The 288,358-nt window shown below is 39.8% G+C and overlaps 4 protein-coding genes and 1 non-coding gene across 11 annotated transcripts; 1 reads left to right on the top strand and 4 right to left on the bottom strand.

The window, feature by feature from the left end:
• Nucleotides 1-12,381: 12,381 nt before the first annotated feature.
• On the bottom strand, nucleotides 12,382-13,895 carry LOC131253020 (uncharacterized). The gene is made up of 3 exons (XM_058253848.1): nucleotides 13,730-13,895; nucleotides 13,274-13,379; nucleotides 12,382-13,169 (listed from the first exon to the last, which is right to left on the bottom strand). Exons 1-3 carry the CDS (start codon nucleotides 13,760-13,762, stop codon nucleotides 13,030-13,032), a joined length of 279 nt encoding a protein of 92 aa, XP_058109831.1. The 5' UTR covers nucleotides 13,763-13,895; the 3' UTR covers nucleotides 12,382-13,029.
• An 87,428-nt stretch (nucleotides 13,896-101,323) lies between these two features.
• LOC131253019 (DNA repair protein RAD51 homolog 4) lies at nucleotides 101,324-165,194 on the bottom strand. Of its 3 annotated transcripts, XM_058253844.1 has the most exons (10): nucleotides 165,043-165,193; nucleotides 162,711-162,790; nucleotides 162,249-162,364; nucleotides 162,065-162,146; nucleotides 161,427-161,561; nucleotides 148,919-149,032; nucleotides 145,701-145,791; nucleotides 142,333-142,403; nucleotides 121,004-121,153; nucleotides 101,324-101,737 (listed from the first exon to the last, which is right to left on the bottom strand). In XM_058253844.1, exons 1-10 carry the CDS (start codon nucleotides 165,128-165,130, stop codon nucleotides 101,699-101,701), a joined length of 966 nt encoding a protein of 321 aa, XP_058109827.1. In that variant the 5' UTR covers nucleotides 165,131-165,193; the 3' UTR covers nucleotides 101,324-101,698. The 3 variants fall into 3 exon arrangements, with proteins under 3 accessions (XP_058109827.1, XP_058109830.1, XP_058109829.1); XM_058253847.1 differs by lacking the exon at nucleotides 121,004-121,153 and having other exon boundaries at nucleotides 165,043-165,194; XM_058253846.1 differs by lacking the exon at nucleotides 161,427-161,561.
• A 27,611-nt stretch (nucleotides 165,195-192,805) lies between these two features.
• LOC131254443 (U12 minor spliceosomal RNA) lies at nucleotides 192,806-192,959 on the bottom strand. Its single transcript, XR_009175556.1, has one exon. It is a non-coding gene; the product is annotated as a U12 minor spliceosomal RNA (small nuclear RNA).
• A 2,346-nt stretch (nucleotides 192,960-195,305) lies between these two features.
• On the bottom strand, nucleotides 195,306-259,125 carry LOC131253015 (probable sulfate transporter 4.2). 5 transcript variants are annotated; one of them, XR_009174789.1, is made up of 18 exons: nucleotides 258,783-259,125; nucleotides 255,925-255,973; nucleotides 255,623-255,824; nucleotides 254,433-254,601; nucleotides 245,840-245,905; nucleotides 245,609-245,716; nucleotides 238,079-238,186; nucleotides 237,927-237,992; nucleotides 236,398-236,458; nucleotides 236,097-236,224; nucleotides 234,013-234,054; nucleotides 204,950-205,129; nucleotides 202,554-202,605; nucleotides 201,808-201,946; nucleotides 201,566-201,654; nucleotides 196,382-196,458; nucleotides 195,905-196,270; nucleotides 195,306-195,786 (listed from the first exon to the last, which is right to left on the bottom strand). XR_009174789.1 is itself a non-coding variant. In XM_058253835.1 (17 exons), exons 1-17 carry the CDS (start codon nucleotides 259,080-259,082, stop codon nucleotides 196,001-196,003), a joined length of 2,106 nt encoding a protein of 701 aa, XP_058109818.1. In that variant the 5' UTR covers nucleotides 259,083-259,125; the 3' UTR covers nucleotides 195,819-196,000. The 5 variants fall into 5 exon arrangements, 3 of the variants coding, with proteins under 3 accessions (XP_058109818.1, XP_058109819.1, XP_058109821.1); XR_009174790.1 differs by having other exon boundaries at nucleotides 195,306-195,783; XM_058253835.1 differs by lacking the exon at nucleotides 195,306-195,786 and having other exon boundaries at nucleotides 195,819-196,270.
• Nucleotides 259,126-269,645: 10,520 nt separating this feature from the next.
• LOC131254145 (uncharacterized) lies at nucleotides 269,646-270,840 on the top strand. The gene is made up of 3 exons (XM_058255150.1): nucleotides 269,646-270,101; nucleotides 270,206-270,670; nucleotides 270,781-270,840. The coding sequence occupies exons 1-3, from the start codon at nucleotides 269,646-269,648 to the stop codon at nucleotides 270,838-270,840; spliced, it is 981 nt and encodes a 326-aa protein (XP_058111133.1).
• The last annotated feature ends 17,518 nt before the right edge of the window (nucleotides 270,841-288,358 follow it).

The following is a 288,358-nucleotide window of genomic DNA, read 5'->3' as shown; positions in this document are numbered from 1 at the left end:
AAAATTAAATTGTTGCATTCATTACCTTACTATGCTTAGGCCAACGGCTAGACCGAGGCTATTAACAGGGTCATCCAGAATATTTTACAGAAAATGATTGATGAGAATCCCAAACAATGACATAATAAATTGTTAAACGCTATTTGGGCTTATCGCAACTTGTTTCGAACAAGCATATGGTTATGTCCATTCAAACTTACATATGGACGTGATGTTGTATGACCTTTGAAGGTGACTGTATCATCATTACAGATAGCCTATCAGACTAACTTAACCCCGACTGAGTTCACATAGGCTATGTTGGTTGAACTCGAGGACTTAGACAAAATATGGCTAAAGGCGTTAAATTTCATTATGTCAAACAAGGTCAGAGTTGCTCGAATATACAATAAGAAGGTGAAAAAGAAGCTTTCAAAGAATGCAATATAGTTTGGAAGTGATAGTCTTTCGGAACTAAGGATGCTGAGTTTTATAAATGGTCACCTACATAGGATGAACCATTTACAGTGATAAATGTTCTCCATGGAGGAGATTATATCCTTTGTGATATTGATGAAAAGATAGCAAAAATTTTGATAAATGGTCAAGTTTTAAAATTATATCATCTTAATCTGTGGAAAATATGAAAAGATTGGGCCAAACGATAGTTAGAATAGTCACAAATAATGCACAAAGATTGAAATTCTTCAAAAGATAGAAGTAAGCAAAAATGTATATTTTATTATAAGGTCAAGAATAATAACAAAGATGTCGTTGGGACTGATTATATATATATATATATATATATATATATATATATATGGAAAAGGTTTTATGCGTCGAGCTCATGGGAACTTCCCATAAGGTCGAGTTGTGTGGGCCCACCATGATATGTGTTGAACATCTACCCCATCAGTTAGATGCACCATTCCATGGTGGGCCTAGGGCTTAAAAATCAAGTCAATCCGTGACTTGTGTGGGCCACACCACATACAAAAGTTGAGAGGGCTTACCCTCCACTAAAACATTCATAATCATTTGTTGGGCCCACCGAGATGTGGTTTATAAATCCAGCCCATCCATTATGTGTGTCCCACTTGGATGCAGGGTTAGACCAAGTTTCAGAGCATCCAAATTTCAAGTGGGCCCCACCAAGTGCTTTTATATGTTTTAGGCATATCTTCACATGATTTTAGATGGTATGGCCCACCTGAGTTCCATATATGGCTAATTTTTGGGATATCCCATAATTTAAAGGGGACCCATCAAATGCATGGTATTCATGTTCACCATACATCATGGTGGGCCCACATAGCTTAACCTCATGGGAAAATTCTCATGAGCTCGACTGCATAAAACCTCCCCCCCCCCCCCACACACACATATATATATATATATATATATGAAACAAAGAGAAAAACAAGGGCTCGACTGAAATGTAATTCGAGCCTATTGTTAAGGAATTCAAGCTCTTCTTTAATAGCATAATTCTTGATGGGATAACATCCATTGTAGCAAACATAAGAGGTATAAAAGTAAAAAAACATGAAAATTGGTTGCGTAAGGGAAGAAGGACCAAGAATCTCTTCATATAGGGCCTCAAAGTAGCACCAATTGCACTTGGAACCAAAGAGACGTATCAGCTGAAGCACCTATTCATGAAAGGTCATGTTTCTGAGACAAAGAAAATGAACAACCTCTTTGGCAGTTATTGCCCAAGGGAATAATAAATATAGCGTTTCATTTTCGTTGGCATGTTAACAATCTTTCACATTCCACATGGAAGAAAAGAAAAGTGAAAATTTGTTTAAGTATCAAGAGCGGTTGAATACAGGAGAAGAGTAAAAAGAAAAAGAGGCACTGTGGCCGATTTCATCAAATTTGAAGTACAAGTACAAAATGGGAATGAAAAAGAAGAGAAATTGGCTTATGACTCCACAATTGGCTTATGACTCCATAATTTAAAGGGGACCCATCAAATGCACGGTATTCATGTTCAACATACATCATGGTGGGGCCCACATAGCTTAACCTCATGGAAAATTCTCATGAGCTCAACTGCATAAAACCTTCCCCCACACACACACACACACACATATATGAAATAAAGAGAAAAAGAAGGGCTCGATTGAAATGTAATTCAAGCCTATTGTTAAGGAATTCGAGCTCTTCTTTAATAGCATAATTCTTGACGGGACAACATCCATTGTAGCACACATAAGAGGTATGAAAGTAAAAAAACATGAAAATTGGTTGCGTAAGGGAAGAAGGACAAAGAATCTCTTTATATAAAGCCTCAAAGTAGCACCAATTGCCCTTGGAGCCAAAATGACGTATCAGCTGAAGCACCTATTCATAAAAGGTCATGTTTCTGAGACAAAGAAAATGAACAACCTCTTTGGCAGTTATTGCCTAAGGGAATAATAAATATAGCGTTTCATTTTTGTTGGCATGTTAACAATCATTCACATTCCACATGGAAGAAAAGAAAAGTGAAAATTTGTTTACGTATCTTGAACGGTCGAATACAGGAGAGGAGTAAAAAGAAAAAGAGGCACTGTGGCCGATTTCATCAAATTTGAAGTACAAGTACAAAATGGGAATGAAAAGGAAGAGAAATTGGCTTATGACTCCACAATCTTAGTAGGCTTCTCCAATTTTTTTCATAAGATGTGCTTATGTCTCTGCAGCCATTTTCATTACTTGGCCGATAGAGGAAGTCTTATAATTAACAAAGTCGGCCAATAAGTTCACTTCTCCTTTGCCAAGCACATCTCTTCCATCTCTTCACGGTATTTCTTCATAATCCGCAACTGTTCCATTAATGTCGCTTCTTAATCACGGATCAGCCTGCTTTCCTTCATATTCTTTTAATTTGTTGAAAGCATTTGAAAGTTTCTTTGCGGAAGCACTTACCTCTTTGATCTCAAGAGTTGCAGTCTCATTCTCACTCTGAAGCTTCTCGACCGAGAAAGTAAGTCTTTAGTAATCTTGTGTAAGAACCAAAAACTATCGAAGTGTTGAAATCTTGGTCAAAATGGCTTTGACTGAATTTATGAACTCTTGAAGGCGATGGATTAAAGAAACAAATTGCTCGACTATACCGAAAGATACAAGGTTAACAACTCCAGTTCGAACGAGTGTCTGAACCTCATCTTGTATTTTCTGTAATTTCAGTAAAAGAAGAGGCCAATCAGCCATAAAATACTCACTGTTTAGAACTTCAATAGATTTTTTCAGTAGAAAAGGAGCTATATATGGTTGTTAAAGATGACATCTCTGATGGTTCAGAAGATGCATATACTCGATGAATTATGAAAGTAGTTAAATCATATAATGGAGCCTCATTAGTTGGGGAAGGAGCAAAAGACAAGACAGAGTCACTTGCCTTTCTTCTTTTACGGCCAATGTATCAGGAGATGATGCTTCAACTATAGTGGTTAACTGTAAAGCATGATCGACCGAAGGAGTAGTGGGAGCTGCGCTAGGCTAAGAAGCTTTCACTAGCATAAAAGGCTCATCATTCTCTTCAGGAATAGCCAGCGAAGTTTCAAATGGAACTAAAGAAATCATAGGCCCTGTTGATTCTTGAGCTTGAGTGATCGACGGAACTAGAGAATGAACGAAGAGATTAAAAGACTCCTTAGGCTCATAAGTCACTATTACCTCTTGTGATTGAGCTTCCAGCTGAGGAGCTTCACTCATGGTTTCTTCAGAATCAGACCCATCAATTATTAAGGTTGGATTTGTCGAATCAACAGTAATTGCAGAAGGAGCAGTTGAGACTTCAGCCAATTCAATTGACGGAGCTAAAGAAATGACTTTTTTTTAAAAAAAATGGACGAAAGCTCTCTCGTCACTGCATAAAGAAAAAATGAAAAGAAATGAGTAAAATGACAAGACATAAAAGTAATTAAGAGAAATAATGGAAGCGGTCTTAACCTAAATCGGACCGAACAACAATGGTTGTCAATTTATCATTCGAAGATGAAATTTTAGCAAGATCGACGACCAAAGCTAAAACCCGATTAGATTAAGAGAAAAGAGGAGGCTTGGGCCGATAAGGCTAGAGGAATCGGTCGAATGGAAGATCAAGATTATTCAACATTTCTTTTTGCCTCTGCCATTTAATGAAGGATCTATTACAATGTGCATTTTCGTGTTTCTTAAAAGCCTCATCCATTTCCCAAGAATATTGTGAAGGGGAAAACCCTAGCTTGAATTTGGTATTAAAATACTTCTCAAAGGCAAGGCAACGTGGGGGGAAATATTATGCCCACCGATTAAAGTAGAGCCAATAAGAAAATGACATGTGACATTACACCTGTAATAGGAGGTATCTAAATAGATTTTCTGAGGGATTTAGTACAGAATCATAACTAGCACTAAGTTGGCACTACATGTCATCAGAGGAGGACGCGTGACAAGCAAGATACTATGTTCGAGAGAAATAGAAGTTTGGAGTGCGGTCGAGAGACAAAATATAGCCAGGAAGAATGAATTTTGACCGATGGAAACAGAGTGCGGTCAATAGAAGACAAATAGTCACAAAAGGAAAACATAATAGAAAGAAAAATCTAGAGATATTTTTTTTTAAAACTACCGTAACTGCTGTAGTAATAATAGAAATATCTAAAAGAATAAGTTGTATAAAAGAAATCTATAAATGGGAGACGAAATTACAAGCAAGCATTGAACACAATCTAATCTAATGCCTTTTTTAAAAAATCAATTTACTTTATCTCAGTTATCCTATGAGTAGTGATAATCCAGTAGTGATAATTCTTAATCGTAGTTCTTATTTGTAATCCAAATCTACGCTTATAAGCTGGAATTTTCTTTTATCCAATATCACATATTTCTTTCAGGAGACACATTCTTGCAATTGCTCCTAGCGACCGATTGTGAGGTTTTCCTTTTGTTTGATTGCACTAGTATTTTAAAAAGTCCTTTCTTAGGAAAGGCAAAGCGTAACCCATCTTCGAAGGAAGAACCCCATCCTTTGACAATCGCTTGATCATTACAAAATTCTATGAGTGGTTGAGTAAGTGACTAATCTTCTTAGAATCTAGTCATATATGTTCATGTTGGATGTATCTACTTATTTCGGCACTTGGGGTTGAAAGTTGTTCGGTTTGGATCGAGCCGCTATATCGATTTTGGCATGCCCACACATTCACACATGTGATAGAAAACAAAACGAATAAAGAGTGCCAAAGACCGTTAATTTGAATGCCACAAGCGTATCTCCTACAGGGCTGCCGGTCTAATGTTAGTTTTTGCTACGATGGGTCCCACCATATGGTCAGGTATAAAATCACTAACCTCCCCTGGGAGCCCGCCTCATGATTGTGGTAAAAAATAATGAAGCCATGTTAAAGAGTGTCAACATGCATGTTGATATGGCACACATGTAAGATATCTACGCCATTCACGCGGCTTCGGTGGATTTAAGGCTGTTAATGGGCCAGGCCAGGGGTAGGTCTCCACCTACATTTTGAACCATTTCGAGCGGGCTATCGGGTTGGCACTATCCAAAATTCTAAATTTTTTGGCTCGAGCCTACCCATTGACACCGTGGGACCCTTGATTGTGGGGCCTACATTGATCTATGTGACTACATTGACATTGTCCATCTGTGTTAACAACTCATTTTAGGGCACGATCTAAAAAAATGGAGCAGATCCAAATCTCAGATGGGCCATGGTTGTAATAACCCTGATTTTTAAGACCCATATGAGAACTAGACTAATCAAAATAATAAATTGATTCCGTGGTCATTAATAAAATGAAGCACTTAGCCTAGTTGGTAGGAGCACTTATAGTGGAAGAATATTTAGAGTATCAATTTGTAACAATGCGGGATTTTATTTTATTTGTTAAATTCCACAAAACCCTGGTGGGATCTTCTATATCCAGGGCTTTTTCTCTATATAAAGGGGGAAACCATAGGAAATTCTGCAGAAAATCCCAAAGCCTATCAATTGCCAAACGCAAGAGAGAGAGAGAGAGAGAGAGAGAGAGAGAGAGAGAGACTTCCACTGATAAGAATTTCATTCATTCCCTTTTTATTTTTTATTTTTCCTAACCTAGAAACCCTAGATCTAACCAATGTGCGTGGAGGATTTCTCCTACTTCCATCGCTTGGATCTATGATGAGGTTTTTGAAGAAAGAAAATGGCTATTGCATTAAATTCTGCGTTATGGGAGATCGGATTCGGGGAAATCCAACCGAATTAGTTTAGGAAGATTCAAATCAAAGATCTTAAAGCCGAATCATGTTAAGACCTTGAATTCTAAAGTGATTTGACTAGGGAATTTTCCACAGCGATCTGCGAATTGTATAGATGATGATATCTTTTGTCGAAAAACAATTTTCAACTAACAATTTTAGATTTCAGATGTTTTAGATCCAAGTGATCCTTTGCTTATTCTGAATTTGACAATGAGAGAAACCATTGGATGGGTTAGACCCAATCTCGGGATCAATGGAATTCACCTAAGATAAGGAAGAAGAGAAGAAGACATAGAATTTTCAGAAAATTGAATAGTGTAACAAAACCTAGCTGACTTTGGTTGATCAATCGAAGTCAGTGATTGATCAATTGAACATGTCAAATTTTATTCAGTGGGCAAGTTGTAAATTTTGTTGAATTTTGATTGATCGAAGTCCAGAATCGATCGATTGAGGGTCTCCTTGAGTGATCTCGATCGACCAAAACTATCTAACAACTAAATTGAATTAAATATGATTTGTTCCAATCGATCGATGGACATGTTTGATCAATAAAAAATGACCATTTTGTCCAGAGACTTGAGAAGCTAAAGCTTGAATTTTTTCGATCTATAATTGATCGATCGAAGGCCATCGAGTTGCCTCGATCGATCGATTGCATTGATCGACCGACCTTATTGATTTCTAAATTGAATTTAAAGGAATAATATTTAGTCATATTGACTTGACCAAAGGTGGACCCTACTTATTGGAATAGTTTAATTGAATTTTAATATATTAAACTATCTTAATAGGGATTCGAAGTTTAGATTCCAAAGCGTTCGATTATTTGAAGGATTCGATTATACCAAGAACATGTGAGTGGATTCCAACATGTCTCATACCTATACGGTTAAAATAGATGATGTGATTGTTATAATTGATATGGTTGCCATGTTATTATTCTTGTGCTAGTATGATTCTTGTTTGTGATACATGTCCCGAAAGATTTCTGATGTATATTGAATAAGTAAATATGTTAAACATTGATATCATGAAGTTCTCTAAGATAGAGATGTGTCTATTAACTATGCATTTTGATGCATAAACATTGAGCATAAACTACATGCATCCATTGTGAATGCATGCAAACTTGTGATTGGGTTCCTGGGGGATCTCCCTGGATGGTTATACCTGGTAGATTCTTTAGCAAATGCCCACGTTAGTGGAAGCCAACTCACATAGTAGATGTGTGATTGCCCATGCTTACTTGCGGTGGATGTTTGAAGGGTAAATATTCAGGTTGATGGATATCCAACCCAAGCAAGTGGACGATTATTCCACTTGACAGGCATTGCATGACATCTCTGCATTCATACTCATGTTGCATACATACTATTTCATTTTGTTTGTACTATCTTATATTGTGCTATGTATGAACCATGATGGGTTCATTCACTAGCCTGACCAGTTAACGTTATGGATTTAGCAACCATACAGATATGAACGATGTAGGACAATCAACTCAGGTATTAAAGGGTGAGGCTGTATTAGTGGATGAGATTCAGGAACAATGACCGTATTTGACAAAAGATGAACTTATCGATTTAGATGGATGAATTATTTATATGGCCAATTGATATGAGATTTAGTTTCTATTTATTATAGTTAGTGGTGTTTAGACTAAATTTGAAATTGTTTATAGCCATGTTTTTGTTAAAAATTGTTAATATTTTAGTTGAATAAAGTTCCAAATAGGTAGATGTGGATTAGTTTTGGAAATATATATTGTGTGGATGTGTATATGGTGGAATTAGTTGTAGAATGATTATGTAATTGTGTAGATGAATGAACTTTTATGTGCAGGAAAACTAGAATGTATTAAATAATGCCTCCTATTAACTATTTGATGAAAGTATTATGTGCACTACGTGCACAAGTCATGAACCATAACTCGGGTTGAGGCTGCACACTTTGTATCCGATGTACAAAGCATGAAAATGGTATAGGAAACAATATTAATGACAATTAAAGACTTATTGGGGGCCACGAAAGCTTTGGATTAAGATGATATTTATGTGGTCTCTTCATGTAGGTCTTCATGACCTTATCAACAAGTTGGATGGCAAATAAACATTCCAATGGACTCCATAAAGTTTTTAATGGTGGGGATTCAATTACAATTGTTTCTATGGCGTGGTCCACCTAAGATTTGGAAATGCTTCATTCTTTGGATCAAGCCATAAATTGAGCTTTTTTGAAAATGGTTGGACAGTGTGAATTTAAGGCACACACATCAATGTGAGCCCCACAATCAGGGTCCCATCCACCTGGGTGGATCCAAGATCTCGCGTAATCTACCAGGTGGCGCTTTTCGTTAGCATGCGATGTTCCAGAATCCAGCTTGGCTACTCATCTCGGAAATCGGTGTGTACTAAGGGACACAGATTGCGTCCTACTCCCGCCCGGACTGTAATCTGTCCGGGCAGGGCTATATGGGGCTCACCATGATGTAAGTGTTTTATCCATGCTGTTAATCGCTTTTATCAGATCATTTTAAGATATGATACTAAAAATGAAGTAGGTACATAGCTCCAGTGGACCACACCAAAGGAAGTTACAGTGATAATGACACCCACTGTTAAAACCTTTCTAAGTGCCACCCTGATTTTTTTTACCATCCAATCTATTCATAAGGTCATGTAGACGTGGATGAAGTGAGAAAAAAAATCAGCTTGATCTGAAACTTCTCCAGATCCCAAGAAGTTTTTAATGGTGGAAGTTCAATCCCCGCTTTGTAGTTGACTTAAGCCTTGTACTTGCCTCATTTTTTGTATCATACCTTAAAATGTTTCAATAAAAACTATGAATGGAGTGGATAAAACACTAAAATCACAGTGGACCCCACAGAGCGGGTAAGACGCAATCCGCGTCCATGTACTAAGTTACTCAGTATGTTCTACTGATTTACTTAGTATGCTCTTATCGCACTAAGTAAAGTTTGTTGGCCCACTGTGAATGCATGTGATTTATCCATGCTGTCCATTCATTTTTTCAGATCATTTTATGGGCTGATCGCAAAATAGAAGCATATCCAAAGCTCAAGTGGACCATATCTCAGAAACGGTGAAAATAATGATTTTCACCGTTGAAACCTCCTCAAGGCCCATATGACGTTTATTTGTCATCTAACCTGTTCATAAGATCACACAGACATGGATGAAGGGAAAACCTAAACATTATGAGGCTCCAAGAAATTTTTACATAGTTTCCTATGGTATGGTTTTCTTGAGCTTTGGATATGTTTCATTTTTTGGGCTCAAGCTTCAAGTTATCTGCTAAAATAGATGGATGGAGTGGATAAATACGTGAAGCACATTGGGCACCACAAAGTTCACTCAGTATGTTAAGTACACAATTCGCTACCACCACGAAAATTGGATTGCAGTAGGCTCTTATCGTACCAAGTAAACTCTATTAAACCCACCGTGAATGCATGTGATTTATCCACACTGTCCATCCATTTTTCCGGCTCATTTTATGGGTTGGATCCAAAAGCTAAGCACATTCAAAGTTAAGTGGACCATATCAAAGGAAACAGTGGAAATAATGATTTCCATCGTTGAAACCTTCTTAACGCCCACACACATGTTCATAAGATCACACATACAAGACATGGATGAAGGGAAAACTCAAATATCAATTTGATTTAAAACTTCTAAGCCCCAAGAAATTTTCAACCGTAGAAGTTTAATTCACACTATTTCCTGTGGTGTAGTCCACCTGAGGTTCAAATATGTTTCATTTTTTGGCTCAAACCTTTAAAATTATCTGACTAAAATGAAGGGAGGGAGTTGATAAAATACATGAATCACCTTGTGCACCACAGAGTTTAATAGTATGCTTAGGGCCTGTTTGGATTGATGTATAAGGGTGTATTGTATTGTATCCAAATACTATTCATGTATATGTTTGATCAATTTAAGAATACATCCACATCAACATGCCATAAATCAATGTTTGGATAGGAGGAATTGTTTGGACAAGTATACAAATTCTTCATCTAATCAATGTTTGGATACGGCGTATTAGGGTTGTGTATTGTATATACATATAATATTGAGGATACTTGTATGACGATGGCTATTTTCAACAGCTGCTGGAGTAGAGTTGATTATGAGGGGCTATGTGGGTCCCTCAATGACATCCGTGAGCCATCCACGCCATCCATCTATTTTAGTTGTCAAATTTTGTTTCGATTAGGGCCAAATAGCCAATCGATGCTGTCCGATGATAGAATTTTGGGACACATAGTATCCAACATCAGAAACCTTTTCATTTTTGTGAGGTGATCCAATTCCAACGGTGCATCTATTAGTTGTGGGACCCACCATGACCTGGCCAACTATTTTTATCTGTACAATCTCTAGGAAAAAAAAGATGTAGAATATAGGGGGATAAATAAAGAAAAAATGTTAAAAAAATATGGAAAAAATAACTTGTTAAAGCCAAAACATGTGACCGGACGGTCGATCCAATCTGAAAGTCACTCGAATACTCCGTTCAAAGGTATGTTCCAAAAATAAAACATTGTTCACTCCGATCCTATTAAATCTATTTTCAAATAGACTTTTACATCTTCAAAAGAGAATGACTCAAATAGGAATCATTATAAAAGTCGGACTTTGCTTCTATTTGGCTGATGATTTTTCGATTTGCCCCGATCCAACGTGGTAAGAAGTGTATTTTCCGACTATATTATGAAAGTTAGACCTTCAGATGCGAATCTTCTTAGCTGAATGACCACATGTAGAAGGTAAGAGATGATCTAAGGCGATGCTGGAGTATGAATTTTTGGTCATCCTCGGATAGAAAACCCCCTAGACGTAGCCTCTATCGCACGCGAATACAGTATCTTGAATAGGCTATACTGCAAGAAGCAGAGCCGTCTAACAATACACTACCATAATTTGAATTTATTGATGAAATGATGTATTTGTGCATGATACTTCAAAGATCTCTACTCCAAATCAAACATTGTATAACGTATTTTAACATATTTAATGCAATACAATTCAATCAGGGCCGTCAATCCAAAAGGCCCTTAGAACTCACCCTTAGAACTCAGTACGCAATCCGCTTCCATCGTCACGTGAGCCACAAGCATACTTGAGAGTTCCTTTTTACTCATTGGACGACTTAGCTCATGGGGCCAACGAGCATACATCATCAAATGATTGTAACCGTCCATGTTCTAGATTTATGGTCAAATAATCGTACGTTCAGGGGTGACCCTGACCGTTTGATTTGTGGAGTTCAATCTTGAAAATTTTCCAGGTAAGTTTCTAGCTATAGAAAATAAAAACGTACGGTTCCGATCATTGGACCACCCGAGCACGTGGGCCCAATAGAGACTACGCATGCAGGACATATGCTAAACTAAAACCCTCGAAACCAGTCACCCAATGATCTTTTAATCATTTGATGAGTGGAGATGGGCTCCCAGGTGCCACGATCCACGCCGTCCATCCATTTTCGGTTCTTATTTTAGATAAGGAGTTCAAAAATGAGGCAGACCCAGTGGACCACACGACATGAAAACACTGGTGATTGAACGGTCGCCATTGAAAACTTCTTATGGCCCACTGTATTATTTATTTGCCGACCAACCTGTTGATCACGGCACAAAGACTGGACGAAGGAAAAAAACAAATATCATCCTCCTCCAAAACTTTTATAACCCATAGGAAAATTTTAACGGTGGTCATTCAATCACCATTGTTTCTTGTAGTGTGGTCCACCTGAGATTTTAATCTGCCTCATTTGTTGTGTCATGACTCAAAATGATCTGAAAAAAATGGATACATGGCGTGGATAAAACAGATACACCATGGTAGGGCCCACAGAGCAAACCGCGTCTAGTGGTCGGTACTCACTTATACCGACCGGCCCAGATCCCGCGCACGTGCGCCACGTGCATCTGTTCAACCACACCTCGGCCGTAGCATCATACGACCAACGGATGTGCGACTCGTCAGACGGAGCGGCATTCAGGGCCCTGCTCTCCGCTAAACTGCGCCGTTGGCGTCGCTATCCATCGAATATGGAAAAAAGCGAGGGATCGTGACCGCGTCAAAGCCTCCTCCTCTCTCCAATCAGAAAATTCCAAAAATAAAAACAAAATAAAATAAATAAATAAGAGAGAATCTTATAATTTCCACGTCAGAACAGAGATCCCTGTACTGCCACGCACATTAAACGTGTCGTGGGACGGCACGCTTTTCCACTGTTTGATACCGACTGTGGACAATATCTTATAAATTACAATCGACGCCACTTGTCCTTTCCTTTGGCCATTACCCGTATGTCGCGATTCTTAAATTCAGTACGTCTCTCTCCCTCTGGGGTCCACATGAGATCAAAGAAAACGATCGGTCATGTTCATCTTTGGCTTCTACTCTAAATAACATCTAGCCTACTAATCACAATTGATGCACGACTACTAAAAACTTATTTTATGAGATAAACGTGAGCCATTGAAAATTCCTATTCACCTTGAGCACGTACAGGAAGTCAAGATGAAGAGTAGAAACCAGATAATGGACGGTTCCGATCTTGGTAGAATATAATCATTTGGGTCCAAATTGGGAGACGCATACTGGTAAGTCCGACTCGCGACATGACAGAAACGACCTCGTGATCTATGACTACTAGAGAGAGTCTACAACCTTCCTTTCTCCACCTCTTACAACTCATATACCGTAAAAGCTTATTATTATTGCCCTTGCTTCCGTTTGATATTACAGATGTTGCCATCGGATCGTTGCTTTCTCATGCTAGCCGTTGGATTCCCTTGAAGAATCAGCTAGCATCTTGAGGACCCTTTCTCTTGTTTCCATCTCACCCACACTCTCTCCTCTTCTACGCGAGTATTCTTCAAAGAAAGTTTTGTTCGCCTTCTCTAACTCCTTCCATACTATTACAAAAAAAATAAAAAAAAATAGAATCGAAGGGTTAGAAAGGTTTAAATCTATATGGTGTTTTAGATCATAGAGAGAGAATGAGGATGATGGTATGTACCTGTGGAAGTAATAACAGGTTTGATATTTGCATGCTTAGAAAGGGCTTCCATGCACTCTTCTCGTGTCATGTTGAAGACAAGACACTTCTCAATCAAGTGTTGCACCTAAAACCCAGTTCAAGAAATGAAGTAATACACATGAAGATGATCAAAACAACCATAGAGCAAGAGATGCACATGAACAAGCAATAGAAATAAACCCACATGAAGAAGATCAACAAAAAGAAAACCATAAAAAAGAAAAAAAGATGAAGGGTCTTAAAACAAGCACAGAGACAAACCCAATTCAAGAAATGAAGTGATTCACATGAAGAAGGTCCAAAACTAAGGAAAGAAAGCAAACCCACCTCATGGGGTGAGATTATTCATATGAACAAGGAAAACGAAAGAGAAAAAGGAAAAAAGAAAAGAATAAGAAGGGAATATAAAAGAAAAAAGAGAAGGGTGTTTGATACCGTGTGGATGTATGAAGCTGATGAGTCACCCATGAGAGAGAAAGAGGCGATGGGGTGTTAAGGAGGAGGGAATGAAGGACTATAAGAAAAGAGAAGGAATAAAACACAAAAGAGTGGAGGGCGTGTGGGGCCAGGTGTCCCACGTGGGAGAAGGAAGATAATTGGTGGAGAGGGGATGAGGAAGATTTATCAATCGCGACCTTCTGTCTCAAAGTCCCGGAAGCAGACTGCGTGATGTGCCGCACACCATCGACCTGCGTAGTGTGTTGCCGTCACCAAGTTTTGTGGGACCAACCATCATGTATACGAGATCATTATAGGGCATGAAACCAAAAATAAGGGAGATCCAAAGTTTAAGTGGACCACACCGTAGAAAGCAGTGGAGACAATGACTCCCCACTGTTGAAACCTTTCTAGGGCCCACCGTGACGTTTATTTTCCATCCAACCTGTTCATAAGGTCAGATACACATGGATGAAGGGAAAACACAAAATGATCCGGCAGAATGGATGGACGGTGTGGATAATACATACATACATCATGGTGGTACTTACAGACCTTGGTGAGGTTAGCCCGCCACACAGGTCGGTAGTGTGCGGCACACCACGCAATCCGCTTCTCGCCCTCTCTAGCACAACCTTCACGTGAAGTGTGGGCCCTTGCTTGCATAGAAACGGACGCGCGGCATTGCATGGGCCCCACTCCTTGGCACCTGTGCGCTCCGTTGGGCAGCGTACCTTCTTAAGCCGGGTGCGGTTTAGGTGGATCCCCGTATCCACCGAAGTTGGTGGATCTCTAATAGTGAGGCCTACTGTAATCTATGTTTCTTACATCCACACCGTCCATCCATTTTGATATCTCATTTTAAAGTATGATCTGAAAAATGAAGCAGATCCAAATCTTAAGTGAACCATATCACACGAAACAGTTATAATTGAATCTACACCATTAAAAACTTACTGGGGCTACCGGAATATTTATTTTTCCTTGATAAGATCGCAAGAACTTGAATAAAGAGACCACATAAATATCATATCAGCTTGGTCCAAAAATTATGTAGCCACCAGAAGTTTTTAAATACAGATTTGAATCTACTTTGTTTTTGGGATCATGCCGTAAGATGAGTTTTCAAACGGATGGACGGCGTGGATATAAAGCACATAGATCGAGGTGGCCACAGTCAGGGATCCTGCCCACCCCCGATCCACCGAATCCGCGCCATCGTAAGCCAACGACCTGCCGAGCTACCGTACACTCCTTTGCACAATCGGACGTGCCATCGTAAGCTAACGGCCAACCGAGCTGCCGTACACGCGATTGCACAGTCGGACGTTTCAGACCTCTCTCTTCCCTCGGTACGAGCGACCTTCCCGAGATTCCTTCGGGAAATGCGACGGAGGGTACACTTTATGAGCATGACTGGGGGAGACGGATTTCCAGCAAAAGGCTTTCGCATGAAGCCTAGGTGGAGCCCACCGTGATGTTTGTGAGAAATCCACACCGTCCATCCGTTTTGTGAGCTTATTTCAATAATTGAATATAAAAGTAAGAAGGATTGATGACTCAAGTGGGCCGTATTAAAAGAAAATGTGAGTAAGGAAATTCCTATCGTTCAAGCCTCCTTACTAAAAGAAAATGTAAGTAGAGAAATTCCTATCGTTGAAACCTCCCTGGGATCGAGTGATGTTTGCATGCCATCTATATCGTTCATAACTTCGTTCCAATGGGGATGAACTGTAAAACAAATATTATCCTGATGGGAAACTCTGTGGTCCCATGAATATTTTAACGGTGTACGTTCAATCCTCACGTTTTTAGCTCACTTGAGTATTGGATCTGAATCATTTTTGGCAATAACTCTTAAACTGAGCTCACAAAACGTATGGACGGAGTGGATGTCTCGTAAACATCATGGTGGCCCCACCAGGTTCTCAGTGCAAGAACTTCCTGGGAAAGCATTTAGCTCCTGGACTGCGATCCGGGAACCAGCGACGTGGGTAGAACCTGACGTTGACATTGACCCGAAGCCCACCTAGATGAATTCATTGTATATCTACGCCGGTCATCTGTTTTTCAATCATATTTTAAGAGACAAATTTCACGTGTAACACCCCACGTGAAACGGTAGTCTTTGAAGGCCCACCATTAAAAACTTTATAACGCCTTTTGATAAGGTTACAAGGAAAAAATAAATTTCATCTTTATCCAAAACTTTTGTAGCCCACAAAGTTTTTAATGGCCATTAATAACCACTGTTTCGTTTAGTGTGGTCCACCTGAATTTTGCATCTGCTTCAGTTTCAGGACAATGGCGTGAAATTATAAGCTGCGAAGACAGATGAACTGGGTAGATATATAATGCCTATATCAAAGTAGGGCCCTATGATCAGGGTCTCACCCACATTCCTGGTTTCCATGGATGGGGCCCACTTGGATATCGCCAATGTCCAAGGATTGATCATTGAACCTATGACATTCAGATAAACAGTGGAGATAAAAGTAGATAGAAATTCACATTCAACTGAAAAGTATATGACGGGCATTTGGCTCATGGTGTTATATAAGATTAGGTGAGATGGAATTGCATTTGGTACTGTACAAATTTTATCCTGCATTTGGAGAGTGTGAAATGCTGAAATTAGGTTAGATGAATTTTCATTTGATCCAATTGGATTAGGATGACCTGCCTAAAATTTTGAAAATTTTTGTAGATGTGAGCAAGTTCTGTTGGTCGCACTATGATGTATGGACTGTATCCACACCGTTAGCCTATTTTTCGAGATCATTTAAGGGCATTGGCCCAAAAATCAAGTTTATCCAAAGCTCAAGCGGACCTCACCATGGAAAGCAGTGGGGATTGAATGCCTACCATTGAAAACTTCTTAGGGGCTGTAGAAGTTTTAGTTCAAGATGATCGATATTTGTATTTTCCCTTCATCCAGGTCTGTTTGATTTTATGAACAAGTTGGATGGCAAATAAACATCACGGTGGACCCTAGGAAGATTTCAATAGTGAGCGTCATTATCCCATTGTTTTCTCTATTGCAGTCCACTTAAGCTTTGGATTCGCCTCATTTTTGAGCCCATGCCATAAAATGAAGTTGCAAAATGAATGGATGGTATGGATATAACATATATATATATATATATATGTTATGCTCAATAATTCCAAATGATAGTTGATATATCTATTCTATGGGAAACAAACTAACACAAATAGGGCATGGAGTTGTGTTTGTGTTATGGTATGGTAATAGGGGACAATCCCTGTCACATGTAATAATTATGCCTTTTTAATCCCATACCACTTAATTCCATCTAATACCGTGTGCCAAACACCCCCTAAGTGTGATGGATCGAATAGTACAGATTGACCAGTAACTAGAGCTGGGCATCGGTCTGGATCGGATTGGATTAGGTCTAACTCGATCCGATCCGAAATTCCAATGGTTAGACCCGAACTCGATCCGATCCGAGACCGGATTCGGGTCACTTGATTCGGACCGATCCGATGCCTGGTTAACCTTACTCGAACCGAGTCCGACTCGGTCAGGAAAACCGAGCTAAATTGGATTGGGTACGATTCGAATAGTATGAATTTAATCAAATTGTTTCATATATGATGTGGTCTAAGTTAAGCTTTAATATACCTCCTTTTTGTGCTCAATGCCTAAAATAATATTTTAAAATGGATAAACGACTTAGATGAAATATATACATCAAGGTGGGCCCCAAATATCTCTGAAAGAACTTTCAGTCTACCATGTACATGCTTTTATTTAACTTTTAAAGTTACTTGCTCTTCATGAAACTGTGGTTACTTGCTTTTCACGCAAGCACGGCCTGTGTAGAGTGAATTCGAATTGTTTATCCACGTTAGCAAGTTCTGTGAGTCTGATCATGGGGTAGGTGTTATATCCAAATCATTTATCTATTTGGCAAGCTCGTCTTAAGGCTTGAGATGAAAAATTAGACAGATCTAACTATCAAGTGGGCCACACGAATGGTTTAACAGTGAAAATCATTCTTTGCTGCTATTTGTGGTGTGGTCCAGATGATCTTTGGATATTATTCAATTTTTGAATAATGCTCTATAATGATCTATAAAAATAATATGAACGGTGTAGATATAATAAATACATCACTGTGGAGCCTATATAACTTTGATCTCCTTTGAATTGTTTGTATAACTCGGAGCTCGAGGAGCGCCCGGAGCACGAGGATGCCAGATGTGCCAGTACAGCTGTAGTGCTGTACTGGAAACGGACTGACTACTCCCTTGCCACTAGTCGTCGGTGTTTTGTGGACCCCACCATGATGTATGTGTTTCATCCATGCCCTCCATCTATTTTTATAGATCATTTTATGTTATAAGAAAAAAAAGAGGTATATCGAAATCTCAAGTGGACCACATTATAGGAAACAGTGTTGAATGAATGTTGACCATTAAAAACGTTTTGGAGGCTATAAAAGTTTTTGATGAAGCTGATATTTATTATTTCCCTTCATCTAGGTCCTTATGACCTAATCAACAGATTAGATGTCAAATAAACAGTACAGTGGGCCTTAGGAGGATTATAATGGTGGATATTCGATCATTATTGTTTTCCTGTGGTGTGGTCCACCTGAGATTTATATCCCTATCACTTTTTTATATAAAGCTCTAAAATTATCTATAAAATGGATGAACGGAATGGATGAAACACATACATCATGGTGGGGTCCACAAAGCACCGACCATCAGCCACGGGCTGGTGTCAGGGGGAGTAGCCAATCCTTTTGCCGGTACCCTATTCGCACACGACACGTACCTACAACAGCTATATAATTGGTGTGTGGTACACTAGCTAAGTATTGAGTAAACTTTGTGGGGGCCACCGTGATAATGTATGTGGTTCATCCGCTCCGGATCGGGTCGAATCGGATCCAATCGGATTGGATTACGGGTCGGATTGGTCCGGGTAGGTATGAATCCGAACTCAACCTGAAACACTTTCGGATCTAGACTACCTTACCTGAACAGCACCGATCCAGGTCGTCGGATCGGATCAAATCGGGTCGGATCCAACGGATCGGGTCAGGTTTGCCCAACTCTACTGGTAACCCCTACACCAGCCAGGTACCGGGAGGAAAAGCTCTTTGGCCCCACCATGGTGTATGTGTCTTATCTATCATCCGTTTTGCTATCTCATTATAGAACATGAACCCAAAAATGAGGCACATCAAAACCTCAAATGGACCACATCATAGGAAATAGTGGGGATTGCATGCTGACTACTGAAAACTTCTTGGGGCTCACCGCTATTTGCATCCACCAGTTCATAAAGTCATGTAACCTTGGATATATAAAGGGAAAACACTAGTACCAAACTTGATCTCCATTTTTTGGCTCATGGCCTAAAATTTGGTTGGCAAAATGAATGAATTGAGTAAATAAAATGTATACATTATAAAGGGGCCATACAGCATTTTCCACAAGCTACCTTACTATTGTAGGAGTCATCAGCCATCAGTGTCTGATGGATCTAGCGCCTATACATAAGGTGTACATCACGCATGGGAAGCTAGGTGGGTGGGATGTGGATTGCCGGGTGACCTAATCACTACGGAATCACTGTTGTTGATCAGACGTGGCGTATTTGAATTGGGCATTTTCCATTGACTCAACAACTTTCATATAGGCTTTGTATAACATATCTCTGACAGTAGCACGTGGCCCAATTAAATTCCACAATAAAAAATCGGTTTGGTGGAACTTTGAAGAGATCCATCTCATCAATCTGGCATGCTGGCTTATATCCACTTCCCTAGCCAAAGACTGATGATTATCTACCCAAGGGGTAATGTTCCTAATTAATGGTGTTAATTTCATGAACTTTAATTTTACTGCCCAAGAAGGTGACCTGAGAAGTTACCGACTTGAAGTATGAGATTTTTACTTCAAAGGAGTGGGACCCAACTTGTCGTAGAGGAAGTTAAGGTAGGCCTAAGCTATCTAAGGCTCTCCAAGGTGCTTGTTGATGCTGATTGCATTCCTAGATGATGCTCTATGGGTCCCATCACAATGTATGTATTTTATCCACGCTGCCCATCTATTTTTCTAATTTATTTTTAAGCATGAGTCAAAAAATGAAGAAGATCTAAATCTTAAGTGGACCACATGATAAGAAAACAATGGTGATTGAATTCCCACCATTAAAAACTTATTGGAGGCCACAAAAGTTTTTCGATTGGTTGAATGGCAAATAAAAGTGACAATAGGCCTGAGAAGTTTTTAATAGTAGGCATTCAATTACCATTATTTTCCAGCATGGTTCATATGAGATTTGGATCTACCTCATTTTTAAGCTTATGCTCTGAAATAATGATCCAAAATGGACGAACTGTATAGATGAAACACATACATTATGGTGGGGCCAAAGACCACTACTATTCACTAGCAACGTGGCTACTAAGTATTATAATGACAGTGGACCCCAAAAACGTTTCATTGATGGGCAACCACATGGATAAAACACGTGCATCATGATCCATGGAGTAGCAATGTTAATACTAGAAGTATTAAAATCCTTTTTTCATGTCTAAGAGACATCTAGACAATCCATAGCAATGTTAATACTAGAAGTATTAAAATCCTTTTTTCATGTCTAAGAGACATCTAGACAATCCATCAATCCCATCAGCTCGAACTCAAAAATAGGCCGAACAAATACTCAAGTGGAGCAGGCGACAGGCAGTAGTGGAGGTTTAGCACCAACCATTAAAACTACTGCAGAAAGGTTGGAGGCGGATTGGCTGGAACACAAAACACCAGCGGTGTGGCTGTGTTTTGACATCACCAAGTTACATGGTCCCATCACGAGGTATGAGTTATATCCAAATCTTCGTTCACTTGATGAGCTCGTCATTAGGCTTGAGCCCAAAAATAAGAGAGATCCAAAAATCAAGTGGACCACACTGTAAAATGCAATGGAGGATTGAAAGCTCGCCATTAAAACCCTTCAGGAGGTCACAAAAATTTTGGATTAATTTGATATTTGTTTTTTATCTTCATCCACGTCTGTGCCACATTATTAACATATTGGATGGAATAAATGTTACAGTGGGCCCTGCAGATGTTTTAACGGTGAAAATCATTGTCCCCACTGCTATTTGTGGTGTGGTTCACTTGAGCCTTATAAATTACTCATTTTTGGGGTCAAGAACTAAAAGAATATCATCGCCAAATGAATTAACAGTATAGATATGGTAAATATATCATTGTAGGGCCATGTAACTTTGATCTCCTTTGAATCATTCGCTGCAACTCGGAACTGGAAGATCTAGAGAGGTTTCAACCGAGTGTATTTTCAACCCTGTTTCTTATCATGTGCTGGATTTTATACCTACCTCATTTTTATACTATATACCAACGTATGGTATATTTCTCATTGGCGCCATGTTTAGCCCAACATACCCTGCCCTTGCTTGGCTCATGGTAGACCGGTCACAGAAAGTCACGTCCCATCAAGACAGGAGTGCGGATCGTCCCTGTCCTGATGAATCCACAGCGAATTCCATGCCGCCTCCTCTTATTGGGTCCATGTCACTGCTCATGACTTCCGGTGATGTCATCTGAAAAATAAATAAATAAAGCATATATGTACATTGCCACAATGGTTGCCTTTTTCAGGACCTAGATTGGGCACTGCCAGCTCGGGACAGGCACGGCCTCCGAGGGCTGCTATGATACATTCATCTTTTCATATCATTTAAAGGTATGAAATAAAAGATGAGCGGATTAGACGCTACGCTCGACCAGACGACACAGTAAGGATTAAATTTGTATTGTTGAAAACTCTCAGAGGACACAAATTTTAAATCAAGATGATATTTGTATTTTCCCTTCATCTCGGTCTATGTAATGTTTTGAACAAATGTTTATTGTTGAAAGCTTCTTACAGGCTAAGGGAGTTTTGGATGAAGATGATATTGTGTTTTCCCTTTGTTCATGTTTATGTACTCTTATGAACAGGTTATATGTATATCATTTTTCGAATTATATCCTAAAATGATATGGAAAACGGATAGATGGTGTGAATAAAACCATGCGTCAAGGTGACAGCTTAGAACCCATTACTTCATTTACATGTTCAGCGCGGCACAGGCGGAGGTAGTTCGGAATCCACCTTCTCTCTGGTTTCAGATTGTGTATTATAGAATATAGTGACGGACAGGTTGATGTGGCAATCGTCTATGGTCCTACGATAATGTATTTGTTATATTCACGCAGTTTATTCATTTTGCAATATCATTTTAGGACAAGAGCTCAAAAATAAACCGATCTAAAAATCAAGTGAACCATACTAGAGAAAAGAGCAGGACACTGAAGCTCACCATTGAAACCTTCCTAGGATTAACCATGATGTTTATTTTCCATCTAATCTGTTTATAAGGTCATATGGACATGGATGAAAGAAAAACAAAAATATCAGCTTGATCCAATAATTTCGTGGCCCACAAAATGTTTTAATAGGAGAATCAATCCAGTGATCTCAAAGCAACTGACTGTTGTGCTCCTAGTTGCATTTGAGCCTTGGACAGTCTAATCATTGATAAGAACCGCCGGATTGGATAATTCGATTTATAGGTAGGAGTAGTCCTTGATTTTTATAACCATCCATCTTTCAATCCATGGATTGGATGGTTGGAATTGCTTTATAGATAACCGGTCCACAAAGGCTGCCACAAATAGACGGCTCGAATTATTGATTGGCCTATTTTCATATAATGATCCTAGCCATCCTTAGACAATAAGGCTGGTGTGAGTTTTTTAGCATGAAGTGTGTGGTGGATCTATTTTCACGATTGAAGCTTTCTTCAGTATGGTTTGGATGGAAGCGGATTGCAGGTGAACCCAACACCACATGACTACATGGTGTAAGTAGGGGGACACGAAGCGAGCTAGCTCGGTTAGCACGCTCCACTCGACTTGAAAAAGCTCGATTCAACTCGGTTCGAAGCTGAGTTCAAGCTGAGTTGAGCTGATTTTTTTAGCTCGAAAATGAGTTCGAGCTGACCCCAGCTCAACTCGAATTGGATCAAACCTAGCTCGAATCAAACTCGGATCGAATTGGTTCGTTGACTTAGTTACTTTGATATTGATGTTGCTCACCAAGTGTTTGATGAAATGACTCAAAGAAGTGTGGTTGGTCGGTATGTATATGAAACCAACACCCCCCTTTTTTTTTCTTGATTTTTATGTTGCTTAGAAGGTGCTTAGAAGGTGTTTGATAAAATACCTATAAAACTATTGTTGCTATCTCAAATACAGTGAGATTTTGAAGGTGCAATCCAGGGGTTTGTGAAAATGCTGCAATGGAGAACTCGGCTCGAGCTTGGCTCAAACTTGGCTCGAATTGGCCTGAGCCGTTGACCAAACTGAGCCGAGCTGGCCAGTCAGGCTCGAGGACCGAGCCAAGCCGAGTTTGAGCTGAGGTCAGCTAGTGGTCGAGCTGAGTCGAGCTAAGGCCAGTTCGACTCGGTTCGACTCAATGTACACCCCTAGGTGTAAGGACTCTGTGAGGCCCACTGTGGTGTGTGTTTTATCCACGCCACCAATCCATTTTGCTAATTCATTTATGGGGCATGGGACTAAAATCGAAGGATATCCAAAGTCAAGTGGAATACACCATACAAAGCAGTGGGGATTGAACGCCTACCATTATAACTTTTCTGCTACCACATAAGCTATGGATTAAGTTGATATTTTTGTTTTCCCTTCATCCAGGTTTACATGACCTCATGAATAAGTTGGATGGCAAATAAACATCATGGTGGGTCATTGTCCTCGCTGCTTTATGTGGTGGTCCAATTGAACTTTGGATCTACCTCATATTTTTTGCTCATGCCCTAAAATGATCTTACAAAATGAATGGGTAGTGTGGATATATGATTAATCCAAAAGGATGATAACTTCAAGTGAAGGGCTACGGTGTAGTTTTAACTCGGTGAGACCGAGATCTAATCCTCAGGGACTTATATTTGTACATTCTCAAAGCACTTTAAAACTATAAATAAAACTATGAAATCTGAATTAGACATAACAATAATGAAAATCTAAATAATGTAGATAGAAAATCAATAAAATAAGACACTAGAGCGCCAATGATCCACTTATAACTATTCTCAATGCTTAATTCAATTGATTCAATTATACAACACAATTGGAATCGAAGTCCTATCCTATCCAGCCGAATAATACAACAGTTAATTCAAAATTTGTAACCCAATATAGATTTGAACTTTAATTGATTCAGTTATTACATGAAGCACCAAGTTATTTATTGTAGGAAATTCAAAGTATTTATCGTGTCCGTAGTCTATGATAAATTTATGAGTTTTATAAATCAATCCCTTACAAAATAGATAAACCAACAATCTTAGATTTCCTAAGCATTCAAAGTGCTCGGAGTCAACATTGGATCAAAGTAAACTAAAACCAAAGTTTTATTCAAACTAAAATTATTGAATTATTCAACATTCAAACCATCAAAATTGAGTCAAAGTAAACTAGGACATTAAAAATAACTACACGCTTAGCCCAAACTAAGAGATTTAGCCAACCATTATCATAGTTGAACTAAACTCTAACGAAAATATAAAGAAATAACTTAGAATCGAAAGATTGAAGAAGAATAATGGGTCCGTAGAAGCTCTGCAACCTCTTATTGTCTCTCCTAAATCCTTATTCGTGTTTAGAATAGCTTAAATCACCCATTTAAATAGGAAAATTCTGCACCGACTTTTATTTTTTGCACTTTTGTTACCTTTGGTCGCATCAATGATGCCCTTCAGTCGCATTGAAATCGAGCCAAATTAATTTTCGGCTGCAGTCGAATTTCTTCAAATCGTGTCTAAACTCTTTATCTCCTTTTAGTCGCACTTAACCTACCTTCGGTGGCACCAAACATCACTTTGGTCACACCTAATAGTTGAGCTGAATTTCACTATTTATTGCTGAATTATTTTTGGCACTTTCGGTCAAACCGAACATACCTTCAATGGGACCAAATAGTCTATTAATTCTATTATTTAACTGTGTGCTTTTCAGCCTTCTCTCTATCTTTAGCATTAGTTTTCTCAGATCTTTGGCACTTGATTTTTCAATATTATCCTCTAAATATTTAATCTTTCACTTGATTATTCTTTAAGCTTTAAATTACAACTTTAATCATCCTTTCATCTTAGCTCTATAGGTCACCTTGCATAACAAAACATACAAAATTAGATTAACTTAGCACATCTATGCGTATAAAACAAATGCACAATTGAGGATAAATATGCAATATTTCACACTCAACACACCCCTCCAACTAGCATTTTTCTAGTCTCGAGCAAAACACATGAACGCTAAATCCATATCCTAAACTTCGAATGTCTTTAAGAAGAACCACATTTTGTGTAATCCAAGGATTATGTATGACAGAATTCAGAGATACAAGGATAAGATGTTATTAGTCTAAAATCTAATATGACTAGTAAACAATTAAACCAAGTTCTCATTTATTAATCAACTAATAGAATGCATTCAAACATCAAGCTACTAGTGTGCTCAATGAATTGTAACTCATCTTCACTAAAAGTCAGCCTTCCCACTATAAGTTTAACTATGATGATTACCCAGAAGTGATCAGATTAATACAAGTCACTGATTTAGAACTCAACTCCATTTTCACTTATTTTTTAGCTTTTGATTTTTTATCGACGACTTTCACATTAAAGGAAATTGTTCAAAAATCTACCAATCAATTATACTCTAAGCTTTTAAAATTTACACTTATCTCATCATCATATACCTAAACACACCCGGGTATACAAAAAATAGTCTTTAAAAAGAGTTTTAAAATCTAAGAATTTTTTTTTTTTAAAAGTTGCTTAAAAACCAAAAAAAAATTAATAATTCCACCGAATCTCACACCCAATCAAAAATCTACATTGTCCTTAATGTAACATATATACAATGCATCATACTTAAGGCAAAAAAATAAAATAAAAGAGGAGTTAGTAAGAGAGAGTACCTAAGAAGGATCGAAGTAATTGCATGAATTCTCCATAAATTAAGAGGGATTTTAAAGTTGTTAAACAAACAAAAAAAAACTAACAAAAGAAAACCTAAACTACTCTAACCTAACCTAGGAAAGTAGTAAACGAGAAGAGGAGCTTCCATCAGACTAGAAGGTCAGTCCTAGTAGACAGGATATTTCAAGGAATGGACATGTCCACTGAATCAAAGTTCTCGAAAAATGTCTTAAGGCGTTGACCGTTCACTTTAAAAATGTTGCCATTTGCTGGATTCTCTATCTCAACAGCCCCATAGGGATAAACCATTTTGACTACAAAGGGGTCGGTCAAATGGGATCTGAATTAAAAAAAAAAAAACAGATGAAGTTTTGAATTATATAGAAGAACTTTATGATGCGATTTAAAATTTTACCGAAGGATGTTCTTGTCATAGAACACCTTCATTCTGTCCTTGTATATCTGAGAGTTCTTGTAAGCCTCGTTCTGAACTACTTCAAGTTCACTTAATTAGAATTTATGCAGCGAGCCAGATTTACAAAAATTGAAATTGAAAGTCTTTATAGCCCAATACGCCAGTGATAAGCCTTCCCATAGACATCTCTATAGGGAGACATACTAATAGGGATTTTATAGGTTGTATGGTAAACCCACAACATGTTATTTAGTCGTAGTGACCAATCCTTGCGATCTAGGTTCGTTATTTTCTCCATATTTGTTTAATCTCCTTATGTAATATTTCAACTTGACTACTCATCTGCAGGTGATAGGGGGTGCTTACTTTATGCGTAATACCATATTTCTTTAGTAATTTTTCAAATGACCTATTGCAAAAGTGAGATCCTCCATCACTAATGATGGCTCGAGGCATTCTGAACCTAGATAAAATATTTTCTTTCAAAAACTTAATGACCGTTTGATAATCATTATTTTGACATAGAATTGCCTCAACTCATTTGCCAACATAATCAATGGCGATGAGGATATAGATGGGGGAAATGGTCCTATGAAATCATTGCCCCAACAATCAAATACCTCTATGATTAAAATGGGATTTTGTAACATCATATTTCAATGGAATATTTCTCTCAATTTCTGACATCACTTACATGCTTTACAAAATTCATTGGTATCCTTGAACGTGGTGGAATAATAAAAGTCGTACTGTAGAATTTTCATGATGGCCTTTTAAGCTAAAAACTAGCTATCACATGCATATGAGTGACAGAAGGAGATGACACTGTGTTGCTCATGATCGGAAACACATATCCTTGTAACTGATATGGGCAATATTTAGAAAGATAAGGATCATTCTAAAAGAACTTGCGTATCTTGGTGAAAACTTTCTTTTTATCTTGTGCAATCTAATGAGTAGGAATAATACATGTAGTAAGATAATTAGCAATATCAGCATACCAAGGTAATTAGGAAACTTTAAAGAGTTATTTATCAGGGAACATGTCATTAATGGGTGTCGTCTTCGTGGAATCATATAGAACAAGCTCTTAGAGATGGTCAGCTACTACTTTTTCTACTCCTTTCTTGTTTCGGATTCCCAAATCATGCTCTTAGAGTAGAAGGATCCATCTCAATAAATGGGCTTAACATCCTTCTTAGAAAGAAGATACTTAGGTGTCGTATGGTCAGTGAAGATTATTATCTTGGACTCGATTAAGTATGTAACGTCCCAGATTTTTACCAACTTGGAGTTAGACGTCCTTGGGCAATGGGTCTATCATAACACTTTATCGACTTAGGAGAGAACGATCGAACTTAGCGACGTTAAAGGACTCTAGGATCAAGCCATCCGACTAATCTAAATACTGAAGTCTTAGCCTAAGGTTTATCTATAGAAGCGACCCCTCTTTGCTTATGAATCACATAGAAGCCCCAGGGGCTTTACCTAGGGCCATTTTTACTTCACTTGTACCCTATTTCTACTACATTATACCCTTTTCACTCTCAAGTCATCACTCCATTCTCTTCCCAAGCTCTCAAAACTCAATCCCAAAGTCTCGAATCCCCCTTTCAACCCATTTCCTTCAAAAATCTTACCTTTCACCACCTTATTCTTCAAATTATTCTACGCACTTTCATATTAGATATAAATCCTAAAGCTCAAATGATGAAGAACTACAATTAAACTAAACTTTACTATAAATAGTAAATATATAAATAAAATAAGTTTTTGACTATTAACCTTTTGAAATCTCATAAAATAACCAAGTTATTTGGATATCTTAGCTTCTCCTACCCCAAAATCATATATTGCACATCGAATAACTCATTTCGGTTCTCAAGATACACTCATTTCAAAAATTGAGTAGCAGAACCACCACCAGGAACACTAGAAGGCCGCGGCGGCACCGTCCGGTCGGCGGCGCACTGCCAGTGCACCGAATTTCAGTGGACCCTCGCTGAAATTTTCTGCATTTATCTCCCTCAATATAACTCTTATTTAGGTGATTTAAAAGCCAGATTGAAGATTGATAAGTTTGGTTTTATATAAAAATAAGTAAAAAATAAAATAAAATTTTAAATATAGTTAAATCTAGGATGATGTGACAACTATTCAAAAATTATTAGTTCAGACAGCTGCTACTTTCAAAATTTTTAGAATTTTTCTAGAATATGAAATTTAATAAAATTTGGTGGATATAAAGTAGACTTGATGATGAATTACTAAAAAAAATAATTAAAATAATATACTAACTATAAGTGCCAAAAAAATATAAAACTACCCGAGGACCGCATCTTGTAGTATAATATAGGCGAAATTTAGTTAAGTACTAAATCGGTGGATTTAGCTTAGACCACTATCTTCACAAATGAGAAGGCTTAAAACCATTAATACCATTAACTCAACACGATATAAAGACCTAGGAAAAATTTCAAGAGTTTGTCGCTCTCGGGAGTACATTGAAACTCTGTATCGGACTTAAACCGCACATCGAGAATCCGATGACAGCGAAACTATAGGGTTCTACCCGTCCTACTGGGCTTGACAACTGTCACAGGAATCGAACTCAGATAGTATCCAAAAATGCACAACTTGAGCCCTGAGTGAAGTGTGTAAGAAACGCGAATATCTTTAAAAAATGTATTGAAACTTAAGTGAATTGGGCCGTTTACTCACACGCGAAATTGGAGATTTTGGACCATCAATTTCTAACCACACTTCACCCATGGGAAAAGAAAATTTCCCTGCTCATATCCGTATACTGGTGGCCCTGATCGAGTAAGAACGACCGTTGATCTGACACAGGTCCTCCACGGTCGACTTGCTTATCCGATCACACCAAAATCGATCATATCCTGACATAGATCTATTATCAAGGAACTTATACTATGACGTATGTGAGTAGTAGGCCTTCATATGAGCCCTATTTGTCAAAAACAGTCGCCCTTGGCATATAAATTAAGTATACCATGGCCCTAGGGCCATTTGCATCACGTTTGGGCCTATATATAGCCCTTAAACCACCCCATATCTCTCCCTTACGAATTTGTCTAAACCCTAGGAGAGAGAAGAGAGAAAAGAAGGGAAAAAAGGAACGAGAAAAGAGAAATCTTTGGAGATTGCTGCAGTGGTTCTCTCCCACTACCCTACGTACTGATTCACCTCCCCACTTTGCTACACAATCATTTTCGATTACAATTTGGGTAAGAAAACCTAACCCTAGTATCATTGTAAAGATCCAGATTGAGTAATCAATAAACTAGCTAACCTATTTCATGATTTAGCTACCCATCATTCCGTTTTCGGGAACGTAGAATTCGAACCAAGTCCGAAACGAGAATTTTGACAAAAGGTGATGACTATAAATGTTTAGATTATGGTTTTCAATGCTTTCAATGCCAGCTCATGATTTATGTCTGACTTAATTGCTATTATATCGTCTTAGATACGCCGATTTCGATATATTTTACACGTATGAACTATGTTGAACAAAATACGCATCCTATGTGTTTATTGAAATGTTTGAATGAACATGTAAACGTGATTTGTGCTTGCCATGACTACTAATCTAAGATTCATGTTTGTCATATGCATGATGACCTCTTTGTATAAGGAATTGCCATAATATATGTCGTAAGTAATCTAGTATATGTATTTTTGGTGAAGTGTAACTTACGTGTTTGATAAATTATCTGAATGAGAAATTGTTGATGATTTGTATTCATTAAGGGTATTGAGATAGGATTCTCAATTACTTTATTCATACGCATAGTTTCCTTAATGTAATCTTATTTGTCTCTACGCGAATTATGGATAAAATGCAAGTGTTAGGTAATATGATCAATGTGGTTGATGAAATGCTCAAATGAGGAATTTATTTTGAATTGCTCGTTAAATGCTGAAGTGATTATCACATGTGTTTACTACTGCATCTGAGTTAAATTGGGACTACAACGTAGTCCAGGCAATTGGTAACAGTCCATGTATAGGTGACCAAATTAGTCTCGCCACATTGGGTAATTCGACGAATCCGGGTCGTAACGACTGTCAACAGTGGTTAGGCCATGAGGGGTGCTTATGCGCTCCATGTCGATTAAGTCAGTGTGTACTCGTACCAATCGAATTTGCCTAATAAACCGATTGGCCTATTGTGTGTTTACCATGTATGGACACTACTGCTTGAATCTAAGGTACCTCTTCCAATGTGAAAGCCCACTTTAACTATGGTTTCACGATCCGCTAAACTTATGAGCCAGGCATGGTGGTATAGGATACCATGGTCGATTTGTTGGCCTATGTTGGGGTGACGAGACTCCCCGTAGTGACCAGTGAGTAACCCAGACTCGTGAGCCGGACATGGTGGTATGGGACACTGTGTTCGAGCTGTCGGCCTATGCCAAGGTGATTAGCCACCTTATAGTGACCGCGAGTATAAACTCTTGAATTTGCCTATCGACTGCTTTCCATTAGGGGTGATGCCCTACAACTTGCCTATCGTATATGGTTAACTAGGATTGACGATCCTAGATGGATCCTTCGTTTGGGTCAATGATATAAAGGGAGGTACCTTAGCTTCCCAAATATGCTGTATGAATGAGCCTAATTAAGTACTTGGCTAACACAACCATGCACCGCATTGCATGTGCTTTGGCGAGGAAGGTGCACTTTAGGGAGGTTATCATGCACGAACTTGGTTGTCGGAGTCTCTTATGAGGGAGCTTTGTATGAGGGCATATATCATTCCTGTATACTATCCTTACATTAACAAGAATAGATAGGAAATGATTGTTGTATTGCTCTATCATTACTGCTTGATTGACTTGATAACATGTTAACCTTTACTTTATAGTACCACTAAGTTGATCACTCACTCCCACCCTGGGACGGTGTTTTAAAACACCAACCAGACTCTGGTTTAGATGCAGGTATTGATGATGTCTATGCAGCGGAGTTGGACTTCATAGATGAGGAGGAAGAATTCTCCTACGTTCAGCTCTCAGGCGGGTCTATGTAGACCTCGTGCTGATTCGATGAGATTATAGGGACATATAGATTAGTTGGACACTTTACATTTTGATATTTTATCTATTTCGAAATAATACATGTATATATTTAGCCTAGTTACATAATCATAATCTGGGGGTTGTAAAACACTTACCGGTTCAAATATATATGTTTCAGTCTTCCGCTTGCTTAATTAAATTATATCTGGAATATGATATACTATTTTGGTATAATCCCACTCATGTTTAACTCATTAATATGGACAAAATCTGAACATCATTATCTATGTTGTATAAGTGATGTGCTGGATCTCGGGAGTAGAGCTTTGCTCGACCCTCGTAATCCAAGGCGTTACAAGTTGGTATCAGAGCATGATTTGGATTAAACTGGACCTGGGTTATAGGTAACACGACACATTTTGATGCACTTTGACTTAGGAATATGACGATTAAATTTAGAAACCATCGTAGGATCCCAAAGTTTCGCGGATGGGCGAGGTTGATTACTATAGTGTAGCCCATACGCGTCTTTGATCAAGTGAATTGATCTCAGTCACTTTTAGGCCATCAATCAACGGGTTAGAACTATAAGTCAATAAATTTAAAACTTGAAATAGACAAAAAGGCACAAATACGTGCTTGTCGAACCGAGAAAGTGAAGGCTACGGGCCTAAGGACTCAAACCACAAATTTCGGTAGGGCCCAGGGGGTCCCATGTATACATACAGCACCCCGGGAGGGGTGGCCACTGCCTGATAGGCGCGGCAGCACCGCCCGCTTCCATAGTGGGGTGCGGCTACACGGCGTGGGCAGCGGCGTACCGCTGACCGGCCGCCCATGTGGGGCCCTCTCACGTGTGGGACCACCCACTTAACCCTTCTCCTTGCCCCTTTACTCATTTCACCCTATTTCCTACCCCCAAACCCACCAACAACTCCCTCTCTCTCTCTCTCTCAAATCCTCTTCCCTATACATTCACATCTCCCCTTTCCTCCATATCCTACACTCATTCACCACCATTTCTCCAAAATTATCCCTTACAACTCTCCATCTTCATTATTTCACTCATTTGAGCACAAAACCCATCTTTTTGTGTCTCATAACTTCCATATCCTCAAATCCACTTCATTCTCAAGCTTTTCCACGTCAATGGCTCTCTTTGAGCTTGTCACTGCCCTTTTCTCCATCTCAACACTCCTTTTTCGAGCGGCCCCAGATGAGGCCGGGCCTAGCCATCCAAGCTACTCTAGGAAGAAGACGGATGCCGAGATAAGTGCAAGCGTCGAGTGAAGGTCGAAACAGGATCTTGATCCTTGAATCCCACCATAAAGGTCTCTACCGGCGGGCGCCGAACTTGGTAAGTTCCGTGATCGCAAAGTTATATTTGAAGCTCATGTTGACGAGAAGTTATTTGGATTATATCCAATAATTGATCTTCTCTTGGAGAATGGGTGGGGTCCCATATTCGAAGGGAAGGCTCATGCAAGTGAAGGCACCGTACGAGCCTTCTATGCTCACATACGGAACCCAACTCTAGAGCCCCTCCAGTTTACTATTCCGTTGGGGAGGCATGAAGCCAGAGTCGACATGGATGTTATGGCCCGTATCATGGGAATAGAGCGTGGTGTGGTACATGCTAGTGAAACTTATCTCGCTAGTGGACGAGAAAGAGATCACTGCACATGTTTCCTTTACGGCTGAATGGTTCATTAGAGGCTAGGAAATAGCCTCGCATCGACACGTATGACGACAGACTTCCACCTGCTCCACCACATATGCATGTATAATGTGTATCCTAGGTGGAGTAACCGCACAGAATGCACAGATTTATGGTGGACTTCCTGTACCAGGTTGGACAGGGAAAAAAACATGCCTGCCTACTCTCGCCTTGACTCAGATAATCAATATTGCATGATCTGCTTGGGGAGACGCCCCACTCCCTTTCGGCTGACTCATTTGCAAGATCGCCCGTAATTTCGGATTTAGACTCCATATGGATAACCTTGCCCCAATCCATTTCATCAATGAAACTACACTCAACAATATGGGAATAGGCCGCAGGCAATGCCAAGCCAGGATTGATGAGTATGGGGATGAGATAGAAGAAGGAAATGAAGAGAAGGAAGGCGGTGAAGAAGAGGAAGGTAGTGAAGAAGAGGTGAACAACAAAGAAGAGAGACAGGAAGAAGAAGAGGAAGGTAGGAAATAGCCTCGCATCGACATGTATATGACAGACTTCAGCCTGCTTCACCACATATGCACGTATAATGTGTATCCTAGGTAGAGTAACCGCACAAAATGCACTAGATTTATGGTGGACTTCCTGTACTGGGTTGGACAAGGAAAAAAAATGCCTGCCTACTCTCGCCTTGACTCAGATAATCAATACTGCACGATCTGCTCGGGGAGACGCCTCACTCCCTTTTGGCCGACTCATTTGCAAGATCGCCTGCAATTTCGGATTCAGACTCCATATGGATAACCTCGCCCCAATCCATTTCATCAATGAAACTACACTTAACAATATGAGAATAGGCCCCAGGCAATGCCAAGCCAGGATTGATGAGTATGGGGATGAGATAGAAGAAGGAAATGAAGAGGAGGAAGGCAGTGAAGAAGAGGAAGGTAGTGAAGAAGAGGTGGATAGCAAAGAAGAGACAGACAGGAAGAAGAAGAGGAGGCCCAAGACTCAAATGGGGGACCTCTTGCTGCTCGTGAGGACCGCCATGATCGGGCCGCCCGAAAAGCCCGCATGGCTAAGATTGAAAAAAACTAGGACCTTGGAAATGAGGATTATACAAACCACAATGACCATCAAATGTTGGGACATTTAGAGTTTTGGACCTAAAGTTGGTACTCCTAGATTTCAAAAAATCTGACAGTATAGGAAATCCAATAAATTAATAACATGAACCCTAGGACCTCCTTAGCTGGTATAGTCATGTGTGAAGTGCTCGAGCGCAGTTAAATTCAAGTTCGGACAACTCAATTTCATTCAGATAACTTTTGACCCTAATCGATAAAACAATTTCTTGTATTAGAAATGGTATGAAATCATCTAGCGTATGAGCATAGACTTTAGATTACAACTATTGGATTACTGCTACTCCTAAATTAAGACTAGGCTACTGGTCATACTAAGGAATGTAAAAGAATGATTATGCTAAGATAATTGAAAGATAGACTTAGTTAGTTGGCTTGAATAGGTTGGAGTGAGACCCCATTCCTTCATTGAATTCTCTCGATACTTATAGACTTCTTTAATAACTCTTAGTAAGGTTGTTTTGACTTAGAAACTATTCACGCTCAGAGAAAACTTATATATCTCTCGGATTAAACGTTAGGTTAAATTAACACACTCCCTAGAATTGCCTTCCTAAGGACTTATTACAATCGGGAACACGGAGTAGAGAAACTATATATAAGCGAAGTATTTACGGTTTGAATAGAATTCTCAATCCTGATAGTTACCAATGAACTCAATGCTCTGATCAAGCAGAAGATCGGGATTAACTAGGATTAAGAACTGATACGACAAATTTTTTGTCATAGTTAGGCAGAAGGTCTATGTATCCGGCTCAGACCCACTACACAACCTTTCTTCCGTGTTGACCCGACCACTTACAACTAAAAGTTTATTACTTTACCTTTAACAAGTATTAAAAACATATAGCCAATAGGGATTTTTTTTAGGCTCAAAAAATTTCTCAAATGGCCAATGGACAGTTAGGAATTAGGTCCCGAATCACAGACCATTCTGTCATACATATTGTGCATATGAACTTAGAAAGATAATCTTCTCGTTAACCTGTTTTGTCCAAATTTCTTATGTACTAATAATGTATAGATTATCTCACAGTATTAAACTAGACATGATTAAAGAAAGTAAGTCATGATCGTGACAAAAGTCCTTTAGTAGAATTATGCATCTTGCCACAAACTCATACCCGTTCCTAAAATCAACACAACACCCATCATTTTTTTAGCTCCTTTTTATAACCATAGGTACCAATGCCATAATACACATCATCGATGAAAAGAAGACCAATGTATTGAGAGATTGCTTCCCATTTCATATCAACGATAGGTTTCAAATTTCAACTCGTTCTGACATACAGATCGATACACAAATTCTTGAACCCTGAGAGTAGAAACAATTTTAAGGGGGGTAGAAAAGTTATGAACTCAGTCGGGTTAAGTAGGTATACACGTCTACCCACTCATTGGCTCAACGGAAGCTTGGTAGGCTAATAGCCCACTGGCCCAGGATCGAAGGAAATTGATCCAGGTTATATATAAGGTTAGGTCACTAAATAGGATCTAAATCTTCTTTAAAATATCAATAATGAAGTCATTGAAGGAAAACAATTAGGGTTCAAGCATTAAACCAATTCATATTTTAAAAAAATCGTATCACTAAAGAATAGGCCTAACAATGGATACGATCTGAATTACAATAACCGAGGTCAGTGTATCTAAAAATATGCTCATTGAATACGAACCCAATAGAAGCCTTAGCCAATTTCGGGGATGAAATTATTTTTAAGGGGGGTAGATTGTAACGTACCGAATTTTTACCAACTTGAAGTTAGACGTCTTTGGGCAATGGGTCTATCATAATACCTTATTGACTTAAGAGGGAGCGATCGAACTTAGCGACGTTAAAGGACCCTAGGATCAAGCCATCTAGCTAATCTAAACACTGAAGTCTTAGCCTAGAGTTTAGCTATAGAAGTGACCCTTCTTTGCTCTCATGAATCACATAAAAGCCCTGGGGCCTTCACCTAGGGCCATTTCTACTTCACTTATATCCCATTTCTAGTCTGTTATACCCTTTTTACTTTTAAGTCATCACCCCATTCTCTTCCCAAGCTCTCAAAACTCAATCCCAAAGTCTCAAATCCCCCTTTCAACCCATCTCCTTCAAAAATCTCACCTTTCACCACCTTATTCTTCAAAATTTTCTAAGTACTTTCATATTAGACACATACTAAAGCTCAAATGATAAAGAACTATAATTAAACTAAAATTTACTATAAATAGTAAATATATAAATAAAATGGGTTTTGGACCATTAACCTTTTGGAATTTCACAAAATAACTAGGTTATTAGGATATCTTAGCTTCTCCTACCCCAAAATCATATATTATATATCAAATAACTCATTTTGGTTTGCAAGATACACTCCTTTCAAGAACCAAGTGACAGAACCACCACCAGGACCACCAGATGGCCGCGGCGACATCGCCGGTGCCCCAAATTTCGGTGGACCCTCGCTGAAATTTTTTATGTTTTCAAGTTAACTTCAAAAAGTCATATCTCCCTCAATATAACTCCGCTTTAGGTGATTCAAAAGCCAGATTGAAGCTTGATAAGTCTAGTTTCATATAAAAATAAGTAAAAAATAAAATAAAAATTTTAATATAGTTAAAACTAGGATGATGTGACAACTGTCCAAAAATTATTAGTTCGGACAGGTGCTACTTTCAGAATTTTTAGAATTTTTCTAGAATACGAAATTTAATGAAATTTGGTAAAAATAAAGTAGACTTGATAATGAACTAATAAAAAAATAATTAAAATAATACACTAACCAAAAGTGCTAAAAAAATATAGAACTACCCGAGGACCGCATCCTATAGTATAATATAGGCAAAATTTAGTTAAGTACTAAACTAAATAATCGGTGGATTTAGCTTGGACCATAATCTTCACAAATGAAAAGACCTAAAACCATTAATACCACTAACTCAACATGATATAAAGACCTAGGAAAAATCCCAAGAGCCTGTCGCTCTTAGGAGTACATTGAAACTCCGTATCGGACTTATACCGCACGTCGAGAATCCAATGACTGTAAAACTATAGGGTTATGTCCATTCTACTGGGTTAACAACCATCATGGGAATTGAGCCCAGATAGTGTCCAGAAATGTACAACTTGAGCCCTGAGTGAAGTGTGTGAGAAACGCGAATATCTTTAGAAAATGTATTGAAACTTAAGTGAATTGGGCCGTTCGCTCACACGCAAAATTGAGAATTTCAGATAGTTAGTTTCTGACCAAACTTCACCCATTGGAAAAAAAAATTTCCTGCTCATATCCGTATACTGGTGGCCCCAATCGAGTAAGAACGACCGTTGATCTGACACAGGTTGTCCATGGTTGACCTGCTTATCCGATCACACCGAATAACATCCTGGCATAGATCCATTGTTAGGAAACTTACACTATGATGTATGTGAGTAGTGGGCCTTCCTGTAAGCCCTGTTTGTCAAAAACAGTCACCCTTTGGATATAAATTAAGTATACCATGGCCCTAGGGCCATTTGCATCACTTCTGGGCCTATATATAACCCTTAAACCACCTCATATCTCTCTCATACGAATTTATCCAAACCCTAGAAGAGAGAAGAGAGAAAAGAAGGGAAAAGAAGAAGAAGAGAAAAGAAATCTTTAGAGATTACTGCAGTGGTTCTCTCCCACTATCCCACGTACTGATTCACCTCCCCACTTTTCTATACAATCATTTTTTACTACGATTTGGGTAAGAAAACCTAACGCTAATATCATTGTAAAGATCCAGATTGACTAATTGACAAACTAGTTAACATATTGCATGATTTAGGTACCCGTCATTCCGTTTTTGGGAACGTAGAATTCGAACCAAGTCTGAATCGAGAATTCCGACAAAAGGTGCTGACTATAAACATTTAGGTTATGGTTTTCAATGCTTTCAATGTCAGCTAATGATTTATGTCTGACTTGATTGATACCATATCGTCTAATACACGCCGATTTCGATATATTTTACATTTATGAACTATGTTGAACAAAATACGCATCCTATGTGTTTGTTGAAATGTTTGAATGAACATGTAAATGTGATTTGTTCTTGCCATGACTAATAATCTAGGATTCATGTTTGTCATATGCATAATGACCTCTTTATGCAAGGAATTGCCATAATATATGTTGTAACTAATCTAGTCTATGTATTTTTGGCGAAGTGTAACTTACGTGTTTGATAAATTGTCTGAATGAGAAATTGTTGATGATTTGTATTTATTAAGGGTATTAAGATAGGATTCTCAATTACTTTATTCATACGTATAGTTTCCTTCATGTAATCTTATTTGTCTCTACGTGATTTATGGATAAAATGCAAGTGTTAGGTAATATGATCAATGTGGTTGATGAAATGCTCAAATGAGGAATTTATTTTGAATTGCTCGTTGAATGCTGAAGTGATTATCACATGTGTTTACTACTGCATCTGAGTTAGATTGGGACTACAACGTAGTCCAGGCAATCGGTAACAGTCCATGTACAGGTGACCAAATTAGTCTCGCCACATTGGGTAATTCGACGAATCCGGGTCGCGACGACTGTCAACAGTGGTTAGGCCATGAGGGGTGCTTATGCGCTCCATGTTGATTAAGTTAGTGTGTACTTGTACCAATCGAATCTACCTAATAAATCGATTGGCCTATTGTTTATTTACCATGTATGAACACTACTGCTTGAATCTAAGGTACCCCTTCCAATGTGAAAGCCCACTAAGCTGTCAGCCTATGTTGAGGTGATTAGCTACCTCATAGTGACTGCGAGTATAAACTCTTGAATTTGCCTATCGACTGCTTTCCATTAGGGGTAATGCCCTACAACTTGCCTATCGTATGTAGTTAACTAGGATTGACGACCCTAGATGGATCCTTCGTTTGGGTCAATGATATAAAGGGAGGTACCTTAGCTTCTTAAATATGCTGTATGAATGAGCCTAATTAAGTACTTGGCTAACACGACCATGCACTGCATTGCATGTGCTTTGGTGAGGAAGGTGCACTTTAGGGAGGTTGTCATGCGTGAACTTGGTTGTCGGAATTGCTTGTGAGGGAGCTTTGTGCGAGGGCATACATCATTACTGCATACCATCCCTGCATTAACAAGAGTAGATATGAAATGATTGTTATATTGCTTTATCATTACTGCTTGATTTACTTGATAACATGCTAACCTTTGCCTTATAGTACCCCTGAGTTAATTACTCACTCCTACCCTGGGACGGTATTTTAAAACACCAACCAGACTCTGGTTTAGATGAAGGTTTTGATGATGTCTATGCAACAGAGTTGGACTTCATAGACAAGGAGGGAGAATTCTCCTACGTTCATCTCTCAGGTGGGTCTATGTGACCTCGTGCTGATTCGACGGGATCACAGGAACATATGGATTTGTTGGACACTTTACATTTTGATATTTTGTCTATTTCGAAACAATACATGTATATATTCAGCCCGGTTACATAATCATATTCTGGAAGTTGTGAAACACTTACCTGTTCAAATATATATGTTTCAATCTTTCGCTTGCTTAATTAAATTATATCTGGAGTATGATATGTTATTTTGGTATAATCCCACTCTGTTTAACTCATTAATATGGATGAAATCTGAACATCATTATCCATGTTGCATAAGTGATGTGTTGGATCTCGAGAGTAGAGCTTTGCTCGACCCTCAAAATTCGGGGTGTTACAAAGTAGGATCTAAATTTGTCCAAAGCGAACACTATGACTAAGAGTTAATTTTCCTTAGTAAAGTAGTTCACCTGGGCTGGGTTTAGAGTTCTACTTGTATAGTATTATGAAAACCCCAAGTGCAGGGCTGCGATGTAGTAATAATTCGATGAGACCGATGTCATACCCACATGAACTTGCTATTGTACGATTTCTAGAATACATTAGAATTAGAACTAAAATCTAAATTAACTACTAAAATATGGTTTAAAAAATAATTGCGGAAGAAACTATTAGATATAAAACACTAGAGTGCTAAGGATCCATTTATAGCTTCCTTAATGTTAATTTACTTGATTTAATCGAATCACACAATTAGAATCGAAGTCCTATCATATCCAGCCGGATAAAAGAGCAGTTAAATCACCATTCATATACTTGAAAATAGATTTGAACTTTCATTAAATTGGTTCCCTCATAAATCATCAATGAATTGATTATAGTATATTCAAAGCATCTATTATACCTGGAGTCAACAATAGATCAATGGAATCCACAGATGAATCCTTTATAAAACATGTAAGAAAATATTCAGTCTTTCTAAGCATCCAATGTGCTCGGAGTCGATATCGAATCAAAATAAACTAGAAATACTTCTTCATTCAAACTAAATATCTATGAATTGTTCAACATGAAACCCAAATAACCTGAATCAAAGTAAAATAAATATTAAGAATAACTACAAGCTTCACCTCTTAGCTCTATCTAAGAGATTAGCCAATCATAGACATGATTGAACTAAAACTCAAATAGAAAAATATAAAAACTAACTAGAACCGAAGGATTGAAGAAGAGGGAGGACTCCTTGAAGCTCCACAACTCCTTACTCTACTCCTACCCTAATTCGTGTTTAGCATATCCTAAAATATCCCTTTATATAGCATTGATTCGTACAAACTTCAGAACTGACTTAATTTTACACAGCTATCACAACTTCAATGGCATTGAGCTCCCATTGAAAAGTTCGGGTGAAATCAGAAAACTATTTAGCAACGAACTTTCCATTGTGCAGATTTTCTCAATGTCATCGAACCTCCTTTAATGACATCGAACATGCCTTCAATATCATCGATAAGTGCACAAATATGTCCAACAACAAAATTGAATTTTCATGATTTTTGCAATGTGATTTAAGGTGGCTTCGATGGCATTGAAGGTGTCATCGAAGTGTCAATTTCTGCACTTCCGATTTTCTGCACTTTGAATCCTCAGTTTTCTTCCTTCATTGCTTGGTTTCCTTGGACTCTTGAATTCTTCAATCTTGACATCCAATGATCCTATTCTTCACTTGATAATTCTTTGATCATTAAATTCATGCTTTATGCATTCTTTTCTCCTTAGCTCTCAAAATTACCTCGTAAAACAAAACATTTATAATTAGATCAATTAAGCACATCCATGTTTGTAAAACCAATGCATAACAAGGGGGAAATATATAATATTTCATTCTTTACACATAGTAAATAACGTAGGGCTTCTTCTCTTTCCTATAGCCTAGCATTGCCCTAATCATATAATTGCCTACATCGCATATGATTTCAAAAGAGATGCTCCAATCAGGTGGTTGCATGATGGGGATGCTTATCAACATGCCTTTGATCTTCGTGAAAGCTTTTCGACATTTTTTGCTCCACTCGAAAGAGATTTCTATCACGCCCCAAACCCAAAAACCGGGCTCACAAAATTCTCGATCGCCGATAGCCTCCGTAGTACCCCATTCTCGGCTTCCAACGCGTATACGCCAGATTCTGACCTGGGATCCTGCAATGAGGATTTTCTACATTTATCTTGTAAGAAGCATAACCACAAGTTTACCCAAATCGCAAAGGCCACATCATCATCACATATCCACTAATATAAATATTTGAGTACAGTGCTGAAAATGAAATGCATATATCAAAAATTAAGCTCTAGAAGTCCGCTGCATGCTCCACGCTCAATACTGCTGCAACCTAACATCACCTGCACGCATTTATCATGCATAAGCTTATAGAAAGCTTAAAGGGTGGTGTACGTGTGTGCACAAGGTAAGTGTCAAGTATTCAATACAGTGTCATAATTATACAATATCAGAAATACTGGTAAGATCATGAATCATACAATATCAGAATAAGCGAAAATACTGACAAATCCATAAGTCATACAATTTCAGATTACGTAATACAGATTAGCTATATAAACGAAGAGCCATATTAGATGTCGAGGATGCAAGGTAATATATCATGATGAGTTCACGAATACCGTCATCCGTATTTAGACCATATAAATGAAGAAACACAGTAACCCAAAATACCATATGTTACGGATGTAATGCAATATGCGGTGCGAATGAGATGACCATGCTGGACTGTGAAGTCGGGATGATAGTACGTAGTATCACAGGCTACGGGATTCACCACAAGGGACTTCTATCCAAACTAGTCCCATACCTAATTTGGATGGTCAGACTCAATGTGGTAAACTCCTGATCTCAAGTTAGTCACGCACCCCAACTGAAATCCTGGCCATTGTGAAGGCACACGTAACAAAAAATTGCACACCACCAGCCTGAGTGGATAGTGAATGAATGAATGAATGAATGAGTATGCAATGCCTGCTCTACAAATCCGTACTGTACATCTCTGAGATCATCACCGGGGTCTAGTACACTCTACATGCAAATCGCTGCCCACTGACCTACGACCATGCAAGTGGAAGAGACCTCACTATCTTCCTGACCAGTAGTCAGCCAATATCTACCCTGCACATCGATAGCGGACCCATTCACGAGCTGGTCAAACTCAGCCTAGTTATGCCCCCTACTCTCGGACGGGTAAGGCCACACCCCCTCCCAACCGACCACGACACAGTGGGAGATGCGACCTCCTGGTGTTCGGCACTCGGGCGCCCATATATCCACTTAGTCTCGACGTTGGGGCATCTCTTGGCCACGGAAGTATAGAGACTTTCACCACGGACATCCAAAGTACCCATATGCTCGAACCAAACATTTTCGGTGTCCCACCTAGCTATCTACGACACGCATGTGGAGGCTACGGCTCTGATGTTGCTAGGGCGTACAGTAATTACAATCATACAATACAAGATGTATGAGTCATGTAGTCCAATCATGCATCAATCGTATGGATACCATGCGTTCATATGGGATAACTCCACCTATCAAGGAGTCCCATAGACCATCTGTACTATGACATATGTAATGGCCAATCACATCTCATAATAAACATGCAGATGATGCATATGGGCGTGTATCATGATGTTATGCTATCACATACTCATAATCGATATCAATAACCGGCATCAACAATAGGCCTCGACAACGTGGACATTTAACCAACATTGCCCCCAAGGAATGGCCCACATAGAGCCTAACATATGGTGGACCCACGACCTCACACAAGGGCCTAATATACAACACTATGAGCCTCACTCAAGAGCTTAATACACATCACGATGGGTTTCTTACATGGGCCTAATATATGTCACAATGGGCTCCATCGCCTGACCCTCAAATGCACCACAATGGACCACGTCATACGAGTCGAAAATACATTACGATGATCCTCAACACATGGCTCGGAAGTATATTACAATGGGCCGCTCATACGGGCCTAATGCACATCATAATGGGCCTCATTAGGTGGGCTACAAAATATCACAATGGCCAACCATATGGGCCGGGAATACATCTCAATGGGCCACGACCCATAGGCCTCAGTACATCATAATGAGCCGCAACCCATGGGCCTCAAATACAACAAGTGGGCTCCATCAATGGGTCGTACTAATGGGCCTCATATTCGGAATAGGTGGGCCTGCACCTTCGAAATGGGCCCACCAAATGATCGGCATGGATGCACAACACATATAACAGTGGGCCACACGCCTAGCAGACTGGACGACGCAGTTATAACACATACATCAAGATGGGCCCGCCCCCAAAATAGATGAATGGCGTAGATCAAAATATACATCATGGTGGTCCGCAGCACTATCTCATGGTGTCCAACACCACCTAAACTGTCCAACACCGTCCCACACATCTAGATGGTGTGGATGAAACAAATACATCATGGTGGGATCCACACGTGTGGCCCACCAGTCCAGCGAATGAATAGATGGTGTGAACACAACACATCGTCAAGGTAGGACCCATCATAACGTTTATTTTCCATCTAATCTGTCCATACCGTCACAAGGACCTAGATAAAAAACAATTATTATTATTATATTGATCCAGAGCTTTTATGCTCCCAAAAGGAATTCAATGGTGGATGTTCAATCCCTTACTGGTTGCAGTGCGGTCCACCTGATAGACAGTGTGGATATAGAATAAATACATCAGGGGTGGGTCCCACCGTCTAACCATCTGGATGGTGTGGATAAGACCCATACATCATAGTGGAGTCCACCTGATAGACAGTGTGGAATACAATACATACATCAGTGGATCCCACAGAGCTTCTGACGTGCAGGGCATGGGACCCTGCAAATGAACGGCTAGATATACACATGCCTCGTGAATGATCTCAAAACTTCCCTGACCCAAAAAGGATTTCAATGGTGGTCGTTCAATCTCCATTGTTTACTGTAGTGTGGTCCACCTGATAGATCTGTCTCATTTTTGTCTCAAGCCTTAAGGCAAGCTCGCCAACTGGATGGATGGTTTAGATGCAACACATACAACAGCGGGCCCCACAGGACTGTTGACGTCATGGGGCCCACTGATGGACGACATGGATAAAGCACATACATAGTGGTGGGGTCCACACATGTGGCTGTCCACCAATGAATGAACGGTTGGATGGAAAACATCCATCATGTGAGGCCGTACCTGGTACCGTCTAAATGGATGGTGCAAACGAAACACTTAGATCAAAGTGGGTCCACGAGCGTGGCCCAACACGTAAAATGGATGGACGGCTCTGATTAAATGCAGCAAGGTGGGCTTCCACACGGAAGTGGCCCCACCACAAAATACAGATATACATCTGGTGGGTCCCACGTGGGGCCCACCATAATATATTATATTTTATAATGTAATATAATATATTATGTACTTAAATATGATATAATATTTTATATATATACATATATGAGAGGGAGTGGCTGCCCAGATCCACCGTTCAGATCCATCTGGACAGTGCTGATTCGCATGGGTCCCACATGGGAGCGGCCCAGCCAACATAAATTTTCAATATAATATAATATATTGTATAATATTATATATTATGTAAAAAATACATTACACCACCGTCCAGACCCATCTGGACGGTGCAGTTCACATGGGTAAAAGGTGGGTCCCAGATGAACGGCTGATATATTAAGGTGGAGTCCCACTCGTCATTGGAGGTGGACGGCCAGGATAAAGCACATACGTCATGATGTGGTGCTACATGGGTGGCCCACCAGCGTCCAACCCACGTTCAGCAGGTCTGGACGGTCTGGCCAAAACGCATCCAGCATGGTGGGCCACGCAGATGGACAGGATGGATACAATGCATAAATCATGAGGGCTCCACATGATCTGGACGGTCCAGATGGATGCTCATCTAGGTGGCCCTACGATCATCAAAATGATTGGATGGTTTAGATATACCTTGCATACATCAGAGGTGGGGGCCACAGAACTTGCTGACGTCAATCAGCGGCTGTGGCTGCTCGTTCAATCAGATGGACGGAGAGGATTTAAAATAAATACTTCAAGGTGGGTCCCACCCCACACGTGTCACATGTGTGGAATGGGCCCACGCGTCCAGCCATGGGCGGAAGGAGTGAATATATAACACGTCCATCGTGCTGGCCCCAGAGCACCGTCCCAATCCATGGACGGTGCAGATAAAAAATAATCATCAAGGTGGTTTCCACCGTCCAGATCACTGGACGGTGTTGAAAAGAAACACATACATCATGTGTGGGCCCCACGTCCACGTGTGGACGGGGGTGGCTGAAGCACGCACATCATCATGTGGGGCTCCACAGGTGTGCATCCAGCACACATCACGGTAGGTACCCACCGTCCAGCAGCTGCTGGATGGCTGGGATATAAATTACATTTAGGTGGGGTCCACACCCCACGTCCAGGGACTGGACATCCTGGATTGCTGATCAGGTGGGCTACATCAATACCATCCATAAGGGAGAGAGAGAGAGAGAGAGAGAGAGAGAGAGACTGGGTGAAGGAACGTGAGTAGCGGAGGGACCCTGCCACTATGGGTCCCTCTTTGAACAATACATACATCAAGATGGGTCCCACCATATGTGGGCCCTCAAATCACAAAAATTAATTCATAAAACACCCACCTTCAAAACTACTCCTCCTTTTGCACTAGGGTGATCTAGCTCTAAGGAGAAGGAATCAATGGTTGAGATTGGAGTTTAGAGGTTGGATGATGGGGTATGAAGCTTCATGGTGGGTTGAAAAATGGAGGAAAAACTTGGATGTTGGGAGTTCTTGGGATTGCTTGGAGAATGAGAGAGAGATGAGAGAGAGAGTGATGTAAGAGAAGTGATAGGAGAGAGGGATGGTGAGGTGATAAAAAAGTTGACTTTTTTTTGGGTTACTTTTGTACTTGGGAATGGGAAGAGTAATGGGTTGAATGATGGTTGTACTTTTGACAAGTGCGGTGATTGAGATTCTCTTGGGTTTTGCAGCGCGTGGCGTTTTTCTCGAATTGAACGTAGGCCCACATCTCCTGGCCTGTGTATCGCCTTAACGCGCGAGACACGATATCAGATCCGCGAAAACGGCGCGGTCGCAGGGATACAAGTCTCGGGTCGAGCCGACTCTGATATAAGGGACACGACTTAGGATTGCACGCAAACGCCGATAATAGATCATGAGTCGCTGAAATTCAACTTGGAGGACCGCGGAAACATACGAAACGGTAGGGGCTAGGATACAGGTCTCACAATTTTCATTTAAAAAATGTTACATAAAGGACGAGAGATGATGTTAGAGTCCTTTATGAATCTTCGGTAAAATCTAACGTACCCTAGAAGGATCGCACGTTGTGCATGCTCTTGAGTGGTGGTAGGTTAGAGATTAAGTCAATTTTTTTTGCTTTATCCACCTCAATTCCATTGGAGAATATGATTGTCTAAGGATTATTCCCTTTTGAACCAAGGTTCTTTTCTTCACATCTTTTCAATACCAACTATAAGTGCTCAGGGCACTCATTAAAAGAACAACCAAAGACGGAGAAGTCATCCATGAAGACCTCTAAAAATTGCTTCATCATGTCAGAAAAAAATACTCAACATACATTGATAAAATGTGGCATGATCATTACATAATCCGAATGGCATCCTTTAATAAATGAAAGTGCCAAAGGGACATGTAAATGTAGTCTTTTCTTAATCCTTAAAGGTTATCTCTATCTGCTTGTAAACTAAGTACCTATTTAGGAAGCAATAGTAGGAGTGACCCGCTAACTTTTCTAAAATTTAGTCAATAAAGGCCAAATGAAATTGGTCCTTCCTCATGATGGTATTCAGTTTCTGGTAGTCAATTCTTATTCTCCAACCAGTGGTAACTCTAGTTAGCACGAGTTCATTATTCATATTGGCTACTATGGTAATTTTGGACTTCTTGGACACCACCTGAGTTAGAATCACCCATTGGCTATTAGATATAGGGTAGATAATACCCACATCCAAAAGATTTAACATCTTAGCCTTAACCACGTATTTCATGTTTGGATTTACAGGTGTTGTGGTTATCTAAATGTTTTCGTATTATGTTCGAGGTGGATGCAGTGAGTACAAATTAAGGGGTTTATTCCTTTGAGATCCGCAATAATCCATATCTAAGAGCTCTCTTATGCTCTTTGAGTGTAGAAATCAACTTACTCTCTTGCCCCTTATCCAAGTGAGAAGAAATCACCACTAGATTTGTCTGATCTTGACCCAAATATGCCTATTTCAGTTAAATAGGCAAGGGTTTTAGGTTAAGCTTCGGTGCCTTGACATAAGATAGTAGAGTCTTTAAATTAGTTAAGGGTAACAATTCAAATTGAGGCCTCCATCAATTAGTTTCAAGTATTGGCATCGCATCAAACAAGGCATCCATCTTCTGAATCATATCATCATCAAGATCGGTTAGGTGGGCCAAACACGCTCCTAAAGTGTTAGAGTACAAAGTCAGAAGAGACTTGTCATCCACACATGAATCAATCAAATTAATTTCATGGACCTCATAACCATCCTCTTATTGCTTGCACATATTAAACACATTCAACACAAGTGTCATATTCACGAAGGACAACTTCATGATCATGTTCCTACAATTGATTATGACATTTGATGCGGCTTGGAATGGGTGGCCAAGGATGACAGGAATTTAAGTGCTAACATTAATAATTGATTGCGCATTAATAACTGATTGCATGTCCAAAATAATAATTTCCACTGGCGAGTAGAATTTACCGACTTGGACAAGCATGTCCTCTATCATCCCTCTCGGTATATGAATTGAACAATCAACTAATTGAAGTGTGATGTTGTTGGATTTTAATTCACCTGGACCTAGATGTTCATAGACCGAATAGGGAATTGGATTTACACTTGCCCCCAAACCAAATTAGGCATGCTCAATCCGGTGATTCCCAATCACACATGAGATGGTTAGGTTACAGGGATCTTTATATTTTTTGGGCACATCTTGTTTGATGATGGCACTCACTTTCTCCGTAAAAATATCTTTTATTGAACATTGTGTTGTTTTTTGACCATACAAAGGTCCTTAAGAAATTTGTCATATGATGGAATTTGTTTTATGGCGTCCAATAACGGAATTTATCTTTTGACCATACGGACTTATATTCTTGTTCCAATTCCTTCTCATGGGGCGTGTTGCTAGGCTCATCATCACCCTTAGATTCTTCTGAGTTCTTAAACTTATCAACCCTCATCGAGATGCTCTTGTCAATTATTTTTTCACTTATAGGAGTAGTGATAGACATTGCTTGCTCCACTTATTGAGTAAAAGAGCTAGGGTCATTTATCTCACATTGAGGTTTTGGGTTAAGTAGGGGTTGGGCTAGAAGGGTCCCCTTCTTCCTAACAGTTAATTGTGACTCTAATTTTTGAATGGATGATGTAAACATCCCTAATGATGTTTTGATATCTTAGAATGTTTGCATGGCATTTTGATTGAATTGCTCTTGATCATTCATGAACCTTTGAACTGGATCCTCTTGGGTCTTCTTCGATGTTAATAATTGGATAAGGATTGAAGGAAGAGGCTATTGAGGATTCTTATCAGTGTTAGTTATTAGTCCATTCTTCCAACTGAAATTTGGATGGTTTCACCAACTGGAATTGTATGTGTTTGAAATTAGATAATTAAAAGGCCATTGCTAATTGTTCATGGCATTGGATTATTCTTGTAACAGTTCTTGGAACATAGAAATTATGAGACACTCCAGCATTAAGTGCATGTTACTTGCACAAATACTGTAAAAAGTTTTAATGGTCTCATTAAGTTTGACCAATTCTACTTTCATCAATTCCTTGGCCTCAACTTTTCTTGTGAGGCTGGCTACCTTAGCATTAACATTGTCTTCTTCCCTTAAAATGTAAATTTCTCATTTTTCCTTGGGCTGAGTCAACTTGGGATTGTCAACTTACTCGATGTATCCCAAGATTACACATTTTCAGATAACATATCAAAGTAGTTACACGGGTTATCGAGATCCTTATTCATAAACTCCCCACTGTACATCATCTCTACGAATTAGCGCGTAGGTGCAGTCAATCCATCGTAGAAAAAGTTTATTACCCACCAAATTTCAAAGCCATAATGTGGACAAGTATTTAGAAGTTCCTTAAACCTCTCCCAACATTGGAAGAGGTTTCTTCCTCTTTTGGTGAAAAAATCATTATGGCTCTTCTAAGGGGGTTAGTCTTATGATCCGGGAAGAACTTTTAAAGGAACTCGTGGGTATCTCATCTCATGTCCCTATTGATCTCAGCCTTAAGGAGTGGAGCCATGACTTGGCCTTCTCCTTCAAAGAAAAAGGAAATAATTTCAGTATCAGGTATCATTAGACATTTAAATGTAGGGTGTCTACAATCTCATCAAACTCTTTAAGATGTAGAAATGGACTTTCAAATTCTAGTCCATGGAATCTTGAAAGTAGTTGGATTACTCCCAGTTTAAAATTTACATTCCTGCATTATGTGGAAAAATCATGTAGGAAAGGGTACTCGTCCTAGCTGGTTGTAAATAGTCACATAAAGTTCTAGCTGGTAGACCATTGAGCACATCATTCTCATCTTATTGTGTTTGTTCTTCATCTCATTGATTGGGTTGGTTCTTAGCCATGTTCTTGACCAATTCAAATGATATCAGGTGTTTTCTAACATAGTGATGGATACACAATCCTTCAATTAATCCTTCCTCTCTTAGAAGACAAATAGTGTGATCATGGACCCACTTGGGCATGAATTACTCAAACCTAATTCTAAACCTACTAATTCTAGAAAAATCAAACCTTCTACATTGAAAAAATTCAGAAACAATTTAAAGCAAGAGGGTTGGAAGGATAGTACCCGATTGACTATTCTAGGTTAGATTATGCAAAATAGAAAAATAATGTTAGTATTTGAATTTGTTATAAAACCATAGCCTAAAAATGTAGAGAAAACTACTCCCTATCATAAACAAACTCTAAACCTAAAGTATTTTAGAAAACGCAATCGAAATTCCTAGCAATAACGCCAAAAACTAGATCGATCCAAAAGGATGACAAACCCCAAGTATAGGACTGCAATGTAGTTTTAAATCGGTGAGACCGAGATCTAATCCTTACGCACTTATATTGGTACGTTCTCAAAACACTTTAGAATTATAACTAAAACTATAAAATATGAATTAGACAAAGCAATAATGAAAATCTATTTAGAAATCAAATCAATGAAATAAAACACTAGATCATCAAGGATCCACTTTTAGCTATTTTCAATGCCTAATTCACTTGATTCAATCAAATAACATAACTAGAATTGAAGTCTTATCCTATTTAGCTAGATAATAGAGTGTCTAATTCAAAATTCACAACCTAATACAGATTTGAGCTTCAATTGATTCAGTTTCCACATAAAGCACCATGTTATTGATCACAGGGAATTCAAAGTATCTATCGTGCTTGTAGTGTATGATAAATCCATGAATTTTACAGATCAATCCCTTGCAAAATAGATAAGTCGACAATTTTAGCCTTCTTAAGCATCCAAAGTACTTAGAGTTTACAATAAATTAAAGTAAACTAGTAAATTAAAACTAAAGCTTTATTCAAACTAAAATTACTAAAATTTTGAACGTTCAAACTATCGAACTTGAATCAAGGTAAAATAAAATATTAAAAATAACTACAAGCTTCACCTCTTAGCCTCATCTAAGACATTTAACTAACCATTGTCATAGTTGAACTAAACTAAAAATATATATATATAAAAAAAATAACTTAAAACCGAAAGATTGAAGAAGAAAAACAACTCCGTAGAAGCTTTACAACCTCTTGCTCTCTCTCACAAATCCTAAGTGTTTAGAACAACCTAAATCACCCCTTCGAATTGGAAATTTTCGTTCTAAATCTGTACCAACTTCGATTTTCTAAACTTTTGTTATGCTTTGGTTGCACCAATGATGGCCTTTGGTCACACTGAAGTCGAGCCAAATTAACTTTTGTATGTTGCCGAATTTCTTCAAATTGTGTCTGAACTCTTTGTCTCCTTTCGGTCGCACCGAACTTACCTTCTATGGCACCAAATATCACTTTGTTCGCACTTAACAGTCGAGCTGAATTTACTCTAAAAATCATTGTTTGTTACTGGATTATTTTTGGCACTTTCGGTTAGACTGAACATACCTTCGGTGAGACCGAATAATTTGTAACATTCCGAAATTTCACGGCCAGAGTTTGTACTCATGCCCGAGAAAACTAGGTGTTAATGATGTATAAATTGGATGCTTTTGAAAATCGCACCCTATTTTTTTTGATTTGGATCACATCCAGATATATTCATGAAGGTACTCATTCACGAGAATAAAATCAACTGTATTGATTATTTTATTAGAGTAAAGAAATTCAATAAATAATCAAATGTTTTCTCAATGGAAGCTTATTACATTAATCGAATTCACAGCGGAAGTATAAAATTATATAATAAAACAATCCTCGTATTCTTTCAATATGTTCTTTTATAGGGAGATGGTCCTCTAGATCTTCAAGTTGCACATCACCTGCATCATCTGTACGGTTGGGAGAGGGTCAATGTCCTACTTATAGTGATCCTTTAAGATTAACAGTAATTCAAGAGATTCATATAAGTATGTAAGGGTTCTGATATGTCCCATAGTCCACTAATACGAGGATACCAGAATGCGCAAACAACCTACATGAGATGCATACCTAGCAAAGTATGTGGGGCTCATCATACGTAGTGATCATCACAATGTGGAATACAATTTATAGAAAATCCGGCTCAACCCGCATTCTATAAGTACGGATATTCCCCGGCATGACCGACACTACTGTGGATTTAAGTGAACTCTTCAAGGCACACAACACATGAGCTAGGTGAATTACGTGACACGATTTAATCATGGAGCTACTATTTGTGACATCCAATCCCTGAAGTGATGTAACACTACATTTACGAATTACACACGTCGATTTGTGCACCACTACCTAAAGACCCATGGAATTACGTAATGACCAAGAGGGTCTCTACCCAGAGTACATTATGTCCATGATAGAATATTTGAATCACCAGTTGTGATACATCTTATACATCACTTGCACTTATAGAGAGATAAATTGAATTATGAGAGTTCTGAAATATCAAGACTCATGCCCACGCCTTAAAGATAAATAGACAAGGTCAATATAATAAAGAGAAGAGTGACAATGGTCACCTCAATAAAAGAAGAGTAGTAATGGCTAACTCAATAGATAGACGAGTGGCAATGGCCACCTCAATAATAAGGAGAGTGGTAATGACCAACTCAATAAAGAGGAGGGTGGGAAGGGCCAACTTAATAAATTGATAAAAGCAAGGGCAATACTTGTATCCATCACCTCACATAAATTCATAAAAATCACTTGTAAACAACATTATACTATAATATCAAAGGGTAAATAATTGATGGTAAAACATATAATTGCAAGAAGAATTCAAAGTAACTCGAAGGCATGTTAAAGACACGATGGAAATAACATGAAGGCATGTAAAGGGAAGGTAAATATAATAAATTAAATTAATGTAAGCCCAAAGGATAAAACCCTTACCTTTGAAGTCGGATCGCCCTCAAGTGTTATTATAGCTCTATGTATATGTCATATGATTGAATTTTAGCATTATTTTAAACAATTCATGGGATTAGATCGCCATATTAATGACTCTATTAGTTAAGATCATGGCTAAGATTTTGCCTAGGATCTATGTTTAGGCTCAAGAGTGGTGATGCTTTTAGACATGAACCTAGTATAGGGTTGTTAATAGACGAGTAATTTACCCTAACTTTAGCCAGTAAAACTCGAAGCAAAATTCACCTGTTGAGTCGACCCCAGTCGGCCAGTTGACACACTGAGTCACCTCGAATCACCTTGGTTCAACTCTCAGTCTTTCCTTTCTTCTTCTTTCTTCCTTTCTTTCTTTCTTTCTTTTCTTTCTCTTTTCTTTCTTCTTTCTTTATTTCTTTCTTTCTCTGTTCTTTATTTCTCTCAGCAACGTCCAGCTGATGGACTCTGGAGTCAGCAGTCAGCAACTCAGATCGATTCAGATAGTCGAACCCGTTTCTCTTTCTGTCCTTCAAAATCCTCTCTTGATTTCTCCTCTCCCTCTGGCTTTCGTTTTTCTTTACGGACGGTAGTGTCCCTTTTTATAGGTTGTATGGACTTAGGTCCCTCGGCGTAATTCAGTTTACGCAGTAAGGAAGAATCGGGAGTTTTCTTACGCAAATTTAACTGCGTATGTGGTGTGCGTGAACAGTCACGCAACTCCTTCGGTTCTTTACTGACAGATCTGGAGCGTCCCTTGGATGGGGTCCATAGTTGTGGCTGTGGCCACGTTCTTGGTTGTAAGAACGCTCAATCGGATGATCAATCGGTGGCCCTGCAGCAAGGTTTGATCGGGTGGGATTTCTTAGTTGCGGTAGCCTTGTCTGGAAAACAGGGAATGCCAAACCCACCGAACTCCTCCCTTTCCATATTGTCGACGTGGATGCGGTCGAAGGTCCTTCCTCTCTGTTATGGACGGTCTAGATCAGCATCCGGTATCATTCTCCGCATTTCCTACGCAGCAGAGTCCGGGTCGTGTTGGGTTTCTTGTTGGCGCCGTTCACGGAAGGAAAAGGAGGAGGAACGGACAGATCTTGGCGTGATCATCTCTGCGCCTGATCTCCATCTATTGTAGATCAGATGTTTGGGATGAATTCCATCCTGGGATTGATATCGGTCATCAGCGAGGCGACGAAAATAGCTTTCCGTTTCTGGGTTTTTCTCCAGCGTTTTTGGTCCGGTTGTGGATGGATCTGTGCCTTCGTGTGATCTCGTTTCCAAAAGAAAACTAGAGTTCGTTCGGTTCTGACCCATATTACAAGTGGACAGGTTGGATCATCCAGGTATGCCTTTGATGGTGGGTCCAATCACGTCCAGATGGATGTCGTGCGTTTAAAACGCCCGAAGGCGGGAAGCAGGAAGGAGTGACTCCTTCTTGGAGCATTATCAGGTCAAACACGTTTGACCGTCCTTTTGCTTTCGGTGCACGGCGGGAGTGCGTGCACTGTGTACGCACATGTCTTAAGGTGGGGTCCAAAGTGACATTTCTCTGAGAAATCTACACCGTCCATTCATTTTTTTCATCTAACTTAAGGGTTTGAGTCTAAAATTGAAGCATATCCAAAGATCAGGTGGGCCCCAAAATCAATGGTTAATGGTTGATCTATCCATGTTGTTATTTCTACAATGATCTAAGAGCCAAAATTTTACGTGTACGGTTAATTTGGGATTCATAGGCATGGTATAAATTTTCATGTTAATCGGATAGTGGGAACTACTTGATCTAGAATTTAGGGGTCTAGGTTAACGGCATTACTGTAATTATTTCTAATCTAAGAGTTCTGTGAAATCTAATGGTTCTATAACCATTTCTAATCTAAGAGTTCTATGAAATCTAATAGTTCTACATGGTTGTAGGCACATTTCTAAGTAATTCTTATGAAAAAACTTATATCTATATCATCATGGATGAATGGTTATTTGTAAATTCATTTAAGAGATGGTTTCTGTGTCAAATCACCTAATGGATGATCTTGTCCTAAAATCGACTGTCCGATTGTTGGATTTATGCATGGAGATCATTCACAATGATTAGGTTCATGTCAGGGAATAGATGTAAGGTTTGGATAGTTGGATTGGTATTGTACACACGTATATATTATGTTGAATCTTATGGTAACGCTCAAGAACTTTCGATGCTTGAGTATCGAAAAGTTCGGGGCATTACATAATCTATTAATTTTATTATTTAACTGTGTGATTTTTCAAACTTTTCTCTATCTTTAACACTTGGTGTTCTTGGCTCTTTGGCACTTGAATTCCTCAATATTATCCTCTAAACATTCAAAACTCCACTTGATCATTCTTTGAGCTTTAAATCACTACTTTAATAATTTTTTTCATCTTTGCTCTTTAGATCACTTCGCATTGCAAAACACACATAATTAGATCAACTTAGAACATCTATACAAACAAAACCAATGCATAATTGATGGCAAATATGTAATGTTTCACACTCAACAATATAATACATGCATCATGGTAGGGCATATAGAAGTTTGCCACGTTATCACATCCGTTGCTATATCTGTGGAGACATCTACTACTAGGAAATAGTGTCATAGCCTAAACTCGAAAATCGGGCTCACAAAATTTTCAATTGCCAAATTCGACGCCGACAGCCTCCGTAGAACCTCATTCTCGACTCCCGTCACCCATTTACCAGGTTCCAATCCTGGGATCCTACAAGGAGGATTTCAAACATGATTTGATTTGTAATGAGCATAACCATAAGCATAACCTACGAACAATAACCACAAGAATACCATCACAAAATCCACCGATCATCAGAGACCACCTGGTTTATTGCAACCATTGAGCACCCCGATGTGGAAGTGGGAGCACGTGTCGATAGATTTTATCATGGGTTTGCCGAGGACTCAACATGGTCATGATGCCATCTGGGTCGTCATTGATCATCTGACGAAGTCAGCACATTTTCTTGCGATTCGTGCGACTTGGCCTTTAGACCGGCTTGCGAGATTATTCATCAAGGAGATTGTGAGGTTGCACGGTGTTCCAGTCTCGATCGTTTCTGACTGGGACCCAAGGTTCACGTCTTAGTTTTGGGGAAACTTTTAGAGAGCGATGGGTACTAATTTGCAGCTCAGCACCGTGTATCACCCACAGACCGATAGCCAGACCAAGAGGGTCAACCAGGTCCTTGAGGATATGCTTTGGGCCTGCCCGATTAATTTCGAGAGTAGCAGGGATGAGCATCTGCGATTGACTGAGTTCGCATACAACAACAGCTATCAGGCGACCATTAACATAACTCCTTTTGAGGCATTATATGGCAGACCATGCAAATCTCCGAGTTGTTGGACCGAGGTCAGAGAGCGGCGTCTCCTAGGTCCTGAGCTTATGCAGCAGACGTCAGAGGCTATCGATATCATCAGGCAGAGGATGCGCATAGCTCAAAGCCGGCAGAAGAGTTTTGCTGATCGCCGGTGTCGCCCCTTAGAGTTCGCTGTTGGGGACAGAGTGTATCTTAAGGTCTCGCCCATGAAGGGCGTAGTTCGATTTGGAGCGAAGGGCAAGCTTGCCCCAAGATTCATAGGACCTTTTGAGATCACTGGGCACGTTGGTACCGTGGCCTATCGACTTGCCTTGTCATCTCAGTTGTCTGGCATCCATAATGTTTTTCATGTCTCTATATTGAGGAAGTGTGGGTCAGACGTAGTTCCTGTTATTGATTGGCAGTCGTTGGAGGTTTGCGAGGACGCTTCTTACATTGAGCAGCTAATCCGCATCCTTGTTCGAAAGGAGCAGGTCCTCCGGACCAAGGTCATTCCCATGGTAAAGGTCATTGGAGTCACCATTCTGTCGATGAGGCGTCTTGAGATCATGAGGACGAGATTCGAGACGCTATCCTCATCTCCTTAAGATTGATTGTATGTTGTATCCAGTATGTTTTCTCCAATTTTATATAACGATGCATTGTTTCCTCTTCTATTATGGTTATGTTCACTTGCAATGATGATGTAAATTTTAAGGATGAAATTTTTATTTGGAGGGGAGAGTTGTAAGACCCGTATCCTAGTCCATACCGTTTAATAGGCTTTCACGGTCCTCCTGGTCGAATTTCGACAATCCTTGACTCATATTTAACATTTACGCTGATCCTAAGCCGGGTCTTGCATACCAAAGTCGGCTTGACCCGAAACTTATACCCTAGCGACCGCGCCGTCGCCGGGATTCCAATGCCGCGACTCGCGCACTGATCCAATACCCAGGTCAGAAAATGTGGGCCAAGTACAAGAGAATCTGTACAACCTATCCCATCAATCAATCAATCAATCAATATCAAGTACATGTCAAGTACACTCCATACCCCAAGTACAATAACCCATCCCTTCTCATTCCCAAAGTCAACTCTCTCTCTCTTCACCTATCCCTTTCTTACAACCCCATCACTCCACCCATCACCCATCACACATCACACCCATCCCATATCATCCCATCACTTCTCTCTCTCCCTCATTTCTCAAAAAAATCTCCTAAGCAAGAAATTCCATACTTCCAAGCCTCCCCAAACTCTCCCAAAATAACAAGTGTGGTCCACCCTCTCATCTCTCATCTCCACCACCAAAACTCCATCAACCACTATCAAAAGTGAAGGCAAGGAGGATAGGAGTCCAAGGGATCAAGGAGAAGGCCAATAGGTGGGTGATCCACCATTAAATTTCAATTTTTAAGGTCCACTTATTGTGGGACCCACTTGATGTATGTGTTGGAATGATGAGGGGCCCATAGTGGCGTGGTCCCTCCATCACCGTCTCTCTCTCTCTTTCTCTCTCTCTCTCTCTTCCTCTCCATCTCTCTTGTATGGATGATAGTGTGGTTGTGTGTGACCCACCATGAAGTGTATATTTCATCCATGCCATTCACCTTCGTGGGACCCACCTGACGGATGCGTTGGGTCTACACTGTCCAGTCCGTTAGTGGGCTTGGATGGAAGGAAAAACACAAATATCATGTTAATCTAAACAGGTGGGCCACGTCCATGTGGAACCCACCATGATGCTTGTGTGGTTTCCATACCGTCCAGCGTCCAGGGATGCTGGACATGGCGTTACAGTGAAGTGTGAACTAAACAGTGTGGTGTCTGACGGTAAAGCAAAAATATTAGCTTTGCTTCAAGCTTTTGGGTGGACCACTCATGTAGGCCCCACCATGATGTACAAATCAAATCCACGCCGTCCATCCATTACTCAGCCCATTTTAGGCATTGAGCCGAAAAACGAAGTTAATTCGATTTTTATGGTGGGCCATAGCATAGAAACAGGGATTTCTACCGTTCAAATCACCTTGATGTTTCTACCTGCCAAAATATACTGCATATTGGGATCGTTTGGTCCGTCATGAGCCATGGAACCCAACCAGTGGGTTAGATCCTCCTGATGTGGACCCCACCTGGGCAGAACCATAAAAAAATCAGTTTTAAAAAAAAAAACAAAACATGCAGCAGTGCCTGCTGCTGCTTGCTGCACCGTGGACGGAAGAGGCAGGGACCCTGGGTCCCAGCCATGGGTCCCACCGTGCTGTGTGTAAACATCAACACCGTGCATTTGTAGGCCCTCTTTGGGCAGTGGGCCACCCCAAAAATTAGCCGTAGGTGGAGCTCAGATGGCCCACATTATAGGAAACAGTAGGGATTGGACGTCTGCCATTGAAACCCTTTTTGGGTTTTTCATAGAAGTTTTGGTTCATTATGAAATTTGTTTTTCCTCTGCATCCAGGTCTACGTGACCTTATTAACAGATTGGAGAGAAGATAAACATTATGGTGGGCCCCACGTGGGACCCACTGATGTATGTATTTTAATCCACACCTTCCATCAGTGTGTTCCCCACCATGAGATATGTGCTTTATCTATGCTGTCCATCCCTATCGGACCCAACATGATGCACATGTTGCATCCAAGCTGTCCAACCATTTTGAAAGCTCATTTTAAGGCTTGAAACTAAAAATAAGACAGATCTAGGATCAGGCGGGCCACATTTTAGGAAACAGTGGGTTTGAACGTCCACCATTAAAAACCTTGGACTACGGGGTTTGGACCAATTTGATATTTGTTTTTCCCTCTTAATCCAGGTCTTTAAGACCTTATGATTAGATTGGGTGGAAAATAAACCTTATGGTGGGCCCCTGTGAATTGTTTAAATAGTGAAAATTATCTCCACTGTTACTTAGGGTATGGTCCAAATGATCCTTTAATATGACTCTTTTTTAGTATGTGATAAGGCCCATCTTGGTGCATTTATGGCTTGTTATTGAGGCCCACCTTGATGTGTATGAGGTATGTTGTTGAGGCCCACTTTGATATATATGAGGCCCACGTGATGCGGCCCATTTGATGTATTTAACTCGACCCATTCAACTTGACCCATTCGACTTGGTCCAGTTGATTCGGCCCATTTGATTAGGCCCGATGTTAAGGCCCACCTGGATATATATAAGGCCCATGTGATGAGGCTCATGTGATGTATTTGAAGCCCTTGGGTCGAGGCCTAAAGGGATGTACATAAGGCCCATTACAATGTGTGATTCCACCATGGTTTATGTAATGATGTTCATGGCAGGCCGTGCCTTGGGAGCAATGATGGTTTGATGCCCACATTATAAGGATGATGTTGGTTAAATGTCCGCATTGTCACTCTCCCTAGGGCCCATTGATAGGCCCATATTTGTAGTGTGTAGGCCGTCTAGGCCCATCTTCGTTATGAACAGAGTCCATCACCATATAACATGTTTAGTATAGATCCATGATTCATGCTCATACGCATCATATGTATGCTTGATATGAGGAGTGACTGATCATAGCATATGCCTTCAGGAAGATTGTTTATGGGCTCCCTGATAAGCGGAGTTGCTGATGTTTTATTTAAACCAATCTGATTTAAATAATTTTAAACTCGCAAGTATAAGAATCAGATGTAGATACGGCACCTATTACGAGATCGTTCCTACGAGGACTAGTTATCACAATTCGAAATTTACGACTCTTCTTAACTAATCCAACAAATGGTTTAGTAAACTATTAAGTAAACTATCACAAATCTATGAAAAATAACCGAGAGCAATAAGGAAAATTCAATCAAAGAGAAGACTAAGACTTTTGAATCCACTCATAATTATCCTAACCCTTGTTTTACCTGTTGATTCACCCTAATTCAGATTGATGTAAATAAATAAAGCACACTCTATATCCTTGGTCAGGCACACAAAATGTATAATCCCTTAAAGCATAAGGATCACATCCTTCCATCCATGGTCAGGCATGAAGAGATGTAGATTACTATTTCTTTCTCTATAGAAAACCTGTTCATGGTCAGACACAAGCACCTAGAATAAGATTCCAAACAACATCCACATCTAAACTTTAGTTAAGCTCATAGAATGGAGAAGCACGGAGTTTTCAGTTAAGCACACTAAAGAAAGAAACAAATTAATCAAATCAGATGAAATCAACACATAACAAGAGTTATTCAAATTAGGGGCTTCATCTCAGCCCTAGCTAAAGGATTAGCAATTTATGAATTCAAATAAAAAGAAAGAAAAATAAAATTGATAAAAGGAGAACATCCTTCTCTCTCTTCTTTCTTCCTCTCTCTCTCTCTCTTTCTCTTCTCTTCTCTTTCTTCTCTCTAAACCGAGCTCTCCCTGGATCTCCGCTCCCCCTGCTGCTCTCCAAAAATTCCTTTTATAGTTGTCAGGGGTGGTGGAGAGGCTGTCGCAGCAGCTTCGTATGCGCAGCGAAAGCCTTTTTGCAGTAAACTTCTGTACCTTCAAACTCCCCCAAAAATTTACATGTTATACGTAAAATCAACGTCTCCTGGGACGTTTTTGGCTGCTCTACATGATGTACGGATCAGATCTTCCATCTGATCAAAGATGGTGGGCCACAACTGCCTGGAAATCCACTTTCCGCGGATGTGCATAAGCCTTCGCACGTCCAGCGCTGCGATGCTCTGTGGGCCCCACATAAGTGTTTTCGGAGAAATCCACCCCGTCCATTTGATTCATGACGAAATTTCAGTTAGATATAGATGGTTTTGAACGTCCATTGACACGGCCTAGAGAAGCAATCACGCTGAGATCTTGTTGAACGTCGTAGGGTAGTCCGCTTGTGACCTCTGTAGTGCACATGTGTGCTTGCTTTGTTAACAACTATCAGCTTAGGTTTGATTCTTTCGAGCCCCTCTACATGATGGATGGATCGGATTGTCCCCTTGAGCTACGATGGTGGCCCACCAGCGTCCACAAAATTTGATTCCGGACGTCGGTTACACAGCAGGAAATGGAAACATCCATTTTAGGAAGGAAGTCGGGTCAGCGCCTGCTAACCGACTTGGTCCATTCGGTGCACGGATAGTGCACATGTGCACTATGCACATGTCATACAAGGTGGGGTCCATTACAATATTTTTGCAAAATCTAATCCGACCATCTGTTTTGTCTCCTCATATAATGGGTTGAGACCAAATTTGAGGCATATCCAGAGACCAGGTGGGCCCCACTTAAAGAATTAAGGGGCTGATCTGTCCGTTGGGCTGCTTTCAGAGGTATAAAATGGCTAGAATTCTATGTGTATGGCTAATTTATGGCTCTCAGGCCACGTATGAAGTTTTAAGCCGAATGGATGGTTGGAACCATGTGATCTTGAATCTTGGACAATTTTTGGGCCTCTTTAATGTGAACGGCTTGATTTTCTTAGATCTCTATCATGTAGATCCATCAATCTTGGTCCTCTGGAGTCTGTCCCTTCCTTTGGTGACTTCGGAGCATTAATTCCATGCTTGTAGTATCCTTTTTCAGTTCAAGCTCCTGATTACACCCTACATCACAAACACGATTAAAATATGATGTTAAGTATTATCATGTACGCAAAAGCTTGTGATAATTGGGGTCTAATATGCAATATTCGACCCTCATCAGTTGCCCTACATGAGAGCATGGATGCGCAGGACTGCTGCATGACTGGCAGTGTGATTCATACACTTCATATTTATATGACATGATTATTACATGCCCTAACGACATCAGGGTTGTGGCCTCCACAGGCACATCATGGATGGTAGGATCGGATACTAGAAATATTGTTTCTAACATGGGGCGTCATAGATGTCCCTGGGTGAAAATTCCTAAACCCGATGGTACCAGAGGATGACTCCAACGTCGAGACCGAGTGTATACATGAGTGCACGAAGGCCGAATACCAGGAGGCCATGTCTCCCACTATTTCGTGGTCGGTTGGAAAGGGGTGTGGCCTTACTCGCCTGAGGGTAGGGGGCATTACTAGGCTGAGTTTGATCAGCTCGTGAATGGGTCTGCTATCGACGTACCGGATAGATATTGGCGGACTATTGGCCAGGCGGATAGTGAGGTTTTTTACGCTCACTTGGATTGGCGCCTGGGAAAGGGCCAGTGCCATTTGGAGGGTAGTAAACCCCAATGATTATCTAGAATGAGAACTGTACTGATATTTGATGAGTTGTATGAGGATTTGGATGAGGATTGACATGCTTGAGTTGCATCTCACATCACATGGTCTTGATATGGCCGATAACATTCATATCTTGCACTGTATAGCCTTAGTACAGCTGATTGCATTCATGTACCAATCAGCATGATTCCACATTACTCTGACATTGTATTCTGAGCACGTACACATTACGACACACTTACACCACCCTCTAAGCTTTCTATAAGCTTATGCATGATTGATGCGTGCAGGTGACGCCAGGACGCAGCCATAGTCTTGTAGTAGTTGGAGTGTGCAGTCGAGCTTCTAGAGTTTTTGTTACTTTCATTATATTGTATTTCCCTTTCATACGCATTGTACTCAAAGTTTTTGATCATAGTGGATTTTATGATGGTGTTCTTGTAGTTATTGTTCATGGGTTATGCTTATGGTTATGCTCCTTGTAAGATCCCAGGATCGGAACCTGGTAAATGGGTGTCAGGAGTGGAGAATGGGGTTCTATAAAGGTTGTCGGCGCTGGATTCGGCAATCAGAAATTTTGTGAGCCCAGTTTCCAAGTTTGGGGCGTAACAAATAGTCTCCATATGTTATCTTATATTTTGTGTTGGTGAGTCCTAGTTCCTCTAGAATTTTGCCACCTGCTCTCTCTCTCTCTCTCTCTCTCTCTCTCTCTATCTCCTCTTATGTTTTTTAAAGAAAAGAAACATGTGTAGAGAGTAGTATGTCATTTTATTCCATTAATTCATCTTCTGGGGTATTCCTTAGTATGGGATTCCTTATACGGGAGGGAGAAAGCTAAGCCTTATATTTCTGTTTTTCTTGTTTTTAGTGAAGAAGAAAGCTTTGTATTGTTGCCTTGTGGAGTAGGCATATTACCGAATTACATAAATCCAATTGTACCTTTTGTATGCTGTTTTGGTTTTGCCCTTTTCTTTTACGTTTTAGCCTCACTAACATTGATCATGTGTAGACATTTTTTTCATAATAATTGGTATCAAAGCCAAAGGTTGATAAACCTTTGGCACAAGATTGGTGTTGTCATTTGTTTTGCAATTGCGTTTTAGATGGTTGGATCAAGGTCTGCCAAATTCAAGGTGTTGTAGTTTGACGGATCTAATTACACATTATGAAAACTTAAGATGAAGGCGGTGTTAGTAAAGGAAGGATGTGTAATTGCGATTCAAGGAAAAGAAAAGAAGCTTGTGGAGATGAAAGACGAAGTATTTGATGAGAAAATCCAATTAGTCATAACGGACCTTCTTCTTGCACTGGATTATTCAGTTTTGTTCAATGTGTCCGATCAAACCACTGCAAATGGTTTGTGGGAAAAAATTGTGACACATAAATGAAGGAAAATCAATATCAAATAAGATATTTCTTTGAGGGAAACTATACAACTTGAAGATGAAGGAAGGATCCTCTTTGTAAGAATATTTTAATGAGTTTAAGACCCTAATTACCAAATTGGCGGCGGTCGATGTGAAAATTGACGATAAAGAAAAGGTCGCACTCCTCTACTTTTCAATTCAGATTCATCAGATGGTTTGATTATGAATCTCAGTAATAATCCAGATCTCACATAATTGCACAGAATAGAGAGTTGTTGAACTTTTATCGATTTGAACGACACTCCAGTCATGCGATTTTCGTCAAGGTTTCTCCTTTGTATTTTAAGAATATATATACCACTTCATGATCTTAGGTTAGGACTTGTTTAAACCTATATGGATAGGACCATGACAAATCCTTTATTTTGACAAGATTATGGCTTTAAGATCGCGTCGCTTGAAACCACATCTTATTTGTTAGTTTCGCCAACAAATGAGGTTGTTAGAGAGGGAAGTCTCAAGCACACTCCTTTATCTCCAGTCAGACCAAGTAACACCATCAAGAATTATCCCATCTCAATCACCTACAGGTTTTGTTGGCACACCTCCATCAAATGTGTAACATGAAGCTCCACCTTACGATGTTATTAGTCAGATGACTACCATTATACAACAACAACAGGCTTCGATTGTGGCACTGTTAGAGGCTCTTTAACACAATGTTCATGCACCAGCCCCAAAGTCTAAGGAGATCAGCAGAGCAGATATATTTGAAAGATTTCAGAGATTAAGGCCACAACCTTATCAGGAGTGCCAGATCCAGTTTTGGCAAAACATTGGTTGAATTGAATGGTCAAGGTGATGAGACCATTAGGTTGTCCGGATGCCTAGAAGGTTACTCTCGCTACTTATGCCTTGGAGGGTGAGGCAAACATCTAGTGGGAGAGCATGTTAAAAAGAGTCCAACTAATTATAAATGGACTTAGGCTGAGTTTCAAGGAAATTTTAATGAAAAATACTTTTCCTAATGTTACCATAATGAGAAAGTAGCTCGGTTCCTCAAGTTGGAGTAGGAAAATATGTCAGTGTCTCAATATGAAGCGCGCATTGACGAGTTGTCATGATATGCACCAAGGGTTGTTGAGGATGAGACATATAAAATGCAAAAGTATAAGGAAGGTCTTCGACCTGAAATTCAATCGAGATTGTGCACCTTGTATTTTGTTGACTTTGCAGAGGTTATAGACAAAGCCATGCGAATAGAAAAAGATTTCGAGCGTATGGGTAGAACACGTATTCCTGTTTGAGGTTCCGCAAGTAAAGCTAGGTCTGCATCGCATGTGACTGAGAAGAGGGTGAAATTCATATCTTACCCAACTCATTCTTTAGATCAAGTTAAGCTTTGCAACTATTGTGGAAAATCGGGTCATATCTTAAAACAGTGTTTTAAAAAACTATGAGATGAGAGAATCTTTCCTCCAGTACGGCAAGAAGACCATCGTCCATCATTTCAGTTTTCTTAAAATCCTACTCAAGCCTTGCGACCTTAAGTACAAGAACAGGGAACCCATCACATGTATGCCTTGGACACACTCAACCTTGAGAGAGCCCATCAAGGTGTAATCTTTACAATTTTTTCTTAGTAATTATAAAGTAATTCATAATGATTACAGTCTTTGAGAGTATGTAGTAGTGTCACTATAGCAATTAGAAGTAATTAAAATACAGATTTTGGGATGGTACACCAAATAATCGAAGTGCACTATGAAGGCGTAACGAGCCATTTAGGCTTATTATTTATGGAAATGAAAAATTAAATAACATATCTCCAAGTGATTAGAATGATTAGGACCTTAAATCGACGAAGCCACGTTAAAGGGAAGTATACACGATTTGATGAAAAAAATTAAATCTTGCCAATTACAATGATCTCAATGCCCTGATCAAGTAGAAAATCGATACATTCAGGATTGGGAAAGGATACCGATGAACTCATTGCCCTGGCCAGGTAGAAGTTTGGCATATCGGGCTCAAACCTACAACAACCACCCTTCTATGTTTGCCTAAACAATGAAAATAGAAATATTCTTTTACTTTAGATAGTAGGGAGCTATCCTCGATTCCATTCATGATAGAAGTTTTGAATTTTGAGATGAAATTCTGTTTAAGAGTAGTAGATTGTAACACCCCGTACTTTTCAGTACTCGGGTGTTACCATGGAGACCTAACCGAGCATAAAAACAAATCAAATTAATATGAACATTCACACATTGTAGTCTAAATCTGGCTGTTATGAGTGATCTGTAACTATAAATCAAAACATGCATCCATCAGTTCTGAAGGTAGACCTTCATATCATTTAAGAAACCTATTTTTAGGAGCTCATTCTCCTTAATAGATGGGATCCAACGCTCAACCTTAGATTAGAAGCTGGGATCATGGGATACACCGCTCCTTAAAACCACAACTGAAATTTGAGCGATCCATCACTAAAACACTATAATCTGAACCATCAAAATACCAAATGTATCATTATTGATCCACTATAAGAGGCTTGAAGCCATAAATGTGCTCTTGATCATGGAGGGTTTGACCCATCTTTCATCTAGCGTCATGATGAAACCCAACAAAGAGAGTGAATAGAGTGAATTTCATAGAACCTCATGGTGGACTCCACTTAAGTATGTGCATGTGCACAGACTGGTGCACGCCCGTAGAACATCGAACTGCGAAACCCAGTTGACTCGAGCCCTTTAGAAAAAGAGAAATTTTCTCTCTTCTTTTGGTTTCCGTCAGAACAACATTTAAACGAACAGCAGCCTATTGTTGGTCGATTGTGGCCCACCGTTGATGTCCATGTGGATGATCTAAACCGTCCATCGTGCTCCATAAGGGATTTCGACCAAACCTTAAGCAATTCCACATGATTTTGCACACGCATGAGCGCTTGATCCTTGGCGTAATAGATGTGTGCATGCAGCCTTCTCTGGAAATGGAAATCATTTGTGCTGCCAAGATGGCAATCTGTGTAGCAACCTCTCCTGAAATCTCAACCCTCCGCTGAGAAGTTCCTAGCCCTCCATTTGAATCTTGCGAATTAGGGCTTCCTTCATACTAAAGAACAAACAATGGTTGGTTTTGTTTTACTAGTCGTATTTGTAGTTGATTAAGAGACAAAGCATCTAGGCCATTATCTTTCATCCAACGACTTTGAATGGATAAGGGCTTGGTATAAAGGAGAGAGAAAGGAAACCAGGTTGGGGCTCCATTCCTTGCAGCTACTCAAAAAACTAGATGCTTCTTTCAAAGCTCGAACTCACCGATCAAACGGCATCCGCACTTCGTTCTTTCCACTCCTTAAGCTTCACATGATGAATCCACACAGTCCAATGCTTCGGAATGAAGAAGGAGCCATCAGATCCAAGTGTGCCATTGAAGTTGCCAGTCATCTTCTTTGATTACCTAGTGAACGTCGAGTCATTGTAGCGAGTGCATCCAAGTTTTGGGGTCGAGTCTGGGTGAGTCCAGACTTTGTGAATTTCCACAGAGAGAGAGAATAGAAGCAGGAAGAAAAGACGAAGAGGAAGAAGATAAAGAAGAGAGAGAAAAGAAGAGGAAGGGAAAACAACTTCTAAAAGTCTGTATATCTGTCTCCGTCTCCATTGTTATGAAATGAAAAGAAGAGAAGAACACCTCAAGCTACCTCGACTCATTGTTGAGTCAGGCGAGTTTAGAACTCTTGCTAGACCTACCTGAGAGACGAAGAAGAAAGGAAGGGAAAAGAAGAGGAGAAAGAGGAAGGAGAGAGTGAAGAGAGCAGGAAAAGAGAGAGGGAGTGAGTCGACTTGTTGTCGTGTCAGGGTGATTCAGACGGTTGAGTCCAGTTCACATTCGAGACAATTCAGCTGCGTTGAGTTCTGGACAAAACTAAATCAAGTTCGGGTTGAGTTAGTTCAGGTCAGGACGAGCAACCAAGTCAAGATCAGGTCGATCCAATTGGGTAAGTTTAACACAGTAATTTAAATTAGAAATTATTATCAAATAGATTGGCTAGCAGCTGAAGCGAAAGTTCACATGTTGATTTTCTTTTCATCTTGCAAAGTTTACTTGTATTGTGATTTCCGGGTGAAGCTGAAGTTCATTTATTGATTTTTTAGACATCTTATGGAGTTCATGTACAATGTGATTTTTGCATGAAGCAGCAGTTTGAATGTTGATTTTCACTTCATCTTGCGGAGTTCACTTGTATCGTGATTTCTGGGTGAAGCCGAATTTCACATGTTGATTTTCTAGTCACCTTGCAAAGTTCATATAATTTCCGGGTGAAGTGGAAGTTCATTTATTAATTTTTCTAGTCACCTTGTGGAGCTTTATATGATTTTTGGGTAAAGTGAAAGTTCACTTGTTGATTTTCTAATCTTCTTACAGAGTTCACATATAATGAGAATTCTGGGTGCAATAAAAGGTCGTATGTTGATTATCTGACTATTTGGATATATTCACTCATATTGCGGTTGCTACTACATTTTTCCTAATGATAAAATTATGTTGGTTGGCTATATTTCTGAGTATATGATTATGACTTTGAATTTGAATTTTATTGTTTAATATATCTTTTTCTATGTCTTGCAAACTATACTAGATTATGAATGATGAGTGTATAATCTTAGAGGGTATTCCTCACTACGATAGCCATTGACGCTATTAAAACATATCGGTTGATGCAATTATAGAGTGAGCCGATGTTTTGCACTTGGTTGCTATAACGAATTGGGCAGTTGAGGAGCCAGACGAGGTCCTAGTGGCCCATATCGGGCTTCTTTATTAGTCGATAAATTTTCATTTCAAATTGGTGTGCTTTTGGTATTTGAGTTGTATGAGTCCTGTGTGGGCACTATATTTGAATTTTGTAATGAATGGAAAACTTTTACTCACCGCATAGTTTACTGCACTAATATTTATTGCTAACTTTGATTGACGACAAGATTGTTTAAATTTAAACTTGAATTTTAATGATTAACGCTCGGGTTTTTGGGAAACGAGTAGTATATTCGGGTTTCGAGAACTGGGGTGTTACATTACGATTTACACAAAAAGGATTCAAGTTCAAGACTATGGTGTCACTTGATTCTTGTAAAACTGTCTTGCTTATTCTAATGTCGGTATAAGTCTATGGTGACACCGGCACCATTGCACAACTATTATGGGTTAAATTGAAAGTTTTTTTTTTATTTTATTTTGAAACATGTGGGGGAATGTTGTATTTTTTTCAAATTTTATAAAAATAAAGAAATAAATATTTTGGTTTCCTTCCAAATTTAAAAATTCTTTTGCTTTTGAGTTGTAGGTTTAGTCCCACATCGGATTTCCCTAATAAATTTTTCTTGTATATAAATTAAACTTTTTACCTTGGGACTTGAGCCCCATTCGGAGGTCATGTATATTTGGTCCTGTAGGGGCTATGTTCATAGCTCTAATCTATACCATTGACCACCCGCGCGTGCTGAGCCAAGCTGAGTTCATGTGCGTGTGGGCATGCGCGTGCACAACGGGTCAGGCCATGGGTGCAGGTGTGGGTGTGGGTGTACTCGTGAGGGTGTATGTATGGGTACTTGTGGGACTTTATTTTGTGTAAGAGTGTACTTGCACTTGTGCCTTTTCATTTTAAAACAGGGAGATGTGCCTGGTCAGTTGGTCACACATATTGGGTTTAAACCCGACAGATCAAGCCCTTTCAAAATGGTGTTTAATGCACCACTCTAGAGTTTATATAAGGACTTTCATTCTATTTTTAAAAAAATCTAAAAAATTTTCTACTCTCCTGTGAGAAACTCTCTCCGTTCCTCTTCTATTTTACAAGTTTTGGTTGTTGAGTTCGTTGCTGAGTTAACTCCGCACTTTTGGGTTAAACTGTAAATGGTTCAAGCCCGCGTATAGTGAGTGCATCGTTGGGATCGGGTCATAATCATTGTATCCTGGATGTCGATTGCTCTGGAAACCTATTGTACTTGGGACGTTATACAATGAGTAAATTCGATTTAAATTCGAGTGACTTAGGCCTTTCCTTAACTCTATAAGTCTTCTATCTCATTTCTTTTATTTTATTTGTAGTTTTTTTAAATTTTTAATAGTCTATTTAATTCAACCAAATATATTCCAACACCACTTGGGTGAAAAAATTCCAAAGAATGCTATAACCATTCTAAAGGTGACTGCAAGCGCAGTACAAGACCAAATGTGATACTTAGGCGTGAAGGATCACAGAAGCAATCTGCTGAAAAAAGACAAAAATACCTTTATATCTTTGTCTGAAAAAAGTCCATGTATATGCAGACATATTATAAAAAATTTAAACGTATGGCACGTGCTTTCATGTGGAGAGTGAGGAAGAGAGAAGAAAGAGAGTGAAAGACACGAGGCAAGGGATCCGAGGGAAGAATGTTAATTAACAACCTACACATTTGCACGTTTTTAGTTTTCTAGCTCATTTTTAATCTGTCTAATTTTTTAATAATATTTTAACATAAGCCAATGCAACAAATATACAAAATTGAAATCACATATACTACATAGTGTTTATTGTAAAGACAAACTACATGCTAAACCTTGGACACTTTGCCAAATAGAAAGTGTTTGAGCTACAAAAAATCCAGACCCTAAAAGGCATTCTGCTAGCTGATAAATACGAACCATCTAGTAAACAGAGGAATGGTCAACTGCGCACCAGTTCTCACTAAGACTCGTGATAACTTTTTCACAACTCATCACACGTGAAAATTTGAACAGCCAATGTGATGCAGCACTCCATAAAACTACTGGGGGCTGACTTTTACCTTATCCAAAACTTTGGTGGGCCATGATAAGAGAGAGAGAGAGAGAGAGAGAGAGAGAGAAATCAAGGGAGGAAACAATATTCTTTTCCATGGCCCACCAAAGTTTTAAATCAGAGTGAAAGTCGGGCCCCGAGGTTTCGTAGGGTGCTGCATCACATGGATGGTTCAAATTTTGGGCCCACATCAGTGTGATGAGTTATGAAAAAGTTCTCATGAGTCCGGGTGAGAACTGGTGCACAGGTGAGCATTCCTCTTAATAAACATTCATGTTTTTAAGTTTCCAAAATAACCGTCACTTTATCTATGTCAGTCCATTTTTTAGAAATATTCAGTGGAGGTTACCATCCAAAAAGTAACAACGTGGGTAAAATTTTGGCCTCTACTTGTGTTATATATAGATAAAGGTTATAGGTAAAAAATAAAAATAAATAAAAGAAGAAGGAGAAGAAGATTTTTATAAATAGTGCATGCAAGAACCAATGTCCCAGGACTTGGGTTGTACATTTTTACTAGAGAATTTACATTATTGGCCATTTTATGCTTATTCTTTACAATAAAGTACCTAATCCAAAGTTGGGGGGTCATGTGGTATGTGTCTATATCCAACCTGTCATTATTATTAGACAAACCAATAATATGAAGGATCCAAACATAAAGTGAACTAATCCCTATAAGATAATGTATACTATTATGGGAAAATCTGGAGCATGTCCTGTCTAGGAGAAACCTCCAAGTAGCGAGACCTGGCGGGATTATACTCAGCTCGACCTCATTCTGTCCACTTGAAGTCTGCTCGGACTCAGTTCCGAGGCATGGCGTCAGTGTCGTCCGTCGAGTTTAACGAAAAGAGTATGGGCACGAGAATCGCTAAGTCAGTCTGAATGGAGACATGACTAGCGTAACATCCCGGTAACACACGATTTGGGAATAACTGCACAACCACCTATATATGCACGTTCGTCAGTCATGGCTAGTGGCTAAGATTGTGTCACGAAATATGGGCACGTCCACTTCGGTTGTAAGGTATAAATAGTCATCAAATGCACAGGAACAGGTACGCAAGATCTCACACCCTACACCCAGCTACACTACTTAGACCCAAATTCCTAGCCTGACTTTGCCATTGAAGGGTCCCCTGCTCTACCCAGGGTCTCCTTTGTCCTTCTCTTGTGCAGGCTAACAGAGCTCGGAGCAAGTGTTCGGAGCTCGGTATGGGTGAACCAGATTTTTGCATCAACATTCTGGCCCCGTCTGTGGGAAACGAGACAAAAAAGTCTTTGTAGCTTTGTTAGAAACGGCTAAGGGAAAACGGAGAGCACTTCCAGCACCAGCAGCAGAGCTCAAGCCCGCTGGGCAATGGCATTCGTCCTCATACTCCACACTGAATCGGCCCCAACGGGACCATCTCAACGGACTTAGAGCTGCGGAGGCGAGTATTGAGCACTACAAAATTAATCAAGTGCAGGCGTTGGTCGATGAGATCAATCAGATGAAGCAGCAACAAGCGGCGAGTCAATATCTGCCCCCCGACCAAGGAAAGGCCACTCCGGCTATAGTATAGCGACTCGTCCCCGTAGGTTCGCAAGCAGGAGTATCTCAGAGCATGTCGGATCGAGCTCTGACTCACGTACGAGATGCGGTTGCTCGGGTTCTGACTTATATGTTTGAGACCTCAGCCTTAGCCCTGACTGACCTATGCCATGAATTAGAAAGGAGAAGAAGGGACAGGACGCCTAAGGTCAATGCTCCTCACGAAATAGTTGCTGAGAATTGGAATTCGTGGGAAGCTCAGCTTGATGAGCTCCGAAACCATATCAGGAGCATGCAACGAGATCAACAGGCACAAGCTCCAACTGTGGTAGAAGCGATGATGGAGGAGACTGAGCCTCCATTTACTAGTGAAATTATGGGCACAACAATGCCTCTAAGGTTCAGGATGCCCCCTGTCATCCAATATTTAGGTTTTAGGGACCTAACGGAACACGTGGAGTCTTATTGCTCCTGGATGCAGATCCAGTTAGCATCAGAAGTAATGATGTGCAAAGCGTTCTCCATAACCCTCACGGGGGCTGCGAAGAACTGGTACCGACAGCTCAAACCAAAGTCGAATAGTATATTCGTCGAACTCAGCAGAGCCTTCTTGACGTAGTTCATTGTCGGGAAGAAGAGTTGGAAGTCATCGACTCACCTGCTCACCCTCAAGCAGAAAAGCGGAGAACCACTAAAGGATTACATTTCTCGATTTAATGAGGAGGCTTTGCAAGTGGATGATTACTCTGATAAGATGTCTCTGACTAGAATGATCAGCAGGCTCAGAAACGAGAGATTCCTCTTCTCAATAGGGAAGAATCCCCCAACCACCTTGAGCGAGCTCATAAGTCGAGCTCAGAAATATATCAATGCCGAAGAATTCTTCAGCTCGTGGAAAAATGCCCAAAGCTCGAAGCATTCGTCCAAGGACAAGAAGTATAAGGATGTCCCACCTCAACCTAGTACGAGTAGGAAGAGAGCAGATGAGGATTCGTCTCATAACTAAAGGCCAGGGAGAAAGCCCGAATGTCGATTCAGCTCATATTCCCCTCTCAACACATCTCCAGAGTAGATCATGTTGGAGATCTGGGACAGAAGGCCGTTACACTAGCCTAGTTACATGAAGACGGAAGCAGGTCAGCGAGATAAGCACAAATATTGTCGCTTTCATCACAACCATGGGCATAATACCAGCGACTACGTCAACCTGAAGGAAGAAATCGAGACTCTCATACGCAAGGGTCACCTATGTCAGTACATAAAGGAAGAGAAGCGGGTTCGGAAGGATAAACAATCAAGCAAGGCTACGGATGACGGTACCGAAATCCAGACAATATACGGTGGTCCGTCTGGAGGCAGCGACTCGAACCAGGCTCGCAAAGCCCATGCTCGGAGTACTGATCACGAACACCCATTCACTTGGTTGACAGGTAGAGAAAGGACCTCCGGGTAAGCCCATGCAATCTTACGTTTACAGAGGATGACACGTGTGGAATTCAACATGCTCACGATGATGCTTTGATAGTCGCAATGACGATAGCCAATCATAAAGTATACCACATCTTGGTCGATACTGGGAGCTCAGCCGACATCCTATACTATGAGGCATTCGATAAGATAGATATTGACAGGTCACGCCTTCGACCTATAAAAACCCTGCTGCATGGCTTCGCAGGTGACAAAGTTATCTCAGAAGGAGCGATTTCTCTCCCGATCACTGCAGGAGAAGGCTAGAACCAATTTACTCTGCTGGTAGACTTCTTGCTTATAAATGCATCGTCGACTCATAACGTTATCATTGGGCAACCATCTCTTAACGCCACGAGGGCGATAGTGTCCACGTATCACCTGATGATGAAGTTCCCTGCTATCGGAGGAGTCGGCTATGTCAGAGGTAATCAGCGAGAGGCTTGGCGATGCTATTCTATAATGGTTAGAAAGGGCTCAGCAAAGCAAGCCTTCACAGTCGATATGCTCGACCCTAGAGAGAACATCACAGCGGAGAGTTCTCCCATGGAGGACCTCTTAACCATCCCGATCGATGGTGCCAATCTGACCAGAACAATCCAGCTCGGATCATCATTGAGTGCCGAGCAGCAGGACTAGATGGTGAATTTTTTGCGACAACATAAAGATGTCTTCGCATGGTCCCACCAGGACATGTCAGGCATCTCCTCAGAAGTCATGGTCCATAAGCTGAATTAGATCCAGCACATAAGCCATTCAAGAAAAAGAGGAGGGCTTTTGAGCCCAAGAGGTACGTGGCGATCGCTGAGGAAGTTGTCAAACTCCTCGACGTCAGCTTCATAGAAGAGGTCCACTACCCCGACTGGATAGCCAACGTTGTGCTCGTCAAAAAAGCCAAAGGAAAATGGTAGGTCTGCGTAGATTATTCTGACCTCAACAAGGCTTGCCCTAATCATAGTTTCCCCCTCCTTAGGATCGACCAACTGGTTGATAGCACAGCCGGGCACGAGCTCCTAATGTTCATGGATACATATTCTTACTACAATCAGATAGCTATGCACTACTCAGATAGACAGATAACAGCTTTCATCACGGACAAGAGACTTTACTGCTATCGGGTTATGCCGTTCTGGTTGAAGAATGCAGGGGCTACTTATCAACGACTGGTGAACATGATGTTTGCTGAGCAAATCAGCAAGACTATGGAGGATTACGTCAATGACATATTGATGACAAGTGTCAGGTCAACTGACCATATCTCGGATATGGCCGAGGCCTTCTCCATACTTCGAAAGTATCGGCTGAGGCTAAACCCGGCAAAATGCACGTTCGGTGTAGCTTCGGGTAAGTTCCTCGGTTTCCAAGTCAGTCAGAGGGGAATCGAGGCTAATTCGAAAAAGATAAGGGCTCTCTTAGGTATGAACTCGCCCTAAAATTTGAAGTAAATCCAATGCCTTACAGGAAAGGTAGCCGCACTTAATTGCTTCATCTCTAGAGCCACAAATAAGTGCCTCCCTTTTTTTCAGCAATTGAAGGGTAGTAAGAAGGTAAAGTGGACTCCCGAGTGCGAGCAAGCGTTTTAACAACTAAAGAAGTATTTGGGATCGCCCCCTGTTGTTGTCTAAGCTAGAGAAAGGGGAACCGTTGTTCCTTTATTTAGCCATGTCCTCCACGGCCGTCAATTTAGCTCTCGTCAGAGAGTCCAGGAAAAAACAATACCCAATCTACTACGTCAGCAAGGCATTGATCCCAACAGAAATAATATATCCAGATATGTAAAAACTTACCTTAGCCCTAATCATTTTGGCTCGGCGGCTACATCCATACTTCCAAGCAAACCCCATAATTATCCTTACAAATCAACCCCTCCGGAAAGTGTTGCAGAAGCTCAAAGTGTTCGGACGATTGACCAAGTGGGTAGTTGAGCTCAGCAAGTTCGATATCGAATATCGGCTAAGAACAGCCATCAAAGGTCAAGCAGTGGTCGACTTTATAGCGGAATTCACCGCTCAGAATAATGAGGCAGAGGCATCTAGTTCAGACACACCCATAAGCTTGGCAGGGAACCTTGCGGTCACTCCTGTCCCTCAGTGCACCAAGGAGACTGAGGCAAAAAATAAGTGGGCGTTGTTTATGGATGGTTCATCAAACTCAAAGTGAGGGGGGATCGTTCTAGTCACTCCCAATGCAACGAAGGTTTAATATGCGATAAGGCTCAGATTCCGAGCCTCCAACAATGAAGCAGAATATGAAGCCTTACTGGCCGAACTCAGATTGACAGCCACCCTAGGAATCTGAGTTCTAAACGTCAAGTCTAACTCACAGCTTGCTGTAAATCAGGTATCATCGGAGTTTGAGGCAAAAGAAGCTAGAATGGTAGCCTACCTGAATGAGGCTCGAAGGCTATTGGGGAAATTCCAGGAGTGTTGCATCAGCCAAATACCGAGAGTTGAGAATTCTTGGGAAGATGCACTTGCCAAACTCGCTTTGGCAACTGAGGGGAGAATTTCAAGGTTCGTCTCGGTGGAGTTCTTGAGTAGGCCAAGCATCGACAGTCACGAAGTCATCCAACCTGTGCAGGTAATTTCGAGTTGGATGGACCCGATAGTTGAGTTCCTCAAGAACAGGAAGGTTCCTGAGGACAAGTTAGAGGCCCAACACCTGAGGGTTAGATCGGCACGATACATTATCATCAGTGATATCTTATACAAGAAGGGATTTTCCCAACAATATCTGAGGTGCCTACAACCGGACGAGACCGAGTATATAATCAGAGAGATTCACGAAAGAATACGCGAAAACCATACTGGTGTCAGAGCTTTAGGACAGAAGTTCATTCGTCAAGGATACTTTTGGCCGACGATTCCGGCTGACTCCAGAGATTTTACCCGGAAGTGTGACAAGTGCCAAAGATTCACGGCCGTCCCTAAGCAGCTGGCGGAAGACTTGACCCCCTTAAGTGGACCCTGGCCCTTTGCTCAGTGGGGAATCGATATCATCGGCCCCCTACCCCAGGGCAAGGGTCAGACCTAATATGCGATCATGGCAGTAGATTATTTTACCAAGTGGGCTGAAGCTAAGCCTATTGCCAAGATCACCGAGCAGAAAGTAACTGATTTCGTTTGGAAGAATATTATATGCCAATTTGGTATCCGCATACCATTGTTTCAGACAACAGGAAACAGTTCGACAACGATAAGTTCAAAATCATGTGCCAAGGGCTCGACATCAAGAACGCCTACTCCTCACCTTGGCATCCCCAATCAAATGGCCAGGTTGAAGCGGTGAATAAAAGGTCATCTTAAAATGAAGTTGGAAAAGGCGAAAGGTGCGTGGGCCGATGAGCTCCCACTCGTGTTATGGGCATACAGGACCACAGCTCGGACAGCGATAAGGGAAACACTGTTCTCTCTTTCCTATGGTGCTGAAGCAATCATTCCAGTTAAGATTGGACTCCCTACTGCCCGAGTACAGTCATATCGCTGTAAGGAGAATGTCGACCAAATGGCAATAAGCCTTGACCTAGTCGAAGAATTGAGGGATACCACCAGAATATGGATAGCAGCTCGGCATTAGCAGGTCACCCGTTTTTACAACTCCAAGACCAAAACAAGGCATTTTCGACTAAGTGACTTAGTCTTACGTCACGTGTTCCAAAACACATCAGAACCCAGGGTAGGGTCTTTGGGACCTAATTAGGAAGGCCCCTACCGAGTTGTCAATTCGGCTAAACCTGGTTCTTACTAACTTGAGAGCTTGGAAGGGCGTCCCTGCCACACCCATGGAATGCTAAGCACTTAAAAGTCTACTACTCCTAAAGGGAACAATGTAAGGGTTAACTCACCTTATCATAAGTTTACTTTTTCAATAAAAGTCATGTCTTTTAACAAAAAACTGTCTAGTTCTACGCAATCTACAGGGGACCCCATGAGGAATAAAGTCCTAGAGAAGGGTCGGCTGTCTGACCGAACTAGTCGACTCATTTTCCGAATACGCTACGAGGGACCGTCTCTCATGTGCAGAGATGGAATCCTTCGACGTGTAGACTCTTATAGAAGACGTCGGCTCGTCATTCGATAAATTAATATTCGATAGATCAACAATCATCAATCACCATTCAACCACCAACATTTAAAAAAGGAAAAAAAAAAAACATCATCATCCAAATATCATCATCTAAAAGTATCCAAAATGACGCCAAGGCATCATAATATCCCTTGAAATCGACCATAAAAAAGAGGGTTAAGAGCTACTTAGCGAGAGGAAGGTTAATACCAAGGGGCTGGGAGGCAGGAGGAACCTCGGAGTCAAGAACCCGACTGGAAGGACCGCATTTGCCTGGTTTCTCCCCGACGTCATCAACGGCGAGGGGTCGCGGCCAAGGTCCGAATACAGCTCCCGGACGTCATCTATACAAGTGTTATAGCCGCAGTAGTATAACTTGTTGGCCTCAGCGGTTCTTTCCGCTGAAGACTTGTACTCTTCAACGGCAACGGTGATCATTGAGGTAACCGAGGCCTCAAACTTAGTGCGTTGGGCCGCCTTAACTATCCCGACCTCAAGCTCTAACTTTGCAATAACATTAATTTTGGCTTACTTTAACTCGGCCACCAGCCGAGCATTATCCTCCTCTACCGAGCCAAGATGAGCCTTGATCTTCACGAGCTCAGACTTGGCAGCATCGCAACAGTCTTGGAGCTCATTAATGTCCCCTTGGTATAGCAGCTCCTCACCTTCTCTTGGGCCAGTAAGCCATGAAGCTCCTCCCACTCTTCTCGAAGCGCTCCAACCTCACCTCGGAGAGTCTTTGTCTCCATGTCTTTCCTAGTCACTTCCCTCAGTCTCTCCTGAATCGACAGGAACGTGGGCAGTGACTGAATCGAGAGCATAAGTTAGGGACAATTCAAAATCAAATAAGAGGAAAATCTCATATAAGAGTTACCTTGTAGCAGACAGAGGCGATGTCATTGATGAAAGACTCGTGTTAGTGGGTGAGGAGCTCAGCGATCTCCTCTTCAGGGGCATGCTTTACCACCCAATTGACTAAGTTAGACATGTGATAGCCCGGAGGAAGTCTTCCAGCCTCAGGGAGAGGAACAGACCCTGCCACCTCTCCAATGCCATTGATGGCCGAGACCTGAGCCTCGACCATCGCAGCACCTTCGTCCTCGAGGGGGACAGCATCCCTCCAATAGCTCGGCCGACCCCCTCGTGCTCGGAAGAAGAAGGAATCACAATAGGAGGATGTTTGGAAGTTGTTGGGCATGCCTCGGGGGCTTGAGGGGAGGCAGCATCGGGTCGGATGGCTGGGGCAAGGGTGACTTCAGCCCCATATGTAGCTATAGTTTCGACCTCGATGACGGCATAGGGAACTGCAGCAACAGAAACCTCAGCTTGAGGAGTCTCCTTCCTCTTCCAAACAGTGATTTTCACTCGGGGTTCAGTAAGAAGCATCTCCTTAAGGAGTGAGGGCTTCCTCTTTCTGAATCCGGAAGCTTCGGCCATACCTATGCAGGCAGTAGAAGATAAGGAAACCTCTGAGTCTATAAAACTTCAATATGATGAAGTGATACTGACTTAGAGCAGAAGGGAAGGGCTTGATTTTGCAGAGCCTGAACTGGTGAAGATTATATTGGGTGATTATGTAGTGCCAGACACGCTGCTCTTCTGTGAGTAGCCTTGCTCTGACAACCTGAGCTTTGAGAAGAGAGGAGAGCTGGGGGGGCTCCCTTTGGGTATTCTGCAAAAAGAATAAAGATCTGTCAGAATGGTTCAGGTCAAAAATCATGGAGGAAACAAGCATCTCTTGAGATATGACCTAGGGTGGAGAATCTGGTGGGCACTCGAACCCGCAGATTTCTGAGCTCAACCGCGGGCGCTTCCCATTCACTCGAAGCCCAGAATCACTTGTTCTTCCAATCTTTGTTAGAAGAAGGAAGTCTGAGAACAAGGCCTGAACCCTAATGGGCCCGGGTAGCAAAGTAATACAAGTACGGCTCGATACAGTCATGTTTGGCCTAGTAACGCAACACGAACTCGTTGGGCATGAGCTCCTAGTTCTTGGCTTGGTGTCATATCATGTACGACGTCATCAATATTCTTCAGGTGTTGGGGACGAGTTGGACCGAGGCTAACTTTAGGCATGCTGTCAAGGTGCACAAGAAGGGGTGCAACGGAAGCTGAGGCCCACATTGCAGAGCCCAGATGAAGAGGGCGACGTCACCCTCAGCTAGGTCCCTAGGGGCATCGTGGGGGGCAGGGGCTCGTATGTGGACAGAGTTGGGGATCTGGAATTCCTCCCGAACCCAAGCCATTTGGGACTTGACGAGCACTGAGCCCCCAAGGACAAGTTCCACAGCTCGGCCACCTGAAGGCTCGGTGATAGCCCTCCCCATTGAGTCTCGGGGTATTGTTTTTATGCCCTTGGGACGAGCACTGGCGTTGAGGCCTTTACCCTTTTTGGGCTGGGTATGGAGAGGTATCGCTTCCAAGAGACCCTCCGAGGCCTCGAGCCTGGAGTCCAAGCTCTCTTGCCCGGAGTCACCTTCATACGCGTATCCCTCCCGAATCTCACCTGATCCATTCAACATTGCAGATTGAAAGTGAAAAGAAAAAACTAAAAGAAGGTAGGGAGGAGGAAAGACTCACCGGAAATCGCCTGCTCAGGGGAACTTCCACAGCAAGCACCTTAATAGAAAATTGAAAACAAAGTTGCTCTAGGGAGGGGTATAGTGGTTTATATAGCCCAAGGTTGTCATCTGCAATCATGACGAACTATCGCCTCCAAAGCTGAACCATCTCAAGCTGAGCCTACGAGACACATGGCAACGGGCCATAAGCTAAGGAATGTCGAGCCACGTACTACTGACATCTAGTAGCCATAACAACGTCATTCTGTCCTTTGGAATCCACGCAACAGCTCCACAGTTACTCTGACTATTCGAATCTACAATCGTCGCCATGTGTTCACCAGCTACGGCCCGTAGTTGAAGAGTCACGACAACACACCATCCTGATAGCAGGGAACCATAATTGCGACTGTACGCTTTAAACGAACCGACTATTTATAACGTAAAGGGTCGTGGATCGTTTCCCCATGTATTTATCTCTGAGTCCGAGTTCGTACTCAGAGAGTAGGAGGCTTCTGTTATGAGAAAATTTCGAGCATGTCCTGTTTGGGAGAAACCTCCGAGTATCAAGACCTGGTGGGATTATACTCAGCTCGACCTCATTCTGTCTGCTTGAAGTCAGCTCGGACTCAATTCTGAGGCATGACATCAGTGTCGCCCGTTGAGTTTAAAAGAAAGAGTATGGGCATGAGAATTGCTAAGTCAGACTAAATGGAGACATGACCAGCGTCATGTCCTAGTAACACATGATGTGGGAATAACTGCACAACCGCCGATATCTACACGTTTGTCAGTCGTGGCTAGTGGCTAAGATTGTGCCAAGAAACACGGGCACGTCCACTCCGGTCGCAAGGTATAAATAGCCATCGAATGCACAAGAACAGGTACATAAGATCTCACACCCTACACCCAGCTACACTACTTAGACCCAGATTCCTATCCTGACTTTAGCATTGGAGGGTCCCCTGGTCTAGCCAGGGTCTCCTTTGTCCTTCTATTGTGCAAGCTAACAGAGCTCGGATCGAGTGTTCGGAGCTCAGTAAGGGTGAACCAGATTTTTGCATCAACATATACCATTCAAAATATTTCAATTTAAATGCAGCCCATCTTATGATATGATTGGCCTAAGATTTTGGTCATGTTATTACCATAGTGTGGGGCATACATTTCATAGGTTGGATGTTATTCACATACTACATGGCCCCACTTCTTGAGTTTTGCTACTTATTAAAGAAGAAAATAAATAAGGGCATTTTAATAATTCTATCTGTCAAAAAAAGCACAACCTTGTAATTTTCAACTATAGAAGCATTATTTGGTAAAATATAATTTCCACAGGAATTTCGTAGTAGATTTTTTTTTTTTTTTTTTAACATCCTAAAATGTGCTTCTTGAAGAATAAAATGTTTGAGATGCCCTTGTGTATTTTCTTTCTAAAATACCATCGGAGTCAGGCATTGTGGGCTCACATACAGTGCATACAAATCTAACCCATGGGATAGGTGCAACTATGATAAGAGAAAGGAAATCAGGCCAACCCAATCATAAGGTATAAATTGTTTTTATGGTGGTCAACCTAGGTTTTTATGTCTAATCACCATGGTTAGGTGCACTTGTCCAAAGGGTTGTTATATCTCGTGATGCTTACAAAATAAAAATATATAAGGGTATTTTCGTCATTTGACCACCCTGACATACACAAGTTCGGTAGTTTTAGCTTTTTTCTTTTATTTTTATAGATGCAAGGGTAATAACACAAGGATACTCCTACTTGTTTTTTCAACTTTATTAAGATGGAAATGATAAGGGAGTGCACATCATTCCTAGCAGAAGTGTTGGGGGCTGCTGCACATGATACTTATACTCAAATCCTAGCTACCCAAATAGCGGGACCCACTGTAGATGGATAACAACTCAAAAAAATGGATTACAACTCAAAAAAAAAAAAAAAAAAAAAAACTAAAAGCATGATCCTAACCATCTAGCTGGTGTTCGTCTAATGGATGATGAAAGAAGAAAAAAGTAGCAAATGGTCTAAACCCAATGAACAAATATCCATCAACAGTGAGCCCTACTATTTGGATGGTTCAAATTTAATTTTAAAAAATAGGGTAGGGAGTAGATCACAAACCAAAAAATGCAATAAAAGTGTGGTCCTAATTGAATTGGCATACGTCTAATAGACCCAAAAAAGAAAAAAAAAGAAAAGTGAATCCAACAAACAAATGTTTTTACCGTAAAATCTTCAATAATTTATATTTATTACGATACAATGCCCTGACTACTCTTCAATATGTAAAATGACCAAAATATCCTATTTATTTTTATTTTTCTACGAAGCGCAGAGTAGAGCATTAGGGGGTCCCACGTGGTCAACCCTTCCAAATGTATAACCCATAATGATGATTAGACGAATAAAAAATCAACCCAATCTAATATGAGGTGGGCCACACCATAGAAAAAAAATGCATGCATGCCACCCGAAAATCTCCAAATTTATTTGACTAGAATGGCCCAAAAGCTTAGTAGCCTGATCTATCATGATGGGGTGCATCTGTTGGACGGGTTAGATGATCATGCACACTTCGCGTGGGCCCCATGATACTAAAATCTAATTACTATAAAGACAAAATAAATAAGGGCATTTTCATCATTTGACTCTTAGAAGCACACTTGGAGAGTTTAAAAAATTCAAGGCAACATTAGGTAACATAAGGTTTGTTCTCTTCGTCTCAAAAGAAAATAAGCAATTATTACAAATTACTTCAGGTGTCTCCTTACATCAACTTTATTTAAATGTAATGATATTTTTTTTTTTCCATTGTTTTGATTTATCCATCAGAAAATTATAATGATAGCATTTTTACATTACTTCAACTTCATATTATGTTTAAAATAAACTATTATAGTTATTTGATGGGATATTTTTATCTTAATTACATGGAAAAAAAAAACGACGACTATCAAAGGACATTTCTCTCTCTTTAATACATCTACATTTAACTAGTCATTCCCTTATTTGATTTGATTGTGGTAATGACATAATGATAACATAATTTCTTTTGACTATAAGAAATTATTTACTATCAAATAGGCCTTTAAAGATTTTTGGGTATAAATTCCAAACAAATTTCCAACAACAGTGTGTCCCACTATTTCGACAGTTCATATTTTAGTTCACACAATTGCAAGGTAAGAGAGAACCCATTACCATATCATCATTATTAAAATATATTATCAAAAGGTAATCTTATCTGCAAGTTCCATAATTCCTTCACAAAAGAAGAGTAATTCTTCTTTCATACAAAATACCAAAAGAATGGGAAACAACATGCTAAGAATCTAAACAAAAGACAATCCTCTCAATGTCCTTAATATTTTTATGTCATTTGAGAGGAAGAAAACAAAGTCATATCTATGATTTGAAGCCATTGTATCCATCCAAAATTAACTCTAGTCTTGTATAATAAACCTTCTAACTTAGATAAAAACATGAAAACAAAGAAGGATAAGGGTTTTACATTAAATAAGAGCAACTACACACATCAGAATTATATATACTTAAATAGTGGTGGACATTGTAAAATTATATTACGGAATAATGGATTGTCTATGCATTAATTATTGAGATCATAAATTGCAAGGTAGGAGATGACTCATCGCCATGTAAGATTTTAGTTCATACAATTGTAAAGTAGGAGAGCACCTATCAATTATGTAAGATTTTATTTCATACAATTGTCAGGTAAGAGACACATCACCATATTGTCAATTTTAATGTCTATAATTAAAGGGTAATCTTATCTTTTTATTTTGCGAGTTCAATAATTTCTCTACATAAGAAGAGTAATCCCCCCTTATATAAAAAATCAAAAGAAGGGAAAAATAACATGCTGGGAATTTAAACAAAAGACAGTACTCTCAATGTCCCTTATATCTTTCTATCATTTGAGAGCAAAGGAACAGATCTCCTTCTCTGATGTGAAGTCATTGCATCCATCCAAAATTAGCTATAGTCTTATATCATAAATCTCACAACCTAACTAGAAGCTTAAAAATAAATAACAAAAATAGAAATTTACATTAGATAAGAGCAACTATAGACATAAGAAATGCATGTACTTAAATGTTAGTGGATGTTGTAAGATTATATTATGGAATAATGGATCGTCTATGCATCAATTAATGAGATCATAAAACTATATTTTAAATCTTAATCTCATACATAAATAACAATAGATTGTTTGGATGTAAATAAATGAGCTTGGCCTTCCTCACCTTATGCCCTTTTGAAAACTCTTCTAAATGGGACTTGTGTTTTCTATACATATCGGTGTGTGGACCAAGATATGTATTTATATATATATATATATATTAAAGGGCTTGGAATAGTTCAATCCATCACAACTAATCCCCCTCATAAGTCTCCACACTGGATAGAGTTCACATCCAGCTGAAGTATTATAAATACATAACACAATTCAAGCACACCACTCTATTACATAAATGATCACAACTATCATTAGTATGCCTAATTTAAATATCCAATAATTAAATTATCCAAAACATTAATTATGTGGGGTACACCTAATAGACATTTTACATTCTCCTACTTGGTTCACAATGATAAATACTGAAATAAAAAATATTTTTTTCTATAAAAATAATTTACAAAATATATTAATTCGAAACTTTCTAATAGGTACTTGCTAGATTTTAAAAAATATTACATCTGCATTACATGAGTAATGTTTCTTATATTTAATCTATTGAGACCATTAATATTGCATAATGATGGCCATCACAACATTTAATCTTTACGAAATAATATGTATCACAATCACGAATACCAGCAACCTTAATGGTATAAATCATGAACATGAAGTGTGGTATGAAGATTATACTTCTAATGCATATGTGTCTATCTTCAAGTGGTCATACTATATTTGTTAAAAACTTTACATATTTTCAATGAGACATAAACTAAAAATTGATTACTCAAAAAATAAATGTGTACATTGAAGGAGAAGTGAAAAAATAAATAAATTATGTAGTAGAATTGTCAAAGGAAATGAGATGTACAAGTGTTTATACATTAATTGGATTAAACTAAAGCGTCATTACTCAATACTTTTTTTGGTCGACAACTTTCATAGAAAATGTGACAAAACGACTTTTAAGAACTAGATTCGTCATCATTTACTTCACGCTGATGAATTCTACAAATGTTTGAAAATTCTATACTGAATAAATCTTAAAGCCATATCACTTTATACATGGGTTCAAGAAAATATACATATTCTACTATCACAATAAGTGAAGTCATACTATTTCACTTTGTTCATTATATAATTTCATTATGAAAATGTAGTTAAAAATCAGCTTTTTACAATTAACGCAAATAATAAGGTCTGCAAATAGATCTCTTATACGTTTAAGTGAAGTTCATTATCCATTTGTTGAAAGCACAATAGGTACTTTGATATTGAAAAGAAAGTTTACCTAAGACCAATGACATATTTATTAAACCCCTTAATAAAGACTCTAACTATATATATCTCAATATTACCCATCGAGTCCCATTTAATTTACAATACTCATTTACTATCAATCTGCTTAATTTTTATAGGCATTTAAGAATTTCAGATTTTTTAATCCATCGTGAGTTTTAATTTATCATTGGTAGTATTGATAAGGAGACTTGACATTCCCACTATTTTCAGTATCCTTAATGAACCTAAAATTCTCAATATCCACAATCGTAATACAATCTGGATCCTTTTAAACTTTTCTCGGTGTCCAACAATTAACTCTCTTGGGATAAAACTTTCTTTCTCATGGATCAAAAGCTCTACTTCTATAGAATAACTTCGTTCATTAAGGTGTCGCAAACTGGGTTTTCAATACAATCTTACTTGGAACTTAATTAACGATATGCCTGATATATTATGTGACGTATCGTTGTCTTATAAGTGCGTAAAGGTGTCAAAAGTAACTTATTCTTCATATATAAGGTATGCGTACTCATAATGATGGTCATTTAAAGGTGATAAAAGACTTACATCAATTCCAAATGTAGTAGGCAACAGTCCATAGATGTGTGTATGCATCATATTTAAGAATATTATACTTCTAGCAGCACTCTTCTAATGTTTATATTTAATGTTGTCAATACATACTTTAATCCATTAAATTCAAAGATTAAAATATTCATTCTTACACAAGCATTTCTATTTCCTTATAAGAGATAGAAACTAATAGTACGTGCTTATAACATGATGAAATTTTTATTTTCTAACTTTGCGATTGTCACTCACATTTTTATACAGAGAACCAATTCTAAAGATTATGAGGCATTCAAGTCTAATTGATAAAACTTATTAACAAAAATATTAGTGTCAATCATATTCAAATCATAATAACTATCAAGTTTACTATTTCTAAATTTAAACACATAACCATATTGTTTATATATATATAAATAGAAACTAACTCATACTTAATGAGATGTACATAAACAATGTCTACTAGATTAAAAATTTTCATTAAACCCTAACCTAAGCCTACAGACTTCAATTACCACCTTATCTGCCTTAATTTCATTAACTACATAGCCTTTTTCTATCAACTTCAATTGATCTCTAACTATGTAGTATATTCTACATACATTTACACATTTGAATAGACATGTTGTATTAACCTATTCATCAAAAGCCTATTAACACTTGGCGATATTAGATTTAAAATAGGTTAAAATAAGATTTTACCCTTTTTTACGAGTCATTTTTTAAACTTAATGCATTCATTCTTTAACAGAATCACACATCTTTCGTAACCCACTTTTCTTTACTGATCTTCAGGTTGAAGCTGGTCATCAACTATAAAAAGTGAATATTATTTTTCAGTATTTGATTTCATTTTCTCATTCTCATTTTGTCCTTGTCTAAAAGTTATAATATGTATATTATATTTTAATACCTTCCTATTGAGTATCTCTTATCCTTGAATACACTAATTAATTAACTTGTTTAATACTTCTTGTTTTTTAGTGTTATAGTTTATATGAAATGGACCAAACTTATGAAGAAAATAATTTAAAATAAAGAAGACTAAGAGTTCATCTTTTATGTTTAAACGCATACATACATTTTGAAACTATATCGGATAACTCTAAGATATACCTCAGATATTTTCATAGTAGTTATAAGATCTAGTTGTCAATTTGTGCATAAGTGAATTTATATATGTTATATTCGATTTCTGAAATAAGACAATGAAAGATATCATGCCTGAATGTCAAACCCATACATACTTTTTGAAACTATATCAAGTAATTTCAAGATATACCTCAAATATTTACATAGCAATTATAAGATCTATTTGTTGATTTATGTATAAGTGAACTTATATATGTTGTATTCAATTTCTAAAATAAGTTTTTTATTCTAATTATAAATTTCTTGACATCCAGGCCATTATCTTAGAGATCTAATGCTTCCTAATCCTGAGAGACATTTAATTAGACTTGAGACAATCCTTACAATATGTTATTTCTAACTACAAACTAGTGTCAGATAGTTTAGGAGATTCACTATCTTCTAAGGCAAGGTTTAGGTCCATACAACCGAAAACAATCTCGTTGGACTCTTTCCCTTTGGAATCATTAGTTCCGGTTAAAAATAGTATTAAATTGTATTGAGTTGGAATGTTGGAATAGTTCATAATTGTATGTGAAAAACAAACACAAACACACTAATAATAAATATGTCCTATTTAGGTAATACATAAATACAAACTGAATATCAGACATTACACTATCATTCAATTAATTGGAGTCTTCAATTGAATTGTCAAGGATAATGATAAACCCAACCAAACAATCCTGATGAGATTCTGACATATCACCATAATTCCTCTTGTAGGATGAAGTTATAACTGCAAGTGACTCTCTTAAACATTAAGTTAGTTTATGCCAATCATATAAATCTAAGATACTCAACACGTATGAGTGAAATAAGTCTCTCAACCTTATACCACCATCATCACTTACTCAACACTACTTAGTCTTACTAAACAATGATCGTCCACGCTTTTGTCATCGCTCGCATTGAACCTAAATGTAACGAGTTCAAATCCAATAATCACGAGTTAAATTTTATAAAATTTTTATCAATTGAGGCCACTATGGTCGCAAATGCAACAAGTTCAAATCCTACAAATTTAAATTCAATATTGCCTATATAATCCTGCCCTCAACGAATCATATTAAAGTGATCTAATTTGACCCCATGATGTGGCTAATACTAACTGTCTAAAGGCTTGAAGTATATGTTTTTTAATTGACAGTTGGATCAACAGTTTAAAGGTTAGCAACTAAAATCAGCTATGTAAGATAGGTAATGGCCATATTTTGAAAAAAAAAAAAAAATCATAACGCAATAACATGTTGATTGAATTACAAGGATCGTTTATCAACTGGAACTTATCAACCGTATATTTATTGAGCCCAACTCACTTGTACAAAATGATGGCCCCCAATATAATTAATTATAGTTAATTATAATTGTAAAGAGTAACATACGATTACTAGATTGATCAAATTTTCATAGTTGGGCCATCCTTATGTTGATTTAAGCTGTCACATGTCTTCAAAATATGTTAATTAGATTAAATAATAAATTTCAACCCAATCTTTTCTGAAATGATTCAGATTCACCCAAAACACTGTATAAATGGTTATGATTTGTTTGGAAAGATTATGGACAATTTGATCAGTCTGTACTAAAGATCATTCTTTTTCATTATTTAGATCAAATTTCACTCAAATCAAACCTGGATCACCAAATATGACCCACTTAATAAGTGATCAATATTGTCCACCCAATATTTTTATCATCTAAAACAAATCGGGGTAAATGGCTACTGAATTAATAGTTCTCAATAAAAAGAACAAAGTTATTGGATCAAATTTTCTAAACGGGGCCAAAATTAGTTAATAAGAATGATTAAATGTACTATTTTGAGGTCCTACACTCTAATCTACAAATTCAAGGCTGGACCCTAGTTAAGATAGAAGTAGGCTCTCCACATCCCAAACGTCATAAAGCTCAAAACAAATAAATAACATTACCCTCACTCAATACATGTACATGATTAAGGATAGGATATGTGGATCCATATGCACATCTGGCAATAGGCATAAAAGAAAATACCTAAAATCTGGGCATCTCAATGAGAAATCCAAGTAGGCCAAAACATAAGGTTTGTCAAAGACCAAATATTTAATCCAAACCTAATTTCGGACACAGGCATACAATGCCAACCCAAATTTCAATGGCTAAGCTTCAAATTGAAAAAGACAAGGTGCAAACTGGATAGGGCCATGCTCATCATACAAGCCCAAAAAACACAACAACCCAATTATTAAGGCTCAGACCAAAAGGAATATACGGACATACAATAGCTCTAAGAGGCATAAAATGGGTTCACCAAGCCCAAAGCCAATAGCCATGCCCAATGCCCAATGGTCAAGCCCAAAAAACAGCTTTGAATGGGCACAAGCCCAGTAGAAAGCTCACAGGTGGATGTCAAATGGGCGTAGGCTCGAAACAGAAGGGATGGAATCCTAACCCCTCCCATCTGCCACCACCAGCACCTCACCTGTGGCCGGAATCCATCAAGAACTCTGCCGCCGCAGATTGCCCACCCCCCCATCACAGTTGTTGTAGGAACATGGTGTACTCAATCTAAATATCCAACGGCTAAACTATCCAAACCATTGATCATGTGGCCCACCTAATAAAAGTATTACAAACTTTATAAGAAAGGGTGGAAAATCACCAGGATAACGTACGCTTCAGTCAGCAACATGCAAGGGCTATTGCATGGTTGGAAGGGAAAGGGATTGGCTACTCCCTGCCATCAGCCAATGGCTAGTGGTCGGTGCTCTGTGGGCCCCACCATGATGTATGTGTTTCATCCATGTCGTCCACCCATTCTTCGAGATCATTTAATGGTATGAACCCAAAAATGAGGTTGATCCAATGCTCAGGTGGACCGTACAGTGTTGATTGAACGTCCACCACACAAAAGTTTTGGATGAAGCTGATATTTTATTTTTTTTCCCTTCATCGAAGTCTGTATGACCTAATCAACAGGATGGATATCAAATAACTATTACAGTGGGCCTTAGGAGGCTTTTAATGGTGGACATTCAATCACTACTGTTTTCCCATGGTGTGGTCCACGTGAGATTTAGATCTAACTCATTTTTGGGATCAAGCCCTAAAATTATCTTTCAAAATGGATGGACTGTGTGGATAAAACACATACATCATGGTGGGGTCCACATAGCACCCACCACTACTGGTGGCGGGTCACTAGCCAAACCGCGTCCGGTTGGAAGTGGGGTGAATCTTATCACGTGGTGGAAATTCGGTGGTGGCCACGTGCGGCCGCGTGTGGCCCCGTGTGCCCTTGTGTGGCCTCGTGTGCTCCGTGTGCCTCTCGCATGGCTTGGCATGGCATTCAAACTTTTGAGATTTTATGACGTTGGTGGGATGAGGTGGGGACGATAATAAGAATGAAACATGACAATTTCGCTGCTTTAGACCATTTGCAGTATTCTTAGATGTATTGTACAATTTCCAGCCTGCCAGTTTGCAGAGGGTGCAGCCTCTTAGTTCTGTGATCCAAGTCGTTGATACTGTTGGACCCACTATCCATTGGCGAACTAGAGATATATCCCATACATTAAAATTTGACTCTTTAACGCTGGCCCAGCAAATGGATGGTTAAAAGACAGCAATGATATATTCACACTCAACTAAACTAGGCTTAACATTCCATGGCCGGGATACATCAATCTGTGGAATTTTGGTGCATTGGCCAACTAAAGTGGGGCCCAACGAACAAAAGATCTTCAATCCCTCAACCATGTCATCTCAACTGTGCAAACTGAAAACCTATGAATTGGATGATTTCTCTCATTTAAACAGGCACCAAAATGGTGTTGAATTCCATAAACATAACTTTCATTTTCAATCTACATTACGTTCTTTTTGAGAAAATGATATGAGATGAAATGTTTTGGAAATTACTCAGAGAAAAATCTCACAGTATTTACATAAATCATTTTTTGAAACCAACATTTATTTATTCATATTTTTTAATTTTAATTCTGAAAAATATGACTTTACAGATTCTAAAAAACATTTAAAAAAGATTTTATGAAGAAAAAATAAACCCAAGGAAATTCAAAGATATTGTTTGCTACTATGAATTATTTCAAATGATTATTGAATCACACTTGTCATTCTCTATATATGAATGGTATTTTCTTCAAGAATTTTTGGAGAAAAAAGGGTTTGAAAACTTTTGTTGAAAACACAAGCATGCACTTGTATGTATGTATGAGAAATGCTCACACACAACTAGTTGGCGTGTGGGGCCACCATGGTGTTTGTATGACATGTTTATCCCACCATGAAAATGGGAATATACCAAAAGTCAGGTCAGTCCAAACATGAAATTGTGATGTCCCACATGAATGTGGAGTTTATTGGGTGGTTTTTCATGGTTTTATATGGTGTGCCAAACTGATAATTGGATCAACTTGATTTTTGGGGCATCTCATTTTCATAATAAGACAATGTCGTTGGAAGGGTGAGATCGCATACACCATAGTTGGCCCCATACGCCAACTAGTTGGATGTAATACTAGTTGCATGTGTTGGGACATTAGCAAGGCCCCCCAACATTTTAAATGACTCACAGGGTGACCCATCATTGATCTGAACCGTTCATTCATTTTCAATCAATACCAAGAAAAATGGACAGTCAAAATTGAACAAAGATACAAAATACGTCCACTCATTATTTTGAAACATTTAATAGATAGATCCAACTTGTTATTGCTTATGATTGGCAGTAGCACTTCGGCTTGATTATTCTAACCATGTGATCTATGGCTAGTAAACAACAGACAATTGTAACAAATTGGCCTCATTCAAAGATTTAGAATCATCTAATCTGCATGATTCTTACACCATAAGTGTGGATGTTATGAAAGCCCACACACCCACACGTGTGCATACACACACATGCATTCATTCATAAATACCATAAATACCACCTGATCTTTTCACTGCATTTGATAAGGCATGGTTTCAAACCAGGCAGATCAAGTCAAAACTGGTCAGGGTCAACCCGGCCAAATCATCAGCCCGATCACTGGGTCACAAGTTCATTGACTTAAAAGGGCAACTTGGTAAGTTTTAAAAGAAGAGACTGATGTGATCGATGGTGGTGGGTGGACGCCTAAAAAACCTCCAGATCTGATGGATCTCACCTTTTGGATGGTGCACAACCAAAAATCAAAGTAGAAGAATAAGATGAGGATGACAACATGACTACCACGATGAATGTCCCAGAAATCTCCAGATCTGGTGGATCTACCCGCCCAAAAATATTCTAAAATAGAGGATCCTAAATGAAAATTCTAAGAAATTATATTTTCATGTAATGATGATGATGGCATAATAATAATTATAATTACAATAATACCATTTCTTGACTTGCTGGTTTACCCAAGATTGGCCAGGTTAACCTAACAGTACTAATGTATCACAACCTAAATTGGCAATTATGACACTTTCACCCGTTTAGAAATTTTAGGAATTCCTGCCTTGGAAACCGGTTCAAAAGTGCTAGTTAAAAGTTTTGGACCTAATAGTGATGTATATGACATATCTGTTCCGTCCATCCATTTTACCACAACATTTTGATACATGAGCTAAAAAATTATATAGATCCAACACTCAATTGGCCCACACCAAAAGAAACAGTGGCCCTTAAAAGTTTTTAACGGTAAGTGTTTGATTCACTTTTTTCTGTGGCATGGTCCACTAGAGCTTTGGATATGCCTCATTTTTTAGCTTATGCCATAAATTCAGCTGGCATAATAGATGAATGGTGTGGATAAGTGACATGCATCACGGTGGGACTCACAATTATTTTGCAGCCTTTTTGATTTTTGCATTAAAAAAGTAAGCAGTTAAATCAAATACAGCGAAGAGTGCGGTAAATACGTAAGGAAATAATCATTACAACATTTACACTTTATTTACCACTGAATTGGAAAATCAAACAAGCCCTAAAAAAGGGCCAAGACTCCACTCTTAGGGGTGTGAAAGATATATATATAATGAGTGTCATTCAAAATTACATCTTCTTTTCTTTCTTTTTTCAAAAAAAATATAAGTTCTCACTGGGTGATTCTTAAGTTTGAAAATTATGTTTTAAAGGATGCATAATTAAACACATTTTCTTTATTCATAGATTTATCATGAGTCCGCGACTCATGCATATTGACCTATTTGTCACTATTTTTATTTTTTTTTTGTGGGGACCACAGCCAAATTTAGTTATGATATTTTCAATTTGAAGTTAGTAATATGGCAATATATATTTTTAAATCTCAACTTCTAGTGGCAATATCCATCAACTCGAACCACCCATTGGCAGGCCAAGATGTTTGTCTCAACTGACAAGGCAATGGTTAAGATGAAAGGATAGTTTTCAAAGAGAAGGGTATCAAGAGTTTGCAGCGCATCCCATCTTTTCAAGTTGTCTAGACTACCGAGCCCGAATGTATAGCGGGTTGGGAGTGGTCTACAGCCTTTTTGTTTGGGCCCTCCCGTTAGTTTGTAAATTTCTCAAATCAATGAAATTTCAGTGGCATGAAAAGGAAAAAAAAAAGTTTGTCTAGACTACTCAAATTCTATATATACTTAAATTTTAATACCATTTTAACATGAGCCAATACAACAAATATTATGATCATTAAGATAGGCCTCATAAATCCTTCGTTGCACATGCACTTAATATAAGGTCATCCATGTGAACTGCATGCTAAATCCTTGGACGCACTACCACACACAAATACGAAGAGTGTTCGAGTTGCAAAAAGCCAAACCCTAAATGGAGTGAGAGACATGCATGTGCTTACACGTGGAGTGGGGAAGAGAGGAGTGAGAGACGTAGGGCAAAGGCACAGATGGAGTATAGTGTTATGAGAGAAGGGTGTTGTGCCATATTTCATCTTTTCTAGTTTCCGACTCTTTCAAATTTAAATTTATTTAATTTTTAAATAATATTTTAACATTAGCCATTGCAATAAATGTACAAAAACTATACTACACATTCATCATGATAAGTCCTATAAAAAATAGTTACACTTGCACTTAATACAAGGTCATCCATTTGAGCTACATGCTAAAGTTTGAGCTGCAAAAGGCCAAACCCTAAAAGACATTCCATCGTTAAAATATGAAGAGTTGATAAACGACATCCATGTTTTCAAGTTTCCAGAATAACCCTAACCTTATTTAGGTCCATCCACTTTTTGAAATATCCAATACCGGGTGCTATCCATAAAGTAATAAAGCCGGTAAAATTGTCCACATTACTTGTGCTATTCATAGATTAAGGTTATAAGGAAAAAGAGTTTTATACTACAAAATTACTCAATTTTTTTATTTTACCAACGACTACTTTTACTTTTTTTATAGGGATTTTTACACCAAAATTCTTAGCTTTTAACAAGAGAAATTACATTATTACCCCCATCACTTTTCTTTACCACAAAGTAGAGAATTAAAAGTTGTGGACTCATGTGGTATGCGTCTGACATTCAATCTGTCCAACAAATAGATACTGAACCAAAAATATGGCAGATCCGATCATAAGGTGGGCCAGTCCTTAAAAAATAATGTATACCATTCAAAATATCCCAATACAAGTGTAGCCCATCAAATGATCTTATTGACCTGATATTTTGGTCATGTTATCGTCATGATGTGGTGCAAACATTTGATGGATTGGATGATATACACATACTTAGTGTGCCTCATAACTCTCAAGTTTCACTACTTAATAAAAAAGAAAGTGAGGGTAATTTTGAAATTTCATCCCTGAACCTCATAATTTCTACTAATAGAGGCATTATTTGGTAAAACATAAATTCCTAAGGAATTTTGCAGTAAAAATTTCTTTCTTTAAGGTCTTAAAATGTACTTGGAGAATAAAATGACCAAAATGCCCTAGTATACTTTCTAAAAAGCCATTGAAGTCAAGCATTGTGGGGCTCACGTAGTGTGCATACAGCATCTGTCACACCCCGACATTCGGGTACCCGAATAGGGTATTCAGGACCCAAATCTCAGGTTCGTGAGTTTGAATATATTAATATTTATTACAATCTACATCATTCAATAGATATTCAACGTCATTTAAAAAGAACATACTGCTAAAAGGTTTATTAAATACAACTTTCTTGATAGTTTTTCCTTTTCTACATTAAAATTTGGAACATAAACTAAACCTAAATAATATATATATATATATACACACTAAATTAAATTAAAACTAAACCTAATTTTCTAGAAAATAAAACTAATAGTAGAGGCCTGCCTGCTTGTAGTATTCCAGCTCTGCACTTGTGCATTTTTATAGTAAGGTGAGCTTAACATCCCAGTAGGATCATTTCTTACTCAAAATTTAACATGTTCAGATTATATCAAATTTTTATAAACAATGGGAAAAAATAAAATACAGATAATAAAGAACATGAATTTATGCAACAAAATTATAAAACTGTGATACATGTGCTAATTTTCATGAATTCTCATAAACAATATATAACATTTCTTACAACATCATACCCGAGTGGATAGCCACGTTGCATTAATGCCCACGCACTAATACCTCATGGTGATGGACCCATTTATACATTAGCTGGTAAGACTATTACTCCAATTGTACCTCTAACGTATGTCCACACACACAATTGTACTCATACGTGTACATAAAAAAGACTCCAAAGAATCCAATGGGTTCTAAGGTCTTTCACCCAAGGGAATGATTGCCCTACTTGCTAGCCTTAGGGTCTCTCACCCAAGGGACACGATTGCCCTACTTACTAAATTTAGGGTCTTTCACCCAAGGGACACGATTGCCCTCCTTGTTTACGTTACATCCAACATATTAAAATTGATGTTCAATGAATGGTAGACATGCATGTAAGATAAATAATTGTTTCACATTCTAAAATATCAACAATATAATTGTAATTAATAATTCCATATTTAAATTTTATTGAAACTTTAATAATTCAAATACTTAAATAAAATATTATTTTTACTATTATTTAATTTAGAAATTATTGTGAAATAATGTACAAGAAATTTTATTTAAATTCTAACTTTAATTAAATCAAAATTTTTACTTAAATAATAATAAATATTAACATAAAAATATTTATTATTTTTATTCACTAAATTCTAAAATTTAAATTTTTATTTTAATTATCACATAAACTTAACACACACACACACACACACACACACACACACACACACATATAATATTGTTCTGATTTTGAGGTAATTTAATTATATATATTGAAATAACTCTATTATTTATAACTAATTATAATTTCTCGTTGATAATTCATTGAGAATGTATCTTTAGGTTTTAATCGATAAATTTATTTAAATTTTAATTTAAAGAAAATTTTAAAACTATAAGGAGAAGATTTTTTTTTTTTTTTAAGTTAAAAATCTAATATATACTTTATTAAAATTTTAATTTAAAATAGTTTGAAATATATATTAATCACTAAAATTCCAAAATATAGAAATCTAATCGATTTAGTTTCAATTCCAAATTTTTGATAAATTTCTTAAACTTAAGTTTATTTAAAATTTAAATTAATTAACTCTCTAAAATTTTAGAATTAAAATTTGAATTTTAATCTTTACAGAAACAAAATATTACACTGATTTCCATAAATTTATAACATTAACCATGTAATTAAATTATTATTAAATAATTTAATTTATTCTTTCTTAATTTTTTTAATGTAATTATTTTAGTTCTAAATTTTTAAATTCTTTATTTTATATCTAAATTTAATAAGTTTAAGGTAGTTATTAATTTCGACTTTAGATTCTATTATTTTTACACATTCAAATATATATATATATATATATATATAATTCTAAGTATTATAAATTATTGGAATTAAAATTTTTGGTTTACTTTGTAACTTGATTTTTTTAATATATAATTCATATCAATTACACGATTAAATTTAATAATTAACATAATCATTAATTAAAATATTTTAAAATTAATTCTAATTTACTAATTTAGATAAATTCATAAATTAATTTGAATTTAATCTATTTTGAATAATTTACTTTCATATTAATTAATTTTAAAATTTTAGGAATAACTCATATTTAATTTTTAATCTTAGCAAACATTTAAGAATTTCTAAATTAAAATATAAACTTAGATAAATTGTTTATTTTATTCTGTAATTTTATTATATATATATATATATATATATATATATATATATATATATATATATATATATATATATTCTCTCTCTCTTTTCAAAAGACAAAAATAAAATAATTAATATTTACTTTAACCAAACAAAATTTAAATCAAATAGTCTAACTTAGAATTAACATTTAATGAATTTAATTTAATATACTTAAAAGTAAATTTCAGAATTGATGTTAGAATAAAATTGAACTCTATGAATCAATAAAATTAAATAAATTTTGAAATTCAAAAATATAAACATCATGTATAAATAAATTTAATAATTCTATTTCTAAGAAAATTATTTCAACATTAAATATCAGAAATATATAAAATAGAAAATGATAAACCTCAAGATAAGATCACACACCCTAAAAGTCTGATGATCCGGCCCCACTCTAATCTCTCTCTCTCTCTCTCTCTCTCTCTCTCTCTCTCTCTCTCTCTCTCTCTCTCTACCAGATTCTCTCTATTCCTTTCTCCCTTTTCGATATGATTGAATCTTTGTTTATATATTTCTTTCCTTTTTAATGGATGTGAGGAACAAGATGGAAGAGTGGGGAATGTGGGCAGTTTCATTTCGTGGGAGGGTTTGGAACCCATTACCATACGAAAAGGAAGTAAGAATGGAGAAGGTGGGTTAGGCGGCGGTGACGTGCGAAGATAAAAATTTTATTTTTATTTTATTATTATTATTTTTTAGATATGGTAGGTCTCACTAACAATGATATAAATCTACTCCATCCATCATCTCGGCCTAGCCATGAAAGGATATAAGGTCAAAAATGAAGCTGATCCAAAACATAGGTAGACCACACACAAGCGAACAGTAGGGTTAGTTCCCACAAAAAATGGGTTATTACAGCATCAAACATCTCGAACAGGTTCACTTGTGATAGATCAAATGACTAGGAAATCAGGCCAACCCAATCATGGCTGGCATCACATGAATGGAGAGGTTATCAGGTGATATTAACTGTTTTTATGGTGTGGCTCACCTGATGATTGTATCAACCTGGGTTTTTGTTTGATAATCATGGTTGGGTGCACCTGTCCAAAGAGTTATTGAATCCCCTTATGCTTACCCAAAAAAAAAAAAAAATCAACTAGGGTATTTTGGTCATTTCACCACCTTGACAGTATACTTTATATATATAGTTTTTAAATTTTGTTGTGGACATCATTCCGTAGCAGATCTGCAAGGGGCGGCTGCTGTACATGAGACTTACACCTCAAATCCCAGCTACCAATGGGACCCACTGTAGATGGATTACAACCCAACAAACCAAGCTAAAAGCATGGTCCTAACCGGCCCGCTGGTGTTCGTCTAACATGATGGAAAATGAAAAAAATTGCAGTAAATGGTCCGAATCTAACCAACAAATGTCTATCAACAGTGGACCCCACTATTTGAATGGTTCATATTTAATTTAAGAAACAGTTAAAGGGGATCACAAACCAACAAACACACTGAAAGCATGGTGACACGCTGAAAGCGTGGTCCTAACGCACATGTCTAATGTAACCTATAGTCATGCTCACCTGCGCACCTACGCACGTTCGCACCTTTACACACGTGCCCTGTGAGTCTAATCCGAACGGTCCATGTGATGCAGAATCCCATGAAACTACACGGGACAAATTTTCACCCTTATCTAAAATTCCAATGCGCCATAGTAAAGAGAAATGCAAATCAAGGGAGGAAAATGTTTTCATTTTTCATGGCCCACCAAAGGTTTGGATCAAAGTAAAAATTGGGCACAAGGGCTTTCATGAGGTGTTGCTTCACATGGACCGTTCAGATTTTGCAGTCACATCACATGTGATGAGTTCTCAAAAAAGTTTGCATGAGTTCCGTGAGAACTGGTGCGCAGCTGAGCATGTGTGTGAGAAATGGCACCGTGAGGTCGACTTCACAAAAATTCCCATGAGGTCGAGCTGTTTGGGCCCACTGTGATGTTTATCAAACATCTACCCCATCAGTCATATGCATATTTCTATGGTTGGCCATGTGTCAAACATCTACCCCATCAGTCAGATGCCTTCCATGGTTGGCCATGTAGCAAACATTTACCCCAATGCACCTTTCCGTGGTTGGCCATGTGCTTAAAAATGACTTGGCTGGGCCACACCACATATAAAAGAGGAGAGAGGTTACCCTCCCATTATAACATTCGTAATCATTTATTAGGCCCACCGAAATTTGGTTCACAAATCTAGACCATCTACCCCATCAGTCATATGCATATTTCTATGGTTGGCCATGTGTCAAACATCTACCCCATCAGTCAGATGCCTTCCATGGTTGGCCATGTAGCAAACATCTACCCCAATGCACCTTTCCGTGGTTGGCCATGTGCTTAAAAATGACTTGGCTGGGCCACACCACATATAAAAGAGGAGAGAGGTTACCCTCCCATTAAAACATTCCTAATCATTTATTAGGCTCTCCGAAATTTGTTTCACAAATCTAGACCATCTATTGTGTGTATCCCACTTGGATGAGGGATCAGACCAAGTTCCAGCCACATCCAAAACTCAGGTGGGGCCTATGGAAGTGGTTCCATGAGGTCAAGCTGTGTGAGCCCCACTATGATGTGTGTTAAACATCAACACCTTACATTTGATGGGTCCCCTTTAGGTTATGGGATATCTCAAAAATCAGCCTAAACTCAGGTGAGCCATACCATCTAAAACCATGTGAAGACATGCCTAAAACATATCAAAGCACTTCGTGGGGCCTACCTAAGTTTTGGATGCAGCTGAAACTTGGTCTGACCACTCATCCAAGTGGGACACAGGATGGTCTGGATTTTTGAACCACATGCCGGTGGGTACAATAAATGACCATGAATGTTTTAATGGAAGGGTAACCCCTCTCAACTATTGTATGTGGTGTGGCCCACCCAAGTCATGAATTGATTTGATTTTTAAGCCGGTGACCCAACATACACACATACATACATACACACACATATAGCAAATCGTCAAAAGCCAACAAACGAATGGATTTTTTCCACAAAAATACTAAAGAAATTAGATTTTTCTACCAAACAATGGCATGTCTCATGGTCAGTGCTTCTCTGGAGGTGAAATGAGTAAAATATCCTGTCTATTTTATTTTTATTTTTTTGTTTACAAAGTGTAGAGATGAGCATTAGGGGATTCCAGGTGGTGTGTATGACATCCAACCCTTCGAACAGGTGCAACCCACTATGACGATTTAACATGAGGTGGGCCACACCATTAAAAGAAAAAATTTTATGCCACCCAGAAACTTCCCAATTTATTTGATTGGAATGTCCCGATTTTTTGGTAGCCTGATCTATCATGATGGGGTGCACCTATTGGACGGATTAGATGCATGGGCCACACAGTACTGAAATCCAATTACCAGAAAAACAAAATAAACAAGTACATTTTGGTCGTTTTGACTCAAAGAAGCATGTTAGGGGGGGTTTAAAAGTTCAAGGCACTATCAAGTAAAATCAGAGATTTTTAAGGATTTTGGAGTACGAATCCCAAACAAATTTCCAACAATGGTGCGCCCCACTATTTGGACAGTTGAGATTTCAGTTCACACAAGTGCATGGTAGGAGAGCACCCATCACCATATGATTGCTGTTAGAATCCATCGTCAAAGGGTAATCTCATCTTTTTACACAGCGGTTTCCTTGATTCCTCCCGAAAAGAAGAGTAATCCCACATGATACAAACAGCAAATGAAGGGTAAAGCAGCGTGCTGGGGATCCAAACAAAAGATTGCTCTCAATGCCCTTGATATTTTTATTCATTTGAGAGCAAGAGAACAAGACTCTTTTGGCTGAGAAACCATTACATCCATCAAAATCAGCTAGTCTTGTATGATAAACCTCCCAACCTGGCCAGAAGCCTGAAAACAAAGAACAGCGGGTCCACATTAGGTAAGAGCAACTATAAACAAGAACTGCATGCTCTCGAATGTTTATGGACATAATAAGATAAGGGTGGCAATGCACCAGGATAACATACACTTCAATCAGCAACATGCAAGCGTTATTGCATGGTTGGATGTGGGATGAAATCTTATTGTGCGGTGGAAAGTGACTCCACTTGCTGCAAACTTTTGACATTTTACAACGTTGGTGGGTTGAAATGGGGACCATGATAAGATTGAAACAAGACAATTCGCTATTTTGGACCATTTGCAGTATTTTTCATAGTTATTGTACAATTATTAGTGAGTTTCCCGAAGGACGCAGCCTCTTGGTTCTGTGATCCAAGTCATTGATACTGTTGGACCTGCTATCCATGGATGAACTCGAGATATCCCATACATTAAAATTTTGACCCTTCAACACTAGTCCAGAAAATGGATGGTTAAAAGACGGCAATGGTTCACATTCAACAAAACTAAGCATAACATTCCATGGCCAGGATACATCAATCTGCAGAGTTTTGGTGCATTGACCATCTAAAGGGTAGACACTGTGTCTCAACTATGAGGTCATGGGTTCGAGTACCCATGTGTGTGGGGGTGTAAGAGTGCATGTGTTTCTCACCTTTCAAAAAAAAAAAAATTCCATGGCCAGGATAATAAATCTGCAGAGTTTTGGTGCATCGGCCATCTAAACCAGGACCCAACGAACCAAAAATCTTCAATCCCTGAACCATGTTACCCCAATTGTGCAAAACTGAAAACATAAGCAAAGTTCTGAGCGGGGAATTGGATGATACCTCTTATTTTAAACAGGCACTGTAATGGTGTCCAGCTCCACAAACATTGCTTCGTTTTCAAGCAAACATCATGTGCCTTCGAGAAAATGATATGATAAGCGATGTTTTGAAAATGTACACAACCACAAACTGATCACATAAATGATTGTTTGAAACCAGCATTTATTTATTCATCCTTCTTAAATTTTAATTCTGAAAAATATTTTTTTTAAGGATATAATTCAGAAAAAATGACTTTCACAGATTCTAAAAAACAATTTAAAAATAGTTTATGAAGTAAAATAGACCTCTTTTACATTCATTAAAGGAAAGAGAAAGGAAAATCAAGAACATGCCTTGTTGATATTGTTTGCTATTATGAATTTCAAATGACTATTGCATCACACTTCTCTATATATAAAGGGCATTTTCTTCAAGAATGTTGTGGAGAAAAATATGGTTGAAATTGCAACTTAGACAACACAAGCATGCACTTAAATGCATGTGTGAGAAAGGTGCTCACACACAACTAGTTGGCATGTGGAGCCCACCATGGTGTTTGTATGACATCTCTCCTGTCCACCAAGTTTGCCCCACCATGAAAATGGGAATGCCCCAAAAATCAGGTTGATCCAATCATGAAATTGGGATGCCCCACATGAATGAGTTTATTGGGTGGTTTTCCATGGTTTTCTATGGTGTGCCCAATTGATAATTGGATCGAACTGATTTTTAGGGCAACTCATTTTCATGATGGGACAATGTGACATGTGAGATGTTAAACAAACAACACAGCAGGCCCCACATGCTAACTAGTTGGACGTACAACTAGTTGGGTTTGGACCTCTCTCGGCATTCCATTTTCATGATGGGACAATGTAATGGGTGAGATGTCGGACAAACACCATGGTGAGCCTTATTGAAAATAGATGTCTTCAATCTGTCTTTGCGTTGCTCGCCCAGTCGAGGGGCTAGCTCAACCGGTCGAGGGTCCCCTCGACGGGTCAAAGCTCACTCGACTCGAAGTCCAGCGAGCAAAGTTCTTTTATATTTGGGATGCTTGACCAGTCGAGGCGAGCAAAGTTTTTTGATGTTCGGGACGCTCGACCAGTCGAGGGTCAGGCTCGACCGGTCGAAGGACTCCTTCGACCAGTTGAAGCCCTCCTTTGACTAGTCAAGGATTACGCAAATACTGCGCAGATTCTACGCAAACTGTATAAATTTGAGACAGTTTCAAAGAGGTGCGTAAGTGGAATTTCCCAAACTATAAATAGGGGTCCCTAAGGCCTTTCTAAAGTATTCTAAGGGCTTCCTAAATGGTTTCCGAGGGTTTTTAAAAGGGTTCTAGGGTTATCAAAGGGTGTAGCAAGGGTGAGATTTGAGGTTGTTCGAATCGGGTAAGTCCTCTTTTTTTGTAATTTATATTTTCATAGTGAAGATCTGTCACTTTGTGCCGTGGTTTTTTCCAGCAAGGGTTTTCCACGTAAAATCGTTGTGTTCTCTCGTGTTTGCTTGATGCTCTTGGATTGATATCCTAGATCTAGATCTATGTGATTCCGCAGCATAAATCCCAACAAGTGGTATCAAATCAATCGTTGGGGCACAGATCTGAATCTGCAGGATTAGCAATAATGGGAAGTACTAGGTATGATATTGAGAAGTACTCAGGGAAAAATAATTTTGAGTTATAGAAGATCAAGATGATCAGTTCTTTAACCAAGCAAGACGAGGATGGTGCTCTTGAGGCGAGAAAGTCTAGTATGACTGATGATGAATGGAATACTCTTGATAAGAAAGCCTTATCCTAAATCCGTTTATGTTTCACAGATGAAGTTCTCTATAATGTTTTGAGGGAGAAAACCGCAACTAGTTTATGGGCGAAGTTAGAAGATATCTATGCGAAAAAATCCTCTGAAAATTGCCTACACTTGAAGCAGCAGTAGTATAACTACAAAATGATAAAGGGTGGAGATCTAGAGGCCCACATCAGCAACTTTAATAAATTAGTTTGCAAATTGTTGGATATGGAGGAAGTGATCAAAGATGAGAAACAAGCATGTATGTTGCTGAATTCTCTTCCGGCATCATATGAGTCATTAAAGGACACAATGTGCACCATAAATAAAACCCTGAGTGTCAATGTCGTTATCTCAGCCCTTTAAGGGAAGGCCATAAGAAAGTTAAACAGCGACACAGGGACATCTTCTGATGCACTGATTACGATAGACAGGAATTCTGAGCAAGATACAGGATCTTCAAGACCTAGATCCAAATCCAAGGGCAAGGGCAGAGGAAAACTAAAGTGCTCGAACTATGGGATGTCTGGACATATGAAGAAGGATTATACCAATCCTAAAGCAAATAAAGAAAATTCAGCGGCTTCTTCCAAGGAGGCCAATGTTGTCACATCTGATGAAGAGACCAGTGGTGGTGAAGTTATGTCTGTGTCTATGATCAGACATGTGCACGACAATCATGTAGATGAATGGATCCTAGACACAAGAGCGTCATATCACATGACTCCTCATCGGAGTTAGTTCGCCAGTTACAGAGAATGCAATGGTGGACAAGTTTTTATTGGCAATGACAATGCCCGTAATGTTGTGACTATTGGTACAGAGAGCATCAAGATGTTTGATGGGATGGAGCGTACCCTGACTGATGTCAGGCACGTTCCTGATATGAAGAAAAGTCTGATTTCTCTCGGTGTACTCGAGGCTATAGGGTGCAAGTTCACCGGTATTGATGGTGTCCTTAAAGTTTCAAAAGAGGCACTCGTGGTTATAAGAGCGCAAAGGCACGAAAACCTTTACAGGTTGATCGGGAACACTTCAGCAAGTGGAGCGGCAGCAGCTATTGCAAATTCAACGTCTCTATGTATGTGGCATGCTCGTTTGAGCAACATGAGCGAGCGGGGCATGAAGGTAGTATCTAATCGTTGTTTGATTCTAGCTTTTAAAAATTCTGATTAAGATATATGCGAGCATTGTATATATGATAAACAATCTACATTATCTTTTAAATCTGGAAAACATGTATGTAAGGGAGTGCTTGATTATGTGCACTCTGACGAATGGGGGACATCGCCAGAAGTTTCCATTGGGGGGTCGTCATGGTTTGTTTCATTCATTGACGACTACTCCAGAAAAGTTTAGGTTTACTACATGAAACATAAATACAAAGTTTTCACCATATTCAAACAATAGAAGGCAACAGTGGAAAAACAGTCAGGGCAAAAAATAAAGGTTTTAGGGACTAACAATGGTAGAGAATTTACTTTCACTGAGTTTAATGATTATTACAAGGATGAAGGGATCATCAGGCACAACACAGTGCGTCACACGCCCGAACAAAACGGTGTGGCTCAGCGAATGAATCGGACTCTCCCGGAGAGGGTCAGATGCATATTAAGTAATGCTGCGTTGGGCAAGGACCTATGGACAGAAGCCGTTAACACGGCTTGTTATTTAGTGAACCGGTCTCCTTCAACGGCAACTGAATGTAAAATCCTAGAGGAATTATGGAGTGGTCAAAAAATCAACTACTCAGATATTCGCATATTTGGTTATGAGGCTTACTCTCATATACCATCAGTAAAGAGAGATAAGCTAAACCATAGAGCCAAAAAGTACATCTTTGTTGGTTATGGCATTGGTGTAAAAGGTTACAGGTTATTCAACAAGGTCACACGCAATGTCATTACCATCCGTAACGTCAGATTCGATGAAAGCTCCATATTCCGCAAGAATGATCAGAAGCAAGAGGAACCAAAAAGGTTAATCGTAGACGTCCAGATTGACACAGATGATACTCAGGCAGAGACAGATGCGAAGACAGAGGTACAGGATCAGGTGGAGCAGCAACCTATGAGAAGGAACCCACCGCGTGATCGCAAGTTACTGGCAAGATACAGGGATATATCTAATATTGCATATGTCCTCGTTAGAGATGAGGGGGACCCATCTACTATTCATGAGACTCTTAGTGAGCCTGATGCAGAAAAGTGGAAGGCGGCTATGGACGATGAGATGGACTCGTTGCACAAAAATCACATGTGGGAGCTGGTGGAGCTTCAAGTGGGACGAAAAGCGATAAGATGCAAGTGGTTATTCAAAAGGAAATAGAATAGATACAAAGCTAGATTGGTAGCAAAGGGTTATGCTCAGAGAGAAGGAATCGACTTCACAGAGATATTCGCGCCGGTGGTTAAGCAAGTGTCTATCAGATTCGTGCTGGCACTGGTTGCCCAATACGATTTCGAGCTGGAACAAATTGATGTCAAGACTGTATTCCTGTACGGGAAGTTGGAAGAGCAGATAATACATAAAGCAACCAGAGAGCTACGAAGTTAAAGGGGCAGAGAAAAAAGTTTACAAGTTAATGAGGACAGTGTACGGCCTGAAACAATCGCCTAGGCAGTGGTATAAAAAATTTGATTCTTTCATGTTAAGTCAGAAATTTACTCGGAGTGAATACGATCACTGTATCTATTAGAAGACATTGAGTGATGGCAGATTCATTATCCTAGTATTATATGTTGATCGTCAGTCATTATATGTCTGAAATCAACGTACTAAAGACTCGGTTATCTAGGACATTCGAGATGAAAGATCTGTGGGCTGCGAAGAGGATTCTCGACATAGATATTCATAGAGACAGGAAGAAGAGCATGCTTTGGTTATCACAGGCAAAATACCTTGAAAAAGTGTTGATCAAATATGGGATGGACCAAGCAAAACCGGTAAGTGTTCCCTACGCAGCTCACTTCAAGCTTTCCTCGGAACAATGTCCTAAATCAAATGAGAAAAAACAGGTTATGTCTAATTTGTCTTATTCGAATGCGGTTAGCAGTTTAATGTATGTCATGGTTTGTACAAGACTAGATATTTCACAGGCAGTCGGTGTTGTAAGCAGATACATGTCAAACCCCGGCAAGCAACATTGGGAAGCGGTGAAATGACTACTTCGATACATTCGAGGTACGAAAGACTACATCTTAACTTTTGAAAAAACATGGACAACATTAGTAGGGTATGTGGATTCAGACTACGCAGGCAATGTGGATTCTAAAAAGTCTACTTCAGGATACTTGTTTGTACTAGCTAGTGGAGGAATTAGTTGGATGTTGAAGCTTCAGTCTGTAGTGGCTCTTTCCACGACTGAAGCAAAATATATGGCAGTGACGGAAGCGTTTAAAGGTGTTTAGCTCAGAGGCATGATAAATCAATTGGGGCTTTAGCAGGAGGCCATGCCGGTTAACTGTGATAGCGAGAGCGCTATAAATTTGGCTAAAAATTCTATTTATCACTCACGTATTAAACACATTGATGTTCGTCACCACTTTATCCGACGGGTGCTTGAGAAAGGAGTAACACTGGAGAATATTCACAAGCGTGAATCTAGCAGACATGCTCACCAAGGTTGTTCCTACAGAGAAGTTCAAGTTCTATACAACTTCTCTGGGCTTGGCGATGCCGTAAAAGAAGGACGAAGTGTGCACGAGAAGCGTTGATTAAAGCTATGATGTGATGCAGAGAAAAGAGAAGTCAAGAAGTTATATGGTTGAAGATTGAAGACATGGTGGAGATTGTTGAAAATAAATGTCTTCAATTTGTCTTTGCGTTGCTCGACCAGTCGAGGGGACTCGAAGTCCAGCGAGCGAAGTTTTTTGATGTCGGGACGCTCGACTAGTCAAGGGTCAGGCTCGACCAGTCGAAGGACCCCTTCGACCAGTCGAAGCCCTCCTTCGACTAGTCGAGGGTTACGCAGATTCTATGCGAACTGCGTAAATTTGAGATGGTTTCAGAGAGGTGTGTAAGTGGAGTTTCCTAAACTATAAATGGGGTCCCTAGGGCCTTTCTAAAGTATTCTAAGGGCTTCCTAAAGGGTTTCCAAGGGTTTCTAAAAGGGTTCTAGGGTTATCAAAGAGTGTAGCAAAGGTGAGATTCGAGGTTGTTCGAATTGGGTAAGTCCTCTCTCTTTGTAATTTCTATTTTCATAGTGAAGATCTGTCGCTTTATGCCGTGGTTTTTTTCCCGCAAGGGTTTTCCACGTAAAATCGTTGTGTTCTCTTGAGTTTGCTTGATGCTCTTGGATTGTTATCCTAGATCTAGATCTGTATGATTCCGCAGCACAAATCCCAATAGGCCTCACACCTGGCACACAAGTAGTGTTTAAACACCATGGTGGGCCTCTCTCTCTCTCTCTCTCTCTCTCTCTCTCTCTCTCTCTCTCTCTCTGTGTGTGTGCGTGCGCGTGGCATGCAGGGTGACCCATCATTGATCGAATTGGTTTGATATTCTAGCCATGTGATTTATGGCTCGTAAACAGCGGACGGTTATAACAAATTGGCCTCGTTCAAAGGTTTAGGATCATCTAATATGCATGATTCTTGCACCATGGCTTGCTCCCAACAGTACTATTGAATGAATTGTCCCAATCAATGATTGGGTGTCTAATGTAGATCCAGCCACAGACCTATTCCTGGCTCAGATAGACCCAAAAAATCCCGAACAGAAGCAGACATAATCCATCAGATATGAGGCTAGTCTTACATGGGGCATGATGTAACTAGGCCTCAGGCACGTCCGGATCAGAGAAATTCATTCCGGATTGAGAAATTTTGCCTTTCAAAGCGTAAACCGTAAATCAACCATAACTTTTGATCTAGAATGAGTTATGAGACGCACGACATATAAATTTCGACTGAAATTTCGTTCTAGGGCCAACTGACATGAGTAAGCATGTCACATCACTCCGTTTCGTGAGAAAACAACTCCTTCCTACTCAAGTCTCCCATTTTTTGGAAAACTTGCTATTTTTAGTAAGTTTTAGGTCGGACATAACTTTTTGTTCTTAGAGTTTTAATATTTTGTGTGGGTTTGCTTCTTGTCATGCCAAGAATCATCTTGCGTAGTTAGATTAGAACTTTCTATTTTTAGTAAGTTTTACAATTTTAGGAAAGTTTCAGTTTATTTGCATTAGAACTCTTCATTGGAGTTTCGTTTTATTATTTAAAGCTTTGTAATCTCATTTGAGAGACAAATTTCAATAAAGTATTTTCGATTTTTTTTTAAACTCTTGTGGATTCGAGAACCATTACGCCTTGTGGATTCAAGGTCTTATTCACTTGAGGAAAATGGTGATCTTTCTCTATATCCTTTACGCTCTTCCCTGCGTCAGTTCGTATCAGAGAGAGGCTTTTCCTCGGGACGATGGCATCTAACATAGGTGTGGGCAACAATCTCATGTGCGGTGCTCTAGGGAATCATCCTATGACTACGGTAGCATTCAATGCTTTTCGGCGGGAGTATATGCAAGGGTTGTAGGCGACAATCAACCATTTGACGGAAGTCTTAGGGCAACCCCATGTTCGTGATGATAAGCGACCTTAGGTTGTCGTTGGGGCTCGCAATCGTCATGTTCATGGGGCGGTCCCTATGGCTAATCGCAGACCACCGCCCGAATACGGTGGATCTAGCGATGAAGAGATTGATGATATGATTCTATAGCAAGAACAACGAAGACGCGTCAGGCCGAATCGAGGTAGGGATTTTCGAATGAAGTTGAATCTCCCTAGCTTCAATGGCTAACTTCACATTGAGGATTTCCTTGATTGACTTTCTGAAGTTGAGCGATTCTTCGATTATATAGAGATTCTAAGGAGAAAAAGGTCAAGCTTGTGGCCTACAAGTTGAAGGACGAAGCCTTGCCTTGGTGGGAGCAACTTCAACTTACTCAAACTAGGTAGATGAAGGCACCCATCTGCACAAGGCAGCGGATGAAGAAATTGATGCGAACACGATTCCTGCCGAGCAACTATGATCAGGTATTGTTCCAGCAATACAAGAATTGTCGATAGGGGAGCCGGTCCGTGAGGGATTATGCAGAGGAATTTTATCGCCTATCCGAGAGAAACGATCTGACTGAGACCAAATGCAACCTGTTTAGACGATGAATGAAACCATCAAATTGGCCACCCGAGCAGAGATGCAAGTGGAGCGTTTCAATATACGAAACTTTATTTCAAACAAGGTAACCACTTTTGGACCCTCGCAGGATGCATCACAATCCCGAGGAAAGAAGCCAATGGGGGAGTGTCCTCGACCTCCTCCAATTGTGAACCGAGATTCGAGGAGTGGCCAAGGTGGGCCTCAAAAAGCAGCAACCATTGTTGTTCGTTCAAGTAAAATCCCTAACCCCTACGGTATACCTCTACCGAAGAAGTGTTATCGATGTAACCAACCTGGCCACCGATTTAACACGTGTCCTCAAAGACAGATAGTTAATCTAGCCATCAACGATGGGGAAGAAGATGTAGAGGATGATCTAGAAATCAGTGACGTTGAGCAGGCCGAGGATGATGGAGAAGGAGACAAATGGACACAAGAAGATCACAGCGATTCTCTAATCGTGAGGAAATTGTTGTACACACCATGTTTCGAACAAGGTGTATGGTGAACAAAAACGTATGTGATCTTACCATAGATGGCAGGAGTAGTGAGAATATCGTGTCGAAGATTATAGTAGAGAAGCTGCAACTTAAGACAGAAAAGCACCCCTCTCCATACACAATTGGATGGACCAAGAAAGTAAGTGAGACAATGGTAACCGAAAGATGTAGTATTTCATTCTCCATTGGAAAATAATATAATGCCAAAGTAATGTGTGACGTGGTCGACATAGAGGCCTGTCACATGTTACTTGGTCGAACATAGCAATATGACGTAGACACTACGCATAGAGGTTGAGATAATGTATATATTTTTGTCAAGGATGGTAGAAAAATTATACTCACCCCTATGGGACCAGATACCCAAACCAGAGACTTCTAAAGTGAATGGGCGGTCTCTCATAACCATATGGGATTTTGTAAAAGAATCTGCGATAGGAGGGGTATATGCACTGGTCGTGGAAGAAGTAGAATCCCTGAATATTCCTGAGAAGTTAAGACCAGTGTTACAGGAATTCAAGGAAATCATGCCCGCTGAACTCCCCGATAGGTTGCCCCCCATGTGAGTTATTCGGCATCATATTGACCTTGTCCCAGGAGCAAGTCTACCTAATCGCCATCATTATCGGATGAGTTCGAAAGAGTGCGAAATCTTATAAGGGCGAGTGGAGGAACTGATCCATAAGGGTTTAATGTGAGACAGCATAGGCCCATGTGTTGTTCTAGCCTTATTGACACCCAAGAAGGATGGGAGTTGGCATATGTGTATCGACAGTCGAGCCATAAACAAAATAATTGTGAAATATCGGTTTCGTATACCACAAACGAAATGTTAGACATGTTGGAAGGGGCAAAAATATTTTTCAAATTGGATTGGAGGAGTGGTTACCATCAGATCCGTATTAAGCCGGGTGATGAATGGAAAACAACGTTTAAAACTAAGGATGGCCTATACGAGTGGCTAGTTATGCCCTTTGGACTCTCGAATGCGCCTAGCATGTTTATGAGGTTAATGAACCTGGTTCTGAAACCATTTATTGGGCAATTCGTAGTAGTCTATTTCGATGATATCCTGATTTACAGTTAGAGTGAGGCAGATCATGTGGAGCATCTTAGGCAAGTGCTTCAAGTGCTTGCAAAAAACAAACTACACCTTAATCTGAAGAAGTGTAGTTTTTTTATAGATAGCCTTTTTGTTTTTGGGCTTTGTAGTGACGTCCACAAGAATCCATGTGGATGAAGAGAAAATGCAAGCCATTAGAGAGTGGTTGGTCTTGAAAAATATTCATAAAGTGCAAAGTTTTCACGAATTGGTGACTTTTTATCGTCGGTTCATGAGAAACTTTAGTATCATTGTGGCCCCTATTACTGATTGCATGAAAAAGTGTTAGCTTCGATAGACTAGGGAGGCAAATAGAAGCTTTACAGAGGTTAAGGAACGATTGTCTAACACCCCGATCCTTGTGCTCCTCAACTTTGACAAGCTATTCGAGGTAGAGTATGATGCTTCTTATGTGGGTATTGGAGGCATGTTGTCTCAAGAATACATGCTGATAGCTTTCTACAGTGAGAAGCTAAGTGAAGCTCGTAAGAAGTGATCGACATACGAGCTAGAGTTATATGCAGTCATCCAGGCTTTGCATCATTGGAGACATTATCTAATCCAGATGGAGTTTCTCCTCTATACAGACAATGAGGCCCTCAAATATATTAACAGTCAAGCTAATGTCAATCGTGTGCATACCAGATAGATTTCTTTCTTGTAGGAATTCATGTTCATGTTGAAGCATAAACCAGGGTAGTAGAACAAGGTTGTTGATGCACTTAGTAGACGAGCAACCATACTGGTTACCATGAGTAATGAATCTGTGGGGTTCGAGTGCCTCAGAATTATACACAGATGACGACGACTTCAAGGATGTGTAGGCCAGATGCCAGGCAGGTCAGTCAAGTGACTTGCATATCCAGGACAGTTTTTTGTTTAAGAGAAACTAGTATGCATTACACGGAACTCGCTGCGGGAGCGCATCATTTAAGAGTCACATTGTGGTGGCCTTGGCGGTCACTTAGGGTGAGACAAGACAATAGTCCTTTTGGAGGAACACTACTTCTAGCCATAATTGAAAAAGGATGTCAGGAAAGCAGTGCAGAGGTGTCATACATGCCAAACATCTAAGAAGCAATCACAGAACATGGGCCTTTACAGCCCTTTACCTATACCTAATGGACCTTAGGAGGACTTGTCCATGGACTTTGTGCTAGGTCTTCCATGGACTCAACAAGGTATGGATTCAGTCTTTGTGGTGGTTGACAAGTTCTCAAAGATGGCACACTTCATCCCGTGTAAGACGACTCTCGATGTGACCCACGTAGCAAATATGTTCTTCAAAGAGATCGTGCGATTACATGGTGTCCCCAAGACAATTACTTCTAATCGCAATACCAAGTTCCTTAGTCACTTCTAGAGGACTTTATGGCGACAATTTGACACCACTTTACAGTTTAGCAGTGCCTCCCACCCCCAGATGGATGGGCAAACAAAAGTAGTGAATCATATGCTTGGAAACCCCATATATTGTATATCTAGCGATAAGCCTAAATAGTGGGATCTTGCTCTAGCTTAGGCAGAGTTCGCCATCAACAACATGCAAAATCGGTCCACCGGCAAATCCCCATTTGAGATTGTGTATTGTCGAGTTCCCAAGCACACGCTTGACTTGGTCTCGTTGCCTAAGTTACCGGGAATGAGTATTGCAGCAGAAAATATAGCAGGCCAGATTGCGACTATGCATGCCGATGTTCAAAAAAAATTATAGGCATCCAACGCCAGGTACAAAGAAGAGGCGGATAAACATCGATGCCGGAAGGTTTTTTAAGTAGGTGATAATGTGTTGGTTCAGTGGTCCAAAAAAATAGTGATAAATAGCTCAATATGCACGAGTCAAGGACTCGGAGTAAATCTATGAATGAACAAAATGTATTTGATTATGCATCCTTTAAAGCATAGTTTTCAAACTAGAGAATCACTCAATCACTCTGATGAGTCAACTTGGCCAGTCTTAGGCCAACCAGGCAAGTCGAGATATCGTATTATTATAATTGTAATTATTATTATAATCATCAGCATCATTATATGAAAATATAATTTCATAGATTTTTGGTTAGGATCCTCCATTTTAGAAGATTTTTGGGGGGCCACCTCTCATGGTGAGATCCATTAGATCTGGAGATTCTTGGGCATTTATCATTGTCATTGTTGTTGTGATTATCTTCTTTTACTTCTTTGATTTTTTGGGCGTGCACCATCCAAGGTGAGATACATTAGATCTGGAGATTTTTTGGTGTCCACCACCATTATCTCATCGGTCGCTTCTGAAAATTACGAAGATGCCCTTTCTAACTCAATGAACTTGTTGAAACTAGTCTGAGTAAATTGAGTCCTTAGATGACTTCGGAAACTGGACCTAGTCATAGACCAATTGGCATCTGCAAGGTTTTCCCGATTCAATGATTGGGCAAATGATCTAGCCGGATTGACTCGGACAAGTTTTGAGTTGACCTTGAATCCACAAGGCGTAATGGCTCTTGAATCCACAAGAGTTAAGAAAATTCAAAATTACTTTATTGAAATTTGTCTCACAAACAAGATTACAAAGCTTTAAATAATAAGACGAAACCCTAATTAAGAGTCCTAGTGCAAATAAACTGAAACTTTCCTAAAATAGTAAAAATTACTAAAAATAAAAAGTTCTAATCTAACTACACAGGATGATTATTGCCATGATAAGAAGTAAACTCTAAGAAGACACTAAATACTAAAACTCTAAGAATAAAAAGTTATGTCCGACCTAAAACTTACTAAAAATAGTAAGTTTTCCGAAAAACGGGAGGCTTGAGTAGGAAGGAGTCATTTTCTTATGAAACAGAGGGACACGACACGACACGCTTGCACATATCGGTTGGCCCTAAAATGAAATTTTAGTCAAAATTCATAGGTTGTACATCTCGTAACTCATTCTGGATCAAAAATTATAGTTGATTTGCGATTTGCGCTTTGAACAACAATTTTTCTCAATCCAGAATGAATTTCTCTGATCCAGACGTGCCTGGGGCCCAATTACATCATGCCCCATGTAAGACTGGGCCCAAATATGATGGATTATGTCTGCTTCCGTTCAGGCTTTTTTTGGTCCATCTTCGGGGATGGGGGTCACTGATGCAGGGAAGAGCGTGAAGGGATAAAGAGAAAGATCACCGTCTTCCTCAAGTGAATAAGACCTTGAATCCACAAGGCGTAACGGCTCTCGAATCCACAAAAGTTAAGAAAATTCGAAAATACTTTATCGAAATCTATCTTTCAAACAAGATTACGAAGCGTTAAATAATAAAAACGAAATCCTAATTAAGAGTCCTAATGTGATGCAGGACATGAGATTTAGATATGATGTGCAAGATTTCAAGCCTTAGATCATAATAATTTAGAAACAATCACAATAATTCCACATTCCACATAAAGTCAAACATTCAACAAGGGGAATCTACGAGGGTCCAAGCCTACACATGTTAGGGCTGAATCAATTAAAAATTATAGACCAAACAATGCTCAAAGGATAGTAGATTCATCCACACATGCAAAAGATTATTTCCTAATCCAAGGGATTCTCACGTTTCAATTCAGGAAAACCTAGGGTTTCAAAAGTGGAATAGAACTTGTGGATTTGAGATGATCTAGGGTTAGGGTTATGGAAACAAGGCGAAAGAGGAGTGAAATAAAGACGACATGAAACCTATGATTAGCCCGCATGTGTGGACAGCAAACTGGCCTGACACACGTGCGTGGATGGTTGCCCGCATGTGTGTGGGGCCCACGAATATGGAATCGGCCAGCTAGGGCCTGGTCAGCCAAGGATGGGCCACCTTCCCTCCAAATTTCAAACCAAACGGATGATCGGTTTGAACACGGTGCTCCGCCGAAGTTTCAACCCTCCTGCAAAGCCCGATTCTAGAAATCTCCTGTAGAGAAAAGATTAGCTGCAAACGTGGGTAGATTTGATGAGGGGATAGCTGTAGGAGATGAGGAATATGGAGGGTAGGAGATGGGGGCGATTTAGAATGGGTGTGGCTTCGCACCACGGTAGTTAGCCCGTCGAAAAAGGGAGGGTTTGACACCCAATTAGGTTCCAACAACTCAGAGAATTAGAGAAGCAGGAAAACGTAGAATTTTATTAATCATTTTCAATTGGAAAAAAAAAAAAAAAATCCTACAAGAGGTTGCCTTTTTATAAGAAAAACTTATACCCAAAAACCGCGCCATGTGTGCATACTATTACTTAAAGACGAAGTAATCAAAAATAACAACCAATCAATGCAATCAAAACCGTTCATGATGTTCCTAATAACGGTAATAAGCAAAAATTTAAAGTCCTAGGTCACCTAGGATAGTAAGCCATGATCATGAGATCCAATGATGGGATCCACATGATGATCGGGTTCACCCCAAGGAACCAAAACACAGTCTTCTATCTAGGAGGCCCTCCACAGATGTCGTCATCGATCCAGATCGAAGGTGGGGCCCTCCTTACGTACATGCGTAAGGGGGGCATGCGTGTGCGCGAGACGTCCCCATCAACTCTCCCCGGCTGCGAAGATTTTGCCACTGGCAAAACAAAACTCCTGAACCACTCTAAGATGTCAGGCTCAAGTCTCTGAAGCTCTTCCTCAATGAGCCACGTACTGTCTGAAGCTGGTTGTGACTTCCACTTAACCAGGAACTTTTGAAATCCATCGTCTGACGTCGATATTATCTGATGGTCCAAAATATCCTCTCTTCTCTAGGTGTGGGAAGGGTAGGTATGGGAGGTAGAGGCTAGGAAGATGGGTCGGAGGGGACCATGGATTAAGGGAAAGGTCTGGAGAATCAGAATGGTTAGGTGACAGGCTGGGCAATATATCAGTGGTCCCCTGAAATGCAACTAGATCATGCACATTGAATATGGAACTAATTCCCATGGAATGTGGAAAATCTACCACATACGCATTGAAACCGTTTCGTTTTATAATTTTGAATGGTCCAGCGCTACGCGCGTGTAATTTACAAACGGCTCCCTGAGGGTACCGCTCTGGCCTAATGCGGACCATCACAGAGTCCCCTACATTGAATTCCTTAAATCGTTTATGTTAGTCAGCAAAAATTTTGTAATGTTCATTACTAGTATTGATCTTTCGCCCGATTTCTTGATGCAATGATAAATGTGATGTGCAAAGGACACTGCAGACTCTGATGGCCTATGGGACAGGGACATAGAGACAAGATCAATAGGCTTCCTAGGTTTATAACCAGTAACGACTTCAAAAGAACTTAAACCCGTGGATCTATTGACAAAACTATTAAATGCAAACTCGGCGATAGGTAGTGCAGTATCCCACATCCTGGTGTGCTCCCCCACTAAACACCTAAGCAAATTTCTCTCCTATTGACCACCTCAGATAGGTTTGATAGAGTCGCCCTAGGGACTAAATCAATAGCGTGTTGTTTATCCCTCATAGGGGGAAGCTCATCCGGTAGATTATCGGGAAAGACATCATGAAGCTCATCCACTACCGAAATGGCCTCAGTGGGTAACTCTGCACTAGCCTCTAGTGCACTTTCCCTAGCCACAAGGGCGTACACCATCGAGTCCGACTCAGTCTCTCGCTCAAAGTCTTTGGTATTTAGAATATGGAGAAGCTTAGATTTGGACTTCGATTCCTCAACCAACCTCAAGTGATAAGAGAATGGGAAGTATTTTTTCTTAAGAGTTTCTTTCATTTCTCCTCAATGGACTATTGGGGGTTCCCTCAACCTCTCTTTCTTTCGCTCCACAGTAGCCCAAAACCGCTTTGCTTGGCCTACAAGCTTCATCTTGGTAAATTGGACTCGACGAGCATCCGACATATCGTACCACTCAAAATAGTAGTCCATATCCTCCAACTAATCTAGAAAAGTTTTAGGTTCCAAGTGGCCATTAAACGTTACCCTAACTCCCTTGAGGAGTTGTGCATCTGGGTCATAATGATCATAATGCCCCTCGCGGGATGGGTGCACGGGTGCGCGCCCAATGTCTGTTTCTTTGGCCACCCTCATTCCCTTGTCTATCCTCCTGACCACCTGTCTGGGATCGGGCATCTTCCCCAATGGCGGGGTTTACCCAGGCGGAGGTCTTTAGTTAGGTAACGCGCACATTAAGCTAATCCCAGCGTTGGTCAATACGTTGTTCCAAGCGCCCACCCAAAGACTCAAACTGTCGGGTTATGTTGTCCATTGACTCTTGTAATTGCTCCATGTTTAGTGCAGGTTGCAACCCAAAACCGCAACCAATACGTGTATGCATACAACTACCCACTCAACTCAAAAGTCCTCTAATGCAACTACATGCATCTAAATAGGACAAAATGCTCTTATAGGAGTATATGAGGGAAACTACGCAACGCTCCTAAAATTCCAGCAACGTAACTGTCCAAACAGTTTGTTAACAGAAAATTTAGCAACAAAAATTGGGGAATTTCTAACAATAAAAAATTCAGCAGTCTATGTTGTGAATGATGGGTCCTAAACAGCCCTATATGATGAAATTTAATGCAAAATAAATGCTAGTAGACTAAACCCTAAACATGCAATGCAATCCCCTACGAAAAACCTAAGCTCTGATACCAAATTTGATGCAGGACATGAAATTTAGATATGATGTGCAAGATTTCAGGTTTAGATCATAATAATTTAGAAACATTCACAATAATTCCACATCCCACATAAATTCAAGCATTCAACAGGGGGAATCTATGAGAGTCCAAGCATACACATGTTAGGGTTGAATCAATTAAAAATTATAGACCAAACAATGCTCAAAGGATAGTAGATTCATCCACACATGCAAAGGATTATTTCTCAATCCAAGGGATTCTCACGTTTCAATTCGGGAAAACCTAGGATTTCAAAAGTAGAATAGAACTTGGGGATTTGAGATGATCTGGGGTTAGGGTTATGAAAACAAGGTGAAAGAGGAGTGCAATAGAGACAAAAGGGAACATGTGATCAGCCCGCACGTGTGGACAGCAAACCGGCCTGACGCACGTGCGTGGATGGCGGCCCGCACATGTGTGAGGCCCGTGAATCTAGAATCAGCCAGTTAGGGCCTGGTCGGCCAAGGATGGGCCACCTTCCCTCCAAATTTCAAGCCAAACGGATGATCAATTTGAACATGGTGCTCCCCCGAAGTTTCAGCCCTCCAGCAAGGACAGATTCTGAAAATCTGCTGCAGGGAAAAGATTAGCTGCAAACGTGGGTGGATTTGATGAGGGGATGGCTGTAGGAGATGAGGAATATGGAGGGTATGAGATGAGGGCAATTTAGGATAGGTGTGGCTTCGCATCACGGTAGTTAGCCCTTCGAAGAAAGGAGGGTTTCGCACCCAATTAGGTTTCCACAACTCAGAGAATTAGAGAAGCAGGAAAACGCAAAATTTTATTAATCATCTTCAATGGAAAAAAAAAAAAAAACCCTACAAGAGGTTGCGTACTTATAAGAAAAACCTTACGCCAAAAGTCGCGTCATGTGCCCATACTATTACTTAAAGACGAAGTAATAAAAAATAACAACTAATCAATGCAATCTAAACAGTTCATGATATTCCTAATAACGGTAATAAGTAAAACTCAAAGTCCTAAGTCACCTAAGGTAGTGGGCCACGATCATGAGATCCAATGATGAGATCCACATGATGATCGGGTCCACCCCAAGGAACCAACGGTCCTCTAACTAAGAGGCCCTCCATAGATGTCGTCATCGATCCAGATCGAAGGCGGGTCCGTCCTCACGTACGTGCGTAAGGGGGGCGTGCGTGTGCACGAGATGTCTCCATCATAATGCAAATAAACTGAAACTTTCCTAAAATAATAAAACTTACCAAAAATAGAAAGTTCTAATCTAACTATGCAGAATGATTTCTGTCGTGATAAGAAGCAAACCCTAAGAAGACACCAAATACTAAAACTCTAAGAATAAAAAGTTATGTCCAACCTAAAACTTACTAAAAATAGTAAGTTTTCTTAAAAACGGGATACATGAGTAGGAAGGAGTCGTTTTCTCGCAAAATGGAGCAATGCGATACGCGTTAGCGTGTCAATTGGCCCCAGAACGAAATTTCAGTCAAAATTCATAGATCGTGCATCCAATAACTCAATTCCGAATCAAAACTTATGGTTTGCGCTTTGAATGGCAATTTTTCTCAATCCGAAATGAATTTCTCTGATCCGAATGCTCTTGGGGCCTAGTTACATCATGCCCCACGTAATACTAGGCCCAAATATGATGAATTACGTCTGCTTCCGTTTGGGCTTTTTGCAGTCCATCTTGGTCTCCACTTGAGAAAAACTCATCCCCAAGTTCTCTGCCGGACTTAGCTCATCATACTCATATAAATTTGCCACGTTGAACATTCACAAGATCTCCAGGCCCTCAAGAAGATCAACGACCTAGGCGTTATCATTGATTTTATGGAGTATTGGGACTAGGCCTATTTTCTTATTTCTCACCTTGTTATATGTCCCCATTGGAAATCGCACCGTGCACCAAATTTATTTCTGATATTTTGATCAGTGATTTATTCAATTTGAAGTTATTAAGATAGCAATATTTTTCAAATCTCAATTTCTAGTGGCAATATCCATCAACTCGGACCTACCCATTGACGGGCCAAGAAATGAACATTCAATTGCCGACTTTTACATGGATGTGATTATCAAAACTGTTAAAATAAGGTATATGTCTACATTCAAGATAGAAACTCATTCATTTGATGGCTAGGTCAACCAGTCTAAGGCATGGCCACTGTGCAGCATACTATTTGGATGATATGCACATGTGTCATGTGTGAGGCTGCTATGCATGTATGTCATGGAATGCATATCACTATATTCAGAGTGGCCTGGAAATGCATCATTATGGCCAGTTGTAAACTACAGAGATGAACATACCATGCATGTGTGTTTCAATACAGATACATTGTAGATGTTGCTCCTGTGATCACGAGAAAGCAGCAGGCGCACGTGCGGAACAGTCTTCCATGTCTCCCCAAGGGCTGGCTTAGTGTTTCCTCCCTCTCCACCAACCATGTGATTAGTCACCTTAATCAATGACACAAGCATTATTTTAAAGCATGAAAGTGGACCTATTGACTTTTTTAATTGCAATGACAGCCTGGATAGATAATAACATGTTGACTATATGCTCATGTGCTGTATTTCCTATGATTTTAGTTAAATGAGAAAGTTCTTCCGAAGATTTCCCTCTAACAAGTAAATTATGCAACTAGGATTTTGGGGCTGTTTGGATGTACACCAGAACTTGGATGGTGGTATTTGTGCTTCCAGGCACTCGCACTTTGGGTAAGCAGGGCCATTTGGCACATACACAAAAGTCTGTATGGCAACATGTTGAATACCTTTCATCTCTTGATTCTGATTATGGATGTGTGTCTTGTCTGCATTTTGAGTAGAGTTGGGCATGGGACGACTCAACTCACCTGACTCGACTCGTCTGACTTGTTCAGACCCGACTCGACCCGAACCAAATGGGTGAGTCGGTCCAAACTGAGTAGGCTTCGCCCAATTCGAACTCAAGTCGGGTCTAGTCTGAGTTATCCAATAACTCAATCCAGTCAGACTCAACTCGATCTGAAACCCGACTCGACTCAAATTCGGGTATATATGAATTTAAAAAAAAAAAAAAAAAAAAAAAACCCTAATTTTTAATTATCTCTAACCATACCCAACCCCGACCCCGACCCGATCCCAAACTCTCTCTCTCTTTCCCTCCCTCATCCTCCTCTTCCAAGCCCAACAACCACCCACCACCATCACCACCCTCCTCTCTCTCTCTCTCTCTCTCTCTCTCTCTCTCTCTCGATCCGACTCGATGCCAACTCGACCCAACTCGGTTCTTTTGACCAGGTCAGACTCAGTCTAGATCAGTGCAGGCCAGACCCTAACTTGGATCAGGTCAGGCATGTTGGACTCAGTACTGAGTTGGGTCGAGATCAAGTCGGGTCAGCCCTAACTCAGTCTGACTCGACTCGATGCCCAGCTCTAATTTTGAGGTACATCCAAACTGGCTCTTAATTATCATACAACTTCGTAATATCAATCCAACATATACATAGACATACGCAATAAAATACGGGCATGCAGACAGACGATGATATTTTTAACTTGACAATTTTCCCTTTACAGAGGGCTCTGTGGTTTGAATAAGATTAGGGCATTGTCCAAAATTAACAAAGAAAAACTACATATGTTAAACTTACCCGATTGCTTGTTTCATTACAAATTTGGCATTGTTGCAAGCCCCCTAAAATATAGAAAATGCATCCTTTCTTTAATTCATTCAAGTTACATCTAAGAAAGTGAAGTTGTTTGTTACTTCCACATGTAGAATATAGCAACTATCCTCTTAGAATACACAGTGGGTATCTTCTTAAAATCACTCGTCGCTTTGAAAGGCAAGGCCTACCACTTCTTATATTTCAATCAGGGTTGTCATAAGGTCAGTCCTTGGGTTTGACTTAGGCCCACAGTCTGAACTCATTGGGCTGGGCCCATTCAGAATTTAGTGTTTGCTAGGCCCAGGCCCGGCCCGGCCCATTGACAGCCCTAATTTCAATAGCTTAAAAGAGGGCCTAATTTTTATTTTTTATTTTTAAATGCCCAAAGGGTGTTTCGTAGCTCTTCCACAGTGATACTCATTCAGTTTATTTATTTATTTAGACACATGCACCTACATAGACAAAGGTTCACTAAGGTCACACATGTAGAAAGCCCTACCCACCCACATAAACACACATGGTGATATGGCATACGTGTGAGATCCATTATTTCCATTAGCTGGGCCACACTATACCAAAATAATCAGGCCATTGCACTCAGGTGAACGGTAGACCACCGTGTATGAAATAAATAGATGCTTAGAAAAAAAATTCAACCATGCTTTCTATTGCACATTGTGGCCCACCTGAGTGAAACGGCCTGATTTTCAGCTAGATCTAGTCAGTGTGACCCACCTAACGGCAAGCTCAGATCTAGCACACAAAAGCCATATTAGCATGTGTTCTTGCACATGGATGGGGAAGGCCATACACACGTAGGCTTAGCAAACTTCCATAGAAACATGTATTCATATAATGGGTTTTCTTAACATTAACGATAACTTGAACAAGGCTTATCATCAACAAAACATAAATATAACAATAGGTGAACGGGCTCATCGATCCACGTCGTCCAATCAATGGGTCAACATTTGGACCACAGGTAACAAGTGAAGAGTGATTGGATTAACATAATTGGATTAACATAATCAAAGGGTTAATAAATAACCTACAAGACCTCATTTAAGAAAGCAAAGGTACATTACCAGCCCAAAATGAGCTGCAATTTGTTTAGTTTGGTTGTTTTGTATGTTTAACCATAATCAAACCGTTTTAAATATTCATTACTACTAGAAATACTTTAGTATTTTAATTATTAAATATTTAATCAACCGAAACCGAAAGGGAAATTTTATAGGATGCCATAAGACCAGCCATGCTTCATGGGACAGATTGTTGGGCAGTCAAGGAACAACTTGTTCATAGTATGAGGGAAGCTGAAATGATGAGGATGTTGAGATGGATGAGTGGTAAGACAAGGATAGAATTAGAAATGAATGCATCAGAGAGAATTTAGGAGTAGCTCCAATAGGTAATAAGATGAGGGAAAGTATACTTACATGCTTTGGTCATGTGCAATAGAAACCAAGAAGCCAGTTCGAAGGAGTGAGTTGGTACAAGTTGAAGGCTCTAAAAGGGCAAGGGGAAGGCCCAAAAGAATGTGGGTGGAGGTGGTAGAAAAGACTTATGACCTATGGCCTAACTGAAGTCATGACCCTTGATAGAGTGGAATGGGGGAAAAGGATTCATGTAGCCGCCCCATTTAGCAGGGATAAGGTTTAGATGATGATGATGAATTAATCAACTTAAGAAAAGATACATTTTGAGCCTTCAATTTGACTAGAACCAACTAGACATCAAGTTGAATTGAGATTTCAAGTTTTTGAACTATGGTGTAATGTAGTTCGATCCAGGTCCTCTTGGGTAAAATTGGAACAAAACGTGGGTAACACATCAAATAAGTGGTGTATTTCTAAAACTTGTACAAGCTTCTTTATTTATTGAAATTTTCATTTCCTTCAAAAACTGAGCTTTTTTTTAAAAAAAAAAAATTTTAAAGGATTCCAAAACAGAGTTTTATACGAATCTTTTCAAAAGTTGCCGTTTATATTTTGAAAAGCAAACAAATATATAAATACTAGGTATAAGGGAGTTATTTCATAACTTTATATATATATATATATATATAGAGAGAGAGAGAGAGAGAGAGAGAGGCATTCTCAAGTCCAACCAGTAGAACTATACCTTAGGTCCAACCAGTTTAGATTTTGTTAATTTGAATTAATGCTAATAAATACCAAGTATAAGGGAGTTATTTCATGCCTTGAAAAATAACACCATGCATGCTTGCATTTATTATTTTACCTTTATAAAACCCTTTTTTCCTCCATTTATTTATTACCTCATTTATTACTAACAATAACTCTCTCTCTCTCTCTCTCTCTCTCTCTCTCTCTCTCTCTCTCTCTCTCATATATATATATATATAGAGAGAGAGAGAGAAAGAGAGAGAAAGGAATGCTCACATGCGCACCTTCTTACGTGAGCGCCTAATGCAGGGGCATTTTCACACAGGGCTCGAGTGGGGTTGCATCTGGGATGCAGGGGCACACTCGACGTGGGCGGCCCATGTGAGGCGGGTGGCTTGTGTGAGGCAGGCCCCACCCATGTGAGATGGGTGGCTCGTGTGAGGCGGTACCCATGTGATTTGGGGCCCACGAGGGGGGTTCGGTCGAGGTCTTAACCCATGCGATGTGGGGCCTGGGCTTTGAGACAAGGGGATTGATTCGCCATGCTCTAACAATTCGAGCTTTCAGAGCAAATGGTTGATTGTCCGACATCAAATTGGTATCAAAGCGGGAGGTCTCATGTTCGTGACTCCTTACCGGGAGTGATTAATGCAGGGGCATTTTCACACCGGGCTTGAGTGGGGTTGCATGTGGGATGCAAGGGCACACTCGAGGTGGGTGGCCCGTGTAAGACGGTACCCATGTGATTTGGAGCCCACGAGGAGGGTTCGGCCGAGGTCCTAACCCATGCGATGTGAGGCTTGGGCTATGAGATAATAGGATTGATTCGCCATGCTCTAACAATTCGAGCCTTTAGAGCACGTGGTTAATCGTCTTGCATCAGCACCCTTGCGCACCTTTGCACACATGTCATGGGCACATAATCTGAACAATCCACGTGATGCGGCACCCCTTAAAACCTCACAAGCCCAATTTTCAGCTCAATACAAAACTCTAGCAAGCCATGGCAAAAGGAAACAGTTTCCTCCCTTGATTTGCATTTCTCTTTACTATGGCCCACTAGAGTTTTGGATCGGACTGAAAATTGGGCTCATAGAGTTTCGGGGGGGGACATATATATATATATATATATATATATAGAGAGAGAGAGAGAGAGGAACGCTCAATTGCCAACCGGTGTGCATGAGCTTACGTGCGAGAAAACTCATCAGCCATTGGATCTAACGGAAAGCTGAGATTAGAGGGAGAGGGAAAGTCCCTCACGTGTGGGCTATATATATATATATATATAAAAGAGAGAGAGATAGAGAGAGGAATGCTCAGTTGCCAATCGGTGTGCAGGAGCTTACGTGCGAGAAAACTCGTCAGCCGTTGGATCTAACGGAAAGCTGAGATTAGAGGGAGAGGGAAAGTCCCTCACGTGTGGGCTATATAAAAAAATCTCTCATGAATAGGCCTTTCGAGCTCTCTGTCTCCCCAAATCCATCACCCCCACGACGCAGCTATAACCCCTTCTCTCGCTCGTCTCTCTTTCTCAATCTCTTGCTGACCTCCATTACAACATTCATGAGTCACTCCATCTTGCATCTCCGCGAATCACACGCTATGGTCTCTCTCTCTCTCTCTCTCCTCCCTAGTTAGGGCTTTTAAAATTTGGAGATTTACATGTCTCCTGGTTAGGGCTTCCAACATGATTATGGTGGATTCCATTTTTCGTTTGTGATAAAAGATTTGATTTTTGGTTTGGGAAAAAAATATTGGGAAACCTGATTTTTATAAGGTTTATCAAATCTTTTTGGAATAAAACATATATTAAAAAGTACAATGTGTTTAAGATTTTTTTCCTTTTTTTCTTTTTTTTTTTTTTTTTTTTGGTTTGGGGATATAACAAATATCGACAAAATTTTGGAAAACAAGATTATTTTTTTTTTGCAATTCTTTTTTGAAAATTGAAAGGTAATGGTTGCTAATGGAGATGGCTTTTGGAGAAAGCACTATCCATGCTAAGATCAAAATAATTCGTGCTAGATCAAACAAACCTAGCTTGAAATTGTCCCTGGATACAGATTCTTCCATGAATTTAAATATATATATATATATATATATATATATATATATATATATATATATATATATTAATTCAAATTGAAAAAAAAAAAAAAAAAAAAATCTTCAGTGTAGCCAATCAATAGATATGCTTTCCACAAGTGATGTTTACATGATAGATGAAGATAAGTTAAGCTAGAAGATTTAGGACCTTCTGTTTGAGAAGGTTCTTATGAAATGTGAATGATAGAATTTATTAAGAAGAAATTCAATTTTTTAAATAAATTCCTTTGAATGAGACTGACAATTTCTCTTGTTTCAAGGTATTTATTAACCCTACATGATAAGCTACTAATGCATGTTCAAAGTTTGAATTCTAGTGTAAGCTATGTCTGTACAATCATTGATTTTTATTTTGGTTTGCAATTGTCTAGTTGATTTTGAGGGTGCATTCGGCTGATTGTGGAGTTAAGAAGTACTCACAAAACAGATCTCTTAGTTCTTGTAATTGGACATCTCATCTTCTTTAGTTGTGGTGCGGGTTCTTGTTTCAATAGAGTACACATTTATCACAATTGTCCATCTTGTAGGGTTACTTTTCACTCTCTTTTTTATCGTATTGTGTTTTTAAAAAATTTGTTTATGAGATGCACACCATTGCTTAGGATGTCCACCATTGTCTTGTTTTGGTTTAATCTAATTCCTCATCTCATCTATGCTAATTTCTTTACTTAATAAAATTTGCAGAATATGGACCGCAGTCATATCAAGAAGATAAATTGCATGTAAAAGCAAGGTGTTTGATATTAAAATCAAATACATCCAAAAATCGAGGCAGATGGTTTTACAGATGTCCTGTGAAAGTGTTGTATTCTAAAACTTAGCATTTCATTAATAAATTGATTAATTTTTTCTAACTTTCATGTTAGTGATCGAATTTGTTATTTAATTTAATTATAGGGAATAAAAGATTGTCACTTCTTTTGTTGGTGTGACGAGTACGTTGCAGAGCAAATATTAGGAACATCAAACAAGGAGGATGAGAGTGGCCTTGGAAAATTGGCGAGGAAGCTTGAGGAGAAAAAGCGTGATTTGCTGAAGAGAGAACTAGAAATAGTCAAGAAAGAATTGGAAATTACAAAAATGGAACTTCATATGGTTCAAAGTTCTGAGGACTTGGGGAATCATTTTAATACTTTGTCTATTGCAACGGATGATGTGAGGGTGAATGTAACTATGAAGAAGTGAAATGCGGCCGATAGATAGTGCAAAGAAATTATTGACTCTTGTTATGTTCTTTTTACTTTCTAAACGATGCCCAACTTATAAGATTGCCTTGGTCTATTTTATCTCTCAAGATTTTGATCACATTCAAATCATTTTTAGTGTGAAAAGAATAAATGAATACACATTTGGACAAGTGATATGTGGAAAAGGAGCACCACACCATTAATTCTCTATAGTTGAGAAATCAGTCTCAATTGGATGATCCTATCCATTTCATCAAACACAATGCAAAACAGACAGTATCCACTGTCTGCAACCCCACACGTTAGACAAGGTGATACGATCTAAGAGGGTGTCCTGCCATCAATCACCCGTGTTTAAAAGTTTATCTCAATTGCACAATCCCCTACGAACTGTAGCGTAGGAGAGCTACGTGCGCTCTTACGTCAAAAGTCAAGGATAGAACGTCAAGAGTCGAGGATATAATTAGACTTGCTCACCCTTCATTTTTTGTATGGGCCCACCATGTTGTGTACATGAAATGCACTCCAACCATTAGATGCACCATCTCATGTTAGGCCCAGGACCAAAAACTGAGGCCGACCCGTGATTCAAGTGGGCCCCACTGAAGGAAACAATTGGGAGAAACATCCATTGTTGATTTCTAACAAGGCCCACTATGATGGTTATGTGAAATCCACCTAAACCATTATACGTCACACTAAAATTTAGGCATGAAGCCCAAAAATCAGGCCCTTCTATGGTTCAAGTGGGCCACACCAAGGGAAACAATTGTCGAGAGTGTGCGTCGCCCTATACATTGTTTTAAATTGTGTGGCCCACCTGAATCACTGATTGGGCTGATTTTGTAGCCCTACATCTAATATTAACTCACCTAATGGTCGGAGTAGATTTCAAAACTACAGGATGGTGCGGCCACTACCACTAGCGACCCATTGGAGGATGCTCTGCATGCCCTAAAATGATGTGCGCGTTTTATTCACGCCATCCATCCAGTTTGGATCATGCCCAAAAATGAGGCAGATCCAAATCTTAAGTGGACCACACAACAAAAAACTGTGGTAATTGAACGCCCACCATTAAAAATTTCTAAGGGCCCATTATAATGTTTAGTTGCCATCCAACATGTTGATTAGGTCACAGATGACGGAAAAAGACAAATATCATACTTTGATCCAAAACTTTTGTGGCCCCCAAGAAGTTCTTAATGGTGGGAGTTCAATCAGTATTATTTCCTGTGGTGTGGTCCACCTAAGATTTGGATCTACCTCATTTTGGGCTCATGTGGTGCCCTAAAATGAGCTGGCAAAATGGATGGACAACGTGGATAAAACACATACACCATGATGGGGCCCACAGAGCACCATCCCTGCTGGCAGTATGCAATCCTCATTGCCTTTGTTGCTATGTCTACATAAATGCCTTCTACGTTAATGGTGGGATTTCTGGGTGGTCACACCATCCTGTATTTTCGAAATCTACTCCAACCATAAGGTGAGTTACCCAATATTAAATGTAAGGCTCAAAAATCATCCCAAACCGTGATTCATGTGGGCTACACAATTTGATATAGCGTACAGGGGTACACACCCTCTAAATTGTTTCCCGTCGTGTGGCCCACCTAAATCACGGATGGGCTTGATTTTTGGGCCCATGCTTAAATTTTAGTGTGGCATATAATGGTTTGAGTGGATTTACCATAACCATCACAGTGGGCCTTGTTAGAAATCAACAATGGATGTTTCTCCCAACTATTTCCTTCAGTGGGGCCCACCTAAATCATGGGTCGGCCTCGATTTTTTTCCATGGGCCTAACATGAGATGGCACATGTAATGGTCGGAGTGGATTTCATGTATACAACATGGTGGGCCCATCAAAAATCAAGTGTGGGCGACTCTAATTCTATCCACGAACCTTGAGCGCACGTATCTGTCCTATGGTACAATTCATAGGGTCTCTCTCTCTCTCTCTCTCTCTCTCTCTCTCTCTCTCTCTCTCTCTCTACACACACACATGTGTGTGTATATATAGGGAAAGGTACTATGAGGTTCATTAGAGCTTCCAATCCCATGAAATGATAAGAGACTCCCCTGAAGAAGACTGCTCAACTGTCGAGGTGGAAGATTATCCCTCATGAGCAACTATGGAGGCAACAGAAGCAGCGACATATGTAGGACGACCATGGAGCTGCCAGCAATAATCAACAATATGATTGGTGCTACCACAATGCAACCATCACGTCCTCGTCCATGTCCATGTCCACCACAACTGCAATCTCCCTCGCATCCTCGTCCACCTCTACCATGGCCACCATAACCAGAAATGGGCCCTGAATTCAAGGATGGTGCCCGAAAGTCAAGAGAGGATTGATCTCCACCAAGATGTGTCGAACGTTCTGGTGGAACAAATGAATGGGAAGGAAGAGCGGATACAGTAGCGCGCTGGCACATGGCGTAGACCGTCATCAATGGGGGAAGAGGATCCTGCATAACAACCTTATCTCAAACATGAATATAATCAGAATTCAACCCCACTAGGAACTGCATGATACGAGTATCGTCCCACTGTTTATGGGCATGTTCATGATCCTCTTTACATTTGGAAGGAAGAGGCTGATACAAGTCTAACTCATCCCACATGCCCCGAAGTGTCGAATAGTAATATTTTAATGATCTTGAGTTTTGTTGGAACCGACCGATTTCTTGAATAAGATGGAATACCCGTGAAAAATCCTGAGAATCTGAAAACATATCATGAAATGTATCCCAAATGCCTTTAGCCGAGGATAAACACATCACTGAGTGGCTAATCGAAGAATCCATACTATTCAACAACCATGCAATAACTTGATAATTATCCTTTGTCCAAGACTTGTAGGTAGCATCTGTAGAACTTGGAGGATCATCCAAAATATACGACAACTTTTCACGGCTCCGAAGAACACTTTTATAGATTGTGCTCATCGAAGATAGTTGTCACCGTTTAACTTAATGGACGTAATCTGCAAGGGATTTGATTCAAGTGAGCCCATGCCAAGAGATGAGGGTCCTTTGTCATCCATAGGAGAAAGTAAGAAGGACTGATTCAAACAACTCTTTCTCACTCAATCCTTCAAGGGAATGAGAGATACACCTCAAACAAATAGTAATCGCCCAAAATAACAAGAAATCCAGTCAGATCTGACACACCTGAGTGAAAAACAGCCTAGCCGCACATCCATTTGTAGTATAAAAAAAAAAAAATCACTCAAACATGAATCTTAACTTTTAAAAAAAAAAAATCAAAAAATAAAAAAATAAAAAAATAAAAAAATCCTGATTTTGGTCCTTGAGCAAAGAAACCAAGAAAAAGCTTAACGATTTGAGGTAGATCGAAGAAAAACAGATAAGGGACCCAATTTTTGAATTTCTCTATTTTAGCCAAAACATCATGAAAGGATGTCCAAAAAATTCTTTAAAAAAAATCATGACAAATCTTCTAAAATCAAGATCTATCAAACACCTAAACTTTTAGCTCAAATGGGATTCATGCGTCCTACAACGCTAACGTCAGTCGTACGGCTGCTAACATCAGCAAGGTGACATGTCGCCTTTGAACTTGTTAGATGCAGAATCCTTAGATTTACGCTCTGATACCAAGTAGAAAAGGATTTGATGATTATAGTGTAGAGAAAAGAGGAGAAGAGTGAAAGAGAAGAAGAAAGAGGAGAGTTTGGGAAAAATGTTGTGTATATTTTAACAAGCCCTTACACACAATGTTTTTTAGAATAGAGTACATATAGTACACTGCAGGAGAAGAGAAAAGTGTGCACATGCACTTACATTAAAAGAGCTGCACATGCACTTACATTAGAAGAGCCACTAAACACACACTATACAACACTCTCTAGAGTCAAGTTGTGTGGGTCCCATCGTAAGCTATGTTGGACATCCACCCCATCAATCAAATGCACCCAATCGATGACTTAAGTTGATACCCACCAATTGAAACCTTCATGACTGTTTATAGGGCCCAATGAGAAGTGGTTCAGACATCCAACCCATCCATTGTGTCTCCCACTTAGATGAAGGGTCACGCACATCAAGTTTCAGCCATATCCAAAACTCAGGTGGGCCCCACCAAATGCTTTTAGATGTTTTAGGCATGGCTTCACAAGATTTCAGATGGTGACACACTTGGGTTATAAATACGGTTGATTTTTGAGATATCCCATAACCAAGAGGGAACCCACCAAATGCATGGTGCGATGTCCAACATGGATCGACAATGGGGCCCACAGAAGTCGACCTCATGGGAAGCTTCCATGAGGTCAACTTCATAGTACCATTTATATATATATATAGAGAGAGAGAGAGAGAGGAATGCTCAGCTACGCACCGGTTCGCACATCATTACGTGCGAACCTTCCTGTCAACCGTCAGATAAGGTAGACAGTCGGGATGAAGGCGCTCTTAGCGCGAGCTTAAAAAAGCGAATTTCCTTCTCCCGCACGCCTCTTCACCCACTCTCCGAAGGATGCGGCGGAAGCCTTTTCACATAAAATTCTTCCGCTGGAATGCTAGGTGGGTCCCACCAAGATGTTAGTAATAAATCCACGCCGTCCATACATTTTTTAAAATAATTTTATGGTATGAACCCAAAACTGAGGTAGATCAAATTCTTAAGTGGGCCACACAATGTTGATCGAACTCTCACGATTAAAAACTTCCTGGGGCTACCAAAATTTTGGATCAAGCTGATATTTGCTTTTTTCCATCATCCAGGTCTATATGACCTAATCTACAGGTTGGATGTCAAATAAATATCACGGTGGGCCCTAAAAAATATTTAACGGTGAGAATCATTATCACTGCTACTTCCTGTGGTGTGGTTCACTTGAGATTTGGACCTGCCTCAGTTTTGGGATAATGCCCTGAAATGATAAGGAAAAATGGATGGACGGGGTAGATTTCTCAAAAATATCATGGTGGGCCCCACCTAGATTTCCAACGAACTTTGCAAATTACGTGCGTCATTAGGGGTGGATTTGATTTCCTGTGAAAGCCTTTCGCAGGAAGTTCCCGGGCAAGGATGCTAGGTGGGGCCCACCACCATGTTTTTGGGAAATATACTCCGTTCATCCATTTGTCGAGCTCATTTTAGGAAAATCGAACAAAAACGAGGTGGATCCAAAACTAAAGTGGGCCACACGAGAGGGAAAATTGGGGAAAGAAATACTTACCATTGAAAACCGTCCCGGCCTCCACCTTGATGTTTATATGCCATCATAACCATTTATAAGGTCATTAACAGAGGGATGAAGTGAAAATACAAAAAAGATTATCCTGAAAAAAAGCTTTTATGGTCATATAAATGTTTCAACGGTTCTTGCTGAATCCCTACTGTTTCCTCTCGTATGGCCCAGTCGAGTCTTGGATCAACCTCATTTTTCGTCGCTTGTCCTAAAATTAGCTTGCAAAACGGATGAACGGAGTATATTTTCCAAAAACATGGTGGTGGGCCCCACCCAACATCCTTGCCCAGGGACTTCCTACAAAAGGCTTTCACGGGAAATCCACGACAAAGGTTGAGTAGCTGACGCGGATTGGATACTGGCAGAGATTGAGTAGCCAGAGTCGCTACTGAAGTGACATCACCAAGTTCTGTGTGCCCCACCATGATGTATGTTTTGTATCTACACCGCCCATCCATTTGGAGAGATCATATTAAGGCAAGATCCAAAGAATGAGCCAGATCCAAAGATCTAGTGGACCCCACAACAGAAAATAGTGAGGAGAGTGACGCCCACCATTAAAAAGTTCTGTGGGCCACAAAAGTTCTTGATCAAGCTAATATTTGTGTTTTCCCTTCTTTCATGTCTGCGTTAACACATGAACAGATCGGATCTCAAATAAAAATTATGGTGGACCTTTTGAAGGTTTCAATGGTGGGCGTCACTCTCACCACTATTTTCTATGGTGCGTGGGGTCCACCCCAGCCTTGGATCTACCTCGTTCTTTGGACCATATCCTAAAATGATCTCTCCAAATGTATGGATGGTGGGGATATAACACATACATCATGTGGGGGCACACAGAACTTGGTGACGTCACTTCAGTAGAGACTCTGACTACTCAACCTCTATCATTATCCAATCCGCATCAGCTACTCAACCTCCGTCGGTGACGCGGATTTCCTGCAAAAGCCTTCCTGCACTGGGAACCTAGGTGGGGCGCATTCATATTTTTAAGAAATCCTATCCGTCCATCCATTTTTTGAGTTCATTTTAAGATATGAGGCCAAAAATGAACCGTATCCAATTCTCAAGTGGGCCGAAAACATGATAATTGAATGTCCACAGTTGAAATATTCGTGGGGCCAAAAATGTTTTAAATCATGCTATTATTTGTGTTTTCAGTTCATCCCAGTACAAATGATGTTATTAACGGTATGGATGGCATGTAAACATCATTGTCGAACTTAGGAAGGTTTCAACGGTAGAAATTTCCCTAACTACCTTTTCCTTTAGTGCGGCCCACTTGAGTCTTTTATCCTGATAAATTTTGGTCTTATCCCCTAAAATGATCTCAAAAAATGGATGGATGGAGAGGATTTCTCACAAATATGACAGTGGGCCCACTTGGGTTCCTAGTGCAGGAACTTCCTGCAAAAGGCTTTCGCAGGAAATCCGCGTCCCTCTGTCGGTATCCAGTCCGCGTCCCCTGATGACGCACGCAATTTGAAAAGTTCGTTGGAAATCTAGGTGGGGCCCACCATGATGTTTTTGAGAAATCTACCCCGTCCATCCATTTTTCCTTATCATTTCAGGGCATTATCCCAACACTAAGGTAGATCCAAATCTCAAGTGGACCACACCACAGGAAGCAACGGTGACAATGATTCTCACCGTTAAATATTTTTTAGGGCCCACCATGATATTTATTTGACATCCAACCTGTAGATTAGGTCATATAGACCTGGATGATGGAAAAAAGCAAATATCAGCTTGATCCAAAATTTTGGTAGCCCCAGGAAGTTTTTAATGGTGAGAGTTCAATCAACACTGTGTGGCCCAACTTGAGAATTTGATCTACCTCAGTTTTGGGTTCATACTATAAAATTATTTTTAAAAATGTATGGACGGCGTGGATTTATCACTAACATCTTGGTGGGACCCACCTAGCATTCCAGCGGAAGAATTTTATGTGAAAAGGCTTCCGCCGCATCCTTCGGAGAGTGGGTGAAGAGGTGTGCGAGAGAAGGAAACTCGCTTTTTTAAGCTCGCGCTAAGAACGCCTTCATCCCGACCGTCTACCTTATCCGATGGTTGATAGGAAGGTTCGCACGTAATGATGTGCGAATCGGTGCGTAGCTGAGCGTTCCTAATATATATATATATATATATAGAGAGAGAGAGAGAGAGAGAGAGAGAGACGCGCGCGCACATATATGTACATGTATGGATGCATACATATTACACACAGGTGCGCGCACACACACGTACATACATATGGAAATGGTACTATGAGGTCAACCTCATGGGAGCTTCCCATGAAGTCAAGCACTATGGGCCCCATTGTGATGGGTGATGGACATCCACACCATGCATTTTGTACTTCCCGTCTTAAGTTGTAGGATGTGCCAAAAATCAGCCTTAATCTAAAACTCAAATGGGCCATACTATATAAAGACATGAAAAATCATGCCTAAAACATCTAAAAGCATTTGGTGGGACACACCGGAGTTTTGCAATGGCCTAAGATTTGGTGAGACCCCCAAGTGGGACACACACAATGGATGGGTTAGATGTTAAAACCACATTTCAGTGGGCCCTATGTACAAACAAGAAGGTTTCATTGGGTGGATATCTACTTTCAGTAACGCCCGAGACAAATCGACACTAGATCCTAGGGCACCCAACAGTGAAGCCGCCCCAGGACTGTGCCAGACAGGCTAGAAAGAACAAATGCATAGAACTTAGGGATTTGAGGCATTTATGACCAAACAACCACTTCTATGATTCATGGATGGATAACATCGCAAATATAGCTAACCCTAAGGGCAAGGAGGACCCGAAAGGAGTTCTGGGGTTTTACTCTCCCGGGATTCGCCCCGACAAACCAAAATAGAGCTAGGCCGCGCATCGTAGGTCCGTTAAGCCCGAAACTATAGGAAATCGTTCGTCTCAGTAGGCTCGACGCCCATCGCGGGTGGCAAACCAAGAAGTGTCCAAAACTGCTCAATTTAGGCCGGAGGCCGAGTGCTTGAAACACACGAATCTGAAACTTAAGTGAAATAGGCTCCCTCACTCTTTCGCGAAGTTGTAACTTTCCGACTGTTAGATCGCAACCAAACTCAACGTACAAGTTAAGGATATTTCCCCTCATATCCGTATAGCCACGGCCCAAATCGATCACCGACGACCGTTTATCGCAAGTGGGGTCCCCATGGTTGATCGAAGCGTCCGATTTCCGCTCAATTGTGACAAACCATAGATCCCATAGTGGGGCACCTGCCCCCTGGTGCGTATGAGCCAGTGGGCCCCCGGAAAGGCCCTATAAGTCGAAAACAACCTCCCCCAAGACAAGTCTAATGGAAAAGGGGGCACCGGGGCTATTTGCGCACATTCCTGGCACTATAAATAGCCCCATTTCCCACTCTCTCACTCCCATACGAAAATTCAATTGCAACAAAGGAGGGAGAGAGAGGTGAAGAGGGGAGAGGAGGTATAGGAGGGGGCTGATTGGAGAATTCGCCCACCACCGCTATCCCGCAACGTAACCGCGACTGCACTGCACCATAGGAATTGCCCCGACGATGAGTAAAGTTAACTATTGAGCCTTTCCTTGAGATTTGAGCCTTGAGGGCCGATTGCATGTGCCCTTGCGAGCTAACCACACTGGTATAGGGCATCGATAAGCCAATCCACAGGACCCTAGCCCTAGGAGCAAGTCTGAAATCTGATGTACCACTCCAAGGTGTAGACCATTACCCCTAGGTTGCCCTTTATCAAACTCGTGTCACGATTAATGATTTGTATAATGAATGGACGAATGCATGCTAACCAGTGTCGATTAATGATGTGTAATGAATGGACGAATGCATGCCAACCAGTGCTGATAAATTATGTGTAATGAATGGATGAATGCTTGCTAACCAATGCGCACTCGTGTGGCTGTTTACTTTCCATGAATTGCTATCCACGTGTTTGATGAAGCCTGCATGCTCAATATGTTGCTAGAGTAGTTTGAATTGTTGATTTAATGCTCGCACTTCCTATTACTCACCTGTGTATGCATTTAGTTTGCTTTACCCCTCATGAATTGCTACCTTAGTTATAATATAGCTTGCATGTTCGACAAAATGCCCAATAAAGTAGAATTTCTTGATTCATTGTTTATATTCCCCCCTCAAGTCGCAGTAGTTAATTTATTAGCGTTATTGACTGACCGGGACTATTTAGGTAGTCAAGTTGGCCAACAAACCTTGGATTCACGAGGGCGGCCCTGATTAGGTCGGTTGCCCCAGACTAGTCCAATTGACCAAAGCCGAACGCGGACAATCGACAGTAGTCGAACTACACAGGATGCCTATGCCCAACGCCGGTTACGCCGAGGTTCGCCTAAGTCAACCAAATTAGCCTAATGGCCGACCAATCATGTGTGTCCACCATCTACGATCACGCCTGCATGAATCTGGAGCACCCCATACCCTTGAGAAGCCCACTAATAACCATTAGTGATACGATCCCCGAGTCTCGGGAGCCAAGCATGGTTGTATGGGACATCATGTCCATGCTGTTGGCCTACACTTGGGTGACGAGCCTCTCCGTAGTGACCACAAGCAATTCTATTCGCAAATCTTGTTTATCATATGAGTTCAGCTGGGAGTGACGAAACCAGAAGGATCATGGATCGCAGGCTCAGAATCGCTACGGCCGCCCTGGGCTTAGCAATCTGGATGAGGCCAGTGATTAAATGAAGGTGTTTCATCTTCCCCAATTTTGTTGGGTGAACGGACTTGATTAATTCACTCGGCTAACACGAACATTCATCGCATTACATTAGTTTAGACTATAGCGACTTGGGTGTTGTGGTCGCGTGTTGAGGGAGTGTTGACACTTGCGAATGTGGCGTCAGAGTCGCTTATGAGGGAGTGTTGGATTGTGAGGGCATACATCATCTCATGATAGTATGCATGTACATTAATAAGAGCATTTAGAAACTGGGCGTTTAAGTTACTTTATCATTACTTGTGGAATTGATAACATGCATAACTTAGAGTTAATGGAACCACTAAGTTCATCACTCACTCCCAATCTAGGACGGTGTTTTAAAATACCAACCAGACACTGTTATAAATCCAGGTACAATGGAGTCTAATACGCTGGAGGAGGCGCACACAGACTCAGAGTCCTCGTATTTCCAGTTGCTAGGTGGGTCGATGTAGGATGCCTGTGAGACGTCGATAAAATCTTAAGAGTCGACACATTTTGTAATTTTGGACTGTATATTTTTTCTCAGTTGCAGTCCCGTACTCTGGATGGACATGTTTTACTTGTTAGCTTATTTGCTTGCATTAAAATTTTACATTTATTCCAGGGTACATCGCATAGTCTATTTTAATTCTATAAACTACTCATATGTCAGGTGAAACAAACCATAGAATCCCGCATCCACATAGCATAAGTGGCACCCGGGATATCGGGAGTCGAGTATTCACTCGGCGTCCGAAATTCAGGGCGTTACACTTTCAACTGCTATCTATGGCGCGGCCCACCTAAGTCCTGGATTGGCCTGATTTTTAGGCCCGTGACTCACCATTGAAGGATGCATCTAATTAATGGGATGGATGTCCCTCACACATCATGATGGAGCCCATAGTGCTCCACCTCATGGGAAGCTTCCCATGAGGTCGACCTTATTGTGTGTGTGTGTGCCTCTATGCGTGTGTGACTGTTTATTTATGTATGCATATATTTAATGTGGCTGGAGGAGAGGATTTTTGGTTTTGCCTTGTCATGATGCAAATCAATGAAAGGATGATGCAAAGCAGTGTCTACACGCGCACATGCATGATGTGATGCATGGTTAGTGACCTTTAGTGTAGTTTGCACTTCGCACATTCGCTTCCTAGCTGGCAGTTGAGTAGTCCGTTAGGCAAGACGACATGGTGGGGCGTTGATCACTCTGGTTAAGGTTGAATTGTGAGAATGCCCTAGTGCAAACAAAGAGACACGGAGCATTTCCTGTTGATGGATAGTGTCTCTTCAAAGATCCTATAAGCACCCATATAAGTTTTATATTACCGGGCTTGGACAGCCGTTTTGCAATCAATCTACAACTCTCTAAGCCTACTATCATCTTGCTCTAATCTTCTTTCATACTTAGTATTTTTGGGGTTTGTTATGTAAGGTGATCGGGTTGTGCATTAATGCTACAACTGCTATTCAACAATAATCTCTAGATTGGGATGAATTAACCTCAAAGCAAACTTGTTGGAATCCTTTGCAATATCAGTTTAACCAGGTAGTGGGATGTATAGTCTTAGGGATAGCAGGATCCATGATTCAGGAAAGGAACATTTAGTACCACATTGATTTAGTATTGGGTTCAAACCCACCAAATCTTACGCACTGTCGAATAAGTCTAACAAAAAATACTAAGATCCACCATGCAGGTTACTAAGTTGCTACAAAAGGGTTTAATTCGAGAAAGCATATCACCATGTGTTGTTCTTACATATTAACCCCTACAAAATATAGATCCTACAGAATGTGTGTGACAGTCGTGTGGTCAATCAGATTACTATCAAGTACCGGTTTCTTATTTTTCACTTGGATGATACGTTGGACATGTTGCATGGAGCAAAGGTTTTTTAAAGATCGACCTAATGAGCAAATATCATCAGATATGTATCTAGCCGAGGGAGGAGTGGAAGACCGCATTTAAGACTCAAGACGGGTTGTACAAGTGGCTCTTCATGCCATTCAACCATTTAAATGTGTCAGGCACTTTCATGAAGTTGATGACAGAAGTACTATGCCCCCTTCATGGGAAAGTTCTTAGTTGTTTATTTCAATAATATTCTTGTTTTTAATCATGATTCATCTATTCACCTTGATCACTTGCAACAAATATTTGATGTACTATGGAAGGAGTCATTATTTTTTAACTTGAAAAAGTGCTCATTCCTGGTCCATAATGTTGTGTTTTTATGGTATATTGTATCTACAGGAGAGATCAAGGTTCACTAGGAGAAAATCAAGGCCGTGGCGAAGAGGCTCATCCCATAAGCCCTTTCGGAGGTCCGTTCTTTCCACAGCTTGGCAACATTTCACCATAGATTTGGAATTTCAGTACAATTATCGCATTTGTCACTGATTGCATATGCAAAGGCAAGTTCAAATGGACTAAGAACGAAGCTTCAATACCATAAAAAAATGATGATAAATGCTCCATTTCTTGCAATTTCGGACTTCAATAAATCTTTGAATTGTAAAGTGAAGTTTCAAATGTTGGCATTGGTGCGATGTTGAATCAAGAAGGAAAGTCATTCGCTTTCTTTAAAACGACGATGGAGATTTATGTGGAATTCATTCTGGGTCTTCCAAAGACTCAAAGGTGAGTAGATTCAATTTTTATTGTGGGGAGTGTTTTTCAAAGATGGCCCACTTCATTGCACGCAAAATGACGATGGACGCTACGCATATCACCAACATATTCTTCACAGAAATTGTGTGACTTCTCAGGGTACTAAAACAAATAACTTTAGTAGATGATTCGAAATTTATAAGGCATTTTTGGGGCACTTTTTGGAAGCAGTTGGGGACTAAGCTTCAATTCTATAGTGCATATCCTCCTCAAGGTATTCCGTAACGGTAACGGTGGCCATAACGGCTACCATTGTTACCTTTACTATACGGGCTGTAACGGCTGTTACAGTCTCTCTTTTTTTCTATTGAAAAAAACCTGAAGAACCTGTATCGGCCCCGTAACGGGCCGTTACAGGGCCATTACAGACTTTACGGGGGACGTAACGGGTCATTACTAGGGCTGTAACGGCCTTTACGGGTCATTTTATCCGTAACGGCCGTTACGACCTTTACGACCCTATAAAGTGTAACGGTTGCCACCGTTACCATTACATAACAGCATTTACGACCCCGTAACAGCCTTTACGACACGCCATGATCCTCCTTGAATAGACAACCAAACTGAGGTAGTTAACAGAAGCCTTAGTGACCTCTTGAGGAGTATCGTGGGCGATAATGTATCTTAGTGGGACTTGCCTCTACCCAAGTCAAGTTTGCCTAAACAGCTCAGTAGATCATACCACCGAGAAAAACCCCATTTAAGATCGTAAATGAGAGAAGTCCACATAATGTACTTAGTACCATTATCACTACAAGATCAAGTGACCAAAGATGTTGATGCTTTCACCAAGCACATCCAAAACTTGCAAGCTCAAAAGAAAAAGAAGATTGAAGAGAGCAACACCAAGTGACAAGAAGTTGTGAATGAACACTAGTGAGAAAAAATACATAAAGAATGTGACTTAGTTATGATTTATTATGCAAAAAAAGGTTTCCAAAGGGAACTTCCAACAAGCTCAAGTCTAAGAAGATTAATCCATGCCGAGTGACTTTAATGTGGCGGATTTATTCGAGTATTGTGGCGAAGTATCTTATGTGTAAGATGAGTTCATTACAAATATGGATAAATAGCTCTCAAAGAAAAAGGAGGAAGGAGTTGAACAAGTGTTGTATATGAAAACTATTGACACTCGACACGGCCAATACAAGCAATACTTGGTGAAATGGAAGAATAAGCTCTATTATGAATACACATGAATCACGGGCAACAAATTGAAAAGATTAGATCCAGACCTCTAACACTTGTATGAAGCATCCAACTCGTCGAAGTCAAGTTCTTTCCAACCCAGGGAGAAAGATGTCGGCCCACGACCCACCATAGGGCCTAACATGTGTTAATTTTGGACTTTTTACTGATAAATTTAGGGCATAAATATCAGGAATTGGTTGTGGAAGATATGGGGCTGATTTAAATAAGTAATTGAAGATTTTGAGAATTATTTCCTAAATTTGCTTTTACTATTGTTAGGCTTGTTGCCATCTTAGGCAAATTAAATTGATTTGAAATGAATAAAGAGTGATTTAAAATCAATATAAAAGTGAGGGGATTTCCATTAAAGATTCATAGGGATTGTCTTTAAGGTCTATAAAAAGGGGCGTGTACGAGGTAGGCACTCCAAATTTTCTAAATTATGAGTTTTCATGAGTATTGTAAGAGAGAGAGGAAGTTCAATATCAATAAAGTTATTTATCCCTCTCTACTCAAATATTCTTGAGGGTGTACTCTTGTCCATTTCTTTGCGATTCATATGTCAAAATCTCATTGATTCGATAACCACGTAACACCACCTTCACCTTTATGTAAACCTAGTTTAGGCAAGTCAGTCCAACATGCTTGGTTAAATAACTATTTTAACCAAGCAAGCCAGCAAGGGACCCATTTGAATATGACAAAATGATCCACACGAGTTCAAACAAGAACATACCAGTACAGAAATATTATGTTCGTTCGCCAATTTCTTCAGAAGAAATCCAACCGAAATCATCAAAGAGCGTCCTACATTTTCCATCAAAACATAATCATAAATGTTTGTTGATATGCAGTGATAAACCATATGGTCAAAGTAAATGTGAAATAACTGTCATATCAATGGACTCATTGAAAATTCTCTGTTCGACGTCTACTTGTTCACTTATATGCTAGTGATGTGCTAATGCAATTCTATGTAGTTATAGGGGTTTCTTTGTCACTGGCTATGCTCTATTTAGTTGCTCCTTATTGCTAGTAGAAAGGGTATTCTTGCAATTTTCCCCATGTATATGATGTGAATACTGCTTTTAGACTGAGCCTCTAGGCCCATGGGTCGGACCACAAATGAGTTCTAGGCCTGATAATTAATTGGGATGGACCTAGGCTTGCATCTGTCTAAACTCCTGACAAGTACGCCTGGTCTGCCAACTTATTTAACATTGGTGGCTGAGCATTTACATGGTGGGCCAGGCCAAGCCTAGTCCAAGCGACATGGATTGGGTACTATCCCCACCCGTCCCTAGCTAGGAACGAACAAGGCTCTGAGGAGCCACCGTGACTTATGGGTTTTATCCACACCGTCCATCCTTTCGCCATATCATTTTAGGGCGCAAGCCCAAAAATGAGGCATATCCAAGGCTCAAGTGGACCACACCACAGGAAGCAGCGGTGATAATGACACCCACTATTAAAACCTTCCTAGGGCCCACTATGATGGTTAATTGCTATCTGACCTGTTCATAAGGTCATATAGACCCGGATGAAGGGAAAACACAAATATTATCTTGATCCAAAACTTGTGGCCCCCAAAAAGTTTTCAATAGTAGGTGTTTAATCCTCATGATCCCGCACTCCGTCATCTGCAGCGACGGTGCCCTGTGGGCCCCACCAAGATGTATGAGTTTTATCCATGCCGTCCATCCATTTTACTAGCTCATTTTACGGCATGAGCCCAAAAATGAGGCCTATCCAAATCTCAAGTGGACCACACCACAGGAAAACAATGGTGATTAAAGCCCCCCATTAAAATTTTCCTAGGGCCCATTACAATGTTTATTTACCATCCAACCTGTTGATTAGATCATGGAGACCTGGATGAAGGGAAACACAAATATCAGCTTGATCCAAAACTTGTGGCCCCCAACAAGTTTTTAATGGAGAGCATTGAATCACCATTGTTTCTAGTGGTGTGGTCCACCTGACATTTGGATATGCCTCATTTTTTGGGTCATGCCCTAAAATGAGATGGAAAAATGAATGGATGGCATGGATATAACACATCCACATCATGGTGGGGCCCACAGAGCACCGTTGCTACTAGGTATGCAATCTGCCTCCCTCCTCTCTCTTTGCTACATGAATCCCTTTACTCCTAACCTACAAGGTTAGGTAAGGGGTCGTCAGGATAGGGTGGCCCCACCATCCTGTATTTCAAAAATCAACTCCAACCAACGAGTGACCCAATATTAGACAAGGCTCAAAAATTAGCCCGATCCATGATTCAGGTGGCCCACACGATTTGAAACAATGTACACAATGAGACACCCTCCAAACTGTTTCCCTTAGTGTGGATCACTTGAATCATGGATGGGCCTGATTTTGGGCCTCAGGCCTAAATATTTGTGTGGAATCTAATGTTTTGCGTGTATTTCACATAATCATCACAGTAGGCCCTGTAAAAAATCATCAGTGCACGTCTCTCCCAACTATTTCCTTCAGTGGGGCCCACCTGAATCACAAGTCAGCCTAATTTTCTTGCCTTGGGCCTAACATGGGATGGCACATGTAATGGTTGGAGTGGATTTTACATACGCAACATGGTGGACCCATCAAAAATCAAGGGTGGGTTCTCACACACACACACATGTATATATACATGTGCATATGTATCTATATATACATGTGTATGTATGTACACACACACATGTACACATATACGTGTGTGTGACATAAACATTGGAAGGAATGTTTCAAGATCTTGGAAGAAAATTAAAAATTCAGCAGAAAATTCAGAATGTGCAAGTTCAAGAAGAAACAGCATGATCCGCTATGGAGACAATGAGCTGTGCCAGTCCAGCATATATCATCAACTCTCGTCATAGCCCAAGAAGATATGATACAAAGACAAATCCTACCAATGGATGTATGCGAAAAGCCAATCTCAAGGGCAAGTTCTTCCCAAACAGGAAGGAATGATGCAGCCCATGGCGGCCAATGATAAAATCAGAAAACCTTGAAGCCATATATGCACTATAATACAGCACCCTATGTATCCAGTGGATATTTTGTGGGCCCTCACAAGATCTTACATGTGTGATATTTAGCTCAAGTCCAAATAGTGAGATACTTACGATCTATACAGAGTCTTGAAGTCTTTTCTTTATTTAGTAGTTTCTTAATCAAAGAAAGAGTCTTTAGTCTAGCTTAACCCCTTATCTAATTACTCCTCAAACAAATTAGCAGAGATATAACTATAGGAGGTTTTTCTTTTTTCAGTCTACGGATGTAAAGGCTACATATGCCCAAAGCATGTGAAGGTTCTAGACTTCAATTTGATGAATTAAACTATGGTTTTTCTTACTTCATACAATCATATTGTTTTTGGGTGAAGACTCATAAAAGGGGTGCGACTCACTCCACCCTCTTTGTAGTAATGTGACTCTACTAGAAGGCTGATTGAAGGCTCCTCTTAACGACAATGTTGTCCTAATTATATATGTTTTCTGCTATTACTCTCTGGCGCCTGGCCCTGGTTATTCATGCTTTCCAGTTAGATTCTGCAACCGTCGACATGAAAACATGTCAGTTGTTCCTCTGATAAGAATATTTCTCCAGTAATTCCAAAATTCTCAAATAACAGGTGTCCAGCCTATGGTTCTATCTATAGAATCTGGAATTTTGAACTTGGTTTCATATTGAATCACTAAGAGCGTGTGGTATCACAGTTTGGCAAGAATAAAAATGCTCAGTCTCAATCCTAATCAAGAGAACAGTATCCATGGCCAATAACTGAAGCACGTTTTCAAGGGGAAAAAAAGGTACGACGTGTATTTTATTTATTTTATCAATTTAAAAAAAAAAAGACATTTTGCTTGCACTGAAAACCTTGTGGTATGGATTTTAAAATGGGAAATATGATACAGCATCTTATTGGTAGTTTGGCAAATGTGGTATTCATGGCAGCTTGGCATTCTTTACTTTCCCCCTTTAAATGATACAATAGATACTCAAGCTAAGATTTAATTTCAAGAAGTTCAGATCCAGCATAGACAAAAGATTTTACAAAAAAATCTTATCAAAAAAAAAAAAAAAAAATGTGTGTACCATTTGAGCCTTTGCCTCCCAGGACTGGGGTGATAAGGGATGAGATTGAATCGACAATTAGCAAACGCATCCTTGTATCTTCATTCTTAACCTGAACAAATTCTCCCAAACTCAAGGCACTCAATCATGAGTTAGATGACCCTTGGCCCAAGGATATGCATGGTATCCTTCTGTTGAAAGTTGTACAGGTGGGGCCATGGTTCAGTGATCCAGAGCTTTGGTTAACTGGGCCCCACCATGAAGCACCATATCGCAAAATATTCTTGATAAAAGAATTGATGAAATTCAATACTAACATGCATCGTGATTATGCAATGACACCTCATACATGAAATGGAAGCTTATAAGCATGTGTCATGAAGGTATTCCTTGATGGTTAGTATCTACCCAAGATTCCAAGTGTCCCACGACATGTCACATGACGTGTAGTGGCATGGGGCAACTGCGTCCATGTTCATATTTTACATAGTAATTACGCCTATTATGCTAGGTCTTGTCTTCTAATTGGTTCTCTTGCCCTATGCATATGGTACCCCATTTACAAATGAGTTAGAAACGAAGTTTGAAAGGAACAAAGCAATAAATCAAGAGAAGTATTCTCCTCCCTCACTTGAGTTCTCTCCCAAGTCTATGACATTAAGGTTTCTCTAATCTTAAAAAAATTTCTTGCTCCACACTTGGTATCAGAGCTTCACGTGTGTTTTTTGTTGTGCTACATTGGTAGCAATCTAGATCGTTGACATCATTCCACCTGATAATCGACAACATCAATTTGGAGATGAGAAGCTCATCGAAATGCACTTTGTTGAATCTTGAGCAGGAGAAAATCTTAAGTGAAAACTGAAAATGACCGATCTTAGTAGCTTTTTGAGCATTGGGAAGCTAAGCAACAATAACAATGGTTACTAGAAATCCCGAGTGGAAGGAATCCTTATTCGATTCCAATTGAGTTATCAAGTTGGATTGACGGATTACATTGAGGATTGAATAAAAGTGGATCCCTGGTACCTTATTTTTTCGTTTATTGATTGTTTTCTTCGCAATTTTCAATTCGCCCTAACTAGAAAACACTGAATTCTATTTGCTTTCTAGCTGTGTATTTTTTTTGGTTGATGAGGACATCATGTCACGTACACCCTTGCGTCGTATCAGAGGAGGCGGACCACACCGATTTCCCTGTGGCTAGGCGAGTACCCGTGATCGTGCTAAAGACCCCGTGTGCATTTGCGAGCATCTAGAAGACCACACATTGGGAAGATGCACATGAGCTGCTTTATAGAGTGATCTGACCACTAGATTGGAGGGACGTGACGATCGGGCCGTTGGATCGCATGGATCACATGATCGGGCAATTGATCGTGGATCATCCACATCAGTTTTTTTAGATTTTATCATCTTTTAGGATTTAGTTTTGATTATTTTGTGTTTGGACACCTTTGTGAGTGATTTAGTAGATTCTCTTTAGACTAGGGCCATTTTCATTAAAATTTCATTAGACAGAGTATTTTTTGTGATTAGTGAGACTTGGTGAAGCTATAAAAAGAGGGTGAGCATGTGACTCTTCCCCCTCATTGGATTTTGTGATAAATAAATAAATAAAAAGAAGAGAAAAAGCTCTTGTTTTCCTCTTTTTCCACCTCCATGCGATTTGAAGATACCTCCATGCGATTTGGAAGGGAGGTTGGTGCGAGGCTAATCTTCATCAACGGAGGTGCAAGGTCTTCATCTATTCCCGCACCACCATTTATTTTCCTCTCCATCAAAGTATTTTCTTCAAGTTCTTCGATTCTCCCAACCAAAGCCTTCGTCTTCTCCTAAACCCCTTTCTTCCATTCCCAAAACCCCAACCCTAAATCCAAAATCTCTAATTTTCCTACTTTCCCAAATTACCCAAACTCTAATGTTTACCCTGGGCTGTATTAGGTTTTCTACTTTGAAATAGACATACCCTATGCTAATTGGATGTCCCTACAACTATTAGATCCTAGTTTCTTTTTATTCAATGATCTTGTGTGACAATGTTGGTAACTTAGGCTAGGATTATGCATGATTTTCTTTTGGTTTTCATGGGATTCGTGATGATTATGGCAATGCTTGTGTTTTTTTATTAATTGTCTTAATTCTACTACTTGATCTCACATGTTCTTTGGTTCATGCATCGGTCCTACATCACTAGTCCCTGTGGATCAACCTCAGTCTTACCGAGTACTATACTACTTCGCTACCTGCAATTGGGTGTACAATCTCTAGATTGTAGCACTCAACCTTGAATGGAGCCCATAAGTCTTAAGGATTACGTGTTTGAGAAAAGAAATATTACAAACCAATATGCAATGAAGGAGACTGGATAGCTATTGACTTTGTGATGCAAATAGTCAAATAGGCCAAGGACTATGCTTTAGAAAAGAGACAGGAAACTAAGGACAACTATTAATACTAGTCAGTAGTCACAGCACATGCATTACGTGTGTAACAGACTTGGTATTGAGGGGGGATGTTGAAATGCCATACCAACATACATGAGGTGTCCCCATGCATGTCTATGCAAGGACACCTCATACATGAGCTGGACGCTTATTTGCATGTGTCATGTAGGTATGTCTATGCCTTGAAGGTTAGTGTCTTTCTAGTTGTTCCAAACATGTCAAGTTACAGCATGAGGTGACTAAATATATGTTCATGGTTAATTAATAATGACACTTACTATGTTAGGTGTTGTCATGTAATTGGTTCCCTTTCCATATATATGGGTCCCTCACATGCAACTGTAGAGAAGAGGTTGAAAAGAAAAGAAACAATGATATCAACAGAAGTCAGCTCCTCTCTCATTGCGAGAGAGAGAGAGAGAGAGAGAGAGAGAGAGAGAGAGAGAGAGAGAGAGATTAGTGCTTCTACAAGCTTAATTAAAGAAGTTTTCCTGCTCTACAAGAATTGTAACCCTTCAACTGGAAAGTAGCAAATACAAGGTTAAGAGAAGAATAACGGTGCAGAAAAAGGCCAAATTTTGGATATCTAGGTCATATATTTGGGAGGTTTTTGGGGTATGGTGTGGCACACCAAATTAGTGGTCCAGATTGCTAAACCATGGGCCACACTTGTACCAACTGAAAATCCAATTCGGGCATGGAGGATCATACAGCTCTTCAATCAAATGAAACTGATTTCTGAAATTGTAACATTCAGAACTAAAGAAGGAATAAACTAAAATAAAAACAAACCTGAGCTCTCAGTTCGAATTCTAGCTGATGTAGTACATCCAACAAGGTGAAGACATCAAATACTGGGTGACATAATATGTTACTCATGACACCAGCAAGGGTTCTTCCATTGACCTGCAATCATGAATTAATGGAAAGGAGCCCAAGTAAGATGAGTGATAAAACATGGAATGAATGCTAATTGACCAGAGACACTATGTGGGACAAACTATCAGGACAATTAGGTGTCATAAGTGGAGGATGTGTTGAAATGGATGTGTGAGAAGACTAGAAAGGATACAATAAACTACCAAGTATGAGGACATCCAAAGTGGTGCAGGACAGCACTAACAGAAGCAATACTGCCTCTTATAACAGCAGGTTTAAGCAGAAAATCAGGAAATCTGAATAAGAAAGCTAACCGCAATTCCTTACCAGATGAAGGCAGTAAATTGAAAAACACGATCCAGAAATTCAGCAATAGCAAACATTTTAGCAGAACTAAAATTGGAGTCTCACCAATTCTAGGTTCTACAGTGGAGCTGCTCCACCATTGGGGTGTCTCACTCCAAACACAGGATTTGACAAACATAAGCTTTTTCCATTGAAGAATTCATGCCTCTGATTGCATATGGATTCTTTGCTCTTCTGCCTTTTTTGTTGAAAGATAAAGCAAATTTTATTAAGAAGGCGCCGAGATGGCGCCTAAAAGTTTACAGCCCTAACGAGCAAAAAGAAAGATACCATCTTTCAAGAACGCAATACAAGAAGCACACTCGGCAACAAAATATTTCATCCTACGGATGAAAAAACCAACATCCTTCCCAGAATCATTAAAGCATCTTTCATTCCTCTCCCCTCAAATAGTCCAAAAGGCCACTAAGATCACCAACCACCACTCCAACAGAGCTTGCTTTGGAAGACAAACCCCATGACCCACCTCCAAAAAACTATCCACTGAAGCGAGCATGGATCACTGCATCTTGAACAAAGAAATGACAGAATTGCAAACCAACCGAAGGACAATGAATAATAGGTGATCAATTTTTTATTTTTTTTTTACACACGCACACACACCCCACACACTCACGCTAGTGGAATTTCACCACCCATGGGTATTCAAACCCTTGACCGGGAGTTGAAACTCCTAAGAGTCTACAACCCGAGCAAGAGTAAGGACCCTAATAGGTGATCAATTGTCTTGTCGCTACCCATACATAGAGTGCAAATGTTTAGAATCACCAATCCTCGCTTCCGAAGGTTGTCAATAGCCAAGACCCTTTTTCTACCAACAAGCCACACAAAAGCAGCCATTTTCAAAGGAGCTCCATAACACTATAGCATGGTCATTGGTGCACGGAACTCATGCAAGGGTGAATGCAACAGCAAATAGAAAAAGCCAACCGAAAAACAACCTGAGCTTTCCTTACGCCACACCAACCTATCTTGCTCCCAGGGAGACGAACTAACAAATGGATATTTTGGAGTAGCACGAAGTCTTCAGATTCTTCATCCCATAGATTTTAACAAGGGTGCGAACCACACCTCCAAAGAGCCACTACCAAACAACTTGCAACCGATATGTCTACATTTGTCGCTAACCTGGCCAAATCTGGAAACTCGTTCAATAATGAGGAATCCATAACCCACACATCCTTCCAAAATGTCATATTTTCTTCATTTCCAACTGTTAAATGGCTAAATGATGCCACTTTTGAGGGCCTATGAGAAGAAGAAGAAAGATGGAAGAGAGAAACAATGTGAGAGAGGAGAGAGGTAGCAAGAACATGAGAATACTTAGGGTCTATTGAAACCCTAGCCTTCTACTCTGATTTATAATTGAAAAACATGAACAAGAGAGAAACAATGAGAGAGAGATAGCAAGAACATGAGATGCTATGGATCTATTGAAACCTAACCCTCTACTCTTGTTTATAATTTTTTATATATATAATAAATAGCCCCTATGGGCCTTATTACATGGACTTGTGAATGGCCCTATGGGCCTTATTACATGGACTTGGGCCCAATGGGCTGTATTCAGCTATCAACCTTTCAATGCTCACCCTCAAGCTAGAGCATCCTAATGAGGCCCAACTTGAAATAAGGGCTAACATATATATTGAATGATCAAGGGCTAACATAATCAAACCTAAGAAAAGAAAGAAATTCTTCCCTAACATCCCCCCTCAAAACTCAAGATGCTTTGAAAAGAGGAACTTGAGTTTGGAGAGGCACATAAAATATTTCTTAAAAGCATAAAATAAGATAAAATAAAAACATAGAGCGGTTGCAGAGATGAATAGCACTGGTTGTGACAAGAGGCAAGCATGTGGATGAGAAGTGGAGGCAATGAGATAACCAATAACTTTAGGTGAATAGGCACTTCTGCAACTTCAATAATGTGGGCCACCGAAATAACCATCCAGCACAAACGAGTCTAAATCAACAATCCAGCTCAACCAAGGCTAGCCCAACTATCCAACACAATCATAATTCCAGACAACCATCCAAAACAAATAAGAACGAACCAACTGTCTAATATAAACAAACGAGTCTGGATCAACTCTCCAACTCAACCAAGGTTGGGTCAACTACCCAACACAATCATTAATCTGGATAACTATCTAAAACAAATAAGAATATACCAACTATCCAATATAAATAATGAGTCTGAGCCAACTGCTTAGAGCAAACAAACACGGTACAATCATGTTTAAGCCAAGGCTTGGACAACCACCCAGTCCAAACAAGCCCGTACATAAACGGGTTTGAACCAACTACCTGGTACAAATATTGGTCACATCATACATCTTGGCAAGGAGAGCCTGAAACGAAGAAGTTGCTACGTCATCGCACAACAAGAGACAATCTAGTCAATTAGCTCCAATCTGGACGTCCAACAATACCTCCAACCATTTAGTAAAAAACAGCAAATTCTTCTGAAAAAGTCTTCAAAAAAAATATATAGAATAAGAATTTCAAACATCTTCAACCGAACAGCAGAAAAAACAGCAAGAGCTTCAACTGCATATCAACGACGCTTCAAATCCAACAACACACGATGCAAAACCCTTTAAAAAATCATGTCACGACCCACCCTCTTCACACTAATCACAAAAATTCAGTGAGGAAAAGGCCTCACCACGACTCTCAAAACAGGAAAAATGAAAAAGAAGAGTGAAGGGTGAAGGGAAAAGGATTAATAAGAAGCTATTGTTGTGTAGAAAAGGAATAAGGGAATAAGGAAAGAGAGCAAAGAAGATTAGGAAGCGAACAAAGGAACCGCCGAAATATAGGAAAGGAATGAAGGAAAACACCACTTATTGAGAAAGATTAGAAGAATAACACCCATAGAGTTAAGATGAAGAAGGAAAGAAAGAAAGAAGGAAAAAAAGAAAAAGAAAGGAAAAGAAATGGAACCACTGAAGATTAGGAAGGGAAACACAACCCTAATAGAAAAAATCAACAAACATAATCTAAAGAAATACATAGATCTGCTTCAATAGGAAAAATTCAGCAAACCCTAGCCAAGGCAACACAAAAATCTGCTCCAACAATATACATACATATAGAAAACCCTATCTAAAGTAACACAAAAACCAGCAAGTCCTTCAAAAAAGAATTAAAGAAGAATAAATAAATAAATAAATAAGTGAAGAGAAAAGAACCCTAAGGGGCCTGTTTGATTTTTCATGTCAACTGTAAATACATTGTAAATAGGTAATTATTACTATTTTAGCCTGTTTGATCATCCGAGTGTATTTCCACTTTGAAAACCGGTCCAAAAAGATTGACTTAAATTTGTGGGCCACAACATGATGTATATGACATATCCATGCCATCCATCCGTTTTACTGGACCATTTTGGGGCATGAGCCAAAAAAAGAGTGGCCCACACCAAAGGAAACAGTGTCCTTAAAATGGCCACCATTGAAAATTGTTTCCTTCACCAGGCCCACATTGATTCTATTTATCATCTAACCTGTTCATAAGGTCACACGGGCATGGATAAGGGGAAAACACAAATATCCACTTAATCCAAAACCTCTAGGGGACCCAAGAAGTATTTAACGGTAGGCATTCAATTCATCACAGTTACCTGTGGTGTGGTCCAATTAAGCTTTGGATTTGCCCCATTTTTGGGCTCATATCCTAACTTCAAATGGCATAACGGATGAATGGTGTGGATAAGCCACATACATCACAATGGGCCCCACATACATTTCGTGGTCGTCCTTGATTTTAGCATTGAAAAGGTAGGTTGTCAACGTCTGCATTGGTAATGATGCGGTAATTACTTAAGTAAATAATTATTACCTATTTAAAAGGTATTTACATGTGACATGGAAAATCAAATGGACCCTAGAAGAAAAAGAAGAAACCCTAAGAGCAGTTAGGCTCTGAAACCATGTTAAAAGGCTACATGGTGCTAATTTTGAGGGCCTATGAGAAGCTACAATGAGAAGATGAAAGATGAAAGAGAAAAACAATGAGAGAGATAGCAAGAACATGGGATGCTTAGGGACTATTGAAACCTTAACCCTCTACTCTAATTTATAATAGTAAAAACGTGAATGGGCCCTAAGGGCCTTATTACATGGATTTGGGCCCAATAGGCCTTATTCAACTATCAACGTTTTAACACTCTCCCTTAAGCCGGAGCATCCTAATGAAGCCCCAACTTGGAACAAGGGCTAACATAATCAAACCTAAGAAAGAAATTCTTCTCTAACACCAACCAAGAAACTAATCCCCTCCTTAAATTTACCCTCCACGCTAAAGATACCCCTCCATAACCCAAATGCTTTGTACAAGGAAGCATCTCTTGTCCACCAACCCCCTCCCTCACATCCATACTTGGAGGCAATCGATTTTCTCCATAGAGATTTTTCCTCTGACTCGAACCGCCACTGTCGTCACCCTAAAAGAGCTAGGTTCATAGATTCCAACACTCTTATGTTAGACATAAGGCAAAACCTCTTCTAGTCTTTCAACCCTTGCCACAAAAAGTCCCTCTTTAAGTTTCTCCAAACGGTTCAACACGATTTTGGGCACTTGAAAAGGAACAAAGTAGAGTGACATATTGGAGAGAGTTGTTTTAATTAGCGTAATCTTCCAACGTGAAAGTTTCCTCAAGAGTCTCGACCCTTTCCACCACTTTTTCCCATAAAGGCTTCGGACACTTCCCAATACATGAAGGCAAGCATAGGGATGTAGCGGGGAACAATCCCACCCTACACCCCGAAGATACCTGCTACAAGAAAATTCATCTCTCCCTCTATTCTAATCCCCAACATCTTGCTCTTAGCTATATTTACCTTCAAACCCAAGATCACTTCAAAACAAGTTATCACCATACAAAGTCTATCCACCATATCCGGATCCACATCACAGAATATAATAGTATCATCTGTGAACTAAAGATGACGAATTGGGAGACCATTCCTATCAACCTCGAACCTGAAATTATGTTGATTTTCTACCACGGCATGCGGAAGATTGGCGAATAGTGGGTCCAATCACATAGACTACAATAGATATGTCAATTCTAGCAACTAATCTATAATCGATAGTGTACTTGGGTGTGCTTTACAAGTTAGGTGCCTAGCATACAATTCAATTCAAGCATTCATACGATTTAACTAATTAAACTCATAAGCATGAATAAACATGTACACAATTCACAATTGTAAACACAAGCATGTATAGTGGTTCAGTTTCCCTACACCACTCCCAGCAGACGCACTCTCCCTGAGTGTATCGGTATTCACTAATGAAGGTTTTAAATTAGGTTCACCTCTAACCTATACAAGCATACACTCCCGACGGATACCTACACAAGGACTTACCACGTACTCACCCGTGTTGGTAGCCTATGCAAGGACTTACCACCTACACACCGGTGTTGGTGGCCCACACAAGGACTTACCACGTACACACCCATATCGGTGGCCTACACAAGGACTTACACACGTACTCACCTGTGTTAATGGCGATACGGTCCCATACAAGAACCTACACAAGTTTCAGTCACAAACTTTATACTCAATCCTACACAAGGAAAGAGAATGTGGACTCTTACAATTTGATAACTTACTTGTTGGATTGAGCCCCTTTGTAGCGCCTTCTTTGGTTGCTTGATCGATGCTCTCCCGTGCTTCAATAAGCTCCCCTTGTGCTATGCCGATCGTTGATGCCGATGTTTGCCAAGAAAACTCTCCCTTAAGAGGGCCTACGATCTCCACTGAAAGGTCACTCACCTCTGAAGGACTCCCATTCGAAAGCCTTAAAGTCAAGAAGGGGTTTGGAGAAGTGAAACGGTTTGGAATAAAAAAGATCAGGTCCCCGCACATGCCATTATTTAAAAACTTGGCACATGCGAGAGAAAGAGGTGTATTCTCATGTGTCACCAATTCCAGCGAACATGGCAACGCATCAACCAAGGCATCCTCTCTTGAAATCACCTCGGACCCCAACGAGGGACGCATCCTCCTTGAGAGCAAAAGGAAGTCCCCAGCCTCGCAACCAAAGCTCCAGCCTTGCTCGAAAACTCCATCCAACTAAGTCGAGCCTCCACAATCGACTCCCGAGCCTCCACGATCTCATCTCGAGCCTCCATGATCGTATCCCAAGCCTCCATGCATCCCCTCCGAGCCTCCATGTCCACCTGAGCCTTAAGCCCGAGCCTAGCAGCTACATCATTCATTGACGTCACCACTTGCAAGGGTCAATCTCTAGAGAACTCGATCGCTGCGAGAATTGCCCCAGTCAGGCCATATGTCTCCCTGCCATCAATACGCCCCCTAACATCAGCCACCCTCGCCTACTCCCATCTCTCTTGGCATGCCACGCGTCCCTCCTCTGACAAGAGACAACCGTGTGTCTCCCCCTCCCCATTCGGAGCTCCATCTCTCTAGGCATGCCACGGATCCCTCCAATTTTCTTTGCTCTTCTACCTTCTTTCCTACTTCTATGACTTTTGACTATTAATTGAAATATGTAACTACATTGTCTAAGAGAGTTATGCAACTACACTATCTAAGAAAGGGAACTGTTCGCTATTGGAAACAGTCAACTATCTGACTATGTGGGACCCACCGCTGGTACAACAGTCTACCATATGGCCTTATGGGGTCCATAGGTCAATTTGTGTATTCAAACAGTCTACCAGATGGCCTAATGGGATCCATAGGGTCAATCTATGTATTCAAACAGTCTACCAGATAGCCTTATGGGGTCCATAGGTCAAACTATGTACTAATGGGGTCCAAAGGTGAATCCGCATTTTTTAAAGGTCAACAGACATATCTGCTCTACAAGTTCGTTCAAAATCTAATCAGGGTTGACCCTTCTAGCTTATCTAGCCACCCAGCGGGTCCATTTCCTGATCAAATAGATTAGGCTCACTTCAATGACCAACAATGATCACGGGTCCACTCTAAAATCTGTGATATGCCCTTCATAAGTGTGAGCCTGATTGCATCACAAAATAGCCTAAGAATAAGATTAGCCCAATAAAGATATATTGATGGAGATCATATTGAGATGGTTTTGCCATGTACCACAAAAACCAGAGATATGCATAATTAGGGGAACTTCAGATCCTGAAAGGAGGACAAGGAGAAGACCTAAAAGGGACTTGAATTGAGGTGGTGTTAAGAGTCATGAAGGATAAAGTTTTGTTTACTTTCCAAAGATAGGGCCTCACATAGGAATGTAAAGCCAACCACAAGTAATCATTGCAATGATTGGCAAAACAGGATTGCTAATAGATAGGATTCATAAAGTAGACTCCAATGATGATGATAATGAGCAATAAGATGATAACAACAACGACAGTAAGGTGTCCCGTATCAGTATCGGTTGGCGTAACGGTGCCCTCCGAAACCGATACGGATATGGGGGCGTAACGGCTCGTAACGGCGCAAATTTTTTTTTTTTGCCAAAAAAATATGAAAAAATATGGATTAAATCCGGAATATTCTAAGCATTCCAAATATGCATTCATTTATAAATTGGAATGTGTTTATGGTGGTGTAACGGTCCACTCTTTGGTGAGAATTTGTATCGGACTGTCTGATGAATTTATGAACCGGATAGGCCTTATTCAACTATCAACATTTTAACACTCTCCCTTAAGCCGGAGCATCCTAATGAAGCCCCAACTTGGAACAAGGGCTAACATAATCAAACCTAAGAAAGAAATTCTTCTCTAACACCAACCAAGAAACTAATCCCCTCCTTAAATTTACCCTCCACGCTAAAGATACCCCTCCATAACCCAAATGCTTTGTACAAGGAAGCATCTCTTGTCCACCAACCCCCTCCCTCACATCCATACTTGGAGGCAATCGATTTTCTCCATAGAGATTTTTCCTCTGACTCGAACCGCCACTGTCGTCACCCTAAAAGAGCTAGGTTCATAGATTCCAACACTCTTATGTTAGACATAAGGCGAAACCTCTTCTAGTCTTTCAACCCTTGCCACAAAAAGTCCCTCTTAAGTTTCTCCAAACGGTTCAACACGATTTTGGGCACTTGAAAAGGAACAAAGTAGAGTGACATATTGGAGAGAGTTGTTTTAATTAGCGTAATCTTCCAACGTGAAAGTTTCCTCAAGAGTCTCGACCCTTTCCACCACTTTTTCCCATAAAGGCTTCGGACACTTCCCAATACATGAAGGCAAGCGTAGGGATGTAGCGAGGAACAATCCCACCCTACACCCCGAAGATACCTGCTACAAGAAAATTCATCTCTCCCTCTATTCTAATCCCCAACATCTTGCTCTTAGCTATATTTACCTTCAAACCCAAGATCACTTCAAAACAAGTTATCACCATACAAAGTCTATCCACCATATCCGGATCCACATCACAGAATATAATAGTATCATCTGTGAACTAAAGATGACGAATTGGGAGACCATTCCTATCAACCTCGAACCTGAAATTATTTTGATTTTCTACCACGGCATGCGGAAGATTGGCGAATAGTGGGTCCAATCACATAGACTACAATAGATATGTCAATTCTAGCAACTAATCTATAATCGATAGTGTACTTGGTTGTGCTTTACAAGTTAGGTGCCTAGCATACAATTCAATTCAAGCATTCATACGATTTAACTAATCAAACTCATAAGCATGAATAAACATGTACACAATTCACAATTGTAAACACAAGCATGTATAGTGGTTCAGTTTCCCTACACCACTCCCAGCAGACGCACTCTCCCTGAATGTATCAGTATTCACTAATGAAGGTTTTAAATTAGGTTCACCTCTAACCTATACAAGCGTACACTCCCAACGGATACCTACACAAGGACTTACCACGTACTCACCCGTGTTGGTAGCCTATGCAAGGACTTACCACCTACACACCGGTGTTGGTGGCCCACACAAGGACTTACCACGTACACACCCGTATCGGTGGCCTACACAAGGACTTACACACGTACTCACCTGTGTTAATGGCGATACGGTCCCATACAAGAACCTACACAAGTTTCAGTCACAAACTTTATACTCAATCCTACACAAGGAAAGAGAATGTGGACTCTTACAATTTGATAACTTACTTGTTGGATTGAGCCCCTTTGTAGCGCCTTCTTTGGTTGCTTGATCGATGCTCTCCCGTGCTTCAATAAGCTCCCCTTGTGCTATGCCGATCGTTGATGCCGATGTTTGCCAAGAAAACTCTCCCTTAAGAGGGCCTACGATCTCCACTGAAAGGTCACTCACCTCTGAAGGACTCCCATTCGAAAGCCTTAAAGTCAAGAAGGGGTTTGGAGAAGTGAAACGGTTTGGAATAAAAAAGATCAGGTCCCTGCACGTGCCATTATTTAAAAACTTGGCACATGCGAGAGAAAGAGGTGTATTCTCATGTGTCACCAATTCCAGCGAACATGGCAACGCATCAACCAAGGCATCCTCTCTTGAAATCACCTCGGACCCCAACGAGGGACGCATCCTCCCTGAGAGCAAAAGGAAGTCCCCAGCCTCGCAACCAAAGCTCCAGCCTTGCTCGAAAACTCCATCCAACTAAGTCGAGCCTCCACAATCGACTCCCGAGCCTCCACGATCTCATCTCGAGCCTCCATGATCATATCCCAAGCCTCCATGCATCCCCTCCGAGCCTCCATGTCCACCTGAGCCTTAAGCCCGAGCCTAGCAGCTACATTCATTGACGTCACCACCTGCAAGGGTCACACTCTAGAGAACTCGATCGCTGCGAGAATTGCCCCAGTCAGGCCATATGTCTCCCTGCCATCAATACGCCCCCTAACATCAGCCACCCTCGCCTACTCCCATCTCTCTTGGCATGCCACGCGTCCCTCCTCTGACAAGAGACAACCGTGTGTCTCCCCCTCCCCATTCGGAGCTCCATCTCTCTAGGCATGCCACGGATCCCTCCAATTTTCTTTGCTCTTCTACCTTCTTTCCTACTTCTATGACTTTTGACTATTAATTGAAATATGTAACTGCATTGTCTAAGAGAGTTATGCAACTACACTATCTAAGAAAGGGAACTGTTCGCTATTGGAAACAGTCAACTATCTGACTATGTGGGACCCACCGCTGGTACAACAGTCTACCATATGGCCTTATGGGGTCCATAGGTCAATTTGTGTATTCAAACAGTCTACCAGATGGCTTAATGGGATCCATAGGGTCAATCTATGTATTCAAACAGTCTACCAGATAGCCTTATGGGGTCCATAGGTCAAACTATGTACTAATGGGGTCCAAAGGTGAATCCGCATTTTTTAAAGGTCAACAGACATATCTGCTCTACAAGTTCGTTCAAAATCTAATCAGGGTTGACCCTTCTAGCTTATCTAGCCACCCAGCGGGTCCATTTCCTGATCAAATAGATTAGGCTCACTTCAATGACCAACAATGATCACGGGTCCACTCTAAAATCTGTGATATGCCCTTCATAAGTGTGAGCCTGATTGCATCACAAAATAGTTCCCTTCATCCACGTTAGTGTGACCCTATTAACAGGTTAGATGGAAAATAAACATTACAGTGGACCCTAAGAAATTTTTAATGGTGAGCATTCTATAACCACTGTTTCCTATGCTGTGGTCCACCTGAGATTTGGATCTTACTAATTTTTTGAATCATAACCTAAAATGATGTGGCAAAATGGATGGACCGCATGGATAAAATACATACAGTATGGTAGGGCCCATGTGGCACGTGTACATTTTATTAAATTGTGCAACGTGCTGCGTAACGCGTACCAATCCATTCGTTTGATGTAAGCAAGTCCTGTGGGTCTGATCATGAGGTATGTGTTATATCTAAACCGTCCATTCACTTGACGAGCTCGTCTTAAGGCTTGACACGAAAAATAATACAAATCTAATTATCAAGTGGACCACACCGCAAAAGGCAGTGGGGGATTGAACATCTACCATTGAAACCCTTTTTGGGATCACAGAACTTTTGGATCAATATGAAATTTGTTTTTCCTCTTCATTCAGGTCTTTTTGACCTTTTGAACAGATTGGATGGAAAATAAACGTTATGGTGGGCCTACGAATTTTTTAACGGTGAAAATCATCATCTCACTGCTATTTTTGGTGTGGTCCAGAAGATCTTTGGATACGATTCATTTTTTGGCTAATGCTCTAAAATGATATTTAAAAATAGAAGAACGGTGTAGATATAATAAATACATCGCTGTGGAGCCCATGTAACTTTGATCTCCTTCGAACCGTTCGTACAACTCGGAGCTCAAGGAGCGTCAGCGCTCGTCTTAGCATGACACGTACCTACAGCAGCTATACTGGTATGTAGTACACCAGTCAAACCGCTTCCGATTTCAAAAGAAAAAAAGGGAGAGGGAAACCGAAAAGAAAAGGAGGGAAAGAAGAGGGGGAGAGAGAGAGAGAGAGAGAGAGAGAGAGAGAGAGAGAGAAGGAGGAGGAGGAGGAGGAGGCCCGGGCCGCAGCCACAGCGCAACAGGGCCGCAGCCGTAGCCGCAGCCGCAGCAAGGCAAAAAGAGGAAGAAGAGGAAGAAGGAGAAGGAGAAGGAGAAGGAGAAGAAGAAGAATTTTTTTTTAAAAAAGGTATGTTTTTTTTCTTTTCTTTTTTTTTTACCATTTTTTTTTTCATTTTTCTCTAGGGTTATGGACCGTAAGGTTTGTTACGGTACCGTAACGGCCGTTATGGGCCGTTACAGTCCCGTAACGGCCGTTACGAACCCAAAAAACAGAGGTGCCCCGTTTCGGGGCCGAATCGCGTAATGGTTGATGCCGTTACTGTTACGTATCAGCCGTTACGGCCGAAACGTAACCGATTTGGGATACCCTGAGCGACAGCGATATAATGATGACGATGATCACCCCGCATAGCTGTGATGATGATGATGATGAAAACATGCAATGATTGGTTCTAGAACATCCTAAGGTGTAAATGGATGTGAATGAATATCATGGAAAGTTCTAGGCATTCAAAAAGAAGAAAATCAAATGTGCTACACCAAAAGAGTTAGGAGTAAAATAGGGCCTGACCTGTTTAAATGAAGAACGCAAACGGCAACTAATTATATCTGCAATGCGTTTGGTTGAAAAGGAGTTACTCGTGTCCAAAAACATCACAGTACCCTTGTAGTTCTGTGCAACATGTGAAGCAGCGTGTAGACATACCTACACAAAACAAATACAAAAAAAGAGATGACCAATAAACAGAACTAATTTATCTTACAAAAACAAAATACAATATACTAAATGCATACATCATGTAGACCCTACAACCTAAATGACCACTTTAAGATGAAATGCATGATAACTTCCAAGTATCTCAAACTGATTTCTTTCACAAATCTCTGAATTCATCTAACTGTTATGATCGCCTACTCTCTCTTGCTTGAGCTTTTTTTTCCTTATTTTGTGACAGAAAATTGGAATAATAAGCAGACCAAGTCGACCAATTCAAAGACAGAAATCCATTCATTCATTGAGAAGAGTTGGCCAGACGGGATGGATTCATTGTTCTGCTATAAACTCATGTACTGCATGTTCAGTTCTCAAATGATTGAATAAGACAATCACAGAGCCCGTTTCCGAGCTCACCCCTGAATGTGTAAGCTTCAAGAAGATCAATCCCTACTAATTGAATTCATTTAAACTCCACAAGTTGGATTTCTTACTTGAGTTTTACCAGAAGATGATGGGCCAACCAATTCTGTCAACCGTCCCTCATGTAATCCACCTTGAAGAAGCACATCAATCCTGACCATTCATGCAACTGGAAAAATTAAAAGGTAGCTTCTTAAAGTAACGAGTTAAGTATACAAGAGTTCAGATGTCATAAGCAACTCAAGTACAAGATACCCTTCACAACCAGTGGATAGAACATGCTTATTCAGTTTAGCATCTTCAAGCAACTCCACTCCATTCAACCATGGTTGATGCTGACTGTCTACGATAGAGAGAACTCGAGTGATTCCCTATTTGGATACCATAAAATTAGTGTACTGCACTTCGATGGTGATACAGGCAGCATTCAACATTTAGAACCAAATTCCTAGTAAATGTGGGTAAAAGGATGCAAATTAACTCCATCCAACAAATTAGATTTCATAAAATCAGGGACAGATCTAGATTGAATGGATTGAAAAGCAATTTAGACTCTCTAGTTTCTAATTACTAAAAGAGAGTTACACTTAAAACAGACAATGTATGTAGCAAAAAAAAAAAAAAAAAGATGCAACATTGAACCATATTTATATGATCAGAATACTTGAACCAGAAAACCAACACATACATAACACAGTTCTTGCAGCAGAAACTAACCTGTTTCAATTCCTTTGAGGTGGCATGATGTTCCGCAAAAGCAACTAGCACATAGAGATCATGGACTAGAAAATCCTCCACTGCAACAAGATGGATATTATTTATATATACATGTGTACACTCTCTCTCTCTACCATTATACTTAACCATTGCCATTTCCTATTACTTTAGGTTGTGTTTGGTTGCACCAAATATCATGAAATGTTATTAAATTTCATTATTAATCAATTCAATTTGGTGTCGAATATCATGAAATTGGTGCAACCAAGCTCAACCTTTATTAAAAATCTAGAAGTAGCATGTAGCTTACACCACACGCTATGTAGCTTACGCCTCACGCTTCAGGGGGTGAACACTATGCTACAAGCTATTCACTATTTAAAACACCGATCGTAATCAATACTCCACTCTTTATTGGAGCCATTTTCAGTCTTTGTTGCACATGACCAAACCATCTCAATTTTCTCCCCATCATTTTCTTCTTCTTCTTCTTTTAACCTATTATTGGGATTACTCCTAGACAGCTTTTGATGACCTCATACTTAATTCTATCCTTGCTTTTCACATCCATCTCAACATCCTTGATCACTGCAACCCACAATCTTTGCTCATGTTGCTTTAAATTCCCAGCACACTATCATGTAGCATAGCCAATTGGATTGTTTGTCTTATAAAGTTTGCCCTCAAGTTTCATAAGCATGCAGCAATCACACAAAACTCCAGAGGACATCTCCACTTCATCCACCCTATTGTATTTCTAGTTGAAACTTCCTCATCAATCTCCCCGGCCTTTTGAAGAATAGAATCAAGGTAACAATACATGTCACTTTGAGCAATCTCTTGGCGATCAATTTCAATAAGACTATCCTTTATAACTGATCTTGCTAAAGTTGCTCTATAAATACTCCATGTTGATTGCACTAATGTTTAATCATCTAGACTATAAAGCCTTCAAACCTCCAGTTTAGCATTTGCCCCCTCTTTTCTCTCATCGACCAACACCACATTATCCACCACCAACAAACACCAAAGGATCCTATCTTTGACACTAGTGGTTAATGCATCTATAACAAGTGTAAAAAGGTAAGGGTTGCCAACTCCTGATGAAGAACCACTACTACTGGAAACTATCAATCTCACCACTCCCTCTTTGTAGTTTATGTTCGTGACCGGTTCTATACAAATTGATATAGTCAAAAGATCCCCAATAACAAATCTGCACAGCATGTATGGCATCAAATGACTTCTGAAGATGTACAAAAGTCTACTAACTTTTCTTAAATCTCTACCTATGTGAAGGCATAGTACGAAAGAGCCGCACAAAAAGTAATCAAGCACAAGTAGATAAATGATAATTGATAAGTGAACAAATTTATCACATGGGTCACTGTCAGATTGACAATCAAGATATCAGCTGGTTTTCCCACTTCTCTATTCCTTTTGGACGATATGAAAACCGCATTATGCAGAAAACAGTTTCCACATTTTCCGTCTCAAACCAACATCCAATGTATTCAGGTCGCACCAGAAATAACGGATATAATTAGGGAAGAATTGCCCATAATTTGTGGACACATCTAAATGTGTTCTAAATCAGAAATGTCATCGGAATTTCCTTCTAAAAATCCAAAAGTCCTCCAAATGATGTTTTTCAATAGAAGAATTTCAACATATACATAATCATGGCTCTGATTTCCATCGTACCGACAATTCAGGTATGCTATGGAGTAATGCTCCAGTACAGCTGGATGTACACGCAAATGCATACTCTGGTGCCGTTGGACATGAGGACAATCCAATCATTGATCGGACCGTCCATTGGATCCATCCACTCTTCATGGGCATCACTAAAACGTACAGTGATCACAGGATATATTGACCTTTCTGTTATAGCCATCCGTTTCCCAAGCTATAGATCAGATGATTAGCATTGTCCGATAGAACTGATTCTTGAAACTCATGCTAAAAATCCAAGGTGGAGCCAAGTGAATGGACGGATTGAACTGACAAGATCACCTTTTCCGTCACAAACGATCTAGCCCGTCCATAGTTTAGGGTATTTAGCAGGACGGTTACGATTCTCCAATGACTATAATTTTTGTAATGGTGGCCAAAAAAAGGATGGATGAAACAAATGAACGGCCCGGATCGATGATTGGACTTCCAGCGAGTCCAAAAGCACCTGGGTGCACAGAAATTCTTCGAGTACATATAGGTGTACTCCAGCATTACAAAAGAAGCAGACAACAGGAAATGAAGGAACTGAAAATGCAGTTATGAGAGAGAGAGGGGGGGGGGGGGGTGGGGGGGGTGCGGAAGGAGAGAGAGAGACCTGAGAAGATGTTGTGAGATGCGCAGAACTGCTGGAAATTGGCGTCGATGATTGGGAATTCCCGTTCCAGAGATTGTAGAAGTGTCATCTCTCTCTCTCTCTCTCCGTCCCTCCCTCCTCTCTTGAATTCAGAAGGGTTTTCATGGACGCGAATTGCCTGTGCCCCTATGTCGGGCCCACAGAGATTCCCGTCACAAATCCACTCCGTCCATCAGTTTCTAAACACCGTAAAAAAGATAGTTTTGGAAAAATCAATAGACAAACGCTCAAATGAGCCACACCACAGCCAACAGTGGGGATTGAATGCTTACCTTTGGAAACATTATGGGATCCACAAAATTTTTGTATCAGGATGATATTTCTGACTAGAGTTTATCTGAGTGGAAAAAACCCTATGAACGGTTTGGATGGCATATAAACATCATGGTTGGCTCCACAGAGGTTTCAGCTGTGAACATTTCCGTTCTTTCTGTTTCGTGTGGTGTAGACCACGTTAGCTTTTTATCCATCTGATTTTTGAAATAATGTCCTTTTGTGGTCTTTAGAAACCGATGAACGGAGTGGATTTGTCACGGGAATCTAAACCGACGAGATTGTGCATACCACTTTCAAAACATCACATACTCAATATAAGATTGGTTGAACAACCCTAACCTCTGATTCGTGGACACTTGTTGGTGGAAATTGGACGGTTGGATGGTTTTCATTCTTAACCGTCTAGTAAATGTCCACCAATCCGTAGTAAGACAACCAAATAATTTAAATTTTTGGCTCTTGATTCTCCAAAACTGGGTACCGTAATTTGGACAGTTTAATTTCACTATTTGTACGCCACTTAGTGCAATTTCTAAGTACTTGTTAAGGGCCTGTGGATTATCTGCCACGCTCCGGCAGAGTATCAAACTCTTTCTCTTTTTTCTTAGAGGCCCGCGAGAAATTTACGACTGTACGACCCATTTACGAGACCAACCCACCTCATTTTACCTTGCAAGAATAAGCCCCAGCTGTACGGACGCCTTCCCAAAGGTCGAAAATGCCCCCTGCTTTTTCCTTCAAGCGGATCGGCCGCTGCTCGAAGACGAGCGCTGACGCTCCTCGAACTCCGAGTTCTACGAACGGTTCAAAAGAGATCAACGGTACATAGGCCCCACAGTTATGTATTTATTATATCCACAACGTTCATCCATATTTCGAGATCATTTCGGAGCATTATCCCAAAAAAAAAAAAATTTCATATCCAAAGATCAACTGGACCACACCACAAAGAGCAGCAGAAAATTGATTTTCACCGTTGAAACTTTTGTAGGGCCCACCATAACATTCATTTTCCATCCAATCTATTCATAAGGTCACAAAGACCTGGATGAAGAGTAAAAACAAATTTCGTAATGATCCAAAACTTCTGCGACCCCTAAAAGGGTTTCAATGGTAGACGTTCAATCCTCCACTGCCTTTTACAGTGTGGTCCACTTGATAGCTAAATCTGTCTTAATTTTCTTCTCAAGACTTAGTACGAGTTCGCCAAATAGATGGAGGGTTTGGATATAACACATACCTCATAAAAGGACCCACAAAGGTGGTGGGGATAACAAGAAAAAAAAAAAAGCCTGGAATCTATGGCTACGGATTATAACCGTAGCCATAACCACAGCCCATGCTCTTCCGATATGTCCTATGCTATGTATCGAAGGTCTTTCAATATGTACTTCGATATATCGAAGGTCTAGAACTGTCCAGCAACTTTGCATAAAAAATCCTGCAATTTTCGATACATATCGAAGTGTACTCAATATTATCGAAGCTATAGCTACGGATTATAGCCGTAGCCATAACTGCAATCTGTAAAATCTATGCAAATTTATTTATTTTTATTTTTATTTTTACATGGAGAACTTTATTCTACCTACAATTTTCTCTAATACATAGTTATATAAATATGTATATATAAGCATAAAAATAAAAAAATAAAATTCTCTCTTTTTTTCATTTTTTTCTTTATTCATTTAACAAGAATATCTTCTAAACCAAAATTAGTTACTTGATGTACCCTATATGATTTTGGGGTAAGAAAAGCTACTTTAGCCAACTAACCTAGTTATTTTTCAAGATTTCATCAGGTTGATGGTCGAAAATCCATTTCATTCACTTTGCAATCAATTTCAATCAGTTCGCAGTCAATTTCATTGATTTCATTTACTTCACAGTCATTTTCATGCATTCACGGTCGATCCCGGCGATTCTGTTTTGATTCACGATCATTTCCATGCATTTCACGGTCAATTCCCTTCACTTCATGGTCATTTTCATGCATTTCACGGTCAATTCACTTCACTTCACGGTCATTTCCATGCATTTCATGGTCAATCCCGACGATTCCGTTTTAATTCACGATCATTTCCATGCATTTCACGGTCAATTCCCTTCACTTCACGGTCATTTCCATGCATTTCACGGTCATTTCCCTACACTTCACGGTCATTTCCATGCATTTCACGATTAAACTCGACGATTCCGTTTTGATTCACGGTCATTTCCATGCATTTCACGGTCAATTCCCTTCACTTCACGGTCATTTCCATGCATTTCACGGTCAATTCGCTTCACTTCATGGTCATTTCCATGCATTTCACGGTCATTCCCGCCTATTGCGTGTTGATTCACGGTCATTTCGACGCATTTCACGGTGAAGTGTAGCGATTGGACCATGAAATGCGCAAAAATGACCGTGAAGTGAAGGGGCGTGACCATGAAATGCGCCGAAATGACCGTGAATCAACACGGAATAGGCGGGAATGACCATGATATGCATGGAAATGACCGTGAAGTGAGGCGATTGGACCGTGAAATGCACGGAAATGACCGTGAAGTGAAGGGGCATGACCGTGAAATGCGCTAAAATGACCGTGAATCAACACGGAATAGGCGGGAATGACCATGATTTCCATGCATATCACGGTCATTTCGACGCATTTCACGGTCATGCCCCTTCACTTCACGGTCATTTCTGTGCATTTCACGGTCAATTCTCTTCACTTCACGGTCATATCCATGCATTTCTCAGTCATTCCCGCCTATTCCGTGTTGATTCACGGTCATTTCAACGCATTTCACGGTCATGCCCCTTCACTTCACGGTCATTTCCGCGCAGTTCACGGTCCAATCGCTACACTTCACCGTGAAATGCATCAAAATGACCATGAATCAACACGGAATAGGCAGGAATGACCGTGAAATGCATGGAAATGATCGTGAAGTGAAGCATGCATTGGTCTGTGAAATGACCGTGAAGTGAAGGGGCATGACCGTGAAATGCGTCAAAATGACCATGAATCAACACGGAATAGGGGGAATGACCATGATATGCATGGAAATCACGGTCATTCCCGCCTATTCCGTGTTGATTCACGGTCATTTCGACGCATTTTACGATCATGCCCCTTCACTTCACGGTCATTTCCGCGCATTTCACGGTCTAATCACCTCACTTCAAGGTCATTTCTGCGCATTTCACGGTCAATTTGCTTCACTTCACGGTCATTTCCATGCATTTCACAGTCATTCCTGCCTATTCCGTGTTGATTCACGTTCATTTCGACGCATTTCAAAGTCAATTCCCTTCACTTGAAGGGGCATGACCGTGAAATGTGTCGAAATGACCGTGAATCAACACGGAATAGGCGGGAATGACCTTGAAATGCATGGAAATGATCGTGAAGTGAAGCGAATTGACTGTGAAATGCACGGAAATGACCGTGAAGTGAAGGGAATTGACCGTGAAATGCGTCGAAATGACCGTGAATCAACACGGAATAGGCGGGAATGACCCTGATATGCATGGAAATCACGGTCATTCCTGCCTATTCCGTGTTGATTCACGGTCATTTCGGCGCATTTCACGGTCATGCCCCTTCACTTCATGGTCATTTCCGCGCATTTCACAGTCCAATCGCTTCACTTCACGGTCATTTCCATACATATCGCGGTCATTCCCGCCTATTCCGTGTTGATTCACGGTCATTTCGGCGCATTTCACGGTCGTGCCCCTTCACTTCACGGTCATTTCCGCGCATTTCACAGTCCAATCGCTACACTTCACCGTGAAATGTGTCGAAATGACCGTGAATCAACATGGAATAGGCGGGAATGACCGTGAAATGCATGGAAATGCCGTGAAGTAAAGTGAATTGACCGTGAAATGCATGGAAATGACCGTGAAGTGAAGGGGAATTGACCGTGAAATGCATGGAAATGACCGTGAAGTGAAGGGAATTGACCGTGAAATGCATGGAAATGACTGTGAATCAAAACGGAATCGTCGGGATTGATCGTGAAATGCAGGAAAATGACCGTGAAGTGAAGCGAATTGACCATGAAATGCATGGAAATGACCGTGAATCAAAACGGAATCGCCGGGATTGACCGTGAAATGCATGAAAATGACCATGAAGTGAAGTGAATTGACCGTGAAATGCATGGAAATGACCGTGAAGTGAAGGGAATTGACCGTGAAATGCATGGAAATGACCGTGAATCAAAACGGAATCGCCGGGATTGACCGTGAAATGCATGGAATTGATCACGAAGTAAATGAAATGAGCAAAATTGACCGCGAACTGATTGAAATTGACCGTGAAGTGAATGAAATGGATTTTCGACCATCGACTTGATGGAATCTTGAAAAATAACCAGGTTGGTTGGCTAAAGTAGCTTCTCCTACCCCAAAATCATATAGGGTACGTCAAGTAACTAATTTTGGTTTAGAAGATATTCTTATTAAATTAATAAAGAAAGAAATGAAAAAAAGAGAGAGAGAGAGAGAGAGAGAGAGAGAGAGAGAGAGAGAAATTATATGCTTATATATACATATTTATATAAATATTTTTTAGAGAAAATTGTAGGTAGAATGAATTTCTCCATGTAAAAAAATAAAAATTTAAAAAAAAAAATCATAGATTGGCACAGACTACAGTTATGGCTACGGTTATAATCCGTAGCTAAAGGTAAAAATACCTTCGACACATATTTGCAGGATTTTTGAGGCAAACTCACTGGACAGTTCTGGACCTTTTTCGATTAATCGAAAGACCTTCAATATATCGAAGTACATATTGAAAGACCTTCGATACATATAAAAAGACATATCGAAATGGCAGGGCGAGGGCTATGACTACGGTTATTATCCGTAGCCATAAAAAGCCCCGTAGCCGTAAGTTCCTAGTTTATTTATTTATTTATTATTATTATTATTATTATTATTATTATTTTGCTGTTGCAATCCCCACCGCTTTTTGTGGGTCCTATTATGAGGTATGTGTTATATCCAAACTGTCCATCTTTTTGGCGAACTCGTATTAAGGCTTGAGACGAAAAATAAGACAGATCTAGCTATCAAGTGGACCACACTATTAAAGGCTGTGGAGGATTGAACGTCTACCATTGAAACCCTTTTAGGGGTCACAGAAGTTTTGGATCATTATGAAACTTGTTTTTCCTCTTCATCCTAGTCTTTGTGACCTTATGAATAGATTGGATGAAAAATAAATGTTATGGTGAGCCCTACAAAATTTTTAATGGTGAAAATCAATTTTCCTGCTGCTCTTTGTGGTGTGGTCCAGTTGATCTTTGGATATGATTTTTTTTTTTTGATAATGCTCTGAAATGATCTCGAAATATGGATGAACGTTGTGGATATAATAAATACGTAACTGTGGGGCCCATGTAACTTTGATATCTTTTAAACCGTCCGTACCCACCAATTTGCTTAAAGGAAAAAGCAGGGGCATTTTTGACCTTTGGCAAGTCGTCCGTACAGCTGGGGCTTATTCTTGTAAAGTAAAATGAGGTAGGCTTCGTCTCGTAAATGGGTCGTACAGTTGTAAATTTCTCCGCGACTTTACAGGGTATACCGTATACGGATGGATGAAAAATGCTACAGTAGTCCACGCTTGAAGGGCGCGACTTGGCTGGGACCCGGATCCAGCGATGTGGTGGTACCCTGACCGTGGGACCCACCTTGATGTATGCCTTGCATATCTACACCGTTCATCTGTTTTTACAACTCATTCTAAAGCATGATCCCAAAAATGAAGCAATTCAAATCTCAGGTGGACCACACGGTAGGAAACAGTGATGAATGATTATTAAAAACTTTTGTGGGCCACAAAAGTTTTAGATCAAGTTGATATTTCAGTTTTTCCTTCATCCAACTATGTATGACCTTATCAATAGGTTGGATGGAAAATAAACATTATAGTAGACCATACAAAGTTTCTAGTGGTGGGCGTTCAATGACCACCAACCACCATTTGCCGTGGTGTGGCACCTGAGATTTGTATCTATTTCAATTTTTTTAGTTCATGCTAAAAACATGAGTTGTAAAAATAGATGGACAACATAGATACACAATGCATACATCGGTCAGGGTACCACCCACATCACTTGTTCCGGGTTCGGACCAAGTCGCATCAAAACAGTGGCATGAGAAGTTTGATTCCAAAATACTATCTCATGATTTCATGTATAATGTAGCTGACAAATGCATATGCTCTAAAGTAAATGGTAGTTATATCGTTATTATTTGTCTGTATGTTGATGACATGTTAATAATAAGTAATAAAATGGAAGGTGTGACTGAAACAACGAGGTTTCTATCTTCCGTATTCAAAATGAAGGATCTTGGACAAGTTGATACCATCCTTGGTATCAAAGTTAAAAAACATTGTGGGAGTTATGCTTTGTGTCAATCTCATTATATTGAAAAGATACTAAACAAGTTTAACTATCTAAATATAAAAAAAGCAAAGACCCCATTTGATCCAAGTATTAAGCTAAAAGAAAATACCGAAAGAACAGTTGCACAATTAGAATATGCGAGTGCTATAGGGAGTCTTATGTATGTTATGCAATGCACTAGACCTGATATCGCATATGCTATGAGTAAACTTAGTAGGTTTACTAGTAACCCCAGTACTGAACACTAGAATGCAATCAGTAGAGTCCTTGGTTACTTAAAAGCAACCAAAGACTTAGGACTATTTTATTCAGAGTTTCCTGCCGTATTGGAAGGATATACCGATGCGAGCTGGATATCGAGTGCAGGGGACAACAAGTCTACTATAGGGTAGGTATTCACCCTAGGAGGTGCAACTGTATTTTGGAGATTCAAAAAACAGACTTGCATAACGCACTCGACTATGGAGTCTGAATTCATAGCCCTAGCTGCAACAGGCAAATAGGCTGAGTGGCTAAGGGATCTTTTATTAAAAAAAAAAATCTATGTAAAGCTTATATTGGCTGTGTCGCTACATTGTGATAGTGAAATCACATTAGCTAGAGCCTATAGCGGCGCTTATAATAGTAAGTCTAGACATATTAGTCTTCGACATGATTATGTCAGACAATTGATTCGAGATGGAATCATCGCTATTTCTTATGTGAAATCAAGCAATAACCTGACAGATCCTTTAACTAAACCTCTACCGAGAGAGGTAGTAAAAGCTACATCTAGAGGGATGGGGTTAAAACTCTTCAATCAAAGTTCCACCAGTGATGGTAACCCAACCTAAAGTCAGAAAATCTTTAATTTTGGATTTAATGGGTAAAAACAAGTCACTAATATGTGGAAAGTTTTCAACAATAAATTATAATATCTCATTCATAATAGATAAGTGCTGAACGTTATGAAAGAGGGTTGAGTCTTAGAACTCTTAATGAAATCTAGTTTATAGGATAAGTGTCTTATAGTAACGGAGACACTGGAAGGATTTCACATATATGAACGTAGAGATGGTGCTGTCTCTCATGAGAGTTAGGTGTTTTCTCTCGGGATCATTCACGAATTAGGATAAGCACATTGCCATTAATTGTGCTGAGCAAGATTGTGGGAACTCTAACAAACACATAGTGAATATGTGTGTGGTTTCTCCGACTATCTAGAAATAATTGGTTCAACGCTACGGCTACCAGTCATTTCGACAGAGTTTTGAGATACTTACACTAGGGAAAGATTAAAATCGAAAGATATTTTTCTTTATGCATATAAGCTGATTATTCTGGCAGAAATGTTTAACCGAGAAAATATATTTTTTAAAAATTAAGTGGGGGATTGTTGCAAAATATTGATTTTATAAAATATATTTTAAAATAAAAGATAATAGAATATATTAAAAAGATTTTGAAAAAAGCTTTTTGGGGGTTTTTAAGAATAGTCCCGCATGGGCAAGGGAAGAGAAAATTTTATGGTTTATATGAAGGATGTGAAGTATTATTATACTTACACACTTGGTCCAAAGGAGAATGGAACTTGTGTATTTCAGTGTGTATCACTGGAACACCCCCGCGCGCGCGCTCGGGCTCGGGCTCGGGCACGGGCTCGGTCTCAGTCTCGGTCTCGGTCACGGGCTCGATGCGAGGGCGTGGGCGTGTGAGGAAGTGTGGCTGTAGAGGCACTAGTGGCGCACTTCGCACGTCCGCATCGTATCGCAGAGGGTCGCTCCTTTACGAACCGGAGCGAGACGTGTGCGAGTCGCGGTGCGACTAAGTGGCTAAGGCAGAGGCAGATGGTTGGCTAGACGAAATCTAGAGGACTGAATGAGAGTCCCTCTGAATATATAGAGAGCTGAAAAAAGAGTTGTTACAGCAGATCTATAACAGTTGTGCCATTAGTACAGGGTCCAGCAATAACTGCTGCATGGCTAGCCCCACAGCTCTAAAACGGCTAGCTGCTGTCTCATAATAGCCAGCATGCAGCAGCTTAATGGCCCATGCACAACAGTTAAAAAACGGCCATAAAACGGCTAGTTTTCTCCAACAGGTAGAAAACGGTCATGGGATTTAATTCCCTGGATCATAACCCCCAGCCACCATAGCCTATAAAAGGAGGGCCTGGATGGGTTTCCAATCCATCTCTCAACTCACTCCATCAAAACCATACGAATTGAAACAGCCCTCTATTCCTCTCCTATACTCCAGCAAGACAGCAAGGGTTCAACCCTTTGCTTGAAGAACAGACCAACGGTGTGGTCTAGAATGGTTCGACTGAACCAGTGGCTGAAGATTTGACCAGTGCAGTGGTCTAAATGACATAATTTTCTTCTCTTTCTTTCTTCTGGGAATTTTCTTTTATTGCATTTTTGTCAGACTATGTGTAACAGAGTTCCAATAGGTGGGCCTTCGTGTTTGCTGAATGCAGATCCACACCAGGCTCGTCGTATCCTAGAAACGGTTTGCCTATAACCTATCAGCATACTCAATTCACTTGAGTAGGGGCAAATAACATTTTAAGGACAGCATTTCAGACGTGCTTCAGCCTGTCCATATTTTAGATTAATTTGCATTTTTCGGATTCCATATTTTACAGAAAAAATATTATTCTGTAAATTTTCAACATCCAAAACTCAAGTGAACCACATCACAGGATAGTGTGTTGATTGAACACCCACCATTAAAAACTTATTGGTGGTACAAAAGTTTTGGATCCCTTCATCTAGGTCTGTATGACCTAATCAAATAGCTGGATGTCAAATAAACATTACTGTAAGGCTTAGGAGATTTTTAGCGGTGGACATTCAATCACAACTATTTTCCTGTGGTGTGGTCCCCCTAAGATTTAGATCTACCTCATTTTTTGAACTAAGCCCTGAAATGATCTGAAAAAAAAATATATAAACAGTGTAAATAAAACACATACATCATGGTGGGTCCCACAGAGCACGGCTACAGAGGCCTCACTAGCGTGGCTAGTGGAGGCCTCGCTAGCCCAACTCCGTCCAATAATAAATGGTATGGCCAATCCAATCAAATGGCTTATCCCTAAAGCCAAGACATGTACCAATGATTCAGTACATTCCGTCACGGTTTACAATAATTGCATTCCAATCCTCTTCTTCTGACAAGCAGAAAAATCCTATTGGGTCACATCATCTTACCTGCAATGCTAACAATGTTAATGATGTGGACCAATTATAATCCCGAAAATAGGATTCATTACAATTATGGCTTCCCCACTCATTCATTTCTTCAGGATCATTTCCCTCCTGAAGAAAGGGTTAATTTCTTATATAGAAGGAAAAATACTAAACTTCCATTTTAAAAAATATTAAATTCTCATTTAATTTCTCATTAGTTTGTTTTTTTTCCCCTCTCCTTTTTCCTTTTACAACTCTACTATGATATTTGATCATTCCTCATCGAGTAACATGACCAAATATAGGGCTTCCCTCCCTAGTGGTGCTAGATCACCACTCATTATTGCCAACATCTCACGACCCCTACCACTAAAACTCACCCACTACAACTATCTTTTGTGGTGTGCCCAATTTCTTCTTATGTTACTGTTGAGTGTTAAATATTGCATATTTTTCCCTACTTATATCTTAGTTTTATGAACATGATACTATTTAATGTTATATTTTATACATGTTTAAATCTGAGAGATTGGATTGAAAAGAATGTTAAAAGTATAAATTTAATGCTCAAGAATCACCAAGGCAAGAAATGGATGTTAAGAGACCAAGATTGAAGAATTTATATGCCAAAGATCTAAGGAAACCAAGTGAGGAATAAAGCGACTTAAAAATTTGAAGTGAAAAAAAGAAATCTGCATGATTTTCGACTAGCCTAAGCTCTGGCTCGATGAACCCTGGCTCTGGCTCGACTAGCCTAGGAAACTTCGACTCGAACTTCAGTAACATCATCTTTTAAATTCGCGTGATCCTCAACCAGTCAAAGACTTCCCTCGACTAGTCAAAGGTGACTCTCGACCAGTTGATGATTTCTCTCAACTAGTCGAGGGTTAGGCAGATTTTGCGCGGACTGCATAAATTTGAGGCGGTTTCTAGATTTTTTCAACTTAGTGCGAAAGTTAGAGTTCCCCAACTATAAATAGGTGTTCTTAAGATGATCCAAAGCATATTTTAGGGTTTAAGGAGTGGAGCAAAAGGGTGGAGCCGTCGCCAAGAGTTTTCTTCTTCTTCCTTAATTTATTTTTATGCTTTTCTTAAGATATTTTTGTTTAATCATGCCTATGGTTAACTAAACTTCTTAGCTAGGGCTAAGAGGTGAAGCTTGTAACATAATTGAGATGTTTACTTTACTTTGATTCTTATTTATGTTGAACTTTATTGATTTCTAGTTTGATTTTAAGGAATATTTTTAGTTTTCTATGGTTTGTTGTGACTTAAATTACAATAGACGCTATGATAGCTTTGAATATCTTCTTTTCATATTTGAGATTATGAGATTAGTAAATCCTATTGTTTTCCATCGTCTCATGGGCATGGGTGGGTGATGAAATCCCTTCCAATCTTCACAATCCTCATTCATTGATAATTAGGTCAATGAAAGTTCAGATTTGATTTAATTGCTATATTTTCCAATTGGATAGGATAAGACTCCAATTCTAATTGTGTTACTTAAATCAATTAAAGTAGCATCTTAATAACTAGAAGTGGATCATTGACACCGTAGTTCCCACCTTTAAATTCACAAGTTTCAATTACATCATTCACAATTACTCTTTCCAATTATTCAAATTTACATTTACATCTTCTTCTAGTTATAGTTCTAGTTACTTTCTGAAACGTACGAGATTAGTTCCTATGGATTCGACCACGGTCTTACCGGGATTATTACTACATCGCAACCCTACACTTGGAGTTGTGAACAATTATAACCATACCAGCTAATGAATTACATGGATGGTTCACATCCATGCCCACATAAGCATCTTCTTATTTCCTCTAATAATTCATCCACTCTAAATCATGATTATACCCTCAAGATCAATTATTTTCAACTGGATTATCTCCTCCCTTTCTAAAAGAGTCCTTGATAATCTTGTCATTGCCACCATTGCATTCAATGTATGGTCCATATTAGTTCAAACTTTCCCTTTGTCGTCCTGTCTTTATGGTACAACGTTTGAAATTTCAACTTTCAATCATGAAGTGAGGCTTTACCTCCATCACTAACTATCTGCAAGCGATAAAAACTTGACTGACACACTTATAGCCATTGATAAACTCGTGAGCAAGGAGGATCCCATCCTCTATGTCATCAAAAGATTAGGTCCTAAGTATGGTCCTTTTGTGACCTCAATCACAACATGTGTTGGGTCAGTATCCTTTGTTGACTGAGTGCCTTCAACCTGATATTGAAAATGGGGATTTTGATCGGATCAAATAGACTGTCGATCGATCGATAAAATTTCTAAAATATAAGTCTGGTCGCTGGACACTTTTGAGCATGTTTGATTCGATTGAACATGAGGTATCGATTCGATCGATGGATCATCAATTGGAGTAAATTGTTCAATCGATGGTTCGCTCAACTCTTATGTAAGTGTGTTGTTTTGTTTCTAATTTTATAAGCAGGTTATATAAGTCGTGTTAATACATGATGAGGGTAAATTCAAAGACTGCAAACATGAAAATTAGGATTTTGAGAAGGGAAATTTCTCTATAAAAACCAAAGTTTCAAATCCATGTAAGTTGTCAATCTCTTATAACTTTCTGTTCATAGTGGATTGTTTATCGCTTGGTGTCATGATTTTTCCCGCAATGGCTTTTCTACATAAAATTGATGTGTTTTCTGTCATTCCTCAAAATTTTCACTTCTCTATTGCGTGTTTGATTCATTATAAGGTTGCTTCCATGCCTAAGTGTAGTGGTTGCACACAACAAGTGGTATCAGAGCATTGGCTTTATGTTTGGTCTTTTTTTAGATAAAATCTGAGACATTAGATCAAAGGGATCGAAGGGATTGAATGTGAAGTTTGAGACTAAGAAGTTTATAGGTAAAACAACTTCAAATTATGGAGGTTGAAGATGGAAGTGTAAACACCCTACCTCAGGCTAATAAGCTAATAGAGTTTGAACAGATTGATGGACAATCACACCCCGATCCTAAACCCTAACCCTAAAAGCCTAAACCCTATGAGCCTCAATCTTAAACCTTAACCCTATAAGCCTAAACCCTAAGAAACCGAGTCCTAAGCCTTAAACTCAGTCAACCTGATCAACCTAACCCGAAACCTTAGGAACCCAAAACCCTAGAGCGTGGAGTCAACTCACCCGGTCAACTCACTGAGTCAACTAAGTCGGTCAGCCTATCCAAGCTCATAACTCAGTCAACTCACCTAGTCAAGCCCAAAATCAAGTCCGAACTCAAGCCCAATCGAAGGAATGGTAGAAACCTCAAACCACCAACCCTTACATTAGAGCCTCCACACGCATGGAGGTTGTTGCCTGCTAAAGCACGGAGTCCAAGTGGGGACCGGCGGCAACCTACTTGCCGCCAGCCATGTGGCACTCCCCCTCTTTCGGGCAGCATCCCTCAAGAATGTGGGTTGCTCCTTTTTTGAACTTCAAGTGTGTGGTTGAGGTGCATTTACTCCGATGCACATCTCCCTACTCAAAATTACCATTTTACTAAGTCATCCAACCTATGAGATGATGTCATGTGACAATCTCATATCCCATCCATTCAATAATGTTTTACCCCTAGGACCATCAGGAATTACAAGAAAATCAGGATTGGAGACTATAAATAGCCCCCTTCCCTTCTCATTTGAAAACATACCAAGCTTCACAAAACATCGTAGATCTCTCGTACCCTCGGGGAATCCACTCTCATTCCTAACGATGTGTCCTCGGAAAGCCTTCTAAATTCAGTAAGAGGTGTCACAGGCACTCTTTGGTAAAGCAAAACGTTCTGAATCGATGAAAGAAGAGAATTGAGATTAACTTGATTATAGGGCGATTAGCGCAATTCAATTGTGTTTGGCCGACAAAGTCCTTTATAATGTTATTGATGAGAGGAGCAGTTGTGACATATTATTTGTTTTCAAGTTCAAACACTTGTATAATGAGTAGATTTTGAATATAGGGGCATCGTATTACATGTGTCTTCATCGAAGTTGCTTCGCCACGTACAACAAGCATGATAGTGATCTAGTTCTTATGGGCAACGATCATGTGTGTAAGATAATTGCAATTAGATAAGTCTATATAAGAATGTTCGATGAGGTGGAGTATACTTTGACCGATGTAAGGTACATCCCCGACTTAAAGAAAAATCTGATATTTTTGAGAGCTCTTGATGCACTCTGATGCAAGTTCTCTAGGTATGACGGTGTCTTGAAAATTTCAAAATGGGCGCTCACTATTATGAAGGCACAAAGTAGCATAAACATTTATTGGTTGATTGGGAGCACTGTATCAAGTGGAGCTAAAACATCTATAGTAAAGTCCACATCAACACGTTTATGACATGCATACATGAACTAATGCGGTATAAAGGTACTACACAATCATGATTTAATTCTTATTTTTAAAATTTTTTATTTAGATACATAGAAGCATTGCATATACGGTAAACAATCAAGATTGTCATTTAAAACTAAAAAGTATAGTAGTAAAGGATATCTTGACTATGTTCATTCTAATGTGTAGGGGTCGTCGCCTGTTGTTTCTGGAAGAGGGTCATCATTCTTTGTAACATTCATTGACGACTTCTCTAGAAAAGTTTGAGTTTATTTCCTAAAATATAAATTCGATGTGTTTGCCACTTTCAAGATGTGAAAGATTATGGTAAAAAAATCTATCAGGATGAAAACTAAAAGTTATAAGAACCGATAATAGCAAAAATTTTACTTATAAAGAATTTAATCAATTTTGTAAGAATGAGGGAATCATGAGGCATAACATAGTAAGGCAAACACCAAGGAAGAATGGTGTGGCAGAGCGTATGAATTGAATTATTTCGGAAAGAGCCTTAAGTTTGCTAAGTAACATTGGGTTGGGCAAGGAGCTATGGGTTGATGTTGTTAACAAGACTTGATATTTAATAAATCATTCTTTGTCTATACTAATTGATTGTAAAATTCCAGAGGAAGTATGGAGCGGTCAGGAAGTTGACTACTCAGGGCTGTTGATATTTGGTTGCGATACTTACTCTCACATACCATCAGTTGAGAGAGACAAATTAAGCCAAATGGGTAAAAAGTATACCTATGTCGGCTATGATGATGGAGTGAAAGGGTACAGAATGTGCAACCATGTTTCACAGAAAATCATATTTAGCCGTGACGTCAAATTTACTGAAGATTCCTTGTATCAGAAGGAGGAGCACAAGAAAACTAAAAAAATTGATTATTGATATTAAAACAGACAGAAGTGAAACACCTAAAAAAGTTGTGCCGTATGAAGAGGTGGTGACACCATATGTTAGGAGGAATCCACCAAAAAATCGTAGAGTACTATTAAGATATAAGAATTACTTAAATTTTGTATTTGCCTTCATTATGGATGAGGGGGATCCATCTACCTTCCAATAAGTATTTGATTATATAAATGCTGAGAAGTAAATGGTGGTGATGCATGATAAGATGGATTTTCTATATAAAAATCAAACATGAGAGCTGGTATAGCTGCCTATTGAAAGGAAAGCGATTAGGTGTAAGTGAATTTTTTGCAAGAAACTGGATATGTATAGGGCTAGACTGGTAGCGAAGGGTTATGCTAAAAAAAGAAGGTATCAACTTTCGTCAAATATTTGCATCACTTGTGAAGTAGGCATCTATAAAATTTATATTGGCGTTGGTTGCAAAATACAATCTGAAATTAGAATAATTGGATGTGAAGACAACTTTTCTACATAGGAAACTAAAAGATCAGGTATACATGAAACAACCTAAATGGTTCGAGGTACAGGGAGTAGAGAATAAGGTTTACTTATTAAAGAGGTTATTATACAACCTAAAACAGTCGCCTAGGCAATTGTATTAAAAAGTTTGATTCTTTCATAATGAGTCATGGTTTATCAAAAGTGAATTCAATCATTGTGTTTACTTCAGATCACTGGTTGATGGAAAATTCATTATATTGATATTGTATGTTGATGAATATTGGAGCAGGCTCTACCTAAAGTGGTCATGATCCATCATTATTCACATGATATTCATCTCACGGTATTGTACTTCTATTAGTTTATGTTGATAATTTTCTCTTGATAGGGATTGATACAACTGAAATCAAAGAGCTCCAACATATTATTCAGTCATACTTTCACATAAAAGATCCGGGCCCACTTACATACTTCCTTAGATTGGAAGTTTCTCGCACTAATTGTGGTATACTTGTCAGCCAGAGAAAATATACCCAAGATCTCATCGTCTTGTTAGTAGTCTTGTTTACTCGACGATGACTAAATCAAACATCATTTATGTTATTTAAGTGGTTATTCAGATCATTGTTAAACCCCGTACTCCATATATGACTATCGACTTGAAAATTATCCTTTACTTGAGAGTCACCATAAATCGGTACTTTTTTCATTAACGGTACTCCATGCCGACACTGATTGGGCTAGTCGTGATAGTACACGTTGATCAACCGATAGGTATTATATATTTCTTGACACTTCTCATATCTCTTAGAAGTGTAAGAAGCAGCTCACGGTCTCCAAGTCCAACACAGAAGTTGAGTATCGAGTTATGTCCTTTGCTTGTAATGAGAACGTCTAGTTACGAGGCATCCTTTTTAATTTCGGAATTTATGTAACTGCACTGACTCCACTGCTAGGTAAATTATTTCTAATCATGTCTTTCATTAGCGGACAAAACATATTGAGGTTGATTGTCACTTCATTTGAGAAGAGTTTCAGTCTAAAATTACTTCACTTTCACATGTGACGTCTCAGGATCAAATTGTGGATATTCTCACAGAGACTATAACGACTGTTCGTTAATCTTTCCTAATTCACAAACCGTTGTTGATTGATTCCCACATTAATTTGAGAGCCGGGGGGGTGTGATAGCGAAATATTTCCTTCCATGTATATAGATTTTATAATTAGTGATTCTTTTCTATATATTGGTTGAATATCTCTATAAAAGCTTCCTTTGAGGCTAAAGCAATATACAAAAAAGTCATTGCAGAATTCTCCACAATCTCTCATCTTTCAAGTGTTATCAGTGCTATCTATTGTCATTAATGATCATCTTGAGGAGGCCGTGTTTATGATTTACCTGCCCAAATTTTTATTGACCCACAACACCCTCATCATGTGTGCCTTCTTAAAAGGGGTTTAGACGGTCCCAAACAAACATCGAAAGAGTGGTTCTACCATCTCAATTGTTTCTTACATGATCATAGGTTTAAAAAATTAATAACAGATGTGTCTCATTTATCAACAATTTCAGGGGTACTATTACTTTTTCTTCATATATGTTGATGATATCTTATTAATGAGTAACAATGCTATGGTGATTTTTGTTATGATTCGAATCTTGAGTTCTTTTTTTTTTTTTTTTCCCTAAAGATTTTGGCCATGTCCATTATTTATTAGGCATGTCTATTAATGGTAGTCTATTTTTAAGCTAATAAGAGTATATCATTGAGTTACTAAACCGGTCATTATGCCAATCACATCATCTTTTTAACTCTCACTTCACTCAGGGGTCCATTATCGAACAACACATCTTACAAGAGTATTATAGGAGCACTCTAATATCTTTCTCTAACACGCCATAATGTTGTGAATAAAGTGTGGGGATACATGCTGTTGAGACTTAAATAATATATAATTTTCTCCATTTATATCTTGGTTTTATGAACATGAATCGGGTTAATGTTCTATTTTACTCATGTATGTGTTGCAAGGTGAATTTAAGAGCTTAGATTAAAAAAGGGTGCTAAAAGCATGAATTTGATGCTCAAGAATTACCAAGGCAAGGGATGGATTTTAGGAGAACAAGATTGAAGAATTCACATGCAAAGATCCAAGAAAACCAAGTGAGGAATGAAGAGAATCAAAGATTTGAAGTGAAAAATCCTGAAATCGTCCTAGAAAAGTGTATTTTAAAGCTCTGATGTCTATTTTGGAAAACTACGTAGTGGAAAATCTATTTTAAAACAAACTGTGCAATGTGAAGTCTATTTTCAAAAACTGGGTAAATTTGAGGCGGTTTCTAGAATTTTCTAACTTTATACGAAAATTGGAGTTCTTCACTTATAAATAGGGCTTCCTAAGGCATTCCTAAGCATCATTCAAGGCATCTCAAAGTAAGATTTAGGGTTTTTAAAGAGTTTTTAATTTTATTAAAGTTTTATAAGTTATTTAGATCTTTTCTATTAGCATTTATTTCTTTTTTGTTGCTTTTATTTCTACAATTTAATTATGTTTTTCTAAGTTCACTCTAGCCTAGGCTAGAAGGGAAGCACATGGGTTTAATAATTCTTTAAGTTATGATGATTGATTGTTTTAATAATGAGAAGAATGGTGTATGCATGTTATATATTATTTAGGTTTTGTTTTTGATCCTCTTGTGAGATCCATATGTTTCCATCATATGAGATCCACATTGATGGATAAGCTTACCTTGAATCAATTAGATTTCCTAGATAGGAGATGTTCTCAACCTGCTACATTTCTTTGATTCATTATCTCATAGATATTGAATACTTAAAATCATTGGCCGCTTGAGAATATATATCAATGGTGCAAATTCATGATTTTCTAATCTTTTATATCATTTATTAAAATATTTAAATTGTTTTATTTTCCGATTAGGCTGACCATAGTGCTCAGATCCTAGTTGTGTTATCCAAGTCATCATGATTTTGGAACATTAAACTATTTGTAAAACTTTGAAGTTTAGGTGTTGTTTAAATTCACTTGAAGTACATTCATTCAAAAATCCAAAAATCAAATCATCGGTTTAGTTTTTATTTCTTAGTTTGTTTTGCATTTGATTTTCTCATTCTCGCAATTCATCTCCCTTTGGAATTAACCCTGTATTCACAGGATACTACTTACGAACCTCTGCACTTAGAGGCAAGCAATTACATGCACGATTCTTCAACAGAATATTGGGCAATAGTCAAATGGATACTTCATTATCTCAATCACACCATTTCTTACAAGATTCTCGCTATACTAATAGTATACACTTATCGACATACATTAATATTGATTGGGTTGGATGATTTAATGATTGGAAATTTATCGGGTATTTTACCATTTTTTAGGCCCAAAGTTAGTTTCATGGTGCATTAAAAATTATCAGACTATAGCTTTATCATCAACTGAAGCTGAGTATCACTTACTTGCCACAACCACTGTCAAGCTAACCTAAATTCAATCTTTACAATGGAGATGGGAATATATTTTCATTGTCCATACATACTTTGGTCTGACAACATAAACACAACCTATCTTACATTCATTTCCATTCTTTATTCTCTGGAGAAGCATGTGGTTATGTGTGTTTGCATAACCGATTAGGACCGTCACAACTACAAACAATGTTGTCATGTGTGATCACATAAGTGATTATGCGATTGCACAATTGCATACGTGGACTTAGATCGCAAATGTGATAGTTGCATATGCCATGACATACTAAAGTATGTGATAATTATGCAACGGTATAATCACATAACTATGGTACACTCTATTATACGATGGCATAAGGGCCAATGGTCATATTTCTTGTAGATTGTAACAAGTTGTAACTTGCAGAGTTATACTTGTAACTTGTATTATATGCATATACTCATCAAGATTGAAGTTATTAATAAAGTCTTTATATTTATAGTTTTTATTAATTAATTATCTGGTACTGTCATTTATTTAAATTTGTTCTGCTATATATTATATAACTTATAAGTGGTTTACTAGTCAAATCACAATAAAATAGGTAAAAATTCTCAATCCAATCACTTGTAATAACTAGATATAGTTTTTCTTCTTATTATTATTTTTTAATTTTTATGATTTTTTAATTAAATTTTTTTTTTTTTTTTTAAAGAGCTATCAACCTGAGCGATTACATAAGCGATCAACCAGGCTAATGGCTTATGCGATGTGACGACATCGCCTACAAAACAATTGATGGGCATTTTAACAAATTGACTAAGTCCTGATTTCTCTCTCGCAATGCAAGTTGAACGTCTCACCAAGAGAGTTCTACTTGTGAGGCATGTTAAGGAGATGCACATTTTGAGCACATCTCCACATGAGATTGACCACTTCAATACCAATCCAATCGTAACTTATTATCTTGTAGAAGTTGACTCAATCTTAACAACTAAAGTTTACATGTATTTTATTTCATATATAAAATCGTACCAATATCTCTTTGCAACTAATTATATCTATATATCAAGTATAAACATAAATCAACAATCCACTCACTGGTGAGTAATTCAAACTCAAATACTTGTGATTACATTTTATATCTTCGATAATTTACATCACTTCCTTACAAGGATAGGGCAGGGCCGGCATGGCCGATTGCCACCCTTAGCATTATCCATCCATAGTAAGAATTAACTAATAGTATTGATTACTTAAATATTAAACCATGCTGTAAAATATATAATCATTACGATATGTAAAGATGCAATTGGGTATCATATAATTCTTCTATACTATGTAAGACTTTTTAAGGTGGGTCTACTTGATTAATGGTTTGGATCTACCAAAAATGATTAATTTGATCGAGCATAATAGTAGATCCCACTAAAGTCGTGTTTTGTTAAGAGTGGCATACTTCATTACACTATATTTATTGGATTTGGAACATTAAGTGTGGAGTTATAAATTAAGAGGAATTTTCATAGATTTTTTTAAATAAATAAATAAATAAAGTAAAAACACCTCCATCAAATTTTTATATAAATATCAACTGGGTCCCTACACCTACATATGATCGTGGACACAAATCTTTCCTATCCCTTAACGTCCTCTAAAGATGTAAGATGCAGAAGATTTGATCCGTCCAACTCATCCCATGGCTTCTCAAATAGGTATGCAACTTCAGATCTGATTATTTTGATTCCCACAATCAATATGCTTAGATCGATCTTATATTCTGCATTTTAGATCACATACCACACTAATGGTGCTTTACTTCCCCAACAGTCGGCTTAGCATGTGCCTCAGATCTCAACCATGCAAACAAGGTGTTCCTCTATAGGTTTGTGATATTATGTGGATATTATGTATTGATATTTGGAGTTGAACGTTGGCTGCTTTTTCATTTTATTATTATTTACATGTCAACCACTTAATAGTTTAAATATGGTTGTTAGCCAGACAGGATAAAGCTCAACTTATCAAATTTAAAATCTGGGCAAAGATAATCTTAAGTCTAGCCTGTTGGTTCTTTTTTTTAAAAAAAAAAAAAAAATTTTAATTCCTTAGTTGCCACGAATAAATATGCATCTATCTCGTATTTGAGAAAGAAGCTAATATTTCTTAACAGTCTAAGCCATATTCCTATGTCCAACTGCTAGTGAAACGACTTACAACAAGATGATATTTTCATATTTTATTTAACCTCTAGCTAACCACTGCTCCAACTATCTTAAAGAGCACAATCAATTTTCTACTCAAATACATTACAAGTAAGTTTTATTTTATTTTCCCCACATTTGTGCCTACTAAATTTACCTTGCATGGGATAATTTTCTGATGCAAATGCCCATTTCATTTTCACTCCTCTACGACAGAATATTTTACAATACATGATGAGCTCCTTTATTTTACCATTATATATAATCTTCCTATTTAGATGCATATAACTCTAATGTCTATAATTCATTCAACTAAAGTGATTTTAGAGGGATAGAATCTCAATGGTGGGCCTACATGATGGATGACTCACAATGCTTAGACCTTTCTTCTATACTAGATATGCATCATCCATTTTCATATCCATTACTTAACATTTAGGAGCATCTAATGAAAGACTGAACTATCAAGGGCCCCCATATGATAGACATCCCATATCCATTATGACATTTTTTTAGTATAATCAATGTTGATTATCTTAACCTTTAGAATGTATTTATTTCTAACTATTTGTGCTCCATCTAATCTACTTGAACAACAGATAAGAGTATCCTTTACTCATTTTTACATTGTAATGAAAGAGTTTGGATCCACTACAAAGCTTTGCAGGCTTACCTCCCAGAGGAGAGAGTTTGGGTCATCGGAAAAAGTATTAGCTACTGCAGTTGTAAGTAAGAATATCATTTTAGTGGTTTGCATTACAAAACATTACACCTTTTTACTTTAAATTTTACTATTGTAATACAATTTTTTCAATGCATATTACCAAAAGAATTTGTCATAGTAATAATAGATGGCATAAGGATGATTTTAAAATATGGCGATCCATTATTTATTTGAAAGTTTTAGCTATCAACATGCTTCGATTTTTTTCTTCTTTTGGCCCACTTCAGCTTTCTATGGATCTAATTTAAAAATGTATAAATATATGATGAAGAAAGTAGATTTTGCATCGCAAAATGTTGGAACTCACATGGATCTCGTGCTGTAAGTGCTGTCTATAAGAGTTGTTCTTATGATAACCAAAATTATCATCATTATCATTACTGAGCCAATACATTAATTTATTGTAGAACTATACACATGTAATTTTGTCTGTGGCACATAAATACATTTCTCTAAGCCCAGCAAATCATTGGACTAACATATTTGAGTCAACATTGATGTGGACTAGAACCCATGATTTAAAATTTTTTAATTTTGATTATACAATATTTCCCTTCTTGTGGCTTGATATCTGGGCCTACGTATTTGATGAGTTAATGTGATTTTTTGGATCTAATGGAAACATGAGTGGGCCCATTTGATGGACGAATTAGATAGGATATAAACATTACATTAGGGGCCTTGTAATGTTGTACCCATTTAGTACAACACTAAACTTTTCACCCATATCACTGTATACTTTTCACTGTCAGTTATTATTGTTACCTCTTTAATATGTCATCTCATAGTGTATTTTTTATATGCATTCACCTGAATGAATGTATGCGACATGTGAATTTGCCAATCTTTACCACCCCAATTACCAGTCAAGCTATGTTGGCAAATAATTAGTTGGAAACTTTGTTGATCCACAACTTTTGTGGTGCCCAATTAGTAATCTTAGAGGTTTAATTAAGATTATATCAATTTTTCTTTTTCTTTTTGGTGGCCCACGTGAAGTTTGGGTAGGGCTTATATCTGAATAGTGCGGTTAAGATGATGGCATGCAATTGATAAATGGAGTGAATTTCATAAAAGCATCATGGTGGGCCACAAAAGTTCCAATTGATTTGTGGCATTATTTTCAAATGTAGTAGTAGACTATACTATTAGTTTACCACATTTTAGTTGAAGGAGTACATGTTTAACACAAACTAAAACAAGCCTAATACACACTTTGTACACATCTACTTAACATATTTGCGTAAAAAGATATGAAAATACGCATTAATACACTTGTACTCACCTAAAGAATCCATATCTACATACATTATTAGGATACCGGGGGAAGAATTTCTTGATCTAAAAAATGCCTGGTGTGTTGTTACCTTTGCATTTTATGCACCCCAGTAACTAAATTGATTGATGAGGTATTTTATGACCTTAGGATTTTTCAAGACTTAAAAGTTTTATATTTTATAGGAAAATTTTAAAAAAAAACTACATATGTTCTGTAACTTAAAAAAAAAAAAAATTACTTCATTGATCGATATAATTATCATTCCACTAGTTATATTTTTTTAACCGCGGTTGGGTGGGTGTGCAAGCAAATGGGTCTAGTGCTTAGGTGAGCTCCATCGTGATGTATATGTAAAATCCATCCCGACCACCAAGTGCTTCACCTCATGCTAGGCCCATGCCCAAAAATCACCCCATCTGTGATTCAGGTGGGCCACATGATTGGAAACAGTTACAGGGCAACGATTGCCTCCAAACTATTTCTCTTAGCATGGCCCACCTGAATCATGGATGGGCCTAGTTTTTAGGCCCCATTGTCGCATCTAATTCTTTTCCCTTAAAAAAATCTTACCCTTAAAAACAAAATTAAACCTTGCGTTTCTTCCGTTACAATTTCTTTTATTCGACTTGCTTGCTAAAGTTGGGATTTATAGTGTGGATATGTGTTTGGATGTGTAACGGCCCGACCAACATTGTACAATATTGTCCGCTCTGGGCACAACGCGCACTGTTTTGTTATCTTGGTCGCCCTAAAAGGCCTCGTACAAGGAAGGTCCGAACCACACATATAACCACCATTACTTCGGACAGCGCTTTCGATGTGGGACAAGTTCAACCTCCCACTGCATACACAGTACCCTGCCAACCATTGGTTGCTCGCCCAGGCCCTTAGGCCCCGCCCACATCAGCGTCAATCCATATCTACATACATTATTAGGATACCGGGGGAAGAATTTCTTGATCTAAAAAATGCCTGGTGTGTTGTTACCTTTGCATTTTATGCACCCCAGTAACTAAATTGATTGATGAGGTATTTTATGACCTTAGGATTTTTCAAGACTTAAAAGTTTTATATTTTATAGGAAAATTTAAAAAAAAAACTACATATGTTCTGTAACTTAAAAAAAAAAAAAATTACTTCATTGATCGATATAATTATCATTCCACTAGTTATATTTTTTTAACCACGGTTGGGTGGGTGTGCAAGCAAATGGGTCTAGTGCTTAGGTGAGCTCCATCGTGATGTATATGTAAAATCCATCCCGACCACCAAGTGCTTCACCTCATGCTAGGCCCATGCCCAAAAATCACCCCATCTGTGATTCAGGTGGGCCACATGATTGGAAACAGTTACAGGGCAACGATTGCCTCCAAACTATTTCTCTTAGCATGGCCCACCTGAATCATGGATGGGCCTAGTTTTTAGGCCCCATTGTCGCATCTAATGGTTGGAGTGTATTTCATATAATCATCATAGTGGGCCTGTAAAAACTATGGGCACACGTCTCTCTCTTAATTGTTTTCTTTGGTTTTGCTCGTATGAAGCAAATGCCGGCCTGAATTTTTGCTTTGGGGCTAAACTAGGATTGCACATCTATGGTTGGAGTGGATTTTGCATACACATCTTGGTGCGGCCCTCCAAAAATTAAGTACTACTCTCAGGGAATTTTAGTGCTGCTGCTCTTTACTTTGATAGAGCCCACCATACTATTTATGTAAGATCCACTGAGACCATTAGATATTTAGTTGCATATTAAGCCCATAGAAAAAAAATCGGGCTAACCTGTTATCTAACGGACCACATCAAAGAAAACAATTGGGAGATAAACATTCACCCTTAATTTTGTCAGATAATTATAGAAAATGCGCTCCAACTATTAGATTCTACATAAAAATTTAGGCCCATAAACCAAAAATCATACCCATCTTTGGTTCACATGGGCCATACTAATGAAAACAATTTGGAGGGCTGGCATTGCCCCTCACAATGTTTCCAGTCATGTGCGACACATGAATCACAGGTGGAGCTAATTTTTTGAGCCCTTGGCCTAAAATAAGCCATGCACCTGGCGTGGCTACTGACTAGGGCTGTCAATGGGCCAGGCCTGGGATAGGTTTCCGCTTGGATTTTGAAGTCCTATTCAAAATTCTGAACTTTCAAGCCCGAGCCTGGCACATTGGCACCCCTACCACGGACCCATTTGTTCACATGGTGGCCATCACTGAGCATTATCATGTGGATTGGGTACAACCCCCACCCATCCGGAGTTCGGCATAGGCAGGGGGCTCTAAGGTAAAAATTAGCACTGTAGACGCTTAGCTTTTATGCTTTTATTTTATTTTTATTATTGTTATTTATTTTTAATTATTTTATTTTATTTTCTAAATGGTCGGAAATTTATGTTACGAAAGTAAATTTTTTAGGTATGAAAATAGCGTTTTGGATAAAAATACCCCTAATTTCCAGGTAAAAGCAGCTGAAAATGTAGGAGTTTTTTCGTCTTTATTGGTTTGTTCATATGGATAGAGGTCTAGATTGATAAGGTGGGTTTATTGGAAAAAAAGAAAGGTGGATGGAAGGTTGCGTCAGAGCCCACTGTTATGCATGGGTACACTGTCCATCCATTTTATTATGTTATACGCCTAAAAATAAGGCAGATTCAAAGCTCAAGTGGACCACACCACGGGAAGCAATGCTGATAATGATACTCACCATTGTAATCTTCTTAGGGCTTATTATGAAGTTTATTTGTCATCCAACTTATTTTCGAGGTCACATAAACCTAAATTATGGGAAAACATAAATATTATCTTGATCCAAAACCTGTCCCAGATAAGTTTTCAATGGTAGGCATAATTCCTACTGTGTGGTCCACTTGAGCCTTGGATCTAACTCATTCTTTTAGCATATACACTACTAAAATGATACGGCAAAATGGACAGACGGTGTGGATAAAACCCCTACATCCCGGTGGCCTCTTGTTGTTGGGCATGCAGAGGTATAGTCTTATAGACCATCCGCCATGCCAAGATAGAATGTATTGAATCTCCACCATAGGACATACGAAGATTCGTGACAAAGTGGTGAATAAAGGGGGCGGTGGGTGAATCCCTGACTGTGGGGCCCATGCATTGTCTTATATCCATGCCGTCCATCCATTTTGAAAGCTCATTTTAGAACATGATTCCCAAAAATGAAGCAGATCCAAATCTCAGGTGGACCATAATAAACAGAGAACAGTGGTAATCGACTTATAATGGGCCAAAAGTTTTGGATCAAGATGATATTCGTGGTCTCTCCATCTAGGTCACACGTGGGCCACAAGTTTTGGATCATGATGATATTTATGGGGTCTTTCATCTCACACGTGGGCCACAAAAATTTTGGATCAATATGGTTTTTCTGTGGTCTCTTCATCTAAGTCTCCGTGACCTTACCAAGTTGGCTGGCAAATAAACACTCCTGTGGCCCACATGAAGTTTTTAGTGGTAAGGACTCGGTGGCCCACATGAAATTTTTAATGGTAAGGATTCAATTATTATTGGTATGAAGTTTTTAAAGGCAGGTATTCAATCGCTATTGGTATGAAGTTTTTAATGGTAAGGATTCAATCATTATTGGTACGGTCCACCTAAAATTTGGTTCCGCTTTATTTTGCTTTCAAAATGAATGGACGGTGTGGATGTAAGGCAAATACATCACAATGGCCCCACAAAACCGTGCCCGTGAATACATCATTCAAAAGACTGCGCCACAATCAAGACGTCCCAGGACTTCATGTGGGCCACCGGACATTCCAAGACTATGGGCAACAATCAGGTGGGCCCACCATACAAATCTAAGAAGCTGGGGCATTTCAAAGGATGTCAGGACTTCATGTAGGCCCACAGGACAAACCTAGCCTCTAGATTACACATTCTGGATGTTACAGGACTTCAAGTGGACCACCCGACATTCCAGAGAGTCTGGACATACGACGCGTAGTACTTGCTTGACAGTACCTAGATTGGGACGACTTTAGGATTCGATTCACTTTTGGAGATAGAAGTGGGCCCGGTCGAGTACATACTCGACCAAACAACTTTCAAACATGCTTTGTTAGTACAGCTTTCAAACATGCTTTGCATGGGTCCCACAGCGATCAGATAAACGTTAACGGCTCAGATCAGCGATCAGATTTAACAACGACTCAGATCAGCCATCAGATTAAACATCAACGGTCTAGATCATTAACGTCCACGCAAAGCATGTTTGAAAGTTGTTCGGTCGAGTTTGTACTCGACCGGGCCCATATCGGACGAAGACAGACCGTCTCCATCAAATAAAATCCGCAATACCCATGACGTCCAAACCATATTGATTTTGATGGCTCAGATCATATGCAAGATGGACCACACGAAAAGAATCATTTAGTACGGTACGCGGTTAAAACATTTAAATTTACCTGAGGTGGTGGGCGTTGGGAGGCCCGCACGAGTGAGTTCTGCAAAGTAAGCAGCGTCAGCACCCGGCCAGCCTATAACCCCTCCAGAAATTCTTGCGCATGCATTTACATCAGCGCTGCGAACAGCTCCCACCGTTCGCTTTGTTTTCCTTACTCATTAGTTTAAGGCAACTTTTCCTGTACCGGCGCATCCTTTTTTATATCATCCTTTCTGCTGCAGCTTCTTTGTCTGCTGCCGATGTGGGACTAAAATCTCAGTTCTCACGTTCTTGCTGTTCCTTGTAAAGCTTTGTACATTTCCTGTCATCAGATGGGAGACACGTGTACGCAGGCAATGGACGGTCGGTCCCCATTCAATCTACATGTGCGGCCCGACCGATCAGCGGAATGGCGTGATCTTAAGGTCTGAGAATGTTCAAGGTGGGGGCCACCTGATGGATGGTTCCAGTCGGACGCGGATTGCGTGCTACCCCTGCCAGAGTCCGTCTTGGGAGGAGCTCTGTGGGCCCCACCATAATGTATGTGTTTATCCATGCCGTCCATCCATTTTTGCAGATAATTTTAGTGCATTTTGTCAAGAATGAGGCATATCCAATGCTCAAATGGACCACATCACAGGGAACAGTGAGGATTGAATTCCTACCGTTGAAAACTTCGTGAACCACATAAGTTTTTGATCAAGGTGATATTTGTGTTTTCCCTTCATCCAAGTCTACGTGACCTTATGAACAGGTTGGATGGCAAATAAACGTCACGGTGGGCCCTAGGAAGATCACAATTGTGGGCGTCATTATCACTGTTGCTTCCAATGGTATGGCCCACTTGAGCCTTCGAACCACCTCCTTTTTGGCTCATCTCTCAAAATCATCTGTTAAAATGAATGGACGGCGTGGATAAGACACATACATCACGATGGGCCCCACAGAGCCCCAGGGATAGGACGCAATCCGCTTCGATCCTGTATGTCTCAATAAGGCCTAAGCTTATTTCGGCCCCATCGCGATGTGTGCAGTGTCCAAACGGTGAATCTGCAGTGTGGATTCATGTTCACCGTACAACCAAACATCAAGGAATTAAAAACCACGTAAAATTACAAATGAAACATATAAATTCACCTGGTGAGGCTCACTGGAGTTATTGAGTGGCCTGAATTTTTGTTAGTCACTTCATCCTGATGGTCCTCGCTTGATTAATGGATTGGATGGAATACATACAGCAGATTGAGCCCCGTATACAATCTGAAAGTTTCTGTGGTGCGTGCCCCCTAGTTTTTTTTTTTTTTTTTTCCCGTGTTGTGGGCCAGCTCAGGGCTGGATTAGGCTGACTTTTGTGGCCATAAGCTAAAATGTGTGGTCGAATCTGATGAACGGTTTAGATGACACAGAAACACAGCACCGTGCTCACTCTTACAACGCATCAGGAACAAGACCGTTGATCGAGTGGGCCAGCTGCAATCTGGCGGAGATCAGAACATTTTTGGTCCTTTTTTTTCTGGACCATTACCGTAACTCTTTTTTCTTTAATCAACCATTTATTCCAGGCCAGTGTCTGAATTTTAAAGATCTTCTAATATGTAATATTTTGGGAATATCTGCCGTCAACTGTGGGCCCCACCAGATCAGCGGTTTGGATTATCTCATTGTTGGCTCCATTCGCATGGAAATCGGCACATCAGGGTAAGAGTTACTTGCCGATGAACTGGCACCCATACCTCTGATGAAAAATGTGTGCAGTACAGGCAAATGTAACACAACAGGGTGTATGAGAATCATATATCAGAATCCTTGAATCACATTGATTGGACGATCCTAAATTCTGATTACTATTATTATTTTTTTGTTAATACTGACCGTTGAATCATATTAACAACAATGCATGAGATATATACTAATCCATCGGTGAGTTCATCAATTCAGAGTACTGATTGTTTTATGACTTATTTGAAGCTGGGGCCCAATTCATGATTGGTTTATTTTAAGTTAAGATACGTCATGTGTACAATGTGTGAGTGCTCGTGCATGAACCATCACATTTTATTCCATAAAAATGAGTTAAATAACATTTTGGAATCTAAAATAAAAGAGGTTTGTTCTAATACATTACCATATTCTTGAAGGATGTGTCCATTTTACAGCCGTCGGATCTGGGGTCATGTTTCAGTAATTCAAACCACTTGCACAAGGAAAAAATAAAACTCAAATTGGATATTTTAGCTTGTTTATTATTTAGCTCTTTTTGTTTTTTGGACTATGGACATCTCTCTAATTATTTTTGTGGGCCATGTTTAGGATCTTACAAGGTTTAACATGGTCCAGACAGCCGCCAGCTTATTTGATTATTTTGGATCATTGAAGGTGAGCACATATCTTAGAACTCGGTCTTTCCTCATCTCATGTGCACATATTAGATCTGGGGTCTTCCCTCATGTGCACATATTAGATTTGGAGTTACAGAAAAATGAACAAAAATATCATTTCGCTCAAAGGAGTTTTTGCTTTTCACTGCAGGCCCAAACTCTGATACACAAATGTGGCACTTTTTCATTGGGTCATATCAAGGTTCCATTGGGCCATTGTGTCTAGTATACACATCGATTTTAAAGTTTACTTGGGGAGTGACTTAGCTTGAGTTACGACAACTTGCGCTCAGTCAATTGAGTCTGTGGGTCAACCCAATGAGCTCCACAAAAACTTAGACAATTCAGGTTCAAAACTGAGTTTTTCACTAATCCCAATTGGAAAAACTCAACAATCGAGGTGGACTCAGCCAAGCTTTGAGTCGAATCAGTGAGTTTTGAAACCATTGTTTGCAACCATCCTAAAGTGGAAAAAAAAAAAAGGAAAAAAAGAAAGAGAGAGAGAGAGACACCCATGCACAGTGCGGCATGTCAGATGGATGGAGGGATTCGCATGCCCTAGCCACATGACCAGTTGCAAGTGATCATCTGACCCACACAGGCATATGAGGTGGACAGGCCAAGCAATGGACCCTCGACCTGCTGAAAAGATAACCATTGCAGATACAGCAGCATTAAAACAATGAATTTGCATTTACATGAATGGTGTTCGAATACATGGATGTTCATCAAAATGTTTACTACAATACAGAATACAAACCTGATGGACGGAAGCTTTAAATAAGGCTGCCGTCGCCAATATAGGTTTCACAAGAATGCTGGCATGGCATATATACGATGAAGTTTTAACCAACAGTCAGACCTTTGAAGACAGGAGAGCTTCACTTTCAGGACTTGGCCTGTCCTCGCTTTGATCTTTCCAAAGCCTTTGCAAGAAGCTGGATTGCTTCTTGGGGGTTGAACCATCCGCCCCCTTTGGCATTTCATTCATCTGCTGCACGTGTTGGAGGCAAACTTGAACAGCATCGTGCACCCGCACAAAATACCACTCCTTGCCAATCAGATCAATAACACCAGATTTTGCAAGCGTGAGGAGAACTTCCCGGTTTGGGTTGGCAATGGCTATCTGCCAAAAGAAAATTCATGTGGCCAAATGTAAGCTATTCTGGGGCCCACATAAATAAAAGAATAAGGATCATTCATCGTTAGATATTTCACGATGGGAGTTGTTTTTTACCTGAATGTCGCGTGATTTGTATTCCTGATGCAGATCCTTCAGAGCTTGAATCGCGCTCGAGTCTATGTATGTAACCGCTGCACCAAAAATGGCTGGACCATCAGATGATGACATTCTCTATACATCGAGAAGAATGTTATAACGTCTAAAGTTTCTTGGCTCGGGCCCATCCATAATAGGGGCCGACAGATCAACAATCTAGATTGCTGAGCCTTGGGTCCTTATACGATATGCATATCCGGTAATGCAAATGAACATTCCAATGGAATATATGTATGCATCCTTAGATGAGTGCACCCCCAATCAATGTTTTAAATATCGACGATATTGGCTGATATATCCTATGATGTATGTTGTATCCCACCTATGCGATACGAAATGCACAAGTAGTAGGATATATCCCACATGTTCGATTCGATGAGCATTTTTTATTTTTGATCCCTTTTTTTTACCCCTTGTAAATCATGTTAAATCAGTGTGAAATTGTTACAAATCCATGAGATGGGGAGCTTTGATTTCGAGATTTGGAGGAGATGGGCCAAGTGGCAGAATTAAAAAAATAAAAATCAAAAAAATCAAAATAAAATTAAAATTTCCCAATTTCTCGCAAATTGGTTCCAATCTGCATGTCCAAACAAAAAATCAAACATGTATGTAACCTGATCTAGTGATTCTTCTTTTGATTTTGAATGTATTGCTTGTGTTTCCACATGTCTTCTTACATTTATAAATTATATGAATAGACTTTGAATATGCTTGCAATGGTTTAGTTAGACAGCGCATAGATTAGGACCCCATACAAAGAAAACCTATTATGTGCACTTGTTTTTTAAAATGTTTTGATTTATAAGTGCGTATTTATGTCTTTTTTAACAATCACTGAAGTTTCGTTGAAATATTTGACCAATTTCCCAATGTTTCCAACAATAACGATACATTACGTGATACAACCGATATATCCAAGCGATAACCGATATGTATTCATATCCCAAGGGTGTGATACGTAACGCGATACCGATATTTCGAACACTGCCCCCAATAATCACACTGCTTTCATAGTGTAATGCATCTCAAAGGCATGATGTCGAAGAACTATGTTCTTTTGAAGATGCGAAAGGAGGTGTGAAGTAGGAGAAGGTGATCCAGGAGAAGATATCTGCCTTGAAGAGACATGGGATCTTGTTCCACTACCAGCAGGAGTGAAGGCGCTTGTACAAGGTAAAGGGCGGGAGTAACGGTTCAGTCAAAAGATACAAGGCATAGTTAGTTGCTCGTGGCTTTTCACAGCAATATGGGATTGACTATGATGAAACGTTCAGTTCCATGGCCAAGATGACTTCCATTCGAGCATGTAGGTTGGCATCAGCCTTTTATGTATGTATGCATACATGTGGCAATCAAAGCAACTTGCAATGAGTGGAAGTGGGATGTGATTCCCACATGCCAGTGACCTTGAGAACAAGCAAAGAAAGAGATGTGGGCCTGGGTGTCAAATGAAAAATCAACAGCACGAAGGGGCTGTTTGTGGATTTTGAAATCTATGGATTTCAAATATCCCTTGTTTTTGTTGAGAATATGTAAAATTTGTGTCCCCAAATCCACACCCCTAAAAATCCACGGATTTGGGCAAATCCAAATCCACCAAAAACGAAAGATTTTACAAATCCACGAAACAAGAGACTTGTCATAAATGCTCGCTAATCCAAGGATTTGAAGCTTCATTCACAAATAGCAAACTTTAGGTTTTATCAAATCCAAATGCAATGCAAATCCATGAATTTGACAAGTTCATGGATTTATCAAATCCATAGTCTCATTTCCCTGGTCCCAAATAGGGCCCAAGGGACCAAGCAATATTTGGAGAGAAGCAAGTCCAAGCAATATTTTAGAGAGACACAAGTCCAACAATAGATAACCTCTAACCTTTCATGTGCATTCAACATCCAACTTGTCCCAATAGGTTGTCCCATCATGAGGATCACCTTGTGCAGAATCAGCAGATCAACTCATTGAGTGGGCAATGTGATGCCGGACATGGAAATTAAATATGATATGCAAGATTTCAGGCTTTAGATCATACTAATTTAGAAACAATCACATAAAAATTCCACATCCCACATAAAGTCAAGCATTCAACAAGGGAAATCTACGAGGGTCCAAGCCTTCACATGTTAGGGCTGGATCAATTAAAAATTATAAAACAAACAATGCTCAAAGGAGAGTAAATTCATCCACACATGCAAAAGATTATTTCCCAATCTAAGGGATTCACATATTTCAAATCGGGAAAACCTAGGGTTTGCAAAAGTGGAATAGAACTTGGAATTTAGGATTATCCAGGGTTAGGGTTATGGAAATAAGGTGATAGAGGAGTGAAATAGAGGAGAGAGGGAACCTGTAATCAGTCTACACATGTGGATAGCAGGCTGGCCTGACGCACGTGCGTGGATTGCTGCCCACACGTGTATGGGGCCCACGAACCCAAAAAGGGCCAACTAGAGGTTGGTTGGTCAGGGATGGGCCACCCACACACCAAGTTTCAAGGCAAACGGATGACTGGTTTGAGCACGGTGCTCCGCCGAAGTTTCAGCTTTCCTGTAGGGCCTAATTCTGGAAATCTGTTTTGGAGAAGGATTGGCTGCAAAATAAAGGTGGATTTGAAGAGTGGATGGCTGCAGGAGATGATAAATATAGAGGGTACGAGGTGGGGGCGATTTGGGATGGATGTGGCTTCGCACCATGGTAGTTAGCCCTTCGAAGAAGGGAATGTTTCGCACCCAATTAGATTTCCACAACTCAGAGAATTAGAGAAGCAGGAAAATGCAGAATTTTATTAATAATCTTCAATGAGAAAAAACCTATAAGAGGTTGCCTATTTATACGAAAAACCTATACCCCAAAAGCCGCACCATGTGCACACCCTATTACTTAGAGACAAAGTAACAAAAATAACAACTAATCAAAGTAATCTAAACGATCCATGATATTCCTAATAATAATAATAAGCAAAACTCAAAGTACTAGATCATCTAAAGTAGTGGGGTCACGAACATGAGATCCTCATGGCGGAGCCAACCTATTGGATGGGTTGGCTGTTGCATGCACATGAAAGGTTGGAAGTTATTGGTTGAGTGACCATAACTTGTGGTCCAACCAGTTGGACCTAAGACCTCTATTTTTATATTCATCAATGGTTAGATATTGTTTTCTATGTTGTGGCCAGCCTGATGTCTAGATGGAGCTGATTTTTCACCAAGTGATCCTCATGGCGGAGCCAACCTATTGGATGGGTTGGCTGTTGCGTGCACATGAAAGGTTGGAAGTTATTGGTTGAGTGACCATAACTTGTGGTCCCACCAGTTGGACCTAAGACTTCTATTTTGGAAACAGTCAAAAAAAAAAAAGAAAAAGAAACAAAACATGTGTGAATCTACATGTGCATCAAGGATGCATTTGTTAACAGCATAGACTACCTTGTTCCCTGGAACAGATGAATCAAACTGAGTTATAGTTTGTTATGAATTAATTCGTCAATTTCACAAATTTGGCAAACTTGCTTTGCAAACTAATGACCCCTAAACACTCTTGACTATTTTTCTTGATTCTCCCTAATTTGCTATTTCTCTTACAGAAATATTCATTGAAATTCATGAAATGCTTCTCTCTAAAATCACCCAAGGCTTGCTAGTGTGTGGTGAAAATCTGAACTCGAGAAGATTTGAACATTTAGAATGAAAAGTAAGGTTTGGGCGAAAATCTGAACTGGAGCAGATCTGAACATATAGGATTGAAAAGTACTGTTTGAGGAGGCTCTGCCAGTAAAAGGTGCATCAATGCCACGAACTGAAATAATTAAATTTGCAGCGTTGGCAAATTGAAGTTGTGAATTGCGCGTGCAGATGGCTAAGCAAATGGCGTGAATTGGATTCACTGAGAATCCATGAACAGAGAAAGGCAAACCAAACAGGAACAGAATCAAACTGCAAACCTGGGATTACCCATGTTTCATTCCAAAGCTGTCAAAAGCCCTCCCACCATCCAGAAATGGTGGATAAAAGAAACAGGAAAGGCCAAGGTGTTGGATACCGATAACTGGGGATTGGTCATTTTTGGTACAAAATTTCTTTCGAACAACGGAACTGTTATACAATTGCCATGTCTCTTTTAATAGTAGAACTCACAAACAAATATCAAAAACCAATTCATCACTCTCCTTTTTATTATTATTCAATTAAAAAAGTCTGCACTTGGATGCGATATCAAATTCATCATCATCATCGTCTAAGCCTTATACCAACTAATTGGGATGGCTAGACAAAGGCCATTCCACTCTATCAAGGACCATATTCTCATATAAACCATAGGTCATCAAATCTTTTCCTGCTACCTCCACCCACATCCTTTTGGGCCTTCCCTTTGCCCATTTAGAGCCTTCAACCTGAACCAACTCGCTCCTAACCGGTGCAATTCATTGACCGTTGCACATGGCAAAACTATCTAAGTGGAAACTAATGCATTAGAAAGGCTGTGTTTGGATGCAATATCAAACTGAATTATAATAATCAGTCCATTAAAGTGGAAATGATCCAGTTGTGACATCCTTACCTTGTATTCATTGTGAGGATGTGGACTGAATTACAATTGTGCCACTCTGGAATTTGGACTTGAAAAGAACATAACGCCAATTTGAGACCTACTTCTTATTATGAATTCAAGGAAACATCACTAATTTTTTAATTGCTTCATGATTAAACTGATTGTTTGCAATTCGACTCAATTAATCCAAATGCAGCCTAAACATATTGAAGGGCAAATGACATAATTGACGGGCAAAATTGATGAAAACATATATTTAAATGGTGAGATTCTGGTAAATTGATGAAAACATATAATTAAATGGAGAGACTTCGGTAAATCAGATGATATCAAAATTCTAATGTATAACTTTGCCTAGTGCAACAGACCAGCCAGTCTGAAAGCCCGGTAAGGAGTACTGATGTCAGGTGGGCAGCCTGTCATCAAACCTTTGCCAAGCAAATCATGAGTGGCAGACCACAAACAGACGGGATGAGGCTATGGCCATCCTCATCATGAAATTTTTAACATATATTTAGGTTTTTCTTCTTCAAACTTGTAATGTGACCTAAAGAAAATGTGTTACAGATTATGATGGTGAAGACTTACGTGCCATCTCGATAATCACAAAATAATTTCTTTCAACTTCTGGACCGCGCTTTGGGGATCCATCAATGATGACTTCATATTCTCGTAGCCTTGTAACAGAACAGAGAATAATTATTCCAAATTTACTTTGATATATGCAAGAAAAAACAACATAAAATAATAACGTCAGCAATGTTAGCAAGTATCTTGTTGGGTTTTCAGGTTTTCTTGTTTTTCAGTACTTCAGAGAAGCATGTCTTCACCTGTCCTTGATATAACTAGTATTTGCAAAATAAATAGGCGCATCAATCCGAACAATCACAATTCCATTGTAAGTATATGCTTCTGGATATTGTTTGATGTTTCGATATATAGTGGTGCCAGGAAGACGCCCCAAGACAGCTGTAACAAAAACCATGCACGGATCAGGTCTATTTATGCACAAAAAAAATGCATATATATACCGCACACGCTAAATGTTGAAATTCCGTATTAGAAATGAACAAAGAAAATGAACATTCACAACAAGAAAAATGCTTATAGCAGATGGAGGCTTCCCTAAAAGAAGTACATACATGCAATTTAATGGTCCATCTAAGCAAGGAACCCAACTAAAGCAAGGCAGTATCTTTAGTGTTAAACACTGGGATCAATCTACTTTTCTAAATATTGGCACCACAAACAATGTTGTTTTTCTTTGGTAGAGTGATTAAAAATCATTTTGCTCACAGTTGCCTCCATTTCTACGATAGTAAAAGTCAGCCATCTGTAATGCATTGTATCCGTACAAAATCCTATCAACTGAAAACCAGTCCAAGATATGGTCAACAGCATGTATGTGATATGAAAATCCTTTGATTTTCTACACGTGATAAATAGCCACGTGCAATGATTTGAACAAGATATGAAGTAAGATTCAAGAAAGCTTCATAACATTGAAATGTGCACTTATCAATGTGAAACCAGTTATTGGGTGATAACTTAGCGATTCAGTTCTAGAAGCACTCACCAATGTGGGGATTTGCTGATTCATGAATGACGAATGCAAGGGAGAAACCAACCTACAAGGCACAACTCCTGTCAGAATTTTCATAAAATAACTTTATCCATTATCCTTATGACAATCATAGTGCCGCAGCCTGCATGTACCATATGCATTACATACAATAGGAACTGAACTCCATTCAAAAAGTGCAATCTGATCGGGAAAAGAATGTAAAGTAAACATCCACCTTTGATAGCGGGAATCATGAAGCATGCTTAATGACTGGCTTAAAGTAATATATAAGAAAGGTCAAAAGATTACATGATAAAGAGAACAAGAAGTGTAATCTGACAGTGGGTGTACTAACAAGCTAACCAAAAAAAAAAAGAAGAAGTGTGAATTGGAAAAAAAAATGAATTTGATGATACAGTTTCTATTTCTAGCGTTTCCTATCCCACGAAATGACAGAGCAGTTGAAACAGCATGAGCATGTCCCAGCTGTCTCCCGGCAAAGATATCCAGATAGCGGTACCAAATGAAAAGTTGAAAAGAGATTTTAGGTGATATATGGTTTAGAAGGTTTATATCCTGACATTTATCTTATTTTGAGTAATTAAGTAACATTTCTTGGATGAGATATTGATGCTAGTATCAGAGTTGGATATGAGGTACAGAGCTCATTTTTCTTCTTAAAACATAAAATCAAGAGATAAGAAAGGTTTCTTCTTATATGTGCATATATACCAATAATGACAAGGATGGAGTGCTGTATATAATTATTGTTTTGGATAAAACCAAATGCTCCTTTCACTTGACCTAAACACCAATTGATACCGTCTATTACGTAAATATCTAAAAGATTATAATGACATGCCAAACCTTTTCTAATAATGGCATGCATTCTTTGAGTGAGGCCCACATCATTCAGTAACAAATACTTACAAGTAGTGGTTTAAATATCGGTATCAATGAATGTATCACACCCTTGGGATATGAAAACATACCGGTATCGCATGGAAAATATTACATGTATCACAGAACGTATCATTATTTTTAGGAAACATTGGGTAATTGATCAAATTTTTCAATGAAACCTTAGGAGATGTTAAAAAAGACATTATTATATAGAACTCAAAAGATCACGGAAAACAAGTACACATAATCAGTTTCCTTTGTATAGGGTCCTAAACCATGCATTGTCTGACGAAAGTGATGCAATTATATCCAAAATCAGTTCACTTCATTTAGGAACAGCAAATAATATTATCTCAAACACAATTTTAATTATTTCTAAAATAAATATTTAAATAATAAATATAAAAATCAATAATATTTCTATAATTCATATAATTCCTTAACATATTGAATGCATTAGTTAGTTGCACTAAATCTTCCTTACAATGTGTAGTGCATTTATTTAAAATATACAATTTTCAATTATCTTTTATAATTTAAAAAATAATATTATTTTTGGAAATAGATAAGTGAGTGTGGCTAATATTAAAATCAGCATACACTCATCAGTAAAGAAATATTTAGAACAAATCTTGGTTGGTCGGTGTAGCTTTTTTTAAAATATTTTTATTTTTTATTTTTAATGATTTGTTTTTCAAAAACTTCTGTCAATCTGTAAATCAGCCTACAAGCACTCTCACATAATTTTTCTACACTCTAATTGCAAGTTAAATGGGTGAAATCAGAAAAATTTTGGATTTTCCCAAACTCCCTCATTTTCACCAAAATAAAAAATTGGAGGCAAAAACACATGATTGAGCATGCAAAATCATGAATTACTAACTTGGTTTCATTGATTCTAAGCAATTTAAACAAGAAAATTCAGTTTAAATTAACGAAAACTCATCAATTGGGTTCCAGCCCGTCTCCGCTATCTGATCTCAATTTCCCCACTCAAATCCTCCTCTCCAAACAAATTAAAAGGACGGGTCAAAGCCATCTTAGGAATGTAATACATATCAGATATATTGACAACATCTTGGATTTTATAAGTGCGATAAATTGAATATATCGCAATATATTGGGTGATATGGGGGAGTTTTTCAACTCCCCCCTTGTTTTATATCACCGACATGTGACATTGATAGTATCGACCAATAAATCAGCCAAGACCATCAATTTTTAAATCACTACTTACAAGCATCTATCTTTTATTTTTTTCTAGGAACTAAAAAACTCATTTCTCTTGGGCACAATTTGAACTCGAAAAGTTTTCATTCGTGTCTTTTCTCAGTAAAATTCTTAGGTTTGTAAATGTCATGCCATTCAGAAAAGGAGAAAGGAAAAGCAATCATAAAGTAGAAGAACATGCAATATTTCATTGAGGTGGTAATGGATTAGTTGAATAAACACACATATTACATGTATTTTTATAGAAGATATAACAAATTGACTTGAATCCTTACCCCAACAAGCACACCAATCTCGATACCAAGAAATAGTGTCGTAACGCTAGTAATGGTCCAAAGAAGGAAATCTTTCTTATCCACCCGCCATAAGAAAATCGCTTCATCATAGTCCACCTGGAAAAGAATAATCACATGATCAATGGCATTGTAGTGAGTCCATGCTCGTTTAGAGTGCGTCTGCAATTTTAAGATCATCACATAACTTGGTGGAAAAAAGGCATTGCTCATTAATTAGCGTGTTCATAAGTTATATCTAATAAACAAATTTTCTGGTATAAGAACAAGGATTTCATCATTCTTGTGGTTGTGAGCAAGGTTTTAAATATCGATGATATCGGCCGATATATCCCACGATATTATCCCACCTATGTGATACGAAACGCACAGGTAGTGCCGATATATCCCACATGTTCGATCCGTGAGCATTTTCAATTTCCAATCCTTTTTTTTTTTTTTTTGAAATTATGTTAAATCAATGTCAAATGGTTACAAATCCATTGGTTCTTCATGTTTTGTATGAAAATCCATTGAGTTGGAGCTTTGATTTCGATATCCATTAGTTCTTCATGTTCTCCATTTAAAAATAAATAAATAAATAAAAATTTCTTCAACCGGCTGTCAATTGAGACTAATTTTGAAGTATTTAATGAAATGATCATTACATACTCTATTTTCAAAATTTGAGTGTAGGTGGTCCAATGTGGGGAAAATTTAAAATTCCCCAATTTCTCCCAAATTTCTTGCAATGTTGCATTCCAAACATGAAATCAAGCATGGGGGTTGATCTACTGATTTGTCAAGTCCTTGTTAATTTTCGGAAAAAAAAAATAATTTTTTAATAAAAAAAGTATTATTATTATTATTTTAATTTCCCTTCAACCAGCTGTCAATTGAGACTAATTTCGAAGTATTTAAGAGTGTTTAACGAAATGATCATCACGTATATTCTAAATGTTATACATTCAATTTAAATATAGTTGCATTAGTTCAGTCAGACATCGCATAGCTTATGACCCTATAAAAAGGAAACCTATCATGTACACTTCTTTTTTGAGAGATTATGATTTAAAAGTGTGTATTAAGGTCTTTTTTAACAATCCCTGAAGTTTCATTGAAAAACTCAACCATTTCCCCAATGTTTCCCCATGTTTCCCAAAAAGTGTGATAAATTACCTGATACAAATGATAGATCCTATATGCAATAACCAATATGTATCTGTATCCCAAGGATGTGATACGTAATGCGATGCCAATATTTCGAACACTAGTTGTGAGAACAAAGTTAACCACATAGAGATCAAATTTCGATGGTAAAGTTTAAAGTTTTCTAGTACCTCCCTCTCCTAAAGGGTTTTCCATGTCTTCAAAAAGAAACTTTCTTCCAATGACTTAGTATTTCTCGCTTCTCTGGTATAGGTTTTTTGATGGGTACATCACGCACGTACGCAAGGAGGAGGAAATCGATGACGACGTCTAGGGAGGGCCTCCTAGTTAGAGGACTGCACTTTGGTTCGTTGGAGTGGGCTAAATAGCCATGAAAAGCCCACCATAGGTTCTTATGATCGTGGCCCACTAGTCTAATTATCTTATATTTTAGGTTTTGCTTATTATTGTTATTTAGAGTATCATGGACGGTTTAAATTACTTTGATTAATTGTTATTTTTTATTACTTCATTGCCAAGTAATAGGTTGCGCACATGGCACGAGTTTTGGAGTATAGGATTTTCTTATAAATAGACACCCCTTGTAGGTTTTTTTCCTCATTGAAGATTAATAAAAATTCCTACGTTTTTCTACTCCTCTAAGCCTCTGAGATGTGGAAATACAATTGGGTGTGAAACCCTCCCTTCCTCAAATGGCTGACTACCGTGGTGCGAAGCCACATCTATCCCGATTCGCTTCCATCTTCTACTATCCATACTTTTCATCTCTTACAATCATCTACACTTCAAATCCGTCCTTTATTGCAGCAATTTTCCTCTTTACAGCAGAATTCCAAAATCTGGCCCTGCAGGAGGGCTGAAATTTCGGCGGAGCACCACGCACAGACCGCACATCGGATCGGCCCGAAAATCGGAGGTTTTGGAGCCCTCCCCTGGCTGACCAGACTCAAGGAGTCAGTTTTTGGAATCAGGGCCCACTGCGCACGTGGGTCAAGCCTGGCCCGCTGTCTGCATGTGTGGACCGTCGCCAAGTTCAGATTTTTTAGCTATTTCATCCCTCTCAGACCTATTTTCCATAACCCTAACCCTATATTACATTATTTTCAATTTGTTTGCCCCTTTTTAATCCTAGGGTTCTCTGAACTGAATCCGGTGAATCCCTTGGATTAGGGACAGATTGTTGTGCATGTGTGGATGAATTTACTGCCCTTTGAGTATCGTTTGGTTTGTAAATTTTATTGATCCAGCCCTACCATGTGTAGGTCTGGACCCGCATAGATTCCCCTTGATTGAATGTTTGAACTTTTGTGTGGGATATGGAATTTGTGTAATTGTTTACGAACTACTGTGATTTTAAGCCTGAAAATCTTGCACATCATATTTGAATTTCATGTCTTGCATCAAATTTGGTATCAAAGCCTAGGGTTCTTATAGGGGAATGCATTACATGTTTAGGGTTAGTTTGTTTATGCCCATTATGCATCCATTCTCATCATATATAGCTGTTTAGAGGTCCATACGTCCTGATATAAGCTGTTGAAATTTCTGTTATCAGAAAGTTAGCAATTCACATTGCTGTAATTTTCTGTTATCCCTTTAGTTTGACAGCTATTTTGCTGAATTTCGGTGACGTTGCGTAATTTTCCTCATATAAAGTCTCATAGGATCATTTAGTCTCATTTAGATGCATATAGTCGCAGTAGAAGGTCCTTAGGTTAAGTAAGCTGTCGTATGTCCACACATATGGGTCGTGGTTTTGGCTTGCACCCTACACCAAACAAGGAGTAATTGCAAGAATCAGTGAACAAGTTGACCCAACAGGTTGATTCTTTGGGTAAGCGCTTGGAACAACGTATAGACCAACGCCTTGAGCAGTTTAATGTGCGCATTACCCAACTAGAGACCTCCCTCAGGGCAAACCCTATCATTGGGGAAGATGCTCAATCTCAGGCAGGTGGTCAGGAGGTTAGACCAAGGAATGGAAGTGACCAAGGAATTGGTCATGGGCGCGCACCTATGCCCTCACCTCACGAGGGATATCATGATCAATATGACCCAGATGCGCAACTTCTCAAGGGAGTTAGAGTCGATGCCCCTACGTTTGATGCCACTTGGACCCTAAAACCTTTTTAGATTGGTTGGCAGATACGAACAACTATTTTGAGTGGTATGACATGTCGAATGCTCGTCGAGTTTGATTCGCCAAGATAAAGCTTGTGGGCCAAGCAAAGAGGTTTTGGGCGACGGCAGAGCAAAAGAAAGAAAGAGCGAGGGAACTCCTAATAGTTCATCGAGGGGAAATGAAAGAAACACTTAAGGAGAAGTACCTCCCTTTCTCTTATCGCTTACAATTGATTGAGGAATGACAGTCTCTTCGACAGGGTTCCATGAGTTTTACTGAATATATTGAAAAGTTTGAAGAGTACTTGACCCTTTGCGAGGTTGATGAGGACCCCATACTCACCCTTGCTCGTCTTAAAACGGGCTTCTGTCCTGATATTAGGAGAGAATTACTCGCCAAAGACATAGACACTATTGAACAGCTGTATCAAATAGTATTAGACATCAAGCAATACCTCAAAGCATCTGTGGGAAAGCGGTTTGACTTTCACAATTCTAGTGCTAAGGCCAACCCCTCTGGGGCTAAACCTAACACTGGGTACTAGAACAAACCTTCCAACAGTTTTCAGCCTAGGCCCAAGGATGATAAGGGTAAAGAAATTGTCAAGTCTAGCTCGCGTAGAAGTGAGGCAACTAGGTGTTTTAGGTATAAGGGGTTTGGTCACTTTGCCCACCAGTGCGGCACGAAAGAGAGCGCCAAAGTATTCCTTATTAATGGGCAAGTAGAAGTAGTGCCCCCAGAGAGTGACGGTGAAGAGGAAGAATATGAGTCAGTAGAAATCCCTAGTGATGAGGAAAAGTGAGCACAAGAGTCTGCGACCCTCGCAATTGTACGTTGCGCCTTGGTTCAAGCCAAAAACACTGATGATTGGCGCCGCAATACGATCTTCTATACTTATGCAAAATGTAGGGAAAAGAGCTATAAGATTATCGTGGATAGTAGTAGTTGTGCTAACATGGCATCGACTAGCACTGTGAGCCGTTTGGGCTTGAAGCTTGAAGCCCATCCTCGACCCTATAGAGTGTCCTGGGTTGATGAAACTTCCATTCCAATCTCGCACCGTTGTCTTGTTCCTATTCAGTTTGGATCATATAAAGACGCACTTTGGTGTAATGTTGTGCCCATAGATGTTGGTCATATCATTTTGGATAGACTGTGGCTCTATGATAGGAATGTTACCATATTTGGTCGTTCGAATGTGTGTACATTCTGGTTCGAGGGCAAGAAGGTCAAGCTAAATCCACTGCCACCTAAGAACATGACTGGAAAGGAGTCCACCACACAGAGTGGTGCGAGCGACTCAAAAGAATTGAAGAAATCGAAGTCCAAGTCCAAACCACTCCATATTCTAAATGCCAAGGACTTTGAGCGAGAAATGGAGGGAGACTCAATGGTATATGCCCTTGTGGCTAGGGAGAGTGTACCAGAGGCTAGCGTAGAGTTACCTACTGAGGTCATTCAAGTAGTGCATGAGTTTCGTGATGTCTTTCCTGATGATCTACCGAATGAGCTTCCCCCTATGAAGGATATACAACATGCCATTGATTTAATCCCTGGGCCGACTCTACCAAACCTCCCGCATTACAGAATGAACCCAAAGAAGCACGCTGAGTTGAAGAGACAGATTGATGAACTCCTAGAGAAGGGTTTCATTCGAGAGAGCACGAGCCCGTGTGTCACGCCCGCCCTTCTGACACCTAAGAAGGATGACACATGGAGGATGTGTGTTGATAGTATGGCCATCAACAAAATCACAGTCAAGTATCAGTTTCCCATACCGAGTCTTGATGACATGTTGGATATGATGGCCAGGCCAATGCTACTATCTTTTCATAAATTGACCTCAAAAGTAGTTATCACCAAATCTGTGTACGCCCTGGTGATGAGTAGAAGACGGCATTCAAGACGAAAGATGGGCTATACAAGTGATTAGTTATGCCTTTTAGGTTAACTAATGCCCTAAGCACTTTCATGCGTGTGATGACCCATGTGTTGAGGCCCTTCATGGGGAAGTTCTTGGTCGTATATTTTGATGATATCTTGATTTATAGCATGACCAAGGAACAACACCTCAACCATATGAGGCAGGTTTGTGGGATCCTTTGAGCCGAGAAATTGCACACCAACATAAAGAAGTGTGCGTTTTTGTCTAGTAGTGTTATCTTCTTAGGTTTTATTGTGTCAGCTGAGGACGTATCGTCGGATCCCAAGAAGGTCAAGGCCATCGTCAATTGACCTAAACCCCGCAATATTCATAAGGTGTGCAACTTTCACGGCTTAGCCACCTTCTATAGACGGTTCATTCGAGGTTTCAGTTCCATCATGGCTCTCATCACGAATTGCATAAAAAAAGGAGAGTTTCAATGGACAAAGGCAGCCTCGAAGGCCTTCAAGGAGATAACGGTAAAGATGACCGAAGCTCCAGTCACGCGACTTCTGGATTTTTCAAAAGCTTTCGAAGTCGCATGTAACACGTCAGGAGTTGGCATAGGAGGAGTACTTAGTCAGGAAGGGCATCCTGTCGCCTTTTTTAGTGAGAAACTGAATAAGGCAAAATAAAAATATTCCACCTATGACAAAGAGTTCTATGCGGTAGTGTAATCACTGCACCACTGCCGATGCGTTGAGTCATTGAGTCGCGTTACTCAATTCCATGAGCGTCGAAGTCACGGGCCTCGAGTGCATCAAAGAAGATTATTTTGAGTGTCCAGATTTTGGAGTTGTGTACACGTCGTTGTTAGAGAGTCCGTCAGGAGCTAGCAGTGAGTACTTGATTTTATACGGATATTTGTTTAGAAGTGACCACTTGTGCATACCGCACACCTCCCTCCGTGATTTTCTTGTCTAGGAGTTACATTCAGGAAGGGTCGCAGGTCATTTCAGTCGAGACAAGACCATTGTCCTAGTGGAGGATAGGTTTCATTGGCCAAGCCTCAAGCGAGACATGGCCAAAATTATAGGGCAATGTCGTACTTGTCAACTGGCAAAGCAAAGGAAACAAAACACAAGATTATACACACCTTTGCCAGTTCCATTCATCCCTTGGCAGGACATCAGCAAGGACTTCATGCTTGGACTTCCTAAGACTATTCGGAAACACGATTCCATACTTGTTGTCGTGGACCGTTTTCTAAAATGGCCCACTTCATTCCTTATTCTAAGACCTCCAACGCATCTCATGTTGCCAAGTTGTTCTTTAGTGAGGTCATCAAACTGCATGGGTTACCAAAAACCATAGTGTCTGATCGGGACATGCGATTCATGAGTTACTTTTGGAAAACACTATGGCACATGATGAACACTAGGCTCTAATTTTCTTTTGCCTACAACCCTCAGACCAATGGTCAGATAGAGGTAGTCAATAGGAGCCTATGAAGTTTGCTCAGATGTTTAGTGGGGGAGCACACCAGGACATGGGACACTGTACTACCTATAGCCGAGTTTGCGTTCAATAGTTTATCAATAGGTCCATAGGTCTAAGTCCTTTTGAAGTCGTTACTGGTTATAAGCCTAGGAAGCCTATTGATCTTGTCCCTATGTCAATGTCCCATAGGCTGTCAGAGTCTGCCGAGTCTTTTGCGCATCACATTCATTCATTGCATCAAGAAATCAGACGAAAGATCATTGCTAGTAATGAACATTACAAATTTTCTTCAGACCAGTATAAACGTTTTAAGGAATTCAATGTATGAGACTCTGTGATAGTCCGCATTAGGCCCAAGCAGTAGCCTCAGGGGGCTGTTCGTAAATTACACGCGTAGCGCTGGACCCTTCAAAATTATAAAACGAAACGGTCTCAATGCGTATGTGGTAGATCTTCCACCTTCCATGGGAATTAGTTTCACATTCAATGTGGAGGATCTAGTTACTTTTCAGGGGACCACTGATACTTTGTCTAGCCCTTCGCCCACCCATCCTAATTCCCCAGATCTGTCCCTTGACCCATGGCCTCTTCTCAGCCTCTACCTCACATACCTAACCTTTCCATACCCAGAGAAGAAATAGAAGATATTCTGGACCATCATATAGTATCAACATCAGACGGTGGGTTTCAAAAGTACCTGGTTAAGTGGAAGTCACACCCAGCTTCAAACAGTACGTGGCTCACTGAGGAGGAGCTTCAGAGAGTCAGAGACTTGATCATGACATCTTGGAGCAGTTCAGGAGTTTTGTTTCGCCAGTAGCGAAATCTTTGTAACCGAGGAGATTTGATGGGGACATCATGCGCACACGCACGCCCCCCTACGCACGTACACAAGGAGGACCCCACCATCGATCTGGATTGATGACGACATCCAGGGAGGGCCTCCTAATTAAAGGATTGCGTTTTGGTTCATTGGAGTGAGCCCGATAGCCATGAAAAGCCCGCTATGAGTTCTCATGATCGTGGCCCACTAGTCTAATTAATCTCGTATTTTAGGTTTTGCTTATTATTGTTATTTAGAGTATCATGGACGGTTTAGATTACTTTGATTAGTGTTATTTTTTATTACTTCATCGCCAAGTAATAGGTTGCGCACATGGCGTGAGTTTTCGGGTATATGATTTTCTTATAAATAGGCACCCTTGTAGGTTTTTTTCCTCATTGAAGATTAATAAAAATTCCTACGTTTTACTACTCTGAGCCTCTGAGTTGTGAAAATCCAATTGGGTGTGAAACCCTCCCTTCCTCGAAGGGCTGACTACCGTGGTGCGAAGCCACATCTATCCCGATTTGCTTCCATCTTCTACCATCCAGTGTTTAAATTATCGGCGATATTATCGAATTATCGCCGATAATTTCGGTATTGCTGGAGTTCCGACACCGAAACTCCCTTTTTTCGTTTCTCTTCCTAATATCGCCGATTTTTCGGCGATTTTATCGATTTTTTGCGAAAGTCCAGTTGTCAGTGAGAAATCGCAGGATAACTGTAGCAAACAACCCATTTTTAATGATAAAAGGACCAATAACATCGGAGCATTGCATAAATACACAAAATATCCCCAAAAAAGGGGAAAAAAAAATGAGGAAACTTGCAGATTTCTGTACCTGTAGAAGAGGAGGGCCAATTGCAGAAGAGGATGGGTGAACGAAAATTGCGGTGGGCTAATTGATTGATCGGTGTGCCGTAAGTGTCATCCAATCTCTACTTTCCACTTTTTTCTTCGAATACTCAAAAATTTCAAACCTTAAGATGATTTCGACGAAGAATCTGCTGAAGATTAGGGATTTGGAGAGACTTTCTTTCGAAAATTTAGGGTTTCGAGGGTTCCCTTCCGAAACCCTCTTCCGTTTTGAAAACCCCCTTCCGTTTCAAAAACAGCCTTGGTTTTTACGGGCGTTGATTGGCTACTGACAGGTTGAGCAGCAAGACTGCTACTGAAGTGACGTCACCAAGTTCTGTGGGCCCCACCATGATGTATGTTTTGTATCCACGCCGTCCATCCATCTGGAGAGATCATTTTAGCATAAGATCCACAGAATGAGTCACATCCAAAGCTCCAGTGGACCCCACCACAGAAAACAGTGGGGAGAGTGACACCACCATTAAAAACTTCTAAAGGCCACAAAAGTTTTCGATCAAGCTGATATTTGTGTTTTCCCTTCTTTAATGTCTTTGTTGACTTTTAAACAAGTTGGATTTTGATAAAACATCATGGTGGGCCTTAGGAAGGTTTCAACGGTGTACATCAATCTTCCTGCTGTTTTCTGTGGTGGGGTCCACTAAAGCTTTGGATCTACCTCGTTCTCTAGGTAATGCCTTAAAATAATATCTCCAAATGAATGGACGTTGTGGATACAACACGTACATCATAGTGGGGTCCACAGAACTTGGTGACGTGTAGCGAGTTTTGCTACTCAACCGGTCAGCATCTAATCTGCGTCCGGGAAATCAGATTGCGTACTGAGTTACTCAGTACGCTCTTATCGTACTGAGTAAACACTGTTAGGCCCACTGTCAATGTATCTGGTCTATCCACGCCGTCCATTTGTTTTTCCATCTTATTTTAGGGGTTGAGACCAAAATTTAAGCATACCCAAAGATCAAGTGGACCATACCATTGGAAATTGTTGGAATAATAACTTCCACCGTTGAAACATTTCTTGGGCCCACAGTGATGTTTATTTCTCATCCAACCTGTTCATAAGATCACACAGCCATGGATGAAAGGAAAACACAAATACAAGCTTGATCCAAAACTTCTGTGGCCCCCAAGAAATTTTCAATGGTAGATGTTCAATTCACATTGTTTCCCATTGTGTGTTCCACTTGAGGTTTGGATATACTTCATTTTTAGGCTCAAGCCCAAAAATTATCTATTAAAATGGATGGACGGAGTGGATAAAATACATAAATCACGGTGGACCCCACAGAGTTTACTCAGTACGCAATTGGCTTCCATCGGGTGGGGCTTTGACAGTGCAGGTCGGTGCTCTGTGGGCCCCACCATGATGCATATGTTGTATCCATGTTGTCCATTAATTAGCGAGATCATTTTAGGTAGTGAACCCAAAAATGAGGCAGATCCAAAGTTAGGGTGGACCATACCGCCAAGGCAGTGGGGACAATGATTCCTACCATTGAAACCTTCCTAGGCACTATGGCCCACAGTGGTGTTTATTTGTCATCCAAGTTGTTCATAAGCTCACACGGAGATGGATGAAGGTAAAATACAAAAATGACATGGATCCAAAACTTTTGTGGCCCCTGATGATTTTTCAATAGTAGGCATGTTCAATTCACATTGTTTCCTGTGGTGTGGTCCATTTGAGCATTGGATATGCTTCATCTTTGGGATCAAGCCTTAAAATTATCTTGTAAAATGGATGGATGGGGTGGATAAAATACATAAATCACAATGGGCCCCACACAGTTGACTCAGTACGATAAGTGTACTGATTTATACGGCGCGCACGTGTCACTTGTTTGTATCCGTGGATTGATGGGTCGATGTTATGTGGGGCCATCATAATGGTAAATATTTTATCAATGTCGTCCATTTATTTTGATAGATAATTTTAAGGCGTGAGTCCAAAATGAAACAGATCTGCATGACTGCATCTCAGGTGGACCACATTAAGGGAAGCAGTGGTAATTAAATGCCACCATTAAAAACTTCATAAGGCCATTGTAATGGGTTTTTTTTTTTTTTGCCATCCAACCTCTTGATTAGGTCACACAAATCTTGATGAAGTGAAAACACGGTTTAGATTATGTTAGAATTTGCCACATGTACCATTTTCAAATGCTAGGTATCAAGTGTCATACGTAGCCAGAGTATCAAATACCACACTGGTTGGATAATCTAATCCATCCTTGATTTGACATCTTTAAGTTCATTTACTTTTACATGTCTTAATTACTGTATGCCAGCTGTATTTGTATTATATAAACTCATTTTGGTTACTATTTAAGTGATTTTTTACGACAACGCATGTGTTTTGGCCCTCATTAAATGGAAACTTCTACTTTAATGCATTCTTTTTGCAAATTTTTCATTCCTGAATATGTAAATATGTGTATTTAGACATGTCCTGAAGTTTCACTAAAAAATTCCGTTTTCTACATGTTTCCCCCTTTTTCCCTGCATTTCCGGTAATCGGCGATATTATCGGCGATAACGATATTATATCTTTATCTCTGGCCAGCGAAACTTGTAGCGATACCAACAACTCGAACACTGCTATCATTCATACTTCTCATCTCTTACAATCATCTAGGCTTCAAATCCGTCCTTTATTGCAGCAATTTTCCTCTTTACAGCAGAATTCCATAATTTGGCTCTGCAAGAGGGCTAAAACTTCGACGAAGCACCACGCACAGACCGCACATTGGATCGGCCCGAAAATCGGAGGTTTTGGAGCCCTCCCATGGCCAAACAGACTCAAGGAGTCGGTTTTTGGAATCGGGGCCCCTTCATGCGTGCGGCCAGGCCCCTACGCACGTGCGTCAGGCCTGGCCCGCTGTCCGCACACGTGGACTATCGCCAGGTTCAGATTTCTTACCTATCTCATCCCTCTCATACCTATTTTCCATAACCCCAACCTTAAATTGCATTATTTTCAATTTGTTTGCCCCTTTTTAGTCCTAGGGTTCGTAACTGAAACTGGTGAATCCCTTGGAATAGGGACAGATTGTTGTGCATGTGTGGATGAATTTACTACCCTTTGAGTATCATTTGGTTCGTAATTTTTAGTGATCCAACCTTAACATGTGTAGGTCTGGACCCGCATTGATTCCCCTTGATTGAATGTTTGAACTTTTGTGTGGGATATGGAATTTGTGTAATTGTTTATGAATTAATGTGATTTTAAGCCTGAAAATCTTGCGCATCATATTTGAATTTCATGTCCTGCATCATTTTTCCTTGTTTCTCCATCAACTCTCTCCAACAAGAAAGCTTGATACAACTAGAAGGGCACATGAGTTGGTTGATCAAAGATCTGAACTATCCGACCATTTAGATTGTCTTGACAGATCAATGATAAAATTTGAATGATAAAACCCTAATCATCTGTCAAGACAATCTGAATGGTTGGATAGGTCAATGATGAACTTACATTGTGGGACCCATGGGGTAAATCAAATTTTCATCAAATTTATCGGTCATCTGTTTTAATTAGTTTTTGGGTTACATTGAGTCCTCATCATCATCTAAGCCATATCCCAATTAATTGGGATCAATTATATGAATCTTGTTTGCCGTTCCACTCTATCAAGGGCTATATCTTCAATTAGACCATAGGTCATCAAGTCTTTTCTTACTACCACCATACACATCCTTTTGGGCATTCCCATTGCCCTTTTAGAGCCTTCAACTTGTACCAATCCACTCCTAACCAACAGGTACTAAGTCTCTATTGCGCAAGACCAAACCATCTACGCCTACTTTCCCACATCTTATTACCTATTTCTACTACCAAGTTCCCTCAAATGCATTTTTTTCTAACTCTATCCTTCCTCACCTTGCCACTCATCCATCTCAACATCCTCATTTCAGCTACACTCATCCTATGAACATGTTCTTTAATGCCAAACATTTCGTCTCATAAAGCATGGCTGGTCTTATAGCCATCCTATAAAATTTCCCCTTCAATTTGAGTGATACAAAGCAAGCACATAAAACTCCAAAGGAACATCTCCATTTCTTCCACTATGCTTGAATTCTATGGGCAACATTCTCTTTAATCTCTCCACCCTCATGAATTATTGACCCAATGTATCGAAAGTGGTCATTTTGGGAAACTTCTTGGTTAACAATCTTAACAAAGTCCTCATTTTCACTCCTATTATTACTAAAGTCGCACTCCATATGCTCTGTTTTAGTCTAACTAATTTTAAATGCCTCGTTAATGTTAGTTTAACTAATTTTAAATGCCGCAAACAATATACACCATGGGATTAAAAGGAATAAATGATCTAAAATTCTAACAATAATCATCATAATTGAGAAAATCATAAAGGAAACATGCAATGGAGCGGGCCATCACTACAACCATGGAGTATGGAATTCAATTACTACTTAGGTTGGATCCGGCGAGGATGAGACCTCCCGATCTTGCATGGTCACACCCAATCGATCAATGAAGATCACTAGTCCGAAGAACCAAGAAGTTTCTCGGATTAGGGATTTGAGAATTTGGGGATTTAGGGTTTAGATTGGTTCTCAAGATTTTGATCGAAGAGGAATTAGCCAAAACAAAAAAATAGAAGAAAGAAAGTTATTACCTTGAGGAAGTTGGAGAGGCACAAGAAGAAATTAGAAGAAGAAGATCAAGGGGAGAGAAGAAGCACCATTAGAGAGAAGAGAGGAAGGAGGCAACCAAAGGGTTTGCTTTTCATTCATCAATAGTTGAAATTCGTGTTTAGGGCTTTACCCCACTTAAATAAGCACATAAAGACATAAAATTACTAAAATACCCTAGGATAAGCAAATAAAGATATAAGATTACTAAAAGACCGCTAACTAAGTCAAAAACGTGCAAATAACATAAGTATGGGAAAGTTTGGGCGCTCGGTCCTCTTTCTCCAATCTTCCTTCACATGTGTCTTCCTAAGTGGGGTCTTCTATATGTCCAATCACATGTGAAAGGTCTTCAACTCCTCAATATTCGCCTATCCACAAGGACGGCACTTGTGGTTGGCGCTTTATTCGTTGGTACACCTTGAAACCCGTGTCCGCATCAATTCCCCTCGGGTGAGAAAAACTCGACCCCGACGAGTTGAAACTTTTGTAACGCTCAAGTAGATCTGGATCAATACCCTGCAATGCGTCGCCCGACAGCCACGTAGATTTCGACGATGGTTTGTTCTTCCACCTGACAAGATACCTTTGGAAACCCTCATCTCTTGTGGATACTATCTCGTCATCCAAGATTTCCTCAATTGCTTCTTTATGGGTAATGGGTGGAGGAGGGGTGGAAGGGGTTGGGTAGCAAACTCAGAAAAAGGCCATGAAAGGGATGATGTATCAACAATGGGAGTATGGGCACGGACTAGATCTTCCACATTAAAAGTTGGATTAATACTCATTTCAGATGGAAGGTCAACCCGATACGCGTTGGACCCAACCTTTTGTAATATCTTGAATGGTCCAACAGCACTACGCGCTTGTAATTTCTTTGCAGATCCTTGAGTGAATCGCTCTGGCCTTATTCGCACCAGTACATAGTCTCCTTCTTGAAATTCTTGCACTCTACGATGAGAATCAGCTGAAAATTTATAATCATCATTGCTCTTATTTAACCGCTGTCTAATATGTGTATGCAAATCATGAATATGGCGTGCGAATGCATCGGTTGACTCAGAAGTTTGGGTAATAGACATAGGTAAGAGATCTATGGGCATTCTAGGTTTATAACCACTTACAATTTCAAAAGGACTCAACCCTGTAGATCTATTAACTGACCCATTATAAGCAAGTTCAGTAGTTGGTAAAATTAGGTCCCAAGTCTTAACATGTTCACCCACTAGACAACGTAGAAGATTTCCAAGGCCACGGTTTACCACTTCATTTGACCATCTGTTTGTGGGTGGTAAGCAATAGAAAATTGCAAATGAGTTCCCATAATGTGCCACAGTGTCTTCCAAAAATAGCTAGTAAATCGAACATCACGATCCGACACTACGGTTTTAGGCAACCCACGGAGACGCACCACACCATCACAAAAAACCCGACCAACAACAGACGCATCTGACGTCTTCGAACATGGGAGGAAATGCGCCATTTTAGAAAAACGGTCCACAACGACAAAAACGGAATCGTGCTTTTTTATAGTCTTGGGAAGCCCGAGCACGAAGTCCATACTAATGTCTCGCCATGGAGCATGTGGCACTGGCAATGGCGTGTATAGCCCGGTATTTTGCTTTCTTTGCTTTGCCAGCTGACATGTTCGACACTGCCCTAAAACTTTGGCTACGTCTCGCTTAAGGCTTGGCCAATAGAAACGATCTTCCACGAGGGCAATGGTCTTATCTCGACCAAAATGGCCAGTTATCCCTCCTGAATGAAGCTCCCAGATGAGGAATTCACGAAGGGACATACGGGGAATACAAAGTCTGTCTCCCTTGAAAAGAAAGCCATCTTTAAGAACATATCCACCCATAATATGCTGGTCACTAGAGAGCGACGTGTAAGTACCCCCAAAATCAGGACATATGAGGTATTCATCTATCAGTTGCTCAAATCCGACTACCTCTACACTCAAGGAGTTGAGCAACGCCACTCTCCTACTAAGGGCATCCACTGGTTTGTTTTCAACCCGGCCTTGTGTTTCAAAACAAACGAATATTCCTGAAGAAACACTACCCACTTGGCATGCCTTGGGTTGAGTTTCTTCTGAGAATGCAAATATCTCAAAGCCTCATGGTCAGAAAACAAAACGAATTCTTGTGGTAGGAGGTAGTGTCGCCAATGTCTCAGGGATTGCACTACCGCATAAAATTCTTTGTCGTAAGTGGAGTATTTTTGTTTTGCCTCATTCAGTTTTTCACTGAAATAGGCCACTAGGTGTCCTTCTTGACTCAACACTCCACCTATACCGACACCAGACGCATCGCACGCTACTACAAAGACTTTAGAAAAGTCAGGTAGCGCATGACAGGAGCTTCCTCCATCTTGCCCTTAATTTCTTTAAAAGCCTTGACGGCAGCTTTAGACCACACGAACTCTCCCTTTTTCATGCACTCGGTAATGGGAGCCATGATCGTGCTAAAACCCCTAATGAACCGACGATAAAAAGTTGTTAGGCCGTGAAAACTTCGCACCTTATGAATGTTCCTTGGTTCTGGCCACTCAACTATGGCCCTAACTTTTTCAGGGTCTGCTCGCATCCCTTCAGATGACACTATAAATCCTAAGAACACAACTTGACTAGACATGAATGCACATTTCTTAAGATTAGCGTACAACTTTTCCTTCCTAAGGACACTACAGACCTTCTTTAAATGTTCAAGGTGTGATTCCTTAGTGGTACTATAAATAAGAATATCGTCAAAGTACACCACTAGGAATTTTTCCATGAACGGCCTCAAAGCTTGGGTCATCACCCGCATGAAAGTCTGGGTGCGTTAGTCAAGCCGAAGGGCATGACCAACCACTCATACAACCCATCTTTCGTCTTAAACGCCGTCTTCCACTCATCTCCGGGGCGTATACGAATTTGGTGATATCCACTCTTGAGGTCTATCTTAGAGAATATAGTGGACCGGGCCATCATGTCAAGCATATCATCAAGTCTAGGTATAGGGAACCTATACTTGACAGTAATTTTGTTTATGGCACGGCTATCCACACACATGCGCCACGTGCCGTCTTTCTTTGGCGTTAACAATGCAGGCACGACACGGGCTCATACTCTCTTGGATGAAACCCTTTTGCGAAGCTCATCAACTTGCTTCTTCAACTCGGCATGCGCTGCAGGGTTCATCCTGTGGTGAGGAAGGTTCGGTAGAGTAGACCACGGACAAGATCAATGGCATGCGTATGTCCCTCATAGGTGGCAACTCATTCGGTAAGTCTTCAGGAAATACATCACTGTATTCCTTCAGGATCGAGATCACCTCACAGGGCAACTCTGGAACCTCAGGTGTAATTTCTCTAGCCACAAGGGTATACACCATAGAATCCTCCTTAGCCTCTTTTTCAAACTCTCTTGTGCTGATTATATGTAAAGACTTAGGTTTGGATTTCCCCATTTCTCTAGGCTCACTTGCCTTCTCATCCTTCTTCTTTCCTAGTGTATTCTCAGGTGGCATGGGATTAAGTTTGATCTTTTTACCATTATACATAAAAGTACACGCATTCGAACGGCCAAAGATCGTGACATCATTATCGAATAGCCACGGTCTACCTAGGATAACATGCCCCACATCCATAGGTAAAACATCACACCACAGGGACTCTTTGTATGACCCAAACTCGATGGGGACTAGACATTGCTGGGTGACAGGTAGGGATGTCTTGTCAACCCAAGAAACTTTATACGGGTCTGGATGAGGTGTGGATTTCAGTTTTAAGCGATCTAAGGTGCTAGTGGAAATCACATTCTGACAACTTCCACTGTCCACTATCACCTTACAATTCTTTTCACCACACTTGGCAATAGTGTAGAAGATAGTGCACTACGACTTGATGATGGAGAGGGGGCCGTGAAGATGCTTCCTCACCCTCATTACTTCTTCATCAGTAAGTCCTCCTTCAGGGTGATACTCTTCAACTTCATAATCACCCTGGTCATCTCCACCCTCGTGGGATTCGCCTATAACTAAGGCTCTCCCACGGCTCTTCGTAGGACACTGATTAAACATGTGGCCAAGGTTGCCACACTCATAGCACCTCACTTGGCTCATGTTACTAGGACCGGCACCAAGAACCCCTTTGCCCTTGTCCTCCCTAGGCCTAGGCGGAATGGTCGCTTGTGCCCTAGGTTGATTACCAATATTAGGTCTAGTTCCTTGGGAACTAGATCTAGTATTGGAGTCTCGGGACTCAAAACGACGAACGACAGGAGCCTTCAGATACTGCTCTAACTCCTGCACGACTTGATATGCTTCATCTAAGTCCGTTAAGGGCCGAGTGATAAGCTCGCGCTGAAGATCCGCACAAAGGCCCGTCTTAAAACGCGAGAGCGTTACTAGAGGGTCTTCTCGGATATCACATCGCATCACATACTCTTCAAATTTAGCGATGTAGTCAGACATTGACCCTTGGCGTAAGGATTGCCATTGGTCAAGGAGCTTTGACGGTATGAGAGAGGAAGGTACTTCTCCTTCAACTTCTCTTTCATCTCATACCAATGTGTGATAGGGGCTCTACCAACTCTCTCTACCCTACGCTCGGTGTTGGTCCAGAAGAGCTTGGCTTGACCCACAAGCTTCATCTTAGCAAACCGCATTTGACGGTTTTCTGACATGCCATACCACTCAAAGTAGTGGTCCATGTCAGCAACCCAGTCAAGGAATGCCTTGGGATCCAAGCGTCCATCAAAACTCGGGGCCTCAACTCTCACACTCTTCATCGCACGCTCATCTGGATCATAACGGTCTTGATGACCACATGTGGTTCGTGCCTCTCGCACCACACCACGACCGTTACCACGATCTCTATCCTCACTACCACCACGTGTGGCAGCACGTTCTTCAATGATTCCTTCCACTTGGGAGTGCGCATCTTCCCCTACAGCGGGGTTTTCCTTTTGGAACACCTCTAGTTGCTCCACCTTAGTCATGGTGGTGGTAATTTGGTTCTCAAGGCGGCAAACTCACGCCTTTGACTCGCTTCTAGGGCGGTTATCTTTTGTATCAATTGAGCAAGTTGCTCAGATAATTGCTCGTTATTCATGGTAGGTTGAAGTCCGAAACCTCTACCTCTTCTCGTGGGCATACAATGAAGACTTGAACCAAACTCTACCTAACTAGACTACTAGGTGTTATGACTTTCAAGATGAATGCGATGAATGCAAAACTACTATGAACTGACACAATTAAGTTGAAACAGTAAACAACTCAAATCTGCAAATTTTCCAGATTAGAAACTTTCTAAAATTGGAAAGTTTCGAAAATTGAAAACTTTCTAAACTTGAAACTTTCCCAAGTTAAACCTAAAAATCAAAACCCTAATTTGATAACTCGATCTAGACAAAAACCATGCAAGCCTAGGCTTTGATACCAAATTTGACGCAGAACAGCCCTAATTATGATGCATGCTCATGGAGATAATTAAACAGTGGAAATAAAAGGAATAAATGATCTAAAATTCTAACAATAATCATCATAACGAGAAAATCATAAAGGAAACATGCAATGGAGCGGGCCATCACTACAACCATGGAGTATGGAATTCAATTACTACTTAGGTTGGATCCGGCGAGGATGAGACCTCCCGATCTTGCATGGTCACACCCAATCGATCAATGAAGATCACTAGTCCGAAGAACCAAGAAGTTTCTGGATTAGGGATTTGAGAATTTGGGGATTTAGGGTTTAGATTGGTTCTCAAGATTTTGATCGAAGAGGAATTAGCCAAAACAAAAAAATAGAAGAAAGAAAGTTATTACCTTGAGGAAGTTGGAGAGGCACAAGAAGAAATTAGAAGAAGAAGATCAAGGGAGAGAAGAAGCACCATTAGAGAGAAGAGAGGAAGGAGGCAACCAAAGGGTTTGCTTTTCATTCATCAATAGTTGAAATTCGTGTTTATGGGCTTTACCCCACTTAAATAAGCACATAAAGACATAAAATTACTAAAATACCCCTAGGATAAGCAAATAAAGATATAAGATTACTAAAAGACCGCTAACTAAGTCAAAAACGTGCAAATAACATAAGTATGGGAAAGTTTGGGCGTTCGGTCCTCTTTCTCCAATCTTCCTTCACATGTGTCTTCCCTAAGTGGGGTCTTCTATATGTCCAATCACATGTGAAAGGTCTTCAACTCCTCAATATTCGCCTATCCACAAGGACGGCACTTGTGGTTGGCGCTTTCTTCGTTGGTACACCTTGAATGCACTTGTGTCCGCATCAATAATGCCTCGTTAATGTTAGTTTAACTAATTTTAAATGCCGCAAACAATATACACCATGGGATCTCTTCCTAAAAATGCCACATTACCTCACCCATAGCCAATGCGAAAAGGTACAAGCTCAATGCCAACTCCAGTGTAAGCCTACAGTAATTGGGAACTCACTTATCTCTCCACTTGTAGTCCTCACATTTGTTACTACTCCTTCATACATATCCTTAACAATGTCAATATATACTCTTTAGACTCCTTTCTTTACCAAAACTCACCAGATTAGCTCTCTCTAGAAACCCCATCGTCTACTTACTCTTAAGTCATGAAGACCATATGGAGAGTTGGTTTGGATGGATTTAGGGAGAGAATGAGAGAAAAGAGGAAAAGGAAAAAGGGAAAAGGAAGAAAAGTGAGAGAGAAGAGGAAAGCTTCTTGTTGTGTGTTAGAGTTAGAAACCCTAACACATCATTTTTATTATATTACTAGAAATATACTTACATACTCCAAAGGAGCACACAGACATATACACATACACACACCCAAAAAAGGAACATAATGAAAATACACATTATAGATACACAACTTGCATTCTCCATGCTTTATACTCCACCTCAAGTTGGAGCATACATATCGATCATGCCCAACTTGCCAGAGATACGAAGAAGAGCATCCCGAGTAAGAGACACGGTAAGAACATCAGCCAAGTGGGTTTTGATAGATTTAGGTGGAGAATGGGAGGAGAAAAGAGGAAAAGGGAAAAAAGAAGAACAGTGTGAGAGAAGAGGAAAGCTTGTTGTTGTGTGTTAGAGTTAGAAACCTAACATATCCTTTTTATTATATTGCTAGAGATACACTTACATACTCCACAGGAGCACATAGACCAATACACATGCACAAACCCAAAAAGGAACATAATGAAAATACACAGTGGAGATCCTTCCTCCTCTCCATGCATTTCTTCATCAATTGTCTAAGGAGAAAATACCTAAAATGATCTCGCTAATTGGATGGACCATGTGGATATAACACATACATCATGCCTTAGTCTTTGACCAATCGGTTTCTCCCATAGTTTCATAGTGTGGCTCATTATTTTAATCTCACGATAATTTGTGCATCTCTATATGTGCCCTTTAGTTCTATAAATAGATATTATGGTACTTTATCTCCATTCGTCTGGCATTTTCTTTGATCTTACAATCTTGTTGAACAACTTTATCAACCTAAATAACCAAGTATCTATCATATATCATATACTTCTAAATATTTTGGTATACCATCTGGTCTAAGGGCCTTTCCTATTTTCATCTTTCTGAAGGATTCTTTCACTTCAGATATCCTAATCCTACAAAAGTATCTATTGTATCTGACGTCATTTGAGTTATGTTATTTCTATCACTATGCTCTCAAAGTGATTGTCATTTAACAAGTTTTGAAAATAGCTTCTCCACCTTTCATTGATCTAGTCTTTTATTGGTACCCTCTGGTTATCGCACTTAATGCATTTAACATGATCTAGATCCCTTTGCAAGTTTGAAGACAACTTTCTTACCCTCTCTTGTCCCCAATCTATTGTTACGTCATAATAAGCCTTACCTTTAGCCTCACTACTTTCCTACCAGACTTTTTGGCATGGCTATTTTGGGTTAGATTGAGTATTTAATAAATTCCCTTTTGCATTTTCTTCATTTTTTTGGTGGCCGATTTTTGGGCATCAAAAGACGTCAAAATGAGACAAAATTGGTCCCACTGGACATAAGGCTCATATGCTAGTCATGGGATTCAAGGGTGTTTTGGTCATTTCCTATTATATTAGGATTTTCTTGGGTCGTCGAAGTATATATAAAAGACATCCTTGTAATAGCTGATTATAATATCACAGAATTCAAATGGATCAAAGGACCAAATTAAAATAAAGTAAAATAGAGAGAGAGAGAGAGAGAGAGAGAGAGAGAGAGAGAGATTGTTGGGGAGAACTCAACAATGCATTAGCCAAGAGCTGGAGATCATAACCCCCTCTCTTTTCCTGAATGAAACCCAAAGAAATTGTCTGTTTTTTTTAATGGCATAATATCATAGTCAACTTTTACAAGTGAGGTTGATTTTTGTATAGACTTTGACAACTAAAGAAAACCCTAATATTATAATAGTAAATGACCAAAACACCCTTGAATCCCATCACCAGCCGATGGGCCTTATTTAATTAGCAATAACTTCTCAAATGGCATTGAAACTGCATGATCTTTGGCTTGTTTGAGAACTACCTCAATGAGGTATCAAACAAGACCAATTTCATGTCATTCTAACATCTTTTGATGCCCAACAAGTGGCCCACCATAAATAGTGCTGAAAATATAAAAGGGAGACTTATTAAACACTCAATCTAACCCTAAAAAATTTATAACAAGTAAATCCTAGAAATTTAATGGCAATTTGATAGATTCCATAGGCTCACAATGTAAGTTGGACGTTTATGTCGTCAAATTTATCATCAAACCATGGATCTAGTCCAGATCGGCAATCAAGGCAATTTAAATAATTGGATTAATCAAATCTTTTTGATTAACCAGCTCGTGTGGCCTTCTTGCATCAAACCTTCTTCTAGGCGCAACTTTGCAATGCAAGAGCATATTCATCACTTATTTTGTGGACCAATTTTATGGAATCAAAGGACATTTGAAAGGCATACAATTGATACCCTTAGATAGCCTATCAAGTTATCGTTCAAATGGGTCCATAACTACATGAACGATTTGGACATGTATGGACGAAGTTATGACTAAATTACCAATAGGACATAAGATTATGAAAAATTAGGGTTTGGTTAATAATGTCATCATGTGGGGTCCATCTGAGTAAAATTGATGAGTCAACGATTTTAAAAGGTTTCCACATTGTGTGATATCATCCTAGAGTTGGAAACTAACCATGGTCAGATAAGTGTATTTCTCTTCTAAGACATGACAAAATTTGTTAAAGAAAGATATCAACATACGAGGATCATGAAATCCGACAAATCAAGTAATCCTCTCGTCATTGCACAAGCGATCGTCCTCCACAAATGCAAACATAAAACACAGTAAGCAAATACATAGCAGACCTCAAACACCCTACACAAGTACCTTACTAGCTTCAACCATCCAGGTCCCCATCCCAGTCCCATATAGGATCCGCCATTGCACACCCTCAGAAATCTGCCCTGGGAAAGCCCAACGATAATATTTTTTTTGAAAGGCGATGATTATTATTATTATTAGGTTGAGGCCAAAAGAATACGATTTACATAAAAGAAAAGAAAGAAAGAAAGAAAGAGAAAGAAAGAAAGAAAAAAAAGCTATCCTGTTGCTTTAAAAGCTATCGCCCATTCCAATACAAAAGCCTTAGTCCTTTTGAATACATCAGATGCCCCCTACTCCTATTCCAAAAGCACCTATAGTTTCTCTCCTCCCATACCATCCAGATTCATGCCAATAAGGATATCTTTCATACTTCCTTCCCTTTCTTCCCAATGTCACCTCCTTGCCATGGCCAAAAGAAACTTTCAATCAATCCTGACATTACCCAAGCAATACCGATTTCTTTGAAAAAGTTTTCCCATATTTGTCTTACAAAAGGACAATGAAGAAAAAGATGATCAACCAACTCTTCCTCAAGCATACATTCAAAAAAATCATCCGTCTCTTTTGAAGATTGTCTACTGTTAGCACCTTATTTCTTCTAACCAATCAAGTCAAGGCAACTGCCTTTAGAAGAGCTTTGTAATGCCACACAAACAATTTATGGCTGATTTGCCTATCCGAAGAGGATCTCGAGATGCACCTACAAAATAGTTTGACTGAAAATTTCCTAGAATTTTCTTTTATCCACACCATCGAGTTGCGCTTCCCGCCAAACATCTTCCTAAAACTGAATACCACTCCCATCTCCTAACGAGACCAACCCTAATGCAGACATCAGTGGTGCACCCTTTAGAGTGTACCAAAGGAGGAGGCGTCGCCAATAGAGTACCGGAGCGGAGGAGTTGATGCGGATGGACACTGAGTCCATCAGACCCATTTTCTAACGCGCTACGAGTGCAGGAGCAGCATGACCGCACCCTAACTATAGATCCATAGGTCGGATTTCACACCCTACCACACGGGTGTTTTAGTTTTACACATTTTTGTTTTTTTTCTTGTTTCAGGGGCTTTATTGTACTTTCTTTATTTTTTTCATCTTTTTGTATTTTTCTTGTTTTTAGGGGCTTTAGTGCACTTTTACTTTTTCTATAGCTTATATATACTTTGTAAGAAACCCTATTTTCATTATTATCGAATGAATAGAAATTCGTATATTTTCTTCCTCTTTATTCAAGAGATTAGGGTTTCAGGATTGACCATTTAGTGTTGAGGATTCTACCACGATTTCAGGTTTCCTTCTTTCTAGATCTTCGAGGTGTAGGAAAAGATAAGAATCATCCTCCTTTTCTTTTGACGACAAAAGGACCTGTATTTTCTTCATCTCGAACCCTTCATTCTTCACTCATTTCGTTCCTCTCTGGATATCCCCTTTCTAGTTTGAACGAAAAAAATGAATGGTTAGTAAGTGGAATCTGATCAAAACTTGACTGTGGACTGACTTAGCTAGATCTGGGATATCCTCATATCCCTAGATCCTTCTTTTTTACTGTTTACGCGTTTTTATGCTAAGAGGCATGATCCTGACGGAATTACCTCATCTTTGTGTTGAAATTTACCTAATCCCTTTGATTAGTAATGGTTAGTTCTTTAACCTGATTATACATGCATCTAAGATTAGGTCATCACGTCCCTGCATCAACCCCCCCGAAAAAATAAAAATAATAATAATAAATAAATAAATAAATAAGGGTTTGCGCGCATCCTCCCGATTCATTAGATGAAACAAGAAATCTCTTCTACATTTATCCAAACAATGTAGCACTGACTTTGGACATTGAAACAACAACATAAAGTAGACCAGAAGATTAGACATAGTCGCCTTTATCAAGGTTAATCTTCCACCTAAAGATGTGTGCCTTCTTTTCCAACTAAAGAGCTGCCTTCAATCTCCCCACTACCTTATCCCACAGATGTTTAAACGGCTTTCTTGTGCATGGCAGTAGACCTAAGCCTAACCTACATCCAAAAATTTGAGCATACTCATCCACCTCTTTTTTGTCTAGCTATACCCCCAAAATTTCACTTTTACTAGTGTTCAATCTCAATCCAAATATTGCCTCAAAACAAGTAATGATCTTCCTTAAGTTATCCACCTTGCGCCTCTCCGCATCACAAAATAAGATCGTATCATCTTCATACTATAAATGAGACACCTGAAAATCCGATCCATCCACCTTAAATCCTTCTATTAGATTTGTCTCCACACCTAGTTGTAGCATTCGACTAAAAGCCTCCATCACTACGAAAGTATGGAGATAACGGGTCCCCTTGTCTCAAGCCCCTTGAAGCCGAAAAATAACCCTTCGGAGATCTGTTCACCAAAACTGAAAACTTTGCTGACTTGACACAAATCTGTATCCACCATCTCCATTTCTGTCCACAACCCAAACGAAGTAACACATAATCTAGAAATCCTCAATCCACATAGTCATGCGCCTTTTCTATGTCCAATTTATAAACCACCCCATTTTTCTTTTCTTTATGCCAATAATTGATCACTTCACGCACAATCAAAGCACCATCCACAATCTGCCTATCTACTACATAAGCACCTTATGATGAAGATATCACCCTACCTAGCACTAGCCAAAAACTTGAAGCCACTATCATTGCTAATATTTTATATGGACTGCCCAACAAGTTTATCGGATGGAAATCCCACAAACTCTTCACACCTTTTTTTGGAATCAACACAATGAACATAGCACCCAATTCAGCCACTATTTTTTCTTTGTTATGACATTCATCTATAAAGGGAATCAAATCGCCCTTAATCATTTCACAGAATTCCTGAAAAAAGCCCAACAACAATATTCTTTTCAATTTTTTCTTCCAAAGAAAAATTTCCCTTAAAAACTCTTCTATTTCTCTCCTTACACAAACCCCTTAGGTTCTAAAAAAAATCTTCAAAAGAATCTCCTTTCAACCTCCACAAGGCCGAGGAAATCACTCTAACACCAAACCAAGGGAGCAATTGAGAGTCCAAGAGACCCCAGCGAATCGACAAAGAAATACCAAACCACACTCATCATACTGAAATTAATGAAGAGATGATCGACTTACTCCTCATTTCTACACATGATACACATACTGGGGAAAGCCATGTTCTGATTGTTTAAATCATCCAACGAGGCACCAGGCTATTCAAAAGTCTATAACAAGGAGGGGAATTACCATATCACGACATCAACGAGGGCTTGGAAGAAAAACTGTCATTTGGAAATCATTTCCAAACATTCCTATCAGTGGCAAAGCTATCAATATGGACTTCATGCAGTCTTCTAAAAGATTTGCAAAGATTCCTTTTGGCCTTCTAAAAGATTCCCAAAGAGAGTCAATACCTTAACAAACAGATTCCTTATGCAACCTAATGCTTTGAAAAACCACACCCCACCATTTTGTAACAATCCTGCATATTTTCTTCCTTCACGACCATGAGTGAGAACCAAGCCTGACAGAAAACTGCAAGCAGGACCTCATCGATCCAAAAACGAACTTTGTCACCCTTAACCCACCAGGAAACAAATGCCCTTACCAAATTCCAATCTGACTCTAAACGAAATATCCCTAATAGACCTCACTAACGCCTTCCACCACTTGCTAATTGCTTTCTACACCTCCAACACTCTAGACCTTGAGCAAGCAATCGCAGACCATATTCCATCATATTCACCATATTCCTAACTATCACATTCCTCCAAAGCGAACAAGGCTCCACTCTGAACCTACACTGTTTACTCAAGAGTAACTAATTTCTCTCGCTGCTCTTACCAGCCCCAAGGCCACCTTCTCTAAGTGGTTTTTTAACCCTCTTCCAATTGATAAGACGGAACTTATGCCCAATTTTGTTCAATCCACGGGATATTTCCTCCAAAGGAGCTCAATTTCCAATGCAACCATTGTCAAAATCCTGAAGAGGGAGAGGAAATAAGCCTCAAGCAAGAGAAACTAACTTCATTAGTTTCGAAGTTTGCTTTATCAACAAGTATAGTTAAGCATCACAGATCAGGTACCTCTATTGGTCAAGGATAGTTTAATTTATTCTCAATTTGGATTCAGTTGGTTTTAAATAAGTTTTAGTTGTATACAAGAATTTAACTCAGTTTTCGGTACAACATGAATTAGAAAGTCCTCATGTGATAGTAAGTCAAGATGAAAGTTTTTAGACTTCCAAAGGCAGGTTTTACAGTTATTTATGTGGTTAAAAATATGGCCCTGATTAGAGTTACAACTATTGCTGAATTTATTGATTAAAAAAAGCTTTTTATGTTTTCATTTATTTCTAGCTGTGAGAAGAGTGATTACTCTTATTTAATTTTTTAGTAGTCTATTGTACTAGGAGATATTAAAGGCTTTTTAACAGTTCCCACTCATAGATTTGGAGAATTTCTAAATATTGTGTTGCATGATCGAAGTGTGTTTCTGATCCTATAATCTAGTAGTTGCAATCTACCTTCATACATTTTCAATTTGGGCTGAATCTTTTCTTACTGTGTCACTTTGTCTTTGTCAAATTATTATAGCTATATGGAGATGAATTTTGGCAATTCATACATAGTGATTCATGGGAAAGTAAAAACATATAACAGACATTTAGTCCTAATGCAAAAGGTAAGAATTTACAGAAAAAGATACCTAAATTTGTTTTGTTTATGCCCTCTTGATGAATAAAACTTGAAGTTGTACATGTAAAATTCGAGACACAAGATTCTAGAGTTTAATTTAGGTTTGTTTATGCCCTCTTGATGAATAAAACTTGAAGTTGTACATGTAAAATTCGAGACACAAGATTCTAGAGTTTAGGACTAAATTACTAGAATAAATAGTCACTGATAGAAAATGGGCCATATCAGTTCGGGTCGAGGGGGGTCCATGACCCAACCCATACAATAATCGGGTCGAAATTTTAGCCCTAGACCCAACTCGTTAAAATATGGATCCACTCTAGTCGGTTCAAGTAAGGAAAAACAATCCGACCCACTTAATTAATGGGTCAGGTTTGTGTGTAGGAGGATGTAGACCTTCTTATTTTCTTTTTTCCTACACCTAGGTCGCATCTGGTTAACCCATATCCACTAACAACAAAGCCTAGCCCTTATAAAACAGAAGGCTTCAAAAGAGGGCTTCCAAAAGCCCTAAACTTCCAACTGAAATACACCTCTGACCTAGAGAAAACCTGCCAATTTGATTCTCTCAATCCAAAGAACTGTTTGAGACAAAAATCCAGGGGATTGATTAGCCTTCTGAGATGATCCTCTGGCTAAATTTTCACGGGCAATGTAGCCAAGCAAAGGATAAGTTCTAGATTTCCCCCATTTCACGTCCACACGGCTATGAAGCTCAAGATTTGGATTTTTTGGTTGATTTAAAGCTAAATAGATGAATGTTTCTAACTTCTAATTTCAGTTAGTTTTATTTTATTTTGATTGATTTAGGATTTATTTTTAACATTTTTTGAATTGTTTACCCTTTTTAGGAGGCTGATTCTATGCAACATTGTAGAGTGCGCTTGTTCTACAACTCGTTGTGTGGGGCCTACTATGGTGTGTGAATGGCATGGCATCCAACCCTTCTGGTCCAACATGTGGCACCAAATTAGAATGGTGGTTTTTGAGTGGCTATGCATTGTTTTCTATGGCATGGCCCACGTGATGTTTCTTCTTCTCAATGGAGGTTTCCATTGTTTTCTATTTTGTGACTTGGTATCCAACACATACAGTCCAAAAGGGTGGATCTAACATTATGTGGGCCACCATGCTGCAATAGAGGATGACTGTCCATTGTTTTCTACCATGTCACCCACCTGATGATTGGATGGACCTAATTTTTGCAGCATCCCATCATTACAATTGGGCTCATTTGACGTGAGGGTTGGACGGCATCATGGCAATGGTGTACGTATTACAGTGGGCCCCACAATTAATCGCATAACATTTAAGTGTTGTTTTGAACATGATTTTAGTTGAAAAATGAAGCATATTTTTTCCTAAGTATTATTATTTTATTTTTTTGCTATTTTTTATATTTATTTTTAATATTATCATTAGAAGTGTGTAGCTTACACTAAACACAACATAGTTTATAACACATGCTATAGAGGGGTGAACACAATGCTATATGCTACACTCTATTTAACGCACTGATCGGATCTGGGTCAGGTTGGGTTGGGTTAATTCTGAAGGTCCCAGACCCAACCAATGAGCAATTTGGTTCGAACTTTTAGACCTAGACTGCTTCATGGGTCCAAATGTGGACCCAAACCCACTTAATCTCCGGTCGGGTCCAATGATGGGTCAACCCACTCATTTGCACTCATAGTAACCAAGTGGTCTTATCGATTTAGATCCCATATTCCAAATCAGCCTTCCTAATGTAGTATAATAGCACTGGTTGATTGTGGATATGCTATAGCTCAGGTCAAACTTTTTGTCCTGCGACAGCCGAACTGATAAAATGAATAAATTGCAAATGGTGCACACACATGTCATAATCTTGCCGCCACTGCAAAAGATATAACAGTATTTGGGATTCAATTTCTTAAAGCTAAACAAATAAACTTAGCCATTATGAACACTTATCTCAAGCATTCAGGTATACTCACCAGACCCATTACAGCAGAGATCACAATGGCGGCCAGAGCACACTGTAATGGATAAAGAGTAAGCAAAGGAATCAGTGGTATAATGAATGATTCGATATGATAAAGTGAGGGTAAAAAGTTGAATAAAATGAAAGAAAGCACCATATAGACAGCCAGGAATGCGGATAAATAAATAAAAAGAAGAAGAAGAAATCAAAATCTGGAGAGAGATAATAGAGTGATCGAAACTGATAATATAAATCTGTTATCTATTTGCGATAATTTTTTTTTATTTGAAGGACAATCTATTTGCTATATTTCATGCATGTAATCAAGGAAAGCTAGAAGTCATTTTATTTTTCATTTCTTTTTTCTTTTTTGATAGGTAGATCCAATTTGGTTAAGTTGTTTTGACAAAGCTTGATTGTTTTGGAGTGATTCATTAGGTTACACTTCCAGCAAGGGGATTATGTCATAGATTCATAGGACTTAATTTGTTATTTTATAGTTTTGGTATCTTTAGGACATGAGTTCAATCTTCTCAGAAAGCTTCTGTTATCTTAATGATTTATTTGGGTCAGTTTCAATCAGTTTAGAAACTGACTTGGCTACTTCAGGTTTAGTAGTTTTAATAGTCAAGTTAATTTTCAGTTTAGATCTGGAAGTTTTATTGGGTCAGCTTTAGTAGTTTTAGACTTTCAGTTCGGGTTTAGTAATTTTGGTCATGCTTCTTTATTTAGTATAGTAGGTTTATTTAGGTGTAGTAGTTTTAGTAATCCAAACATTTTCTACCCAAGTTTTAGTGGATCTATAGAACTTATACTCATTTTCTAGTAGATTATCTCAAAGGTGTCAGTTTCTAACTCCACCCAGGGCGCCACTTCCACTTAAGAATTCTCTCCTGCATCATCTGCCAACACAAAAAGGTGAGATTCAAATAGGTGCATTCTCTAGTTAGGTATTCTTTCCCCATGAGCCCAAAATTCTGCCCATTTTTCTTTTCTTGATTCCTCAATGCGCAATGCAGGTCTCATCTTTCCATTTCGTGACAAAAATGGCCTGTATATACCATCATATGTTAAGGTTCATCATCCTCTTAATTCTCTCCCTGCAATTTGATGCTGGGTTTTCAATACTAGATTGGCAAAAGTTTTATGACTAGCTGCCACACCAGACATCAAACTTGCCTCTTGTCCCAGTCTCTTGAGCCTAGCAAAGGAAAAGCTAAAAATTATGTTAAGCTTGTTTGCCTTATGTGACTTCTGTTCATGATCTTGCCAATAGCAAAATATATCGGCATCTTTGGTGTTATTTCCAGCTCTAGTTTATTGTTTCTATTTAGTTCTCTTTTCAAATAGATCCAGCCATCAGTAACCTTTCTATCTGCATCATACAGCTTAAACATTTCTTTTGACTTTGAATCCAAGGAAAAAAATTGATAAATAGACCTTGTTGTGGATCTATGCGCTTTTCAACCCAAGGTTTTAAATCAGTTTTTTGGGTATCGTATCATTCATCACCAATACAACCCAGTATCGCCCCTTGTATCCAGCTGTTTCAGGCCGATTCAGCAGTATCATTCATGGGTGATACCGGTACGTATCATGTGATACGTACCAGTTCCGAATGATACTTTCAACCTTTGCTTCAATGCAAGTAAAATGACATTTCTACAGACACCAATGAAACTCTGCATCTAAAGACAACTATATCCAGATAAATACCAATATACCATCACCTAGCCAAGAGATTATCGGCACATTGTTTTGACTAAAGTGATTTTTTTATCAGCCACAGGCTGCTGTATCAACCTGTAGTAATTCAGCCTACTTTAAACAGGTGAGAGTAAGAAAAAAGAAATCATAGCTAGATTAGATCAATGGTTTCACAAGAAGTAAGCTCGGATTGATCAGCTTTTCATTATCCAACCTCAAGTTCCACATGAACCCAATGCAGATTCTCAACATCCAGAAGATGAGAAGCTTATAATACTAGGAAGATAGTAAGCAAAAGAATAACAACATCATCATAATCTTAGCCTTCTTCCAGCACTGGGGCCGGCTTTTAACTGAGGGAAAAGAGATGAATATCGTAGAAATTTATACCTGAGGTATTTCTTTAAATAATGGTGTCATGAACAAAAGAGCACATCCCATTATGACTCCCATTGTAATTCCAGATAAGCCAGTTTTTGCTCCACTTTCATGATTAACAGCTGATCTTGAAAAGGAACCTGAGCAGTAATGAATTTGAAATATTATGTTTACAGTACTTGTTTGTTGTAACAAGATTCAAGATCGGCTAAGTTAAAGAGAAATAATGAATTCCCATTGTAGATTTTTTACTGTTGAGTGCAGTTAATAATAACCTATGCTTCTAACATGAAGAGCACCTCAACATATTTACCTGTTGTAGGGTATGCAGAGAAGAAAGAACCACAAATATTTGCCACGCCTAGACCAAATAACTGCAAGAAGAGATCTACAAGATTACCATTAGCCTTTCATCCGTGTACAATTGAAGTACATAATCGCATTCAGCATTATATCTAGTTGACTTCAAATGGGATGTCTGTTTCATGTAATATGCCACATCTAAACATGACAATATGGATTTATGCTTTGGAATACTGAGTTCTTGTAGGTAGGCCACACATGTGCGTGTCCACGCAATATTATTTTTGCAGCCATATAGAACAGATAGTTCTTTTCTTTTCTTTTTTTCTTTCTTACAAAATTGTCATGACAAATCAAGGTTATGGATGCCATTTAGAAACCCACGTCTGGAGAGAAAACTTAAACAGCCATTTTTTTCTTGTACTTTGGTGCAGTTGCACATTCTATATAACACGAGGAATGATCACTTACACCTCAATGGATAATCAATCACTGTTCATTCCAGCACAAAAGCCAAATTGTCACATGTGTACAACATCAGAGCCATGCAAAAGGAGGGATGGGAGCATAAGTCTTGAAGTGCGATCCAAAGTGGGAGCAGCACCATTAGAAGGTCTGTGCAAGTGTGAACCACACATGTAATTGGAATTAGACTGTCAGCTGCTCTTATCTAAACTGTCCATTGTTTCTGAATGGAGTGGCTAACCTGATGATTAGACCAGCCTATCTATGCACCCATTGTTCTTCCCAGTGGGGTCCACCTTTTGTACAAACGGATGTCATATGAAATTGACAGGGCAGCATGGGTTCAACGAAAGATGATAATTTACTGTCCATCAAGGTGAATATTTAATTCCTCCCCTACATACTTAGATGGATAAATTACATGCATTTTACATCTTCATGTAAAGAATAGGTATTTATACAAAATGTTGCTATCAAGTTTTTTCACTCTTTTTTATTTTTGCTTTTCTTTTTGTGCCAAAACCATGTCCTTTTTGTTTTTTTGAAAAGCAACTGAACTTTATTAAAACAAAAGCAAAAATGCAAAGCAAAGCAGACAGCCAGGGTTGGGTGACCCTCTCGTCACTCCATTACACCCAGATGCCTTCCAGTGCAAAACCAAAAAGCCAAACAACAAAAGAGGAGGAAGACAAACACCATGTACAAATTACATAGCAAAAGCCTCCATGTCCAAATTAGATAGCATCCAACAAGTTAGAAATGGCTCAAGTAGAATTTGAAAGACAATCACAGGTCTTGATAACATGAATCTTGTGGCATATTCATGGTTCAAAATATAAGCCTTGTTATGCTGGGGAAACCAATATGATGCATCACTATACGTATCACAGATACAGGGCTAAGTCAGTCAAAATTCACATTGATATAGGCATATAGCCAATACATCGCAAGTCTCAGCCAACATGTATCGGTTTTCGAGCTGCCCGATACATCCCCCAATACTGAGTTTGAACCTAGGAGTATTGTGATGCCGAGCCAAGTGGAACCAGAATATGAGACTCTTCCTCTCCTTACCTCTTGATTTGAATCCAGCTCATATCCATTCTTTGCTGCCAATGCTTTAGCTATCCCCACAGATTCCTGCAATTCAGATCATGTTTAAGCCACATATTGGATGCCTAAATAAAAATTGAAAACATTATTAACTTAATAAAACCTTTGTTTACCAATATAGCTACACCAGTAATGAGAAGTGCTGTTGGAATCAATGATTTCATGTGCCCAAATTCTTTAGGAATGGAAAACTTTGGAAGGCCTTGGGGTATGTCACCTACCTACAAAACAAAAAATTATGTATTCGGATTATTCTTTCTACAATTATGAATTGCATCGTTTGTATTCTGTTGCACTTCAGGATGAAATCTAAACCATACACATGGAAACATATACAAAGAATGTTGAAATGGATGTCAACTCATTACCATGACATGACTTAGTTCTTTATGTAAGCCTCAGGCCATCCAATCATTAAACACGAGTTTGTTCCTTATGAAGCCTCGGGCCGTCCGATCATTAAGAAAAGACCAAAGAGGACTCTTTTTTCTTTCTTCTTTTTTTTTTTTCATGAATGAGATTCATTTATTCAGAACAAAACAAACAATATAAGACATAGCTGGCCAAAAGCCTTAAAAACAGAACAAAATAGATGAACAACAACTCCACCATTAAGGCCCCTGGCATCCACAACTAAGTTGCTCACCCCTTACAACCACACTTAAATCAGATTTCAATGCTCCCTTCACCAGAGCATAGGTTGTGGTGTTAGTGGAAGATGCACTTGAACATGGGACACTGATGGGGACATCAGAGGACTTACTCGGGTGTACCAGAGATGGAGACGACCACCCACAAATGGGGCCCGCAGGGCCATTTTGAAGACCCCACATGCATTGGACGTGCATCAAGAAGACCCCACTTTGGGATGATGCATGTGGGCTGCTTAGGAGACCATTTTAGTCACAAGCTTTTTATTTTGTGTCGATCCGATCATTGGATCTTGTCGATCAAGCCATCGGGTCACCAGATCTTTCAGATCTGGGCCCCTTGGATCTGATCTTGCTTCTTTTATGTTTTTTTGTTATTTTTAGGATTTATTTAATGGTTGAGATTGATAATAAGTGTCTTAGTTTTCTTATTTTGGATGATGGGCCATTTCACTTAAGTGAGTGGCATAGTTGTAATTATTCCAAATTTTTAATTATAAAAACACAAGGGCATGGAGGTCCAATCCTAGTGGAGTTATTGAGAAAAAAGAAAAAAGAAAGAAGCTCTCTTGTAATAAGGATTTTTCCTCGTGTTTTAGGGTTTGTGAGAAACCTTCTCTTCCAATTGTATTGTGAAAGGGTGGAGGCTTATTTGGTGGTGGATTTCCCAAGATACATCCTTCCTCTTTCTTTCTTCAAAAGGTATTCTTCTTCTTCTCTTGTCTTCCTCTTTCCCCTTCCTTTACAACCTTTTAAACCCATCAAAATCCCACCCAATCCTCCATCCCTTTCTTCTCCTTTACCTAGGCACGTGTGGACTCGCATGTGCACACGCACGTGTGTCCGTACGAGCAGCCACATGTGGACCCCCGTTTGGGGTTTTCCCTCTTTGATTTTCCTCCAAACCTCCCTAATCCCTAGATCCTTTAAATCCCTTAAAAATGCCCAATCCTCAATCTCCATTCATGAATAAAAAACCCTAATGAAAATCTGAATTTTTTGTGAAACTTTCTCCAAACAAAAATTTTGCTTGCATCTTTGTCTATCCACGTCGTTGTTGCACTACACGCTACATTAGAAGTCCCTACTTCCAAGTGGGGTCACTCTTAAATTATTTTATATTTTCGTGACTGCGTATGTGATAACCTAGGACCTTCGTGTTATAAATCTGAATTTTCGAATATATTATGTGGTTATGTTTGATTTTACAAGTTGATTATTGAAATTAATGTGTAAATTGATCTCTCATCTTGCATCATAGGGTAGTTTTCATCATCCTATGATAGACACAAGGCTGGAGGAGCAAACATCAACCACCTCTTCCAGCAGATCCACTACATCCCAAGGGTAGCACCCCCTTTCACTTAGCTTAAGACCCCCTCTTCATGCAATCCATGTCTGTTTGTGACAGGGTGTTCCATAACAGTAACGGTGGTCGTAACGGCCACCATCGTTACCTTTACGATACGGGGCATAACGGCTGTTACGGCCCCGTAACGACCGTTACGGTCTCTCTTTTATTTTATTTTTTTATTGAAAAAACCCCCGAAAAATATGTATCTGCCCCGTAATGTTAATTAAAAAGTATGAAAAACCTATATATGTCCCGTAATAGACCATTACAAGACTATTATGGCCTTCATAGGAGATATAACGCACCATTAACAGCAATTACAGGTCATTTTTTTCCATAACGGTTGTTACGGCCGTTACGACCCCGTAACGTGTAATGGTTGCCACCGTTACCTTTACGTAACGGCCTTTACGGCACACCATGGTTTGTGATGCAGGACAACTAGCCACTTGCTCTAAAAGCTCGAACTGTTAGAGCATGGCGAATCAATTCCTTTATCGCATATCCCAAACCCCACATCTCATGAGTTAGGTACTCAGCCAGACCCCCTCGTGGGCCCCAAATCACATGGGTATCACCTCACACGGGCCACCCGCCTCACATGGGCCGCCTACCCCAAGTGTGCCCTTGCATCCCACAAGCAACCCCACTCAAGCCCGATGTAAAAATGTCCCTGCATTAATCATCCCCAGTGAGGAGTCTCAAACACGAGACCTCCCGCTCTGATACCAATTTGATGCAAGACAATTAGCCACTTGCTCTAAAAGCTCGAATTGTTAGAGCATGGTGAATCAATCCCTTTATCTCATATCCCAGGCCCCACATCTCATGGGTTAGGAAATCGGCCAAACCCCCCTCATGGGCCCCAAATCACATGGGTATCACCTCACACGAGCCACCCACCTCACACAGGCCGCCCACCCCGAGTGTGCCCCTGCATCCTACAAGCAACCCCACTCAAGCCCGGTGTGAAAATGCCCCCGCATTATTTTGATTGAAGATCGGGTCCATCCAAGGGTCCAAATTGAAAATAATGGGTCCAAATTGGAGTATTGAATAGAGAGCAGATCTAGGCCAGATCATTGGTCCAATTCAAATGTGGGCCCACAGATCTAATCAGATGACCCAAGATGGAAAACTGACTGGATTTTTTGGCCAAAAAGTCCAACCATACAATACGTTGAGGCCTTTCACACAAACAGTATCACAACATTTGGGTTATTGTACCACATGGTTGTGGATAGTGACAATTTTAGGAGGTTGAGACTCTTCCGTTGGTCTTCAATGTTTGTTTCTATTTTTGCTTTTTTACTTCTACTATAGATTAAATTTAGCAACTCAGTATTCTTTCTAGAAGATCTTGCAGATTGTATCAAGGTCTATATAAGACTTGTACCATGATTTATGAAATTAAATTTAAAGTTTTCTTTTAGTTGCAAAAGTGTATGTCAAACTTAGTATTGATCATTCTGAGACCTTCTCACCTATTGCCAAGCTTTTTTTTTAAGGCAATCATGTATTTATCTGATGAAACTATTTACAAAAAATTACAAAACAAACCAACAAGCTGGAAAAGAAAAATTAGGATGTACACTATTTACAGACCCTTGGATTTCTGATCAGCCATTGAGCTAAGTCTACCCGAATCTTGCTACTCTTTTTCCTAATTTACAGGAAAAATTAGGTTTTGGCTCAACCCTTGGATTTCTGATCAGCCATTGAGCTCAATCTACCCAAATCATGCTACTCTTTCTCCTAATTTGGAGATAGTGGTGGCTGATTGTGTGGTGCGGAATGGGGAAGAGTTGATTTGGACTCCTCCTTTGAGAAGAAATTTGAAGGACTCAAAGATTGAATCTCTGACCTCTCTCTTATCTCAATTGCAGGCAACCAAGATTGTTAGAGACCCTCAAGATTCAATACTGTGGAAGGTTGTTTCGTCTGGAGTTTTCTCAGTGTGATCTCTCTATGCTAATCTTCTAAAGGCTAAAGCTTCTAATTCTAAAGCCCCTACATCAGAAGTATGGAAGTACAGAGCGCCTCCAAAGAAGGCGGCGTTTGGGTGGTTAGTAGGGAGGAAAAGAGTCCTCACCATCGATAATCTCCAGAAGCGTGGAATGGTCCTTCCAAATGTCTGCCTTTTGTGCTACAAGCAGGCTGAGTCAATGGATCATTTATTTCAACAGTGCGTATTCTCATCGGCTATTTGGAACGAGGTCCTGGCTCCTGCTTCCGTTGTGTGGGTCATGCCACGTTCAATTGAGGACCTTCTTCCGGCTTGGCATAGTGAGGATGGGGGAAAGCTTGGGAGGAGGAAGTGGCGTATAGCGTTGATAGCGGTGTTGTGGTCCATCTGGGCTGAAAGGAATGATCGTTGCTTCCGTAATAGAGAGAATTCATAAGCGGGGGTTTTTCTGAGGGTTAACCAATTTATGAGGGATTGGGCCCCTTAGTTTGTTGTGGTTTTGTCTTCCGAGCGTAGGCACTAGTTGTTGTATTTTAGATGTAGGTTTTTTCTAGTTTATTTTTTAGTTTTTCTTCCTTTTTCTATTTTTTTTCTTTCCTGTTGCTCTCTATTTTTGGCTTCCTTTCTTGTGTTTAATAAAACGTCACCTTAAATAATAATAATAATAAATAAATAAATAAATAATTACAAACATAGCCCACCATTGGACAAAGTGTCTAGCCCTATTGAAACAAACTGAGACCGAACAACTCCTATTCCTAAAGCAACGATTTGTTTCTTTCCTCCCAAAGTCACCAAATTCCTGCCAATAGAGCCAATCTCCATATGGCTTTGCCTTTTTTGCCTATTCCTCCTCCATGCCAAGCTAGGAAGAAGCACCCATAAAACACCGAAGAGGGAAAGAAAACTATCCCACAACTCTTTGCAAAAATGCAATGAAGAAAGACATGGTCCAAAATTTTCTCAACTTTCTCATACATGATGCAAACATTTGTAAGTGGCAAATTCCCGCAGTGGAGATTATCAACTGTTGGCACTTAGTTATTCCCGACCACACAAGCCAGGAACACAGCGGAGATTATCAACTGTTAGCGAGATCTTCGGCCTCTTCATCCGAAAGCTCCTACGACATGGCAATACCCATATTGTCTCATTCTATCAAGAAGCATTGTGCAATCATGATCTCTGTTGAAGAGGAACTTCACAACAATAGTGGAAAAGCTTCCCGGAATAGTTTGTCACCCAACTAGGTATCGTCCCAAAAACGAATTCTTTTGCCGTCTCCCAATGAGATAGCCACTCCTGCCAAAAATTTGCTTGTTAGCGAGCCACTGATTTCCACAAGTGTGAGGCTCTATAAGGCGATGAAGCCCAGGTCCACCATCCCCCTACTTAAAGTCCATATTTCCTCCCAATAGTTTCTTTCCTTAAAGAATAGACCTCCGATCCAAATCTCCATAGCCATTTATCGAGGAGAGCTTCTTTCGTCAAGTCCAGGGGTGTTAGGCTAGCGCCCCCTTCATCTTGAGGTTTGAATACATTGACCCATCTCATCAAGTGAAATTTATTATTATTAGACACTCTATGCCATAAGAAATCCCTTCTGAGTTTTTTTTTTTTTTTTTTTTTTTCCAATTTGTCTAATACCTACATACTCTATGCCTTAAGAAATCCCTTCTAAGTTTTTTCCAATTTGTTTAACACCAACTTCGAGCAATGGAATAGAAACATAAAATAGACCGGGAGGTTAGACATTGTTGCCTTGATTAACATCAATCTTCCACCCATAGGAAGATGCCTATTTTTCCAACTTGAGAACTTCCTTTCTACTCTTTTGATAACTTTATCCCGCAAGTGCTTCGTCGGCTTGCCTATGCATAGTGGGAAGGGGGAGGTGAAGGTATAAAGGAGTGATGCCGCCATACATTCGAATACTAGAGCGAGTTTGGTTGTCTCCTCTTTTGAAAGACTGACCCCGAGAAGCTAACTTTTAGCTATGTTCACCTTTTGAGCCCAAAATTGCTTCAAAACATATGAATATATGATTGTTTTTCTCAAATTGCCCACCTTTCTTCAGATGCATTGCAAAAGAGCATCATGTCATCCACAAATTGGAGGTGCGAAATTTGGAATTGCAATTTATCTACCTTGAAACCTTCAATTAAATCGGCTGACCTTTTTCTACCATTTTTCCTAGAGCTTCCACTACAACCATGAATAAGTAGGAGGAGCGGTCACCTTGCCTCAAACCCCTCAATGCCGAAAAGTAGCCTTTTGGGAAGCCATTTACCAAGACAAAAATTTTAGCCGATCGCACACAAGTGGAGATCTAGTTTCGCCATTTTGCTCGCATCCCAATCGCCCCAACATATAGTCTAAAAATTTCCAATCAACGTGATCGAATGCCTTTTTCTATATCGAGCTTACAGATAACTCTTTTCTTACTGACAATTGCAGGGCATCTAGACATTCATGGGCAACTAGAGCGATGTTCACTATTTGTCTACCTTCCGAGAAAGCCCGTTGAGGTTTGGATATCACTTCTGATAATACTGTTTAGAATCTTGAAGCCAAGATTTTCACGACCATTTTCTACGGACCTCAAAGAAGACTGGTTGGCCTAAAATCTTTTAAGACCTTCTGCACCTTCCTTCTTTGGAATGCTCCCAAAAATTTTGAAACAACGTGATTGGAAAGCCATTTGAGCCGAGGGCTTTGTCACTGCCCAGTTCCTTGCACGCCAACTTGAGCTCTTCCTCTGATATTGGCCTTTCTAAGCCATCCGCCACTTGTTGAGAAATTTTATCGATATGCAAATTGCGACTCTAGACTTCACTAGAGAGAAGATTCTTGTAGAAGTTGACTATGGCGTTGCTCACTTTAACTTTGGCTTCAGTTCTCTTTTCGTCCACCAATAAGCTTTGAATCTTATTAGTTCGTGCCCAAAGACTTGCAATTGCATGAAAGAATATTGTATTTTTGTCTGCTTCCTTTAAGCAAGCTTAATTTTGTTCAAGTTATTATTTCAGTGGCAGAAAACAAGTAATGGCCTCTCTAGTAACCTGATGTTAAAAATGTGCTTTTGCATGGGGAGCTGCTCAAAGAAGTGTATGAAGCAACCAAGTAGGTTTGTTGCTCATGAGGAGTCATCTGATAAGGTGTGTATTTAAAGAAGTTAATTTATGGCCATTCTCCTTGCATATGGTTTGAAAAATTCAGCATAGTGATGGCATATGAGCTTCAACAAAGCTAAGTTGATCACTTAATTTTTACTCAGCAAAGTGAATCAGGGCAAAGTGAATTAGGTCAGACAGTGTTGGTAGTATACGTTGATGACATTCTTGTTACTGATGGTGAGAGCTTAAGAGTTCATACGGGTAATATATATAGGCAAAAAAACAAGTAAAAATGTAAAAGAAGATTCCAGAATGACCTCATTATTCCATAGCTATTTAAGAAAACCTACCTCCCAGCATACAAGTAAAACGAAAATGAGAATTCCACGATGAGTTCTACGCTAAGCCTATCAAAGTGTTGCCATTAGAACGATTTTGAAACATAAGATGAACTGACAATATTTCCATAAGGAAAAATATAGTGAGCCATGGCCATATCAGAAAATCTGGTAAATAAAGTTTAAGATTTTAGTAATTCAAATATAGACAATGCTCACCACAGTAATTGAAGATGGATGAAATATTTTCACAAAAGCTGTACCCAATACGACAGCTGTAAGGGGACCTGCTGCTCGTAGATACCGCAAATGCTTCTTTGATTTTCCCTACAATATTTGAAGCATGAATATCGTCAAGACTGAGTGATCCTTTGCAGATATTTATACTGATCATTCAACCTTTATTATTATTAATAAAAAAAAAAAAAAAACTCAGCAATAAGTTCTTACCAAGTGCTTCATTACAAGGAGAATTGCAAGCATGACGGATCCCATTACAAATGGGGGCCAAGAGAACTACAAGAAGAGAGACATCAGACAAGAAAAAAGGAATATGTGCAGTGTTGGTCAATATAGCTTCTCTAGCAAGAAAGTTTCATGCTTTTAACTGAACGTCAAAGAATTGCCATAATCACCACAAACAACCGAGAACTGAAATATCAGTGATTATAATCACAAATATAGTGAATGGAATATGATGAAGAACATAATTTTCAAAGTAAATCACATGCATGTTACTGCAACTTAATCTGAAAGTGCTTGGGTGGGGTGGGGTGGGGTGGGGTGGGAAGAATATGCACAATTCATATGTTTAATGGCGTATTACATATAGAGCTGTACATGAGTCGAACCGAGTCGAGCTTGGCACATCTCGGCTTGGCTCGGCCAGTAGCTAACCCCAACTCGAACTCGGCTCGGTTCGGCTCAGTCCTCGAGCCTCTCTGGCCAGCTCGGCTCGGCTCGGTCAGCAGCTCAGGCCAGTTCGAGCCGAGTTCAAGCCTATGCGACATTTTCTCAAACACATAGAATGCATCTTCAATTTCTCACAGAATGCAAAACAGTAACAACACTTTACAGGTATTTCATCAAACACTCGGCAAGCAGCATTAAAATCAAGATATGAGGGCAGTCTTATAATGTAAAGTTTTTGTAGTGATTTGTTTCATATCCATTCATTCTTCGCCACCAGCTGATCCGGCGGAGAATGTACGCACCCGAAACAACACTTCGTTGAGTCATTTCATCAAACACTCGGCAAGCAGCATCAATATCAAAATAACTGAGTCACCGAGCTGATTTGAACAGAGTCAATTCGAGTTGAGGTTCGATTCGGGTCGAGTTGAGCTCGGGCAAGCTCGAACTCGGCTCAAAATTTTTTCGAGCTCCAAAAACCAGCTCGACTCGGTCCGAATCCAATTTCGAGCAGAGGCGAGTCGAGCTTTTCCGAGTAGAGTCAAGCGAGCTGACCGAGCTAACTCAACTCGTGTACAACTCTAATTACATACACTACTGTGTAGAACTCGCAATTTCTCTCTACATGCGTGTGTGCGTATGTGTTGAGGGGGTTGAGGGGTGAGACATGCACAATCCGTCTATTTGATGGTATATGATAAATATATACTTTACTATCATCTTTTTCTTTTATAATTTATCTATTTAATCTGCATAATTCTATGTTGATGATATGGTGCTTGGAGTGATCAAACTCAAATAGCTCGTATTTTTCATGTTCCTTCAGCAAGTATTTGAAATGGAAGGCGAGAAATATTTATTTCTCTCAGGGTATTGAGTTCTCACAGATGTCTTGGGGGGCTTTCTGTCACTCAATATAGATCTATTCTTGCCAACATTCATCTTCTACCAATGCTTGACTGCAAAACCATTTCTACTCCAGATTTGTGTAATGCGAAGCTTGCTCCCTTCGATTCTATTTCTTCTGATACTATTCTTTATAGGTGAATGTGTGGTGAGCTTCAGTAATTGGCTTGCATGCAGCCTGATATTGCTTACTCTGGCAATGAAGTTTGTCAGTTCCTGTGTCAACCTTCTCAGGTTCATCTAGACGGTGTCAAACAAATCATTCACTATGTGAAAGCAACTGTTTTGCATGGACTTCTCTATTTTGCATATAGAAAACTCTCTTCATCAATTTTATTAGCTTACACAGTACTGAGCTGGTTCTCCCAATGATCACCAATCCACTACGGGGTATTGTGTTTATCTTGGTTCTAAAATGTCTGCTTGGTAGCAAGACAAAGGACATTGGATAGTTCTTCATTCAAGTGCTAAGGCTGAATATCATGATCAGTGTTTTAAATAGCGGTAGCGTGTCGCGTAGTGTTCAGCCCTCTGTAGCGTGTGGCGCAAGTAGTGTAGCGTGTAGCGTAAGCTACACGATACTTCTATTTTTTAATTTAAAAATAGAAAAAATATGATAAATAGTAAGAAAAAAACTATATATACATATATATATATGCCTAAAAGATGATTCATTTTTTCAAGTATAAACATGTTCAAACAAGTTATTAATCATCATTTATTATTAATGTCTAACACATACTGTCTAATTGAAACCACATACATAAACCAAATCAAATTATTATCACTTCAACAACTTTTTAAGCAAACTATAATTAATAACCTCTAATTGAAACCACTAGTCACAAGTATAAAAAGAAATTAAAATCCCACAAGTTGAGATTATTAAGTACAAAATACACAATATAATTACCTTTTAAAAAAATACAAAATATAACTACCATTTATTTTTAAAAAAGGCATAGCATACACTACATATGCTACGCGCACACTATATATGCTATACATGCTACAACGCTACACACGCTACCCGTGGCTACATACGCTACAACCCCTATAGTGTACACTACAGGGGATTTATGCTATTTGCTAATGCTACATAGCGTCATAGCTACGCTAGGTGCTCTATTCAAAACATTGATCATGATGTGTCAGTGTTAACTTGGATTTGCTTCTCCTTCATGATCTTGGCACTTCCATCGGAGCAAACTTTTCTCTTGATTGTGATAACAAAGGTGCCATGGCGATGTCGGCTAACCCAGTATCAAGCTCGTACCAAGCATACCGAGATAGACAATGACTTTGTTCATGAGAAGGTTCTCTGATTAAGTTTCCCCTATATTTAATCTGATGGATAAATTGCAGATATCTTTACAAAACCTGTCAAACAACCATTTACTCCAAAAGCTTAAGCTGTCAGAGTGTGGTGTATCAATGTATATCAAGGGACTTTATCACTTCAACACCCCCCCGCACGTGCGAGGTGGGAACTCCACACGGAAACATATTGACGAAGGTGGAGGGACACTCACACCATAAATAGGCCGGGCTTAATTTCCCAGTCCCTGGGCCGGACCTGATTTTCCTGACCCTCCGTGGGAGAATAATATATTAGCGAGGCATATTTGCTGCTCTCGAGATTCGAACATAGGACCTTCCGCTCTGATACCATGTCAAACAACCATTCACTCCAAAAGCTTAAGCTGTCAGAGTGTGGTGTATCAATGTATATCAAGGGACTTTATCACTTCAACAGAACCTTTATCTTAAGTTCATTGTCATTGTGATTTGGCACTCAAAATAACAATAGTAATCATGACTTCTTATCATCCAAGCATTCAGTGCATTGCTTGCCTTTTTTTTTAATTTCTAACAGGTGTTGTTTCACATCTCTTGGAAACTGAATACATGTGTCCTTATTGCTTGGTTATAGGCAGCGTATCCCACACTAATTAAAGAAGAGGTGAATCATTTATGCAGCCAAAACACTTCTGTTGAGGCTACAACTATAGTAGTTGAAGCTGTTAAAGGTTTAGAAATTTATTTTTCTAGACACGGAGTTTTTTACTGTATAAGGGAACTACCTCTACATGCCAAGATGGACGAGGGATTTTTCCTCACCATTGTGGATGATCAGACACATTGTTTCTGAGCTTCTTCTCCTTTAGCAACTAAGAATAATCCTATGGCTTGCACTAAAGGAGTGAAATCTGAAACGAAAACTGCGCAAATGTATTTATATCTCTATGATAAATTGCGTGGGCCTCCATAGATATTCAGTTCCTCCCTTTCACTAATTGCACAACTTTCTTGATCAATAGAAACATAATACCATATCCAAAAATTAAGGGACTAGCATTAGATTATTACTCCAAAGAGAACCATGTCAATTGTCATTGTCACTTTCAGAAAAAGCAAAGAAATCAACCTATGCATTCATGAAGGATATGAACAGAAACAGAAAAGATGAGGGATCTGAGTGAAGAGTATCTAAATTACAAAACAAACGTGCTTGTTGATCAATTGTACGACAACCAGTGTTCCATGTTTCAGCGATGTTATCTATAACATCACCGAAGGGGGATTTCAGCACCTTATCTCCATAACATGTGGATTGAATCTTCAATTTCGGGGAGAAAAAGCAGATCAGAAGCTTGGTGGGCTGGAATTGCAAAAATAAATAAATAAATAAATAAAAATAGACGATTTGATTTTTTTAATTTTTTTTTTAATCAGGGATCTGGTTGGGGAGTAGATTTCGACCACTCCTCTCCAGTTTTTGTAAATTAAATCCCTAATTTTGAGGAAAATCAAGAATCAGGAAAACGTGCATAAATACTGCGAAAAAAAAATAAAAATCAACACAAAAGAAAATTAGGTTTTTTTAGGATTTTTATTTTTTTCAAGGATCTGGTTGGGGAGTGGATTTCAACCACTCTTCCATTTTTTTTTAAAGAAAAATTAATTACTTAAAATTTTGAAAATGCAAAAAAAAAAAAAAAAAAAAAAAAAAAAAAACAATGATACCATTTCATGAAAAACGTATTAATTTTTTCTATACATGGATGAATGTTGGTGAGTGATGTGTTGTAAACTTGCAATTTTTAATAAAAATATTATCTTTTAGAATTTCAAAAATTATGAGAAAAAAAAAAATTTGTCTACTTTTAAAAAGTAATTATTTTATTTCATAATTATGTATGCATGTATGGATGGGATATATATTATATGTATGTCTAGATGTGTGCATTGATAGATGGATGAATGGATGTGTAATGGATGGACAAGGTGCATGTATAGATGGATCATGGATGCATTTTTGTATGCATGCATGGATGGATGTATTAGCATGTATGGATGGATGGATAGACATGGATGGATGTATTAGTGTGTATGGATGGATGGATAGACATGGATGGACGTATTAATGTATGCATGGGTGAATGGTTGGATTGATGGATGGATGGTTCGAGGGATCGTCTGATGGATGGATGGATCACGTATGTATATATGTATGTATGTATGTACGTATGTTTGCATGGATGGATGGATGCATATTTGTGTACATGGATGGGTGCATCAATGTGTGTATGGATGTTGGATGCATGTACCTATGGATGGATATATTAATGTATGTACGTATGGATGTATAGATGGATGAATAGACATGCATGGATGTATGACTTTTTCTTTGATTTAGAAACAATTTTAAGTAATTATTGTGTTTCTAATGATACTATTGGTATGAAATAAACTCAATTTGGTTACCATTGCAGTGATTTTTTGCGATAACATATGCTTCTTTTCCGAAAGATATGACAATGCATGCTTTAGGCCCCTATGAAATGTAAATTTTATTTTGTATGGTTCTTTTTTGTAACTTTTTTAATTCCTAAATATGCAAATATGTGTATTTTAGCATCTCCTGAAGTTTCACTAAAAAATCCCACCGTTTTCCCCATGTTTCCTTAATGTTTCCCTCAGTCAGTGACACATTTTCAGGTTTCAGCAATATTGATACATGTTTCAGTATCCTCAGCAGGAGATACTTGTAACGAAACTGATACTACGAACACTAAGGACAACATATTTGACCATAAAAAAGACTGAGGAAAAAAAAAAGAATTAGATATGGAACTAGTAGGAAGCATAAATAAGTCAAGTTAAAGGGCATTTCGAATAATTCTTGGCAAAATTACAGGTGAAGCTTCGAATTGGAGCCTAAAGACAATAAATTTTCCTTTAGGGCATGTTTGGGATCAAGGAAATGAGAACATGAATTTGGTAAATCCATGAATGTGTCAAATTCAAGGTTTTGCATTGGATTTGGATTTGGCAAATTCCAAAGTCCATTGTTTGGTGATCAAACTGCAAATTCATGGATTTGGGGAGCATTTATTGGAGTGGTAAAGCATTTGTTGCAACGGAATTACTTTTTTGCTTTTATAAGAGTATTTCATTCTGAGGATTTTCCAAGTCTTTAGTTTTTAGGGGGATTTGGATTTGCCCCAAATCCATGGATTTATGGAGGCTTGGATTTGGGAAATCCACGAATTTGGCCAATCCCCAACAAAAGACGAATTGGGGAGATTTGAAATCCACGGATTTCACAAATCCCTGCCCCAATTCCCTCACCCCCAACAACCTAGCATGCAAGGTGAAAAACGAGTTAGCTAATAAGGATATCAAAACCTACACATCGGGGAATAGAATATTCAACTACAAGACAGGGTCATGCCACAGAATGGCATAGGCACATCAAATAAAAGTGCATATACAAATGACAAATAACTCTACCATCAAGTACATATATGAAAATCCTAGGAATGAAGACCATCGAAATGTACAAGTGGACTTGCTATAATATGTATCTAGTTAAAGTAACAAGGCATTGTAATTTGCGAGTTCCAACAAAATGGTCTAAACCAGTGTTCGAAATATCAGTATCATGTTACATATCGCATCCTTGAGAAACAAATATGTATCGGTTATCGCACAGGATATATTGTTTGTATTGGATAATTTATCGCACTTTTTGGGAAACGTGAGGAAACATTGGGAGAATGGTTGAATTTTTCAACGAAACTTCAGGGATTGTTAAAAAAGACCTTAATACACACTTTTAAGTCATAACATCTCAAAAAAGAAGAGCAAATGATAAGTTTCATTTGTATAGGGTCGTAAGTTATGCACTGTCTAAACTAAATGCAACTATATTCAAATTAAATGCATAACATTTAGAGTGTATGTGATAATCATTTCATCAAACACTCCTAAATACTTCGTAATTAGTCACAATTGATAGCTGGTTCAAGGAAATTTTCGAAAAATAATAATATTTTAATATTTTTTATTAATGTTTAATTAAAAATTATTTTATTTTATTTTTGAAATTGACAATGACTTAAAAAATCAGTAAATCAGCCCTCATACGTGCTTGATTTGATGTTTGGAGTGCAACATTGCAAGCAATTTGGGAGAATTTAGGAAATTTTTAAAAATTTCCCAGTTTTCTCCAAATCGGACCACCTACACTCAAATTTTGAAATTAGAGTGTATGTGATGATCATTTCATCAAATACTCCAAGTTTCTCCAAAACGGACCACCTACACTCAAATTTTGAAATTAGAGTGTATGTGATGATCATTTCATCAAATACTCCTAAATACTTTGAACTTAGTCTCAATTGACAGTTGGTTGAAGGAAATTTTTGAAAAAAACATAGAGGATGTGAAAAACCTATTGATATCGAAATCAAACTCCAACTCCATGATTTTTCATTCAAAACATGAAGAACCAATGGATTTGTAACCATTTGATAGTGATTTAATGTAATTTCAAAAAAAAAAAAAAAGGGAAATTGAAAATACTTACTGGATCGAGCATGTGGAATATATCGGCACTACCTGTGTGTTTTGTATTGCATAGGTGGGATAAAAGATATATCACGGGATATATCGGCCGATATCGTCGATATTTAAAACATTGGTCTAAACACATCCAAAGTGGATAGACGACTGATAAACAACTCTATCATCAATTACATATACGAAAAATCCTACTGCCTCAGCGCATCGAAATTTTTTGAAGGGATTGGTTTTACCCTTGGGAATAGGGAGAAGATTCAATTTTGGGAGGACACTTGGGTCGGTGAAGCACCATTGCAAACTATGTTTTCGAGAATGGCCGAGCTATCTACTGCTCGTAATATTCCAGTGATGCAATGCTTCACCGTTTGTGGAGATACCATTGTGTAGTCTCCCCCATGCCGCAATTTTATGAGTAAGAGACCGAGGAGATAGTGCAACAGCTTGATCACATCTATTTGTGCAACCCAGTGATTAGGGAACAGCATAGGATGGTGTGGTGTAAGGAGAAACCAGAGTTATTTTCTGTCAGATCCTGATACTGTGCGCTCCTGAAGCAAGGAGGGGCGGCATGTCCGAGCAAACGCAGTGTGTGTGGTCCTATGGGGCCCCTCCAAAGATCACAGCTTTCAGGTGGTTAGTCAGGAGGGCAAGGATTTTCACTATGGATAATCTTTATAAACAAGAAATGGTGATTCCCAATATTTGCCTTTTGTATATGGAAAAATGTTGCATCAGTCAACCATCTTTTTGCTTAGTGTCTGTTTGTGCATCGGGTATGGAGTGGATTTATAAGGAGCTTTAACACCTCCCAGGTTATGCCAAGTTCAGTTGGCAATCTTCTATTGGCTTCGCATAGCATTGGATTTAGGAAGTGGGACAAGGCTATATGGAGGCTTAGCTTATTGGCGGTCCTTTGGGTGATGTGGGAGGAAAGGAATGGGAGGTGTTTTAGAAATACAAGCAACAATGTGGGGACTGGAGAGGGTCATGTTGAGGGTAATGGGCCTTGTTGTTGAATGGGCCTCAAGCATCAAAGGGCTAAAAGATTGTTCCTTTCCTTTTTAGCTTGTAAATAGTTAAGCCATCTCGGAACTGTTCTTAATAAAATCTCCGTTAAGTTATTGAATTTGTTCAGATATGCACCCAGTGAAGTTAACAAGGCATTGAGATTATGAGTTAGGATACCGCCGCCATCGTCGTCGTCATCTTGTCCCAGCTCATTGGGTTGGATTAACAAAAACTCCACCAAATCAGTTACAAAAAGTTCAAACTGTGCAAAAGTTATGAAGTCATCGAAACTTTGAATTTATAAAGAAATAAATAATAATGATGATTTGCACATTCAAAAGAATACCTTAGAAGCCCCAGCGATTATACTCTTTATAAGTGGTATGATCTTGCTGCTTCTTTCTATACTGTATCCCAAGAAGTACTTAGCTTGAGATAAGGCAATTACAATGGCTGAAGAAGTGGTGAATCCAGAAATTACCGAACGGCTGATGAAACGGATAAGCCATCCAAGCCTGTAGAGAAGGGTAAGAGTCAACAAGTTGAAGATAAAAGCTGATGATGAGAACAATATGCAAATCAAGGGCTCTACTGAAGCACTGACAACCATCCATGCATATAAATTTCTCCCAGAAGAGAAAGTCATAGCAGCTTTTGAATAACTATTTTCCAAGATGAGCTATGATGCCAAGACATGGATAGCAATACAGGGAGAGCAGTATACAACTCCAAATTTCTCAACATGCTATTCATACCAAGCTTCATGATGTATATTTGAAAGGATTTACACTATGTTATTGATTTATAGTTTTTCCCTGGAACCATGTCGTACTGTACATTAGGGACTGTTCTTTACTTTTATTTCAATAGTGTTTCTGGATGACCATTCTGGGTTTTCAAAGAAGCTCAAACTTTGATTTGAACCACGGTATTTGCAGTAATTTTGATAGAGGTTTACCAGAGCCTCATGATCGTCTTTCAAGATGAACACTTGCTTGTCTCCAGTCTCTCCTCCATATTAGGTGGTCCACTTCTAAGGCAATCAGAACTGTCAATCTGCTGGGCCACCACATTGAGGGGCTATTAGCCCATCATTCAAAATGTACATCAAAGGAGCTATCTTTGACATTGCATTAGTGAACCACGAATGGACACTCAAGAAGTCAAATAAAAAAATGATCAAGGGTCCACATTCAATTGAGTGGAAATTGCACTGAGAAGATGACCATAATTGTCAAATCACCGACTAGGGCTATGGCATGTCTACATGGTAGCCCACCAGATGAACAGTTTTGATGGTCCTAGATGTCTGCCAAATGCAGGGTAGTTGCTGGAGGCAAGCAAAGAAACCCACAAAACCTCACTCTACTGTTAGAACTTAATTTTATCTTCTCTATTGACTATTTATTATACTTATATGCTGAATCCATTTCAAAATGCTCTGCTGATCACTAGTTTTGCATCACTGGGAGGAGTCCAATTGTGTGGGAAAAGCCAATTTTCCAAGAGCATCCAAAGAGGAAAATAGTTTCATACCTCAACAGCCCCATCACACATTCCATGATCCCAACCATAAGAGCCAACAAAATTGCAAGCTCTGTGTACAACTCATCGGAAGAATCAACGATGCTACCCAAGACATTAGAAACCAAGAGAGACACCAACGCCACTGGACCAATTGCGAGCTGACGTGATGACCCGAATATAGCATACATAAATATAGGAATAAAACCCGAATCTGTATATGAAAAAATACAGCAGTCTTTAGCAATCTGAAATATAATTCAGCAAAAAAGTTAGAAAAAACAAGAAGAAATTGAAGTGTGATGTACACTCACAAAGCCCATAAATTGGATGAAGTCCAGCTAACTTTGCGTACGACATGGACTGAAGATTCACAATCAAATTCAACCAAAAAGGTCGAAAAGGTCACTAAAGCGCTCAAAGAATTTAGTAAAAGAACTAAATTATATAGAAGTAAAACCTATACATGATACAGAAAAGAAAGATAGCCTGCCTCAATCTCCAACATAGATGGTAAAATCATGGGAACTGTTCATCCAGTGGGCCTCATCTCAGATGGGACATGGTTAAAAAAACGCATTCATTGACTTTTGTCAGTTGAGCGTAGACATTTGTCCATCCTTGTTCTGACCATTAATTTTCAGGCGATCATCCAGTTTGGATGCAACAGCCCACCAATTCAGTTTGGCCGCACCAGCCACCACAGTGGGCCTCAGTCCTACTTTGCAGAGGCCTCCACCTTGAATGGGACCCATCCTTTTTATGATCACAAATGCTCATTTCGTAAACCCTCAGATGCATAGAGAGCTGTCATTGGGTACCCGGAAACAGGGGTTCCTGATGGAACCCGACCCAATTTTTAATGGGTTCCGGTCCCATCTTTAGGACCCATTGAGAATCCAGGTCAGGTTTAGGTCTTACCTTTTGGACCCAGTTAAAAATCGGGCCTAGTCAGGTTCAATTGGTTTTTTATAGCAAATTTATATATATTTAAATAATAAAATTATATATATTAGATATATTGATGATTTTAAGCAACAAAATGAGGTTTCCTAAGCCCCATATATGTAAGAGGGCCAATTTACACACCATTCACATCAAATTGGCATGTGTGAGTGATCTAATCCATCCATTGGGTGGGCCCAGCCATCTAAATGCTCTTATTTGTTCCAAACCCAACTTGAAACCTAGATCAAAACCCGATGGGCAATATTTTAAATAGCAAATAGTGTGTAGCGTAGTGTTCACCCCTCTAAAGCATGAGGCATAAGCTACATAAGATGTAGCTTAGTTGCATGCTACTTGCAGATTTTTAATCAAGGTTGCACTTGGTTGCACCAATTTCATGATATTTTGCACCAAATAAAGCTGATTAATAATAAATTTTCATGATATTTGGTGCAACCAAGCGCAACCTAAAGTAATAGGAAAGGGATTAACTAATTTTAAAATTGTTACTTATATTATTTTAATAAAAGCATTGAAAAGATTAACTATTTTTTATTGAAAATAGAAAAACATAACAAAACATTGAAAACATTAATTGATTTTAACCCAAAGAGGTTTGGGCGAATGGTCTTCACCGTAGGTTTGCTCCCTACAGGTGAGGGTTCGATTCCCCTCCTTGGCTTTACCCGATACATGTGGTTGTGGGTGATTACGTGTATCCGCATGGATTAGTCTCACTTCAAAAAGAGGTGGGGACACCCTGTGCCTTCAAAAAAATATATATATATATTTAATTGATTTTAATGTTGTCGTGAAAAAAAATAACTTGTAATGTGAGCTAAATAGTGTGAGCGTAGTCTATATAGCGTGTAGTATATACAAATTATCATGTAGCATAGGCTACACGCGAGCTACGTAGCATTAAGGCTAAGCTACGCTACATAGCATAGCTATTTAAACTTGATCCCTACTAGATCCAGGTCCAGGCATTCAAGAACCAAACCCAACCTAAAGAGACTCGGAACCGGCAAGACCCAAACCCAATTAGCTAGGTTATGGGTACTATAGGACCCAACCCAAACCCATACCATTGACAGCCCTAGATGCATAACTAGCGTATTCCACGAGATTCCACGCAACTGGATTATCCAAACCAAGGTAACCTGGACCATGGTTCACTTTGTTACATGGTAGGGGAACAAGTATGTTGTATCTTGTATGCTATGGGTAGCATCATCTGTGTCGCCCCAATACATACCCTAAGCATATGCAATATAGTTTTATATATTAACTCATTTTACAGTTTATATATGAAATGATGAATGTTATCTTTGTAAATCCTACATGCATAGTATCATATTATAACTGAATAAAATAAAAGTATAAATCTCTAAATTGTAAATATAAATTTGCATCACAACTTCATTGATAGTAAGAGTATAGAACCATAATTTAGAACAGTGATTTGGATCACAAATGACCCATAATCCAGATCGGGCAATTCAGAACAGAAAATGCAGAGGCCAAGTTATCCGTGATTTCAGTCACTTCGATCCAAGTGGGCCTCAGTCATACTCTGTGGCCTCCAACTTACATGGGGCCCATCCTTCTTATGATCACAACCGTTCATTTCAAAAGTGCCGAGATGGATAACTAACCCATATATGATGACCTACAAACAAATGATTAAAAGTAGTGCACCACTGAGAAATCAGGCACGCATATCTCCAACCATTTAAACACATTGTTGGAAATCTAGCAAGCAATTCAAGATCCAAATTTTCAAAAGCCATTTTCGCAACAAGAGAGGTGTATAGTGCACGCTGAGCACGCAACATGGGCATTTCCCTAGAAATAAAGACGGCCATCCAAATCAAATTTCTCTTGGTCCAGGCCATCCACATGTAGGCCTACCAGATAAACGGCTCTGATCACAGGAGATGGGCCCAAAACATCATGAAGATCATTCAAACTACATTCTAAACCATATAAGAATCTAAATCCATACAAAAAAAAAAACAGAAAGAAAGAAGAAGAAAAAAAAAACGATTTACACTACCAACCCATCTCAAAACCCAAAACCCAAAACTGCAACAGAAGAAAAAAAAAAAAAAAAAAATCAAATCAAATCAAATTGGAAAAATTAAAAATCTCCCCAAAATTCCAAGAATTCAGGAACGAGAGAGAGAGAGCGCGCGAGGGAGAGTGAAAAGACGAAAATAACCTGGGGAACGAGCATAATCCCAACGGTGAGGCCTGCCATGAGATCGACCTGAAGGTATTCCCGCCATCTGTAGGTCCGGATCCAACGGAAGCAAGGTAAAAAGAGCTCGATCCAGTCCGTCCACGTCATCCGCTTCAAACTCGACCGCCATCTGTCGGTCCAAGAGACGGAAAGAGAGGAGGAAGGAGAAGACGAGGAAGGGTGTTGGAATGGGATTACCTTCACTTGCCGATTAGGCATGGTGGCAGCGGCAGCTGCAGAGAGGTTTGGAGAGCTCGACGTGGCATACGTTATCTCCATGCGCACCACCCCCAGCCAATCGTGCGCTTACAAATCAATCCCTGGAATTTTTATTTGAAGGGGCGTTCGTACCATTAACCGAGTGGGATAATCTGCATAAGATCCTCTCCATCCATCAGGTTATCTACCTCATTTTTCAACTTGGATCCAAGAAATCAGGTCGGTCTGGAACTCAAGTGGGCCACACCGTAGGGGAGAGTTGGAATGTGGTGGCCATCATTGTCGAATTAAGGTCCCACCGTGGTTATATATGCCATCCAATCCGTTCGTACTAGGGAAATCAACAGGATGAAGGGATGTTCCAAAAATCACCCTGTCCGAAAACTCAACTGGGCCACACAAGGTTGTAGGCATGATTTTACACTGTTTACTATGTCGAGGCCCACCTGAGTTTTGGCTCGGTGTGATGTTCGGCATCAATGCCAAACATTAAGTGGATCACCTGATGGACGGTGCAGATGCCACGCACATGAAGTCGTTCGCCCAAGAAGCAGGTGGAGTCACGCCAGAGTTCTCCTATATATTTGTTGAAGCCAATTCTCGTTTTTCCTCCCCCTTAATTTGCTGCACGTTCGCGGGAATGAACTTGGGAGGTTTGCATGGTTTACACGCGTGACATTTGTACAGGACATCTGATCCGTTCAACGGGTAGGACCCACTGTGAGGATGTCGTGGCTCAATCAGGACGGTCCATTCCACTCATTATGCGGGCCAAAATTGTATGAAAACTATGAATGGATTAAGAAAAGCTTTTTCCCTGTCAGCGAACGCTAAAATTGACCAACGTTTTGAATGCGTGTGTTGAAAAGTATTAGTTATTTCATGTTTGGATGGGAAGCGGATTCAGCGACCTGGGTGTGTGTTGACGTCACCAAGTTCCGTGGCCCCACCATGAGGTATTTTCTATATCCAAACCGTTCGTCAGTTTCACGAGTTCGTTTTAAGGGTTGAACTCAAAAATAAAACATGTCCAAATACCTAGTAGACCAAAATAGAAAAGGCAATGGGAGATTGAACGTCTACCATTGAAGTTTTCTCAGGAAAGTTTTGAATGGATTCGATATTCATTTTTTCTCTTTATCCATGTTTGTGAGACATTATGAATAGATTGGATAGAGAAAAAAATATCATGGTGGGTCCTAGGAATGTTCTAACGGTGAAAACTAGTCTTCACTACTATTTGTAACGTGGTCCACTTGAACTTTTTATATGACTCGTTTTTTGGCACATGCCTTAAAATGATCTCGTCAAGTGATCGGATCTACAATTGTGATCTTCTTTCCATCGTTCCAACCATGGTAGGCTCGATGACCTTTGGACCTCTCCACCATGTTCCACGTTCATACAAGTAATGTCGCTGGTGTGGGGTTCACTAACTAATTTGCTTCTTTTTAAATAAAAGCTACAAGCAATAAGTATATTTTAGAGCAATCAAATCATTATAAATCTTTGCCAGGAAGGCTATGTCCACTTGAAAACGACCATTGTATAATAATATACATGTGGGTCTACTGATTGTAATACACAAACATATCTCTTCTTTTTACAAAGAGCATGCATGCAGAGGTTATCATTTGAAGCAACGAAGAACTCAGGATAGGAGTTTTCATTCGACAATACATTGTTTCTATTGGATGTTATATAATCTGGATGTGGAAATCCCAGAGATTGGCCTGTACATAGAACATAGAGATTTAGGGTTTAAATGACTTACCTAATTAAAATGCTATAGATGAAGGAGTAGAACACCAAAATACTAGAGATATGACGCTTAGATCTTCCTTTACTTAACACTTTTATAAAAGAAAAATCAACGGGACTTTGCTTTCTGTCTTGTGGTGTAGGATCGGGGACCTAGCTCTTAATATATATTGGCTGGGGTGTAGAGAGTTTGAATCTCATCACAAATCTCTCCCCACATCTCCACACCCCTAATTGTATACAAATTGCCTTGCGTATCAAGCTATAACACTCCACCCCTTACGCATTCTTACGCAGACAATGCGTAAATCACATTGAAGTGGGGTCCGCTAATTTACTCGATCATATAGTCCAACAATCAGATCAATCTAGAACGTTGATCAATAAGGCCCACCTAATTGAGTTCTAACATTGGAGTCAATGGCATCCACCCTTCTATGCCCTTTACATATTCCCATCTATAAGGTTTTATGGATATTATTCTATCTACCGTATGTTTTATAGACAAAAGCAATGGTGGTTAATTGTGCCAAATACATGATATACACTAAGGGCCTATTTGGATTCGCCTAAAGGGTGTATTGTATTATATCCAATTACTGTTCATGTATACGTTCTATCAATTTCAGAATACATCCAAATCAACATGTCATGAATCAATGTTTGGATAAAAGGTATTGTTTAGGCAAGTATACAAATTCTTGTTCAGATCAATGTTTGGATACGACATATTAGGGCTACGTATTGTCTATACGTATAATATTGATAGCACTTGTACGATGGTGGCTATTTTTAAGTTCTCAAAGTAGGAACCCCAGTAGGGCCCACTGTCATGTTTGTGAATAATCCTACCCGTCCATCCATTTTGTGATTGAATTTTAGTACATGTTGCCAAAATTGAACCGTCTCAAAAGCTTTGTATGTGTAATCCAGGAAAATTCGACATCCACAGTTGAAATTACGATGGGGCCACGAAAGTTTTGGTTTATGCTAACATTGAATTATATTTAGTTCATCCCAATAGGAATGATGCTATTAACGGTATGGATGGCATCTAAAACGGCAACATGTCCTAAAATGAACTCACAGAACCGATGGACGAATCGAATCATTCATAAACATGAAAGTGGGTCCCACCCGTACCAACGCAAGAACTTCCTCCGAAAGGTGATCGCAGGAAAGTGGGCTCCACCCGATCTGAAAGGCGATCATAGGCATCCGATCTAACTCACTGAATCTCTACTCTGTCCCTTCCAAGAGCTCGAGGAAAGATTCAACTGTATAACGAACCTCAAACCTTTGCAGAAAAAACGGAGAAGGTTAACGCCCACATGCAATGGAATGGAGATAATACGGGGCGATGCTAGTATAGGATATTTCCATTTTCCATATATAGAAAATGTTCAAAGAGATAGCTACGATGTCTGACGAAAATACAACGCAATGACTACACCGAACTACACGATGCAGTGCCGTCTGAAATTACACTACCGTCGTTTGAAAATTTTGAGATGCTGATGTATTCGCGCGCATGGTAACCCACGGACGTCAACTCCTATTCAAACATTGTATAATGTAAAAATTCACCGTTAATACAATACTATACACCCTTATATGCAAATCCAAACAGGCCTTTATTCTTCAGCCATATAGAAATTCGAGTGACAAATCTACTGCAACCAACAATTTCTCAAAAATCACAGTAGAGGAGTTAACAAAATAATGTAGAACCACAACTTAAATGGGCCATACCATGTAAAATAGTATCTCATGGAAAGTTACACCTTTGAGACATTCCTACAGCTGACCATGATATCAATATGCCATGCAAATCCTTTGTAGGGTTATTACCACTTGGATAAACTCGAGGCGGAAATATCATCCTCAAATAAATCTTTTATGGCCTCCATTTAGTTATTTAGCTTATAAGGAGTCGTTTGGCATCATAGATTTGGGGGGATTTGAGGGGATTTTAAATCTCTTTGTTGTTTGGCACCATAAAGTAACTAGGGGTTTCAAATGCAGGGGGTTTCAAATCCTCTCAAAGAGATGGTTTGAAATAAGCAGCGAAAGCTTGGATTACATTTAAAGTCATTTCAAGAGTTGCATGTGTAACATGTGTGTCACTAGACTATTTAGTTACTGGGCACATGACCCACTAATGATATCTCAAAAAACCTAGAATATCAATTACATCACTATAATTACTTTAATATGATGATTAGCACCATCCAAACATTGTCCATGTAAATCATCGGTTAACAATCGTTGGTTAGTCACTTGGACATGATCTTGTGCTTGTGGCCCATCGGAGACTTGGAATTTCATCATTTTCGGGCAAAGTATATATTTCAACAAGCTTACTACAACAATTAGGTCAAACATTACATATGTTCACTAATTAAAGATATTAAAGTTGATTTAGTAATTCAATTCAAACCTTTGTAAATATACCATGCATAGCTACTTTTGAATTAAAGTTTATTCCAATCTAGGGTGCCAAACACAATAGAAGGATTTCAAATCTAGGGAGTTCTGAATCCTGGCTCCTAAAAGGGCCCTAATGGCGAGTAATTGATCCCTGTTCTTTAATATGGGGATTTGCTTGTTTTCTACCCTCTATCCTTTTCCAGAAGGAAGAAAGTGATAGATGGACTTAGACCAAGCGAACTTTCTATAGGAGGGGTGTAAATTCAATTCATGAGGATGGCCACAAAAGGGGAAGACCACAATATATATAGAGAGAGAGAGAAATGCTCACACACAACTAGTTAGACCGTCCAACTAGCAATCTAAATTAAATGCTAATTAACGTTAATAAATGATGCGTATGGAAAAGTTAATTAAAGTGGGAGAGGAGTTGCTAGCTTGGGATGGCCCCACCATAGTGTTTATGTAAAATCCACCCCAGCCATTAGATAATTTACCCCATGTTACGCCAAGAGCATGAAAATCAGCTCCATCTATATTTCAAGTAGAACACATGTAACACCCCGTACCTTTGGTACACGGGTGTTACCTTATCTTAAAACCTGCATCAAACAAGACTAAAATGCTAGGTGACTTAAAATTCTGGCATGTACAGGAAAGGACTTCCAGCTAACATCGAAGCCTTCTATCAGGATCAATAGGAGCCAAGCTTAACCCGACACCAGACAGTGAGGTAAAAACTAAACGAACGCCTCAAGTTAAACTTATAGATCAATCTACCTAAGTCGTGATAGGGGCAAGGCATCTACTAACAACCCTTGAGGGTTAACTAGCAACCAACCAAACTGTCATTTCACTACAAAGCCCCATTTAACAATTGAAACCCGTCCTTAGATCGATCCAGCCATTGGATCAGTGTATATTGGGCCAAATAGGGCCTAAAATGTGTGATATGGCCCACTTGGGCCTCGGCCCCGCACCAAAATAGGCCGGGACCCCTATTCCCGGGTCCCAAGAAAAATGGACGGAACAGATTTGTCACACCCACCATGATGGGCCCCCTCACGAAGTGCATGCACACCCCGTGCAAGTGCACACGGCATTCACTGGAATGATAGGCTTGGTCAAACAACCTTTGACCGAGCTCTTTTCAAACAAATGAAGAAGCGGATGCTTCCCGCCAAAAAGAGGATGAACGGGGCGATCTTTAAGCTCCTAGGTGGCCCACCATGGCCATTTTCCAAGCCATCCAAGCCGTTCATTCTTTTCACATGGGTCCGCTTAACAAAACCGTATAGGCTCTTGGGCTTTGGTAAATGGATAGATAAGATAACGTGCGACCGTTCAATGCACTGCACATGGATGGCGTCTGAGAGGTGGGGCCATGATGGGATCAAATGGACGGCTCACGATCGGTCCGATCATGCAGTCCCAACTGTCCATCTCTCAGCTAAGGTGTGCTCATTCTCTTTGCCAAAAATGGCCAAGCAAAGCTCCTGCAAGAGAAAAACAGAGAGAGAACTTTCATCTCTGGGAAAGACAGAGTCTGGTGGAATCTCGACCGTCTGTCGTAAAAGAAATCTCAGCCGTTCCTTATCTCTTTCTCCCTTTATATAAAGGGCCCTGTAGTCCTTGGGATTCACGTCGAGAGAGAGAGAGAGAGAGAGAGAGAGAGAGAGAGAGATAATAGAGGAGGTCGTGAGGAGTGAGCTGACTGTGTGGACTTGGTTTCCACTGCTCCAACTCAGTCCGTGAAAGGTTTGGACCGAGTCGGATCGGTTGGGATTGTAGCTTCACAGGCAGATAGGAGAAAGAGAGGGGAGAGCATTGACAATCCCTGAGTCAGGTAAACCATCTCTGTTCGTAGTTCTGTTAAGCTGAAGAGGGTCCCTATTTTGAACCGGAGCTGAGCCGATCCATGGCTCTGTCCCGGGCTAAAAACTGACCCAACTGTAGCTCCCGTTTTGGGCCAGGACTCAGCCAAACAATGGCTGTGCGTCAAGCCATAAACATGGTAGAATAGAAGCTTTGTTTGGAGCTGAAAACAGGACATACATCTGGCCGAAATAAGGTAGCATTGGGACCCTGTTTTGAGCTGGGGACAGGCCAAGTAAAAGGTTGTGTCTCAGACCCAAGCAAGGCCGAATAGTAGCTCTGTTTCAGACCAAAGGCCAAGCCAAACAATGGCTGGGGTTTAGGCTGAAACTAGGTAAGGTAGTGACTCCGTTTTGGGCTAGAACTGGACCAAAACAATGGCTGTGTTAGGGACCCGAAACGAACTGAAATCAGGCCTTTCATCAGGCTGAAATGGGAACTAGAAAAGGGCCTTCAATCAGGCCTTAGATTGATGAAAGCAGGATCCCTTGCTGGGTCACGTTTGGCCCTGAAAATGTCGATCAGTTGGGCCATGTCTTGGGCTGGAATCGCGCTAGCTGATGAGCGAGTTCTAGGCCTAAATGGTGGCAACATCAAGCCCTGTTTAGTGCTAACTGGTCGGCCAAACAGTGACCGTTAATGGCCTGAAGCAGGGACGAAACAGGTCGCAAGAACAGCATGCAATTGTTGCCTAAATGCAACTGATGTTCGGCTTAGAAACGGCTGGGAGTATAACCTGATGGCAACCGTTTTTCCAGCATGAAAACAATTGAAATGCAGCCTGAGATCAACAAGTCTTCCAGTTTGAAGAATAGTCAGATACTAGCTGATTTTTAGTTTAAAAATAATTGAGGAAGTACAACAGAAAAATCAGCTTGTAATGGCTGAAAGAATGTAAATTTTCTCAGCTCTAAGGGCAGCTGAAAGGTGGTAGGGACGACAGCAGCATTGGACCACCTCAGGAGTTCGAAAAAGGCCATGAAGTGGGCCATTTTCCGAGCTACTATCGGTCTCCAAACGACCTGAAAATAACCTCCAAACGACCCTTATTTCGAGTTGCCCCAGAAGGTGGGCCTTACACCAAACTAAAAATTGGCCCCAACCAGACCTTGCAACCTGAGCTAGAAACCAACCCAGAGCTAGCCCAGAAATCAGCCCAGAACTGGGCCAATAGCAGCCAACAGAGGCGGGCCGATCCACACCGACTAGCGAGCACTGCTCACTTGCAGGTGGGCCTCACCATATATATAACCGTGGGCCTCACAAGGATCCTTAGTGGGCTGCGCTAAGACCAGTTCTCAGTGGGCCACATTTGGACACACAATGGGCCCCAAAACCCAACCAAAACAGGTCCACGAGTAGGCCTTACTACGTGTGGGCTGCACCCTTCCCTGGGCCAAAAAAACTCCAGGCGGTCTGGACTTATGGGCTGCACCATGTAAACTAGATGGTGGGCCGTGCCTTGTTTAAAAGCAGGTGGGCCACACCATAGGAAGTTGTAGGTCCCGCTTGAGATTCAAATCTCAATGGGCTGCAATAGTTGGGAAGCTCAGAAGGGCCGCACCACATGGCCAGACCTGGTGGGCCGCACCACAAATGACGGTAGGCCTCACCATTATGTGCAGCAAACCGCACCCTGAAATGTCAGGTGGGCCACACTCTGAAAATTAGATGGGCCGCATCCCATTCAAAGAGTTATGGACCTCACCAGGAATGTGCAGTGAGCCACACCTTCCACAAGTGGCTGCACTTTATAATGCATGTGGGCCATACTCAAATGAGATGCAATGTTGAGCCATGGATTGATGGGCTAGGGACGGCCTAACCTAGCTTCATCTTGGGTCGTGTTAGGCCCTGTAAGCTGAGCCAAAACGAATGACTAGTTCGGCCTTTAGTTAGGTGTGAATTTGGGCCCAAATTGGGTCTTTACTGGGTAAGAGGTTGGTGGGCTTGGTCATCATGAATCAGGCCCATGTACCCCAAAATCACCAAGAACTCCCTAGCCGTATTTATTTTATAAATAGGGATGCTTTCTAACGTCAGTTATTGGGAATGACTCCAGGAGACTATTCTCATGTTGTTGGGCGGCTAGGTACTCATGATTACATAGATCAAGGGGTGCACTGCTATCTGTCTGGTGATGATTTTCCTCCTCTTACACTTTCCATCCCTAACTAAGCCAGAAATAGTAGCTTTATTAGGGTAAATGGCTAGCTAGACTAATGATAAACTGCGTGTGGAAAAAAACTGCATTCACTTGATTTATCTATTTAACATGATAATTATCATGCTTACTATTGTTTAGATTCTTGACTTCTCTGGACTGCCTAAGTAAATAAGCTAGTCATTCATGTTATGTACCTTATGTTAATTCAGTTAGTGTGTATTGATAGAAACATATGCATTGTTCCTCTTTCCCTTCTCATATTATGATCTATGTTGCTATAACACATTTTGTTGAATCTCTCCATGGGAAGTCCTAGCAAAGGAGAGTCCGTGCTTGGGGTGTAACTAGACTAGTTGTGACCTAAGTAGGCCCCTGACATGGAGGTTTTGGTTGTGGCGTTTGACCATGGGGTTTACCATCTATGTGGGGTTTCAGCTAATTGGCTTAGGATGAACTTCACAACCTTTCTAAATACCGTTGTTTATTCGTCTTTGCACCATTCATGCCGTCATATTTTTATCACCACATTTAGTAATTTTAACATTTCATTCCCAGTCAGCATTGGTGGTGGCCCCTTTATGTTGAATTGATTGACCACATGTTGGTGGGTACTACACACACCCTAAGACGGTAGCCTCATGGGCCAGGGATGGTAGTCATGGGATACTATACCCGAGCCGTCGGCCTACGCTGGGCCAAGAGCTCCCCATAGTGACCATGAGCTTATTTAAATGGCTGAGTGTAATTGGATTAACAATGGATGGGTTAATCATGCATATATAGCACAAACCAGCATCTATTGCTATCGTACGTGATGTACGTATTATTCCGACTGGATGATGTTTCCAATGTTTGATGATTGCATGGGTGACAAGCCCACTGTTCCCATGGATGAGCATCCTCGGGGCGATGATTGCATGTCATACATCTATGCACTTAATAAGACTACATCTACTGTGTTTTGGATTATCTGTATATTTTTATTTTATTCCTTATTTAGGGTGGCGGTGTGTAATCTTGAGAGGAGATCACACTGAGCTAGCCACTCATTCATCAATATTCAACCATACAGAGGACGTAGGTATAGGAGCCGACGAGTATGCTACAGACCTGGAGGGCACGACAATCGAGGAGGAACTATATGACGAGGAGCCGCAGCAGGAGGTGGCCGCCTACTTTGGGCTGAATCAGTAGATTAGCCCTTTATATTTATTTCAGTACATTTAAGATTTGAGAAACTTGAGGTTTTGTAATTGGCCCCCAGCTAAGTGGGCCAGAATATTGTTCGTACGTTGGTTCAGATATATATTATGTTTCTTCTCCCACTATCTGCACTTTGATTCACTCATTGATTACCATTACCTTTAGCTAACTCCCGAGTTCTTGGAATTCGAGTCGTGTACTTGGCTTCTGAAAAATCGGGGTGTTACAAGTTGGTATCAAAGCGGAGTATGAGACAGCCTGGCTGTGGGACCAACATACGAACCTTAAGAGGTTAACTTAGGTAAAACTTAGAAACTTTCCCTTAGAAAAATAGCTAGGATGAATGAACATAGAAACAAAAATACTTAGGCCCCTTTGGCATTAACAACAATGAATATTTGAACATATGAGGAAATTTCGACTAGTTAAGAAGGACTTAGTATATGAATCACCTAGGATCCCCTGGAAAAGAACAAACTTATAAACAAAAACCCCAACTCCCTTGGAGGATCCAAATCAAAAGTGCTAACTGAAGGATGAACTCCCTCGCCATGCAATTGTCAAGCTCTCTGACCATTATAATGCTTCATACTGGCTAGGAACCATTCTTCTTACGAAAATCTAATCTCTCAGGAAGCCATGCCACCTGTGATGCGGTCACATCAGACCAACACGGTTGACATCCACCCCATTCCATCCACGGAGCACTAACAGGAGCGTAGTCCGGTCTACGCGCCAGGCCTTTCGCCTGGAGTAGCAAATGAGGACACGAGGTCTGAGGCAGTAGGAGACTCTCCCTCCCCTCGGACAGTCACTTCTGGGATGCCCTTGCAGTACTTCGGGCAGCGAACTCCTTCAGCCGAGCCCTCAGAGGATGTACACACAGATCCGCCAGCGGGAGCAGCAGCCTTTGAGGCATTTACGCAGATGGCTGCCACCATGCAGCAGCAATAGGGCATGTTCATGCAACAGCAGCAGGACATGCACATGCTGGTGATGGAGTCCTTGAGAAGTAGGGACCGTGGGGAGGCGTCCCGAGAAAGATATAGCAGGGGCGCGGATATCTTTGAGCTGTTTCAAAACTTCGACCGCCGACATTTGAAGGGGCACGGGACCTAGTGCAGGCGGAGCACTGGTTGGCGAGGATATTCAAGCTTATGCGGCTACTAGAATGTACTGACTCACAGATGGTGAGCTTGGCCACCTACTTATTGGAAGGGGAGGCCGAGAATTGGTGGCAAAGCCTACAGCAGAGTGTCCTAGCCACCTGCTCCTGGACATGGGCTGGATTCAAGGCAAAATTCTTTGAAAAGTATTTCCCCTGGTCGTGCTGCAATGAGAAGATCACACAGTTTTTATGGCTGGAGCAAGGGAGCCTTACAGTTGCCAAGTACGAGGCTCGGTTCAACGAACTCTCCCAGTATGTACCCAAGGCCTTGGAGGATGTCAAATACAAACTGCAGAAGTTCAAGGAGGGACTTAGGCCAGGGATCCAGTCACGGTTGTGCATCTGGGATTTTGAGGACTTCGCCGAACTGGTAGACAAAGCCATGTGGGTTGAGAAAGACTTCGAGCGCACCATGAGAACCCGCCCTCCAGCTAGAGACACTCAGTTCAGGCGAAGGCAGGCGCCTCCCACTCCCGTAGGGGACCCAGACCACTGATCGCGCAAACTCCACCCTTGCCCTCCGGCGGAAATTGCGACTACTGTGGCAAAACAAACCACATTACCCCTAACTGTTTTCAGAGGATGCGAGACCAGGGCATTTCACTCCCGGTGAATCGACCACAGCAGAACCAGGCGGTAGCTAGAGTAGCACCCAGGCCTCAACAGCCCAGACAGGGGTCCCTAGCTCAACAGAGAGCTCCCCAGGCTAGGGTGTACGCCGTTGCCGCTACAGAAGCAGAGCAGGACCCCTTGCAGACCATCCACGGTACCGCCCACATTAACGGTACCCTTGTACTTACACTTTTCGATTCCGGTGCAAATCTATCCTTTATTGATTCTGCTATTGCATCTAGACTAGCATTGAACACGACTAGGATGCATGTTCCCTTAGTTGGAGCACCCCCTATGGGCAAGTTTGTGGAAATCGATAAGGTATGCAAAGCATGCCCCATCACGCTCGCAAATCGCGAGGTTGCTGTAGACCTAATTGTCATGCCCGTCTGGCAATTTGACGTCATCCTTGGGATGGACTGGCTCACGTTGGTGCGTGTGGTCATGGATTGTCACGACAAAATAGTGACTATATCCATCCCAAGCAGGCCTCTTTCACTTTAAAAGGGAGAGGCAGATGTCGAGAATTCGTGAGCTTGCAGGCTCTAGAGGAAACTGAGTCAGTAGAAGAAAAGGGAGAGGCAGATGTCGAGAATTCGTGAGCTTGCAGGCTCTAGAGGAAACTGAGTCAGTAGAAGACACCATCAGGCAGATACGATAATCTGAGACTTCCCCGAAGTATTTCAAGAAATACCAGGGCTACCCCCTAGAAGAGCGATAGATTTCTGCATCGACCTTAAGCCAGGGACTGCTCCTATATCATTCCCTCCATTTCGCATGCCTCCTTGTGAGATGGAGGAGTTGAGGAGTCAGATTGATGAGCTATTAGCTCAGGGCTTTATCCATCCCAACGTTTCTCCTTGGGGAGTATCGGTCCTCTATGTCAAAAAGAAGGACGGGTCGATGCGTCTCTGTATAGACTACAGGAGACTAAACGATGTAACGATCAAGAACAGATATCCCCTACCGCGTATCGACGATCTATTTGATTAGTGGAAAGACGCTAAATACTTCTCCAAAATAGACTTGCGTTCCGGCCATCACCAGTTGAGGATCCGGGATGAGGACATCTCCAAGACGGCCTTCAGGACTCGTTATGGGCATTACGAGTTCCTAGTGATGTCTTTCGGTCTCACAAATGCTCCGGCAATTTTTATGGACCTTATAAACCGAGTCTTCATGCCTTACCTAGACCAGTTCATAATCGTGTTCATTGATGACATCTTGATCTACTCCAAAAGCCAAGAGGAGCATGAACAACATCTGCGTACTGTCCTAAGTACGCTAAAGGATAACCAATTGTATGCTAAGTTGTCCAAATGCGAGTTTTGGGAGGAGGAAGTGAAATTCTTGGGGCACATAGTAAAAGCAGAGGGAATAGCGGTCGATCCAGCTAAGATAGAAGCGATATCTAAGCGAGAGCAGCCCACCACAGTGACCGAGGTTTGGAGTTTCCTAGGCATGGCCGGGTACTACCGACGCTTTATAAAAGAATTCTCCAGAATCACGCGACCGCTCACTCAACTGACAAAGAAGAACGCCCAGTTTACATGGGACGCGAATGCAGAAGCAGCGTTCCAGGAGTTGAAGATGAGACTAACTTTTACGTCGATGCTCACTCTCCCATAAGAAGAGGAGAAGTTTGTGGTGTATAGCGATGCCTCGAAGTTAGGCCTTAGCTGCGTTATGATGCAGAACGATAAAGTGATCACTTACGCCTCTCACCAGTTGAAGAAACACGAAGAGAACTACCCGACCCATGATCTAGAATTGGCAGCTGTGGTTTTTACCTTAAAGATATGGAGGCATTACTTATACGGAGAGGATTTTCAGTTATTCTGCGATCACAAGAGCCTAAAGTACATATTCACGCAGAAGGACTTGAACATGTGCCAGCGTCGGTGGATGGAGACACTTAAGGACTTCCACTTCGATATCTCATACCACCCCGGCGAAGGAAACTCCGTGGCTAACGCTCTGAGTCGGAAGAAGAAGCATGAGCTGGTAGCCACCTTGATGATCAAGCAATGGGAGATGATGGAATTCGTACAAGACTTTGATATCCAGCTCACCCTCGACGAACCTGATGCGTATGTGGCTCTATTGACTACAGAGCCAACCCTAGTCCGACACATGATCTCCGCACAAGACCAGGATGAATGACTCGTCAAGATGAAAGAAAGATGCAAGAATGAAGAGATGCCTGACTGGAGGGTTGGTGATGACGGCGGTCTTCGGTATCAGGGACAATTATGTGTTCCAAACAACGCTGAATTGAGGAAAGAAGTGATGGTAGAAACCCACCATTGCAAGTTAGATATCCATCCAGGGAGCACTAAGATGTACAACGATGTTAAAAGGTAGTATTGGTGGAGCAATATGAAAAGGGATATTGCCAACTTTGTAGCAAAGTGCATGGTGTGCCAAAAGATCAAGGCCAAGCATTGCAAGCCTGCTGGCCTCCTTCAGCCGCTACCTCTAGTCGAATGGAAATGAGATAACATTTCTATAGATTTCATATCTGGTCTTCCTAGGGCACAGAGGAAACATGACTCGATCTGGGTCATTGTCGATAGGTTGACGAAGACTGTTAGATTCCTCCCGATCTGCACGACAGATTCCACCGACAACTTGGCAAGGTTATACATTCAAAAAGTCGTGTGATCCTACAGAGCTCCGCAAGAAATTATATCAGATCGAGACTCTAGATTTACTTCTACCTTCTGGAAGAGGCTGCAGGAAGAATTGGGCATGGAACTCAAGTTCAGCATAGCGTTCCATCCTCAGACAGACGGACAGACTAAAAGGGTAAATCAAATTCTGGAGGATATACTGAGAGCGTGCGTCTTAGACTTTTAGGGCAACTGAGACGATCACTTGGCACTGACAGAATTCGTATACAATAACAGTTTTCAGTCCAGCATTGGCATGGTGCCATATGAGGCTCTCTATGGTCGCCCTTGCCGAGCCCCTCAGTGCTAGGCAGAAATCAGAGAAAGAAGCTTATTAGGCCCCGAGCTGGTTCAGGCTACTACTCAGGTCATTGACGTAGTCAGAAAACATCTGCGTACTGCCCAGAGCAGACAGAAGAGCTATGCAGATAATCAACGTCATGACCTGGAGTTTTAGCTGGTGATCATGTATTCCTGAAAGTGTCACCCATGAAGGGTCTGATAAGGTTCGGACAAAAGGGAAAGCTAGCACCACATTTCATCAGGCCTTTTGAGATTTTGGATCATGTGGGAGCTGTGGCATACCGTCTTGCACTACCTACTGCACTGGCAGGTATTCACAACGTCTTCCACGTGTCTATGCTGAAGAAGTATACACCAGACGAGTCGCACATTGTTAGCTAGGAGCAGATCGAGCTGACAGATAGTCCCTCTTACACCGACGAACCTATCCGTATATTGGACCACAAAGAGCAGGTCCTACGGACAAAGACTATACCTCTAGTCAAAGTCCTTTGGTCACATCATGGAGAGGAGGAGACAACTTGGGAACGAGAAACAGAAGTTAGGAAAAAGTACCCTCACCTATTCAGGGGCATACCTCAGGTAATTTCAAGGACAAATTTTTTTTTTTAGGGGGGTAGACTGTAACACCCCGTACCTCTGGTACACGGGTGTTACCTTATCTTAAAACCTGCATCAAACAAGCCTAAAATGCTAGGTGACTTAAAATTCTGAAATGTACAGGAAAGGACTTCCATCTAACATCGAGGCCTTCTATCAGGATCAATAGGAGCCAAGCTTAACCCAACACCAATCAGTGAGGTAAAAACTAAACGAACGCCTCAAGTTAAACTTATAGATCAATCTACCTAAGTCGTGATAAGGGCAAGGCATCCACTAACAACCCTTGAGGGTTAACTAGCAACCAACCAAACCGTCATTTCACTACAAAGCCCCATTTAACCATTGAAACCCGTCCTTAGATCGATCCAGCCATTGGATCAGTGTATATTGGGTCGAATAAGGCCTAAAATGTGTGATATGGCCCACCTGGGCCTCGGCCCCGCACAAAAATGGGTCGGGACCCCTATTCCTGGGTCTCAAGAAAAATGAACGGAACAGATTTGTCACACCCACCATGATGGGCCCCCTCACGAAGTGCATGCACACCCCGTGCAAGTGCACACGACATTCACTGGGATGATAGGCTCGGTCAAACAACCTTTGACCGAGCTCTTTTCAAACAAATGAAGAAGCGGATGCTTCCCGCCAAAAAGAGGACGAACGGGGCGATCTTTAAGCTCCTAGGTGGCCCACCATGGCCATTTTCCGAGCCATCCAAGCTGTTCATTTTATTCACATGGGTCCGCTTAACAAAACTGTATAGGCTCTTGGGCTTAGGTAAATGGACAAAAAAGATAATGTGCGACCATTCAATGCACTGCACGTGGATGACATCCGAGAGGTGGGGCCATGATGGGATCAGATGGACGTCTCACGAACGGTCCGATCGTGCAGTCCCAACTGTCCATCTCTCAGCTAAGGTATGCTCATTCTCTTTGCCAAAAATGGCCAGGCAAAGCTCCTGCAAGAGAAAAATAGAGAGAGAACTTTCCTCTCTGGGAAAGACAGAGTCTGGTGGAATCTTGGCCGTCCGCCGTAGAAGAAATCTCAGCCGTTCCTTGTCACTTTCTCCCTTTATATAAAGGGCCCTGTAGTCCATGGGATTCGCGTCGAGAGAGAGAGAGAGAGACAGAGGAGGCCGTGAGGAGTGAGCTAACTGTGTGGACTTGGTTTCCACTGCTCCAACTTAGTCTGTGAAAGGTTTGGACCGAGTCGGATCGGTTGAGATTATAGCTTCACAGGCAGATAGGAGGAAGAGAGGGGAGAGCATTGACAATGACTAAGTCAGGTAAACCATCTCTGTTCGTAGTTCTGTTAAGTTGAAGAGGGTCCCTGTTTTGAACCGGAGCTGAGCCGATCCATGGTTCTGTCCTGGGCTAAAAATCGACCCAACTGCAACACCTATTTTGAGCTAGGACCTGGCCAAACAATGGCCGTACGTCAGGCCATAAATAGGGTAGAATAGAAGCTCTGTTTGGAGTTGAAAACGGGCCAAGCATCTGGCCGAAATAAGGTAGCATTGGGACCATGTTTTGAGATTGCGACAGGCCAAGTAAATGGCTGTGTCTTAGACCCAAGGAAGGCCGAATAGTAGCTCTGTTTCAGACCAAAGGCCAAGCTAAACAATAGCTGGGGTTTGGGCTGAAACTAGGTAAGGTAGTGACTCCGTTTTGGGCTAGAACTGGACCAAAACAATGCCCGTGTTAGGGACCCGAAACGGATTGAAATCAGGCCTTTCATCAGGCTGAAATGGGAACTAGAAAAGGGCCTTCAATCAGGCCTTGGATTGATGAAAGTAGGATCCTTTGTTGTGCCACGTTTGGCACTGAAAACGTCGGTCAGTTGGGCCATGTCTTGGGCTGAAATCGCGCCAGCTGATGGGTGAGTTCTAGGCCAAAATGGTGGCAACATCAGGCCCTGTTTAGTGCTGATTGGTCGGCCAAACAGTGACCGTTAATGGCCTGAAGCAGGAATGAAACAGGCCACAAGAACATCATGCAGTTGTTGCCTAAATGCAACTGATGTTTAGCTTAGAAACGGCTGAGAGTACAACCTGATGGCAGCCGTTTTTCCAGTATGAAAACAACTAAAATGCAGTCTGAGATCAACAAGTCTTCCAGTTTGAAGAACAGTCAAATACTAGCTGATTTTCAATTCAAAAATAACTGAGGAAGTACAACAGAAAAATAAGCTTGTAATGGCTAAAAGAATGTAAATTTTCTCAGCTCTAAGGGCAGTTGAAACTGACAGCTAAAAGGTTGTAGGGACGGCAGCAGCATTGGACCACCTCAGGAGTCCGAAAAAGGTAATGAAGTGGGCTATTTTTAGAGCTGCTATCGGTCTCCGAATGGCCTGAAAATAACCTCCAAACGACCCTTATTTCAAGTTGCAAAATGCCTCATTGCAAAATGCCTCAGAAGGTGGGCCTTACACCAAACCAAAAATTGGCCCCAACCAGACCTTGCAACCTAAGCTAGAAACCAGCCTAGAACTGGGTCGGAAATCAACCCAGAACTAGGCCGATAGCAGCCAACAACAAGCGGGCTGCTCCACACCGACCAGCGTTCACTGATCACTTGCAGGTGGGCCTCACCATATATTTATAACCGTGGGCCTCACAAGGATCCCTGGTGGGCTACACTAAGACCAGTTCTCAGTGGGCCACATTTGGACACACAATGGGCCCTGAAACCCAACCAAAATAGGTCCACGAGGAGGCCTTACTGCGTGTGGGCTGCACCCTTCCCTGGGCCAAAAAAACTGTAGGCGATCTGGACTTATGGGCTGGACCATGTAAACCAGATGGTGGGCTGCACCATAGGAAGCTATAAGTCTCGCGTGAGATTCAAATCTCAGTGGGCTGCAATAGTTGGGAAGCTTAGAAGGTTCGCACCACACGGCTAGACCTAGTGGGCCTCACCATTATGTGTAGCAAACCGCACCCTGAAAGGTCAGGTGGGCCGCACTCTGAAAATCAGATAGGCCGCATCCCATTTAAAGAGCTGTGGGCCTCACCAGGAATGTGCAGTGAGCCTCACCTTCCACAGGTGGCTGCACTTTGTAATGCATGTGGGCCATACTCAAATGGGATGCTGTGTTGAGCCATGGATTGATGGGCCAGGGACGGCCTAACCTAGCTTCATCTTGGGTCGTGTTAGGCCCTGTAAGCTGAGCCAAAACGAATGACCAGTTCGGCCTTTAGTTAGGTGTGAATTGGGGCCCAAATTGGGTCTTTACTGTGTAAGAGGTTGGTGGGCCTGGTCATCATGAATCAAGCCCATGTACCCCAAAATCACCAAGAATTCCCTAGCCGTATTTATTTTATAAATAGGGATGCTTTCTAACGTCAGTTATTGGGAATGACTCTAGGAGATTATTCTCGTGTTGTTGGGTGGCTAGGTACTCTCGATTACATAGATCAAGAGGCAGACTGCTATTTGTCTTATGATGATTTTCCTCCCCTTAAGCTTTCCATCCCTAACTAGACTAGAAATAGTAGCTTTATTAGGGTAAATGGCTAGCTAGACTAATGATAAACTGCGTGTGGAAATAAATTGCATTCACTTGATTTATCTATTTAACATGATAATTATCATGCTTACTATTGTTTAGATTCTTGACTTCTCTGGACTGCCTAAGTAAATAATCTAGTCATTCATGTTATGTACCTTATGTTAATTCAGTTAGTGTGTATTGATAGAAACATATGCATTGTTCCTCTTTCCCTTCTCATATTATGATCTATGATGCTATGACACACATATTGCTGAAATCTCTCCATGGGAAGTCCTAACAAAGGAGAGTCCGTGCTTGGTGTAATTAGACTAATTGTGACATAAGCAGGCCCCTAACATGGAGGTTTTGGTTGTGGTGTTTGACTATGGGGTTTACCATCCATGTGTAGTTTCACCTAACTGACTTGGGATGAACTTCACAACATTTCTAAATATCACTGTTTACCCATCTTTGCACCATTCATGCCGTCATGTTTTAATCGCCACATTTGGTAATTTCACCATTTCATTCCTAGTCGGCATTGGTGGTGGCCCCTTTATGTTGAATTGATTGACCACATGTTGGTGGGTACTACACACACCCTAAGATGATAGCCTCATGAGCCGGGGATAGTAGTCATGAGATACTATGCCCGAGCCGTCGGCTTACAATGGGCCAAGAGCTCTTCGTAGTGACTGTGAGCTTATTTAAATGGCTGAGTACAATTGGATTAACAATGGATGGGCTAATCATGCATACATAACATAGACCAATATCTATTGCTATCGTATGTGATGTACGTATTGTTCCGACTGGATGATGTTTCCTAGGTTCGATAATTGCATGGGTGACGAGCCCACTGTCCGCACGGATGAGCATCCCCGGGGCGATGATTACATTCCATACACCCATGCACTTAATAAGACTACATCTACTGTGTTTTGGATTATCTGTATGTTTTTATGTTATTCATTGTTTAGGGCGGCGATGTGTAATCTTGAGGGGAGATCACACTGAGCTGCCACTCATTCATCAATGTTCCACCGTACAAATGACGTAGGTACAGGAGCCGACGAGTATGCTACAGACCTGGAGGGCACGACAGTCGAGGAGGAACTATATGACGAGGAGCCGCAGTAGGAGGCGGCCGCCTACTTTGGGCTGAATCAGTAGATTAGCCCTTTATCTTTATTTCAGTACATTTAAGATTTGAGAAACTTGAGGTTTTGTAATTGGCCCCCAGCTGAGTGGGCCAGAATATTGTTCGTACGTTAGTTCAGATATATATTATATTTCTTCTCCCACTATCTGCACTTTGATTCATTCATTGATTACCATTACCTTTAGCTAACTCCTGGGTTCTTGGAATTCGAATCGTGTACTCGGGTTCTGGAAAACCGGAGCGTTACAACACATGATCAAAAATAATGTGCAGAAAACCTAACCTTCAAAATTGTTTCCCTTGGCATGGTCCACTTGAATGATGGATGGCCTTGCATTTTAGGCATTTAGGCCTAGCACTTGGTGTGGCATCTAATGGATGGAATGGATTTTACATGCTCATCACGTTGAGCCTGGTAACAATCAAGAGTGGATGTCTCTCTCAATTGTTTTCATTGGTATGGCCCACTTGAATCACATATCAGCCTAATTTTTTTTATTTTTTTCTTCTTTGAGTCCTAGCAATGAATGAATTAGATCTCATGGTACACATCATGGTGGGCCCAGCACAAAATATAGGGTGGGCTTTGCAGTTAGTTCTCATGAATGTGGGACGTTATCTAGAAGGTTGGGACTGGATCCGTGTTTACTCGAATGACAACTAGTGGGGTGCTTTCCAGACCGGAGAGCCCACCTTCATATATGAGTTGTATATCCATGCCATTCATCAGTTTTTCCACATCATCTTAGTGTATGGTTTCAAAAATGAAGCATATGTAAATCTCAAGTGGACCACACCTTAAGAAACAATAGACATTGAGCGCCTACTATAAAAACACTTCCCAAGGCCCATTGTATTGATTTTTTGCAATCCAACTTGTTGATAAGGTTAGAGAGACATGGATAAAGGGAAAACACAAATATTGCTAGATCTAAAACTTTTGTAGTTCCTATGAAGTTTTTAATGGTTAATCACCTCTGTTTCCAATGGTGTGGTTCACTTAAGATTTGAATCTTCTTCATTTTTGGGATCATGTACTAAATTGATCTAGAAAAACTAATGGACGGGATATAAAACACATACATGAATGTGGCCACATAGTCAGTGAAACACCCACTACGATACGACCTAGGTTACAAACCAACACCTGATTTACAAGCTGACTCAAATTGGTCAACGACATAGCAACTCAGGCTAGTGCTGTGTTGACGTGGCAAATTCTATGAGCCGACCATAATGCATGTATCATGTCAACGGCCTTGGTCCAATTTCTAGTATTATTTTAGCGCATGAGCTCAAAAACCAGTCAAACCCAAGACTCAATTGGTTCACACCACAAAGAGTAATGAGATTGACCCCACGGTTGAAATCTTCCTAAGGCTGAACACAGATTTATTTGCCATCTTACCTGTTTATAGGGTCACATAGACGTGGATAAACAGAAAACATATACATCAGCTTTATCCAAAACTTCTAACTTAGGAGAAGTTTTTAATGATAGACGTTTAATCCCCATTGTGTGATCTAATTTAGCCCTAGATTTGCCTCATTTTTAGGTTCACGCTCTAAAATGAACCAGTAAAATGGATGCTACCCATATATTATGGTGGGCCTCACAAAGCCCTCTCTAGGTTGAAGATGGGTCCATTCGTTTCCATTTTTCTAGTAAGGAGAGATAACATTAAATAAGAGAGATGCATTCAATGGACAGAGAAAAGAGGAAGATAATTCTTTCCAACGAAAATGAAATAACTGAGAAGTTATACATATGATAAATTTGGACAAAGCGCCACGTATGTGTGTGTATATATATATATATATATATATATATATATATATATAAAAACTGGTAAATCAGGTATGATCTCTTATGAACAAGTAAAGACAAGTTTATTTATTTATATATTTATTTATTTATTTATTTTTTATCAATAATATGGTATTCTTCTAAAAAAAAATTTGGGATGTTAGAAATCAATTCCAATGAGCCATATTTAACTTTCATGTATGATTATTGATATGAGAATCATTTACTAATTTTTAATGGATAAAATTTAATTAGTGAACTCTACTTGATAAACGGATTAAATTTTCAATAAATAATTTCCATCACACATATGTAAGACTTGATGTCACACATACTAAGTGATGCATTACATTGAATTGAAAAAGAACTTTGTACCATTTAATACATAACTAGTTGGACTAATTTGATTCACGCACATATCTCCATTGATTTTTGGGATATCCCATAACCCAAAGGTGACCCATCAAATGCACGGAGTTGATGTTCGACACACATCATGGTGGGGCCCACACAACTCGACCTGATGGGAAGTTTCCATGAGGTCCACCTATATATGTACTCTATTTTGGTTAATATCCAAATAATGTTTTATTCACACAATTAGTGACAATGTAACCAATGGCCTTTAATCAATGTCCGTGTGAATACTAGCAATGAGTTGGCCACTATGCCCACCTGATGAACATCCCTAACACGCACACGTGTCACGATGCACATGTGGAGCGCTAAGCACTTGTGTTTAGCCACAGGAATAGTCTACTAATTCGTCGCGTTGTTACAATCGGGTCACCGGTTAGATGATCAGCACCGTCAAACTAATGGGCCCTACCCTGATGGCAGAGAACCCTAAGATATTCCACATTCAAATTTCCTACCCATTCAATTTGTGGCGTTTTTTCTTGACCGTTGCTGCATTGTTTTCCTTAACTGTGCGCTTGAAAGCCACAGATTAAAGGGTCAGATGGGATGCTTTTTAATCATATCACATCCACAGTGGGACGCATCAGATAAACGGTTTGGATCTACCAACCACATGTCCCATTTGTAAAAAGTGGCATATCAGGATACTACTCTTTCGATGCATGAGAACTTTTTCCCACGCAAGAGCAAGAGAATGCACCCAGACGGTATCTTTGGCGTGTTACATTCCCATCTTGTTATCAATCAGCTGGCGAAGGACGAAAATCTGACATATTCCCAGACCAGTCCACATGGGCTTTGGCGTATCTGTGGCTGTGGGCACACGCCACCCATCTGCCTTTTTAAATATCGTTTTTGGATATGAGCCCAAAAATGCAGTGGATCTAAGTGTACCGAAGTATAGGAAACAGTGGTAAGTGGGGAGAGGTGCGTGGGACCCCTGACCGTGGGGATCAAAGTGATTATCTTAAATCCACACCATCCAACCATTTTGAAAGGTTATTTTTGGGCATGATGCTGAAAAATAAGCTTACTCAAATCTTAGTTGGACCACACCACCACAAACGGTCATGATTGAATCTTCGCGAAACAAACACCCCGATGAAGAGACCACACAAATATCATCTTGATACAATAAGAAGTTTTTAATGATCAATCACTATTGTTACCTTTATTATGGTTTATCTGATTTGAAATTGCTTCAATTTTTTGGATCATGCATTAAAATGAGCTTTCAATACGGATGAATGGTGTGGATGTAGTTGCATACATCACAGTGGGCCCCACAGTAAGGGGTCCCACCCACCTCGGTGGATCCAGGGTCTCACTTAATCCGCTCACCGGTAAGTAACGGTTAAAAACTTGTGGGCCAACGAAAGTTTAGGATCAAGGATGGTTACGATGGTGGCCATTTTGGTGATTGGGCTAAAGGTGATTCATATGCAAATATATTCTGACTAATAATAATCAGGGAGGAGCTGATACTTGTGTGGTCCTTTCATTAAGATCTTTGCAATAGCAAATAAACATTCCGATGCCCCGAAAAGCATTAACGGTTTTAACGGTGGGTGGTCAATTAGAAACTAGATTGCTTACTGAGTCACTCAGTATGCTCTCATTGTACTGAGTAAACTCAGTTGGGGCCCACTGTAAATGTATGTAGTTTATCCACTCTGTCCATCTATTTATTTTTTATTTTTTATTTTTATATCATTTAATAAATTGGGCCTGAAATTTAATCATATTTAACGCTCAAGTGGATCATACCACAAAAATATTTCCACCGTTGAAGCTTTTCTAGGCTCCATGGGATTGTTTACTTGCCATCCAACCTGTTCATAAGATCATATGGATATGGATGAAGGGAAAGCACAAATATAAGCTTGATCCAAAACTTCCATGACCCTCAAGAAATTTTCACAGCAGACATTCAATTTACACCGTTTCCTGTGGCGTGGTCCATTTAAGCGTTGAATATGCTTCATTTTCTGGATCAAGCACTAAAACTATCCGGTAAAATGGATGGATGGAGAGGATAAAATACATAAATCACGGTAAACCTCACATAGTTTACACGGTACACCAAGCGTGCAATCTACTTCAGTTCAATCACTACTGTTTCCTATGATGTGGTCAATCTAAGATTTAAATCTACAGAATATTTGAGCCGACCAGGCAAAACGGATGAAACGCATGGATACCGTGCATCACAGCGAGCCCCATAGTCGGGATCCATTGGAGCTGCGTCCTATCAGTCCACGTTGATAATGAAAGTTGTGTGGGCCCCTCAAAAGCATCTTCAATCACATTTGCTCGTTAAAATATCTAGACCGGACAAAATAAAGAAGGAAGAAGTTATAAGCTACACTCATTTGAAAATTTGCGCCTAGCAAAATCACTTCAATTCAATCAGGTGACGGAAAGCATGGTAAACTGCTTTTTCAGGAGTTCTGACGTGCTCCCCCACATGATCAAATGAGAATGGATAATAGGGTAGAATTTAGAACTAAAGGACTCGCTTTATTCTAATGATGGAGTGGAAACGCTGTACCAATGCACTTTTGTAAAAAGGGTTATTTGATGCTCTGGCAGCACATGAGGCTTGATATGCAAGCATCCATAAATTTTATGCTTTAGAACTCATAAACTCAAAATAAACTGACTAATTTTTGGAACTTACTGTTGTTGAGTCACAACCCAAAATCATATTTCTGGAATATCTGTGGAAATAGGGTCATAGGATGATATTCATTTTTAACAATTCTATCAGTGTCCAACAATATGATAGTCACCTCATCAACTGATCTTTATTTTGTTATTTTCATGTTACATTTAGAATGGGACTCATAACTTGGACGGTTTAATTTAAATTATTTGTATCGCAAATGCTATTTTAAAGTAACTATTAAGGTACAAATAAGTATGCATGTGGTATGGATTTTATGCATGTATGGAAATTGAATGCACGGCTGTCTCTACGGCAGCATGGACCATTTGAAATTTGAGCCTTGTCAATGATGTCTCTGTTGGAATTTATGTTTGGATACACTGAAAACATAAAAATTAAATAGAAATAAAATATTTCACTAGGCTGAATCAGGTATAAATTACGTTATCTTTAAAGTATGATTCGCCCCCTTATCAACTGCTGATGGGTTACAGGCGAATTGCTTCCATGATAAGACAAGTCTTATCTGGATCCAGCGTGCAACAATCACGATAAGTTAACTATGGAACAATTTTAACATAGCAGATTTCTTCTGGCAGATTTAAACGGTGGAGATGTTCTAAGTATTTTAGAATGGAGCTATAGATTGTATCTGATTTGATGGGAGAGATGGTGTGTTGAGATGATGAAATCGGACTGGAATGATCCAGTTTATATACGCATCAGGTATAGTACCGTTGCTGTGTGGTATTCAATGGTCCATAACATTTGAAAAACGTTTCTGAACGTTGTCCATTAATCCCAAACGTTTCTGGTCATTAGATCAGAAGATCTGACCGTTGGATCATCCTGACCTGTCCGTTTTCAGACCGTTGTGGCTTTTAAGGTGGCTATCTGTTTTTAAAAACGGCTGGACGTTTCGGATTTAAGATCCAACTGTTCTCAGTCACCTATAAAATCCAAGCTTATTTCGAATTTTCAAATCCACCGCCTTAAGACTCTGACTAGACTTATCGCCCCGGTTTGCGTAAGGTCGCGAGGAAGCGACCACTCTGCAACACAATGCGCACGTGCAAAGTGTACCACTACAACCACACTGCCTCACTCCCCACGCCCGTGCCCGAGCCCGAGCGAGCACGCGTGCGTGCGTGTGTTCCAGTGCGTACACGCAACCCGAGTGTCATCTCCTCCAAAAAAATCCAGGTAAGAATACTTTTCACAACATCTCATATAAACCACAAAAGTTTTCTTCACATTTTCGATGTGGGACAAAGTGCACACACTACACTTTTTAATTTGAAAATTTCAAAAAGCATTTTGGTGGGAAAATCCCGAAATTTTGAAAAATTTGAATTTTCATTCATTTTTTTTTCAATTAAATTTTTTTTTTAAAAAAAAAACCACTGATTTTCAACAGTCTCATTAGCTGAAAACTCACAGTGATTAGATTATCCAAATCATGATTTTAAGTATAAATTTTGAACCTTGACCATTTTATTCTTAACCATCAAATTCACATTGATCGGATTATTCAAACCATGATTTTTAAGTATGAATTTTAAACTTTGACCATTTTATTCTTAACCATCATTTGATGGCAAAACCTAAATTTCATATGATCGTCTAAGCATTATCTCAACTAATTGGGTTGTCTATCAAAAACCTTCCTTACCATTCCTCTCTATCTAGCACCATAATTTCAATTAGATCATAGATTATTAAGGGCCCATTTGGATACCACCAAATAAGTTACTTTTAAACTTATGTTGAGTAATTAAGTTATGTTTATTACTTAAATTAGTTTCGTAAGTATCATGGGAGAAAATAACTCGTGTGCCAAAAGCAATCTAAATAAGTAATTTTTTTTAGCTTCTCAACTTATGAATTTTATACTTCTATCCCACCGTCCTTATAAAAAAAAAGCTCTCTCTCATTGGTCATGTCAAAGGAGGCCTCATTTGGTGGATGGTCCACATTGAAGGTGGGGTACACACAGTGGACAGTCCACATAAAAGGCAGCCCCTGTGTGATGGATGACCCCATGTTAATGCAGGCCCACATATGGATGGTACACATCAAAGCTCAGCCTATAATGATAAAAAGGCCACATCCAAAGTGGGCCGGTATGATGGACAACCCACTTCAAAGGTGTAACCTACATGATGGATGGTCCACATCAAAGGTGGGCACCACATTTTGGGTAATGTACATTAAAGCCAGGCACCACATGATGGATGGCCCATATTAAAATGGCTCCACATGATAGACAATCCGCATTAAAGGTCAGCCCGTAATGATGAATTACCCACATCTAAGGAGAGCCCTACGTGATAGGCAACCCACAATTAAGGTGGGGCCCACATGATGGAAATTCACATCAAAGGTGGGCTTCACATGATGGGCAATTAATCATGGTGGGCCCTACATGATGGACAATACACATCAAAGGTTAGCCCTAATATTGAGTGGCCCATATTCAAGGTGGGCCCAACATGATGGACGACCCATATCAAAGGTGGGGCCCACATGATGGACTGTCCACATCAAAGGTGGGCTCCACATGATGGGTGGTGAATATTGAAGGTGGACCCCACATGGTAGACAATAACATTGATGTGGGCTCCACTTGATTGATGACCAACATCAAGGTGGGCCTTACATAATGAATAGTGAACATTAAAGGTCGGGCCATAATGATGAATGGCCCACATCTAAGATGGGCCCCATTTGATGGACAACACACATCAAAGTTGGGGCCCACACAATGAATGGTCGACATCAAAGGTTGGCCCACATGATGATTGGTGGAAGTAAGGGGGACCAAACAAACTTAAGGGATAATTACTCAAGATGCTGGAAACCAAACATGCTATTTTATTTTTGGCTGATAAATATTTTGATAACCAAACATACTTATTGGTTAAATAAGTAGAAACCAAGATAAGTTATTTATGACATAGATATCTTACCCAAAGTATCTAATTATCTAAATGTTGCTAAGTCTTTTCTTATAATACCCAACTTTGTCTCTTTAGGTCATACCTTTGCTATTTTAAAGCTTGTAACTTGCATTAAGTCCATCATTTAAAGCGGTGTAGTTCTTACTTTTTGTTACACATGTCAAACCATTTAAGTCTATTTTCTCTCATATTATTATCTATTGGTGTTATTCATAGATTCCCTTGAGTGCATTCATTTATAATTCTTCTTTTACTTGTCTTGTCACTCATCCATCTCATCTTCGTTTTAGTTACACCTATTGTGTGAGCATATTGTTTCTTAACTGCTCACATTTCATCCCATAAGTCATGACCGGTCTTATAATCATCCTACAAAATTTCCCTTTCAACACAACATAATGATAGACCTAATTCTAGTCTGTATAATTTCTTAGATTATCGAATTGCTCTAGATTATTAGAGTAAAAAGATATTTATATATACTATAATTGTGCGTATTATAAATAACTATTTAAATAGAGTCATGTATATCTGTTAATATCTCTCACACATCTCTTACCTCTTCTATATATTCTTATTATTGTTAATGAAATAAATAACTTATAATTTCTCCAATGTAATCTCTTGTGATTTAAGATGGTATTAGAGTGGCATTGATCTCAACGCCAGTTCATCTGACACTACTGCATCTTGCTTTGTCATCTTCATGCCTTGGATCTATGATTCACCACCGTCCCAATCTTTTTTACCTGTTGTTAGTCCCTATGTTATTGGATATTGTTTGTATTTAGCTTTTGCTCGTTGCCACTTCCAACCTCTCCACATGTTAGTGTTATACCTATTATTGCTTGCATCTGCTATATCAAAATAAATCGATGTCTTTCAAAAGTTGTTCGAATCAGCTTCTTGAAATGAAAACCATATCACCCGTTTTCTGTCACCACCATTGCCTTCTAATGACCTTATTGTCGCACTCTCTTCCAGCAACCTCATCGATGCATGGACAATCCAACACCATCATCCTTAATCACTGCCCCATACCATCATCTTTAATAGCTTCATGCACCACCGCTATCATCTTCCTTAGCCATTGTCAACGCACCACCAAAAATAACCATCATCTCCCTTCCTTGCAATTCTCTATCCATAGTAGTGCCTTTGCCTCTCATTGCCAAATTGAGAACTCACAACATTCTGCAGCCATCACTTGTATTTTCCATCTTTGCTATGGGTATAATTATAAATAACAACCTCAATCCATAAGAAAAGAGAGAAGAAGATCTCTTTTTCTTTGATAGTGATGTAAGTTAATTTTTATTTTTTTATATGTAAGTTCACTATACTATATTAGAGTGTTTTGGGTGTGAGTTTACCACACTCGGATAAGAGATGTCCATCTGCCCATGACCCCCCTCCCCCCGATTAGCCTGATATCGTCTTTGGGAAGAACCTTATCTAAGCAGGAGAAGAAAGGGGCATTTGAACAAATCCCCCTTTAGCTCTCTCTTGTTTGGTGTGTTGAAAGTGCAAAATATTATCCTCACCTTTAGATTATCATGGGCTCTTTTGTCCATTTGTAACAAATTAAAACCCCACAGCATCTCCTTTATACACCTCCAACAATGAATCTTCCTTATACTGGGTCTTTTGACTATGTTTTTTCATTAGTGTCATGCTTATGGATTGAACTTGTTATTATACCAGGCTTTTAAACAAGACTTATTATCATGTTAAGCTTTTGGGCTGGACTGCATTACCATATTGACCTTATAGCCAGACTTACTTTTCTTTCTTTGTTGTTGGAATATATAGCATCACGGGAATAACAATGGTTGAACTCCGAGCCAACGCTTCTGTCCAGAGTGAAGAAAATGCGGAAAAAACATTGCCAAAGCAGCATGAGCAGGCTTCTATTGCTATGCAATAATAAAACAAGATAACATTTTGCGCCCACATATTTGAATTTGAGAGCAAAGAGCTTGCTTGTTATACGAGATCCTATGCATCCAACAGAACGAAACAACATTCCG

Source organism: Magnolia sinica, chromosome 8, assembly GCF_029962835.1.
Source record: "Magnolia sinica isolate HGM2019 chromosome 8, MsV1, whole genome shotgun sequence".
Lineage (NCBI taxonomy): Eukaryota > Viridiplantae > Streptophyta > Magnoliopsida > Magnoliales > Magnoliaceae > Magnolia > Magnolia sinica.
The sequence above is the reverse complement of the archived record's forward strand: the minus strand, read 5'-3'. Positions and strand labels throughout refer to the sequence as shown.

What these genes read in the sequence shown, in the direction of transcription:
- LOC131254145 (XM_058255150.1), top strand. Translation starts at nt 269,646, where the DNA reads ATGGTGAGCTTGGCCACCTACTTATTGGAAGGGGAGGCCGAGAATTGG. An exon ending in GGCAGGCGCCTCCCACTCCC is followed by an intron (nt 270,102 to 270,205) that starts GTAGGGGACCCA and finishes AACTGTTTTCAG; the next exon opens with AGGATGCGAGACCAGGGCAT. An exon ending in GGATGGACTGGCTCACGTTG is followed by an intron (nt 270,671 to 270,780) that starts GTGCGTGTGGTC and finishes GTGAGCTTGCAG; the next exon opens with GCTCTAGAGGAAACTGAGTC.
- LOC131253015 (XM_058253835.1), bottom strand. Translation starts at nt 259,082, where the DNA reads ATGGAGATAACGTATGCCACGTCGAGCTCTCCAAACCTCTCTGCAGCT. An exon ending in ATCCATCTTCAATTACTGTG is followed by an intron (nt 238,187 to 245,608) that starts GTGAGCATTGTC and finishes TTTGTTTTGTAG; the next exon opens with GTAGGTGACATACCCCAAGG. An exon ending in TGTGATTATCGAGATGGCAC is followed by an intron (nt 196,459 to 201,565) that starts GTAAGTCTTCAC and finishes TTTTTGGTGCAG; the next exon opens with CGGTTACATACATAGACTCG.
- LOC131253020 (XM_058253848.1), bottom strand. Translation starts at nt 13,762, where the DNA reads ATGGGTGACTCATCAGCTTCATACATCCACACG. An exon ending in CAGCTTCATACATCCACACG is followed by an intron (nt 13,380 to 13,729) that starts GTATCAAACACC and finishes ACTGGGTTTTAG; the next exon opens with GTGCAACACTTGATTGAGAA. An exon ending in ACCTGTTATTACTTCCACAG is followed by an intron (nt 13,170 to 13,273) that starts GTACATACCATC and finishes TTTTTGTAATAG; the next exon opens with TATGGAAGGAGTTAGAGAAG.
- LOC131253019 (XM_058253844.1), bottom strand. Translation starts at nt 165,130, where the DNA reads ATGACACTTCTACAATCTCTGGAACGGGAATTCCCAATCATCGACGCC. An exon ending in GGGAGGCAAAGGCTCAAATG is followed by an intron (nt 142,404 to 145,700) that starts GTACACACATTT and finishes TGGAAAATGTAG; the next exon opens with GACGCTCTTTGATGATTTCG. An exon ending in TATTGAAACACACATGCATG is followed by an intron (nt 101,738 to 121,003) that starts GTATGTTCATCT and finishes CTTTGTTTTCAG; the next exon opens with GCTTCTGGCCAGGTTGGGAG.